Genomic DNA, 286037 nt, shown 5'->3' with positions numbered 1-286037 from the left:
TTCTTTCTTTCTTTCTTTCTTTCTTTCTTTCTTTCTTTCTTTCTTTCGGCCTCGATCAGAAGGACTTGGGCCCCCCTCATCTTGAATTTAAAGTTTGAGCTAAAATGTTATTCTTGCTTTCCTTTTTCTCCCTTCTTTCCTTTTCCAGACTACATTTTAAGCAATAAATATATCTTGCTAAACCATTTGCTTGGTGTCAGTACAATTTCTCCAAGCAAAAATCTTGCAAATCAAGTTAGTTTTATGTGCAGATTCTCATAAAACAGAGATGATGTCTACAATTATCTAACATGATGATTTGTCAGTACCCAAAATAAGTCAATTTTCCTGCTACAAGAATCTAATTAGTTTTAGAGTACACTTTTTTTTTTTTTTTTAGGGAGGGAGTGGGGGGGTTGGGCAGGGCAGTGAGAATCTTAAGCAGGCTCCACATCCAGCACAGAGCACCATGTGGGGCTCGATCTCACAACCCTGAGATCATGACCTGAGCCAAAATCAAGAGTTGAACACTTAACCGACTGAGCCACCCAGGCACCCCTAAAAAGTGTTAATTTTCTGTAACTTTTAATTTTGAGACCATTTTGAACTTAAAGAAAAATTGCAAAAATAACAAAGAATTCTCATAAATTCTTCACCTCCATTCACCATTTTCTCATGTTTGGTTCCTCTCTTTCTCTATTTATTTATTTAAAAATATATATATATGGGGGTGCCTGGCTGACTCCGTCAGTAGAGCCCACGACCCCTAATCTCAGGGTCATGAGTTCAAGCCCCACACTGGGTATGGAGCCTACTTAAAACACACATACACACACACACACACACACGGGTATTTTTTTCCTGAATGATTTGAGAATAATGTTGCAGGGCGCCTGGGTGGCTCAGTTGGTTAAGCGACTACCTTCAACTCGGGTCATGATCCCGGAGTCTGGGGATTGAGTCCCGCATCGGGTTCCCAGCTCAGCAGGGAGTCTGCTCCTCCCTCCGACCCTACCCCCTCTTGTGCTCTCTCTCTCACTCTCTCTCTCAAATTAAAAAAAAAAATGAGAATAATGTGCAGACATGCCCCTTTACCTCCAAATAATTCATATATTTTCTAAGAACAAGGATAGTCTCTTACATAGATGTAGTACAATGATCAAAATCTAGACGTTTAACATTGATATAATATTGTTTTTTGTTGTGGTGGTTGTTTTTAAGTAGGCTCCACGCCAGGCATGGAGCCAAATTCGGGGCTTGAACTCATGACCCTGAGATCAAAACCTGAGTTGAGATCAAGAGTCAGACACTTGACCGACTAAGCCACCCAAGCACCCCTATATAATACTGTTATTTCATCCATGGTTTGTATTCAGATTTTGCCAAGTACCCCAGTAAGGCCCAGTAGTAACTTGACCATTTAGTTAAGGAGGTGTCTGCCAGTTTCTCCACCATAAAATTGCTATTTTGCCTTTATAAGTAATCTGTAGAGAGGTACTTTAAGACTAGATTAATATCTTGTTTCCCAATAAATTTTTGCTCTTTTGTTTTCCCATCCCTCGATCATTCTTGCCTGTAGGTTACACTTTGAAAAATACATTGCTAGATTCAGATTTCAGTCACTTTCTCTAATTTTCATAAACCTTGCATGCACTTTGTTGTCAATTTTGTCCTTTGTGTTTAAGCTTATTTTTTTAAAGATTTTATTTATTTATTTGACAGAGAGAGACACAGCGAGAGAGGGAACACAAGCGGGGGTAGTGGGAGAGGGAGAAGCAGGCTTCCAGCAGAGCAGGGAGCCCGACGCGGGGCTCAATCCCAGGACCCTGGGATCATGACCTGAGCTGAAAGCAGACGCTTAACGACTGAGCCACCCCCGCACCCCTGAGTTTAAGCTTATTAAAGAGCAAGTCTTATTTTAGTTAGCTCTGGCGCCTGGGTGGCCCAGTCGGTTAAGCGACTGCCTTTGGCTCAGGTCATGATCCTGGAGTCCCGGGATCGAGTCCCGCATCGGGCTCCCTGCTCAGCCGGGAGTCTGCTTCTCCCTCTGACCCTCCTCCCTCTCGCTCTCTCTATCTCTCATTCTCTCTCGCAAATAAATAAATAAAATCTTAAAAAAACAAAAAAAGCTTTATTTTAGTTAGCTCCTTTTCGTTGCCAACATGCAATAGTTGGGCCAGCCCTTGGGGGGTCGGGGGTGGAGATGCTATCATGAGAAAACATGGAGCTTGGAAATGGATCTGACCCTGCAGAGAACCATCAGGAACCCCAAAGGCAGCCTCAGAGCCCATTCTTGCCACCCAGCCTGCAGGGCCCACCATCTTGTCACTCTTCCTCTTCTACCTTCTCTGATCTCTGCCCTCTGTTGACTGTTTTCATTCTTTTCTGTTCATATGTCTTGTAATCTAACTCATAGCTCCTGCTTCCTCATGGCAAGATCCCTCAAAAATTCAATTCTACCTTCTCTCTGTGCCTCTTAGCTCCAATTTCCACTGCTCATTACCTAATTTCGGGCACCTGATTGGCTCAGTCAGTTAAGCGTCCAACTCTTGATTTTAGCTCAGGTCTTGATCTCAGGGTCATGAGTTCAAGCCCCGTGTTGGGCTCAACACTGGGCATGGAGCCTACTTAAAAAAAAATTACCTAATTCTCTCCCTTGTCTCTGCATTGGGATCATTCAGAGGGTGCTGGCTGCATGTAAGGATTGACCTCCTCTGGCCAGGTACTCCCCCAAGATTCTATCAGCTTGATGGAGGTGGAGGTAGAGGTGGAGGTGGTGGGAAGGTCATGTGTTTCCCCTGAGGCCTGCCTTTTAGAGGGACTGCAGGTGTGGTGGACAGAGCTACTGACCAACCTGGACAGTGGAAGTTATATTAGTGCATCAAGTCAGAACACATGATCTAACACTCTGGTGCTCCTTTCAGATAGGAGAGAAGCTATCTGGAAGCTCTAGTTTGAATGTCAGATGCTAGAATTCTCAGGGTATCTTTAAGGTTTATGTTAAAATGCATTTTTAAAAAAGATTTTATTTATCCATTTAACAGAGAGAGACACAGCGAGAGCAGAACACAAGCAGGGGGAGTGGGAGAGGGAGAAGCAGGCTTCCCACCGAGCAGGGAGCCTGATGCAGGGCTCGATCCCAGGACCCTGGGATCATGACCCGAGCCAAAGGCAGACGCTTAACAACTGAGCCACCCAGGCACCCTGTGTATATGCATTTTTAACAAATGTTTACTGAGTATCCTTCTAAGGAGAATATTTGAAAAATGTTATGTTCCAAGAAATACTGGGACAACAAATTACCATTATTACCCCTCTTCTTTTAGGAACTCCAACATTTATCTCATGTTCCTTGTTTATTTTTATTTTGAAAAATTTCAAAATTTACAGAAAAGTTAAAAGAAGGTATCATGCTAAATTTATCTTTTGGTAATATTTTGCTTTAATTTTCTCTCTCTCCCGCACCTAGGCCATGTGAAAGTAGGTTACATAGGGGCGCCTGGGTGGCTCAGTCATTGGGCGTCTGCCTTCGGCTCAGGTCATGGTCCCAGGGTCCTGGGATCGAGCCGCACATCGGGCTCCCTGCTCGGCGGGAAGCCTGCTTCTTCCTCTCCCACTCCCCCTGCTTGTGTTCCCTCTCTCGCTGTGTCTCTCTCTGTCAAATAAATAAATAAAATCTTAAAGAAAAAAAAAGTAGGTTACATAAATTGTAGATATTGTGAAACTTCACCCCTAGATACTTTAGCATGCATTTCCCAATAAAGGCACTTTCCTACATAGCCAAAAAAAATCATTTTCATACCTAAGAAAATCAGCAATAATCTGATAATATCATTTGTACATAATACTGTCTAAAAACACATCATTCGGTACACATGTAAATTTACCCCAGTTGTCTCAAATTTTTCTGAGATTTTTAAAACTCCAAAATCTACTTGAGGTACATGCATTGCACTTGGTTATTATGCTTCTTCTTCACCTGTAATCAGACCTCCCCTTTTCCCCTCCACTGCCTTTCTTTGTTTCAAAACTTTGACTTCTTTGAAGAGCCCAAGCCAGTTGTCTCATAGGACAATATACAGCCTGGATCCGTCTGATTGTTTCTTCATGACTGGGTCCAGGGCAAACATTCTTGGCAAGGGTACTGCTCTGTGTTTCCCAAGGCGCCCCACCTGGAAGCTCAGAGTGTCAGGTGGTCTCACCACAGGAGATGCTAAGTTTGAACATTTGGTGAGGGCTAAAGTCATTCTAATTTTTTTGCTACGGATCAAAGAGATCAAAGCTGTTTGCCTGAGGTTTTCAAATACTTCTTGGTAGTAGGAATTATTTGAAATGGTCACAGACTGGGGTTTCTGTCCTTTATTATCTGTTCTCTGTGGTGTGTGACCAGCTGCCCTTGCCTTTCTCCCAGGATCCCAGGTGGGATTTGCTCTTTTATTTTTAAACAAAGGCAGATTCCCTTTCTGTGGAGACCTCTAGCTAGCACCTGTGCCTTTCGTGTTCACGGGTGTCAACCTCACACATTCACACCCTGCACTTAGGCATTCTCTGCTTCTAGAGATTTCTTCCCCTCACACCAGTCCATAAATATTTTTTTTACAATTTTAATTAATTAATTAATTATTCGTCAGAGAGAGAGGGAGAGAGAAAGCACAAGTAGGGGGAGCGGCAGGCAGAGGGAGAAGCAAGCTCCCGCTGAGCAGGGAGCCCAATGCGGGGCTGGATCCCAGGACCCTGGGATCATGACCTGAGCCGAAGGCAGCCGCTAGCCACCCAGGCGCCCCTATAAATATTTGTTTCTGACACCAGTACCTCTGAGCTACCATCTTTCTCCAAAGACCCCTTTGTTTAAAGCTTTTCAGCTTCTCTGATTATTTTGAGGAGAAAATTCTCAATTACATGCTGATGTATGTATAACACTCTTAACACTTACTGATAGCACCTTTAGCAAAGAGGGTGCAGTCCCCACTCTGTAGTGGCAGTGGTGAGACGGGCTGGGGAGGTGAGAGTGTGGGAGTGAGGTGATATTCAGGGTGCCCCTGGATATTAGAAATCCAGCATCCTTTCCTGAACATGAATCAAAACCCTCCCACACAACAAAACCAAAACTCAAGTCAGAGTTATTCCTTAGTATTCCCAAACTTTCAGTATGAGATCTTTTAACGTATAAAAAATACCCCTAGATTGGCCTTTACATGTGGTTGTGTTTTACTACCTGCTGATTAAGACATTACATCATGACAGAAAACTATTTAGAATTAATCACCCTTAAAAAAAGAAGTTTTATTTTATTAATACAGGAAAATCCACATGCATTTGGGAAAAAAATTAGTATACATATATGTTTAAGTGTTAGATGATCTAACAAAACTAGGGATGCTGCTGCACATCTGAACGATTTTGATTTTTGTGACGACAGGGACATGGAAATGTCAGGACCTCAAGAAGGAGAGACCAGTAGGAAGATTTCACTCACCTTCTCTTCCCCATCCATTGCAAAAGCAAGCAACACCCGCACAACCCCTCACTGAGGCCATTCCTTGGCCTGCATGTTGCCATCTTCCATTCAAGCGGTCCTAAGCCCAGAACTGAGGTGGGGATGGGGATGGAAAGTGGGGATGGGGATGGGGATGGAAAGTGCTCCCCAGGATCGGGACACCCTGTCCAAAAGGAGTTAATGTTCCCAACCCTTTCAGCCCGCAGGACCATCCACTTGGTCTTCTTTCACCTTACTTGGCTCAATGAAGCCGGAGGTTCTCCGTACTATTTTGTGGAAACAGAAAAAGCAGCAAGCATACTTTCTAAAACAAAGAGGAATTTTTACAGCTGATATGCATTCTCCTTCCTCACTGTTAGTGTTCTCTTGTTCTAGAATACAGTCTTGATTCATGTTGCTTTTATGAAATGAATCTGTTTTCACCACTTATTTATTATAACTAGGTATGCACAGAGAAAAACCAGACAAAAAGCTGTATCGTATTTCTGCCTAAAAAGGAACAGTGTATAGGGGTGCCTGGCTGGCTCTGTTGGTCGAACATGCGACTCTTGATCTTGGGGTCAAAAGTTCGAGCCCCACGTTGGGCATAAAGATTACTTAAAATGGGCGCCTTGGTGGCTCAGTTGGTTAAGCGACTGCCTTCGGCTCAGGTCATGATCCTGGAGTCCCGGGATCGAGTCCCGCATCGGGCTCCCTGCTCAGCAGGGAGTCTGCTTCCCTCTCTGGCCCTCCTCCCTCTCATGCTCTCTGTCTCTCATTCTCTCTCTCGCAAATAAATAAAATCTTAAAAAAAAAAAATTGCTTTTAAAAAAAAGATTACTTAAAATAAGTAAGTTAGTTTTTAAAAAAGGAAAACTGGGATTGATATGGTTGAATCCCAGGTTTCCATGATAGCCAATTAGAATCTCAAGACAAATGATTGCACAGGGATGCTATGAAGAACTGGAGGTCCTAATATTTCAAGGACTTCTTAGAGAAGAACCAGCAAGGACATTTTGTGATGACTGAACACAGAATAGTTAGAAGATGAAGAAGAAATATAAATGCAATACTAAGAGGACTTCACTGTAACAGAAGGTAGGCTTTAGAGTCTTCATATCTCCAGGTGAGATGTGTTACGACATGATACAGGACTTATGTCCTGCTCGCACCTGGGTCACTAGTGTCTTGTCTTTCAAAGCTTTTTATTAATTAGAAGCTCACAATCTTTGGCATTAGCCATGATCATGAAAGCCAGGACTGGATAAACTATAGAGAGACCTTATAGAAATTGTTAACTGAATAAAAGAATATAGAACTGTAGACTCTGATTAAAAGAGAAGAGGACTTACCATTTTTTGCCTCCACACTTAGAAGGAACTCTTCAATTTTGTTATCTGGCTTAAGAAGATGCAAACGGAGTCTGTTGATGCCATCTGCTTCTCGTGTCAGGACCTCAGCTCTTATAGAGGGGACTTTCCCAGTGGTCACCCAGACCCGGAGGAGACGTGATACTTATTCAAACCCTATTTGGGTTGATTCGCAGTTCCTCTGTGGCTCCTGCAAGTGGTTCACAGTCCATGAAATGGGAACCATGGATCCAGGCCCTGTTAATTATAGTGAGGGGAGGTTTCAGGTTACCTCATTTAAATTATTAATGTCATACTGCCTTGATTGCCCTCCATGATAGTTATTTTCTTTTCGCTTCTCTTTCTTGGAGATTACACATAACAACCACTCAACCAGCTCAATAGTGTTTGAAACTCATAAATAATAATTATGTTATTAACTATCCTCATAGTTAATGAAGCATTTTCACATATATTGCCTGATCTCATAAAAACTCTGAATAGTTATTATTATCCCCATTTTATAGAGGGATTATCTGAGTCTTAGAGACTTTATATGAATTGCTCAAGGACGAAGAACAAATACTGGAGCCAGAATTCAAACCCTGGTCTGTCTGGTTCTAAATCCCATACTTTTCCTGTGCTGCCTCATGAGAGGAGTTGCCCAGAGGGAATGGCAATAATTTTTTTTTCCTGGTTGGCTGGGTTTAGGAGGAAGGAGTAAATATATTTTAAATTTGCAAAAATTTTCTCGTCGACCCAGGAATTAAAATTATACTCTGGGCATGACATCAGGCCCATTTAGCATTCCAGTCTAAAGAGTTACATTCTCCCTGAAGAAATCGTAATCTTGCCCTGTACACATCTAGATTTGGCATTTCGGTATAAATTGAAATGGCTTTTCTGGAAGGGTCATTGTCACAACAGCATGTACCATCCCAAGCCTGACAGAGGGGGTGAGGGAGGAAGGGGGGGGCAAGTCCATGGTTGCCATTTCCCTGTTTGTCTTCGATAAAATATAGGACGCCCAGTGAAACTTGAATGTCAGATAAACAATGAATTTCTTTAGTATAAGTATGACGCAAATATTGCAAGGGACATATTTACATTAAAAAGTTATTTGTTGTTTATCTTACATTCAAATGGCATCCTGTAATTCGCTAAGTCTGGCAACCTTACCTCAAGGTGGGCAGTGATCCCAAGGTTGTTTCCTGTGTGTGTGTGTGTGTGTGTGTGTGTGTGTGAGGATCCTAAGGACAAAGCCCATATGGCTCTGCTTTAGCCATCTGTGCCCTGTACATGCCATAAGGTAGTAGTTCCGTACAGGTGCAGAAGCGGAAGGAGGGCTAGGACGGGGATTCCCAGTGTCCAGCAAAGACTGATGAATTCTGAGTGAGAGGTTCCCTCTGTGGTAAGGAGAGCTGACCTGACCTGAAGTGAAGGCTAAAGTTAATTTACCTGGTTTCACTTTGCTTTTCTGCTAGTCTGTTTTCACTGGTGAGTATTCAGATCTGACCAGGAAGTTAAAGTTAGCCTCAGAGATGTGTAAACTCATTCAAAGAAAGAGAAAGAGGAAGGGGCCCAAGGTGGCCTGGATGTGTGAGGCAGAAAGGTCTGTGGGTCTTCTGGAATAGGTGAGGAGGTTCATATTAGGGAGCAGGCCCTGTGGTCCCTCCCGGGGGCGTGTCAAGGAGAGGATGGTGCAGATGAAATGCTGGTGCCAGGCACTTGCCTCTGATTGTGAGGAACAATGCCAGTGGGCTATCAGCCCTCCCAACAAGAGGGCAGTCAGTTCAACAGCACCTTCAGGGAGAGAAATTATGCTGCTTACTCATCCTGGAGCTCAGGGAGGGGAGCCTGGGGGCTGCTCTCAGCCCTATTCCTAAGTTGATCTGGAGCCTGGAATAAGCCCTTATTATCTCTGGGCCTTTGAATGTTCTCCTGTAAAACTGTGATGGCAGAGGATATACCAGATTTCCATTATGGTTTCTCTTAGTTCTAAAATTCTGTTGGTATATGTATAATGTTAAGCCTTCTCATGGTTCCTGTTCTGTGTTCACTGGCCAGATAAGAGGGCTGGCGACCACACTTCATCAATAATCCTTATTATATCTGAAGATGACTTTTCATTTGCCCCTCAGTTTTTTTCTCTTATCCAGGCAAAACATCAAAGTCCTTTTTTTCAAAGGGCTATATTCAAATGAGTTAACCAATGAGATCTACCCTCCTAAAAGCCTCGTGTCAACACAGTAATTAGTAACTCTATGGGACCAGAAGCTACAATTAATATTTCAATCCCAGTTCACCATTCGTTCATTCATTCATTTGTGCAGCAAATATTTATCGAGCTCAGGTGAGGCATCAGGCAGATTTGAGCTTTGGGAGGAAAACTTCAACAGAATGACAAAACATGGCAAACTCCAGGTGACCTGAGACCTGCTTCCTCAAGTCCTTTGGCTCTCTTCTGCTGGTGGGCTCTTCAAAGTTTCAGTGTTCGGCTACCTGTCCATCAAATGGTAGAAGCAAAACAAAAATAAGTTCTAGCCTCCAGTTGCAGGGAAAGGTTGAAAGTGTTGGCTAACCTGAGGTATTTGAAGAATCTGTGGGTTTCCACCTTCTTCTAGCTGTGGGCCTCCAAGACCAGACATAGCGGGGAACCGGCTCCTTCTACTAAGAGTGCAGAGCAGCCCTTGGGGATGTCCTTCTCTGACCCACTTTTTCTCTGCCCTCTGTCCACAGTGCTGCACTTGAGATGGAGTTACTGCCCCTCTGGCTCTGCCTGGGTTTTCAGTTCTTGACACTGGGATGGAGAAATCGAAATGGAATGGCCACAGCTTCCCAAGGGGGCTGCCTGTTGGTGAGTTTTCCAGGGAACTCTGAGCTGTCGGTTGCTTCTGTCCTGACAAGGATCGGTCCATTGGGAAATCTGGTGGATTGTCCATCAAAGAGGGCAGGGAATGAAGGAGTCTGGACCACCTTGCAGCTGCCTACGTGCAAGCTGCTCCTTAACCAAAGGTTAGGACGATGCCTGGGGAAGGCCGGGCAGTCCCTGCCCCATCTTTTTCATACCTGCTGAGGACAGGAGGCCCCTGAGGTCAGTCACCCAGAACAAGAAGACCTTGTTAAAAATCTGGATGATCGAGCTCCACTCATGGTATCAGAATCCCTGAGTAGGGCGTAGTACAGTTGGAGAAGCCCTGACTCAGAGCTTGCGTATGAGCCAATAGCAAGTGCTCAACAACTGTGCTGCAGAGTGACCTCCTAGATCACGTTCAGGCTGAAGAAGGTCCAGGGAGTGGAGAGCTGAGCTTTTACAGTTTGCCCTCCCTGGGGCTTTCAGCCTGTATGTGGAAACAGACTTGGCTCATAACAACTGAGCACATTTCTGGAAATTTTCTCCCTTGCCTATAAGTCTATGAGATCAAAAGTCTGCTTAGGAAACATACATTTAATAAACATTCCTTGAGTCCTATTATATGGTAGGCACTGGGAAGACAAATTGAATGTTGGGGTAATACCTACATTCATCGCTCATAAATCTCAAAAACCCAGCTGGTCATGGTTCTTAACCATTTTTAGTAACCTCTAACCACTATGCTGTAATATATTCCAGTAGGGAGTGGGGGTTATGAGCCAGAGCAGGTTTAACACCCCCCCTTACTGGCTGGTGACATTGGTGGGAGAAGGGGCACTCTGTGTCTCAGTTTCCTCCTCTGTAAGATACCGAATAGTGGTACCAGCCAATAATACCATAGCACTGCATTGTTACGATGATTAAATGAGTTAGTGTATATAAAGCTCTCAGAACAGTGCCTTGTGCGTAGTAAGAGCTCTATGTTTTATCTAGTATTACTGTTGTTAGTCTCTGCTACAACTTCAGGCTTCCATTATCCCCTTACAGAGACAATCGAAGATTAACTTCACAGTAGCTAATTCAGGAGGGAATCAGGCATAGAAGGAGGAAGGAAGAAAGTGTGAGTTCTTTGATAGCCTTTCAGGGTTCAGGCTAGACACTTGCCTGACCCTCTCCAGCCTGGTGGGCAGGAGCAGGGGTGGGCTGCCAGGGAGCTCAAAGAGTGGATTCCCTGTGGCTCTTTAAAGCCTGAGAGTTTGCGAGTCCAGCTATCTGCAGTGCCCCTCCTTGCCTAAGCCACGTGTTATCATAAAGTGGACATGATGAGGTTTCCTTGGGCTCTAACAGCCATGTGGTCCTTTTGTAGCCCTTCAGTGGGGCTGCAGGGAATTGCAGAGGTGGGACCCCAGAGCTGCAGCTGCTGTGCTGAAACAGGGTCCCACAGCTTGAAGAAAGCCCCTAACCACAACATTCTCCAGAGAGTCCCTGTTAGGGGGAGACCAACACTTATTCAAATAAGGAAATACATTATTTCTGCATGGAGAGACGGAGTTTTGTAAAGACTCAGTTATCCCCCCAGTTAACCCGTAATTGTAATGCAATCCCAATCAAAATTCCAAAGACTTTCGAGGGGAGGGGAAGAGTGAAAAGAACTTGACAAAGTCGTTCTGATGTTCATCTGGAAATTAGAAACAATTCCAATGCTCAGCAATAGATTAATTAATCAAATCATGCTAATCATCATAGCTAACATTTATCAAGCACTTACGTCCCAGGTTCTGTTTTGTTTTACATAAACAATCACATTGAGTTCTCAAGAAAAAAAAAAAAAAACGTATGAGAAAATTATAATTTCCATTTTACAGGGGGAATAATGAAGGTCCCGACCGGTTAGATGACAGCCCAAAGTCACCCATTTGTTGAAAAGCAGAACCAAAATGGACTGACCCTAGAACTCTTGCTCTTTAGCACTGTGCTATTCATGCAATGAACTAATACACAGTTGCTTAACAGAATGTGGTCAGATTTATTTTTCTTGCCACAGCGATATGTCTGTACACATTATCGAGGGTGGTAAAAGTAGATTACTGGACAGTTTGCAGAGTGTGGTCTCATTAAAAAAAATTTTTTTTTCCGTAATCACTGGCCTTATCCTACTGACCAATCCTTGAAAAGGAAGGCCATTATTCTTCTATCTTATCCCTTAAAACTTTTTTTCCTGGACACCTGACATCCTGGTGACTGATTTTTTTTTGCCAATCTTGTAAAACACTGGGCTGCGCTAAAGCATCCTGAGGCTTGTGTGATTTCTGCAATAAGAACAGGGTCCTCCCATCCATCCTACCTCCTTATGCTGCACCGTCATGGTGGAACAGCACCCGGGAAGGGCACTGAATTGGGCATTAGGAGCTCCGGGCTCTTGTATCTGCAATGCCATTGGCTCTTCACTTCTGTCCAGACCCCACTTCTCTGTACCATTCAGAGTGGTGATGAGCTCTAAAGTCCTTTTAAGCTGTAATACTGATCAATCCAGAATGTAGAGGAGCATCCCAGGCAAAATTACTTCAGGTGAATTGAAGATGCCACAGCATCTCGGTTGTCTGGCGTTGACCCCGTTGGACGCACAGGCGTTCCGGGAATAGCGATGAGGATGCGACAGTGGCCGTTTGCGTGAGTGGTGCTCACCGTGTCAGGCGCTGGGCGGCCTCCCATCTAAGCCCACTGCAGTCCCCCGAGGTGGGCGCTCTCTATCTTCGTCTCCATTTTTCAGAGGAAGGAACAGACTTAGGCTAAGTTATCTGCCCACATGGGAAATAAATGGCAGAGGTGGGCTTCAGACCCGGGTACAGCCTTGGTCCTCAGTCCCTCTCACCGCTGAAACCGAACTGCGAGCACAGTTGTCACTGCTCAGAAGCCAGCGGACAGGAGCTCAGATCTCCTCTGACACGCAGTGTGTTGTGGGGGAGGCCTGGGACTCAGCTCCCAGTGACTGTTTCCACGTGACGGTAAAGAACAAAGAGAAGCTTCCTTCTGTTCTACATTTTCCTATCCTCCTTTTTCTTAAAAAAAAAAAAAGATCTCTAGAGCCACTGCCCGCACTTGCAGGAATCGTCCGGTGACCGGGCCGGGTTTCTGCACATAAGCGGCCGCCTCGGAAGCCCCCTCCCTGCTGACCCTGGTGTGTTTCTGGACCTAGGTTGAGGGAGTGGCCGACTGCCGAGGGCAGAACCTGGCGTCGGTGCCCCGCCACCTCCCGCCCTACTCGCAGAGGCTCATCCTGGACGCCAACCCGCTGAAGGCCCTGTGGAACCATTCCCTGCAGCCCTACCCTCGCCTGGAGAGCCTCAGCCTGCACAGCTGCCAGCTGGGGCGCATCGGCCGCGGCGCCTTCCGGGGCCAGGCCCGTCTGCGCAGCCTGGCGCTGCCCGACAACTCCCTCTCCGAGAGCTACAGGGACACGGCGGCTGCCTTCCGCCGCCTGCAGGCTCTGCGCAGGCTGGACCTGTCGGGGAACTCCCTGACAGAAGACATGGCGGCCCTCATGCTCCGGAACCTGTCTTCGCTGGAGTCCGTGTCCCTGGCGAGGAACACCATCATGAGGCTCGACGACTCCGTCTTCGAGGGCCTGGGGCGCCTCAGGGAGCTGGATCTGCAGAGAAACTACATCTTTGAGATTGAGGGTGGCGCTTTCGACGGCTTGACCGAGCTGAGGCGCCTCAACCTGGCCTATAACAACCTCCCTTGCATCGTGGACTTCAGCCTCCGCCAGCTGCGCTTCCTCAACGTCAGCTACAACGCCCTGGAGTGGTTCCTGGCGTCGGGCGCCGAGGCCGCCTTCGAGCTGGAGACGCTGGACCTCTCTCACAACCAGCTGCTCTTCTTCCCGCTCCTGCCCCAGTGCGGCAAGCTGCACACCCTCCTGCTGCAGGACAACAACATGGGCTTCTACAGGGACCTGTACAACGCCTCTTCGCCTCGGGAGATGGTGGCCCAGTTCCTCCTGGTGGACGGCAACGTGACCAACATCACCACCGTCAACCTCTGGGAAGAGTTTGCTTCCAGCGAGCTCGCCGATCTGCGCTTCCTGGACATGAGCCAGAACCAGTTCCAGTACCTGCCCGCCGGCTTCCTGAGGAACATGCCTGCCCTCTCCCACCTGAACCTCAAGCAGAATTGCCTGATGACGCTTCACATCCGAGAGCACGAGCCCCCCGGGGCGCTCACCGAGCTGGACCTGAGCCACAACCAGCTGTCGGAGCTGCACCTGGCCCCGGGCCTCCCCGGCTGCCTGAGGAGCCTCCGCTCACTCAACCTGAGCTCCAACCAGCTCAGGGGCGTCCCCGCGGGCCTTTTCGCTGACGCCGGTAACATCACTACAGTTGACATGAGCCACAACGAGATCTCCCTGTGCCCCCAGCCAGCTGCCTTGGCCCGCCCGGGCCCCCCACGCTGTGTGGACTTCCGGAACGTGGCATCCCTGAGGAGCCTGTCTCTGGAGGGCTGCGGGCTGCGGGCCTTACACGACTGTGCGTTCCGGGGCACCGCCCTCACCCACTTAGACCTGTCCGGCAACTGGGGCGTGCTGAACGGCACCGTCGCCCCTCTCCGGGATATTGCCCGCACGTTGCAGGTCCTGTCTCTCAGGAACGTGGGCCTCAGGTCCGGCTTCACGGAGCTGGACTTCTCTGGGTTTGGGAACCTGAGGGACTTGGATCTGTCGGGGAATTCTTTGAGCAGTTTCCCACGGTTCAGGGGCAGCCTGGCCCTGCAGACCCTGGATCTCCGCAGAAACTCCCTCACAGCCCTTCCCCAGAGCGCGCTGTCCGAGCAGCTCAGCAGAAGTCTGCGGACCATCTACCTCAGTCAGAATCCTTACGACTGCTGCGGGGTGGAGGGCTGGGGGTCCCTGCAGCGCCTGCACACCATTGCCGACCTGCACATGCTCACTTGCAACCTCTCCTCCAAGGTCATTCGCCTGCTGGAGCTGCCCGGAGGCACGCCTCGGGACTGCAAATGGGAGCGGGTGGACATGGGCCTGCTGTACCTCGTGCTCATCCTTCCCAGCTGCCTCACCCTGCTGGTGGCCTGCACCGTCATCTTCCTCACGTTCCGGAAGCCTCTGCTTCAGGTCATCAAGAGTCGCTGCCACTGGTCTTCCATATACTGACCTGGCTACGTGCCAAGGTGAGAAGCTGGGCCTGTGCATGCAAGAACACGTCCTCCGCCAGATCTCCAGCTCTGATGCGGAGGACAAAGCTGGTGAATTGAGGTTTAAGTTAAAAGTTTCAAATGTTTCCATCCCTCGTTGTCCCCAAGCCCTTCCTCCATCATTGTGATTCACCCTCATCATCCTGGTAAAATATTTATTAAGCGATGTTCTGTGACAATAAAACACATGTCTCTTAAATATTTTTTAAATCAAACTCGGCTTGTGTTTTCTCTTTCTTTAACGTTTTTCGGGAATTTCACCCAGATTACTTTACAGCATCCTCCCCCCGGGGTGACAACATGGAGCTGACTAGAGAGGGTAGCGGTTCAGAGCTCCCTGATGGCAAAGACAACTCCAAGAGCTTGTCCTGTGGGTGTGAGGGTCCGTGCCCTGGGGGGGTGGGGGTGGGGGTTCACCAAGGACAGGAGTTTCCGAGCCGGGGGTCTGAGATAAGAGTTCTCAACTCCTGGGGCGCCTGGGTGGCTCAGTCGTTGAGCGTCTGCCTTCAGCTCAGGTCATGATCCCGGGGTCCTGGGCTCGAGCCCCGCGTCGGGCTCCCTGCTCGGCGGGAAGCCCGCTTCTCCCTCTCCCGCTCCCCCTGCTTGTGTTCCCTCTCTCGCTGTCTCTCCCTCTGTCCAAAAATAAATAAATCTTAAAAAAAAAAAAAAAAAAGAATTCTCACCTCCTGTCGTGGCCACTGCAGCCAGGGTGGGCCTGAGTGCCCTGGGTTCACGCCTGCAGTTTGTGCAGGCAAGCATGGCCCTCTCATGGAAGAGTTCAGAGAACGATAACCGGGCCTGGAGTTTATTCATGCAATAAACTGAACACCAGGCACAGTCCTTGTTCTGACGGAAAGGAAAGAGGAATGTAGAAAGGAGTGGCTTCTGCTAAGGCTTCCGCGTAGGCTACCGCTACTCTACTCTTCGCAAAAACCACAAACAACTCAGCAGAGGTTGAGCATCTGCACTCACGACATCCCTGGTTTTCTTCTCCTTCCCTCAGTGAATAGAGAACAGCTTCTGTGCTCCTCTGTGAGGAAAAGACGACGAAGACACAGGCCTTGCCCTTTTGGTAGTTTAGAATTGACGCTGTCCTTGCCCTTTTTATCCCTGTTTATCGAATCATAAAGGGGCTAAAGGCAGGCGTGGGGCTGGGGGTGAGGGGGTGGGGAGAGGACAGAAAGCCCACAAGCTGATTCCTATTACCACGGAGACTAAATGTCAGCAGAAGTGTTTAGGCCACTAAGCAGAGAGAGAAAAGCAGCGGTCTTAATTTGACAAAGCAGAAACTTCCCTCGGCGCTCTACAAGGGCATAAAAGGCCGTTTGGTAAGGCTCCACACTCCAGCACCTGTGCCAGCTAGCTCTTGCCTGTCCCCCCCCCCCCCCCCCCCCGCCAGTGTGGCTCTCTCCAGCCTGAGCCCCAGCCCAGAGCCTTGCACACCCCTCAGATCGCCTTGGAGCCTCTGTCCAGGGTTGTTCTGGGCGAGCCCCGGCAGCCCATGTCCCTAAGACCAGACTCCCCCGATTTCCTCCCCCGATCCATACAAACACTTTTTCCTGGGGTCCTGCTGTTTCCCAAGGTAACAACTAGCTAACGAGACAAACGAATCTTTTTTTTATTATGTTCAGTTAGCCACTGTATCATTAGTTTTTGATGTAGTGTTCCGTGATTCATTAGTTGCGTATAACACCCAGTGCTCATCACAACACGTGCCCTCCTTAATGCCCATCACCCTGTTACCCCATCCACCCAACCCCCTCCCCTCTGAAACCCTCAGTTTGTTTCCTGGGGTCCATAGTCTCTCATGGTTCATCTCCCTTTATGATTTCTCCCCCTTCAGTTTTCCCTTCCTTCCTCTACGGTCCTCCATGCTATTGCTTATGTTCCACGAATGAGTGAAACCATATGATAATTTTCTTTGTCTGCTTGACTTATTTCAGTTAGCATAATCCCCTCCAGTTCCATCCATGTTGATGCAAATGGTGGGTATTCATCCTTTCCAATGGCTGAGTAATATTCCATTGTATATATGGGCCACATCTTCTTTATCCATTCATCTGTTGAAGGACATCTCAGCTCCTTCCGCGGTTTGGCTATTGTGGAAATTGCTGCTATGAACACTGGGGTGCAGGTGCCCCTTCTTTTCACTACGTCTGTATCTTTGGGGTAAATACCTAGTAGTGCAATTGCTGGGTCGTAGGGTGGTCCTCTTTTTAACATCTTGAGGAACCTCCATACTGTTTTCCAGAGTGACTGTACCAGCTTGCATTCCCACCAACAGCATAAGAAGGTTCCCCTTGAATCTATCTGCGGCTTGTACATTTATGGCTTCTCTTGAGTTAATGTGTCACCCCTCGCATCAGTTACTGTTCTTAGTTTCTTGCAACCAAGGATGCCTCTGTCTGATTTAAGCAGCATGCGGGTTTAGTAAAAGGATATTGGGAAGCCCAGACTCTCTGGAAAGTCTGAGGCACAGAGTTGGGAAATGGGCAGGAACCGGGAGACTACACGGCTGTTGGGACCACAGCCCAAATCATGCCATAAACAATCACTGTGAGGACAGGACAGCAGCCACCCCCTTAGTGCCAGACAGCACAGTTTGCCCTGCATCGTTGACAGCTCTGGACAGGGCCACCACCACCGGGCCACCACCACAATGGTCACCCACTGCCCAAATGAACAGCCTCCCAAATTCTGCCATCTTGTGTCCCTAGCTCCTGAGGCACAGTCCGGAGCAAGTGGAGCTGGTCGGTTGACCTTAGGTCATGTGCCCCTGCCCAGGCAGCAGAAAATGGGTTCTGCTTCCTATAAATACTTACAAGGGGTGGAGTTCTCAAAACAGGAAGGGAAGTTCAATGTTAAGAAGACAGAAAGAAAGACAAATGTGTACCACACCCTTTCAGGCAGCATGTGCACTTAGCAGAGGACTTCGTGAAGCAAATTCTTAGCATGAAGGAATGACTTGAGGGGTCGGGCGAGGCTTGCAAAGCCACTCGAATCACACCATGTAGCTCACCACCCACTCTACTTGTTCTTAGGGCCTAGCCTCGCGGAATGGCAAATTGCAAAGACGTTAGGACAGAGCCCTCCTCTTGTCTGTGGTAGTGACTTCAGAAGGCTGTGGCCTTTTCTAAGTTGATTAGTCCATCACTAGGGTCTAAAGGTGCTTTCCCAGGTTATTTAAGTATGGTGAGAAGAATGGGAAGAGCAGGTGGATTTCTGCATCTGATCCTGAGCTATGGTTCACCAGCAAATTCTGTACCTTTGTCCTCCTTGGCCCACCCCTCCCTCCACCTGCAGGAGAAGAGTACACTCTACTATCCACTCTGAGCAGGTCAGAGGCATGAGGACCCACAGAGCCTTGTTTCGAGTTCCATGGCAGGACCAGATGGTGTCTGCCTAAGACCTCCCAGACAACCAGATTGAGCACCAAGTGGTTCTTCTTCAGTGGGTGGGAAGTGGGGGCCACCTCCAGTTGCCACATGCCAGATTATTCAGAATCAAAGATAAATAATGTCAGAGATTGAACTGTTAACCTGGAAGATAATAATTCAGTTTTTTAAAATCCAGTCATAAAACAAGAGCTTAAGTTTTTCCTGGAGGCACAAAATAAGTTGCTAGGGGTCAGCTGATTTTTTGGAGGCCCCTTGCAAAAAATTGGCTAAACTATAATCCTTGTTTCCTATCACTGGTCATCTTTTGTCATGGATCCATCCAGGGCCCGCTTTTGTTTCATGTGCCAGATAGCTTCCAGGTGCCCCTCCAGATCCTCTCTCCACCCTTCCCTGTCCTGCCCCAGGAGCCTCAATGGGCTCCCTTGCTCTCTGGTTTCCGACTGTAATTGGCTAAGAAGGAGCCTTGGCAGATCAGAGAGGAGGAGGATGGTGAGGTCAGGATGTTTATTCTCCCCACTGCTCCCTATGGATTTGTCTCAAAGTGGCTGCACTCACAACCAAAGTTCACACTCCTCTTAAGGTGGCCCTTTCTACACAAACCTCTGCGTCGAGGTGCTAGGAGCCTCTAGAGGTGGGTAACAGCTCTGTCATTACCAGCCCCGTGTGATTACATTAGGCCTGTGGTTTGCCTTTCCCGGCCCTTCCCTCTGTAAACAGTCTCCTTCTAAATCCTCCTCGACTTATCCTTGTTTGAATATGATTCCCACATTTACCCATCTGGTTCCAGTGGGACACTGAGGAATGCAGTTGGCTATTTATTAATACTGAACCAGAGAACTCTCAGTCCTGGGGTCCGAAAGCCATAGAAGGCTAAGGATCCAGGCAGAGGTAGAGAGGCAAATCCCCTGCAGATGGTTGTCTCTCTCCAGATTGGAGAGGGAGAAGTTTCCAGGCTTGGAGACCTTCTTTTAAAAAGTGTGGGTATCGTGGGGCACCTGCGTGGCTCAGTTGGCTAAGTGTCTGACTCTTGATTTCCGAAGGTTGTGAGATTGAGTCCCGTATCGGCTCTGCGCTGAGTTGGGAGTCTGCTTGAGATTCTCTCTCTCCCTCTCCCTCTGCACCCCGCACTCTCCCCGCTGACGCTCGCTCTAAAATAAATAAATAAATAAAATATTTTAAAAGTATGGGTATTGTGAAGGCACGGTGCCAAAGAAAACAGGCAGTGGGGCTAGGAAAAAAGAGTCATAAAGCAAAGAAAAGGAAAATACTCCTCACTAACTGGGTGGTCTTCTCCGCCCTAATCATTAATTACTAAGTGCTTATTTGGGGCTAAGCTTTTATATGGAGAATTTCACTTAACTTGGGGAACTCTCAGGCTGAGAGCAGTTTGGTTTTGCCCAAGGTCATACTGAGCTGGGGGAAAGACGTCAGCACTAAGCTGAAGAAGAGAAAAGAGCTTTGGCAGCTTGACTATCAAGTCCACCCAACCGTCCGTGGACAGCACCCCCCAGGCGGCTGGCAGCCGCTGACCAGCACACATGGGCCGCCTAAAGGCCCTGTGGGGAGGGTCACGTGGGGCACAGGTGAGCAAGTCCACGGTATTGAAGACCTGCGAGAGTTCAGGCAGCTCTTGGTCTCAGCGTCACCATGCATGGTGGACAAGGCCCCTAAGCCCCAGAAAAGACTAACGGAGGAGAACTGCCGCACACAGGCCTCCACATTCCACATAGAGTCTCTTTCACATTGTACTTCTCAGGGCTCCTCAAACACTCTTTAGTGACTGTTCCCAAGAGCTGTTTGTGTCTTTCACACTTTCGTTTTCGTTGTCCCATCTTTATGCCTGTGCAATGGGGATCCTCAGCAGCCTTTTGGCTGTTCTTGGTCCCGTGGACATTCCTCAGGCACTCAGTCATGCACTCCTGCCACCTTCAGATCCCTTAGTATGGAAAATATGGAAAACTAGATTCCTAACTTCTGTCATATTTAAAACTCTTATCCCTGGACACGATAGTCCCTCCCTTTGCATATTTCAAGAGTGTTTAGCTTATAAAGGGCAACACGAACCATTTTATGTATAAGCCCATGCACAGTGGTACTGATACCAACTGAGTCTGTGTCACAATGATTAACCCCTACTTTCTTCAGGCAACCCCTCATGTTGCTGAGACTGAGAGAAGTTTCTCGCATCATCTCAAAGTCTTAGGGGAGGTGGCATTAGCAGATCACAGTTTGAAAACAGCCTTTCCCACAAATCTCCAAAACACATTATCTAAGAAGAGGGCTTGGGGAAGGTATATGGCCAAACCCAATTTGAATGGGGATAAAATTGGCTTGAACACTGGACTGGCCTAAAAAGTACAACCCCAAAGGGGCCTCTGGGCCTCCCAGGGAGAAGTGGGGCCAACATGGGGAGGGCACAGAGAGTAAGCAGGAGGGTCATGCTTTCTGGAGGGTGGGTGTGTTTCTTTCTTTTCCGGCTACTGTTATCGATGTGATGCGGTAAGCACATCCCTTCAGCTGAATGCCCTGGAGAGGAAGCCCCGAGCTTCCTGTTGTCTTACCAATGCCGCAAAATGCAAGCTAGAAATAAAGAAAAATGGGGAAAAGAGGAAGAAATGGGAAGCTCCTCTGACTAGGTCAGGGATACCAGCCTCCAGGAGGAAACACAGCTCACGTTTTCATGGAGAGGTAGAGGAAAAGGCACATCCCAGATGTCAGCTGCTTCTCACATCAGTCAGGATCCAGAAAATCATCTCTCTCTATAAAAAGGACCTTTTTTTTTTTTTTTAAGATTTTATTTACTTATTTGCCAGAGAGAGTACAAGCAGGGGGAGAAGCAGGCTCCCTGCTGAGCAAGGAGCCTAACATTGGACTCCCTCCCAGGCTCCTGGGATCATGACCTGGGCGGAAGGCAGATGCTTAACCAACTGAGCCACTCAGGCGTCCCTAAAAAGGATCTTTTTGAAAAACAACAGAATAGACAACAAAGTTGAAGATCTTAAAAGGAAGAATAAAGAAATGTGTATAGGGAGATACTGCCAAAGAAATACACCTACCCCCCTGCTTCAATGCTGTTAAAATCCTTCTGTTTGTGAGACTTCACCCCCAACGTTTTGCAGTGTTGGAAAGAATCACATTCAGTTTTGTTTTGCTGCTGCTAGCATCTTAGCCATCTACGAGATACTTCCTGAATTTAGCTGAAATAATATCCTGGCCCCTGGGGTGGAGTAAACAGGTGGTGCCAACAGGTCCCCATACATACATATTTATTTATTCATATCATCAGGAAACTTATCACTTAGCAAAACAGCCTATCCTTGCCTTGCATTCCACTGGCCAGCTTTTTTCTTCAGTTCTTCAAAAAGCCAGTTTTATCCCCATTAAAATCTGCTTTGACCACGTACCTTCCCCAAGCCCTGCTCTTAGGTCATGTGTTTTGGAGATCTGTGGTCTGTTTTCAAACTGTGGTCTGCTAAAGCCACCTCCCCTAAGACTTTGAGACGATGCGAGAAACTTCTTTTAAGCCAACCCTGACTTTCCTGAACTCGATTTCTTTAACAATATTATCTTCTTCTACTGCCTGTGTTTCACATCACAGAACATCCTTCCTCCGAAAGAGATAAAAACAACAAAAATTCCACTGTGATCATAACGGTCGATTAGAAAAGGAAACTCCCTCCAACTTTCTAACTTTTCAAAAATGTCATACTTTCCCCTTGAAATATGACTAAATTTGGCATCCCCCAACTGCGTGTCCTATGGTTTTCCTAACTGTCCAACTATTGGCTGCCTGGGACGTGGTGACAGAAGCAAAGAGACACAGACATCCCGGGTGCTAGCATCACCTTGCTTTCTTTTTTGTTACATCCAAATTTGTTTCTAAAGATAATGTTTTCCTACCTCATTCTACTCTTCTTTATCAGAAGCTCCAATGGTATTTAAATTATCTTCTGGACTGACGGTTCTGGAAGTTTATCATATATTCTGCAATATATATCATATCCCAGAGAAAAGACCTAATGTTCGTGTCAAGGGACAACCTGAAGTGCAGAAGGTCTGCAGAGGGAGGTGCCCGGCTCTCTCAGCTGTTTCTCCTTGGGAGTGGGGAGCACTGTGAAAAGACCGAGTTAAGTTTTCTTTACCTTTTCACTGTTGAAACAGAAAACTGTCATTAATTGCAAAAATGGCTACAAATTCTACTAAAGCATTAATTGAAACCAATACAATGCAAGTGGTTCATTAAGAAAGGAAAAACTGGGGGCATTTGAGTGGCTCAGTCTGTTAAGTGTCCGACTCTTGATCTTAGCTCAGGTCTTGATCTTAGGGTTATTAGTTCAAGCCCCATGTTGGGCTCCGTGTTGGGCATGGATCCTACGAAAGGAAGGAAGGAAGGAAGGAAAGAAGGAAGGAAGGAAGGAAGGAAGGAAGGAAGGAAAGAAGAAAGAAAGAAAGAAAGAAAGAAAGAAAGAAAGAAAGAAAGAAAGAAAGAAAGAAAGAAAGAAAGAAGGAAGAAAGAAAGAAAGAAAGAACTGTACAGACCACCAGGGACACCTGGGTGGCTCAGTCCTTAAGGGTCTGCCTTTGGCTCGGATCGTGGTCCTGGGGTCCTGGGAACGAGTTCCGCATTGGGCTCCTTGCTTGGAGGGGAGCCTGCTTCTCCCTCTGCCTCTACCTGCCTCTCTCTCTCTGACAAATAAATAAATAAAATCTTTAAAAAAAAAAAAGAAAGTTTAAATGATCATGATGTAAAAAAAAAGAGGGAGTTAACATTATGTGGATTGGGTAGAAATGAAAACACAGTACAGCTCATGAGTGTGACAAATTGTTGAGCAAGATCAATCTATTTAATGGATCTAGAGAAAGTAGTTGCCCAAGTTAAGGCAAAGACACAGAGGCCTTTACCTAAGTTCCAGTTTCACACGGATTTTAGTGCCATCTGGATATTGTATGAGGATCGACGGATGAAGAAATTATACATGAAGAAAAAAAAGAGGATCTAAAAATGGAAAAAGAATGCAATATCACCATTTTATAAATATTAAAGGATAAAACCTTAACAGAACAGTAGAAATTCAAAGTGTGTGAAAATAATGAAACAATTCAGTGGAGATATTATCAATAGGACAAATTAATAACAAAAAAGACTTAAAAGGGAAAGAAAGTAAAGATAATTTCATAAACACGGTTGCATTCAGAAATGAAAATGACTGTTTGCATAAAGAGTGTGTTCACAAACAAGAAACTGGTATTTGTGAAGTCGCTCTTGGGAATAGAGTCCTGTGCATGAAAGGAATGAAGGCACAGATTCTTTAAAATATACTTTGTCCACTTTTGGCTGCTGGGACTTGTATTCAGGTTCTCAAGGGGAGAGGAGTTCTTGCAACTATTCAGATTTCTCTGGGTTTTGGGGGTCCCACACCCCATCCTCCTCCCCAGGGAGGTAGAACAACTTTGTAGTTTTTAAGTTAATTCAAACAAATGGTGGAACATTTTAATGACTGGATTTTATTTTCTTCTGATAGCTATTAACTTGAGTACTCTCCCCTTTTTGGCATTTAAGACCTCATAAATAGGCACAATTTGTTTCTCAAGCCTCAAAGGAAGAATATTGCTGATACTTTAATTACTTAAGAAGCTCAGTCTCTGGTGGCTGGCCCTGAAATCCGTTGGGTCGTCACCGAATTGATCATCCTTTCCCTTCCTGATTTATTTAATCTTTCCCCACCAGTTTGCACCCACTCAACCCCTTTTCTTTCATTTTTAGGTACTCTTTTTGGGTGTATTTTTGTGAGTTCATGACCAAATTTTACTTCTTTGGGGGGTCCAACGTTGAGGTATTTGCCCCATAGTAAGTCTCTGTACCCTTGCAAAATGTTGGACTTACCGTTTATTTTTGTATTTTGTTTGTAGTTTTAATCACTGACTCATTTAGGGAGATGTAGCTCTGTTGCACGGTAACCAAGATGGTGACTGTCATGGCTCGTTTGTTAAGACTTCACTGATGCCTGAACTTTCATGTCCGTAAGGTTTGTTCATTTTTAGAGGACAATTTAAGTTTGAGTTGGTAGCTGAAACTACTAGGTTCTCATATTACTGGGTTTCAATATTAAATTCTAGATCCTGCTTAATTTCTGGCAGGGTATGACAATGCTTGTTCTTCACCTCCTGTGAGATAACTGAGTATATAGTCTCTTCCGGGGGCTTGTATCAAATGAGGGAGGGTTGCTGTTTGAATGATCCTGCTCCTTTGAGTCCTCAATGACTAACAATTTCTACCTTCCATGGGACATAGTCTTCTTCCCAAGCCCAAGCTATTCTTTTCTACATAAGTGATTTTTTTTAACTAAAAAAAAAATTTTTTTAAATAAAATTAGACAGAGTGGGGGGTCAGCTTAGGTAAGAAATGGAGTGATATAAAGGTGCCTGGTGTGCTGATAAGCCCAAAGATGATATTGAAGCAGCCTTAGCCTCTGCTACACACTTTACCTTATTGTGTATAACTATGAGCTTCCAGATTTTTTAGAACACTTGTATGGATTTTTGTTTGTTTGTTGTCTGTGTGGCTTTTAGCCAATTTTGGTCCAGTAAACCTCTGAGACTGGTGTGTCTGAGCTCTACCTTTCTCTTCAGGGTCCCAGGATCCACCAGAAACCTCCCTCTTAATGCCCCCCAAATGGGCTGGAATTCCCCTCTGCCACAAACCAACTGACAGCAACTGAGGAGAACAGGGCAAGAGGAAGGTTAGAAGTTACCAGGCATGACAAGGGGTGCTCTGTTGCAGAAGTGGCCACAGGTTTCTTGGTATCAGTCAACTGGAGCTTAAAAAAAAAAAAGAAACAGCTTCATCACCCCTCTGCCACATCCTCAGATCTGATGTCCTTATCAGGGAATTACAGCTGAGTGTCTTCCCTATGATTTCAACATCATAGACCTTTTAGTTTTGTTTAGCCTTTAAGAAGAGTCATTCATTTGCTTGGGGCTTATATCAAGTCAAAATGCCCAGAAATACCTTACTCCTTGTTCCATGCCCTTCAGCGCTCTACAATGAGGAAATGGGCACAGATCCCTAAGACATTTATCTATTCAGCAAATATTTAGCGAGCCTCTGCTATGTGTCAGGCATTACTTACCGCTGGGGATTCTTACAAAGCTATTTTTCTTCTCATTGGTTGTCACTTATGGTTACTTTTCTTCACTTCCCTCTCTTGCTCCTCTTCCACTGCTCTTGACTCTCCTCAGTCTCCTTGAGACCTGAGTCCTGAACTACTACTCTGGCGAGTACACGACTGAGGTACTCCTTGCTATATTTGGGGGTTACAAAAAGAGTGTGTCACAAGTATAACATATGCTCTTTTCTGTGTCTTCAGTTTTCATAATTTAATGTGCTCCTGAAAGACGAAAGAGTTTCTGTTGCTGTGTCAAACATGCATTTGCCACATAATTCAAATCTGCACAGGGGCCCCTTTCTATTCTTGATTCTAAAGCTGGTGGCATAGACATAAATCCATCACAGATCCAGTCATCCAAAAAATACTTTAGTCCCAGCTCTGAGCCTCAGAATCTCAAAGAAACTAGGAAACAAGTAATATTGTCTTGAGCCCTGGAGCCAGTCAATGGCCTAGTTATACTACTTTCAAATCCATTCCTGACCCTTACTTGCTTTGCTCTGGATCCATCCACACTAATATAGAGAAATGATTGAAGAAAGAAGAAGAAAGAAGGAAAGAAAGAAAGAAGAAAGAAAGAAGAAAGAAAGAAAGAAAGAAAGAAAGAAAGAAAGAAAGAAAGAAAAAAAAAAAAAAAATATTCCCTACAGAAGAATTCCAAATAATGCATGTAGATATCCTCCACTCTAAAAGGCAAAACAACCTCCCCCATCCCCTTTGGTTTTGAGTGTGGGCTGGAGTTAGTGATTGGCTTCCAAAGAATATGGAGAAGGAAAAATAGCAACTTTACAGTGGAGGGATGTGGCAGGCATCACTTTAACCAAGTGATCAAGATTAACATCACCAGGCATGTCATGTGGATATTATGCATTCTCTGATATGATGTGATGAGATGGGCACTTCATCTCTGTGGTATTCTTTCCAAAAATCCATAACCTTAGTCTAATCATGAGAAAAACAGAAGACAAACCCAATTTGAGGGACATTCTAGAAATACCTAACCAGTACTCCTCAAAACCTCCAGGTCATGAAAAACAAGGAATGACTAAGAAACTAATAACACAACGTATTATCCTGGGTTGGATCCTGGAAGAGACAAAGGTCATTAATGAGAGAATCTGGTGAAATATGAGTCTAGAGTTTAGCTAATAGTAAAGTACAAATGTTGGTTTCTTAGTTTTAACAAGGGGAAACAAATTGGGAGGGGTATGACAACTTTTCTGTAAATCTAAAATTATTCCAAAACTACAAGTTTATGTAAAAAGCTTTCTAGCAACACCAACTAAAAGGAAAAAGCACAAATTTTCAGTATCAGGAAAGTAAATAAGAATATTGCTACAGATCCTACAACACTCAAAAGATTATAAGATTACATAACTATCTTCGTGCAATAAATTTAATGATTTAGGCAAAATTAACAAAGTCCCTGAAAAATATAAGTAAACTGATACAGAAGAAAGAAAAAGTCTGAATAGTCCTATAAATTAAATCTGTAATTAAAATTGTCCCAAAAAGAAAATTCCATGTCTAGATGGCTTCACTAGTGAGTTCCTCAAAATAGTTAGGAAAGACAGAATATAAATATTGTTCAAATACTTTCAAAGAGTAAAAGAAAAGGGAATTCTTTCCAATCTGTTTTATGATGCTAAGATAATCCTGATATCAAAAAAGAAAAATTACATTACACAAAATTATTTTTTTTAAAGATTTATTTAGTTGAGAGAGTGTGCACATGCAAGGAGTGGGGGGAGGGGCAGAGGGAGAGGATCTTCAAGCAGACTCCCTGCTGAGCACAGAGCCCAGTGGGAGAATGGGGGGCTCAATCTCATGACCCATGAGATCATGATCCGAGCTGAAACCAAGGGTTGGACACTCAACCCACCGAGCCACCCAGGCACCCTCACAAAAGAAAATTATTAACCAATAAATATCTTTCATGAACCTAGATATAAATATCCAAATCAAAATCAAATCCAGCAATATGCCAAAAAATTATATTATATCACATCTTGATCAGTAATGCCACGTTTATTTCAGGAATTCAAGATTAGTATAACAGTTGAAGTCAATCAATGTAAATTTTACATTAAAGATTAAAGGAGAGGGCGCCTGGGTGGCTCAGATGGTTAAGCGTCTGCCTTCGGCTCAGGTCATGATCCCAGGGTCCTGGGATCGAGTCCTGCATCGGGCTCTCTGCTCCTTGGGAGCCTGCTTCTCCCTCTGCCTCTCTCTCTCTGTCTCTCATGAATAAATAAATAAAATCTTAAAAAAAAAAAAAAGATTAAAGGAGAGGGCGCCTGGGTGGCTCAGTTGGTTGAGCGACTGCCTTCGGCTCAGGTCATGATCCTGGAGTCCTGGGATCAAGTCCCACATCGGGCTCCTTGCTCAGCGAGGAGTCTGCTTCTCCCTCTGACCCTTCCCCACCATGCTCTCTCTCTCTCTCATTCTCTCTCTCTCAAATAAATAAATAAAATCTTTAAAAAAAAAAAAGATTAAAGGAGAGGGGCGGCCCGGGTGGTTCAGTCGGTTGAGCATCTGCCATCAGCTCAGGTCCTGATCCCGGAGTCCTGGGATCAAGTCCTGGGATCAAGCCCCACATTGGGCTCTCTGCTTGGTGGGGAGTCTGCTTCTCCCTCTACCCCTCACCCTGCTCAAGCTCTCTCTCACAAATAAATAAATGGAATCTTTAAAGTAAATAAGTAAGTAAGTAAGCATTAAAGGAGAATAACCATGTAATCATCTCAATATGCAAAAAAGTATTTGACAGAATTCAATACCTGTTAATGACAAAATACTCAGCAAACCATTAATTGAAAGAAACCCTTTTTTAATTTATTTTTTTAAAGATTTTATTTATTTATTTGAGAGAGAGAGAATGAGAGAGAGCACATGAGAGGGGGGAGGGTCAGAGGGAGAAGCAGACTCCCCGCCGAGCAGGGAGCCCGATGCGGGACTCGATCCAGGGACTCCAGGATCATGACCTGAGCAGAAGGCAGTCGCCCAACCAACTGAGCCACCCAGGCGCCCGAAAGAAACCCTTTTAATCTAATTATCCACACAAAGCCTGTAGGTGTCATCACACTTAATGCTTAAATATTGAACACTTTCCTCCTGACATCAGAAACATGATTGACTGGTGGTGCTGTCACCACCAATATTCAATGATGTACCAGAGGTTGTAGCAATTATTATACAGCAAAAGAACAGAGGCATAAAAATGAGAAATAAAGAAATAAAACTGTCATTATTCACAGATGGTATGACACTATACACACAAAATCTAAAAGAATCTGCAAATAAACTCTTAGAATTCTTAAATGAATTAACTAAAATTGCTAGATAGAAAATCAATATGCAAGAACCAACTGCATTTTTATATGCTCTACAATCAGAAAATGAAAATCTTAAAAATGGAACTTATAATAACATAAAAACGCCAAATACTTAGAAATAAATATAATGATGTACAAGAGCCCTATACGAAAACCTACAAAACATTGCTAAGAGAAGTCAAAGACAATATATCAATGGAGAAATATACCATGTTCGTGGATTGGAAGACTCATATTGCTCAGATGCTGCATCTCACCAAATTGATCTATAGATTCAATGCAATCCCAATCAAAATCCCAGCAAGATTTTTTTTTTTAGAAATTGATGGAAAGATTCCAAAATTTCCAACAGAAATGCAAAGGACTTAGAAGAGTCAAGATATATTCAAAAAGAGCAAAGCTGGAGGAGTTACACTACCAGATTTCAAGGCTTAGAATAAAGCTACAATTAATCAACACTGCATTGTATGGTGGTAAGACAAGCAAATACATTCATAGAAAAGAATACAGAATTCAGAAATAAACTTAACACATATACTGTCACTTGCTGTATAACAAGGGCACCACTGAAATTCAGTGGGGGAAAAGGTGGTCTTGTCAATGAGTGGGACTAGAGCAACTGGATATTCTCACAGAAAAAAAAAAAAAAAGATCCTCTATCTCATATCATCTATAACATTTCATTTGAAATAGATCATAGACCCAAACGTTAAAACTAAAACAATAAAATTTCTAAAAGAAATGAGAGCATATCATTATGACTTTGGGGTAGGCAAAGATTTTTTAGGCAGAACACACAAGGCAATACACAAAAGAAAAAAATGATGCCTTAGATCGATTAAAATTAAGATTGGATATCAAAGAAACACTATTCAGTGAAAATCAAGCCTTATACTGGAGATTTTCACAATATGTATAGCCAACAAAGAACTCATTATCAGAATATACAAAGAACTTCTACAAATCAATAAGAAAAAAACCCAACCATCTAATTCTTTTAATGGGCAAAAGACACAAACAAGATTTCACAAAAGAGGATATCCAAATGGACAAATAAGCACATAAAAAGATGCTCAAATAAAGAAAGTACAATTAAATCCACAATAATTTACTAAGACTCATTCATTACAATGACTCAAATTTTTAGGAGAATAGTAATACCAACTGTTGATGAGTAGATGAAATAACTGAACTCTATCCTGGTGGGAATGCAGGATAACTTTGGGAAATAGTAGGATAATATGTACTTACGCTAATTTTATGCCTATCCTACAACCCAGCAATCCCATTCCTAGTATACATCCAAGGAAAATCTCCATCAAAAGACACGTGTAAGGATGTTTCTAGCAGTTTTATTCATAATAACTAAACACCAGCAACAAGCTAAAAGTTCATCCCTAGAGGGCTGGATGAATTTTGTTGTGATATATTCATAGAATGGAATACCACACAGAGATATAAAAGAGTGAATTACTGTTACATACTACAGTGGATGAATCTTCCCACCCTACGTTGACCAAAGAAACTGGATGCCAAAGAAGGCATTCTGTTTGATTCAATTATGTTCAAGAAAGATGAAAACAATCTATGGAGGTAGCTTTCAGAGTAGTTGTAATCATTGAGGGGGTTGGGTATTGACAAGGAAGGGGCATAAGGGAGTCTCCTGGCGTGCTGGAGATGTGCTATACCTCCATTCTGGTGGTATTACATAGGTGTATATATGAAAATATTCACTGAATTGCACATTTAAAATTGATGCACTTGGGGTACACTACTGGTTCAGTTGGTAGAGGATGCGACTCTTGATCTCAGGGCTGTGAGTTCAAGCCCCATGTTGGGTGTAGAGATTACTTAAAATCCTTTAAAAAAAAAGATTTATTTATTTATTTATTTGTCAGAGAGAGAGAGAGCAATAACAGGGGGAGCAGAAGGCAGAGGGAGAAGCAGGTTCCCCACTGAGCAAGGAGCCCGATGCAGGACTTGTTCCCAGGAGCCTGGAATCATGAACTGAGCCAAAGACAGACACTTAACCGACTGAGCCACCCAGGCGCCCAAGATTACTTAAAATCCTTAAAAAGGGGGCACCTGGGTGGCTCAGTTGGTTAAGCGACTGCCTTCAGCTCGGGTCATGATTCTGGAGTCCTGGAATGGAGTCCTACATTGGGCTCCTGGCTCAGTGGGGAACCTGCTTCTCCCTCTAACCCTCTCCCCTCTCATGCTGTCTGTTTCTCTCTCTCTCAAATAAATAAAATCTTAAAAAAAAAAAAAAATCCTTAAAAAAATTGACACACTTTGCTACACTTCAATAACGTAAAAAGAACTATGGAACAACAATAGTAACCAATCTAGACAATAAAAACAATGTAGACAACAGATAATAGAAGTCAGGACCAATGTAGTGGATGTGGAGATGGATGTTTGGGCTGGTGGGGAGGGCAGGCTTGTAACTTCTGAGTTGACTCTTCAGGACTTAGTAGTATTAACAGTGACATCAACTCCTTAGAAAGAGAGAAAAGTGTAAAAATAGCCATCTCATAATGACTAAATACATTCCTTTTCAATTGTATCTTGTATCTTAAAGTTGACTTTTGCTTTAAATGTTTGTTATAAATATTTTTTTCAAAAAGTGAATTGCCAAGGGTTACAACCCAGCTTAGGAAAAGTTGCCAAGGGGCTCATTAATTACCTAACACACACACACACACCCCAACAACAACAACCTGAGAAAAAACAAAAACAAAAAAGGAGCTCTGTCAATCAGGCCTGTGAATAACAGAGAGAAAGATGCTTTCTCCAGCAAGTGGTGAACGTGTGGCATTAAGTATGGAGCTGACTGTACTTTTCCCTCGTGGAAGAAGGAAAGAGATGCAGATATGTTTGTGGAGAGGATGTTTTTCCAAAGAAGGATGTAAACAAAATATATTGAACCAACTTAAGGCAACTGGGCTGTTTATAATTATTAGGATCGATTTGGCAGGTAACAGATGAGGTTCCTACAATAACAAGTTGCAGCCCAAACTGGCCACACACACATAATGTTCATTATCCAGCAGGTATAAAAACAGTCTTAAAATTAGCTTCGTGGACTTGATGAGGTCCCAGGGCTCTGTCCCGTTAAGTACTCCGTTTCACTGGAAACAAGGCATTCTGTGTCCAGGTCATACCACAGGCTTTGTTAATGAGCATAATGGATGTTAGAAATTTTTGACTGCTGAAATTAATAGTGTGCCAACGTGTGTGGGTTCTCCGGAAATCCTGAAGAGCATCTCGGCCATTGCATGGTCAGGGTCACAGGCCGGTGGCCCAGACCCCAGAGAATGGCACTCTGGGCTTGTCTCCTAAGTGGTCCTGTGATCCAGAAGAGTCCTGGCCTTTTGAGTTTGACAAGATGGTAGCTGAATCCTCATGGGAGAATAATATTTCACTTCTTTCAAGTGAAATGGAGTACTTAAAGGGACAGAGCCCTGGGGCCTCATCAAGTCCTCTTTTTAGAGGTTGTAAACATCGGGGGTGGGGGGGAATGTAGAAATCACAGCTACAAAGACAGGTGAGTTCTAAAAGAGCCTACTGGATGGATTGTTGAAACCAGTGTTCAAATCCTACCTCTGCCACTCACATGATGCTAGGTTGCTTACTGTTTACTTCACTCTGCCTTAGTTCCTTAATCTGTATATTCCAAACAGAAATTCGTTGGTGAGGAAATTCTCTGAAAGGAAATCCAAACCCAGCAGATTCAAGTGTCTGACATTGGCACACTCCTGCCCCCTGGTGGTTATTTTTTAGAACTATGTGGGTTGTGGTAAGGGCACAAATAAAATGTGGAAACTGTAAAAACAAAAATCATGAGATGCCTTCCTTGTAGTGCACATTAGCTTTCTGATTGTTAATTTTCTTGCTCCTCCGTGCTTTTTCCCTCCTACTCTAGTCCAAACACACACTGCAGGAAATTTCCAGAGTCATCCAATTACCCCAGAGGAACTGTAGTATATTTGTTTGCATTTGTATATTTCCTTCTCCTCCAGATCTCAAGGATGTGTGGAGCATAGCCATGTCTTCGTGTCATTAGCATGGCCTTTTTAGGAGGTGTGACCACAGAGTCAAACAAAACCATGGGAGATATACAGAATCCACCAGGAGATCATTTAAATATGTAAAACTATTGTAGCCCTAGCAGGTAGAGAGAATATGAAAACAATTCAAGATTGAATGAAGCAGGGCGCCTGGGTGGCTCAGTCGTTAAGTGTCTGCCTTCGGCTCAGGTCATGATCCCAGGATCCTGGGATCGAGTCCCACATCAGGCTCCCTGCTCGTCGGGAAGCCGCTTCTCCCTCTCCCACTCCCCCTGCTTGTGTTCCTGCTCTCGCTATCTCTGTCAAATAAATAAGTAAAATCTTTAAAAAAAAAAAAAAAAAGATTGAATGAAGCAGTAAATTGAATTTAATTAAGAAGTGAAGCAACTGAGGGTGCCTGGGTGGCTCAGTTGTTTAAGCGACTGCCTTCGGCTCAGGTCATGATCCTGGAGTCCCTGGATCGAGTCCCGCATCAGCCTCCCTGCTCAGCAGGGAGTCTGCTTCTCCCTCTGACCCTCCCCCCTCTCATGTGCTTTCTCTCTCTCAAATAAATAAATAAAATCTTTAAAAAAATAAAATAAAATAAAGAAGTGAAGCAACTGAGTTATGGAACTTTACCCATCCTAACTAGGTGACTAAGTGGAAAGAAGTTCAAGAATTATCAGGGCTTTTAATTGGACTCAACGGAATGGGATTCCCAATCCAACCGCATTGGTAGAAAAAATTTCTTTCTAAAAAATTTGTATTTTTCCTGCTTTTCATGACTGTGAATGTGAGTTTGGAGCTGGAGAAAAGACAGGAAACAAAGACAGAAGGGAAAAGAGTAGGAGGAAGATCTCAGAAATTCAGGTGGGGTGCTAGAAGGGATGAGAGCAAAGAGCTTGGCCCCCTTGCCTCTAGGTTGACCGGGGCTCCTGTTCTGTCATCCCACCTGGATACCCCTTGGCAGGTGCTGGTTGGGGCCCCATTACTACCCTAAATATCAGGAGCTTTTATCGACTAGACTTTCTTCCGCTGAGGTGGACTCGGGCCTAGCCCTGGATGAGGTCGTAATGTGGCTGAGGTATCTGGGTATGATTCAAGAGTCCTGGAAGGAGAATTATGAGTTTTGGGCTCCAGCTCTAATAATTTGCCAAGCCACAACCTCCTGGAGCCTTGATTTCTTTATCTGTAAAATGAATGTATCTTTTCTCTCTAGCTCATAAGTTTAAAGATCAAATGTGTAAAATACATGGGCAAGTTCTATCACTGTCAAGCAATGGCATTAAAAGCTAGTATGTGATAATCTGCTGCCTCCAGCCTCCCCAGATCAACCTGATGGCGCTCTCAGATTCTCCTTCCTGTCTGTCTTTCCCCGTCCCCTATCATGACCTGCTCTGTATATATAATTGCTATCCACGCCTAAATAGTATTAAATCAGAGATTTATACAATTAAATCTGAAATGGCTATAGCTTGTTCAGAAATATTTGCATATTAAACCTTATCTCTGTTTGAGTAGTAAAAACATTTAGCTCTTGTTGAAGAAATGTGAGCCAACAGTTTGTGGTAGGGAAGAGAAGCAAGGCTATCCTGTGCTCTGAAAGCACTTCTTTTATGCCTGAATTATCCTGTCTAAGCTGGAATTCAGAATGAATCTTTGGATCAGTATTTTTTTTCTTTTTTGGAACTATATTTTAAAAGGACAGCTTTAGAGAACCTAAATTCCATTTTTTTCTATGCATATAGTTTGTTTTTTAGTTAGGATCCTATTACACGTACAGTTAATGGTCCGTTGAGAAATGTACCAGTGAGAGGGTTTAGTGCACAGATTCTGGAGCCAGCTGACCTCGGTTCAAATCCCAGCTCTTCTATTTATTAGTAGGCCGTTGAAATGCTGTGTCTCAGTTTCTTTATCTGTAAAATGGGGGAAATTAATAATACCTACCTCCATAGATTTATGGGAAAGATTAAATAAGTTAATAGGTCTAAAACAGTGTCTGGTACTTGGTAAGCATTAGCTAGTATTTATTCTAATTACAAGTAAAAAACTTCAAACCATTCAGAAATTTGATTTTAAAAATTAAAAATCCCACCTAAACTCCCAAGCTCCCCACCTCCCACATTAACCTCCCTCCCCTCTTCACAGGCAACTGTTAACGGTTTCCTTGTGATCATCCTTCAAGAGTTTTTACTGATACATTTTTCAAATCATGGGATTATAATATGCTCACCTTGGTAGCTTGTTTTTCTCATTTAACTGTGTAACTAGGAGACTTTTCCAGGTCACTGCGTCCAGCCCTACCTCCTTTTCCCTATGCGCATCACAATATGCCACAGCATGGACAACTCTACAGTTTATTTAACCAATGTCTTTTCTTTCTTTCTTTTTTTTTTTTTTTCCGCAGCCCGAACCGGGACACGAATAACCACGTTCATGAATAACATGAATCACGTCTTATTGATGGATGCTCGGGTTGCTGCCATTTTTCCACTATCAGGTTCACTTCTGACACATTCTTTTCTTTTTGTAATTCAAAACCATCCAGCTGAAGCCCAGCAGGACTTCCGCATTTCAGCACAGGAGCTCATTTCCTATTGAGCAAAGCTTCTTCCTCAGGTCCGCTCTTGCCACACCCTGCACTGGTGGGGGCTTTTCCACAGAAAGAAGAAGTGGAAGTCTCTCTCCTGGGCCTTAGGAGTAAACACGCTCACTCCCTCGATGGAGATGCCTGGCCCACAGAGCACCACTGCCCCTGGGGCTCCTCATGCTTAGCAAGCTGATACAACAAAATCAACATCACTTGGCCTGCTGTCCATTGACTGTTATATGTTTTAACAGTTCTGGCCACAGACAGGATGCCTTCCCATAACAATGCCTCACCGCTTAGTCGAAGCGACGTGTGGGTCAGGGTGGGCCTGTCTCTTCAGCGTCATCCCAACATACATGTCTGTTTTCAGGGGTCTTTGGCTATTGGTTTACTTGTCGGGAATACTCTTTCTAATCCACTCTAGATTTTTTTTTTTTTTTTTTTTTGAGAGAGTGAGCCAGCAAGCACGCACATGTGCAAATGAGCAGGGGTGAGTGGGTGGGGGTAGAGGCAGAGGGGGAGGCAGAGGGAGAAGCAGGCTCCCCGCTGAGCAGGGAGCCCGATGCGGGACTCGATCCCAGGACTCCGGGATCATGACCTGAGCGGAAGGCAGACACTTAACCGACTGAGCCACCCAGGCGCCCCTCCAATCCACTCTAAACAGACAAATCTCCCTTTGAGGATGAACTGAAATCTGATCCCTCTTTTGAAGCTTTCCCAGTCGCTCCAGCCTTCTCTGAATCTGTTCAGCAAGAAGGCCTTCTGAGTGTATAGCACCTTGTGAAGGGGAACCCCTGGGCCACACACAAATGGCCGAAGAACCAGGGGTTGTGGGAAGGTTCCAAATAGAAGGCCACAGTATACATGAATCTCATAGAAATCATGTTATTACAAGAGGAGAGGCCAATAAGTGGAGAGACACTTCGGAATTTATTGGAGTTAATATGAACCAAAGGGAATCATAGATTAGAAACAGGAACATCCACAACTAAAAAGAAGGAAAGCAAGTCTCAAGAAGTGTTTCTCAAAGAGCCGTCTGGGGGATTTGTTAGAAATGCAAATTCTCAGGCCCACCCCAGACCTACTGAATCAGAAACTCTGCAGGTGGGTGGGGCCCAGTAATCCGTGTTTTAACTAAACCTTCCAAGTGAGTCTGACGCACATGGAAGTTTGAGAACACCTGGCAGCAGAGAAGAGACTTCTGCAATCCAAAGTCCTGTGAGTTGTAAGGTAAGTAAAGAGGACTCTAGGTGCTACCCATGCTCCCCACCACTGTCAGCAGCTGCATTCTGGATCTGGTGGTGGAAAGTGAAGGAACAGATCCAAGAAACACATGGTCCTTCATTTTAAGGGAAGACAGGATTCATAAGATAGGAATCGCCATGCAAGGTAAGATGGGCTTAGTGCCAAAGGGAGTGATAGACCCCACTGGTTCCCAAATAGAGACCCTTGGGAGAAACTTGTTACAAACACATGTTCCTAGATCCCACCCTGCAAGATTCTGATTGAACACATCTGTGGAGTTACTGGGTCCAGACTTCTAAAAAGCTGCTCAAATTTTTTGAAGCCTGGTTTGGGAAACCCTGGTATAAATACTAGTAAAGAGGAGGTTCTGAGTAGGGAGGAGAGAGCTCAAGCCTGGAGCAGCGGGGGAAACCCCAGTGAGCAGAAAGGAATCCTCCTACCTGTTGAGCTCCCTTCCAAGGGCTGTGCTGGTCCAGTCGTGTCTCCTGGAGGCCTGCTGGACAGGAGAAGTACAGATGTCCAGGGCTAGAGTTCTGACTACAACTTGGCCCCACGATTTCTCTCCCCCTTGGATGGAGGGGTAAGCCTGATCTGCCGGAGGTGGAGGTTGATGGAGGAGGGAGGACAGGAGGAACGCCTACATGAGGAGGCAAACCAAAGTGGAAAGGGGGCATGTGAGGAAAAGCTTAAAGGTTAATGCTAGGTATCCAGCACACTGTCAGGACTTACAGACTAAGGGCTGCTAACCAAAAGACTAAGACCGTGTTGTTTTTTTGTTTTAAGGGAAGGAAAGGACCATTTAGAAAGCTCCAGAGGTGACTGAGCTCAGACAAAGCTGAGACTTATCTAGACTCTGTTCTAGAGTGCTCTCTGACCAGTCGTGGGCCTAAGAGACGGGTGTTGCGTCACCACCTGAGTTGGTGAGAAAGCCATCACCTCCAACGGTTTTCAAAATTTGATTTAACAGCAGAGCCCATGACAAATACCTCAAGTAGAACTCTGAAATGAGGAAAACTTAAAAACATAAGAACTGAGCTGCTGTGGTTAAAGTAGGGGTCCCATTTCCACCACCCTAGTCTCCTTCCTTCCTATCACTCTGGAACCATTACCATTCCCCATCCCCACCCTGGCTCCCTAGGATGCCGCTCCATAGAAAGCAGTTTGAAAAACACTGATCCACTTAACCTCCCAACCACTGCCTTCCTAGATTGCTTTCAGGGATAGTTAGGTCATTACTAAACAGAAGTCATCCTTCCTATTGCTGGAAACTTTGATCCTCAGAAAGTTACTCCTTTTATTGAGGTGAGATCTGTCCTTAAAGGTCCACCCACTGTGCCTTGAGTTGCCCTCTGGAAGTACTGCTACATTCTTCCATACAGAAAGTCTTTAAATAATATGCATTAAGAGCAATCTTCTCTTTTCCAGGCAAAAACCCAGCATGTCTCCCCATCGATTCTCATGTGGCATGGTCCAGTTTGTCAATGTCCCTTTTAAAATGAGCCTCCTGAAAGAGAATGTGGCTCCAGACAGGATCTGGCCAAGGCAGAGTACAATGGGCCATTCCTTCCCTTGATCTGGACATTAAACCGCAATTAGTGTGGCATGGGATTACATTAGCTTCCTTGGCAGCCACTCTGTAGTCTGCTCATACCGAATCTACTGTCAGTTAACACCCCTCTGTCTCACGCTAATTGCTGTTAAGTGAATTCTTCCCCAGCCTGTGCTCCTGCAGTTCACATTTCTTAATGGAAGCTCTGGATCTCCGTAATAGTTCATCCTATTGGTTTCAGAGCAGTCATTCAAAATATTATAAAATCTTGCTCCTGTTCTTCAGTGAGCTATTACTGCCCAGCCTCCGCTGCCTTGAATTTTAGCGTTCCTTCTGTACATCTGAAAGTACAAATATACACCACTAACATATATCTGGAGCTTACGAGAGCACTAGAGGCAAGAGCCTTCTTTTTTTTTCAATTAAAAAAATTTTTTAAATTGAAGTATAGTTGACACACAATGTTAAATTAATTTCAGGTGTACAACATAGTGCTATGACAGGTCCATATACTATGCTGCGCTCACCACAAGTGTAGCGACCATCTGTCCCCATACGACTCTAATACAGAACCATTGACTATACTCCCTATGCTGTGCCTTTCATTCCTGTGACTTCTTCATTCCATTAACTAGAAGCCCGTATCTCCCACTCTTCACTCATTTTGCTCATGCCCCCACACCCCTCACCTCTAGGAACCATCAGTTTGTCTTTTATATTTATGGGTCTGTTTCTGCTTTTAGTTTACTTTTTGTTTGTTCCTTTTGGTTTTTTAGATTCCACGTATAAGTGAAATCATATGATATTTGTTTTTGTCTTTCTTATTTCACTTAGCATAATACCCTCGAGGTCTATCCATGTTGTCGCAAATGGCAAGATCGTTCTTTTTTATGGCTAATATTCCATTGTGTATTATGGCTAATATTCCACATCTTCTTTGTCCATTCATCTGTCAGTGGAACGGGGTTGCTTCCATATCTAGGCTATTGTAAATAATGCTGCAATGAACAGAGGGGTGCATGTATCTCTTCAAAGCAGTGTTTCATTTGGGGAGGGGGTAAATACCCAGTAGTGGAATTATTGGACCATATGGTATTTCTATTTTTAATTTTTTGAGAAAACTCTACACTGTTTTCTGCAGTGGCTTTACCAGTTTACATTCCCACCAATAGTGCATGAGGGCAAGAGACATTTATTTATTTATTTATTTATTTATTTATTTATTTTTAAAGATTTTATGTATTTATTTGAGACAGAGAGAATGAGAGAGACAGAGAGCACATGAGAGGGGGGAGGGTCAGAGGGAGAAGCAGACTCCCTGCCAAGCAGGGAGCCCGATGCGGGACTCAATCCCGGGACTCCAGGATCATGACCTGAGCTGAAGGCAGTTGCTTAACCAACGGAGCCACCCAGGAGCCCAAGAGACATTTTTTTAAACTTCCATTTATCGAATACGTACTCCTGGCCAGGTACAGCACTATGCACGCACTACCTTATTTAGGCTTTACGTTGGCCCAGTGAAAACAAGTATACACATATCATTTTACACATGAGGAAATGGAGGGGAAGGGACAAAGATGAAGGTATTCTGTTCTCTGAGGAGTCTTTCTCCTTGGTCATCAGTTTCAGAGACAACTGAGCACGCAGGTTCTCCCGTGCACACAAACCTCATCAGCCTCCCCCTAAGGAGAGGCTTGGCTCAGCTGTGGCTGAAAACTTGGCCCATGGGGAGGGAGAGCAGAGACACTAACCCCTGGTTCCTTTCCCTTAGGGTGACATCTCATTAGCCTTTTGAAGAAGATGAAGTCACACAGAGGAATGGACAAAAATTAGAAACAGTTAGGAAAAGATGAAGTTGGATTTTAAAAACAAAGTTTATTGGGCATAAAAGTGTTATAAAATGTGACTTAGTCATACAGGTGTTTTAGTTACATGATCTTGGAATTTGCATTCGTGGCTTTATCAGGCTGACAGAATTTTCTTTCCTTGTTTTCCTTTCTACATTTTGTAGGAGGGAATGATGATTAAGGGAAGGATTAACCCCATACAGCCCTACCTTAATTTATCTGCACAGCGCTTATAGTCATATAATATTTTTCTTATTTACTTATTTCTCCCCACTGAAATGTGAGCTCCGTGAACGTGGGTTCCTATCTGCCATGTTCTCCTCTCTATCACTATTATCCAGAATAGTGCTTGGCACATATTAGGTGCTTAAAATGAATGAAGCTAAGTACACCACAGAAAACCTAGCATTTTAAAAAGATGATTTAAAAACAATGTAACGGCTGGGCAAGGTTCACCCCAGCATTCACTCTGGATGTAAGTGTAGGCATGTGGCTTACATTTTAAGAAAATATTACTAACATCCTTCCAGTGCCAAGCCAAAGCTGTCTTTTAATAAATTAAAGACACACACACACACACACACACACACGCACTGCCCTCTAATGGTAGTGGGGGCTTTTTGTTTTTAATTTTAGCAGGAATAGTTAAATATCCTAGTTCCCTTAAGATGGAACTATGGCTGTGGGTAATGGCAGAGTCAAGGAGTAGCCGGGGAGGGACTTCAAGACGTACAGTGCATTTGCTATATGTGTTGAAGACAATTCTCCTGGCTACCACCCTTTCCCCAACCTTTCCAGCCAGATTGCTGCCCCCAGCACTCTTATTCTGGAGTCCGACAGGTTAACTTGGCTGTAGGAGGGTAGGCCTGCCCAGAGGCCAAGTCAGGAAGATAGTGACATGGCTTGCTTGCTAGGGCCAGCTGGAACCCAAAGGGGGGTGACTCCTCATATGGCAGTTGTCCTTTATTTGTCTGATTTTTCAACTTGGCCTCTTCCTCTTTTGCCTGTTTCCTGTTCCCGGCTCCTCTCACAGGTGGAAATGTCAAAAGTTGAAAGTTTAAAATATGTCAACCTATTATATCAAAACTATGTCCCCAAAGGTTAAAAAAAATGTTAATCCTTTTATCAGATGGGCTACCAGGTGTCAAAGTATAGTTTAAAAAAATGTAAAAACCCGTAGCTCTCATACCAATATAAAATGAACACATGTCTGAGACTTATTAACTTATTGATGAAGGGGACCAATGAGATGGTAAAACTGGTTCAAAAAATATTTTGAAGAAGTAAGAATTTGTAGGCTTTCACAAAGGAATGTTAGAATAAGATTGCTAGGTTAATGTCCTAGAGGCAAATAAACCTATTGATTACATTCTCTACTGGACAGAAATTTTTTAATTAACGTGTAAATGCACAGTATCTGGGCTTTAATCAAATAGTAAGTAGCCATGTCAAACATAGATACATTATCCTAGAAAATTAGGAATCCTCGGGAAAGCTTTTAAATAATGCTGGCAGTATAATAATGAAAAAGATGCATGGCCCTCATCTTTTCCCTTATTTGTAAGTTTTGGATAATTTTTTAACACAAGTCTTTATATTTTTCATATATATATATTTTATATAACTTAATAACATTTTTAATATAAAGCTTGTATACACTTCTACTGTTAGTCTTTTCCCTGTTTTGGAGTGTTAGTACTTCTCAAGTGGTAAACAGTGGATATGAGAGGGAGACAACATAATCTCCCCAAATTTCTTTTGTTGTAAGTTGATAACTCATTTCAGGGTGAGAGTGTTTGGTATAGAGCAGAGGGAAAAGAGGTCAAGTGAGGGAAGAGATTAAGTTTTGGGTAAAATGAACTTTTGAAGACTACATTAGGATTTTAATGTATCCATTCTATTTTGTGGTTAATTATCAGAAATAATGGATACCTTTGAGTTTCTTGTCAGTGGAGAATGCATCCAATCAGAAATGTGAAGATTATGTAGTACTCACTATCTAAAAACAGGAAAGAAAGACAATGGAATCAACAAATATTTAACAGTACTGATGACAGATGCTTGGCTCTGGTTAAAATTTCCTTTTAAGTATTGAAGCATATGGTTAAAGTCAAGAAGGCAGTCCTAATCGAATTTGCTAATCTAAGAGTTCTTACCAGAAACTCAAAGGCTCCTACACCCCTAATCATACAGTAGGGTGTCCATATTTAGGTTAGGAACAAGGAGCATCGGGATGTCTGGGTGGCTCAGCTGATTAAGCGTCTGCCTTTGGCTTAGGTCATGATCCCAGGGTCCTGGGATCATCGGGCTCCCTGCTCGGCGGGAAGCCTGCTTCTCCTTCTGCCTGCCGCTCCCCCTGCTTGTGCTCTCTCTGACAAATAAATAAAATCTTAAGAAAAAAAAAAAGGAACAAGGAGCATTCATTCAAAGAATATCCTGCCTGTCTTGAACATGTATTACCATTTTTTTGTTTGTTTGCTTCTGGTAGAACAAGAACTTTTTCTGACTTAAAAAAAACAACTAATCTTTTATCACTTTTTTCCTCCATACTTTTTCTCTTCCTTTTTCTACACATCCACTATTAATTCTGTCCTTTTACATTTTCTTCTTTAAATTACTGATGCTGTTGTCCCAAACCATAGTAAGCATTTTATACCTACCCAATGCTTTTAGGATCTGGCTGATTTTCTTCTGCTCTCTGCCTCTCGTCAGTGTTCCCAGGACCTTTCAACATTTGAGCCGTTGCTCCTCCAGAAGGTAATTTCACAAGAGTCCATAACTCCAGGTGTTATATGCTAGGGTTCTGGCTCCATCTTTCTGTGATTCTCTCTGTTCTGCTCTCATTAAATGATTAGTGTTATCCTCAGGCTGCCAACAGTATTTCCAGGTGTCACATCCAGATATAACCATGTCCAGAGAACTAGAGGGGACTTTTCTTTTCTCCAACAAATAGAGAACAATTTTTCCACAAGTCCTTGTAGATCCTCTACACATGTCATTGGCTATTACTGAGTAACACACCCATCTCTAAGCCAATCATAGACAAAGAAATGGGACCACTGGGAATTATTGAGACCAATCAAAATTTGCCTCTGGATCTGTGACTTATGTGGGAGCAGTTATACATAAAGAAATAATATTGGGTCTCTGCAGGCAATGAAGAAGGGGAAAAGGATATTGGGTAGGTAATTCACAGTATCTGCTGTAGTGTGAAATGGTGAACCATTGAGGCAAGGACTTTTATAGCCATAAAAGCTAAAATTTTTGAGCTTGAAGGTGGTTGTTAATTCAGTCATCAACATTCTTACCAATTTGACCACCAGAAGTAATTTTGCTTGTTTTTAGGGGAGAGGAGGTAAGGATGGGGGACATCCTTTTTAGCTTGTAACTCCTAGATTGTAGATTTTCGTTCAACCCCGACATTCTACTTTCTCCATCTATGTTGAACACATCCAACATTACCCTTCCATCTTAACAAAAGTTCTTCTGCTCACCTCTCATTTTCACCCCACTTCCTCACTCTCTCCTCTAGCTCCTCCTTACTATAATTAGGTAGATGGCTCTGCCAGGTTCATTAAGAAGAAGACCTAAATCGTAAACTGCAACTTGCTCCTGCCATCCTAACTGGTCCATATCAGTCTTCTGGCTCTTCCATCTCTTTTAAAGCCAGATGTCCTTTTCAGACCTCCTGGAGAGCTTCCATAGAGTAAGTACTCAAGAATTGTCTTTCAAATGAATGTCTTTATTCCATCCCTTCTCCAGTCTTTTTCAATTTCCATCTCTTATGTGTGTTTAGAGAAGTTTTACACGTATCTTTAACCCTCTTGTTCATTCTTAGAAAAAATGATCTGATGACATTAATTCTATTCTGTTTCCTATTTTTTTTTAAAGATTTTATTTCTGTATTTATTTTAGAGAGAGAGAGTGAGCACTAGTTGGGGAGGAGCAGAGGGGGAGGGGGAGGAAGGGAAAGAATCTTCTGTACACTCCACACTGAATGCTGAGCAAGGAGCCCAAGGCAGGGGAGGGGGACTTGATCTCACAACCCTGAGATCATGACCTGAGCCAAAACCAAGAGTCAGATGCTTAACCAACTGAGCCACCCAGGTGCCCCCCCTATTTTTTAATAGCTTTATTGAGGTAAACCATACATACCTAAATATATATACACCATAAAATTTGCCTGTTTTTAAGTGCAGAGATCAAATATTTTTAGTGAATTTACAGAATTGTGCAAATGTCACGAAATCTGGTTTTAGAGTGTTTCCATCACCCCTATCATCCACTGACCCATGTGCAGTCAATTCCCATTCCTCAGCCTCAGCCTCAGGCAACCACTAGTCTGCTTTCCGTCTCTATAGAGTTGCCTTTTTGGCTTTTTCATATAAATGGATCATATGATACGTAATTTTTTTGTCTGGCTTCTTTCATTTAACATAATGTTTTATTGCTGAACAGTATTCTATCATGTAGATATTACACTTTTGTTTCTTCCCTTGCCAACTGATGGATAATTGAAGTGTTTCCCTTTTTAGGCTGTTATGAACATTCAAGTACATTCTTTGGGTGGACATATGTCTTTATTTTTCTTGCATAGATTCCAGGGGTGGAACTACTGGGTAGTATAGTAAGTTTATGTGTAACTTTTTTTTTTTAAAGATTTTATTTATTTATTTGAGAGAGAGAATGAGAGACAGAGAGCACGAGAAGGGAGAGGGTCAGAGGGAGAAGCAGACCACCTGCTGAGCAGGGAGCCCGATGTGGGACTCAATCCGGGACTCCACGATCATGACCTAGCCGAAGGCAGTCACTTAACCAACTGAGCCACCCAGGCGCCCTTTTTTTTTTTTAAAGATTTCACTTATCCATTTGAGAGAGAGAGAGAGCACAAGCGGGGGCGGGAGGGGGAGAGAGGCAGAGGGAGAGGGAGAAGCAGACTCCCCGCTGAGCAGGGAGCCCAGATGGAGGGCTGATCCCAGGACCGCGAGATCATGACCTGAGCCAAAGGCAGATGCTTAACTGACTGAGCCACCCAGGTGCCCCAGTTTATGTGTAACTTTTTCAGAAACTGCCAAACTGTTTTCTGAAATGGCTCAGTCATTTTATGTTCCCACCAACAATGTTCCAATTTGTCTATATCCTCATTAACATTTCTAATCATCTTTTTTTATTATAGACATTCTAATGGGTGTGAAGTACTATCTCATTATAGTTTTAATTTGCTTTTTTTTTTTTTTTTGAGTAGGCTCCATACCCAATGTGGGGCTTGAACTCACAGCCCTGAGATCAAGAGTCCTATGCTTTACCAACTGAGCCAGCCAGTTGCCCCTGTTAATTTGCATTTCTTTAATGGCTGATGATGTTGAACATTTTTTCAAGTGCTTATGAACAATTTGCATATCTTCTTTGGTGAAATGTCTATGTAAGTCTTTTGTTCATTTTTTTTAAAGATTTTATTTATTTATTGTGTTGGACGCTTAACCGACGGAGCCACCCAGGCATCCATCTTTTGTTCATTTTTAAACTGGGTTCTTTCTTTTATTATTGAGTTGTAAGAGTTGTTGTTGGTTTTTTTTTAAGATATTATTTTTAGGGCCCCTGGGTTAAGTGTCTGCTTTTGGCTCAGGTCATGATCCCGGGGTCCTGGGATCGAGTCTCAGCAGGCTCCCTACTCAGTGGGGAGTCTGCTTCTCCCTCTGCCCCTCTTCCCACTCATTCTCTCAATCTCTCTCTCTCTCACTCAAATAAATAAATAAAATTTAAAATTTTTTTATTTTTTTAAAAAGATTTTATTTATTTATTTAACAGAGAGAGAGACAGCCAGCAAGAGAGGGAACACAAGCAGAGGGAGTGGGAGAGAGAGAAGCAGACTTCCCGCTGAGCAGGGAGCCCTATGCCGGGCTCGATCCCAGGACCCTGGGACCATGACCTGAGCGGAAGGCAGATGCTTAACAACTGAGCCACCCAGGTGCCACAAAAGATTTTATTTTTAAGTAATCTCTACCCTGAGATCAAGAGTTGAATACTCCACTGACTGAGCCAGCCAGGCGTCCCAAATTGTAAGAGTTCTCTCTTTTTTTTTTTTTAAGATTTTATTTATTTATTTGACAGAGAGATAGAGAGAGAGCACAAGTAGGCAGAGAAGCAGGCAGAGGGAGAGGGAGAAGCAGGCTCCCCACAGAGCAGGGAGCCCGATGCAGGGCTCAGTACCAGGACCCTGGGATCATGACCTGAGCCAAAGGCAGCTGCTTAACCAACTGAGCCACCCAGGTGCCCAAGAGTTCTCTTTATATGCTGGATACAAGTGCTTTTTCAGCTATAATCTGTGGATATTTTCTTTCAGTCTGTTTTATGTTCTCAACGTTGTCTTCAGAGTACAAAATTTCTAAATTTTGAGGAAGTCCAATATATAAATTTTTTCCTTTTATAAATCAGGTTTTTGGTGTCAATTCAAAGATCTCTTTGCCTAGACCTAGTGTTATGCACTGAATGGTTTTTTGGTTTTTTTTTTAAAGATTTTATTTATTTATTTGACAGAGAGAGAGACAGCAAGAGAGGGAACACAAGCAGGGGGAGTGGAAGAGGGAGAAGCAGGCTTCCTGCCGAGCAGGGAGCCCAATCCCAGGACCCTGGGATCATGACCTGAGCCGAAGGCAGACGCTTAACCGACTAAGCCACCCAGGCGCCCCTATGCACTGAATGTTTATGTCCTCCCAAAATTTATATGCTGAAGCCCTAAACCCCAAAGTGATGGTATTATAAGGTAGGGCCTTTGGGAGGTAATTAGACTTAGAGGGAGTCGTAAGGGTGGAGCTCTCATGAATGGGATTAGTGCCCTCAAAATGAGTCATGAAAGGGCTGGCTTGCTATGCTCTGCAAGTGGGTAGCTTGCAACATGGAAGAGGTCCTTACCAGAAACCGATCAGGCTGGTATGGTATTTTGTTATAACAGCCTGAAGTGAGACACCAAGGTCATAAAGATTTTCTCCTTTATTTTCTTCTAAAAGCTATATCGTTTTAGCTTTTTTTTTTTTTTTTTTTTTTTCAGTTTTAGCTTTCTCATTTAGGTCTATGATCCTACGTTTTCTTCATAATATCCTGCAATTTCTTTTTCTTTTTTTTTCTTAAGATTTTATTTATTTGTCAGAGAGAGAGAGAGCACAAGCTGGGGGAGTGGCAGGCAGAGGGAGAAGCAGGCTCCTCGCTAAGCAGGGAGCCTGATGAGGGGCTTGATCCCAGGACTCTGGGATCATGACCTGAGCTGAAGGCAGATGTTTAACTGACTGAGCCACCCAGGCATCCCTATCCTGCAATTTCTATCCAATCACTCCCTTTAATCTTCATTCTTGAATATCAACAGCGACCTAGTTGCCAAATCCAATGACCTTTCCTCAATTTTCATCTACTCATTTTGTCAAAACATTAGATAGATGATGAAATAATTACAAAAAAACCTGAGTAAAATAATTGCAAAAGTGCAAGGGAGCAGATCTGGTGAACCTCTCAGGACATAATGTTTAAGGTGACCACTCACAGTACCTTGACCTACAGGGTACTTGATTACACACTTGTTGAATTGGTACTCAATTCTTATGCTGACCCAGGGATTTATATACAATCTTTGTGAAGACTACAGTACATTAAGTACACTAAGAGATCCAAACTGAATTTTATTTCCAGGCTTACATGTGAACAAACCTACGCCTCTCAATGAACCAGAGATCCTTAGGGATCCAACAGACAGAATAACCCAGAGCCAAACCGAACTTTAAGGGCAGGTCTCAAAGTATTGAGTTTCACAGGCTGAGCATGTCTAGTCTAGTCTAGTTCAGTCTAGTCTAGAATCAGACTAGAGCCAGATCTGCTCTAAAGGGTGCAGTAGTGGGGAAAGGGTTAGATTTATCTAACAACTAGGTGAGTTATAATTTGGTTAGATATGGTATTAGGTAAAGAAAGATAAAGCGATGTTTTCTTGTTTTAATAAGGCAAGGTCTTATGCATGTTTACAGACTGTAGAGAATGAGCCAGAAGGGAATGAAGCTGAAAATGAGGAAGAGGCAGAGACAGAGAAAGAATATTGCTGAGGCCAGGTCACAAGAGATGATGGGATCCAGAGTCCTCTAGGGAAGCCAAATTCTCTGCAGAGTTGGAATTGAGTGAAGTTGAGGAGAGAATTTTCCCTTTACTTTTACACTCTGGTATCTGTCTAAATTTTAAGATAATGGGTATTGACTATGTATTCATTTTATAATGGAAAAAATTTGAAAGAGCTCAGAATTTGGTTTAGATAAGATACATAAAAAAAAACCTGTTCAGCTCACATGATCTCCCCCTCCTGCTTTAGTCAGTACCTCTAGCTTATATATGCTAGTTTTCTTGTTTTGCAAAACTATGTTAATATCTCAAAGGCAAAAGTTATGGCTCATTTTGTATCTTACTGTAGCTCTTCATTTAGTGAACACAAGATGTGCCCAATAAACATCAAAAAACACAGATTGGGAAAGTGTGCTACAGATGACATTAATATAATCAAAAGATAGCTATTTTGATACATATGGGAACTTGTATATGATAAAGCATGCACTTTAAAATCATTGAGGGAAATATAGGTAATTCAGTATACAGTAGTGTTGGGAGAGTTCGATGTGCATCTGGGAAAAAGTAAAGTTGGGATTCACATCTTGTATTTTGTACCAAAATAAATTCCTGTGTAGAAAAAATCATGGGATTAAAAAAAAAAAAAAGCTTGGGGTGAGGAATGCCTCTCTAAATATGACAAAAATGCAGAAGCACAGAGAAAAATATTGATCAATTTGATTTGAAAAAAAAATCTGCCTGGAAAAAATATCATAAACAAAGTCAAAACACAAATGAAAAATGTGGAAATATCTGCAACTCATATCACAGACCAAGGACTATTTTCCTTAATAAAGAACTTTTTTTTTTAAAGATTTATTTATTTGACAGAGAGAGAGAGTACAAGCAGGGGGAGTGGCAAGCAGAGGGAGAGGCAGAAGCAGACTCCATGCTGAGCAGGGAGCCCACTGCGGGGCTCGATCTCAGGACCTCGGGATCATGACCCGAGCTAAAGGCAGACACTTAACTGACTGAGCCACCCAAGTGCCCCAATAAAGAACTTTTTACAAATCAGTAAGAAAAAGACCAGTAACACAATAGAAAAATGAGCAAATGATGTGATATAATAAAAAAATTGTTAAGTGTATGAAAATGCTCAATTGCACTCATAATAAAAGAAATTCAAATTAATACAAGATACCATTTTTAAATTATAAAATTGGCAAAGATCAACAAGTTTAAGGACACTGTCTGTTGATGAGCATGTGGGGAAAACAGGTACCCTCATGTACTGCCAACCGTTTATAAAGTTGGTACAACCTTCATTGAAGTACTATGCATTGGTAAAATACATTCCATCTTCATCTCCTACCATTTTTCTCTTGCTCAATCTATATTAGCCACATCTATAGCCTTGCTCTTCCTCAAGTAAGCCAAGCACACTCCACCCCTGGGGGCCCACACACCTACCTTTCTCTACTACTCATGAAATGCATATCGCTTTTTCCTTACCTCCTTCAAGTCTTTACTCAAATGTCCCACCTCTACAGTGAGGCATTCTCTGATCGCTGTCAAAAAAAGTGGCTTCCAAACCCCTCCATTATTCTCTTTTTACCATGTTTTTAATTCCAAGCACTTATCATGTGACATTATTCTATGTATTTATGTTTATTGCCTGTCCTCTCCCACTAGATTGGAAACCTTATAAAGGCAAGGACTTTGTTGTGTATACTGCTACATACCCAGACTCCAGAATAATACAGGCTCAGCATGTAACAGGTGTTCATGGATGAATGAACTTCTTTGAAGGACAAGTTAGCAATATCTATTAAAATTTAGAATAGACATACCCAGCAATTCCCTTCTAGTCATAACTTATAGTTTTACAAATGTGCAAAACAGAGAATGTACGAGGTTATTTGCTGTGACACTGTTTGTAATAGTGAAAGGAAAAACAACATAAGGACAACTTTTAAAATATACCATCTACATCTGTACAATGGAATACTATGTAGATACAGAAGAATCTCTGATCCTGAAAATTTTTTTGCTACCTTTGGCAAATGTACATATGACGCATGACCACTGCAAGCCCTGGTGACACCACTGTAAGAATGATCCCTTTGGTTGATGTTCTGGCCTTGACGTGGTGTTGCGGTCTGGTAGAGCGAGCTCCGGAGGTGTCTGGAGGAATTCCAGTGTTTGCTGCGGTAACCTTATCAGCCCGCCAAGATGGCGATGCAAGTGGCCAAGAGGGCGAATGGGGAACACACCCGAAACTAGAGGAACAGCTTATGTGGTCTATGAAGACATCTTTGATGCCAAGAATGCATGTGATCACCTTTCAGGATTCAATATTTGTAACAGATACCTGGTGGTTTTGTACTATAATGCCAACAGGGCATTTCAGAAGATGGACACAAAAAAGAAGGAAGAGCAGTTGAAGCTTCTCAAGGAGAAATATGGCATCAACACAGATCCACCAAAATAAATGTTCTCTGCATTTTCATTTTAGACTAAAACCCATAAATGACCACCATCACCCTTTTCTTATTTTTAATTAATGCTGAATGTTGTAATTTCTTATTCGAGATTCAAAAGGACCTGCTTGAAACTTTGATACGTGTTAGAATATGTTATGTGAATAAATTTGTAACTTTTTGTAAAAAAAAAAAAAAAGAAGATTGATCCCTTTCATGGGGCTTTTAATGGTAAAGAGAGTAGGGATGGACAGGTAGAAAGAGTGAGTAATTTTTACACTTTTATTTAGTGAGTATTAATCTCCTTGCAGAAAACATAGAATATCTGCCAATTAAACAATATTCTAACAAGAAGAAAGATGTATCTGTACACATATAACCTGGTTCAACAAAGATCTTCTCTTTGTAGATCCAAACTCATGAATAGGCCTAAACTGGCGATGCCTATTATTCATTCATTATGACTAGATTTCCCATTTTACAAACAAACCTCCTTATTTATGGGAAGAGCTTCAGGGTTTCAGAATATCTTTAGTACAGGTTTCCTGATTCCTGGAGCTGCAGAATTCCCCTGCTGTCCATCAAATGACATCCACTTGCAGCTGCAGGGCATTCTGTAGGGCTACTCTCCTACTCTGGAGTTAAAATACATATATATACATATACTCCGGAGTTAAAGACAAAATGCACACAGGATAATCCCCTGGTAACCATACACGCCTTCCAATCTTACCAAACTATAATATGCTTACTGTCCCTCAAATAAAATGTTCTAATCCCTATCTCTATACCACTACCCATCCCCCCCCCCTTTTTTCTCCCAGCTTCTCTCATCTGGAATTCTATATAAACTTCTACCCAAACACCACCATTTTGAGGGCCAGGCAAAGTCCCATCTCTCTACTAAAGGACAAAGTCTTCCCTGACTATTCTAACCCTATGGTCATCTAGGCTCTGACCCTCTTTAACTTTTATTAAGCATCTGGCTCTAATCTTTTTGCTGCCTAATTCTGTTAATTAGCTTTTCACAAGCTTTTGAGTTATCTTCCAATTAGATTGTAAGCTCCTTAAAGGCAGACTCCTATATTCTGGTTTTCGTATCTTCCTCATGCATCTACATAGTAGATACTGTACATGTCCTGGTTTTGAAAAGTAACCTGGTCAATCCAAACTTGACCCAACATGTACATTTAGTGTTCTTTACAGATTTTTCTAGAACCATGTTCATACATCCTTTGTATAGACATGGATTTTCTGCTAGCCCAATCAATTCTTTGAGTTTTTGATATCAGAACTCGTCAGCGGACTCTGTGTCCCAGCCACAAGACTGCAGTTGTTCATCCTGTGGGAACTCAACTTCGATGTCATAAACGAAATTCGGATCATCCTTCTTCTTTTGATTTTTCTCAAAAAGTTCATCCATGATGCTCTTTCGCTTAGCAAGTTCCTTATCATCTAGTTTGTTCAGGTCTTCCTCAGGATCAATTGTTGTTTCCCGTTGAATTTGTTCCATTGTTTCTGCCAAACTCTGCCCCCACAAGTAACCTCGTAAAAAACTGAATAACTTCTCTAGCTGCCTCAGGGACACTTGTTCCAGGTAATTCTTGTGTCGCGGATTATTCTTTAATTGTTCAGCAGCTCTGTTGCAATCTAGGAGGGAAAAATGAAACTATATACCACACACAACAGATACACTGCAAACTACTGAAAGCATTATCTGCTGTGAGAGCCAAGTAGCTAAGTGGCTTTTTCAGAATGAATTATTTTCCAGAACTATTATTCCTTTATATCGAGCTTTGAGTGTGGTGGGGGGAGGAGGGTGCATTTTTTATTTCCTTAACTTAAAATCACTTTGAGGAGATGTTAAACACTTGCAACTGGAGAAAACATTTGAGATGAAAAGGATTTATTAGTTTTAGATATTAGCACTGGTACTAAGAAAAAATCAAGACTACAAATAAAAAACACATTTGGAGGGAGAGAAGGGATTCAGTATGATTGAATAATGCTATCTCATTTAACCCATATTACAATTCTGAAAGGGTGGGATTATCAATTTCCATTTACAGATCAGGAAATTGAAGCTCACTGACAATAAGTAATTTAGCTGGGGCTCACCTATCTACCCTGATAGTCATGATTTGAACCTAGGACTGTCTAACTCTGAAGGCCATGCCGCTCTGTTATGAGACTGAAATCATTCTTACTAAGTGATTTAGAGAACATTTAAGATAGGAGGCAAGATAAAACATGAGGTACCTGAAAACTTCGAAAAGTTTCGGACTGGCATGATGCGTTGGCGACTTTTCCCCTTCATTTCATTCTCATAGATTAAGATAATAGCTGGAGGCTGGAACCTAATTCCACATTTCTTGGCAGTGCACATCATTCTCACATACACTTCAGGGTAAATCAGAGGAAATCTGATGAAAATGTGTTAGTCACATAATAACTTCCTGCTAAAGGGGAAAAAAAATATGTGTTGGATAAATCACACTCCCCAGTACCCCTCCTCCCCAGCAGATCTGGCTCTAGTCCAGTTCTAGAGTTGCATGCTCAGCCTGTCAATTTCAATACTTTGAGACCTACCCTGAAAGTTCAGTTTGGCCCTGAGGTTATCCTTAGTTGTTGGATCCCTGGTTCATTGAGGCGTGTAGGTTTGTTCACACATGAGCCTGGAAATGCAGTTCAGTCTGGACCTCTTGGTGTACTGCACTCTTAACCAAAGATATGTATACGAACCCCTAAGTCAGCCCAAGAATCAACTTAGAGGATCTTTTTAATTTATCAATTAAACAAGTATGTACACGTACCCTCTATGGCAAGATACTATGATTTTTTAACCTTAAACATTATGTCCTGAGAGGTTCACCAGACCACATCTGTCTCCTCTGCACATTCCCAATCATTTTACTCATCAGGTTTTTTATGATTACTTATTGAATCATTTATCTTCCCTTCTATTCTATATGCTGCAGGAGGGCAGGGAACATATCCATTGTTCACCAGAATTTCTCAGCAAAATACCATACATACTTGTTTAATGTACTAGGGGTGCCTGGGTGGCTCAGTCAGTTGAGGGGCCAACTCTTGGTTTGGCTCAGGTCATGATCTCAGGGTGAGCCCGAGCCCCGCACTGGGCTCTGCACTCAGCAAGGAGTCTGCTTCTCTCCCTCTCCCCCTCCCCTCACTTGCACACACACTCACTCTCTCTCTAATAAATAAATAAATACAATCTTTAAAAAAAATTTAATTTAATGTACTAATATAAGATACAGCCCCTGTATATCCTTTAAGTGTTTATAGTCTATAAGTCTGATAAAAAATGCAGACCCGGTACAGATTCAACCTCTACATATACAAGGCAATAAAGTTTACATGGTTTTTATTTCAACTTATTTGTCTCACTATGTTTTCTCAGTTACAAGAAACAGCGCTATTTTGCAGTTAACACTTTCTATTCCCTCTTCCTGGTGCCTAATGCCATAATACACTTAATTATAGGGATTGCTTTAGATAGGACTATGATATTCTCAGGAAGATTTGCAAATGTCAAGGAACCGAGAGGTAAAGCAGCATAGGGTGATGATACCGTCATAAACTTTATTCTGCTAGAGAATCACCATAGGAACATAGTACTTTGGAGAAGATTGGGGGTAGCATGGGGGAGGAGGAGGAGGAAACATATAAAATGATTACCCTTGATTCTTTCTTTTTTTCCTACACATATAGTTTTCTAGTATAGTATTTTTTATATTATACATCTATTTCCTGCCTTGTAAATTTAACAACTTACGTGATTTTGTCCTTAGATACTTTACTAAAATGCACATTTTTATGACTGTCAAGTGTTTTGTCCTATGGATATACCATTACCTATACTATTCACTCCTTATTGTTGGACGTCAGAATTTTTACTTTTAAGAAATTAATCAGAGGGTCACGTGGATGGCTCAGTCGGTTAAGCATCAGCCTTCCACTCAGGTCATAATCCCAGGGTCCTGGGATCCAGCCCTGAATCAGGCTCCCTGCTCAGCGGGGAGCCTGCTTCTCTTTCTCCCTCTGCCTGCCTCTCTGCCTACTTGTGCTTTCTCTCTCTGTCAAATAAATGGATGAAATCTTAAAAAAAAAAAAAAAGAAAGAAAGAAATTAATAATAAAGAACTGCCTTTTCAAATTACTGTGCTCTGATCTGATGCAAACGATCCCACCCCATCCCCTTCTACAAATACTACTCCCAGTTCACGTCATTAAAATCTGGTCTGTTAGTAAGCTTTCTAGGAGATCCTACCGAGCACAATATAAATTCCACGCACTCAAGCAAATAAATGGCTGTATTCATGACTGATGTACGCAATTGATAACAATGTCGCTTTTTTGACTAGAGTCTTTTTAAAATTTAACTTTTGGGGGCGCCTGGGTGGCTCAGTCGGTTAAGTGTCTGCCTCCGCTCTGGGATCGAACCCCGCATCGGGCTCCCTGCTCGGCAGGAAGCCTGCTTCTCCCTCTCCCACTCCTCCTGCTTGTGTTCCCTCTCTCGCTGTCTCTCTCTGTCAAATAAATAAATAAAATCTTTTAAAAAATTTAACTTTTATTTGTACTAAAGTAATTTTATATTGTTTAAAATGTAAAATAATTCTGATGATTTTAACAAAAAACTGTTGTCCTCTGCCTTTCCTCTCTTCATAGGCAACCAGTTTCAATTCTTTTAAGTGTTTCTTCCAAAATCTACCTCCGTATTTTTTTTTTATTTTTAGATTTTATTTACTTATTTGACAGAGAAACAGCGAGAGCAGGAACACAAGCAGGGGGAGTGGGAGAGGGAGAAGCAGGCTTCCCGCTGAGCAGGGAGCCGGATGCGGGGCTCGATGCGGGGCTCCATCCCAGGACCCTGAGATCATGACCTGAGCGGAAGGCAGACGCTTAACGACTGAGCCACCCAGGCGCCCCTATCTCCATATTTCTTAATTTCATGCTTATACTGCTATTTTCAGTTTTCGATAGTACAGTCTGACATCTTTCTTCTTGCAGACACCGGTCCTAGCTTCAATCTGCACCTGGGCCTACTTACAGATTCAATTTAATTCATGAAGACAGACGATACATTGACCTAACTCTTCCTTCTAGGAATTAATACTTTTCTCCCCAGGAATCAATGACTGCCATAATCTTGCTAAACATCCCCTGCAGCCCCTAAAAGTGTATAGATTTTGCCAACAGAGAGACGATCCTCTCCCTAACTCTCGTCCCCGCTACTGCAAGACTGACTTTCTTACCCTTAAAGAAATACAGAAAGTGCATCTTCTGCAGGGGATGGTCTTAAAACCGCCGTGAGGGGTTTGTTTCCACCCAACTGTAGTGCACAGCGGAGCACTTAATTCGACTTTGAGGCCAGGCGGAGCCTGCTGCTGTAGGAAGAGGAGACAGCCATAAACCCGCAGACTTGACTGTAGGGTGAATTTCCCCGCAGAAAGGCCGTATCCGCAAGTACCTGGAAGTGGAGGTGGAGATAGGGAGCTCCCCGATACGGCTCGCAGGACTGCGCGGGGGTCTAGGTCTGGATGGGAGTCCAGGGAATCGTTCCCACAGCAACAGCCCTGGCGTAAGTCACGGCGCGTGCGCCGCTCCTTGCCCCGCCCCCCGACCCGACGGCGAGGGGCGGGGCGGCGAGGGAGCCACTAAGGTTGTCGCCTCCCGCAACGCCGGAAGCGTCGGGGGATTAGAGCTGCGGGAAGCCGGGGAACGGCAGGACCGCAGGCGCACGTACTGTCTTCCGTCACGGTCACTACCTCCGTGGCAGCACGCTCTAGGAGCGGCATAAGGCGTGCGCAGTCTCCCCAGTCCGCATTTCGTCCCCGCGCGCTCCTCTGGGGCCGCGTTCTCCAGCGTCCTGGCTCCCAGGGCCGTGGGCGTCCGAGCGGTGGCCTGGCTGCTCCTGTGGGAGGCGGCTGGACTCACCAGCACACCAGGCACGGCCTTCGCCGCCGCCCCCATCGATGCTGGTAAAGGGAGGGGCGGGGGGGCCGGTGGGTCGGGGGCAGTCAGGACTTTTCCATCCTCCGAGCTTTGCAAGGTTTGGTACTTCTCCGGACCTCGGTGCGCGGACGTAGAACCTGCTGGGTGACCTGGAGGAGGTTAAAAGCAGAGGCCACGTGCTTCCCACCCTTCCCACCCCACAGGCACTGCTCAGAGGCTTCTCTTGGGTCTCTGGAGAGTCTGGCTTTGTCGTTCAGAGGTAGTACTGGCCGTACTATTACTAAAATATCGTGAATGAAGTACGGCGGTCAAGTGTCTTGGGATGCATGAAGCTTGGGACCCCCGAGGGGACCAGCAAGGCCACAGTGCCCTGTGGGGTGTGAGAATTCCAGTCCAGAATCTCTAGAGACACTGACGGGGTAATGGCGTGGGAAGGGGAGGACAACTGGTTTTGCTTTACAAACTTTTTGTAATAGACTGGATTGGGCTGGAGCTTCTCTTACGACTACGGGCTGGGCAAGCGAGTTGATTCATTTCTTTGGGCCCGAGTTGGTGGGCCGCAGTGCTGTGGATCCAGCGCTGAGCTAAATACGGCCCCAACCCTTGTGGAGCTTGCAGAGTAGTGGGGAAGTGCCGTAGTAATTACAATAAGGAAAGTCAGTACAAATTAGGTAAGTTCCTCCATCTGTAAAGTGAGGATATTAGGCTAGTGTCAGTCACAGCTTTTGTGTCTTCACATATTAGGTTTCCAAATTTATTTGAAGTATTAATGAAGCCAGAATGAATTTTTAAACAACTGGACTTGGTGATCTCTAAAGACTCTTCCAGCCCTGGTATTTTATGATTAAAAAGAGGTCAGTTTCCAGAGCCAGTTCAGGCCACAGTAATCAAAGTAATATTTAAGAGGAAAAATCTTGAAGGTCATTCAGATGCAACCAATTCATTTTGAAAATGGTATTTTTGCTTTAAAAATCATAAACAATCTATTTGCTATACTGTTTGTAAATTACTTCCTACCATCCCAAGATGAATATGATTTACTGTTCTGTAGTGTATATCCCAATAGAATTTAAGCCTATTAATCTGACCTTTTTTTCCTAGTTTAACTTATAGGTAGATATAAATCCTTACTCTCCACCCCTATTAAAATTAAACATAATGGAACATCTAGATTTGTAAAAAAGATACCCAAAGTTATTTTTTGGAAATGATTATATATGGTTCTCTGAAGCAAATGATGATTTTTTAAAATAGGAAAGTGGAAATATCTTAGGCTTTAAAACTCTGGCAAATCTTGCTTCTAATCAGTAACTTACTTAGTGGTATGGCCTAGAACCAGTTAAAACTGTTTATTACAGAGTTTCCTCCTGTGTGCAAATGGCAGTAATTTTGCCTGCCTGTTTTGCTAGGTTGTGAAAGTTAAAACATGTGAAATCCCCAAGTAGAGGATTTGTCATATGGATATCATTTAATAAATATTATTTTTCCATACTTTTTTCCTTCCCTTGTATATTTCAGTATTTTCATTTTCATATTTTTCATGCATCTTTTCAGGAATAAATCTAATAGACTTAGCAATACACAATAATATATGGTTTTCTTTGTGTTTGCTCTAATGTTCTTTCCATACACTTCCAGCTTTTGAAAATGGAGTAAAGTTCCATAGCAAGGTACCTGGCAGAGTTGATGGTCATCAGTAACTGAATTATTTATTTATTTATTTATCCATCCATCCATTTATTTATTTATTTATTTTTATTTATTTATTTTTATCTATTTATTTATTTTTAGTTAGAGAAAATCTTAGGCAGGCTCCACACCCAGCACAGAGCCTGAGATCATGACCTGATCTGAAATCAAGAGTCACACGTTTAACTGACTGAGCCACCCAGGTGCCCCTGAATTTTTAATTTTATGATGCTGACATCGAGTAATAGTTTTAATATCTGACTTCTGCATGGTGTCAGTACAGTGAGATTTGGGGTTATTCTACGTTTATAAAGGAACCCTTTGAATCTTTCACAAGCCTCAGGTTTTTGTTTCTGTTTTAAACTTTCCCAACAGCTCCACAAGGTATAAATGTACCATCTTCTCAGTTTTGTAGGCATGGGTGGTAGAATACAGAAGTTGGCAGTACGTATCTGAAACACGGTTTCAGTGAACCAGGATTAAAACTTGAGTTTTCCTGGCTCTTTAGCCATTCTGTTCCTTTTGGTGTCCTGGGATCATCTGAATAAAATAGTATTAATGACAAACACATAGAGCTCTTACTATGTGGTAAGCCCTGTTCTGCATGCTTCTACATGTATTAAATTCTCATGACAAATACTAGAGAGATAAACTATCTTGTCCAAAGTCACATAGCTTTAAGGGACAGACTCAGATTTGAAACTAGGCAATTTAACACCAAAGTCAATGTTCTTAATGCCTATGCTTTATTAGAAGTAGCTTTTTAGATAGCTCAAATTGTTTAAGTTTTAAAAGCTTTTGTTTTGTTTATAGGTTGGTTAGATTTTCCAGGCAAGTAAAGCCTATTCAAACAATTTTCTAATTATTTAAGTATTCTTTCACTGAGTGCTTATTTTATTTTAAGAAATCTTCTGGTTCTTATAGGCATAAGGGCCACTTGTTCAGAAATTATTTTGAGGCAAGAAGTTTTGAAAGACGGTTTCCATAGGTAAGTTGCCCACTGACTTTTACTTATGTCAAAGTACTGTTTCGTATAATTTAGAGCAAAAAATCAATAGCTGGAAAATGGATAAACTGAAAATTGCTTGCCTTCTTACAAGTTATAAGTGACAGATTTATCATCTGTGGTTCACAGTTTGAAATAATGATCAAAATAACAGTAGAGGGGGGTGCCTGGGTGGCTCAGTAGGTTAAGTGTCTGCCTTCGGCTCAGGTCATGATCTCAGGGTCCTGGGATGAGTCCTGTGTTGGGCTCCCTACTCAGCCGGGAGTCTGCTTCTCCCTCTGCTTGCCATTCTCCTTGCTTGCTCACGCACTCTCTCTGTCAAATAAATTATTAAAAATAAATACAGGGCGCCTGGGTGGCTCAGTTGGTTAAGTGACTGCCTTCGGCTCAGGTCATGATCCTGGAGTCCCGGGATCGAGTCCCGCATCGGGCTCCCTGCTCGGCAGGGAGTCTGCTTCTCCCTCTGACCCTCCCCCTCTCATGCTCTCTCTCTCTCATTCTTGCTCTCAAATAAATAAATAAAATCTTAAAAAATAAATAAATAAATACAATAACAGAGAAGAGGAGAAAACAAATGTGTATTATTTACCATGCATGTGTATTTTTTTAAAGATTTTATTTATTTTTGCGAGAGAGAGCGTGTGCGCATGAGCACGAGCGGAGGGAGTGGAGGGGCAGAGGAAGAAGCAGACTCCCTGCTGAGCAGGGAACCCGACACAGGACTCCATCCCAGGACCCCAGGATCATGACCTGAGCTGAAGGTAGGCACTTAACCAACTGAGCCACCCAGGTGCCCACATGTGTATTTTTTTTTTTTTTTAAGATTTTATTTATTTGACCGAGAGAGACACAGTGAGAGAGGGAACACAAGCAGGGGGAGTGGGAGAGGGAGAAGCAGGCTTCCTGCTGAGCAGGGAGCCCGATGTGGGGCTCGATCCCAGGACCCTGGGACCATGACCTGAGCCGAAGGCAGACGCTTAACGACTGAGCCACCCAGGCGCCCCACATGTGTATTTTTAATATATATAACATACATATAGCCAGATTTACTTAATCTTCACAATGGTTGTGAGATAGACGATACCTTTCTTGTTTTTCACTTGATCTTAGCCAGAAGGCCAAAAAGTGATTCCCTTTTTTGCTTTTCAGATGAGAGAAGTAGGGTTCAGAGAATTTAAATAATTTAGTAAAAGTTAGGGTGGTAGGGCTCTAACTCAAATTTATGACTATCGTACTCCAAAGCCATGGTCTCATGTATTATATCACCCTAAATCACTGTTTCTGATTTATAAGACTTGGTTCCAAATGACCAAGCTGTTCCCAAAATAGAAATTATTCTTGGGCAACCATCTCAGGTCCCCTTCCTCTTTGGGAGCTTTGTACTCTATCATTCAATAAACTTTACTATCGCTCAGTAAACCTTGCTTTGCTTCCCACTTAAAAAAATTCTCAAAAATGAATATTTGCTAGTATTGAAGATATTTAAGAGTAATAAAAAGTTGTAGAAACTGTTCTGTAAGAAAACTTCCCAAACTTTAAAGTTTTTCAAGGTAATTAATTTGAAATGATTCTGATATTTGATATATAAAATCTGATACATTTATTTTTTAAAATCGCTGCATTTTATAAGTCACCTTAAACTGAGACATCTCACTCTCACTCTCTTTAAAGTTAGCCTACATGTGAATGGCTAGGAGGTATAGTAGAAAAAACTTGGGGTTTGTTTTGTTTTGTTTGTTTTTTAACTCAGACAGATTTGGGCTCAGAGTGTAGCTCTATTATTTAGTAACTGTCGGCCTAAGTCAAGCTTACTTAAATCTTTGCCACCTTACCAGTAAAATTAGATAATGATGGTATTTCCTCATTAGGTTCACAAGGATTAAATCTGAGAATATATGGGAAGTCTTTTAATGTAGTGCTTGTCACATAGTACATCCCCAGGAAATGTTAGTTTTTATTACAAACAAGGAGATAGATGATCAAGTTGGGCAATACAGTTTCAGTGAAAGAGGAGATGTGACTATAAAATAATAAAACTGATTTTGGGCTGGGGCGCCTGGGTGGCTCAGTCGGTTAAACGGCTGCCTTCGGCTCGGGTCATGATCCTGGAGTCCTGGGATCGAGCCCCACGTCGGGCTCCCTGCTCAGCGGTGAGTCTGCTTCTTCCTCTCCCTCTGCCTGCCTCTCTGCCTACTTGTGCTCTCTATCTGTCAAATAAATAAATAAAATCTTTAAAAAAAAAAAACAAACAAACTGATTTTGGGAGGGAAGTCACTTCTAAAAGGAGTTTTTGACCAAGTTTTAGACAAATTTTAAGCAATGTCAGGGTAGTTATGCCAAGGTTATAGCTGCTTCTTTTTTTTTTTTTTTAAGATTTATTTGAGAGAGAGCATGTGTGCAAGCAGGGGGAGGGGCAGAGGCAGAGGGAGAGAGAATCACAAGCAGACTCCCCACTGAGCACCATCCCAGGACCCTGAGATCATGACCTGAGCAGAAATCAAGAGTCTGATGCCCAACCGACTGAACCACCCAGCACCCATGCCAAGGTTATAGCTTCTGTCCTTAGAGAAATTGGGATGTATTCTCAAGAGAAATAGGAAATACTAAATAATGCACATTTGACAGTGTAATTACTGTCAGTGAGGAAGAAAGAAGTTCCTGAAAAGGCTATTGTGGCAGCAAAAGTAGCTGTCCAGTTAGAAGTACTGAAGGTAAAAACCAGGACATGAAACCAAGGATGAAGAGTGACAGAACCCGTAAGAATAGATTCAGAAACTAGAAATCTCAGAGTTATTTGAGACCTTCAGAAAATGCCAGTAATCATTTTTTAAAAAGGCTTTTTAGTTAAATGTTTAGAGTAGGTGTAGTCTTGCTGCTAGGGTAGAGGAGGAAACATTAACAGATTATAGAAAGTAGAATTTGTTAGCTTTTCTTATTTCTGTCTTCTTGGTCAAGAAGAATTACTTCCACTCTGGAGAGGGCCAAGCAAATATTGGTAGGAGGAAACTGAAGTGCAGAATATGTAAGGGAGGGCGCCTGGGTGGCTCAGTTGGTTAAGCGACTGCCTTCGGCTCAGGTCATGATCCTGGAGTCCCGGGACCGAGTCCTGCATCGGGCTCCCTGCTCGGCAGGGAGTCTGCTTCTCCCTCTCCCACTCCCCGTTTGTGTTCCCTCGCTCGCTGTGTCTTTCTCTGTCAAATAAATAAATAAAATCTTAAAAAAAAAAAAAAAGAATATGTAAGGGAATTATATAAAAGGACCTTACTATTATGAATGAGTTTAGGGTCTCCCTTCTGTGATGATCTATAGTTCAGTGTAGTAGAAGAATTTGCTTAAATGATTGCTGAACTTCTGTTTGTAATCTTTGGATAATCTGGGAGTTAATTGATGTAGCTTCTGGGCAAAATTCTAGCCCAGATTGTTAAAAGGATGGTTTGTGAACACAGAAGAGGAAGTGGTAGTCTCTGGGAACTAGCATGAATTTATGACAAATTTATGTCCTTCATACAGATCCATTAGATAGGTAGATCAAAGAAATGCTGTAGATATAGTATATCTGATTTTCTGCAAGACTTTTGATGAAGTTTTACATGTTGTATTTGTGAACAAGATAAAGAATGTGAACTGAAAGATAAAACGGTTGAATGACTTCATAAAGATTAACAGAGTTATCCAACATGTTCTGATTAATAGATTGAATGTCATCTTGGAGGGAGGTCCTGAATAGTCTCTGTCTTTTTAAGTATATATATATTTTCTAATTATAAAATAGAACATGTTCATAAATACATATGCATTATCTGGAATAAAAGATATTATAGGTATATATTCTACTTTTATAGAGGAAGAGTGATATAGTGGCTAAGAATGTGGGCATTAGAGTAAAACTATTAGGGTTTGAATCCTGGCTCTTGGATAAATTAGTTTCTCAGTGCTTCGATTTTCTTTCTTTCTTTCTTTCTCTTTTTTTCAAGGAGGGAAAATATTTTTGTTTCCTCAAATCCTTTTGGATTTAATTTAATTTAAATCCTTTTGGATTTAATTGATTGGCGTATTCTACTCTTCGCTTTTACATCACTAGAAATATTTTTGGATGAAAATAGAATATAACAATACCACAAATATTATTCAAAATTCTTTCAATGAATACAAATTATTAGGAAAATAAAATGCCATATGTAAAATTACCTCAGGCTACTTGGAAGAATATAAGCAAAAAAAAAAAAAAAATCCAAAACAACTCTTTCTCTGTATAGCTGCTCTTAATAGTCAATTCTTGAAATTGCTGCTGTGTTCTAGGAGCAGTGTGTCCATAAAAATGTATTGATTGTCTGAGAACCAAAACCTAATATCATACATTTAAATAAAGTCTCAAAGCATTTCCCCATACCTTTTGAGTCAGAGGTAACAATTTTTCTATAAAGACTGTAACACGGGTGTTTTAACCCTGGTGCTTTGTTTTCTTACAGGTAAAAGGAATTATTATAGTACTATTTCATAGTGATTTTTTAAAGATTTATTTATTTATTTTGGGGGGAAGGGGTAAGGGAGAGGGAGAGAGAATCTCAAGCAGACTCTGTGCTGAGCGTGGGGCCTAAGGACCCCAAGATCATGACCTGAGCGAAACCAAGAGTCGGTCTTAACCGACTGCTCCATCCAGGCACCCCTCATAGTGATTTTTTAATCAACTTCATTGAGTTTTGACAGTTCTTTTTTTTTTTTTTAAGATTTTATTTATTTATGTGACAGAGAGAGACACAGCGAGAGAGGGAACACAAGCAGGGGGAGTGGGAGAGGGAGAAGCAGGCTTCTCGCGGAGCAAGGAGCCCGATGCGGGGCTCGATCCCAGGACCCTGGGATCATGACCTGAGCCGAGGGCAGACACTTAACGACTGAGCCACCCAGGCGCCCCAAGTTTTGACAATTCTATATACCCATGTAACCACCACCCCAATCAAAATATAGAGTATTTTCATCATCTCCAAAAATACCCATGTGCTGCTGCTTTGAATTACTCTTCCTCACCCATACCCAGACTCAGCTAACCACTGATCGATTTTCTTTCACTATATAGATTTTCTAGAATTTTATGTAAATGAAACCATACAGTATATCTTTTTGATATCTCGGTTCTCTCAGCATTATATCAGTGAGATTTATCCATGTTCTGCACGGCAGTAATTTGTTCCTTTTTGTTGCTGAGTACTAAAATTTGTTTATCCATTCACATTTTTATGGCATTGGGGTCATTTCTAATTTTGGGCTATGATAAATAAAGCTATAATGAACATCTGTGTACAAGTCTTTGTGTGAACATGTTTTCATTTCTATTGGGTTGCTGGCTGTATGGTAGGTGTATGTTGAACTTAAGAAACTGCAAAACTGTTTTTCAAAGTGGTTATACTGTTTTACATTCCTAAGAGCAGTGTATGAGAGTTCTGTCCCTGCCACATCGTTGCCAACACTTGGTATGGTCAGTCTTTTTAATTATAGAGATTCTGGTCAGTGTGTTGTGGTAACTCATTGTGGGTTTAATGGGTATTTCCCTGATGACTAATGGTGTTGAGCATCTTTTCATGTGCTTTTTGGCCACTGGTGTATCTTCCTTTGTGAGGCATCTGCTTAAATCTTGTCCATTTTTATTTATTTATTTATTTAATTAATTGATTTATTTATTTTTAAGATTTTATTTGACAGAGAGAGAGAGCATGCACAAGCAGGGGCAGTGGCAGAGGGAGAGGGAGAAGCAGGCTCCCCGCTGAGCAGGGAGCCTGACGCGGGGCTGGATCCCAGGACCCTGGGATCGCAGCCTGAGCCAAAGGTAGATGCCCAACTGAATGAGCCCCCCAGATGCCCCAAATCTTGTCCATTTTTAAACTGAGTGGTTTGTCATCTTATTATTGGGTTGTAAGAATTCTAATTTTTAATTTATCAATTTTTTTCTTTTATAGTTAGTGGTTTTGTGTCCTGTGTAAGAAATCCATGTCTGTTTCAAGATCAGTGAAATTTTCTTTTAGAAGTGTCATATGGGACAGTCCTGGATGGCTCACTCAGTTAAGCATCCAACTCTTGATTCCAGCTCAGGTCTTGATTTCAGGGTCGTGAGTAGAGCCAACATAAAAAATAAAAAAAGAAAAAGAAATAAGTGTCATATGGGGTGTGATCCATTTTGAATTATTTTTGTGTGTACTATTAAGGAAGGGTTGAGGTTAATTTTTTTCCTTATGGATATCCAGTTGATCCAGCGTCATTTGGTGAAAGGATTATTCTTTCCTCATCAAATTACCTTGATACATTTATTGGAAAATAATTACCTTATATGTGAGGATCTATTTGTGCACTCTATTATGCACAAACATTTGGCAAACTGGCGCAAGGCCAAAGCCTGCACATGGCCTGTTTTGTACCACTCTTGAACTAAAAATAATTTTTACATTTTTGAAGGTTTTTGTTGTTGTTAAAGGTAAGGAAAAATATGTAACAGAAACCTTATAAGGCTCACAAAGCCTAAAGTATTTACTGTTAGGACCTTTACAGAAAAAGTTTGCCAACCCTTGATCTAAACGTCCATCCATATGCCAGTAATGCACTACCTTGATAACTGTAGCTTGAAATTACAGCTTCAAAACATCTGAATGCTTCAACTTTTTTTTCAGAGTTGTTTTGGTTATTCTAGATCCTTTGCAGCTCCGTATAACTTTTGGGATCAATTTGTAGATTTTTTCAAAAAAGCTTCATGAAATTTTGATTGGGATTCTGTTGAAATTCTTGATCAATTTGTAGAGAAGTGACATGTTACTGTTAATGAGTATTCCAGTGCATGCATATGGCATCTTCATTAATTTAGGTTTATCAGCTTATCTTTAACGATATTGTGACTTTTAGAGTATAAGTCTTACGCATCTTTTGTTAAATTTACCTCTAAGTTGGGCGCCTGGGTGGCTCAGTTGATTAAGCATCTGACACTTGGTTTTGACTCAGGTCATGATCTCATGGGTCATGAGATCAAGCCGCCGCTGCCCCCCCCAACCCCCCCCAACTCCTGACTAGGCCCCTGCTGAGCAAGGAGTCTGCTTAAGATTGTCTGTCTCTGCTTGTACCCCCACTCACGCATGTGCGTGCACATACATGTGCTCTCTCCCTCTCAAATAAATAAATAAATAAAATCTTCCAAACCAAACCAACAAACGAAAAAACCGGGCGTCTGGGTGGTACAGTTGGTTAAGCACCTGGCTCTTGGTTTTGGCTCAGGTCATGATCTCAGGACCCTGAGATCAAGCCGAAAGTCGAGCTCTATGCTTAGTGGAGACTGCCTGAAGTTCTCTCCCTCTTCCTCTGCCCTTCCCACTTGTGTTCTCTCTCCCTCTCTCTCTAAAATAAATAGATCTTAAAAAAAAAATTTACCCCTAAGTGTTTCATGGTTGGTTTGTTTTTTTATGTAAAAAGTATTATTTTAAAAATTTTATTACTGCTTGGTTGTTGCTGGTAATAAAATACAGTTGATTTTTGTAGGTTGATATTGTACCCTAATTCCTTGCTGAGATCACTTATCAATGCCTGTAGCTTTTTCCTGGATTCCTTAGGATATTCTACATAGATGATCATGGGTTTGTGAGGAAAGATAGTCTGTATGATTTTTATATCCTTGCCTTTTTAAACTGGCTAGAAGCTCTAATACAGTGTGAATAAAAGTGGTGAGAGCAGACATCCTTCCCTTTCCATTCATCCTTGTTTCTCATCTTAAAGGGAAGGTATCCAGTCTTTCACCATTAAGCGCAATGTTTACTAGGTGTTTTTGTAGATGGCTTTTATCAGTTGAGGATGTTCTCTTACGTTAACTTTCCTGTGTTTTTTTCTCATGATCAATCTAGAGATTCATCAATGTTACTGATCTTTGGAAAGAATACATTTCATTGACATTTCTCTGTTTGTCTACTTTCTATTTCATTGGTTTATGCTCTTTATTATTTCTTTCCTTTTTGCTTTGAGTTTAAAGTGTTTTTCCTGATTAGTATTAAGCTTTGTGAAAAGCTTTTTCTGCATCTACTATAACAGAATCTTGATTTTTCTACTTTATTTTGTCAATATGGTACAGTACATACGTTGATAATTCCAATAAACCTACCACTTAGTCATGATGCATTATCTTTTTGAAATATTATTGGATTTGATTTGCTAGTATCTTGTTAAGGATTTTTATTTCTCTATTCATTAGGGATATTGGTCTGTACTTCTTGTTTGTTGTGATGCCTCATTTGGGTTTTGGTGTCAGGCCAGTTTTGGCCTTGTAAAAAAAAAAATGGGGAATATTTCCTTCTCTATTTTCTGATTGTGTAGCATTGATATTTTTTTTTAATATTCAGTAGAATTCAACAATAAAGCCATATAGGCTGGAGGTTTTCTGTATGGAAGGCTTTAAATTTTAATTACAATTCAAGATACAGAGCTATTCAGATATTCTATTTTTTCTTTTGTCAGTTTTGGTCATTTTTACTTTCCAGGAATTTAGCTATTTTATTTAAGTTTAATTTATTGGAATAAAATTACTAAAATATTCCTGTTTTCCTCTTCACAGGTAAAGGTTGTATAATAATGTTCCCTCTTTTATTCCTTTTTTAAAAATAACTTTTTTATTTAAAATTTTTTTTTTGTTTTTAAAGATATTATTTACTTGGGTGGGGGAGAGCATGAGCGAGGGAGAGAGGCAGAGGGAGAGAGAGAAGCAGGCTCCCCACTGAGCAGGGAGCCCGATGCGAGGCTCCATCTCAGGACACTGAGATCATGACCCGAGCCGAAGGCAGATGCCTGACTGAGCCACCCAGATGCCCCTAAAGAATTTTTTAAGTAAGCTCCACACCCAGCATGGAGCCCAACACGGGACTTGAACTCATGACCCTGAGATCAAGACAAGCTGAGATTAAGAGTCAGTTGCTTAACTAACCAAGCCACCCAGGCACCCCCCCACACACACTCTTTTATTCCTAATTCTGGCAGTCTGTGCTTTTTCTGTTTCATGATCAGTCTAGAGATTCATTAATGTTACTGATCTTTGGAAAGAAGACATTTCATTGATGTTTATTATTTGTCTACTTTCTATTTCATTGATTTCTGTTCTTTATTATTTCTTTCCTTTTTGCTTTGAGTTTAATTTCTTCCTTCTTAGTTTTTTAAGGTGGCAGCTTAGGTCATTGATTTTAGATTTTTTTCCCTTAATATAAGTATCTTTGCATTTATGGCTGCATGTTTCTTTCTATACAGGGCTGTAGCTGTATCCTATAAATTTTGACATTTTTTTTCATTTTCATTTAGTTCAGGATATTTTTTAGTTTCCTTTTTGATTTCTTCTTTGACACATCAGTTATTTAGACATATGTTGTTTGATTTTAAGGCTTTGGGGGATTTTCCAGAAACTTTTTACTGATTTTTTTTTTTTTTTTTTTAATTTATTTGACAGAGAGAGACACAGCGAGAGCAGGAACACAAGCAGGGGGAGCGGGAGAGGGAGAAGCAGGCTTCCCGCTGAGCAGGGAACCCGACATGGGGCTCGATCCCAGGACCCTGGGATCATGACCTGAGCCGAAGGCAGACGCTTCACAACTGAGCCACCCAGGTGCCCCTATACTATTTTATTCCAACCTGGACACCTCAGTATAAAACTAAACACTGGTGAACTGTTTTCCTACTAATTCTGAATTACTGTAAATGTATAAGTTCTGATAGCTCTTCAGTACTTAAATAGATTAAGTCATTTTTGACACATAGTGGAAATATCTAAAACAATTAGTACAATATACCAAATGGATCAAAATAAAATGAATTTGGGAAAACAAAGCTGCAAGATTATCAACATATTGCAACATTCATGTGACAGATTACAGGTATGTTGTTTATGGTGGTCTGGCCATACAGGAACAACTGAAGCCCTTCCTTTCAAAGGAGGAGAGAGGAATAATTAGCTGTTTTAGTAACTGTACAGTTTGTATACTTTTAAACAACTCTTAATATTGCAGAAGAGTAGTAAACATATATGGAAACTACAGTGTAGTATCCTACTTACAATACAGTTGAATATTGAATTTAAAATAAGTTTAAATGTACATAGTGCATTGACTTTATTATATCCAAAGGGAACAAAAGCCCCTTTTTAACCTCTAAACAAAATCAGTAGTAAGTAAACAGATTCACAGACATCTGGTTTGTTTCATTTTTGTTGAAGAGCTCGCATGTTTGCTGGAAGTGCTATTCATTAAGATGCATTTATCATGGGGCGCCTGGGTGGCTTAGTTGGTTAAACATCTGACTCTTGATTTCGGCTCAGGTCATGTTCTCAGAGTTGTGGGATCAAGTCCCATGTCGGGCTCATGCTGGGTGTGGGCCTGCTTGAGATTCTCTCTCTCCCTCTCCCTCTCTTTCTGCCCCTCCCCCCTCCAAAAGATGCATTTATCAGTTTCATATTCCTAAAGCTAGCTATGGTTACATTTGATTTTTTTAAAGTCTATTTTATTTTATTTTATTTTTTAAAGATTTTATTTATTTATTAGAGAGAGAAAGATTGAAAGAACAAGTGAGAGGAGGGGCAGAGGGAGAAGCAGACTCCCTGCAGAGCATGGGATCATGGGATCATGGGATCATGACCTGAGCCAAAGGCAGACACTTAACTGACTGAGCCACCCAGGTGCCCTTAAAGTCTATTTTAAAAATAACAGGACTGGTGGGGCATCTGGGTGGCTCAGTCAGTTGGGCAGCTGCCTTCGGCTCAGGTCATGATCCCAGAGTCCTGGGATCGAGCCCCGCATCAGGCTCCCTGCCTGGCGGGGAGCCTGCTTCTCCCTCTGTCTGCCGCTCTGCCTACTTGTGCGCTCTCTCTGTCAAATAAATAAATCTCTAAAAAAACATAACAGGACTGGTTATAGGTTAGAATGCACTGATGTTCATTTTCTTCGCCTGAAGATATCGGACTATTTTCTTTTTCTTTTTTTTTTTTTTAAGGATTATTTATTTATTTGTCATTGAGAGAGAGCATGTGAGCGCACGAGCAGGGGGAGCGGCAGGCAGAGGGAGAAGCAGACTCCCCACTGAGCAAGGAGCCCGATGCAAGACTCGATCCCAGGACCCCGGGATCGTGACCTGAGCCGAAGGCAGATGCTTAACCAACTGAGCCACCCAGGCATCCCTTGGGACTATTTTCTTGTTAATTTGTTTTGTTTTTTTAAGATTTGATATTTTTAAAATTTTTTTTTTGAAGATTTTATTTATTTGAGAGAGAGAGAGAGAGACAGTGAAAGAGAGCACAGCTGGGAGGAGAGGGAGAAGCAGGCTCCCCGCTGAGCAGGGAACTTAATAAGTTCTAAGTCTTTTTCATAGACTTTTTCATAGAACTGTCTGGTTAACTGAGGGTCCAGATAGTCGTTTGTTAGATCTCGGGTGCTGAGAAATGATTTCCCCTAACCTTCCAATAAAGCAAGTAGACACACACAGCTTTCATTTTCTCCTTTTACTGAAACAGGCAGAGGGACACCTGAATGTTATTAAAAATTAAGTTCAAAACACTTAAAATACTTCTATATTAGAAATTTGAGGGGCACCTGGGTGGCTCAGTCAGTTAAGTGTCTGCCTTCGGCTCAGGTCATGGTCCCAGGGTCCTGGGATCAGCCCCACATCGGGCTCTGTGCTCAGTGGGAAGCCTGCTTTTGCCTCTCCCTCTGCCTCAGCAGGGAGCCTGCTTCTCCCTCTCCCTCTGCCTCAGCAGAGAGCCTGCTTCTCCCTCTCCCTCTGCCTGCCTGTCTGCCTGCTTGTGATCTCTCTCTCTCTCTCTGTCAAATAAATAAATAAATCTTTAAAAAAAAGAAAAGAAATTTGACTCAGGGCGCCTTGGTGGCTCAGTTCCTCTGCCCCTTCCCTCTCACCGTTCATTCTCTCTCAAATTAACAGATAAAAAAAAAGAAACTTGACTATCATAAGTCTCTTTTTGGAAGTTATACTGGACTGGGTAAGTGCACCAATTTCACTGTTACTTACATTTAGGAAGCAGAAGAATATTCCAGATAGCTCAAAGGGGAGGTTTAATTACACTGACCCCTGGTAGGCTGTGTAGGTTCAGTAAGTTCTGCTACTCTTCTCTGGCAGAATTTGCTCCTGGATTCTGTGGTTCATTATTTGGCAGCTTTTTAGCTATTATTGTAAATATTTCATTCACATTCATTGATGTTTTAGCTGATATCTCTGTGAATAATAAACTTGTCATCTGCATAGGACTGTGCTTCCTGGAAATCTATAGCTCTTTTATTCTAGGTCAGCTTTGTTTCCTGGTAAAGCTAAGACTTGCTTGCCTCTGAGGTTCTTTAACTCAGTTTTTTGCTCTTGCAAAGGACTCCTCATTTGAGCTCTCCTCTTCACCTGTGGCTGACTGTGCTCTTCTGTAGTACATTGGAGCTAGGCTATAGTATCATTCTCGACCACCTGTATTGCGTATTTCAGACTTCACTGTTGTATTATCATGATAGACAGCTTGGGTTACAAAAGCAGCCACAGTGGTACTATCTTGAAACTAGACTTGATAAGCCAACAGCAGACTCTCCCAGAAGTACTAGTTTCAACTGGCATATTTTATTTACAGTACTTGGCCTGTTAGGTCTTGTTGCTCCTCAATTGGCCATGTCCAAATTTGAAAGAAGTCCCTAATTTCAGTCTCCTAAATGAATTTCCAGGATATGAGGTATCCATTTTTTTTTCCTTCTGGAGGTAAAGAAACCTGAGATTACACAAGCAGCCGTGAAGCCAAAGCCTTCTGGCAGCAGATCCCAGGCATAGCCAAAGGAGGAGACTGAGCCTGAGGCTGTGGCTTTGGTCAAGGCCATGTCTCCTCCTCCTCTTGATTTCTAACTTAATTCCATGTGGTTAGAGACTATACTTAACATGATTTCAGTCCTTTGAAACTTCTAGAGATTTTTTTAATTGCCCAGCTTACAATTTTTCTTCTGTAATGTGCTTTTGTTTGGTAGAACATTCTATAAATGTCAGATAAACTTGATTGAAGGTTGTTCATGCCTTCTGTATCCTTCCTGCTTTTGTGCTTATTCTATCCATTATCGAGAGAGGGGTATTAAAATCTCTGGCTGTAATTGCAGATTTATCTATTTATCCTTGAAGTTCTCCCAGTTTTTGCTGTGAAATAAAATACATGAATATTTTGAAGCAGTGTTTTTTAGGTGCACACAGTACATTTAGGATTGTTATATCTTCTTGATTAATTGATCCTTTTATCTTGGTTTAATGTCCTTTGTTATCCCTGACAATATTCCTTGTTCCGAAGTCTGCATTTTTTATGTTAATGTAGCCACTCCTTATTTTTATTATTAATATGTATGTTGTAGACAGCATATAATTAAGTGTTGCTATTTAACCAGTCTGTCAATCTCTACATTCTAATTAGAGTGATTAGACCATTTACTTTTAATATAAATGTTGATTTGGTTGGTTTGATTTAAATCTACCCATCTTGCTACGTTTTTTCTATTTGCTTTTCTTTTTTTTCTTTTCTTTCTATTTTTAGAGAGGGAGAGAGAGGGGGAGGAAGGGTAGAAGGAGAGGGAGAGAGAAAGTCTCAAGCAGGCCCCTCACCCAGCATGGAGCCTGACTCCGGGCTTTACCCCACAACCCTGAGATCATGCCCTGAGCTGAAATCAGGAGTCAACTCAACTGACTGAGCAACCCAGGCGCCTCTCTGTTTGCTTTTCTATTTGTCCTAGCTAATCTTTTCTCTCTTTTCTTGCCTTATTTTTGATGAATTGAGTATTTTTTAAGCATTCCACTTTATCTCCGTTTTTGGCTTGTTAATGATACCTCTCTCTTTTTTTAGTTGGTTGCTTCAGGGTTTACAGTGTGCAATTTTAACTTATCATAGTCTACCTTCCAGTGTTATTCCATACTATGAATAATATATAAATCTTAGAATAGTTCATTTCTTTCTCCTCTCTTTTATGCTTTTGTTGCCATACATGTATCAACTTTATATTTTACTTATAAGCCCCGCTACTGTTATTATTTTTGTTTTGAATAGTCATGTATTTTTTTATTATTATTTAATTGTGGTAAAGCACACATAACATAACACTTAACATTTTTTTTTTTAAAGATTTTATTTATTTGACAGAGAGAGACACAACGAGAGAGGGAACACAAGCAGGGGGAGTGGGAGAGGGAGAAGCAGGCTTCCCGCTGAGCAGGGAGCCCGATGCGGGGCTTGATCCCAGGACCCCGGGATCATGACCTGAGCTGAAGGCAGACGCTTAACGACTGAGCCACCCAGGTGCCCCAACACTTAACATTTTTAAAAAAATTTTAAGTAGGCTTCACATCCAATGTGGGGCTTGAACTCATGACCCTGAGATCAAGAGTTACATACATGTTCTACCAACTGAGCCAGTCAGGCATCCCCCATCTTAACCATTTTTAATTGTACACTTGGGTGGCATTCAGGACATTCACTTTATTGTGTTACCATCACCACCATCCATCCACAGAACTCTTTTCATCTTGCAAAATTGAAACTCTACCTATTAAACAGCCCCCCATTCTCCCCTTCCAACCCCTGGCAACAAGCGTTTCACTTTCTGTCTCTCTGAATTTGACTACTCTCAATACCTTTTTTTTTTTTTTTTTTAAGATTTTATTTATTTGGCAGAGAGAGACACAGTGAGAGAGGGAACACAAGCAGGGGGAGTGGGAGAGGGAGAAGCAGGCTTCCCGCAGAGCAGGGAGCCCGATGTGGGGCTCGATCCCAGGACCCTGGGATCATGACCCAAGCTGAAGGCAGACACTTAATGACTGAGCCACCCAGGCGCCCCTCAATACCTCTTATAAGCAGAATCACACAGTATTTGTCACTGACTTATTTCACTTAGCATAATGTGCTCAAGATTCATCCATGTTAATTTTTTGTGGAATCATCATCCTGTTTTCCTTAGAGGCTGCACCAGTTTACATTTCCAGCAACAATGCACGGGGTTCCAATTTCTCTATCAGTCACATTTTAAAGCAATAAAAAATAAGAAAAAAAGTTCTTATATTCACTCACATACTTACCATTTGCTCTTCTTTCTTGTAGATCCCTCTTTCCACATGTTATCATTTTCTTTCTGCCTGAAGAATTTCCTTTATCATTTCTTACAGTGACAAATTCTCTTAGTTCATATTTGTTTTAGTTTTTATTTTGCCTTTATTTTTGAAGGCTTTTCCTTTTGGATATATAATTCTATATTGGTAGCCTTTTCTCGGTTAATACTTTAAATGCTTTGTCCCATTGTTCTCTGGCTTATTCTTTTTTATTCTCTATAATGTTTCTTTTTCCTCTGATGGCTTTTAAGATTTTTTTTTCCAGTGACTGGATGATAGTATATCTTGGTGTGGTTTTTTTTCCTTTTTTTTTTTAAAAGATTTTATTTATTTATCTGAGAGAGAGAGAATGAGAGACAGAGAGCATGAGAGGGAGGAGGGTTAGAGGGAGAAGCAGACTCCCTGCTGAGAAGCAGACCCCCGCAGGGAGCCCAATGCGGGACTCGATCCTGGGACTCCAGGATCATGACCTGAGCCAAAGGCTGTCGCTTAACCAACTGAGCCACCCAGGCACCCCTTGGTGTGGTTTTCTTTGTGTTTATCCTGCTTGGGATTTGTTGAGTTTCTTGGATTTATGGGCTTATAGTTTTCATGAAATTCAGAAAATTTTCAGCCATTATGTCTTAAAATATTTTTTCTATTACATTCTCTTCTCTATTTCTAGGACTCAAACTAGATATATATATTAGACCACTTGATATTGTTTACAGTCACTGAAACTGTTTCTTTTTTTTTCCCCCAATTTTTTTTCTCTATTCTTCAGTTTGGATAGTTTCTGTTGCTTTGTCTCCAAGTCACTGATCTTTTCTTTGCAGTGTCTAAATGCTTTTACTCATGTCTGGATAGTTTTTTTTTTATTTTGAAATTGCTTTTCATCTCGAAGTTGCATTTAGTTCTTCATATATATATATAAAATCTCTTCTCTTTCCTTCACAGTGTTCATTTTTTTCTTTAAACCTTTGACATGTTGGGCATATTTAAGAAGACTTTTAACGTCCTTTGCTAGTTTTGTCAATTCTGTCATTTCTTTCTATTGAATGATTTCTTTCTTGGTTATTGGTCACATTTCCCTGCTCTTTTGCATCTTTAGTGACTTTTTTTTAACGATTTTATTTTTTTTTTAAGATTTTATTTATTTGAGAGAGAGTGAGAGAGCCAGAGAGAGCACAAGTGAAGGGGTGAGGCAGAGGCAGAAGCAGACTCCCCACTAAGCAGGGAGCCTGACTCAGGGCTCAATCCCAGGACCCTGGGATCATGACCTGAGCCGAAGGCAGACGCTTAACTGACTGAGGCACCCAGGAGCCCCTATTTATTTATTTTAGAGAGAGCGAGAGAGAGTGCCCTTGAGGGGGGAGGAGAGAGAAGATCCCAAGTAGACTCTGTGCTGAGGGTGGAGCTCAACTTAGGGCTTAGTCTCAGGACTCCAAGATCATGACCCGAGGCAAAGCCAAGAGTCGGATGCCCAACTGACTGAGCCACCCAGGCACCCACATGTTTAGAGACTTTTGATGGGATACTGAACAAAGTGAATGTTGTAGATATGAGCGTTTTTGAGTGTGTTTGTCTTATTTTTTCTGTTAGCAATTAAGTTACTTGTTTATGAGCTTGATCCTTTTAACCTTTTTTTTTATATAGGTCTAAAATTAAAGTGGCCTTTACTGCAAGGCTAATTTAGCTGCTAAGGCCTTACTCTATTGGTATCTCTACCAAAAGCTGTGATCTCTGGTTGGTTGAAATGCAAATATCTCCCAACTGTGTGTGAAATTTTAGAATTTCTCATTTTTCAGTTCCCTGGTCGTTCTTTGCCCAGTCTTTTGGAGTTAAACTTTACTCATGCTTTTCTTAGTATTCAACAAAATCTCAAGGGGAGTCCCATTCAGATTTATAGAACTCTTTCTACATAGTTCCCTCCTCTCTAGAATTTAGCACCTTGACTTCCAGCCACTTCAGTCTCTCTTAAATTCTGTCTCTGTTTTATAATTTAAGCAAAACCACCATGTTGTACTTTGGATTTCCTTCCCTGCATTTGGTCCCAAATGTGCCTTCAGACAGAAAGCTGGGACAGTTATACATTTAGGTTTATAATCTATTTCAAATTATTTTTTTTTAAGATTTTATTTATTTATTTGACACAGAGAGGGAGAGAGCAAGCACAAGCAGGGAGAACGGTAGACAGGGGAGAAACAGGCTCCCCGCTGAGCAAGGATCCCGATGTGGGGCTCAATCGACCTGAGCCGAAGGCAGACGCTTAACTGACTGAGTCACCCAGGCACCCTTCTATTTCAAATTAATATTTGTATATGGTATGAGGTTGATGTCAAGGTTCATTTTTTTCTATATAGATATCTATTTGTTTCAGTACCATTTGGTGAAAAGACTCTCCTTTCCCCATCAAATCATGTTGGCACCTTTATTGCCATATAAATATATGTGTGTCCATTTTTGGACTATATTTCTTTCCATTGATCGTTGTCTGTTTTCATACTAATACTATAATGTGGCTCTTGACAAGAATTTATGAAAGATCTAATGAGTGGTTCTGACATGATATAAATACTTCATTTGACTTTATAATGTTTTGAAAAATAGATTTTGAGTTTGAATTTGAAATACAGTGTTTCCACCAACTTGAATATAATGTTATGCTATGTCATTTAATAATTGAATGAAGAGATATATTTTAAACATACTTGTCTTACAGAGACCTTTTAATAAAAGTGAAATTTGGAGAAAGCATTGAGGACTTACGGACCTGCCGACTCTTAATTAAACAGTACATCCCGACAGGACTTTTTGTGGATCCGTATGAGTTGGCTTCATTACGAGAGAGAAACATAACAGAGGTACAACTATTAGAGGATTTTTTTAAGAGAGAGAAATTATTTTAGGGATGCTATAATTTGGATTAGGAAAAAATAATAGACAAGACAACATTGTATTTTTTATTCATTTTGTTAAAGTGTGTAAAGTAACTTTTTTTTTAGGTAGGATGGAAGTATTCTTTAAAAAGTGAGTGATATGTGTCAAACTTGTCAGTAATAAGCCAACTAAACTGAGCTAGTTAAATGCTTTTTGCTAGAATGGTTCTTAGTTTCATGACTAAGAAAATTATGTGTCTTTGAGAAGATTAATGATTAATAAATACTGCTTCAGCAGCATTTAACAGTATTGTTTGAGTGACATATATATGAACACCTGTATAATTTGGATGTGGGAGGAAAGGAAGCTGATACTTATTGGCTATCTGTATGTCAGACATCTTCTTCTTTTTTCTTTCTTTCTTTTTTTTTAAGGAAGCAAGGTAAAATTAAGCATTAGAGAAAGATTATGTACCATACCCTTTGCATAGATCAATCTTTATAACAACCCTAGTAGTATTATTTCTCCATTTTATAGATAAGGAAACTGAGGTACAAAAAGGCCAGGTAACTTATCCAGGATCACACAGGTAAATGGAAGAGCCAAAAGATAAATCCAGAGCTGTCTAATTACAAAGTTGTTGCTCTTTCCAGAAATGAATTTTATTCCTTAGTTAACAGGGTCTCTGACTTTTGGTAAAAATCACTTGGGGCCACTTTTTGTGCAGATTATGTCTTCCTGGGAAAGCTTAATTCAGTAGGTCTAGATTGGACCCCAAAGTCTGTTTTAACAACTCAGATGATTCCTATTAAGAAATTTTGGGAAGCACCGTCTTTATTCTTAAGATTATAATCTATATGTGAATATAAAAGAGGCAAAATAGATATACTAGGAGTCATTTATGATGACAATTTATTTCTAATTGTGGTTTAGGCCAATTTCTTCATCTGTTTTAATTACTTATTTAAATTTTTTTGAATAGGTAATTATATTCTCATGGTTCAAAATTCAAAAGGTATAAAAAGGTGTACAATGATGAGCTTCCACCTATCTCAACCCCCATTCACCAAGTTTCTTCCTGTGTTCTGAGGTTTTTTTGTACATATATAGCAGTTTAGATAAACATGTTCACATATATGGCGGTCTCAGTAAATGTATACATGTGGAAATACCTCATTGCTTTTTTCCTCCTTTCTTTCCTTCACTGAGTCATGAATTCTGAATGAGGCTTCTAAAATTTTAAATAATAGGTTTCAAATTTAAATGTGGTTCTTGGCTTGTAGTGACATGGATTGGAACCATATTTAAACCTACTTAATAAAATTGCCTACCATGTTTTAAGAAAATGGAATTTTTTTGCATAGGAGTACCCAAAAAGAGATCACATGCCCCCCTCTTGGGATAAGATTGGGTATGTGCAGATTAATTGTAATAAGAAGACTGGGCAGGCAAAGGATGCCACTCTGGATTGATTGACAAACTTCTCTTTATCTTAATTTTCTGTTTCCTAATTTTTTAATCCCTAATTATAAGCATTTTAAGTGAATTTACTTTTTCATTTCAAATAGATGTCTCATTTGTGACACATAGATAATTAGAAGTTGGTATCCTGATATATGAGATGCTATTTCTTTCTGCCTAGCTGTTGAGACTGTGGCCCGATTCTTTGTGCAGAGAAACTTTGTCTCAAGAAGTGGTATTAAATGATGAATATAACTGGATAGAAGGAAATTTTTATGTAGGGAATGATTGATACTTATGTATTTAGATTGAGATCTTGACTATTCCATGAGATAAAATTTGTGACTGCAGCAAATAGAACAATGGGTTCAAATTAAATGAGCAATGGTGGCAATAAAATGTTTTGTAAGGAGTTTGTGATGGTTTGTGAGCAATTTGAAAATAAAGACAAGTCTTAAACAGAGTCACCATGAATAAGGCACTTCAAATGAATCTCATTTCATTTTTAGGTAGGGCTATTTGATATATTTAATAAAAATATCTCACATTCTTTGAAAAGAGCATAATATTAGATTGAAGCATATGAAATTGCTGTTCTATCAGTCAAAATGGAAATGCTGTGTTTTTGAAATCATAAGTTTTACTCAATCAAAATATGTAGTATTAGGACTTATGCCCTGACCAAGTTGGAGGACAGAGATCAGATTTATTCTCCCACTTGAAACAACCAAGTAATAGACAAATTATATGAAATAATGGAAAAGATCATTGAATATCAGGCAGTGAGGGCAGTAATATCTGAAATAAATGGAAAGTATATAAGGTGAGCTCTAGGACTGTGCCAGCTTATTGCCTTGGAGAGTTTTCAGGCTGTAGTATAGGGAGCAAGAACCCAAGCAGAGCCTAGTAGACTTCTTGAGTTGATGAGATGAAGGTGAAATTCTGGGAAGACCAAGGTCACCAGAATTCACAAGGCAGTGTAGAGAGAGAAGAGAATTGCAGAGATAACTCCAGAGATCCATAAAAGGTTCCCCTCAAGTACATAGTTGAGTATTGATTAGTGCATGTATGTGAGGAAACTACTTGCTGCTGGGAAAAGAACCATATGAAAAAATTAGAGGTTACAGTGTCAGACACTCACATAGGGCCAGTAGTAGTGTCTGTTCCCAGCAACCATGCTAGGAAAAGCCTCATAATTCATTGGGCATTAGGTACAGTAAACGGAAGAACTTTTACTCAGTAGTGGGGGATATTTAGCCCTAGCCTGAACATAATGGCATTCCTGTTTAACAAATCTTAAAAGCACGACCTTTAAAAAGTCAAACTGTAAGTAACTTTACTGCATATAAGCAAAGCTCAAGAATACTTACAGGAATACAGAAATATCCAGCATCCAACAATATCAAAATCACAATGTCTTGATTTTAATAAAAAATCAGATGCAAGGATGGGAGAAAATATAGCCTGTAATGAGATAAATAAATCAATCAAAACCAATCCAGAACTGACCCAGATGTTAGCATTGGGCTATGAAAACAGTTATCATAACTGTATTCCATATGTTCAAAAAACTAAGTATAGATGTGGAAGATATATAAGAGGATAACATTAAACTTGTGAAGATTAAGACTACAGTATATGAGATAGAAAATATTCTGGATAAAATTAATGGCATTTTAAACATTGCAGAAGAAAAGATTAATGGACTTGAAGACATAATAATAGAAGCTACCTAAAACAGATTAAAAAAAAAAAAGAAACATAAAAAGTGAATAGAGTAATAGTGAGTTGTGGGACAATTTCTTTTTTTTTTATTTTTTATTTAAAGATTTTATTTATTTATTGGGCGCCTGGGTGGCTCAGTTGGTTAAGCGACTGCCTTCGGCTCAGGTCATGATCCTGGAGTCCCTGGATCGAGTCCCGCATCGGGCTCCCTGCTCTGCAGGGAGTCTGCTTCTCCCTCTGGCCCTCCCCCTCTCATGTGCTCTCTCTCTCTCTCAAATAAATAAATAAAATCTTAAAAAAAAAAAGACGTTAAAAAATTATTTTATTTATTTATTTGAGAGAGAGAGAGCATGAGAGCGGGGAGGGTCAGAGGGAGAAGCAGACTCCCAAGGAGCAGGGAGCCCGATGCGGGACTCGATCCAGGGACCCCAGGATCATGACCTGAGCCGAAGGCAGTCGCTTAACCAACTGAGCCACCCAGGCGCCCCGTTGTGGGACAATTTCAAGTGGCCTACTATACCTGTGATTGGACTATCTTGAAGAGATTATCTCTAGCTCCATGTTCCTTGCAGCATTATTCACAGTAGAAAAGCTATGGAAACAGCCTAAGTGTCCATCAACAGATGAGTGAATAAAAAAATATGTATGGAAATATATACAGTGGAATGCTATTCACCTAAAAAAAAGAAGAAAATCCTGCCATTTGCTACAAGCTAAGTGAAATAAGTCAGACAGAGAAAGACAAATACTGTATGATCTCATTTATATTTGGAATCTAAAAAAAAACTGAACTCAGAAACAGAGGGTAGTTTGGTGGTTGCCTGAAGCAAGAGTATGGAAGAAACAGTTGAAGGTGGTCAAAGAGTACAGACATCCAGTTATAAGATGAGTAAATTCTGGGGGTCTAGTGTATAGCATGGTGACTATAGTTAACAATAGTGTATTGTATATTTGAAAGTTGTTAAAAGAGTATACTTTAAAAGTGCTCATCGGGGGTGCCTGGCTGGTTCAGTAGAGCATGACTCTTAATCTCAGGGTCATGAGTTTGAGCCCCATGTTGGGTGTAGAGATTACTTTAAAAAGTAGTAAAATAGAAGTTTTCATTGTACACACGCACACACACATGAGAAGGTAATTGTGTGTTGATGGTTGTATTAACCTTACTGTGGCAATCATTTTGCATTATAAACGTATTTCAGATGATTATGTTGTATGCCTTAGACCTATACAATGTTATATGTCAATTATATCTCAATAAAGCTCAGTGTGGGGGGTGGGGTGGAGAAGGTGTGATTGGAATTTCCAAGGAGAGAAGAGAGAAATGGAGATGGAAAAAAATATTTGAAGAAATAATGGCTGACAAATTTCCAAATTTGATGAAAACTATAAATCCACATATCTAAGATGCTCAAGTACCAGAAACATGAAGAAAACTATACCAAGATACATGATACTCAAATTGTTTAAAACAATGAGAATGAGAGGTGCCTGGGTGGGTCAGTCAGTTAAGTGTCTGACTTTGGCTCAGGTCATGATCTCAGGGTCCTGGGATCGAGCCCCATGTTGGGCTCCATGCTCAGTGGGGAGTCTGCTTCTCCCTTTCCGCCTGCCCCTCTCCCACCTTGTGCTTTCTCTCTCTTTTTCTCTCTCAAATGAATAAAATCTTAAAAAAAAAATAAAACTATGAGAATAAGAAAAAGATTAAGTTTTTATTTAAATTCCAGTTAGTTAACATACAGTGTAATATTAGTTTCAGGTGTACAAAATGGTGATCCAACACTTCCATATATCACCTGGTGCTCATCATAACAAGTGCACTCCTTAATCCCCATCACGTGTTTAACACATCCCCCCACCTTCCTCCTTTCTGGTAGCCATTAGTTTGTTCTCTGTAGTTAAGAATCTGTTTCTTGGTTTGCCTCTCTCTCTTTTTTTCTCTTTGTTCATTTGTTTTCTTTCTTAAATTCCACGTATGAGTGAAATCATATGGCATTTGTCTTTCTGTGACTTATTTCACTTAGCATAATACTTTCTAGCTCTGTCCATGTCATTGCAAATGGCAAGATTTTGTTCTTTTTTTTTTTTTTTTAAAGATTTTATTTATTTGACACACAGAGAGAAAGCACAAGTAGGCAGAGAGGCAGGCAGAGAGAGAGGCAGAAGCAGGCTCTCCACTGAGCAGGGAGCCCGATGCGGGACTCGATCCCGGGACTCCAGGATCATGACCTGAGCCGAAGGCAGTCGCTTAACCAACTGAGCCACCCAGGCGCCCGATTTCATTCTTTTTTATGGCTGAATAATATTTCATTGTATTTATATACTAAATTTTTTTTTTTTTAAGTAGGCTCCCTGCCCAATGTGGGGCTTAACCTCACAACCCTGAGATCAAGAGTCACATGCTGTACTACTGACTGAGCCAGCCAGGCACCTCTGCATCTTCCTTATCCATTCATCAGTTGATGGATACTTAACAGTGTTTCTATAATTTAGCTATTGTCGATAATGCTGCTGAAAACATCAGGGTGCATGTATCCCTTTGAATTAGTATTTTTGTATTCTTTGGGTAAATACCTAGTAGTGCTATTGCTGGATCATTAACTTTTTGAGGAACCTTCATACTGTTTTCTAGAGTGTCTACACCAGTTTGCATTCCCACCAACAGTGCAACAGCGTTCCCCTTTCTCTACATCCTTGCCAACACCTGTTGTTTCTTGTGTTGTTGATTTAAGCCAGAGAATGAGAAAATTTTAAAAGTGTCAAGAGGGAAAGGAAAACATGTAAAATATAAAGGAACAAAGATAAAAGATAACAGGTTTCTTGTCAAAAATAATGCAAACAAGAAAACAGTACAACACCATCCTTAAAGTATTGAAAGAAAAAAATATGTGAATTTTGAATTCTGTATGCAGTGATAATATCTTTCAAAGTGAAAATGAAATAAAGACTTTTCAGACATCTGAAAGAATTAATCACCAATAGACCTCCACTATAAAAAATGTTATAGGAGGTCTTTCAGGTGGAAGGAAAATGATACCAGATAAAATCTATATCTACACTAAGGAGAGAAGAGCACTTGAAATGATAACTACATGGGTAAATATAAGACTTTTTTCCCTCTTATTATTTAAATTTTTTATTTACAAGATAATTGACAAAAATAATATAGCATTTATACCATATGTAAAAATAAAATACGTGACAACTAATATCACAAAGTTGGGAAAGAGAAAATGGAAGTATACTTTTGTAAGGTTGTTACACTAAATGTGAAGTAGTTTTTAATATCACTTAAGGGTAGGGGCGCCTGGGTGGCTCAGTCGGTTAAGCATCTGCCTTCGGCTCAGGTCATGGTCCCAGGGTCCTGGGATTGAGCCCTACATTGGGCTCCTTGCTCAGCAGGGAGTCAGCTTCTTCCTGTCCCTCTGCTGCTCCCCCTGCTTGTGCTCTCTCTCTCTCTCTCGCTCTGTGTCAAATAAATAAAATCTTTAAAAAAATAAAAATAAAAAAATATCACTTAAGGGTAGACTGTGCTACATTAAAGATATTTACTGTAAACCCTAAAGTAACCATAAAAATAACAAAGAGTTTTGGGGTGCCTGGCTGGCTCAGGCGATGGGGCAAATGACTTTTGATCTGAGGGTCATGAGTTCAAGCCCCACATTGGGCCTAGAGCCTACTTAAAAATAAATAATTAAATGTTAAAAAAAGCACAAGGAGTTTTAGCTAATATGCCAGCAAAGCAGTTATAATGAAATTATAAAAGTATTCATTTAATCCAAAAAGCAGAGAAAGAACATAAAAGGAACAAAAATTGGATGTTAAATATAGAAAATAAGATGATAAATGTCAACCATATCAATAGTCACATTAAATGTAAATGTCTAAATATCCCCATTAAAAGGCAGAGATCATCAGATTGGATAAGAAAGCAAGAACCAACTGTATGTTGCTTACAAGAAATGAACAGTAAATTTTAAAAGAAAAGATATAATGGTCACACTGGTCAAAAGGAAGCTGAAGTGGCTATATTAATTTTAGGTGAAGTGGATTTCAGAGCAAAGACTATCACCAGAGCTAAAGAAAGTCATTTTGATAATGGGATAAACTCATCAGAAGGAAATAATAACCATAAACATTTATGTACCTAATAACACAGATTCAAAATGCATGAAGAAAAACTGGTAGAACTGTAAGGTATAATAGACAAATCTACAGTTAGAGTTGAAGATTTCGGTACCCTTTTCTCATTAATTGATATACTAGACAGAAAATTAGTAAGAATATATAAGATTTGAATAAAACTGTCAACTTGACCTAATCTGGCATTTATAGAACACTCCACCCAACAATAGTGGAATATACATTCTTTTTAGGTGTACATGGAACATTTATCAAGATAGAGCATATTCTAGGTCATAAAACAAGTCTCAATATACTTAGACAAATTCAAGTTTTACAAAGTGTGTTCTTTGACTACAGAGGAATTAAAGTAGATATCAAGAATGGAAGGATTTCTGGAAAAGCCTCAAACATTTGGGAGCCAATTAACATACTTCTAAGTAGTCCATAGGTCAAAGAAGAAATCAAAAGAGAAAGTATTTTGAGCTGAATAAAAGTGAAAACACAATATATTAGAATTAGTAGGGTGCTGCTAGAGCTGCATTTAGGAGGAAATTTATAGTCCTAAAATGCCTATTTTAGAAAGAAGAAAGGTCTCAGATTAGTGATAGCCAAGCCTCCCTAAATTACAAAAAGAAGGGCGCCTGGGTGGCTCAGTTGGTTAGGCGACTGCCTTCGGCTCAGGTCATGATCCTGGAGTCCCGGGATCGAGTCCCGCATCGGGCTCCCTGCTCAGCGGGGAGTCTGCTTCTCCCTCTGACCCTCCCCCCTCTCATGCTCTCTCTCTTTCAAATAAATAAATAAAATCTTTAAAAAAAAAAAAAAAAAAATTACAAAAAGAAGAGCACATGAAACCAAAGTAAGTAGGAGAATGGAAATAGTAAAAACAGAAATCAGTGAATTAGAAAATAGAAACACAACAGGGAAAAGCAGTGAAACTGAAAGCTGGTTCTTTGAGATGGATAAAATTGGTGAACCTTTAGCCAGATAGAACATTTTTAAAAATGTACTGTTAGAATTAACATCCCAGTGTCAGAAAAGTATTCTACATTTCATTTTTATAAAGTTTTATATTTTTAGGGGCGCCTGGGTAGCTCAGTCATTAAGCATCTGCCTTTGGCTCAGGTCATGATCCCAGGGTCCCGGGATCGAGGCCCGCATTGGGCTCCCTGCTCGGCAGGGAAGCCTGCTTCTCCCTCTCCCTCTCCCACTCCCCCTGCTTGTGTTCCCTCTCTCGCTGTGTCTCTCTGTCAAGTAAATAAATAAAATCTTTAAAAAAGAAAAAGGTTTTATATTTTTAGATTGTATAAGTTGTTCAAAGGCACCAATTACTGTATCTTAATTGGGAGAATTTATTTCTGTTTTTGAAAGAGCTATAGTTTATCAGAGAAAGATCTGGCAAATGTTACAGGTATGGCACAATTTCATAGCTTAATTCATTTAACTTAGCTGTGGTGGTTTGTGACGTGTAGTTGAGTGTTGTTGTGAAAAGGTATAGATCCATGTCTTTTAACAAGTATATGCTCTTTTTGGATGATTTTTTTATGCATCATTTCATTTTTTTGATAATACATTATTGCTGTTTACCCAGGTGCCCCTACAAGAACTATGACTGTTTCTCTGAGGAGGAGCAAACTTAGTGGCGATGTTTGAGTGACCCTTAGTGAAATAAGGAACAAATTTATTGTAGATACTGTAAGCAAGGACAGTTGTGAATGTTAAAGGCCAGAGCATTAGATTTCTACTTATAAAAAAGGAATAGGGGTCCCTGGGTCACACAGTAGGTTGAGCATCTGACTCTTGGGTGTCGGCTCAGGTCGTGATCTCCGTGTTGTGGGATCAAGCCCTTTGTTGGGCTCTGCACTCAGCACCGAGCCTGCTTAAGACTCTCTCCCTCTCCCTCTGCCCCTCCTCCCCACGCTCTTGCTCTCTCTCTGTCAAATAAATAAATCTAAAAAAAAAAAAGGAATAACCTTTTAACAGAAGATAAAATGATATGACTCAATGTAATAACCTCCCTTTTAGTCCTTGAGTGTATTCAAGCAGTGGCTGGATCCTGAACAATGAATGCCCTCATTGGGACAGTGGTTTAATTTGATCACCTTTAAAGTTCATTATGACTCATAAGATTATATAACTACTTGGCCTTTGCCAATGAATTCTTTTTATTCCTGTGATTAACAGAGAAGGAAAAATATGAAAAAAATACAGCACTTGGTGTCACTGTCAAACAAGAGAATTAGGATGTTTGCTTGCCATGACAGGAAGATGTTAATTCTTTTTTTTTTCTTGGAGCTATGTCAGGACTTCACATAGAGAATCTAGAGACAAGTTGTGTGTGTATACATACTCACATACAGACTCATAGGTTATATAGTGCCTATATACGTATGTATAAGTATATGTGAGTGTGAATGTGCATATGTATGTTTATACATAAATATGTGTGGATGGATATATATATATATATGGAGCCTCAAACATAAATACGTGTAGATGGATTATATATATATGTGTGTGTGTATATTGTGTATATATATATATAATATACACATTTATAATTTAGGACTATTTTCTGCCACATATGCATTTTTACTTTTGGAGTAAAATATCTTTTTTTTTTTTTAAGATTTTTTATTTCTTCATTTGAGAGAGAGTGAGCAAAAGCACAAGCGTGGGGGGAGGGGCAGAGGGAGAGGGATAAGCAGACTCCCCGCTGAGCAGGGAACCTGTCACCGGCTCGATCCTAGGACCCTGAGATCATGACCTGAGCCGAAGGCAGACACTTAACTGACTGAGCCACCCAGGCGCCCCTAGAATACCTGTTTTAAAATGGTTTTTACTGTATTATTTTTTTAAGGAATCATTTACTATTTTTCTTTTAACTTTTTATACCTAATATGGGAAGAGTGCTGACCTTTGCTTTGACTTCCTGACCACAGTGCTCTATCTTACTCACTGCCATCTTACTTGCTTCTCTCAAGAACAGGAAATTACCAGAATGATACCAATCATTTCAATCCAATACTGGGTTAACTGTTTTTGTCATAGTTTTCATATTTATTAAATAATGCTGTATTCACAAAATTTCTCTTTTCTTAGTACCTCTTTTGTCACCTAAAGAAAGGTTGATAAGGATATTACAAATACATAATTTTTATTAGTAAAATTTCCTCAGTTTACTTTTAGTAAACAAACTTTTATTAAACATAGATCACATCTGTATTTTCTATTTAAAATTGAGGATGGAATGAAATGGAAATTATCTATAAGGGGAGTGAGTTTGACTCAAATTTGACATTTCTGTTCATCTGCATAGCAATCTTGTGGCTTTATTTATTAATCCTCCCCATTCATTTCTTCTTCTGGATTAATATTTGTTTTCTTTTTGACAGGCAGTGATGGTTTCAGAAGACTTTAATATAGAAGCTCCCAGTTATTTGTCCAAGGAATCCGAAGTTCTAATTTATGCCAGACAAGATTCACAGTGCATTGACTGTTTCCAAGCTTTTTTGCCTGTGCACTACCGCTATCATCGGCCACATAGTAAAGATGGGGAAACCTTTATTGTGGTCAATAACCCTGATTTATTGATGTATTGTGACCAAGGTGAGGGTTGCAAGTCTTTTCTGAGGGTTGAAAATAAAAATAAAGGTATGGTGGCAAGTCTGAAGTCAAGGACAGGGATGACAAAAGCAGGTTTCTTTTTTCTTTTTTAACTTTTTAAGGTTTCATTTATTTGTCAGAGAGAGAGCGTGTGCGTGTGCACAAGCAGGGGGAGGGGCAGGCAGAGGGAAGAAGGCTCCGTGCCAACCAAGGAGCCTGATGTGGGACTCAGTCCCAGGACCCTGGGATCATGACCCGAGCCAAAGGCAGACGCTTAACTGACTGAGCCACCCAGGCATCCCTCTTTTTTTAACTTTTTGATTGTAAAATACACCATAGATACAAGAAAACCTCACAAGCAAATATTTTAGTAAATTATTATAAGGCAAATACCCTTGTAACTACCACCCAGGTAGAGAAATAGAGCTTTGCCAGTCACCCTAGCAGCAGCTCTCTGTGTCTTGTCTCAGTCATAGCCTCCTCCTTTCCTCTAAGACTAACCCATATCCTGACTTAATCACTTGCTTATGTTTCTTTATACTTTTTCCGCCCAAGTGGGCATTCTTAGATGGTAAAGCCTCATCTTCCCCATTTAAAGAAATGTATTTCCATTAAGTCTCTTACTTTACAGGTTTCTCCTCTTCCCCTTGCTTTTTTTTTTTTTTAAATTTACCTGTGGAGAAACCTGGGCCATTTGACCTGTCTAGTTTCTCATGGCTGGGGTTTTGGTGATTGTACTCATGCTGTTCATCTAGCCTCTTTATTTCCTGGAAATTGGCTGCTGGCTCCAGAGGTGTGATCAGATTTAGCTTTGATTCTTTTGACAAGACTATAGGTGGTGCTGAGTTCTTGTAGGACTACGCATATAATGTCTGGTGTGTTTCTTTTTGCCCCTGTGTTACTTTCTGTTTCTTCATGCTGATTTGCTGGACTTGCAGCTGTTGGTGTTTGTCTCCACCTGCATAGGTTTTCGTGTTTGAGGGGATACTTTACCACCTAGTTTTGTTGTAAATGTTGGCCATTAGTTTTTGGTTTCGGGTGTAATTGTTCTTTCTGTTTTTATGTGTGCGTTTGAGTAAATTAAAAAAACGATGTGGGGCGCCTGGGTGGCTCAGTCGTTAACCGTCTGCCTTTGGCTCAGGTCGTGATCTCAGGGTCCTGGGATCGAGCCCCGCATCGGGCTCCCTGCTCAGCGGGAAGCCTGCTTCTCCCTCTCCCACTCCCCCTGCTTGTGTTCCCTCTCGCTGTCTCTCTCTCTGTCAAATAAATAAATAAAATATTAAAAAAAAATTAAAAAATGATCCTTCCCCATTTTCAGTCTTCCTAGAATCAAGACTTTAAGAAACCCCTTTCCGATTTTGGTTCTTTGGGTCTTCAAATTTGGGTTGATTAGAATATTCACAAACCAGTAGCACTAAAGATTGGAGGATAGGAAGTTTTTAATCATACTTTGCAGCCATCATATATTTCATGATGAGAAAATAATAAACTGTTCAACTTTGTTAGGTTTGTTCATCCAACCTAGTTTTCTTTTAATTGTCTGAATAAAGTTTGAAAAAGTGCCCTCTCTTGAGAGAGCCCCTGGGGTTCTGGTTTTTGTTTTTGTTTTTTTAGCCTCAATGCTCTTTATATGGGTTAGTTTAGTCTATGGAAATTTTTTTAGTTGTATGCTTAGGATCTGTTCATTTTTCTGAATATATGTTATATTTCAAAAAAAGTTTAAGTTAAATTTTTTTAAAAATGGTACCTATTGGGGATGCCTGGGTGGCTCAGTTGCTTGAGAGTTTGCCTTTGGCTCAGGTCATGATCCCTGCGTCCTGGGATTGAGCCCCGCATGCATCCGGCTTCCTGCTCAGCAGGGAGTCTGCTTCTCCCTCTCTCCCTCTGCTCATTCTCTCTCTCTCAAATAAATAAATAAATAACATCTTTTTAAAAAAGTGGCACCTACTGTAATGAGATTTGTTAAGAACTCATGCTTAACTTCTGCACAGTCTTGGTAATTTTGTAATTTCTTAGGCATCCTCTTAGGATAGGCTGCTAAATAAAATAGCATGTGAAGATGGATTCAGGTCATGTACATTGTGTAGAAAAGTGTTTGAGTACTCATATCTCAACATGAAAGACTGGCCTAGGGTCTAGTCCAGATGCAGGTTTTCTGATATGATGTTCTACCACTTTTTCTCAGAGTTTCCAATTTTGAAATGCTGGGCTCAGTCACAAGTGGCAGCTCCTTGTGCTTTGAAGAATAAGGATATCTGCCAGTGGAACAATATGAAATATAAATCAGTAAGTTAATATTTTATGTTGTTTTTCGATCATGCTACATTATTTAAAACTCATAATGTTTCTGCCAATTTTCTCTTCTACCATTGAAAGCTGTTTTTTGTTTGTTTTTAATGTTGTTTCCTTGCTACTAATGGCAGCAGTGGTTCCTCATTTCTATAGTTACAGAATCATTTAATTTGGGGACTGGAGATTTAGGGTTAGTTCCATGCCTCATTGGTTCAGAGCCTAAGTATAGCTAATATGCTTTTTAAAGATGTGGAGTAGCAATGAAGAACAGTGCTATGTCCATCTGGTTTTACTTTATCTAGAAAAATGTTTCGACAGCTGATGTCCAAGAAATTACTGCCTATGTTTTCTTCCAGGGGTTTGATGGTTTCCTGTCTCACATTTAGGTCTTTAATCCATTTTGAGTTTATTTTTGTGTATGGTGTAAGAAAGTGGCCTGGTTTCAGTAAAACCCAAGAGTTTTACTTTATCAGTACAACTTTATTTTATTTAGAACTTTTTATTAATTTTTGAACAACAAAAATCCATTAGTTAACTTCATTATATGGCACAAAACAAGTGAGAAAAGGGTAATAAAGGCTCCAAGTAGTAGTATTTCAACGGTGATAAAGTTTCTAGACAGTTGTATTGCTATTTATATATCTAAATCCAGGTTGTGGCCAGCCATGTTTATAGTTTTGACCTCTGACCTTGTTTTCAGTTACTAAATTAGGTAAGTATTCTTACTTCATTAACATTGGCTTTGTCTAAGGAGTGTAGTTTTCTGTTTACCTTCTTTAGTTAACATGGTCTACTTCTCTCTCTTCAGAGTGGTGATCTTATACAACCATTTCTTTTCTTTCCCTCTTTTTCTGTCCTTTCCTTCCTCTTTTATGAGCTGCATTTTAACTGATGGTTGTAATACTGTTTGTGTTTCTCTTTGACCCTAATTCTCTTTAATGCCTGCTTCCTTTGGTGGAATAGCACAATCTGTGTCATCATTTTTACAGTTTACTTTTATAAGGAGTCAAATGAGTCTGCAATAAAAGGAAAATAAATTTAAAATGTTAAACCAACAGACAGACTGTCAGTCAGATAAACATAAAGCAGATTTGTTCATATGGCTATTGTAGATATTTAGATTTGAAGTATTTTCCTTGGAGTTGCTTTGAAGCCTGTCTACCAGCTAGCCTAGAAAACAACTACTTATGGTGAAGGCTTACTACAAAGCACTGCTATTTTGTAGTGGGGAATTCTCTTAGAACTGACAATTGGTAAGATGTATGACTGTGCTGATATCTTTTGCAATATAGAGTTGCTTTTGAGTAGATTTCCATTACCATATGGAACCCGAATCTTTTTTCACACTCTAAAATACATCTGGAGAATTACATTTGATTTTCTTATGTGAATGAAGAGTATAATTAGTGTTTATAATTTATTAATTTAAAATATTGGTTGTATGCATTGCTACAAAATAAGTAATTACCTTATTAAAACATTCTGAATCCAGTTCTCCTTTAGACCATGTAACTTGAAATAAGAGGTCATAATTAATCCCTTTGAATTGTATGTGCGTGTATTAACATTTCTTGTTTATGTATACCAGAGAAATAGGTGACCATTACTAAGGGGGTGATCTACACTAAGGCTTGTTGATTTAAGACACCATTTTTTTGAAAGCTAAATTTCAGGTGGCTTTGTTACAGATTATGTTGGTAACATTTGTTTGGGGTGTGAAATTTTACTCCAGATATTTATAAAAAGGAACCAAAAATAAGAGCATTCCCAAGTTACCTAAATTTTCATGTTTTTAAAAACCTATTTTAAACCATAAAATTTCCTAGAGTTTCTAACTGACCCCCTTGATCTTCAAAACCAAATAGAAAATAAAAACCAAGTTGAACTGTAGGAGAACTTGTTTTGCTGGTCAGGATGACAATGACTTTGATGTTTTAACAGTAAAAGACATTCAATTGTGTGATTTGTGAATAACAGACTTTTTAAAGGTATTTTGGAGAGAGAAACAGCAAAACAGGAGTGATTGGATACTTTAGCTTTATTGTTGTTCTAACGTTTTTCCTTTGGGGCTTTGACTGAGAGAGAATTCTGTATTCTAATATGAAACGTAGCAAAAGGAGGTAAATGCTTATATTGATTACAGAGGTGACAATGGGAGATAGCTAGCATCGGTAGAAAGTAGTAGTCAAAACTAATGAGAATTTAAGGATTATTGTGATTGAGTCTGATTCTATTATATTAAATGAAATGTTGAATCCAAAAGAATCACTCAAATAGTAATGTTCCCTGTAGTGTAGCATTGGCTGAAAGATACTAAAAGAAAAAAATTACATTAAAAGTCAAGTACTGGTCTTACCTTAGGACATGCATTTTAAATGTCTCTAACCTCTCTCTCTCTCTCTCTAGGTATATAAAAACGTGACTCTACAGGTTCCAGTGGGACTGACTATACATACCTCTTTAGTATGTTCTGTGACTCTGCTCATTACCATCCTGTGTTCCACTCTAATCCTTGTGGCTGTTTTCAAATATGGCCATTTTTCCCTATAAGTTTTATGGAGTTTAATGCTTCCCATAAACCTAAATAAGACCTATTTACTTGCGATTAGAAGTGCTCTTCTAGAATTGTCATTGCTTTTGTCTTCATTTATGTCTAAAATTATGTGTACTAGAGGAAATTTTGGATCATTTTCAACCAATTCCAGAATTTAGTGCTCTGTTGTATAGACCTTTGATAATCTTCAAGCAAGTGCCAACAGAAGAGGAAACTTAATTTTGTTAAATATTTATCTTGTGAGAAGTGATTTTATCCTCATTTCGGTTACGAAAATGAGTACTTTATATGTTAGAGACAAATTATTCTCATTTTATGACTAGAAACATTTTAATTTCAGCTAAAAATTGAGAAAATCATTATAAATAAGAATAAAATATTTTGGATGACTCAGTTTATTTAAACATGAATTTTGAATATTAAAGTTACTCATCGAGAGTTAAAAGAAAATAAAGTAGGACAGCTAAGAAATTATTAATATCAAGATTGATTATTCCTTAAAGCATTTCCATTCTCCTTTTGTATTTTATTATACTGTTTTGAATATATGAATTGGCTAGATGAAACTAAGTACTAAGTACTAATACTTAGTACTGAATTTGTCAGGAAGACAATTCGGATTGTCATTTTTAGAGTATTTTTTATTAAGTTGTACATTTACAAAAAAAATCTTTTTTGTATCTTTTGCTCCATGCCAAACTTGGGGCTTGAACTCATGACCCTGAGATCAAGAGTCACATGCTCTACCGACTGAGCCACCCAGGTACCCCTCTTTTTTGTATCTTCAGTGACTTCTTTTTTTTTTTTTTTAAAAAGCTCTTATTCCACTATTTTTCTTGGGAAAAAATTAGAAAATAAAGTAAGTGCCATAAAGGTATGGGGCACCTGGCTGGCTCAGTCAGTGGAGCATATAATTCTTGATCTTGGGGTTTTGAGGTTGAGCCCCATATTGGGTGTAGAGATTACTTAAAAATAAGATCTTTGAAAAAAAATAAAAATAAAAAGGCAAGCATGTCCTTCTGTTTGTTTAGGACAATGCGTTGAGGACAGGCATGTTTCAGAACAGAAGCCAATAAACCAGGGTTTGGTTGACAGTGTTTCATAGAGTAATGGAATGATATACATTTATATATGCTAGCACTGCTTAATTTCCTAAAACATTCTGTTGTTTTTATGGGAATAAACCTTTAGAATTTGACATGTATGACTTGACTAGTCATAATAGTTCTTTTTGAAGGTATGTTTAAGAACTTGAAAAAGGCAACCAAATGCCATAAAAAAAGAAATAATTAGAGACCACTAAAATTTCAAATCCAGTCTAATTTTTTACTTATTTAGCATTTTCTTACAAGAAAGAATTCCGTGTTTTTTACAAGCATTTCTTTCACAGTGGGATTAATATAGCGGCACTGAAATGAAATTATGTCAGTTAAAATTCAGTTAACATCAACAGACAGCATACTGAAGTATGAATAGACAGGGGAACATGGTACCTCTTAAGAGTATATGTGGCGGGGAGGGCAGAGTGCATATATATATTTTTTTCTTTTGCATATCAGAACCAAGTGTCATCAGTATTTAAATAAGTTTTCAAGTTAATATTTGAGATGGTGGCCTGGGACATGATTCAGCCATTTATTCATTTATACAGGTATTCAGAGGCGTAATAAAAATGTGAAAGTGAATGAAGAGTACTTTGATATGACTCTTCTTGCCTAATAAATGGTTGCAGATGACATCACTTTTTTTTGATATCACTTTTGATATAACAGAACATTTCTGGTTTTGAACTCTTTATTATCTTTGGATACTTGAAAAATGAATAAGCACTTTATTTTTTAACTTAAAAAAAATTATTTTTTAAGTAAGTTCTATGCCCAACGTGGGGCTTGAACTCATGACCCTGAGATCAAGAGTCGCATGCTCTACCAACTGAGCCAGCCAGCCACCCCTAAATGCTGTATTTTTTATTTTTTTAATTTTTATTTATTTATTTATATATTTTTTATTTTTTTAAATTTTTTAATTTTTTTTAAAGATTTTAATTATTTATTCATGAGAGATAGAGAGAGAGAGAGAGAGAGGCAGAGGGAGAAGCAGGCTTCCCACGGAGCAGGGAGCCTGATGCGGGACTCAATCCCAGGACCCTGGAATCATGATCTGAGCCGAAGGCAGACGCTTAACCATCTGAGCCACCCAGGCGCCCTATTTATATATATTTTTAAAGATTTTATTTATTTGACAGTGAGAGACACAGTGAGAGAGGGAACACAAGCAGGGGGAGTGGGAGAGGGAGAAGCAGGCTTCCCACAGAGCAGGGAGCCCAATGTGGGGCTCGATCCCAGGACCCTGGGATCATGACCTGAGCCAAAGGCAGACGCTTAACGACTGAGCCACCCAGGCGCCCCTAAATTTTTATTTTTTAAAGATTTTGTTTATCTGAGAGTGAGAGAGAGCATGAGAAGTGGGGGGAGGGACAGAGGGAGAGGAAGAAGCAGGCTCCATCCCAGGACTCCGGGATCATGACCTGAGCTGAAGGCAGCCGCTTAACCACCAACTGAGCCACCCAGGCGCCCCAAGCACCACAAGTGTAGCTACAACACTGTTACAGTACCAGCAACGAACGGTCTCTGCTTTTGTCTGATATCTTTATTTCACCCTCATATGACTGATAATTTAGCTCGGTCTACACTTGTAAATTTGGTTATTTTATCTTGGTACTTTGAAAATATTTTTCCACTGTCCACTGGCACCCATTGTTGCAGTTGATAAATCTTCAGAAATTTAATAGTTGTTTCTTTGTAGGGTGTGTCTTTCCTTTCTGGTTGCTTTACCTATGGTATTCTGCAGTTTCATGTTGATGTGTTTGAAAAGATTTCTTTTGCTTATCCTGGTTGGGCTTCACTTTGCTTCTTGAATCTGAAGGTTCTTGTCTTTATTCAGTTCTGAAAATTCTTAGGCATTATCTCATCTACTATCCCTTTTGTTTTCTCTCTTCTCTCAGAGTTCTTGCTAAGTATATGGTAGATCTTCACAATCTATCCCCATGTCTCTTGATCTTTCTTTCATACTTCCTTTGTCTCTGGGCTGCTCTCAGTAATTTCTTTAGATCTGTCATCCAGTTTACTAATTCTCTCTTCAGTGTGTAATCTGCTATTTAACCCAAACATTGGCTTTGGTTGCAATTATTAAATTCTTTATTTGTAGAAGTTCTACTTGGTTACTTCTCAAAGCTTCGTGGTCACTTTTTAAAAAGCAGTATCTTGTTTCTTACTCATATATTATTTTGTTTAATCATTTTAATAAACTTATTTTACATTCTGTAACCAATAGTTCCACTATCTAAAGTTCACAAGCTTCATTATTTTGTTTGTGGTTTCTGTGGATTCATTCATGGTGGCTTATTTCCTCAGGTATATTAAAATTATATTTTGGGTGCTCATATTTAGCTTTTGAAATCCTGTTTATCCTTGGAAATCCTTTCAGTCCTGGGTTAAGAGTGAACCTGTGCAGTGAGGATTTGTATTTGTTTCTTCCAGGCCTCCACAAACACTACCAGCCTGGGACCACTTTCTTGACTTGAGGTTTCCTGGACAGTCTAGGTACTATAAACTTGAACTCTCAAACCCATGTGAGGGAAAGCTTGTGGTTATGAATTCTAAAAGGGAGATTGTTTCCCCCTTCATGCCAAGTCCAGACTAAAACATACTGATGTCTGCTTGTCTCGCTGGGCTGGTACAGGGGATTTTTTTAAATCCCCAGCTATTCTTGGAGCACATAGCCCTATGGGTTTTCCAGCCTTATGCAGCGTCACTGTCCCAACTCCTTGTAAAGGCCCAGGGCCTTGTCTTTGGTCTTCTGTGCAGCCAGTAAAACCACAGAGATTTCTGAGATAGGTACATAACCCTCAATACAACCATAGTTTCACTATTCTGCTTGCCACTCAGGTTTCTTGCTCCCTCTTTGGGTTGTGTGGAGTTCGGAAAACTGTCAGAGGTATTCCTCTTTCTTTCTTGAAAGCTTAGTTATGCCTTTGAAGGGATGTTCTGTTTTATCCAGCATTTCAATGTGTTTCATAATGGGACTGTTTTTCGGGTTATCTAATAATAGTGTGCCATATTGATCTTTGATTCCTTTCTCTCTACATCAATGGGGTTTTTATTCTGCATCTATACATAAGCACAATCTAGCTGCCTTCTCCATTTCCACTATCTCATTAGTGTCTGTCATGATTACTGCCTTTCTAGTTCATTTCCCTTCTATTCTTGCATCTGTATACTACATATTCCACATAGCAATCTAGTGATCTTAAAGTATAAGCCAGATCATTTCCCTGCTTGATACTCTTTAATAGCTTCTTGGAGCAAATCCAGACTTCTTAGCATGGCATTCAAGATCCTTCTTGACCTGAATCTTGTCTACCCTAATGTTTTTTCACAGTACACTACTCTTGCAGTAAGCTCAAGCTACACAGGTCTTCTTAACTGATCATAGCAAGCCCTTTTCTTCCTCCTTTTGCCTGTAATGCTTTCTTCTAGGAGCTTCTTACGTCTCTCTTCTGTTCTCAGCTTAAATGTTGTCTCCCTAAAGATGCTTTCTCTGGCCACCCCATCCAAAATAATCTTCCCAGTTTTCTTCTCATACCAGATATCACTAGTTTAATTACTGTGTTTGCATATTTGAATGCTCCACAAAGGCAAAGTGATTCATATCCATCCTGTATCTCTGATGCCTAAGCGATACATTTTAGAGGCTCAAATATTTGTAGAATCAGTGAATACATTGATGAACTCCACCCTAGATAAAACATGAAGACCTTAATTTCAAGGAGGTGGGATTTACTTTAGCAGCAAAACATAGAGTTTGTAAGTAAAATGCAAAATGGATAATGGATGAATTCCCAGAAACAAATGTACTGAAGCGGATTTATATAACAGCAATGTTGGTCAGCATCTTTGATCGGCACAGACCTGAATGGAGACAATACTAAATTAAATGAGGGACTGGCTCTCTTTCTCAATTTAAAGAACACTCTTCCCGCCCCTCCCACCGCCAAGAAGGAAAAAAAGAGCGAGAGAGAAAGCGAGAAGAGCGGGGTGCACGTGTTCAAACTACGACTCCCAGCAGCCCCAGCGCGAGCCCGCCCTTCGGGAGGTGGTGCGGGTCTCCGCCCCGTGGAGCTCGGGGCTTGGGCCGGCGAGGGGCGGTGTTCTGGCCCCGCCCCTGCCCACTCCCCGCCGCCGCCCTCCCCCAGGGTTGTGGCCACGCGCAGCGGCGGCGGTTGTTCCGCTTCCCCTCCGGCCCGGGCCGTCGCCATTGCCGAAGGCTCCCTGCCCTCCCCTCCCGGCGCCCGCGGGGCTCGGCTGCCGCTCGGCCTAGCGGTAGCAGCGGCTGCGCTCCAGCGCGGCACGTCTTCCCGCCCCGCTTCCCCTTCCGTCCCCGCCTGCCCCGCGCCGCGCGCTTGCCCGGGGCGGCTCCACAGCCCGCCGGGAGCTCGGACCGAGGCGCCTCGCTGGGGCGGGGACCTTGCCTCGCCTGGGGTAAGTGTGCAGACAGGCCGGGACGCGGGCCGTCGCGCTCTTCCTCCTTCCCTCTGCGCGGCCTTGCCGGCGCGAGCGGCCCGCGGCAGCTACCTGCCGGGGGCAGCGCCGGGGCAGCCGCTACCTGCGTGCCCGGAGCCGCGGCTCTTGGGGCGGTGGCTCATTGTCTGCTCCCCAGGGCTGTTTTCTTCGGCTTTAGCCCGAAATGGGAAGCTCGCTAGGCTGGCGAAGTCTAACTCTTCCTGGACCCAGCCCTGCCCAGGGCCGTGTCGCGCCACAGGCTCTGCCCACTCTCGATCTCCCTTCCCTCGCGTTTCAGCGTCCTCCTGTTCTCAGTTTACTTTAGTGTTCAACCTCACGTCTCGGGTTTTAATCCTCGATTTTTCCTGAGTCCCAGCCCCTCCTTGCTGCCTCCCTGGTCATCTTAGTTTGATTGGTTAGGCATATTGCCTCTAGTCCCTTTACTCTTTTTCTAAACTGCAATGTGTAATCTCTTCCATTTTCCGCGTTAGTAGGAACGTATAGTTTTCCGAGGGTTTGAGGGCCTCGCCTGAGAACCGACCTTTCGGATCTTCTCGTGGTTCTTGTTTGATCTTCAGCCAGGAGGTGAATAGTTGCTTCTTTAGGTAATTTAGGTGAAGGTTGGCTTTTCACCGTGTTTGGCTTTCTTTAAAACAACACACATAGGACGTTGCTACAGAGTCTTCGGTGGACTCAACCTTTTGACTAATTCTTTAAAAGATAAACTCATCCCAGAACTAAAGTGTGAAAAGTAATTTCTGTTGTCGGTTGGTGTGGGGCTGTAACCTCCTTGTATCTTCATTTTAATTGGAATACTCTAGGCAGTTGTGAGCGTGATTTGTTTCCTCCTTGATAAATCATGCCAACTCCCATTGATATAATTGTTTCAGTTCTACTTAACAGGTTATCGGTGGTTGTTTTCTTTCTAACCTTCAAAGACAATCAAAATGGTTAGGCCTAAAATTAGACTACGACGAGCTGTGTTTTGGATCAAGGTTGTGCACGTCACGTTTTTTCCCCTTCTCTGTTTGACTCTTCCGCTCTTATAAGTAGGCAGGATATTGAAATGTACAAGAATTTGCTTGGGGGGTTTTGTTTTTGTAGGGTTATCCAAAAGAATAACATTAAATAAAATCAGATTGGGATGAAGGCAGTGAATAGTAATTTTTAAAGCAGGTTAGAACTTGTCAACTTTGCCAGAAGCTCTGTGGCATTTGTAAAACACACTCATACTAACTTCTAAGTATCTTTTATGTATATGTGGAAACATGCATATATATATATACACACACACATATATACATATAAATGGAAAGCTTTGTTCATGTTCTATTAATATAGGTATTGATTTAAGGCAACTCTTTCATCCTTAGCTTTTAAATCTTTCTAGCTATTAATTTGCCAAGAACACTGATTTACATTATGCAAAATGAACCTTTGTTCATTTGCTTTTGAGCAAAAAACAAAATGTTTTTGACTTGTAATATATGTAGGTCTCAAGCCCACTTTCAGGGTTTGGTGAAAGAGGTTGATCTAAATTCAGTGACTTTTGCTTTTACTAAATACTCACTTTTACCCAAGTGACTTAGTACTGAGCTTTAATACTTCCATCATTTGATAGTGACAGTTGTCCTTAACTTGAGAGGTCTTGTTGGCCAAAGGGGCTACGGTATAGAAATGTTGGAGTGTGGAATTTGGTCTGTTGATGTCAGCTTCTCTGTCAGTTCTTGATACTTTTACCAAGGAAGAGTTACTGGATATTCCTCTTCACTTAGGGCTCTGATTCCTGGTTTACTGTTACTCAAAAAGAGAGTTAATCTTCTGGACTTTAATACTAACCTTGCAAACCCAAAATCATAAAGTAACAGTAAGTTTGTATTTGAAGTGTATCTACTAAACAAATGAATAGGGGTTCCAGTGGTTCTCTGATCTTTATGATAGGCAGGTTTCCGAGTGGGCACGGTTAACGCTGGTGTATATTTCTCTTTAATTATACTTTTTTAAAGAAAAAAGGTAGAACTTGCTCAGGTAGCTAAGGATAAACTTTCAATTATACTTTTTAAAAAAGCGAACTTGTTCAAATAGATAAAGATAAAATAAGTAGGTACTTTAAAATCATTCCTATGTTTCTTCTGTCAATATCGATTATTCTAATAATCAAGTATAATGTTTCTTTTGACTTTTCAAAATTTCTCCTTTTGATTAAAACTTGAAAGTAGCTTTAAGGCTTTGGGATTCTGATCAGTTTGTTTTCAAAAGCCCTTGCAGTTACTTAGAGGGCTAATTCCAGACTAGTCAGAGGGGGCAGGTAAGTTACTTACAAATCTGAGTTGCCCCTTGTATCCTTCTTGTACCTTGGTAGAAGCAGAAAGAGAAGGAAGAATAGCCCCCCCTTGCCTTGAAGAAATACTGATTGTTTTCTTCTGTGATCAGAATTTTCACTACTTCTTCATTGTAGGATCACTAACCTATTTAAGGATAGTCATTCTGAACATTCATGCAGGATTTCAGAATCCTAGCCTATTATTATCTCTGAGGTACATTAGTACTTACGATTACATGTGCCTCAAATGGTTAGGTGCTGGAGACCCGGGTTTGAATCATGGCTCTTCTACTTGACCCTGGGTAAGACACGTACTCTTCCCAGGACTCGGTTTTCTTCTTCTGTAAAATGGGGATTGATAGTAATAACAATATAATACAAATTTCATTGGGCTATTTAAAGCAAATGAGATAATGCAGGTAAAGTACTTTGCAAATGCAGTGCTTAAGTTCTTAATAAAGGTTAGTTAATATTCCATTCTAAAATAGGTTTTACGTTTAATTGCCTCCATAGCAAATATTATGCTCCCAAACAGATTTAAGAATGCCTTCTGGAGGGGCGCCTGGGTGGCTCAGTTGGTTAAGCGTCTGCCTTCAGCTCAGGTCATGATCCTGGGGTCCTGGAATGGAGTCCAGCATCGGGCTCCCTGCTCAGTGGGGAGTCTGCCTCTCCCTCTCCCTTTGCCCCTCCCCCTGCTTGTGCCCACGTGTGTGCACTCTGTCTCAAATAAATAAAATCTTTTTAAAAAATATGCTTTCTGGAAGAGGTTGGGATCTCAGGACCAATTTTCTGAGACCATAACTGTTAAATTAAAAATTATTTTTTTGGAAAAAAAGCTTTGCCACTGATATAAAATACAGGTTTTTCAAATATAAGTTTTTCAAATTTTAAAAAGTATGCATATTTCTCATAGAAAATTTGGAGATAGCGAAGAGTATTAAGAAACAGGACAAAAATCACTTTAGCCTCAGCCCTCAGAAATAACCATCATAACAGCCTAGTGTTTTTTTCCTTATTTTTAAATTCCAAAAGCATCACATGCTTATTGTAAAAGGTTCAAGCAGCTCAATTATTTAGAATAAAAAAGTGAAAATTGCTCTTTCCTCACTTTCTAGTCTCATTCCTTAGAGGTACCCACTGTTAACAATTTTTTTTTGAAGATTTTTATTTATTTGACAGAGACAGCCAGAGAGGGAACACAAGCAGGGAGAGGGAGAAGCAGGCTTCCGACAGAGCAGGGAACCCGATGCAGGGCTGGAGCCCAATGCGGGGCTCGATCCCAGGACCTTGGAACCATGACCTGAACTGAAGGTGGATGTTTAACCAACTGAGCCACCCAGGCACCCCACAATTTTGTTTTCTTTATGCAATTAGAAATAAGCACTATGTGTGTGGTTTTAACCAATTTTTCAAAATAAAAGTTCTGGTTATTATATATTCTTTTCCATCTCAATACATACAGTTGTACTTCATCTTTTTAACCGTCATGATATAGTCCATTGTACTTTGTTTAATTATTCATGGTTTTTTTTTTAAAGATTTTATTTATTTATTTATTTGACAGAGAGCAAGAGAAAGAGAGAGCACGCGTGCACAAGCAGGGGGAGCGGCAGGCAGAGGGAGAGGGAGAAGCAGGCCAGAGCAGGGAGCTGGATGTGGGACTCGGGATCCCAGGATCCCCAGGATCATGACCCAAGCCAAAGGCAGTTGCTTAACCAACTGAGCCACCCAGGCACCCTATTCATGGTTATTTATGTTACAGTAATCCCCCCTATCCACAGGGGATATGTTCCAAGACCTCCAGTGGATGCCTGAAGCCGTGGATAGAATGAAGCTTATATATACTATGTTTTTTCCTACATATACATACCTGTGATAAAGTTTAGTTTATAAATTAGACACGGTAAGGGATTAACAACAGTAACTGATAATTAAATAGAACAGTTATAAATAATATGGTGTAATTACAGTTATGTGAATGTGGTCTATCTCAGAATATCCCATTGAACTGTCCTCAACGTTTCTTGTGATGATGTGAGATGATAAAATGCCTACATGATGAGATGAAGTGAGGTGAATGGCATAGACACTGTGATGTAGTGATAGGCTACTATTGACCTTCTGGCGATACCTCAGAAGCGGGATCCAGGGCGGCAGTTGACTCCTGGTAACTGAAACTGCAGAAAGAAACCGTGGTAAGAGGGGACTACTGTACAGATCTTCATCAACTTACAAGGGGGTTTTGTCCCGATAAACCCATTGTAAGTTGAAAATGGCATAAGGCGAAACATTATAGCTTAGCCTATCCTACCTTAAACGTGCTCAGAGCACTTAGGTTAGCCTACAGTTGGGCAGAACCCTCTAACAATGCCTATTTTATATTAAAGTGTTGAAATCTCATGTACTTTATTGAGTAGTATACTAAAAGTGAAAAATAGAATGGTTTTAAGTGTATGAGTTGTTTATCCTCTTGATCACGTGGCTGACTGGGAGCTGTGGCTCGCTGCCACTGCCCTGTGTCACAAGACAGTATGGTACTGCATATTTCCAACCCTGGCAAAAGAGCAAAATTCAAAATACGGTTTCTACTGAAAGTGGAGACTTCACTCTCACATTTTCGTAAGGATGAAAAACTTAGTCAAACCGTGGTAAGGTAGGGACAGTCTTTATTCTCTCAATTTTGAGCAAGTGAAACTGGAGGCTTATTGAGCTTCCTTATATCTTTGTGCATATGCATATGTATACAAGTATTTCCATAAAAAGGATTCTTAAATGTGCATTTTAAGTTTCAGTAGATGCCAAATTGCTGTCCAAAAGCCCGTATCAATCTATACTTCTTCATCAAATTGTAGAAGCTCTTCATACACAATAGGTAATAATCCTTTACCTTCTCTTTAGGAAGATCTTTCCCATTTCACCTTTATCAAAAAACATTCTTCTTAATAATTGTTGTATTGGGGTGGCTGGCTGGCTCAGTCAGAGGAGCATGCGACTCTTGATCTCAGGGTTATGAGTTCGAGCCCCACAATGGGTGTAGAGGTTACTTAAATAAATAAAACTTTAAAAAATAATAAAAGCTGTTGTATTTTAATCTTAATCCTTCTGAAATTTGTGTGGGGTCAAGTAAGAGTTTTAACAATATAAAATAGCTTGGCTACTGAAATGAAATATGGGTATAGACAAAATTTTAAGGGTTTTAGGTTGCTGTGAAAATAAATCTATTATAGAAAATCAGGGAGTAATATTGTAATGGTTTTATTGTAAGCATCACATCTGAAGAGGAAAAGTAACCTTTCCTTTCTAATAGTCACAATATTTATTTCTGTTTTAGGGCTTTATTACATTGACCAGAATTTCCAAGACATGGTTCAGTAAGAGAGGTGATAATTGTCTTAAAATATCTCTGGTATTTTTACAATTAAGGATAATGGCAGCTGTTGGTTTTAGAAAGAGATTCTTTAGAGAGAGATTCTGTTCCGACTTTACAAAAAATAGGAATGGCTTCTGAATTTTATCAAATGTTTTGTAACACTTCTTTGGGTGATGCTAAGGTTTTTCTTCTTTTAACTGCTAATAAGGGTATATATTAATAAGTTTGGTAATAGCCAAAGGTACCCAAAGGCACGTATTATGAGGAACCAAAACCCCACTCATGTTAGTCAAGTGTACAGAATTTATTAAAAGAGTAGGAAAAACATCTCAGAAATTTAGTTTAATAGGAGTATACAGGCTATATGGTAACTTCTGAAGTTACTTCTGTAGAATCTTGAAGAATCCTTACTTTTTTATGGGTCTGTTTTGATCATTTATATTTTTCCTGATTATATATATATTTTGATTTTCAAAATTTGTTATTATATGAATATGAATGTATATTTTATCATTAAAATCTGTGGTGTTTATTTCCACCTTTTACTGTGATTTTATTTTTCTTGATTTGCCAAATGTTCATCTACTTAGTTTTTAATAACCAGCTTTCAGATTTATTCTGTTGGTTTTCTGTTTTCTGATTCCCTGATTTCTACTTTTCTCTTTATTTTGCTTTTCTTCATTTTTTTATGCTGCCTTTTTTTTTTTTTTTTTTTTTAGAGAGAGGATGAGTGAGTGGCAGGGAGGAGAGGGAGAGAACCTTAAGCAGTCTCCATGCCCAGCATGGAGCCTGATGTGGGACTTGATTTCACAACCCTGAGATCATGACCTGAGCCAAAATCAAGAGTTGGATGCTTAACCCACTGAGCCACCCAAGCACCCTGTTATGCTTTTTCTAATTCAAATTCTTAGTTCCCTTTTCTTTTTTTTAATAATGAAAACATTAATGCTCTTAATTTGCCTCTGAGTACAGCTTTGGCTGCACTCTATAATTTACATGAATCATGTACTTATATTAATTACTTTCCAAATAGTTGGTATTTCTAGTTTGATTTCCTCTTTGCCTGAAGAGGTATTTAGGACAGTTCTATTTTCTTTCATTGTTGTCAGTGACTATAGTCTTTTAAACTGTCTTTCAAATTTGCTGAGTTTTTTTTTTTTTAAGGTTTTTATTTAAGAGAGAGAGCACACACATGCCCACGAGTGGGGGGAGGGGCAGAGGGAAAGGAGAGAGAGAATCTCAAGCAGACTCCACACTGAGCACAGAGCCCCACGTGGGGCTCGATCTAACAACCCTAAGATCACAGCCTGAGCTGAAATCAAGAGTTGGATGCTTAACCGATTGAGCCACCTAGGTGCCCCCTGAGGTTTTGTTTTTTTTTTTTTTTTAGTATTTTATTTATTTGTTTGTCAGAGAAAGAGAGAGAGTGCATAAGCAGGGAGAGCTGCAGGCAAAGGGAGAAGTAGACTCCCACTGAGCAAGGAGCCTGATGCAGGACTTGATCCCAGGACCCTGGGATCATGACCTGAGCTGAAGGCAGACAATTAACTGACAGCCACCCAGGCATCCCTGTTTTTTTGTTTTGTTTTTAAATGATTTAAAGCGTAATCCAATTTGGTAAGTGTTCTGTGAAAACTTAAAGATTTTTGTTTGCAGAGTATATATATAACTTTAATTATTCAAACTACCTTATTTGGTTTATTCCTTTTTAATGGTTCTTATTATAAGACTTAGTCTTCATTAGTTTTTTGGTTTTTGGTTTTTTTTGAGAGTGAGTGTGTGTGAGCGTATATACACACATGTGGACGGGGGCAGAGGGAGAGAGGGAGAATCCCACGCAGGTTCCACACTCAGTGCAGAGCCCAATGCAGGGCTTGATTTCATGATCCCAGGGTCTTGGGATTCAGTCCTGCATCAGGCTCCTTGCTCGGCAGGGAGACTGCTTCTCCCTCTGCCTACCGCTCCCCCTGCTTGTGCTCTCCTTTCTCAAATAAATAAATACATCTTTAAAAAAGAGTGGGACACTCAACTGACTGAGCCACCCAGGCACCCAGCCTTCATTAATTTTTAAATCTTAATCTGTCAAAGATTAAGAGGGTCACATTGTTTCCAAGAGCTTGTTCTCACATTGGGACCTTTACATTTTTGTTTCTTCTGCCTGAATACTGTCTTCCCTTCATACATTACTGTTTCAAAGGGGCCTTACCTGATCAGTCATCTAAAATAGCCTCCATCTACCCCACTCGGTATCTAACTTCTTGCTCTTCTGTGTCTGTCTTTATAGCACTTTCATCTGACATTATTTGGCTTCTTTCATTTTCTTGTTTCTCTATGTCTTTGCTGTTACTCTGTTTAGAACTTAGAACATGTGGGCATGCAGTAGGTATATGTTGGTTGGATGTCAGTTTCTTTTATTTCTAATGATTTTTAATTTTTTAATACTTCATTTTATATAGCAATTTTGTAAAAGCAAGATTGAGTAAAAAGTACAGAGTTCCTGTATACCTCAAGCTCTCCCTTACTCCCAGTACCCCTTCCCCCACCATCAGCATCTCACCATGTGTGATACAGTTGTTTTAATTGATAAACCAGCATTGACACATCATTATCAACCAAAGTCCAAAGTTCAGGGTTCATTCTTGATACTGTACATTCAATGGGTGTGGACAAATGGTGGATGTTGACATGTATCCATCATTACAGTGTCATACAGAACAGTTTCCCAGCTCTAAAAAGCTCCTGTGTTCCACATATTCATCCCTCCCTTCTCCCTAATTCCTGGCAACCACTAGTGCTTTTGCTGTCTCCATAATATTGCCTTTTCCAGAATGTCCTATAATTGGAATCATACAATATGTAACTTTTTCAACTTGCAATATGCATTTAAGTTTCCTTCATGTCTTTTGATGGCTTGATAGCTCATTCCTTTTTAGCAGTGAATAATTTCCATTGACTAGATGTACTGCAGTTTGTTTATTCATTCACCTGCTGAAGGACATCTTGGTAGCTTTCACATTTGCCAATAATGAATAAAATTGTTATAAACATCTGTGTTTCATTTTTATATGGATATAAGTTTTCAGCCGGTTTGAGTAAATACCATGGAGCATAATTGCTGGATTGTATGGTAAGAGTATATTTAGTTTTGTAAGAAATGTCTTTCAGAATGGCTATACCATTTGCCTTCCTACCAGCCACGGGTGGGAGAGTTCCTGTTGCTCAGCATCTTCACGAGCATTTGATGTTGTAGTGTTTGGGATTTTAACTATTCTGATAGGTATGTAGTGGTATCTCATTGTTCTGATTTGCAGTACTCTAATGATTGATGTTGAGCATCTTTTTGCATGCTGCTTTTCCATCCGTGTATCACCTTTGGTGAGGTATCTCTTCAGAAGTTATGCACGTTTTTAAATTGGGTTGTTAATTTTTATATTGCTGAGTTTTAAAGAGTTCTTTGTATATTTTATATCCAGTATTTCTTTTGCAGGTATTTTTGCCCAGTCTGTGGCTTGTCTCTCATTCTCTCAACTCTAATGATTTTTATCATGTATTTTGATGCAGTATATTATTTGATGCATGTGTAAGTTATCTACTGCTAAAGGTCTCATTATCAATTATACTTAATAAAAATAATCATCATATTTTCTGAGTCTTGTATTTTACTTAAATTCCTGTCTGTACTAAATGTCTTTGTTCAATAAATTATCCAACTTTGTCTTTCCATGCCAATTTGTTTTAGTTGTGTCTTTTTAAAATTACATGTATTTATTTATTTGAGAGAGAACACATGGGAGCGTGCACTTGAGCAAGCAGGGGAAGGGGCAGAGGGAGAGGCAGAGAATCCCAATCAGACTCCGTACTGAGCGTGGAACCCAACGTGGGGCTTGATCCCATGACCCTGAGATCCCATGACCGACTGAGCCACCCAGGCAACCCTCTAGTTTATTTTTGTTTTAATTCAAAGTGAATGCTTAAAACACTTATTTTCATAATGAATTCTTTTGGGTGTGTTTCTATCATTTTATTTAATGTTTTCTGTTTTTTAATGATTCATTGCTGCTGCTTTAATTGTAAAATATAAGGTAAAAATTACCATCTTAACCATTTTTACATATACAATTCTGTAGCATTAAGTACATGTACATTGTTGTACACCCATCACCACCACTTTTTCATCTTCCCCAACTGTACCTGTATACTCATTAAAAACTTAACTCCCCATTCCTCCTTACTTCCAATCCTTGGTAACCTCTCTCTAATGACTTTATGTCTCTTATGGTTTTGCCTATTCTAGATGATTCATGTAAGTAGGATCATACAATATTTGTCCTTTTGTGTTTGGTTAGTTTCACATAGCACATGATGTTTTCATCCTTTCTGTAGAATGTATTAGTACTTCATTCTTTTTTAAGGCTGAATAATAATACTCCATTGTATATATACACTTGACCCTTGAACAATGTGGGGATTAGGGGTGTCAGCCCCTGCACACACAGTCCAAAATCTACATATAACTTTTGACTAACCTCCCCAAAATTTAACTGCTAATAGCCTTCTGTTGACCAGAAGCCTTACCAATAACATGAACAATAATTAACACATAATTTGCATGTTATATATGTTATAGATTATATTCTTATGATGAAGTAAAAATGTTACTCAGAAAATCATAAGGCAAATATATCTATATAGTACTGTATCAGAAAGCTGGCATACAATGCACAGTTCAAACCTGTCATGTTCAGGGGTCAGCTGTATAACACAGTTTATCCAGTCATCTGTTGGTGTTTTCTCGTTTTTGATTTAATAAATTATATTTGTTGCTTTTATCTCACTTACTTGGAATTTATACATCTTATTTTTAAGTCCATTAATTATAGTTTAAATGAATTCAAGTATAAATCTAAATTTAAAAAAAAAATGTTCTGGTTTGTCAGCCTAGAAGAAAACTATACTTTGAGTCTCCCTGTATTAGAAGACTAGCTTTTCTTCTTAAATCCACCTCACTTTATCTGCTTTTCGTCTTCATGGTGAACTTGGAACTTTGTATTGTTCATATATTTTTTACCCATTTCATGTTTTTAACTTCATCTTTCAAGTCTTTTATCTTGGTAATTACATTACACAGTGTTAACACAAATTATTTAAATTTTATTTAGATGGAGTTGGTGCTCATTGCCATTTTTCTCAGGCTTACATTTAAGGTGATTCATCATGTTTGTCAACTAGCATTTTCAGCTAATTTTTTTTTAAGATTAATTTATTTGAGAGAGTGCACAAGAGGGTGGGGAGGGGTGGAGGTAGGGAGAGAGAATCCTCAAGCAGGTGCCCCTTTTTTTTTCTTTTTATTGAAATATTTTGGCAGATCATGTCTTTTATACATGTTCATTAATGTTGCCTGATACATTAGCTCCTTACAATCTTTGTACTTGGTTCTTTTTTCATTTCCAGAGATATTTTTGGTTACTTTGTTTTAGTTCTGTTTACTTTCTTGAAAATAGTTATGGTAATTACGTTGGCTTGTCATTTCTGTCCTTTGTGTGAGCTTCTCAAATGTTTGTCTTATCACTCATTTGATTTTCCTTTATCTCTTCCAATGTAGGCTTTATTTCTGCTATTGAAATTTTAGCTTCTTTATATCCTTTAAAAATTTATGCCACTCCCTTTTCTTAAATTACTTTCATTTTATCTTTGGCTTTTCTCTCCATATATGCCTGTTTTCATAGTTTGCCAGACTGTTTGGAAGTTAGTTCTGTGTCTTGTCTTGAGGTGATTCATCATCTAAGTCAGACTCTGCTTCATGTGATGGGTAATTATCTTTTCTTGTGCTACATTATTTTTTGTTGGGATCAACAAAAATTGTTTAATGTTTTTTCTCCTTCTTTATCTTTGAATTATAACTGTTATATATTATCTGATGTACATTTGTTAGAAGCGTTTGTGGGTTATCCTTGCTATAGTTGGCTGGGATTCTGGTTGAAACCTCTTAGGTGTATTGCCGAAGGATACATAGCTCCTAGCCTGAGTTCCAGTGATTAATAGACATTTATCTAATATGGTAGTTCTGGTGGGATCTTATCCTACCCTGGTTTCTAACTTGTGCTGTTAGGGCTCTTCTAATTCTAGCCTTATAACCACAACACAACACTTTGCTTATATGACTACACCTCTCAGGAAGCCATGTGCCAATCCATGTTTCTCTGTGCTTATACAGCTCCACCTGAACCGTACATACACATAGGCACATAGACCCTTGCTTTTTCTGGAACTTGCATGGTAAACTCCTAAATATATGTGGAAAGATCAGAGGGGAAAATAAGGATCTCTGGCTGCCACAAAATCCACCTCTGCATAGCAAGAAACAGCTTAGTAACAAGGGTGGCTGACTAGTTCATTTCTTTGAGGCTGACTTTGGGTCTCTAAATAAAAGCAGAGAGGGACAAGGTGTCTTTATATCTTTTTTTAGGCAGATGGTTGAACTTAGTTTTATGAAGCAGAGCATGGCTGGGTCATGAGTCTTCTCAGTTAAGATTGACCTTATAGTTAGTGAAAATCCTTCAAAGATCTGATATAAATTGTTTTCATGAAAATTTGGGATAGACTACGTGGGTGGCTTCTGATTTGACACCATTTTTTAATGAGAATAAGCCAGCTCCAGTTTTTGTTTAACTTAGATAACCACCCAAGGAATCAAGTAATCCATCTGCTGTTAACCATTTTTTAGTCAAAGATCTTATTTTATTTTATTTTTAAAGATTTTATTTATTTATTTGACAGAGAGAGACAGCGAGAGAGGGAACACAAGCAGGGAGAGTGGGAGAGGGAGAAGCAGGCTTCCCTCCGAGCAGGGAGCCCGATGTGGGGCTCGATCCCAGAACCCTGGGATCCTGACCTGAGCCGAAGGCAGACGCTTAACGACTGAGCCACCCAGGCGCCCCAGAGGTCTTATTTTAGATTGATAGATTATCACTTTGATAGTAGGAAATGGTATCTTGTTTCAATTTGCATCTCTCTCAAGTTGAACACATTTCATAAATTTATTGCCCCCCCCCCCCTTTTTTTTTCATTTTGAATTGCCATTTGGGGTTTGTGGCCAAAGCTGCTGCTTTTTTTTTTTTGTAATCTGTGTTCCTTACTTCCCCATTCCCTACCTTACAGTCATTTTGAAGCATTTCTTTCTTGCTTGGTCATTGTTTCACTTTTTCAGTGTGGTGATTGGGTGAAAGCCAAGGGGAAAAAGAAAAAAAAAGAAGGATCACATTTAGATTACTACATTTCTTTACACACACTGCTTCCTTTGTATATAGGGACCTTCCTCTCTTTTCTTGCCTGGCAAATTCCTTCTCATCCTTCAAAAGCCAAGTCTGATTTCTTGGCCTAATTACTCATAAAAATGGGAGCTGTGCGTCCTCTTTTCCATTGTATTCCACACATCCCTATCAGCTCTTACCTTATTTCACAGTAGTCGTCTGTTATTTTCCCACTGATGCCAACTCAGAGGGGACACTGAGTCGTAGTTATCTTTGATCTCTAGCGTCTGACACAGTGTAGGCACAAAATAAATATTTGACTTAAGAGAGACTAAGGTTTTTTCCTTCAACTGTGTCATTTCCCTACGCCTAGGGTGAAAATATAAAAAACAGGTCTTTCTGGGAAGTGGAGTTACAAATATTTTTTTTGTTTAGATTTATTCTCATCTGGGCTTTTTGTTTTTGTCTTTGTAATGATCGGGTACTACTTTTGAGAATAAGAAATACTTAAAACCAATCTCTCTCTCTTTTTTTTTAAAGATTTTATTTATTTATTCATGAGAGAGAGAGAGGCAGAGGGAGAAGCAGACTTCCCGCGGAGCAGGCAGCCCGATGCGGGACTCGATCCCAGGACTCTGGGATCATGACCTGAGCCGAAGGCAGACGCTTAACCATCTGAGCCACCCAGGCGCCCAAAACCAATCTCTCAAACTTCCAGGTGCTCCCTGTTGCCCAGCACCTGTGACATTTTGGCCCTCCTCTACAATCTGATTTTTCACTACTTGCTGCCATATGCCTTCTTGTCTCCTTGCTGTCTCATGAACGAGATCATACTTACTTGTTCCTACTAGTGCCTATTGTCTGGAATCCCATCTTCTGGATGGGAATGTGATCTGTTGTAAATTGAGGATTTTAATGGGGATTGAGTAGTGAGAATTTAGACTATTTACTGTCCTGCTGGTCTTATACTGAATATATGATAGTTAAAGTGAGGTTTTATCAATGTGAGGATCAAAATAAATAGAGCATTTAATTATCTTAGTTCTAGAATAGTTAAAGAAAACAAAATAGTGACTGTTTCTTCAAATTTTGCTGAGTCCCCTCCAGCCTAAAAAAGAAAAAACCTTCACTTGATTCTGATGCCATCACAGATAAACCTTTCATTGGTTGATTTATTCATTCAACAATTGCTCATGTAGATAGATGAACTGGATACAATACTAGGTGTTACTGATGTAGTGGTCAACAAAATACGAATCCGTGTTTGTAGAGTTTATAACATAGTTCGGGAAGATAGACATTTAAAAAGCAAATCCAGTGTGATGAATGTTAAGACAAAGGAAAGAAAATAATATGCATGGGATGGGAGCGAGAAGGTGTCTGAGAAGGTTTTCTAAAGAAACTAACCTTTAAGGCCAATACTTGAAGTCGGTGTTTGACAGATGGAGCTGGTGGACAGAAAGTAGCGTGACCAACTCAATTTGCTGAGTCCTTTAGTACTGGTTTAGTACTGGTAGTCTGGTGTCCCAGGGAAGTAGAGTGATTGGTCAGTGAACGGAAAAGCTTCCTAGGAGGTCACGTGTGAAGGCCTGAGATGGCTATTAGAAAAACCGAAAGAATGGATAAAACTACAAAAGAACTCTTTAAAACTACAAGGGAATGAGTATGGAAAGTTAGGGGCCTGATCATGCATGTACTGTTGAGCTTTATCTTCAGTCTCTCACCTGAAGGCTTTAAGTAGGACACTGATGTGACAAAGTTTAATGTACTTTAAAGTTGTTCCCTCCCTGCAGTGTGAAGAATAGACTGGGAGCGGCTGAGAGTGCATTTGGGGATAATAAGTAACAGTGATTAAGTCCCAGGCTGCAGTCACTTAGAAGTTTTGAGAGGCATGGATGGTTTTGAGAATTAGGATATTTAGAGTGTGAAAGCCTGAAACAAGTGATTTTCAAAAATGGTTTTCCTCCAAGAACATTAATTTCTTAAAAATGGCAAAACTGAACTTTTTTTTTTTAATTTTTATTTATTTATTTGAAGAGAGAGAGACAGTGAGAGAGGGAACACAAGCAGGGGGAGTGGCAGAGGGAGAAGCAGGCTTCCCGCTGAGCGGCGAGCCCGATGCGGGGCTCGATCCCAGCACCCTGGGATCACGACCTGAGCCGAAGGCAGACGCTTAACGACTGAGCCACCCAGGCGCCCCAAAACTGAACATTTTTACCTCCATATTTTCCTGTCACCTGATAGAAATTTTACTAGCAGAACACATAATCCAGACAGCAGGTTTGTTTTGTTAAATGATGATGGCCAGTCTTTTTTTCACATAGGAAGAACGGCAGCAGAGAATATAGGAGGCACGGCTTTGGAATTATGAAGATGATTCTTTTTCTGAACACAGCAAGAATTGTGACTTTAAGTAGTTTTGTCACCTTGAGAGTAGTCCCACTGCAAGGCTATATGATCATTCCAGCCATTCTTCATTTGTTTAGAAGTCTTCTTTTTAAATTACTCTAGGAGACTACAGCAATTTCTTTAGAGTTGCTTCTTCCCGAGAGGTGAACCCTCCATCTCTGCCTCTGTTTCCATCATTCCCTTTCTTTCTGGGTCTACATCTGCCACACCGTGGCTTCTTTTCCTGTAAATTAAAACAAAAAGAGAGAGAGAGAATTCATAAATACTAAAATCCACCCTTTAAAGGTATACAACTAAGTGGGTTTTGTTTTGTTTTTCTGTATTCGTAAGATTGCATAATCATCACCATTCTCTAATTCTGGAATGTTTGTTTTATCACAGAGAGAAATCTTGCACCCGATAGCAGTCACTCATTTTACCCCAACTGCTCCCCCTTGTCCCAGGCCACCACTTATATATTTTCTGTCTCCATGAATTTGTCTGTTCTGGACATATAAGTAGATTCACATAAAATGTCTTTTGTGGCTGGTTTCTTCCATTTAGCACAGTGTTTTCAAGGTTGATCTATATTGTAGCATGTATGAATACTTCATTTCTTTTTATGGCTAAATAATACTCCATTGTATGGGTATACCACATTTTTTTTTTTTATCCATTTGTCAGTTAATGAAAATGGGGTTGCTTTCACTTTTTGACTGTTAGATGAATAGTGCCTCTGTGAACATTTGTCTATAGGTTTTTGTGTGGACATATTCTTACTTCTTTTGAGTATATACGTAGGAATGGAATTGCTGAGTCATAGGGTAACTCCATGTTTAACCTTTTGAGGAGCTACCGGGCTGTTTTCCAAAGGGACTGTACCATTTGGCAGCACTGCTGGCACTGTGTGAGGGTTCCAGTTTCTCCCTGTCCTCACTAACACCTGTTACTTTCTGTCTTTTTGCATGTAGCCATCCTACTGGGTGTGAAATGGTATCTCACTGGGGTTTTAATTTGCATTTTCCTAATGGCTAATGATGTCGAGTATCTTTTAATGGGCTTATTGGCCATTTGTGTATCTTTTTTTTTTTTAATTATTTATTTATTTATTTGAGAGAGAGAGAGAGAGAGAGAGAGAGAGAGAAACAGCATGAGGGGGGATAGGGTCAGAGGGAGAAGCAGGCTCCCCGCTGAGCCGGGAGCCCGATGTGGGACTCGATCCCAGGACTCCGGGATCATGACCTGAGCTGAAGGCAGTCGCTTAACCAGCTGAGCCACCCAGGCGCCCCCATTTGTGTATCTTTTGAGAAATATGTATTCCAGTCCTTTGGGAAAGAATTTTATGTTCAGAGTTGAGTGGTTTAGAGCAGTGCCTCTCAGAATTTTTTGGTAATAAACTAATAACTTTTGTAAAATACTATAAAATGGAAATGAAAGAAAAACCAGACATAAAAAATACAAGTCCCTTTTGTTGTTGTTGTTAGGGTCAACAGTAAATTACTGTATCAGATTGCTCTGAAAGTAAACACTTTTTCTCAATTTCTGTATTTCATTGAGTACTGGTAAAGGAAGTAGCCAGTCCATGTAGCACTCTTTGAGTGGTACTGCTTTAAATTACTAGAAGGCATTTGAAAAGTAGCGCAACTTTTTCTGTGTTTGAACTCAAGGCAGTAGATTGTTTCCTGTATTTTCTGTACTTCCAGCTCCAGCTCCCAATTCTAATTTGCTATTGAGGTAATCCCACAGAGGGCTGGTTTTGAGGCATGAAAACAAGCATTTCATACAGATTTTACATAAGTTACATTTTATTGGGATAAGCTAGAGGGTCCAGTTTCAGCAGAAGATAAGGCACATGAGATTTGCAGCAAGTGAGGGCAGCCCCTGACCATTTCCCAGTTTTCCTCATAGGAGATACCCTCAGTGTTGATGACACTGTGCTTGTGGAAGGGGGGTTTCTGCTAGGTATTCAGAAGCACAGAATGCAGGTTTACCATAAAGCTCGTATACTTCCAACCCTGAAATTCCACCATAGTTATCTTACTTGTTTGTGAATAAATAACTTATCACTTGGCTGTAACATCCTTGTTCTAAGCATAATTTCTTAACTCATTGTTTATAGTTATACAGAAATAAGCTTTATTCATCCTCAATCTATTTCTGACCTTGTAGCCATGAAGAGTCTGTGAGCATGAGCAGTTCATTATCTCCTGTCTTAAAAGGTCTGGGAGGTCTAAGTATGCAGGCTGTCTCTGAAATCTTACAGACTAGGGACACCAAGGAATGCATTCTTATGCAGTCCTAATTATTTATGTTTTGGGTGGTGAAATTCTGAAACAATTGTGGGTCATTAGAAAGTATTTTATTTGTTTATTGTGGCCTTAGACTAATGAGTGTGTATAGAGTATTTTTTAATCATTTGAAGTGAGTTTAAACATTTATTAGTCCCTCTGTGTTAAAAGCATTATTTTGGACAATGTCAGATTGATACAGCAAGTTAAGAAAAGTGTTCCTTTCCAGCCAAGAGTTTAAAAATCTTGTAGAAAAAGAGAAGAAAGATGCCAGTGATAGAAGTACAAAGAAGTGTGTAAGTGTAAAACTTATGGATGGCACTGTATCATTCTGGGTCCAATCAGGAGAGAAACCACATAGTAATTTGAACATGGAAAGAATTATTGACTATAACAGAGTGGAATAATGAGGTAAGAAGTAAATAGAACTCTAAAGAATATAGGAATAGCAGGTAAGGAGCAGCTGCTGCCCCTAGGGCTCATATCTCAGCACCTAGAAAGGAGCCCTCCTTCCCCCAGAGCTGAGATCTAGACCTTGTTGGAGAGAGCGTGGCTGTGGATCCCTGAATGGTAGGTAGAGGTGCTGTGTGGGCAGAACTTGCTAGACATCTGTTCTCTAGGGTACCAGAGAAAGTTGTTGACAGGGAGGCATTAACTCCACTACAAAAGCTCCCAGAAAGAGTGGGGAGAAGCTGTTGGCTGCTGGATATGCTGCTGGTCACCTAGCGGTACAGAAGCCTGGTACTGGAGGAATTTGGGAAGCAAACACACCAGAACCAGGAAGCAAAACTTTTCTCCTACATTGTCTCTTCTGCGCCCTCTACTGATAAAGCTTAATATCGTGCCAGCTGGCCAAGGAAAAACACTTAAAGGTCCCAGATCTATTTTCAGAGTGGACAAGAAGCATGAACTTGGAATTGAGAGCCACTAAATCAGTAACTAGCATGGGAATGGTATTAGTGCTATCAGAGCTCATAGGAGTAGAGCTCCTATGAGATTATGACTGTTGAAGAAGTAGTGGTATATGAAGGAGCTCTTGAAGATCAGTAGGTTTTTTTTTTTTTAATTCAACTATGGTTGACATACAATTTTATGTTGCTTTCAGGTGCACAGCATAGTGATTTGACACTTCTATACATTATGAAATGCGCACCACAATAAGTGTGGTTACCATCTGTCACCAGACAATGTTATTAAAATATTGACTGTATTCCCTGTGCTATACTTTTCATCCCTGTGACTTATTTATTTTATAACTGGAAGTTTCTACTTCCCCTTCCCCTTCACCATTTCGCCCAAGGTTGGTGGTGGTGGTTGTTTTTTAATTGAAGATAACTGTTTTTTCCTCATTGCATGTTCATTTTATAAAAATTAGAGTATGGACAATTATTTTTGTCCTTACGTATATTGTAGAAAGATGGGAAAAGCAGTCAGCTCTATTGCCCATAAAGAGAACCATTGTTAATCATTTGATAAAATATGGCTAGGTAGAGGAGATAGTGGGGAGGGAAAACTTTCTGTGATGGTGCTTGCTGCTGCTTTTGTATATTTGTTTACAGAAATAATTGGCTTTGAAATATAATAATGCTAGTGATGCCTGGTTGGCTCAGTCAGTTAAGCGTCTGCCTTTGGCTCAGGTCATGGGATCCCAGGGTCCTGGGATCGAGTGTCACATCAGGCTCCTTGCTCAGCAGGGAGACTGCTTCTCCCGCTGCCTGCCATTCCCCCTACTTGTGCACATGCTCACTCGCATGCTCACTCGCTCTCTCTGACAAATAAAATCTTAAAAAAAAAAAAAAAGTATAATAATGCTAAATGATATATAATAGCATTTTGAGGAACTTTCTGTCTTTGGTGTTTATGTGAAATATATTTATGCATCATTTTGCATTCCTACCAACAGTGCATGAGGGTTCCTTTTTCTCCACATCCTTGCCAACAATTGTTTCTTGTGGTTTTTATTTTCTCCTTCTGACATGTGTGAGATGATGACATCTCATGGTTTTGATTTGCATTTCACTGGTGGTTAGTGATGTTGAGCATCTTTTCATGTGTCTTGGCAATCTGTAGGAATTCTTTGGAGTTTTATTATTTATTTGTCAGGACGCACGCGCACAAGCAGGGGGAGCGTCTTCTCATTTTTTAATTGGATTATTTGTTTTGGGGTGTTGAACTGTATAAGTTCTTTATATTTATCCGTTATATCATTTACAAATATCTTCTCCCACTCAGTGGGTTGTCTTTGTTGTCTTTTAGTTTTGTTGTTGGAAAACAGTATGCAGACTGATGTCTTTGTTGTCTTTTAGTTTTGTTGTTTGTTTCTTTTGCTATGCAGAAACTTTATTTTGATGTAGTATTTATGTAACTTAAGTTTGTCAAATAGACAATCATTAGACATCACTTTGGTGTTCTTTAAGTGACGTTTAGGAAGGTAATCACATTGTAATCACAGTGTAATCGCATTGATGGAATGTTGCATCTTAGAAGTCATCATGCTTTAGTCCTTTTTCTCAAATATTGTCATATGAATGCGCCTCTTAGGAACAGGGTTCTAGCAGACTTAATCTGGGAAAACAAATTGAAAACTAAATCTTCCCCTTGTTGAGGTATAGGAATTAATCCCCCCCTAGATATCAAAGACTGAAGGAGTCTCATGAAAGAGAAAGACTTTATAATACCATATTACTGATTATTGGCGTTTATACTTTAAAAGTTGGACAGTAATTCTAGAGAATGAAAACAAGTTCTTGGGTGTTAACCCACAACTAGGCTCATATACACGGTCAGGATACATAATGTTAGGCCCATTTTCAGAGAAATATCCTATACTAGTAAATCTAGACTAGTTCTTATTGACTTACTAACCTTTTAGCCAGGTTGGTAGAAAAGTGAATTATTTGCTTTCCATTTTTGACAAATTTAAGAAAAATATTAAAACTTATTAGTATAAGTATAGTTTTTAAACCTTTTAGATATATTCTCTGACTTAGAAATATCCAATTTAAAAACAGCCACTCTTCCTCTGATTATGTATGAGTAGTTGTATAGAAAGGTTTAGAATAGTGCTGGATTTGGGGCGTCTGGGTGGCTCAGTCGGTAAAGCATCTGACTTTGGCTCAGGTCATGATCTCAGGGTCCTGGGATGGAGCCTCATGTTGGGCTTCCCGCTCAGTGGGGAGTTTGCTTGGCCCTCTACCCCTGCCCCTCCCCCTGCTCATGCTTGCGCAAGCTCACTCTCTCTCTCCCAAGTAAATAAATATAAGCTTTAAAAAAAAAAAAAAAAGAATAGTGCCATTCAACTTGAACTTGTTGCCATGATGGAAATGTTCTATATCTGTGCTCTCCAGTATGGCAGCCACTAGGCACATGTGACTGCTGAGCACTTGAAATATGGCTAGTGTGACTAAGTATCTGAATTTTATTGCATTTTAATTAAATTTAAATAGCCATGTATGGCCAGTATGTCTACCCATATTGGATAGCACAGTTTACGGAATATAAGGAAACCAATTTTAAAGAAAACAAGTAATTTGAAGATGACTTTAGGAACAACTTCCCATTGAGGGTCAGCCTCTCTACATGATAGTATTCCATTTTCCCCAAGTATCTTAATTTGATATATTTTCAAAATTTTTTTGTATCACTAATGTAACTACTAAAATTTGACCAAGATCCATTTATTCTTTCAAGGTATCTTTTAAAGATGCATATCCTGGGGCGCCTGGCTGGTTCAGTCAGTGGAGCATGTGACTCATAATCTAGGGGTTGTGAGTTCGAGCCTCATGTTGGGCATAGAGATTACAATAAAATAAAAATCCATATCCCTTAGTGATGTCTGTTTTTATAACCTTACACACCTAGTCTTGATTCATTTTAGTATGCATCTGTTGAGCACATACAGTGTGCCAAACTCTGTACTATGTGCTAGGAGTACAAAGATCAGTAAGTCATAATTGTCATTAGCCATTTAGTCTAGCTGGGATTAAGGGAAAGGGAAGTGGGGTTAAAGGAAAACTTTTTAGTGTTCAGTGTTTTTGTTGTTGTTTTTGATTTTAGTAGGCTCCACGCCCAACGTGGGTCTTGAACTCAGGACCCTGAGAGTAAGAGTTGTGTGCTCTTCTGACTGAGCAAGCCAGGTGCCCCTTAAGTGATTGGTTTTTTAAACCTCTGTATGCCATTTGATACTGCTTAGGAATATACACACACACACACATATATATATATATATTTTAAGATTTTATTTATTTGAGAGAGACAGTGAGAGAGAGCAAGCATGAGCAGGGGAGAGGGGCAGAGAGAGAGAAGCAGCAGACTCCCCACTGAGCAGAGAGCCTGACGCGGGTGGAATCATGACCTGAGCTGAAGGCAGACGCTTAACCGACTGAGCCACCTGGGCGCCCCGGAATACATTTCTTTTTAACTTACCTCACTTTTCAAAAAACATGTTTCTTAAAGCAAGGAGAGATTTTTTTGCCTTTCTGTCTTTGCTGGATTATTTTGTTTCATACCCCCCGGTAAGAGGAACGCGGCCTCGGAATTCTCATCACGGTGTACAGGAAGACGTGGCAGCCAACCACTAAGGATCATTCAGAGTAGCTGTGAAGTGAAGCCTGCTGGCTCTTTGGCGTCTATAGTAGTACCTGGAATATCCTTCCTCCAGTTTTTATCTGTGCAAACTATCCTTTATGTCATTTTTCAAGTTAAAGTCGTGCTCTTTCTCAAATCATTTTGAAGCGAAAAAGTGATCTCTTATCCTTCCGTACTCATGCATTCATTCAACAGATATTTATGGATTGCTTGTATATGGCAGGTTCTGTTGAACCATGCGGGGGGAAGTGAGCTATGTCACTTGCGGACTGAGACAGTTAAAAGCCCACATGCCCCCTCAGTCTCTCTCTTCCATTTTGGTGGCAACTTGTTAAGGTAGTGGAACTTTAGGATCTCAGCAGCCCAGATCCATATAAATCGTCTTAAGGAGAAGAACTAACTTCCTCAGGTTTAGTGTCCACTAGAAATAAACCTTCATTGTGTTAAAACATTAAGATTTGGGGACATGTTTGATACCTGTGCATAGCCTAGTCCGATAAAGGGTTGTTTTGGGTTTTTTACTGGTATGACAGTGCTACTATAAATATTATTACAATTTGCACATGTGTAAGAGTTTCTTGGATTTATATCCAGGAGTAAAATTGCTGAGTTGCAGAACGTGAAGACAGACGGTCTCCTTTACAAGCCAATACCAAGTTGTTTTCTGAAGTAGTTTTGCTACTTTGCACTCCCACTAACAGTTAGTAGAATTCTCTTTGCTTTACATCCTTGATAATACTTGACTTTGGTCAGCCTTCTTAATTTATGCCAATCTAGAAGGTGTAAAATGGTATCTGCTAATGGCCTTAACTTACATTTCCACGATTTTTTGCGAGGTTGGGCATGTTCTTGTGTATTTATTCACTTTGTCGTCTTCTGTGAAATGCCATTCATGTCATTTGCTCATTATTGATTGGATTCTTTGTCTTTTATTTCTTTATAGAAATTCCTTATATGTTCTGAATACAGTTTTTCTCAGCTACTTTTGTTGCAGAGATCTCCTGATTTGCAGCTTATCTTTTTATTTTATGGTGTAGAATTTAGTCCTATTTATCAGTCTTTTCCTTTAGAGTCATAAAGATACTCTTCTACATAAAGATACCCTCCTATATAATTTTCTAAAAGTTAGAATTTTGCCTTTCACATTAAATCTTTAATTCATCTACAGATTTTTTTGGTGTAGGGTAGGGATCTTCACCTGCAGTCTCCAGAAGGAATAGCTTGAGGCAGAAGGCTTATGTATCTTTGAATTATTAGGAAGCTCATTCCCAGGGAGAAGTATGGGAAAGGGGGAGGGGAGCACTCCTATAGTGGTGGCCTGTATGGAGTATTGCCTCCCAGGAAGTTACAGAAGGTCAGTCTCAGATCATCCAACAGGGGATAAGAAAAAGGATCTATCTAACAAGATGGGATCTTTTCTCATCACGTCGGTCATAGGTTCACCCCACAGTTAACTCCCCTGCACCACCAGGTGGCACTTGCGTGGGTGAAGGTGTGCAGCTCAGGAATGAAGTGAGGCGTTGTGCTGTTGCGCCTGCGTTTACAAGTTGGCCACATCCAATATAGAGCTGGTAGGTGGAGGAGCAGCTTGAATAAGAGATAGGGGAGGCTGAAAGGATTGGAAACGATGAGTAAGTGGTGTGGTATCTAGTACAGGATCCAATTTCTTAGATAAAAAATAATCCTATCAGGGTCTCTCTACATTATCCTATCTCAGGAATGTTTTTGCTCCTCCTGGGCCTTTGCTCTTACACATAGATTTTAGAATTAGCTGTCCAATTTTTCATAAAACCGTTTTGGGATTTTGACTAAGATTACTTTGAATCTAGATTAATTTGAAGGAATTTGGCATTTATACAATTTTGAGTCTTTTTTATTATTTTTCTTTTTTGTTTACAATTTTTTTTTTAAAGATTTTATTTATTTATTTGACATGGGGACGGGGGGAGAGCAAGCACAAGCAGGGGAAGTGGCAGGCAGAGGGAGAAGCAGGCTCCCCACTGAGCAATGTGGGGCTCGATCCCAGGACTCTGGGATCATGACCCGAGCCGAAAGCAGCGGCTTAACTGACTGAGCCACCCAGGTGCCCAATTTTTAGTCTTAAGTTCCTGAACATTAGTATCTCTCCATTTATTAGTCCTCCTTAATATCTTTTCCTCCTCTATAAAGATTCTAGTTCCGTAGTTCCCAAACTGTACCAGTGTACCCTGGGATACCCGCCTCAGCTCAGAGGCACCATGGGATTTTACATTTTGGAGGGAATCAGTGATCGCCATCTATTGAACACTGTGTGGACTAACAGCTCTAGAGAGTTCCACAGTTTAAACATTAAGTTGTGATACCTTCCATAATGTCTGTCTTTATGAAGCAGTTGCTGTGATTAAAAGTACAGAAATCAAAGTGGAACAGAAAGTGAGGGTGGGCAGTGCCTGAGTTCTTATATTATTCAGTGCCCATCGGGTGCATGTTTCCAGTTTGTAAGTGATTAAGAAAAAAAAAAAACCTTCAGTTTATGTGTATTGCTCTTTAATATTTATTTATTTATTTGACAGAGAGACAGGAGAGAGGGAACACAGCAGGGGGAGTGGGAGAGGGAGAAGCAGGCTTCCCGCCGAGCAGGGAGCCCTATCCTGGGATAGAGCCGAGGCAGGGCTCTATCCCAGGACCCTGGGATCATGACCTGAGTCAAAGGCAGACACTTAACGACTGAGCCACCCAAGCACCCCTGTATTGCTTTTTTGAATAACTACTAAGTTTTGGGGACATAAATACTAATAGTTGTTTGGACCTAACTACTAAATAAATGAAACCGTTAGGAATTTCTTTTAGCATTATGAATAATTACTGAGAATAGCAAGGGTACCATGAATTGAGAAGGTTTGGGAACTTCTGTTCTAGGAACTTCATATTTTTTTAATTATGTTATAAAAGGTATCTTTTCCTGTTCCAATTTCATTTTGTTTAGTATACAGAAATGCAGCTGAGTTTTGTATATTCCTCTTTATCTTGCAAAATTTGCTAAATTTGTGTTTATCTTAATAATTTATTGTAGTTGAGCTACCACCTCACACCTGTCAGAATGGCTAAAATTAACAACACAAGAAACAACAGGTGTTGGTGAGGTTGTGGAGAAAGGGGAACCCTCTTGCGCTATTGGTGGGAATGCAAACTGGTGCAGCCACTCTGGAAAACAATATGGAGTTTCCTCAAAAAGTTAAAAGTAGAACTACCCTATGATCTAACAATTGCACTACTAGGTATTTACCCAAAGGATACAAAAATACAGATTCAAAGAGCACATGCACCCTGATGTTTGTAGTGGCATTATCGACAATAGCCAAACAATGGAAAGAGCCCAAATGTTCGTTGATGAATCAGTAAAGAAGATGTGGTTTATAGACACACACACACACACGCACACACAGACACACAATGGAGTATTAGCCATCAAAAAATGAAATCTTGCCATTTGTAATAATGTGGATGGAGCTAGAGTGTATTATGCAAAGCATACTAAGTCAGAAAAAGACAAATACCATATGATTTCACTCATGTGGAATTTAAGAAACAAAGCAGATGAACATATGGGAGGGGGGAGAAGGGGGAGGAAACAAACCATAAGAGACTTAACGATTGAGAACAAACTGAGAGGTTGATGGAGGGAGGTTGGGTGGGGGATGGGCTAGATGGGTGATGAATATTAAGGAGGGAACTCAGTGCCCAAGTATATTTTTAGTGGCCAATGAGTTATGCGATTGGGTCTCTATACCTTATTTATTTCAAGTAGTATTACTTATTCTACTTTTGCTGGTGATTATATATAACTTCCAAAGTTCCAAAATCAAATATACAAAGCAAGATATATTCAGAGAAGTCTAACTTTTAATTCAGTCCCCTCCATTTTGTTCCCTTCCTTCCCCAAAGTAACCGTTGAAAAAATTATGGTTTACCCTTCTATTAAAAAAATAATAAGCTTGGGGAGCGCCTGAGTGGCTCAGTCATTAAGCGTCTGCCTTCAGCTCAGGTCATGATCCCAGGGTCCTGGGATCGAGCCCCTCATCAGGCTCCCTGCTCAGCAGGGAGCCTGCTTCTCCCTCTCCCACTCCCCCTGCTTGTGTTCCCCCTCTTGCTGTCTCTCTGTCAAATAAATAAATAAAATCTTTATAAAAAAATAAAAAAATAATAATAAGCTTGGGACGCCTGGATGGCTCAGTTGGATAAGCCCGCATCAGGCTCCTTGCTCAGTGGGGAGCCTGCTTCTCCCTCTGCCTGCCACTTGCCCTGCTTGTGTGCCCTCTCCCTCTCTCTCTCTCTCTCTCTCTGACAAATAAATAAAATAAAATCTTTAGAAAATAATAATATTAAGCTTGTATATGTGTGCATGTCTGTGTGTTGACATGCCTTTCCTTTTTACTTAGATAAATGGTAGCATATCATACATTTTTCTCCCATCTTGCATGTTCATTAATAGTATCACTCCATGGGATAGATTGATTAGATAGATTGATTTCCTCATTCATTTTACTTCATAGTACTTGAATGGGGGGTACATCATAGCTAATTCAACCAGTCTCCTATTTATTGCCATTTGAGATGCTTCCAGTCTTTTGCTGTTACAGGTAATACAGCCTATTATTTATGTATGTTCATTTATATATGTCTCTGTATTTTTGCCATTGTGTCTTTGGGATAGATTCCTAGAAATGGGTTATCTAGAACTGTACTCCTAAACACTGTGTTATACTGCTTTCCTATGAAAGAAAAATTAGAGATTATTTAAACCAATCCTCTTTTCAGAGGAAAAGAGTCAATATAATGCCCTGACTCAACTCCTTGAATCAATTTTGAGGGGGAAATTAGTGTAACAGAAAAAATAAATAAAAGGAAAACTGTAATAAAATATATATTTGTATTTGTGAGTACTTGATCACAACTTACTGTAAAAATCAGAATGAAATGCCTGTATCTATTTGTAGGCTTGGCCTTAATGCAATCTCATACAGATATACTGCTACTGATAACTCCCACCAGCACGAGCATGTTACTTTAAGTGATACGATATTCCAAATGGTAAATAACAGTAACTTCTCAGTAAAAGTGAACTGAGCAAGACGAATTCCAAGCTTCTCTTGGTTTCATAGTGGTTGCATAGCTAGAAAATTCAGTGTGTGTTAAAACTGTGTAACTATTTCATATGCAAAATAGAACTCTGTTCTAGGTTCAGATAATTATATAAATACATATATATATATTTTTTTAACTATAAATCAGTGTATGGTGAGACATTCAAGAGTTGTGAGGATGTGGGGTGCCTGGGTGGCACAGTTGGTTGGGCAACTAATTCTTGATCTTGGCTCAGGTTTTGATCTCATGGTTGTGAGTTCAAGCCCCATGTTGGGCTCCACACTGGGTGTGGAGCCAACTTAAAAAACAAATTAAAAAAAAATTACAAAAAAGAGTTGTGAGGGTGCGCCTGGGTGGCTCAGTCAGTTAAGCATCTGCCTTCGGCTCAGGTTATGACCCCAGGGTCCTGGGATTGAGCCCCATGTGGGGCTCCCTTCTCCCTCCTTCTCCCTGCCCCTCCCCCTGTTTCCTCTCTCTCTCTAATTAATAAAATCTTTAAAATAAAAAAAAAGAGTTGTGAGGACTTGCTGGCACATTGCAGAATGCTGGTATCTGTGACATCTTCTCACTAAATACCAGTAGAACCCCCCCCTTTTTTTTAAGATTTATTTATCTATTTTAGAGAGAGCAGGGGGAGGGGCAGAGGCAGAGGGAGAGAGAGAATCCCAAGCAGACTCCCCGCTGAGCATGGAGCCCAACAGGCGGCTCAATCCCACCACCCTGAGATCATGACCTGAGCCGAAATGAAGAGCTGGACACCTAATAGACTGAGCCACCCAGACACCCTAAAACTCCTTTTCATTCCTATGGGTGTTTATTTGTACTTTCTCTGTTTCTTGATTAAATTTTTTGGAGGTATTGTACTAGTTTTATCTGAGATCTAACTTCTAGCTTTATTGATCTCCACTGTATGTATAATATTAATCTTCTATTTAGCAATTTCAGCTTATATCTGAATTATTTTCTTCCCAGTTCTTTGGGTTTCCTTTTTTGTTTTTGTTTTACTTCTTAGGCTAGTTGCTTAATTTTAGTTCTTTTTTAGTTCATTAATTTTTAGTTCTTTTTTAAAGTAAAACTTCAGAACTATAAGTGTCTTTAAGTACTTTAATCACATCCTACAAGTTTGTGTACATGTAGTAAAATACATCCATTGTCAAAACTTTTTTATCTTCCCAAACAGAAACTCTCTCCCCATTAAACAGTAAGACCCCAGTCACTCTTTCTGTCGCTATGAATAATTTGACCAGTCTAGGTGCCTCATGGAAGTGAAATTATACAGTATTTGTCCTTTTGTGTTTGGCTCATTCTACTTAATGTTTTCAAAGTTCATCTTTATTAGAGCACATATCAAATTTCACTTCTTTTTAAAGATAAACATGCTCTACAGTAGGTTTATACCACATTTTGTTTATCTAATCCTCTAAGTTTTGACACATAGCTTTTTCATTCTCATTCAATTCTAGTAAGTATTTTCTAATTTCCTTTATGCTTTTCTTTCTTAACCTGTTTTTTAGAGGTGTTTTAAAATTTCCAAACTTAAGGAGTATTTTTCTAGTTAAATTTTTTTGTTATTGATTTCCAACTTGACTGACTTCGGTTAAGCGTATAGAGTAATTCTAGTCTTTTGAAAATTTTCTTTGTCTGAAAATATTTTTATTTTGTCCTCATTCTTGAAAGAGAGTTTTGTTGAATTTGCAGTATCTTGGCACCTGTCCTCATTTTTGAAAGAGAGTTTTGTTGAATCTGCTGTATGTTGGCACCTTCTCTGCGAACACTGAGAATGTTCCAGTGTCTTCTGGCTGTCATTGTTGGTATTAAGAAGTAAACTTGAAGTCCAATTGCCCTTTTTCCTCCCTTGGCTGATTTTAAGAACTCTTTGTTCTTTGACCCTAATTTCACTGTCATGTGTCTTTTACTTCAATTACTTTTTTATCCTGCTTTTGATTTATTAGGTTTCTTCATCTTATGGATTTGTGTCCTTCATCAGTTCTAGAAATTTCTCAGCTACTAATTTATCTGGTAAACCAGTCCCTCATTCATTCTGTCCTCCCCTTCTGAAACTCCAGGTAGTTCTATCTTAGGTCATCCAACCTATTCATCTTACTTTTCTTTCATATTTTCTATCTCTTTGTCTCTGTGCTGCTTTCTAAAGTGACTTTCTAAAGATACATACATCTCCCAGTTCACTAATTCTTTCTTCCCCTTCGTCTATACTCCTTTTTACTTAAAATGTCAAATTCCCGTTTTCAGGTATTATGTTTTTTCTTACTGAAAGTATTGTATGTTGGCTTTTCAAATTTGCTTTTTTTTCAAGCTTCTTGACATGTTCTATGTCAGATCATTCCACATCTATTTTACCAGTCTGTTTTGGATAGTTCTCAATCCCAGTGCCTTGTTTTGTTTTCTGAATTTTCACTATGAGATGTTCCTTTTCCTCAGAATTTTATCTTTGGGTATTATTTGAGACCAGTGTTAAAGTTCTTATCATTTTATTTTGCCATTCGCCAGCATGACCATATTCAGTTATACCTATTTGGGAATTTGGGGGACCTCAGAGGTGGGATGAATTCAGACCAAAAAAACGTGCATTTTCTTGTTAGGATTTCTCAGAGATCTTTACCCTCATCCCCCACCCCACACTATCACTGGACTCAAAATATTTAAGATTTTCTTGTTCCCTTTGGCCCAGAGGGATTTATTCCTGATTTAGTCTTATACAGATTATACTTTTTAGGTCTTAGTCTTATGTGGAAGGGACTTCTATTAGATTTTTCAATTTAGCAGACTCGGTTTTATCACCTGCCCCGTGACAGCCATCAAAGTGGAATTTGAAGATCTCCAGGGGTTAGTCAAAAATCCCTCAAGAATAACTGGATTAGTAAATTGCTTACTCTCTTGTTCTTGATTTCACTCTGCCTTGGGCTCTATGGAAACATCCTTTTCATCTTAACTAGTCTATCCTTGCATTTTTATAACTTTGATATGTTATCCACTCCTTTATTTGAGTTTGAGCAAAGTTTCTTTTCCACGTTTCCTTCTTTATTCTTTTCCAGTGCCCCATTTGTGTTTTCTACATCTCCTTCCCTCTTTCCCTTTTCCTTTCTGGCTTTGCTACTAAATCGGCCTAGTGTTAATGGCCATTGCCACCAAATAAAAACATTCCTTACCTTCTAATTTGTGGACTTGCCTTCCATAGTGTCTGTTGTCCATTTGAGGTGATTTGGGATATTTTTAATTGATAATTTCACTCTCAAAGGCATTTGAAGCTTTTTTGGAGTGGGAGGGGAAGAGAGGCCAGTGGTTTGGGAGCTCTTGTAGCTTATTGAGAGATTGCTAAAAGTCTTATCAAATACTGTTGTATTATTACATTCATAAGGTACTGAAAAATTAAGGTTCATTATTTATATAAAATGTAAGTGAAAATACAAAGCAAACTGTGCTTTTTAAAATTGTCGTGTTTTTTAGTAATACATGATGTATACTTGAAGTACCATAGTTGATCCAAGTTAGATCATAAAAAAATTAGTAATTTTTACTAGTTTGACTGGTTCCAGACACCACTCCTTTTTTCATTTCTGTTGTATATTTAGCTTCCCCTAGTCTCCTTCAGTAGACAATTGAGGAATTGTCTGTCTTCAAGTCGTGTCACAATTAAACAATGGGCCTGTTAGAGGAGTACAGTGTGTTTGGGGCTTGCTTTTTGTTTTGCCTACTTGTTTTTCACTGAAAAGTAGCAAAAAGTGTTTGAACAGATTTGGAGAGAGGCACTACTTATCATTTTTTTAATAAAACATTTTTGGGTAATGATGGAGCAAAACATTGGTAAATCAGAATTTTATCATGAATTGTTTTTATATTCTTTATTCCTTCTGACTAGAAATAGAGGATGTAAAGAACCTTATCACATCATCATCTAGCACTTCTTAGGCATTTGACACCATCAGTAGAAGCAATACACAAAAAAATAACACTGTCTTACGGAAAAGGATCAAAGACTAAGGCCATGAATCAGCTGTTAGAGGAAAAGTATAAATCTTTCCAAAGATATTTTTGTTAATATTGGGTAGTTTATATGTTGTCTAGTGAAATGCTGTTCGATAGAGAACTAATAAATTTAGGAAGAATAATATTTCATCTGGCAACAGAGTGAAGTACCATAAATCAGTAAATATTATTTTTAATACATGCAAGGATCTGTGCTAAACATTAAAGGAGATAGTACAATGTATAATAATAGTAGTCGTAGATAGTACAGTATGTAATAGTAATAATGGTGGTGGTGGTATATATAATCCCTGCCTTTCAATTGCGTCAAGTCTTAAGCAGGAAATTCACCTAAAATAATAAATGATGCACAGTTGTAATTCATTGCCAGAGTGGTCCTATATTTTTTTCTTTTTTTTAAGATTTGATTTTTAAGTAATCTCTATACCCAGTGTGGGGCTTGAATTTACAACCCTGAGATCAAGAGTCACATGCTGTACTGACTGAGCCAGGCAGGTGCTCCCCCCCCCCCGCCCCCCGCAAGTGGTCCAGTCTTTTAACATAATTAAGAAAAGACAGAATGAGATTAAGAGTTATTAGTAGACCTTGAATTCTGGTCTTAGTTTTGTTAATAATTAGATTTGTGTGACTTTAGGCAAACTGCTTATTCTTTGGGGCGTCAGGTCCTTCTCATATAAAATAGGAAAGATGGGCCAGATAAATTCTAATCCAACTTTACTACTCTCTGAATTTATTTTCCTGTGTAACTTGTATTCAGAGGATGTGAAGGGATTTTTTTTTGGTGGTGGGGGGGAGGGATCATTCTTGTTCAGAGGAAGTAAAGGATCATTTTGCAAAGGGATAGACAGAAATGACCTTATATAGGAAATAATTATTGCTGAGCATTGAAAGATTCGGTTAGATAGGGAAAAGGATGAAGAAAACATAAAAATGGAGAAATATATACACAACACAAAGATGATTTAGGCCAGAAAATTCTTTGGTGTATTTGGGCAACATAAGGCATATGGTATATGCGGTATATTTATATGATATCAGATTGATTCAGTAGTAAATGTCCCAAATATCAGAGTTTAGTCCTCAGTCTGTTGGTTATGGGTAGCTCTAAGCAAAACTTGAATGCATAGAAACTCTTTAGGAAGCTAGTTAGAGCTTTTATCCTCTTCCTCTGAACAGCAGCTTGAAGACATAGGTACTACTTAGAGAAATCCCGAGATGAAGTGATGAAGTCATCCTCAGCTAAGCTGGTGTCAGAGTATCAAGGATCATGTGTATAATTACTAAGATCTAATCATTTATGTTGCTATCATATTTATCATCTTGAGTAATTTCATTAAGGACATCTGTGACCTATATATTTAATGTTAAATTTCGGCTTTATTTAGACATATGTTGTCTACAGGGTAGGTACATCATGTTAATTGGGATTTCCTTAAGACAGCTAATTCAGCCTTACCTATAATGTACAATCACCAAGAAGAATTTTCTGAAACAAATAATATATTCCCCTTTAGTTCTACTGGACTGAATTTGTGCAGCAAATTAAAAAGCTGCTGTGCAGTATACTAAAATAGAGCAGTAAAGAAATTTTTTTGGATAACCAAAGTGTAAGGAAAGGCTGTGTTCTGAAAGTTGCCCTGTAATGTTCTTTGCTTAGAATTTTATGGAGGTTGTTTTTTCATACAAATGGCAATTAGTCTCTCTGGCTAACCCAGGAAAACCTACTGATCTTTCTGATTTTTGTTATGAAAAATAATATAGTAAATACCATTGCATGTGTATAGATTTTCAACCATGTTTAACCATGTTAAAGGTTTGATTAGGTTTATATGCCCTAGCTTGGAAATCTAGCCATTTATTACCGTTTCCTTTGTTTAAAATGTGGGGAGTATAGGATGAATAAATAGGGGTCTTCTGCCACCCCAATGGCACATTAAAATTGGGGGTATGAGGGTAAAGTATAGAGCTGGGATATACTTTAAAGCAGCAGTTCTCTAAGTGTGGTCTATGGTACTGTTGGGGTCTATGAGGTCAAAACCTATTTTTGTAAAAGATAATTCTTTGCTTTTCATACTGTTGAAATTTGCATAGCTGGTACAAAAGTAGTAGTAGGTAAAATTGCCTGTTCTTTAACAGAAATCAAGTAGTAGCCGTGCACTTACAGGGTTTTTTTTGTTTGGGGGCGGCCAGAGGGAGAGGTAGAGAGAGACTCTTAAGCAGTCTTCATGCCTAGTGTGGAGCCCCATGTGGGGCTAAGGCTCGTAACCCTGGGATCATGACCTGAGCTGAAATCAGGAGTCTGATGCTTAATGACTGGGCCAAACAACTAGGCACCCCCACTTGCAGGTTTTGTTTTTTGGTTTTGTTTTTTAAAATATTTTATTTATTTACTTGAGAGAGAGAGAGCATGAACTGGGGGAGGGGCAGAGGGAGAGCCAGACTCCCCACTGAGCAAAGAGCCTGACCCAGGGCTTAATCCCTGGACCCTGAGATCATGACCTGAGCTGAAGCAGCCACTTAACCCACTGAGCCATCCAGGTGCCTTCCCCTCTGCTTTACTTGTAGTTTTTTTTTTTTAAAAAAAGCTGGTTTTACTTAAGAATGTACTTGATGAGCCCTGGTGGCTCAGATGGTTAAGCATCTGCCTGCGGCTAAGGTCATGATCGAGCCCTTCTCTTATTTATATTAACATGTAGTGAGTATTTTTTGATGAAATAAATATTTAACTTGCTTTGAGTTCTCATATAGAATATATAGACATAAACAATATAGATATATAAACAAAAAGTATTTGGGAGCCTCAATAATTTTTAGGAGTGTAAAGGGGTCTTGAGGCCAAAATGTTTTGAGAACTGCTACCTTTTGAAGAAACTAAGTGGCTTTTAATATGCATGTGGCATGCATGACCCAACTTAGTTGTGTTGGTCTTTCCCCTAGTAGCTTGTGAACTCTTGGAGAAGAACTAGATCCTCCTTTATTTTCTCTAAGTTATAGCATAGAGTTTTATAAATATTAATGATCATGATAGTCCTAGCAGTATTCAATCTTTATTAGCTCATTTAATCTTTATGAAGTAAATATTAGTTCCTTTTTAAAAATTGAGATATAATTTACATACCTGAAACTTACTGTTGTTTTTTTTTTTTTTAAAGATTTTGTTTATTTTTATTTATTTGACAGAGAGAGAGAAACAGCATGAGAGGGGATAGGGTCAGAGGGAGAAGCAGGCTCCCCGCTGAGCTGGAGCCAGATGTGGGACTCGATCCCGGGACTCCGGGATCATGACCTGAGCCAAAGGCAGTCGCTTAACCAACTGAGCCACCCAGGCACCCCGAAACTTACTGTTTTAAAGTGTACAATTCAGGGGCACCTGGGTGGCTCAGATGGTTAAGCGTCTGCTTTTGGCTCAGGTCATGATCCCAGGGTCCTGGGATCGAGCCCCCGCATCAGCTCCCTGCTTGGTGGGGAGCCTGCTTCTCCCTCTCCTCTGCCATTCTCTCCACTTATGCTCTCTGGCTCTGTCTCTCTGTCAAATAAAAAAATAAAAACTTTTTTAAAAAATTAAAAAATAAAGTGTACAATTCAGTGGTCTTAAGATATTAAAAAGTTTATACAACCGTTACCAATGTCTAATTCCAGAACATTTTCATTCCCCAAGAAAAAACTCCGTACCCATTAGTTGTCACATCCCATTCCCTTCCCCTCAGTAACCACTAATCTACCTGCTGTCCTTATGGATTTGTGCGTTCGGGACATTTCATATAAATGGAATCATACAGTGTGTGGGTTTTTTGTGTCTTTCTTTTTCCACTTACGTTTTCAAGGTCCATCCATGTTGTAGTACTTTACTCCTTTTTGTGGACAAACATTCCATTATATGGATACGCCACATTTTGTGTATCCATCTGTTGGTTATCTTTTGGCTATTATGAATAATGCTATGAACATTCACAGGCAATTTATTTGTGGATATGTTCTCAATTCTCTTAGGTATATTCTGGGAGTGGAATTGCTAGGTCATATTGTAGATAATTCTCTAACTTTTTGAGGAACTTATTACATAATTCCTTTTTATTTTCTTTTAATTTTTTTTTTAAAGATTTTATTTATTTATTTGAGACAGAGAGAATGAGAGAGACAGAGAGCACACGAGAGGGGGGAGGGTCAGAGGGAGAAGCAGACTCCCCGCTGAGCAGGGAGCCCGATGCGGGACTCGATCCAGGGACTCCAGGATCATGACCTGAGCCGAAGGCAGTTGCTTAACCAACTGAGCCACCCAGGCACCCTCTTTTAATTTTTTTTAAAAGATTTTATTTATCCATTTGACAGAGGGAAACACAGCGAGAGAGGGAACACAAGCAGAGGTAGTGGGAGAGGGAGAAGCAGGCTTCCCAAGGAGCAGGGAGCCTAATGAGGGGCTGGATCCCAGGACCCTGGGATCACGACCCCAGCTGGTGCCCCCTTGCTTGCTTCCTTCCTTCCTAGTTTCAGGGGTAGAGTTTAGTGATTCATCAGTTGCATATAACATCCCTATAGTTAAGAGTCTCTTATGGTTTGTATACCTCTCAGATTTCGTCTTATTTTAGTACATAATTTCGTTTTAAATAGGCTTTATCATGGAATAATTTTAGATTTAGAGAAGTTGCAGAGATCATAGATTTCCTGTATACCTATCACCTATCTTCTCCTAATGTTAACATAAACCCTAAAATGTCTGTGAAAGCAAAGAAGCCAACATTGGTACATTACTGTTAGCTAAATTCTAGATTTTATTTGGATTTCACCAGTTTTTCCACTATGTCCTTTTTTTGTTCCAGAGTATAATATTGTCATGTCTTCTTAGACTCCTCTGCTCTGTGACAGTTTCTCAGTCTTTGTTTTTCATGTCCTTGATAGTTTTTTTTTTTTTAAGGTTTTATTTATTTGACAGAGCGAGCACAAGCAGGGGGAGCAGCAGAGGGAGAGGGAGAAGCAGGCTCGCTGAGCAGGGAGCCCCATGTGGGGCTCGATCCCAGAGCCCTGGGATCATGACCTGGGCCGAAGGCAGATGCTTAATCAACTGAGCCACCCAGGCACCCCCATCCTTGATAGCTTTAAGGTGCATTGGTCAGGAATTTTTGTAGAATGTCCTTCAGTTTGGGTTTGTCTGATGTTTTTCCCATAATTAGACTGCAGTTTTGGATTTGGGGGAAGAATACTGCAGAGGTGAAGTATGTTTCTCATCACATTAGATCAGGTGGTGAGTGATGTCAGTATAACTTATTACTGGAGATGTTAACCTTGATCACTTGGTTAATGCAGTGTTTGCCAGATTTTTCCGCCATGAAGTTATTTTTCCCTTTCCATACTCTACTCTTTGGAAATGAGTCACTAGGTCCAGCCTACACTCAACTGAAGTGGGGAGGGAAGTTAAATTCCGACTCCTAGAAGACGATTTGTCTACATTTATTATTTGGAATTGTTTTGTAAGGGTGATTTGGCACCCCACCATTTTATTTATTCTTTTGGGGGGCGGGCAGAGGGAGAGGGAGAGAAAGAATCTTAAGCAGTCTTCACGCCCAGTGCGGAGCCCAACACAGGGCTTGATCTCACGACCCTGAGATCATGATCTGAGCCAAAATCAAGAGTTGGATGCTTAACTGAGCCACCCAGGCACCCCTTATTTATTCATTTACTTGTATTGATATGAATTGTGTATATTTATTTTATACTTTGGGTTAAATGCAATGCTACTTTATTAATTTGTTGCTCCAGTCATTCCAGCATTGGCTTTTGAAAACTCTTTCCTGGGGTACCTGCGTGCCTCATTCAGTTAAGTGTTTGCCTTTGGCTCAGGTCATGATCCCAGGGTCCTTCATTGGGCCCCTGCTCAGCGGGGAGCCTGCTTCTCCCTCTCCCTCTGCTGCTCCCCTTGCTTGTGCTCCCTCTCTTTCTCTCTCTGTCAAATAAAATCTTAAAAAAAAAAAAAAAAAAGGAAAAAGAAAACTCTTCCTGTGTGTGTTCCTATCCTTTTTAAGTACTTCCTACTTTCTGACAATATAAGATACTCTAGGCTCATCTTGTATTTTCTCTGTCCCAGGCCTAGAACCAGCTATTTCTTCAAGGAGCCCTGAGGTGTGCAGTTAAGTAATTCGCCCAAGGTCACACATTGAAGTAAATGGTGGAACCAGGATTCCAACCAAGGGAATCTGATTCCACAACCCATGCTCTTAATCACAACATTGGACAGCATGTCGCTGAAGGTGTACTGGCAGTTTCTAGTCATGTTCCATCTGTGAGCCGACCTTAAGGATAGAATTTGTAATCAGTTTACATTAAGTAATTATTGTGCCCTGCTTTAAAGGTTTGTTTATTTTATTTTGAGAGTGTGAGCACGAGTAGGAGGGGCAGTAGGAGAGGGAGAAAGAGAATCCCAAGGAGACTCCGTGCTGAGCATGGAGCCAGACATGCAGCTGGACCTCACGGACCCACGACCTGAGCCGGAACAAAGTCAGACACTCAACTGACTTCACCACCCACGCGCCCCTATTGTGCCCTGTTTTATTTTATTTTAATCACAGCTATGATTATAATCAAGCTAAAAATTACTTGTTAGTCACAGATAACCACTGCTAATATTTTGGTGCATTTCTTTCTTTGAATGCATACAAATGTATTTTGAAATTTTGTTATATTACCCTTTTTTTTTTTTTTAAGATTTATTTATTTATTTGGGAGAGAAAGAGAGCATGCACATGAACATGTGAGCATGAATGGGAAGGGCAGAGGGAGAATCTGAAGCAGACTCCGTGCTGAGTACAGAGCCAGATGCAGGGCTTGATCTCACGACCCTGCGATTACCACCTGAGCAAAAACCAAGAGTCAGCTGCTTAACTGACTATGCCATCCAGACATCCCATATTACCCTGATTTTTTAAAATTTAATATGCATAAATATGGAGCATTCACAGTGTAACCAAAATCTGAACATGCTGTCTGTTGTAACTGGTGATTAAGATGAAAGTGAGCAATCTGTTTTGCCTTGATGTTATGGTCACATAAGAAATAAACATCTGTCTCAATTTATCATGCTCTCAAGTAATCTTCCAAATATTGTTAACTAAGCCTTATCTTTCTTCCATTTGTAGCAGTATATAAGTCCTCTGGTGATGCACACCTGACAGCCCACACTTAAGAACAATCAGTTGCGGGCGCCTGGGTGGCTCAGTTGGTTAAGCGACTGCCTTCGGCTCAGGCCATGATCCTGGAGTCCCGGGATTGAGTCCCACATCAGGCTCCCTGCTCAGCGGGGAGTCTGCTTCTCCCTCTGACCCTCCCCCCCCTCATGCTCTCTCTCTCTCATTCTCTCTCTCTCTCTCTCAAATAAATAAATAAAATCTTTAAAAAAAAAAAAAAAAGAACAATCAGTTGCATCTCACGCCTAAGCAAAAGAAACCCCCCATGATGTGACCACCTGGTTTGGAAGAATCATCTGACTATGTCATCTGCATCACATTCTTATATTCCACCCCGTTTCTTCTTTTGACTACCAATAGTAACTTCACTTCATGCAGTCTTTCTCACGATAAGAGATTTTTTTTTTTTACTCTCTTCTCCCAGTTCTTCTCTAGCTAGCTCTCCCCAGAAAAGTTTATTTTCCCCCTTCACCTTCTCTCCTTCCTCTTTTGTAGGCTGGAAAATAACTGTCATTATGGCAGATAAAATACAGAGTGGTTCTAGTGACACATACTCTTATCAAGGGAAACAAAAGCTATAAGATTTGAAGTGGAATTAGGTACAATAATCTCTTCATTCCTTAATTCTCCTCAAATGATACCTACTTTTCTTCGGGTACTAACATTCAAACTAAATAAAAGAATAAAATAAAATTTATTTTTAATTTATTCTAAATACAGTTGGCATTCTTTTCATTGTACATATACAAAGTTTTGTTCACCTACGTGCATTGAATAACTATAATCAAATCAGGATCTAATTAGCAATCAAAATCTTGTTTACTGGGGAAATGTGTTGTTTCCTAATCTCATCTGGGTTCTCCCTCTCCCTGCTACTCTGCCTGCTTGTGCTCTCTCTCTCTCTTTCAAATAAATAAATAATCTTTAAAAAAAAAACAAACAAACAACTTACCTGGAAGTTAAGCATCCCCTTCCCTTTACCGCTGACTTTAAATGTGTATAATCTACTGTTTTTAAAGGCCATATATGTGTGTGTGTGTGTGTGTATATATAAGGTTTATATAATAATAATATATATATAAACAGGGTTGAAGTTTCCACTGAATTAGTCATGTGGTTTAAGAGGGGCTACTTGACTGCCTGCACAGGGCATCACGGGATGACAGAATCTTGGGATTTGGCCATACTCTGGTGTTCGGCCAAACTCTGAATTTACTTTTGTCAGCGTTCCCAGATTGGTCAAGTTCTGTGGGACTGTCTGCAAAGCGTGCACGGGACTAACACATGTAGTTAGAATGTCAGATTTTCAGAGAAACCAAATATTGCATCAGTGGCACATTCTCATCCTTTAGGAAAGTTTATATGAAGGCTAAGTTGTAATCACAAGGCTAGTGAGCATGGAGTCAGATTCTTCATGGGGAGTGGCGTTGGTTGATGTATTTAATAGCAAGCCTTGTATCTCTGCTCTAGAAATTGGACCTATCAGAGACCTATCTTTTGATTGATCGGTCAGAACATAATCTTCCTCTGCAGAATTCTCTGTTGTTGTTTTTTTTAAAGACTCCATGTTGTCTGTCTTTTCCTTGGAATATATACTCTTAGAATCGATTATCTTTTGATATGTTAGTATCATCATGCTTTCCCAAAACTTACCATAGTCCTCTTTTTTTTTTAAAGATTTTATTTATTTATTTGAGAGAGAGAAAATGAGAGACAGAGGGCATGAGAGGGAGGAGGGTCAGAGGGAGAAGCAGACTCCCCGCTGAGCAGGGAGCCCAATGCGGGACTTGATCCCGGGACTCCAGGATCATGACCTGAGCCGAAGGCAGTCGCCTAACCAACTGAGCCACCCAGGCGCCCTTACCATAGTCCTCTTGATTTGGCTTTTCAAACATTCCCTCAGCTAACCATTTACCAACTTTGTTAGGGGAGATTACCTATATTAATAATCAATTTCATCTCTTACTCATTGAGTTTTACAAATTTTGCAAATTTCACTCTAAATGGATAACCTTTTCTAATTCAGAGTTGGAAAGAGGATAATTATTACTGTTTGTGCTTGTCTGTACTATTTTTTACCTTGTGATTAACTGTATGATTTTGCCTATCTATTTCAGGCCGTATCATAATTCCAAATCATGTCTGATAACGGAGAACTGGAAGACAAGCCTCCAGCGCCTCCCGTGCGAATGAGCAGTACCATATTTAGCACTGGAGGCAAAGACCCTTTGTCAGCCAATCACAGTCTGAAACCGTTGCCCTCTGTTCCAGAGGAAAAAAAGCCCAGGAATAAAATCATCTCTATATTCTCAGGCACAGAGAAAGGTAAATAGCTACTGTCATTTAAAGAGTCTCAGTTATTTTATGTTACTGATTTTGATGTCTTTTTAATTGAACTATATAGTCAGTTGAGATTTTTGTAGTGAGAACAATAAACAGATCCAAGAAAACTGTTGATGGTGGTATATAGGCACTATTAGAAAGGCTAATTAACCTGTGATAGGAAAGAATAAAACTAAATTTGTTGCTTATCTACTTGTTATATCCAATGAATTTCTATAATCCCCTCCTTCATTTTCTAAGAGAAATGGGCCATAGTTTATGGCTTCCCAACATTAATGAGATTTGGATATTTGAGAAAGATCTAATTAAGAGTTTCTGATTTTTTAGTAGTAGTAATACTTAGCACTTTTTTTTTTTTAAGATTTTATTTATTTATTTGACAGAGACACAGGGAGAGAGGGAAAACAAGCAGGGGGAGTGGGAGAGGGAGAAGCAGGTTTCTTTTCATCATGTATTCTGTTAATGCCCTCAGAAGCATCTGAGGCAGCACTCAGTGATCAATACATTATGTGTCTCCTGCAAACATTAGCTAGTCCAGGGTTTCTCAGCCTCAGTAAGATTGACCTTTGGGGGCCAAATAACACTTTGGTGAAGGGATCTGTCTTGTGCATTAAATGGTCATCTCGTCTAAGTTGAAGTCACTGAATTTGTTTTGGTGCCAAACCTAAGGAAAAAATTTGCGGTTTTCAGAGCTTTTTGGACTTTAGAATTAGATAGGGGTTATGGACTAGTAGTGGATTTCAGAGTAAGAATTAGGGATTAGGGGCACCTGGTGGCTCAGTCGTTAAGCATCTGCCTTCAGGATCAGGTCAGGATCCCAGGGTTCTGGGATCGAGCCCCACATCGGGCTCCCTGCTCGGCAGGAGGCCTGCTTCTCCCTCTCCCACTCCCCCTGCTTGTGTTCCCTCTCTCTGTGTCCCTCTCTGTCAAATAAATAAATGAAATCTTTAAAAAATAATAATGATAATTAGGGATTAGTTCATTTAATTACATTAAGCATGACAATATGGCTCTGATAGCCAGTAATAGATCTAAGTGAAGATAAAGATATATTTCTACTTTTATAGCTAGGTTAACATTGAGAAGTAAACGCAAGTGGAAGAATAGTGCTTTATATATAATAATAAGTACACATTTAACTTGAGAGTTAAGAACATATAATCAGTGGAAATTTGAATGAGGTCTTATATTTAATATTAATAAAGAATCAAAACTTAGAGAATTTAGATTTGCAGACAGGATATCATTATGGGACAGTTGAAAATCTGTTCCTTTTATTGCATATCTCTTATTTCTAATTTTGCTTTTAAATTTTCAGTGTGGTTGTGACTGAAAACCCTCGTGGAAGTATGTTTTTTAAGTATGTATGGGAAGAGGGCGGACAAATGTGTGTGGGAGAGCACTGAATGTTCATCTTCCGTAGTAGTCAGTCAGTATTTTTAGAGTAGGAAAACCTAATAATGTCAGTGTAAACACAGTATTTATAATTATGGAGGTTAGAAAACAAATTTATGCAGGTTAGTACCAGAAGAAATTGCTGACAGGGTTGAAATGACTTGCCTATAGAGAGCAGAATGCAAAGTGAGGTAGGGGAAGGGTGCCTGGCTGGCTCAGTCTGTGGAGCATGTGACTCTTGATCTTGGGGTCGTGAGTTTTAGTCCCATGTTGGATGCTGAGATTACTTAAAACAATAAAATCTTTAAAAAGGGGGGGGTAGGGGAATGCTCAAGATGGGATAAAATGTACTTAAGGACAGCCTTGGAAAGGCAGAAAGCACACAAAATGAAATGGGTAATGGTAGGGTTTGTGAGCAGATTGAACATGCATTTACATACATTCAAAAGAGCATACCCATCTCTCTGATCATTTTGAGAATCTTCCAGTTTTACCTTCTTTTCTTAACTCCACTTTCCCTTCCTCCCCGCCCCCCGAGAATTACTCATCAGCTGTTACTAACTCAAGGTCCCCCCATACAAAGGGAGGGTGAAGGTACCTAAGATGGCTCTGATTGCATTTATCAGCTCTTGAGATCTCTTACATTTTGTTTTTGTGATTTCCGAAGTCTTTTTGTTTTCTTGTGTTAATCACATTCAAGATCTAATAACTTTTTAGTGTTAATCTTAAAACTTTACAGGCTCTTTATTTTTATTTTTTAATTTATTTATATATTTACTTATTTTAGAGGGAAAAGGAGAGAATCTGAAGCTGATTCTATGCTGAGCAGGGACTGAGCAGGGAGTGCTGAGCCCCATGTGGGACTCAATCCCCCAACCCTGAGATCATGACTTGAGCTGAAACCAAGAGTCCAACGCTTAACCAGCTGAGCCACCCAGGCACCCCTACAGGCTCTTAAACAACAACAACAACAACAACAACAACAAAAAACTTTGCCTTTCTTATTCAATTCCTATTTTTCTTTTCTCTTAAAAAAATTCTATTATAGGGATGCCTAGGTGGTACAGTTGATTAAGCGTCAGACCCTTGGTTTCTGCTCAGGTGGTGATCTCAGGGTTGTGAGATCTAGCTCTGTACCAGGCTCCGTGCTTAGCACACAGTCTGCATAAGGTTCTCTGTCTCCCTCTCTCTCTTTCAAATAAATAAATAAATCTTGAAAGAGAGAGAGAGAGAGAAAGAAAGAAAAGGAAAGGAAAGAAAGAAAAATCTTTGCGAAACTAGGGATCAAAGATACTTTCTTATGTTTTCCTAAAAGTTTTACAGTTTAAACCTTTGAACTATCTGGATTTGTTTTTTATGTTTCTGCAAAGAGAGATCCATACTCACTTTTTTAAAAAACCAGTGTCCCAGACCTTTCATTGAAACTTTTATCATTTCCCCATTGACCTGCAATACAAGCCATTATCGGTCAGGTTTCCACGTATGCCAGGGTCTGTTTCTGTGTTCTCTTTATTGCATTGGCTTATTTGTCCCTGAGCTAATACTGTACCGCCTTAATTACTATAGCTTCTAATTCCTTTTTTTGATACCCGAGGGAGCAAACCTATCAAGTTCTTTTTTATGATCTTTTGGCCCTTGGCTCTTCTCTATACATTTTAGAATTTGTTTATCATATACTTTAAAAAAAAAACCTGTTGATATTTTTATTAGAATTGCATTGAATTTGTAGAGCAAGATGGGAAGAATTGCAATCAGCTTTGTAGTTGAGAGTAGAGCATCTGCAGTCACTTTTTATAACCTAGTTGGAGGGAGAGAGAGAGATGAAATGTTTGGAGGGTTGGGTGCTCCTTAATTCCTCTCATTCCCTGGGGCTCTTCCTTCCCTTTCCAACCCAGCCTCCCACACTTACTATTCCTTCCTGGAAGCTGACATTTCTGATGAAGCTATGACCTGAAACTTTGATGATTAGGAGGAAGAGAGCGCCCTGTGTGTGTGTACTCATATTCATGCTTACATGAACACAGAGATCTACCTGCTTAACCATCCCCAGCATTTCTGAACTGGCATTCTCCTGCCTACATTCTGAGCGTCTATTTCTCTCCTTAGTTTTATCTGAATTCTTCTCATCTTTAGGCATTCCTCATTCATTTTGTTCCATGATAAAGAGATTTGTTATAAAGGGGGAGGGCTACAGTATATCATTAGTCTATCATCTTGAAACAGGAGTCTAGAAGGGAAAAACTGTATTTTTATTTTAAAAAAACCATAGTTACCCTAAGATTTTTGCTATCTCTAATATAAAGCCTGATCTAGGGATACTCATTTTATGCTACTCAAATTTACATCCGTATTGCTGTCCTTACTAACAGACAGCTGTTTTCATGAAAAAAAAAAAAGAAAGAAAAGCTGGACTATCTTCAGTTATTCATTTTTGGTTAATCAGTGTCACTGTAAGAGTTAAGAAAATTAGAAATTACATGTTTTATGACAACTTGATTGAACAAATCTTTTCACATCTTGATACATATGTATCATATGAACCCTGTGTGTGATCAGAGATAAAGTGATGAAGCAGATGGTGTCCCTGCTCTCATAACACTAACCAAAACTACAGCATAAAGTTACGAATTATGAAAAGTGGTAATAGGGCTAGTGTAAGATGTCTGTCCTTTCTGGGAAGGCTTCCTAAAGAAGTGACAGTAGAGCTGAGGACTAAAGAATGAATAACTGAAAATAAGTAGGAGGATTTTAGTAGTTAAAATGCCTAGAAAAGAGTTTCAGTGGCCCATCTCCAGGAGGGATCATAGCACATTCATGGGGCTGAGTACAGTCCAGTGTGACTTGAAAGCAGACAGGAGGAAAGAATAATAGCATGATGTGTGGAGGAAACTGCAGACAGGAGAGGAAGCTAAACAGGTGGGCAGGGAGCAGGTCATAAAGGGCCTTGTATTCCATGCTACAGAGCTCAGATTTTATCCTGTTTCCTAGGGAACCATTACAGAATTTTAAATAGGGGAGGGACCTGGACACATTTTTGTCTTAAAGAGGAGAGACTAGTAGCTGTATAGAAAGTAGGTATGTTGGAGGCCTAAGACTGAAGTTGGAAACTAGTTAGGAGGATTTTGCAGTAATCCAGGTGAGAAATGGCTTAACAAGTCCAGTAGTTTCGTTAATAAAAATGGTAATGAGCCACTGTCTTGGCTTATTTTTAAAAAGCTCTATTCAGTCAGCGTTGAATGATACAGTACTTACTAACCAAGGCAATTTTCTAATTCAGTCTGTATGCACTTTCACTTGTGGTTAGTGATGAAGATGACGGAACTGTAAATACCCCTTCTGGTCTAAAAATTGAATTCTAAGATTAATAAGAGTAGCCCATACCCATCTTCCTATTTTTTAGAGAATACCCTTCTTTGTGACAAAACACAAAGGTTTACTAATTTGAAGCTGTTCTGGGTCAAAGAACAAAGGGGTAATCACTGATTCTGTTAGAGTAGAAATAGAGGAGTCTTCTTTTTAGAGAGATGGGGATTTTTTTAGCCTTAGACTTTAGCTCCAATGTAGTCTAAAAGGTGGTGGTCTTAAAAAATGTGGCAGTGACGTCCTTAGGATTCTTGTTAAGCACCTTCTGTGTAACACATGACATAGGGCCCCACCTCTTAGCAGAAAGTTGCTGCCTGCCTGCTTGTTTTATCGTCTGATAAAGTTGGAAAGTGGTTCTAAGAATCTTGTTTCCCCCTCCTACCCTAACAAGTTGTGGGTTTTATTGAAAGAATTTTCTTTCCCTGATTCATTACTTCCCAGCAAGTGATCCAGTTGCCTGGTGGACATCTGTTGATAGATGATTGTGGGGTTTTTTGTTGGTGGCGGTCCTTATAGTTCTTGGTTTCCAGAGTTATAAAGGAATGATTCTTTTTATGTAACAGTAGCCTTCCCACAGATTGTTTGATTTGAGACATGCTTCACTATCTTTTTGTTTTAGATATTTTTTTAAAATATCCCTTTCCCTTCCTAAGACAACTGAAATACAGGGAATATTTGTGTGTGTGTGTGTGTGTGTGTGTGTTATATAAAAAACAAATGAAATTAAATAGATTTTTAGGATACTGGGTCACTTCCTTTATAGTGAACTAATGTATTTAAATGTCTCAAGTTCTGCTTGTTTTTACTTCTTTCTTTTAACTTTTTATTCTGTACTCCTAATATATGTGAAACTTTCTTTAATATATGTCTCTAAACTCAACATTCCCAAGTTGAAAAATATGGCTGGGCCTTAGACACAGATGGAACCAGGAATTATCTTGCTATATGTCTTGTCTTTTTCCATGTTACCTGGCTTTAGTTTTTTAATTTCAGGCTGTTTTTTCTCTCTGTGTTAGGAAACAGCCCTCAACAGTTTTTGGCATTTATTTCTTAGAACTTCATTCACTAGTGAGGGACTGATTTTCAGGGTGTTAAGTCTGGCTTAGTTTAGGTATTCACTGCTGACCCACGCTTATTGGCTGGGAGTGTGCAGGGAACAATGGCTAACCTGGCTTGAATTTCATGCCTACCTTGGACCAGTCATCTGTAGTCAGGGTCATTTAAGAGAATAGTATCTTTGCCAACCACATGCATATCAAAAGTGGGATTCTGAGCAGATATTTTAAAAGAAGAGGAAACAAGTACTTTTATAGTACATGAAATTGTTTTTCTGTCATCAATTCAGAGCCATATAAAAAGTAAACTATTAGTTTATAGTTGGTTAATAAATATTTCCTCCTATATGCAGGATATGGAGTTAGAAGTCTAGGGACTTCTAAAGAGAAGTAGAGGGCATGACCTCAGAATACTCACAGTGTAGGTGAAAATGAGAGGTTGTTTATGATAGATGGAACTGTGCATTTCAGTAGAGATAGCAAAATTTGTACTAGACTTAATAGTTACAGTTCCCTCTGCTCCTTGCCACACCTAATGTGCCCTGCCCGCTTACCATAGTCAGATCTCTTATAAATAAATAGGTGTCAAAGAGACCTAAAAAGTAGGTGGACATTTGAGCACAAATCTATCATCACTAGTCAAAAAAAAAATGGTATGTTTTCTGCTAATGCTAGGTCAGTAGCATCTTGTAAACAAAAAATAGTGTACAGTGACATTCCAACTGTAGATATGCAGACCTATCAAACAACATGACTTTTAGCTCGTTTATATTAGAAGACTTTTCTGGTTAACAAAGCAGATTGACAATATAGCAGGTTAACCACATGCCTCTATTTGCTATCCCTCCCCAGACCCAAGTAAAATGACAGTTAAAAAAATTTTTTTTTATATCACAAGGGCAAAGGGAATAGAGGAAGAGACGTAGTATACATATTTGAAAGATGGAAGGATGGAAAAGTGGTATCTGACTAAACTGAACAGACAAGGACCTATCCTAAGCATTTGCAGATGGCAATGTCTGTGAGAAGTGAACCGGTTTCCTTGTAAAAATCTCAGAGGCTTAGGATTTAGAGACATACAACATGATGTGTGTGTGTGTGTGTGTATGTGTGTGGTGGGGTGGGGTGGGGTGGGGAGCTATAATACACAGGCTGAAAAGGGGGGGGACTTAATTGAAAATCTATGTAGGTAGTCTCAGAGGCCCCTTAAGATCCCTTCTTTACCCCATATAGCCAATGAAATGTTTTAAATCCCATCCTCCAGTAGAACAAAAGAACAAACTGATGTTTATATGTATTCGAGGAGAAATTAAACCCTCATTCTTGTCAGAGGAGTCAGTGAAAGGTGTAGCACAAGAATAAGAAAGACAGATTCCTTAACTATAGGAAACAAACAGGATTGCTGGAGGGGAGGTGGGGGGGGAATGGGGTAACTGGGTGATGGGCCTTAAGGAGGGCACTTGATATAATGAGCACTGGGTGTTATATGCAACTGATGAATCACTAAACTCTATCTCTAAAACTTAGAAAAAAAAGAAGAAGAAAGGCCAATTCGAAGCAGGTTAACATGTAAAACTTGTTTCCTCTGCCCTGCTTTCACAATACTTGTAGCTTGACTCAAAGCCCTCAGACTAGAGATTGGAAGATTTTTCTCTGGATAAACAAATGTCCTAGAAAAAAATACTTTAGGTACCCCACCCCCACCCCCATCTTCAATGAAAAGGCTGACTTATCTTCCAGTTAACTTTTTAATACTTTGTTGTATGAGTAGACAGCAAAGGATTTCCAGACATTTGAGAAAAACCCTTAATATAAGAGAGGATAAAACAACAGGGGATAAAAAAGAAATATAGAAGAAACAGACAATGGAGGTGAAGAAAACCAACCTATACACACTATAATCTTCAAAGAGAAAATCAATGGCATCCATGAAACAAGGAAAATATTCTCAGAGAAAGAACGATCAGAAAAAAATGAGAAGTAATTCTTGGGAAATGAACATTTAAGATTACCAAAGCAAACAAAAGGTATCAATAGGTGGAAGATTGGAAGACAGTCAAGAAAATTCTCCCAATTATTGGACAAAAATACAAAGATGGAAAATATGAGAGGAAATAATATGATGTACTGATCTAATAGTAAACAAAGAAAATAATCCAAGAAATAATAGGAAAAATTTCCCAGATCTGAAGAATATGATTTCCAGATGGAAGGGACTTGCTGAGTACTCAGCTCAATGAAAGAATAAAGACCATATCAAATCATATCCTGAAATTTCATAATACCACAGATAAGACAGCAAAACCTGTTATACTTCCAGTCAAGATGGAGTAACAGGGACCAGATTTATCCCTCCATGTGAAAGAACTAAAACACTGGGGAAAAAACACAAAATAATGGTTTTCATGATGTTGTACATCAGATAATAAAGGAAATCAGTCATTGAGAGATGGGAAACAATGGGGGTGAATCCTGCAATTGACCCAGCTTACTGCCTGGAGTGAGTTGGCAGGCTGCAGCAAAGGGAGGAACAATTAGGTGGTCTCCTAGAGCTAAGAAAGAGAGCTGGGAGTTGAGAGATGTCAAGGCAGCTAGTTTTTATACGCATACCAGAGAAAGAGAGAAGGATCTGTAGAAGTCCCCCTTGAGTCTTCAGTAGCACATGTATGTGAGAATAACTACCCAGAGCTGGAAAAGGAACCACTGGAAATGATGAGAGGAAACTATCCTTGATGCTCACACAGGGCCTAGAATATTTCCTATTCCCACCGGTCAGAATAAGAAACATTGAGTAGAGGTCTTGCCTAAGTAATGGGGCAGAATTAGCTCTAGATTAAATGTTGCTCCAATTTTGCCTAACAAAACTTGAATACCTAAAAGGATCACTGTTTATAAATATGTTTCTCCCTTGTATGAGTAAACAGCTAAGAATAACAAGCTCACCAGTATTTATAGGAATACAAAAATATCTAGCACCTACCAGGGGAAAATTTTCAATGTCTGGCATCCATTCAGTATTTTCCAGGCATGCAAAGACCCATAATGAATAAAATCCACCAATTGGAATCAATCCAGAAATGACACAGATGATGAATTAATAGACAAGGATATTAAAACGGTGAAATAATTGTATTCCATATGTTGAAAAACCCGAAGGAAAGATTGGGCATATTTAGAGGTAGCAGTGGAAAATAGAAAAAAGAACAAATCAAATTCTAGAGATTGAAAATACAATGGACAGATTAACAGTAGATCAGGCATTTCAGAAGGAAAGATAAGTGAATTTGAAGACCATGGCAATAGAAACCATCTAAAATGAAACTTAGAAGAAAAAAAGTGAAACGAGTGAATAGCCGTGGGACAAACTGCATGCAGAGCTAATATAAGCGTAAATGAAGTCTCCAAAAAATGGAAAGGGGAAGCATTAAAAAAAAAAAGTTTTTAAAAAGTGGCTGAAAACTTTACACATTTAATGAAAGCTATAAACCCATAGATTCAAGAAGTTCAGTCAATTCCAAGCACAAGAAATATGATGAAAACTACACCACAACACATAATCAAATTGTTTAAAACTAGTGATAAAGATAAAATTTTTTTTAAATATATATATATTTTAAGATTATTTATTTATTTGACACAGAGAGAGAGAGAGACAGACAGCAAGAGAGGGAACACAAGCAGGGAGAGTGGGAGAGGAAGAAGCAGGCTTCCGCGGAGCAGGGAGCCCGATGTGGGGCTCGATCCCAGGACCCTGGGATCCTGACCTGAGCCGAAGGCAGACGCTTAATGACTGAGCCACCCAGGCGCCCCTTAATATTTTTTATTGTTTATTTATTTGCTAGAGAGCAGGGGGGAACACAAGCAGAGGGAGAAGCAGGCTCCCCGCTGAGCAAGGAGCCCGATGTGGGACTTGATCCCAGGACCCTGAGATCATGACCCGAGCCGAAGGCAGACGCTTAATGACTGAGCCACCCAGGTGCCCCAAAGAGAAAATTTTAAAAGCTTTCAGACCTTTGGCTCAATTTCTGTGAACCAACAACAAAAAAAACCACATTGTTGTAAGCCAAAAAATAAGCTGCCAGAAAGAAAAGACACATTACATACAGAGGAACAAAATATGACAGTGAATTTCATGGAAGTAACAGTGCATCTCGGAAGACAAGAAGGAACATCTTTAAAGTACTGAAAGAAAAAAAAATCTGTCAACTTAGAATTCTGTATCTTGTGAACATATCTTTCAAAAATGAAGGGGAAACAAAAGACTTCTTGTAATGTATAAAGGCTGAAAGAATATATCACCAGCAGGCCTGCCCTGTAAGAATTGTTAAACCAAATCATTCAGGCAGAAGGAAAATGTTGTCAGATGGAAATGTGGATCTGCATAAAGGAATGAAAATCACTGAAAATGGCAAATGTTTTTTATCTAAGTCTCTGAACTGAGTTTTTAAGAAATGAAGTCCTGATACATTCTGTCACATAGATAAACCTCAAAAACTAAGTAAAAAAAGCCATTTAACAAAAGACTGCACATTGTGTGGTCCTATTTATATGAAATGGCCAGAATAGGCAAATGTGTGGTGACAGAAAGATTAATGGTTACCTCGAGCTTGGGAGGAGAAGAGGGAACAACGAGAAGTGATTGCTAATGAGTACTAGGCTTCTTTTAGGGATGAAGACAATGTCCACAGTTAGATTATGGTGATGGTTGCACAACTCTCTCTATATATACTAAAACCCAGATGAACTTTATTAAAGAGTTACTATTTAAAAAAACAACAAAGGAGATAAAAGGGAATTATAAAAAATACTTAGTAAATCAAAAAGAGGAAATGTAAACAAAGAGTAGAGAGCCAAGAATAGAGAAAACAAATTATGGAATGGTGGGTTTAAACCCAGCTATATCAGGGTGCCTGGTGGCTCAGTTGGTTGAGTGTCTGACTCTTGATCTCAGCTCAGGTCTTGATCTCAGGGTTGTGAGTTCAAGCCCTGCATTGGGCTCCACACTGGGCGTGGAGCCTACTTAAAGATAGATAGATGATAGATAGATAGATACATAGATAGATAGATACATAGACAGACTGTAGACTTAAAAATAGACGATAGAGGGGCGCCTGGGTGGCTCAGTTGGTTAAGCAACTGCCTTCGGCTCAGGTCATGATCCTGGAGTCCCTGGATCGAGTCCCGCATCGGGCTCCCTGCTCGGCGGCGAGCCTGCTTCTTCCTCTGACCCTCCCGCCTCTCATGTGCTCTCTCTCTCTCATTCTGTCTCAAATAAATAAAATCTTAAAAAAAAAAAATAGACGATAGAAAATAAAAAGTAAACCCAGCTATATCAATAATCACATTAAATGTAACTGATCTAGATACCCCAATTAAAAAGCAGAGGTTAGGGGTGCCTGGGTGGCTCAGTCGTAAGCGTCTGCCTTCGGCTCAGGTCATGATCCTGGGGTCCTGGGATCGAGCCCCACATTGGGCTCTCTGCTAGACTGGGAGCCTGCTTTTCCCTCTCCCACTCCCCCTGCTTGTGTTCCCTCTCCAGCTGTCTCTCTCTCTCTCTGTCAAATAAATAAAACCTGAAAAAAAAAAAAAAAGCGCAGGTTATTAGATTACTAACTATATACTGTCCACAAGAAATCCACTTAAAAAATATAAAGCCACAAAATAGGTTAAAATAAAAGGATTTTTTTTTTTTTTAAGCTAACATTGAAAAGAAACCTGGACTGGCTAAAATCAGATAAAGTAGATTTTAGAGCAAAAAATACTGCTCTAAATATTTAAGGGATAAGGATAGGGAATAGGTTTTTTTTATAATGGTAATAAGGTCAGTTCTAAAGTCAGTTCATCAAGAGGATATAATAGAAGTAAACATTTATGCACTTAATAATAGAGCTTTGAAATACATGAAGCAAAAACAGATATAATTTTAAGGAGAAATAGACAATTCCAGCTATAGTTGGAGATTCCAGTATACTTCTCTCAATAATTGGTAGAGCAAGTAGACAGAAGATTGCTAAAACTATCAATCAACTTTGACCAGTTGACATTTATAGAACACTCTATCTAGCAGAATACACATTCTTTCTAAGTGAACATGGAACATTTACTGAGATCACATTCTAGGGAGATTTTTTAAAGCCTAATAAATGTGGGAAGATGCAAATCACACAAAGTATATTCCATGACCACAATGTAATTAAATTAGAAATCAATAACAGAAAAATCTCTGGAAATATTTCAAAAAAAAAAAAAACCCACTTCCAAATAAATGAAGAAATCAAAAGGATACTTAGGAAGTATGTTAAACAGAATGAAAATGCTGCTAAGGCAATACTTAGAAGAAAATGTATAGTATTAAGCACCCATATGAGAAAAGAAGAAGATTTTTTATGTCAATGACTTAAGCAAAGCCATCTTAATAAACTAGAAAGGAAGAATGAGTAAGATTCAAAGTAGTAGAAGAAAAGAAATAATAAAATTCAAAGTGGACATCAATAAAATAGAAAAATCGGGGCACCTGGCTGGCTCAGTCGGTTAAGCGTCTGCCTTCAGCTCAGGTCGTGATCCCAGGGTCCTGGGATCGAACCCCACATTGGGCTCCCTGCTCCTTGGGAGGCCTGCTTCTCCCTTGTGTTCCCTCTCTCGCTGTGTCTCTCTCTGTCAAATAAATAAATAAAATCTTTTTAAAAAAATTAATAAAATAAAATAGAAAAATCAATGAAACCATAAGCTGATTTATCGAGAATATCAATAAAATGGGTAAACCTCTAGATAGACTGAAGGCGGGGGTTGGGGGAGAGACACAAATTACCAGTATTGAGAATGAAAGAGTGTGGCATTTTTACAGATACTAAAAATGATTAGGTAACATGGGGCCCCTGGGTGGCTCAGTCGGTTAAGCGCCTGCCTTCGGCTCAGGTCATGGTCCCAGGGTCCTGGGATCGAGCCCCGCATCAGGGTCCCTGCTCTGCGGGAGGCCTGCTTCTCCCTCTCCCTCTGCTTGTGCTCTGCCTGCTTGTGTTCGCTCTCTCTGTCAAATAAATAAATAAAGCCTTAAAAAAAAAAAGAAATTAACAAATTCAGCATGTTAAAAGTGCAAAAATTTCCTGAAAGACAAATTTTCAAAGTTCATTCAAGAAGAAATAGGTAACCTGGAAACACTGTCTTCTAGGAAAATTTAGTTTGTAGTTATTAACCATCCACAAAGAAAGTGTCAGACCCATATGGTTCCACATTTAAGGAAGAAGTATCAACAGTTCTACATAATCTTGCAGAAAATGGAATGGAAAGGAATACTTCCCAATTTATTTATTTTTAAGATTTTATTTATTTGACAGAGAGCACAAGCAGGGGGAGCAGCAGAGGGAGAGCGACCGACTGAGCCACCCAGGGGCCCCTCAAGGCTTATTTTTAAAGTACAACTGTGTGGGGCGCCTGGGTGGCTCAATTGGTTAAGCGTCTGCCTTCAGCTCAGGTCATGTTCCCAGGGTCCTGGGATCGAGCCCCGCATTGGGCTCCCTGCTCAGCAGGGAGCCTGCTTCTCCCTTTCTCTCTGCCTGCCCCTCTGCCTACTTTTGCTTTCTGTCTCTCTGTCAAATAAATAAATACAAAATATCTTTAAAAAAAATAATAAAAAAATAAAGTACAACTGTGAAGGCAGGCTGGTATTGGCATAAAGATAAAGAGATCATTGCAACAGAGTTATGTATCTAGAAATAGACCCAGGCATATATGGACAATTGATTTTCAACAGTAGTTCAAAATGGCATTGACTTTCTAAATAGCAACACTGGAAATGAGAAGTTCTGAGGGGGGGGAAAGCATTTTCAACTAAATATATATGTATATAGTCAAGAAGTATCAAAGGGGTAAACCAAAAAAGAAGAGAACAAAGTAACCAGAAAATAGATTCTAGCAAGGGTAAAAGTGAAGGAATGTCCTAGGACAACAACTCTGCCAGAAGCCCAGGCATACTACTGCAGATCAGAGCAGGAGGATCTGAGAGCAAGGCGGAGGGGGGGAGGGGGGCGCGGTGAGGCATGGGGGCGGAGAGGAACGAATGTGTTTGAATTACAGAGAATATTATTGATGTGTGTCAGAAATGTAGCAAAAACAGTTGGTAGAACCATGGAAAAAGCGGGAAGCATTAAGATGTAGCAGTTATTAACTTTAATAAAAAGAGGAAGGACTAGAGTTGCTCAAGAAAGGTGGCACGCTCATTGTAAATTCTTCGTTTATACAGTCTATGTTACCTACACGGCATAGTAATGTAAGTTTTTCTTTTGGGATGAATAGAGCCAAATGGAAATAGGACTTGATAGACTTTGTTTTCCAAGTTGCTCAGTATCTGAAGTGTAGGCCTCTATTTTCGAGAACCATTGCTCTAAAGGGCTGTTTCTTCTGCCCTGTGCTCTTTTATTCAGGCCTGGTGCTGAGTCAGTCCAGGTACCTCTTTAATCAGGACACAGCTGTGGTGGTCCCCACCCCTGCTTGAAGACAGAATAGGTTACTTTACTTTTATCAGTTTCCTATCAGCCAGTGTCTTTAGGGGAGATCTCTTCTAGAATAACTTTGTTCCTAATCCGTTCTTTGGAGAAACATGATTATGAGTACCTTTATTCATTGTGTTTAAATAGGCTGATTCTTTGCCCTTTAGGAAGTAAGAAGAAAGAAAAGGAACGGCCAGAAATTTCTCCTCCATCTGATTTTGAGCACACCATCCATGTTGGCTTTGATGCGGTTACTGGAGAATTCACTGTAAGTTTACCCAGTTGGGACTCATTTATGTATCAGCACTCAGACCTTTCTTTGCATGATTAAGTTTCAAGTTAACTTTTCTATCCACATGTTGACTGTGGATTCTTAGTGCTTTTCTCTTCTTATAAAAGTGTTTGTGGTTGAATGTATTTTTTTCTTAGGGAGCTGAGCCCATTAGTTAGAATTATGCAAAATAGATTTAGAAAAATAAGACGTTTTATAATTTAATCAAGGCTACAATTGATTGGCTTGTTTTTTATGTGTTTTGTCATTAACCTCTGGAAATTGATTTTATTGGACAACTCAAAACAACTAATTTCTGAATATCTTTTTGTTAGGGCATGCCAGAACAGTGGGCACGATTACTACAGACCTCCAATATCACCAAACTAGAGCAAAAGAAGAATCCTCAGGCTGTGCTGGATGTCTTAAAGTTCTATGACTCCAACACAGTGAAGCAGAAATATCTGAGCTTTACTCCTCCTGGTAAGACGTCATACTGTGGTAGAAGGCTGATTCAAATGGGATTACAAAATTGTGAAGCACATCTAGATAAAAAGATTGCTTCTGGAAAAATAAAAAGCTAAGCTATGGTTCTTGTCTCTTTTGTTGCCCCCTGTGTAGATCTGCCTTTTGTAAACTAATTGGGGCAGCTTTTATGCATAATTTGGAGTCTGGGCAGTATGTTAATCTCTTAGTTTTGCCAAAAGTGGATGTTTTGGCCTTTTGTTTCTTTTTTCATGTCACTGCTTTGGAATGACTCCCAGCAATAGAAGAGAAAGGTGCTGATTTATAGGCATGTTCATACTAGAAATATATTTATTGTTAGTAGGACAGGAGGAGGGTTGTTAGCTATATTAAATACATAGACTTTGAAGTAAAAAATGGTTAAGTCCATTCAAAAATTGAAACTTATCAAATATATAAACATAAAATAAGCATTAGAATGAAAAGATTTTACACCTTGGAATTAGAGTATCATTAGGTCAGAATTGAAGTATATAGTGGGTTTTTTAAAATAGTTTATTTGTTCAAATCAGGATCAGAATAAAGTCCATACATTATAGTTGATTGCTGTATCTCTTGAATCTCTTGATGTTTAGGCTCCCTCACGTGGATTCTCATACTCTTTTCCTTGCAGTTTATTTGTTGAAGAAACAGGACCATGGGTCCTGTTTTCCTTCAGTGGATTTTGCTAATTACATCCCCAGGGTGTCTTTATGTTTCTCTGACCCTTAAAATCATACATGTAGTTTTAATTAACTGTATTTAATTTGATTACGTTTTCACAGAAATAAGGGCTGTGCTCAAGGAAAAAATAGAGACCACTTGGCCAAATGATCTTGACTTTTTTACTTAGATACTGACCTTTACATCCTTAGCAAAAGGTCAGACTTGTCCCTAGAACTTTTGTGTCAGTAAGTTTGTGTAAATTAGTATTTTTTTAAATCAGTGTTTGACCAGAAAATGGTATGTTCTTTTCACCCTATTTTTTATGTTATATATATGTTAAGGTTATGTTAAACATATACCTTTAATATAATATTTGTAAATATGTATTTATTTATATAAATACTTACATTTATATTATATACTTACACAAATAACAAATATAAGTATGTTTTATGTTATATTAATGTATAATATATGTTAAATATTAATATAGTATATTGTAATTACATAATTATATTAATATTATTTAGCACATATTGTTAGATATTATATATATGTATAAAAAATATAAAAGTCTCTGGGCCTTTTGAAAAGTAAAAAAAAACAAAACTTGCTCTTCTAAACTCCAGAATGAATGTTTTGACAGTTAGTCTTCATGAACTGTGTTTTGCCTTCAGGAATATGCTGTCTTATTGATCAAAATTTATGTCAAGAATTTTCCTCTGCACAATTGCTATTGTTTGAGTAGTTGCTTTAAATTTCTCAATAGACAGTTTTCTGGAGAAAGTATTACTATGAATAACTTCTGTTTTGTTTTAATAAATACACATTGAGAAGTATAGTTACAATTGTTTTAATAGCTTTATTATAGTTCACATGCTATAAAATTCACCCATTTGAAGCATACAAGTCAATGATTTTTAGTAAATTTACAGAGTTCCATTAAGATTTGAGATTTGTTAGCACATCTTTTATAAATTCATATTTGAATACTGATATTGTCATTTTTCTCAAGGTTTACTTCATCTTAAAACGAAATCAGTCTAAGAATATTTTACTTGCTCTGCTTTGTATTTTCTTCCATTTATTATTTTTTTTCTTCCCTTTACTATATAGAAGTTGTTTTATTTTTTGAGTTGTTGACTTAGCATTATTTTCTGTTTTGTATTCAGAGAAAGATGGCTTCCCTTCTGGAACACCAGCAGTAAGTTAATTTATTACTTCTTACAGCTCTTGTTCTAACTTAAGTTACCCAAAACAAATCTCAGTTTTTATTTAACTGTCTAAAATAAATTACAGCCATCAAAATAAATAACTACTTAATATATTTTAAGTTGGCCACTTGATTAAGCAAATAAGGAAGCCATATTAAGTAAACAGTTTCCTCAATTAGGAAGAAATAGCCTTCTTGAGTTATATGAAGACAAAAGGTGGTAATATGTAAAGTACCTACCTAGCATACACCTGGCATGCAATAAGCTCTTTATAAAGGTTAACGTCTTCTTTTATTTTATCAGCCACCATTTTTGATGGTGAATCTAGCTGTCTTAAATGACCGAAAATGACTCTGACTTATACAAATCCTAGAGGATCTTTGTTTTTGGTTTTAACAAATAAAGTGATTGTTTCCTTTTAGGGCTTAAGGGACATAAAATTCTCCATATAAAATGTATAGATTTTCTATTAAGAAAACTTGATACTTGCTATAAACATTTATTTCATAAACTTTTGTATAAGTTATAGAATTGCCTTTACTTTTTAAGTGATTAGATTAGAACCATTGAGGTTTTATCGTTTTGAAATGAGCTATTAAAGAAATACATTTTTTCAAGTATGTCAAGAAAAGAGAGTCCTATTTTAACATATTGTTGTATCTGACTTGTCTTCCTTGCTTTGCTCATGTGATTAATGCAGCTGAGTACCAAGGGATCAGAAACATCAGCAGTAGTAACAGAGGAAGATGATGATGATGAAGAGGCTGCTCCCCCTGTTATTGCCCCACGACCGGATCATACAAAATCAGTGCGTGTCTGAGTAATTGGACTCTGGGTGTCTGGGCATGTGTGTTTTTAAAAAACAGCAGTCTGTATTTGACTGCCATTAATTTTCAAAAGGTCTCAGTATGAGGAAATTTGACGAGGAGAACTCTACCTAAAAATCATTCATCAAAAAACTATTTTTTTTGAAAATTAAAATTAAATGACTTCCTTAAAAGGTAAAATAGTTACCTCATTGTTTTTCCTTTCTGTGTTACACCTTGTCTTCCAGAGAATCCATCTATTTCTCTGGCTTTCTCTATCTCAATCTCAACTACTATTATCTAAAACTTAAATCTTACTTCTTACCTAACAAATTGTGTATATAATCTCCCATTTTACATTTCTCCTAAAGCCTTAGTGTCATGCAGGAGGCTGCTGAGAGTGAAATTCCCAAGCAGATAGGGGAAAATTGAAAAAATAATGACCTTAGAGACAGAAAGAGTCCTTTCTCCCTGTACTAGTACAGGGGAAGGCGGGGCGGGATGCTGCACGGTGAAGTGCTGGTACAATCAGCAGGAAGGGCTCTGAGGACTGCTGCCGGGTCCTGATCTAACGAGAGAAGGCTCTGTTTTCTTGCTTTACCTCCTAGAATTGGCTGTTTAAAATGAAACGGTAGAACAAGGGGGATTATATAAGACTGATGATTCACTAACCTCTACCTCTGAAACCAATAATACATTATATGTTAATTGAACTTAAATAAAAATTTAAAAAAATAAAAAAATAAAATGAAATGGTAGAAATCAACTTTGGGTAGAAGTTTTTATGAGAATTAATAGTTAATTCAGCATCTTGGTTTCCGTAATTTTTTCTCTTTATTTCTCTTCTGTAGTAAGAACATGATTTTTAAATTTGTACCTTTTGCTTCATTGCTAGCATATCATTTTAGATCTGGTTACACTTAAATTTCATTCATAGATCTGCTATTTTGTTAGACTGACTTTTAAAATCTATACATCACGTGTCAAAAGTGTTCAACATTTATTTGTCTTAGTTAAAAGTCTTTTATTAAGACAAGTCTGAAAATATTATTCTTTAGAACACTGGAATAAACTAGTTTTGATTAAAAATCAAAGAACTGGGGTGCCTGGGTGGCTCAGTCGTTAAGCATCTGCCTTCGGCTCAGGTCTTGATCCCAGGGTCCTGGGATCGAGCCCCGCGTCGGGCTCCTTGCTCAGTGGGAAGTCTGCTTCTCCCTCTCCCACTCCCCCTGCTTGTGTTCTCTCTCTCACTGTCAAATAAATAAATAAAAATCTTAAAAAAAAAAAAATCAAAGAACTGAATAGTGTACCAGTAAGAATACCTAAAAATATTTTTCCTCGGATCTCAGTAATTAACTGTCTCTCTGCAGATTTATACACGATCTGTAATTGACCCTATCCCTGCACCAGTTGGTGATTCTAATGTTGATAGCGGTGCCAAGTCTTCTGACAAACAGAAAAAGAAGACCAAAATGACAGATGAAGAGATTATGGAGAAATTAAGTATGTTACCTACATTTTACATTATTCTTTAATTGCTAATAGCTCTTGACACATTTGGCTCAGGTGGATTTTAATTTATACCTTATGTTTTGGCTTAAGACATAAATAATAAATTGTTTCCTTCTAGGAACAATAGCTTCAGTTAAACTCTGGTGAAGCCAAAATCATACTCTGATTTGCTTGTTTATTATGTGTTGACTATTGAGTAATGTCTGCAGTGATCGGTACCTTCGGGAACAATACTTTTTCCCAAAGGGCCAAATCTAAGGGTCATGGTTGGAAACCTTGTCAAAGGAAGTTTGTATATATTTATACATACTTATAGTTTCTCAATATGAGAATATAAAATATTCCCAAATAAGTAAACAATATGGCCTTCCTATATAGCTATATGTGTAAACATTAAATGTATTTTTTTTTTCTCTTCTCCCTTTTCATCAGTTAACTGTCATTGGCCTGAATCAACCGTTGGAAATAGTGTACACAGTGCCAGGGAGAGGGGAGCAATAATGTCTAATTACCAGTCTATTACAAGTCTACAGCAACTGTAGTTATAAAGAACACTGACATAGAGGGATCAGGGATCAAGGAGAAATACTATAGCTGAAGTGGCCGTAGACCTGAGATTGGGTACTTATATAAATGTGAGCTTCCTTAATGTGGATATCTCCTTTTACCTTGAGCAAGTGAAAAGTTAGTGTGGTTTTTCTCATGTTTTGACTTAGTGGTAATAAGAATATATTGTTATAGTTTTATGTCCAAATCCTAATTATAAAACTGTTTCTTGTTATGACTTTGTGAACTTTCCTAAAACAGATGTATGATTAGTTCATACTAAAGTAGAGTAATCTTTATAGAAATAAGTGGTTTCCTAAATATATTGGAAGATAGAAGGTATATGGGAAGAGTCAGAAAAGCCATTTAGGGTTATTCATCTGGATATCATTTATATTATTATTTCTGATAATAAGTAGTTTCATAACTTACCATTAGTTTAATACATTTCAGTGGAGTATGAAAAGTAGAATGACCAGCCCATCCTTCCCCAGAAATTTCCCAATTAAGACTGAACATTCCACATCCTGAGAACCCCCTTATTCTCAGACTAACACAGTTGGTCATTTTAAAATGTGTTTATTTTTGAGAAAGTGAGACGATAATTAAGACATTAGCTAGGAGGTCCAACCTCATGGAAATAATATGTCTTCTTGTTTCTGATAACTTTCCTATTAAGTTTCATTAGTGTTCTGTGTTTGAAACATACATGATTTTTGAAAGTTGTGTTTGAAAACCAACATTCTAAAATCAGTAGAGTTTATTAAAAGGAATGAGATTAGTTTACAACTTTAAAATGCTTTACTGAGCTTCCAACTTTTTGTTGTTTTTTGTTTAAAATAGGAACTATTGTGAGCATAGGTGACCCTAAGAAAAAATACACAAGATATGAAAAAATTGGGCAAGGGTAAGTATTTGTGACTCTGTTAAACAGTATATTATAATTCCTGTGTGTATAGTATGGTATCTCTCTTCTGCCTGTTGACATTGAGCACTTAGAGCATTCTATGCATGGTATTCTTGGATTTGTGTAAATAAGTAATGCATTTATTTCTACATGCTGTTACAAAGCTGTACTGTTGAGCAATGACTGTACATTGTTTTTTCTTAAATGTTATTTCCCACTGGTGGTTAAGAGATTAGATGGAAAAATTGACCACCAAATGTATTTAAAAGACAATAAGAACATTTACTACAAAATGATAGGCAATAAAAGTATGTATTTAATCACATCATTGAGTATTGAGTTTTGAGTCTCCTAATCTGATTTTGTCCAGTAATTTGTATTTTTAAACTACACTTAACTTTGTTTCTGCCTGGGAGCAAATGAACATCTTGAATTTTTAATGTTATTAATCTCTGGAAAGTATTCTGTGAATTTAGAAGAAGAGCTTGAGTCTTTTTTGAAAACTTCTTTATGAATTTCGTTCCAAAAACTAAATTTAGTAGGGTTCCTGGGTGGCTCAGTCAGTTAAGTGTCCGACTCTTGATTTCCGCTCAGGTCATGATCTCAGGGTTGTGAGATTAGCCCCTTATGGGGCTCCACGCTGGGTGTGGAGTCTGCTTAAGATTCTCTCTCTCCCTCTCCCTCCACCTCTACCTCTCAAAAAAAAAATCTAAATTTTGTTGCATAACTGGTTTAATAACAAAAATTCAAAATCCTCTTAATATTCTTGAGCAAGGTAATGGATAAATTATAATATATTGAATAATATCAATAATAATAATGAGTGAACAAGTGTAAGACCTATCCTAAATCCAGTGTTGAATTAAAGCAAATCTCAAAACATAAAATAAAAAATAAATTTAAAAAATTAAAAAGCAAATTGCAGAAAAATACATAAAATAAAACCACTTATAAGAAGTTTAAAACTTATGTTGAATATAGTTTATAGTGATACACACCTATGCCCTTGATAAAGTGTAGACAGATGCATGGAGAGGATGCACATCAACTACAGAATAAACACCAAATACCAGTTACTTTTGGGAGGACAGAAAGATGCCTTTGGAAAGCTCATGCAAGGACTTCAAATTTATTTGTTGGTTTTTGTTTCTTAAGCAGGGAAGTGGATCCATGAGTATATATTACTTTTTTCTTTCCTTTATCTTTTTCCTACATTTTTGTGGGTATGATATTTATGATAAATTTCTAACATAGGTTTTGGCCACAAGGATTGCCTTTCTCTTATTTTTTCCCCTTTTATGTTTGCTTTTACTCCTGTTTAAAAATGTTAAGTCGTAAATGTTCTTTAATCCCTGTCCAGTTGTTCTAATTATAAAGTCTTTAGCTATATAAATGATAGTGATTTAGAAACCTAAATCTGGTTGTGTCTTTTTTCCCCCTCTAGGGCTTCTGGTACAGTTTTCACTGCTACTGATGTGGCATTGGGACAGGAGGTAGCTACTTTTTCATACTTCTGGGGGTTACCATTAGCTTTTAGTATAGGAGGAAACTAGATAAACCTGTGAATATTCAAGAGGAATCTTTTTTTCAGTTGAATATGTTAAAAGAATTACTCTGTATTTTATAGCACTTTTCTTAATAGGGGAAAAAAAGAAAGAATTATGCACTGAGTTTCATAAATAAGCAAATATTTAAAAAATTATTTTCCCAGCTTGGAATGAAAAGAGGATTAATTCCTGGCATTGGTATGACCTTGGGTTGGTTAATCAGCTTCGGGAGAAATCTAATAAAAGTAATTAGGCTCTGTGTATTACAAAACATTGTGCATAGGCAGTGTGGAAGTAAAAGTACTACCTATAAGTTACAGTCTCATTGTATAATACAATAGATATACAATAAATTAAATTATTACCTGATTGGTGTTGGTAATTTTCTCAGAGAATTAGGAGACTTGTTCTGATTTTTTTTATTTCTGTTTCCATCATAGGTTGCTATCAAACAGATTAATTTACAGAAACAGCCAAAGAAGGAATTAATCATTAATGAGATTCTGGTGATGAAAGAATTAAAGAATCCCAACATAGTTAACTTCTTGGACAGGTAAATATGAATATTTCTTAAACAGTAGGAAAAAATGTAGAAATTTTAAGTCTCGTGTTTTGGGGGCTAGCTCAAGCACTTGCATTAGACCAGAGTAGGATGTCATGTTGAAAAGTAAGCTTGAAGGAGGAGGAGAGATAAAAGTAAAAATAGCGCATTGCAGGGGTACCTGAGTGGTTGAGTTGGTTAAGCGTCCTACTCTTGGTTTCTGCTCAGGTCATGATCTCAGGGTCATGGGAACAAGCCCAGGTGGAGCCAGGCCTTGGGCTCCATGCTCAGTGCGGGAGTGTGCTTGGGATTCTCTCCCTCCCCCTTCTGCCCCTCCCTCTACGCTCCACCCCCCACCCCCCCAACTCCCACGTGTTCTCTCTCATGCAAATAAATAAATCTTTTAAAAAAAAAAAGGCATATTGCAGTTTAGCAGGCCTTTTTCTACATCTGTATCACCTGGCAAGTGAGGGAAAGCAGTTAAATGAAGGACATTGCTGCTGGTGCTTATATTAATTATAAATGATCAGACGCAGAAACATTAAGGAAATGAACTGTGATTCATGTGTTGATTGACAGCGGTGCCTGGCCGCATGGTTTTTAAACTTTTAGATCAATTTCTATTTCAAATGCTGTCTTTCATGGGCAAAAATAATTTGTCTGTCAAAACCTCATTTAATTTAGGCATTGGTGTTAAGTAACAGAACAAAGAGCAGAATAGAAAATTGTATATTCTACAATTATATGGGGATTCTTAAGCAATTACATATGTGCGAATGAAAGAAGAATAGAAAAATAAATGAAAATTAAAATAGTGGTTGTATTGGAGATAGAAGATTATAGGTGACTTTCTTATTTCTACATTTAAATGTGTTTAGAATAGGAAAAAGATAACACATTTTTAAAAGATTTTAGCTTTAGTAATAGGGGCCAGGTTCGTAAAAATCAACTTTCCAGGTATATTTCCCTGCTTTTAAAAATACTATGTCACTTCAGTTTCGCATGGTGTGTGGGCTTTGGAATCCGTTACACTTGGCTTCCAATTCTGGTCCTGTCACTTACTAGCCATCTCTTCATCTGTAAAACAGGACGAATGATTCCTACCTTACAGCGTTAGTTTAATTGAAACCATCAAGTTACAATTGTGGGGCAACTTTGAAGTCACTCAGGAAAGTCCTAATGACCGTCAGTTACTTTTCTGCGCTGTTGCATTGCAGCTTGCCAGTTTTCTTCCTGGTCCTCGTGGCTTCCAGCTTTCTAGTTTCACGATTAGGGTGTTTGACATTTGAATTCTTCAGCAGAGTGGTGTGAAAGTAAAAATGTGAGTGTATTTTGTGTGTTTGTCATGGTTTTTTAGTTACCTGATGGGAGATGAACTGTTTGTGGTAATGGAGTACCTTGCTGGGGGATCCCTTACTGATGTTGTAACAGAAACCTGCATGGATGAAGCACAGATTGCTGCTGTTTGCAGAGAGGTGAGTTTATTCCCTTTCCGGTAAGTTATAGCAATGTGTAGTTAGCAGGAGGTTAAAAAAAGGGGGGGGGGTTAGGGTTAGCACAGGTGATTTTTACTATGTGAGATACTTTCTCTACATATTCTCTATAAGTTGTCTCCATACCATTTTATCCTACATGAGAGTTTAAACCCTTTCCTTCATGTGTAAGATAATTCTGGAATGGAGCATGGATTTTTGAAGAGCCCAGCTCACAGGTAAATTTCAGTGAGGTGATCATTAAAATTTATCATCCCAACAGGGTACTTTTAAGAGTTAAAGGGAGTGCCACTCAGCAGTGGAAACAAGGACTATCTCACACCAAGCAGGACACATGTTCACCTTAAGTCTGCTTCTGGCTTTATTAAGCTCCTCAAAGGTGAAAAGCTGGTTGTTGAATTTTTAGACATACTGTTGCTTAAGCCAGTAGAATTCTGCCAAATTGCCTAAGTCTAAGCTAAAACTGAAAATTTTAATTCTGAGTTAATTATGCTCCACTGAAGGGGTAGCCCCTTTGGTTATTTCAGGAGGGGAGGAAATAAGAACTCTTTAATAATTATGAATATCGTATTTTAATAATATGATATCTCTAACATAGAGTGATCACTTAAAAACTGACAAAAACTTAAGAATGTATCCATACTTAATTTGTTTCTCTAATAATTTCTTTTTGTAATTATTTTAAAAATTATTTTAGGAGTTCCTCGAATTATGACAAACTTGCTTCTATTGTACAAGTGTTTTGGGGAGGATTTGTTCTTCTCAAGAATCTGCTTAAATGCTTGGTAAATGCAGGATGCCTGGGTAGCTCAGTTGGTTAAGCATCTGCCTTCAGCTCAGGTCATGATCTCAAGGTCCTGGGACCGAGTCCCACATTGAGAAGTCCCTGCTTCTCTCTGCCTGCCGCTCCCCTTGCTTGTGCTCTCTCTCTCTGACAAATAAATAAAATCTTTAAAAAAAAATGCTTGGTAAATGTAGTACAGTAATACACAGTTTATCTGTTTTTTTCCTTGAATGAATAGTAGAATATTTTAAATGAGATTTTTAGTTGTTATTCATAATGTACGGTCTTTATTTTGTTGTTTTCCTCTAGTGGGGGTAAGAAATAAAAACACAACTTTTTCCAAGTTTACATTTTATATTCAATTTATATTCAAAAACATAGGGACAAGCAGATCTTAAAACTCTAATCTTATTCTTGTATTTAAGGAAGGGGGCAGAGTTTTTCCTCACTTCTGACTCCATGCTTTCTGAAACATGGCATAAGAGGAGAGTTACTCTTTCATCAGTGGTGTCTAGGTTGTGGATATAGCTTTATGTAAAATCCACTCTAAAAGAAATGAGGAAAACATCTTAACATCACATCAGTAAACAGCTGGATGGAACTGGACCTCCCAGGTTCTTACCTACTTTTCAAGGGCTAGATAAGAATTCTGAAGCAGTGCTCAGGCCATAAGTACTGATTGTAACTTCCCTTAGACTTTTCAGGGACTGTTTCATTAATAGGTGTTTTTCTTGTTTAGTGTTTACAGGCATTGGAGTTTTTACATGCCAATCAAGTGATCCACAGAGATATCAAAAGTGACAACGTGCTTTTGGGGATGGAAGGATCAGTTAAACTTAGTAAGTAACAAATGAGGAAATAACATTTATTTGTTATTATAATTCTGGCTTTTGTTTAAGTAAAAAGAAACCAATTAATATTTTTATGACTTAATATATGGAGGGGGAGGGAGAAAATGGTAAAGAATATGGACTCTCAACTGGACAGCTTGGGTTTAAATAGCAGATCAGCTACTACTTGCTGAATAATTTGGGGTGAGTTATTTAATCTCTATTTATTTTCTCAATTAGACGGTAAGGAAAATAATAGTAACTGTCTCAGAGAGTTCTTCTGAGGATTAAAAATGTAAAGCACTGAGGAACAGTGCCTGGGACTGTCATCATCTTGGTGCTGTCTTCCAAAGATAAACTTGAATTTATCTCTGTTGTCTGTTAGGGTAAATCATTATGCTGTTCAGCTTTCTTAGGATTTGGTAGAGCATGGCCTAATTAGGGGAGGGCTCTATGACCCTGACCTGAGAGATGACAAGGAACAAAACTTCTTTTCCTAATTATCTTCTCTATCAGACATGATAGAATCATGGGGGGAAAAGTCATAGACTTCCTTTTTCTCTGCTGGCTGTAATCTGTCAGTTTCAACTATGCCCTCTAGAGGAATCAAGAAGAACTTCTATTGAGATTCCTCCAGCTATGCAAAATTCAAGGCATTTCTTGGATCAAGAGATCAAAATTTTTTCCTTCTGTTCTGCTGGCGTGTTTGACTCCTTTTTCAGTATCTCTTTTTTAAGATATTTCTTCCAGGAATTAATCAACCACAAGGAAGGGGTTCTACCAGATGGTCAAAAATATGATTACTAATCTTAATCAGCAGGCAAAATAGAAATGGACATTCTCATACTTTTTTGGTGGATACACATGTAAGCTGATTGGACTTTTGGATAATATTTTATCCTGGCTCTTCCACATACTAGATGAATGGTCTTGGATAAGTTATATAAAAATATGTATGCCTTAGTTTCCCAATTTGTAAAATGAGAATAATATTAATAAATGTACCTATCTCAAAGTTATCATGAGGCTTAGGTATGTTAATTCCTACAAGATACTTGGAATAGTAACCTGGTTTGTTACAAGTACCCATTTTAGCTATAAATATTATAATTTGACTGAACAATTGCTCTTTTAGTATTCTCTTGGATAAAATTACTGAACATATGCACAACAATAAATACAAAGTTGTTCTCTGCAACATTGTTAACAACAACAAAAAGTACCTTAAATGTCTAGCAGTATGGGAATGGTAAAATAAATTATAATTTTGTTATTTTATAATACTGTGTGGTTATAGTAATGAAGTAGATCAATCTACAACTATGGAAAAATCTCTGAAAATAAATTTTAAGAAGCAATTTACTGGAGCACTTGGCTGGCTCAGTTGGTAGAGCATGTGACTCTTGATCTCAGAGTGGTGAGTTCAAGCCCCATGTTGGGGGTAGAGTTTACTTTTTTTAAAAAAACAGTTTACAGAGTATCCTAACTAGGCTAAATAAACCATGCAGTTCACAGGTAATATTTGTACCTATATAAATTCATAACAAAAAGTCCAAAGCTTACAAACCTAAATGTTAACAGTAAGTTATGTTTGAAGTAGAGTGGGTCGGTCTGTAGAAGGGAGGAAAAAATTCTAGATTCTCATCCCAAAGATCCCACTAAATTAACACTGAGTGCTAACCCAGGCTTTCTGCTGGGTTACAAAATGAGGTGGTTGGGGTAGAGTAATGCTGGCGAGGACCTTGTTAGGTACAGTTGCAGTGAAGGCTGGTCTTTTTCAAAAAGGGCTGTCCGCTAAGTCAGATACTTAGTGATTCTAGCTTCTGTTTATTTTCTTCAGAAATAGTTCCCCTTCCTGGCATTTTTACCTGATTTACAGAATTTAGTTTTGGTGCTCCCCTTTGGTAACTTTTTCTTTTAGACCTTTTTCAACTTTATTAAAAATTTTAGGATAATTATTTAGAATAAAAGACCTGATAATTTGCCCTTTGCTTATGGGAAGTAAAAGTAAACAAAGTGAGAGTATATAACATCATCAAAATATTTGTAAACCCATTCTACATTCTACATTGTATGTTGTAAACCCATTCTACAAACCCATTCTGGTTTACTTTTTTTTTTTTAATCTCTATGCCCAAGGTGGGAGAACATGATCCTGAGATCAAGAGGCACATGCTCTATGGACTCTTCAATAGCCAGGTGCCCCTGGATTACTTCTTAAATTCAGTCTTAAAAAGGAAGAGGCTGAATAGTCAAATGTAATTAAGTCATTTATCATGAACTCTAAGATGAAACTATCCATGGACACCATTAACTGTAGATATGTTTTGTTTTGTTTTATAGCCGACTTTGGGTTCTGCGCCCAGATCACCCCTGAGCAGAGCAAGCGAAGTACCATGGTTGGAACGCCATACTGGATGGCACCAGAGGTGGTTACACGGAAAGCTTATGGCCCTAAAGTGGACATATGGTCTCTGGGTATCATGGCTATTGAGATGGTAGAAGGAGAGCCTCCGTACCTCAATGAAAATCCCTTGAGGGTAAGAACAATTAAACACCAGCCTTATTTTTATTTTTATTTTTTTAAGATTTTATTTATTTATTTATTTGAGAGAGAGAGAGAGCACAAGAGGGGGGAGCAGGAGAGGGAGAAGCAGACTCCCTGCTGAGCAGGGAGCCCGATGCGGGACTCGATCCCGGGACTCCAGGATCATGACCTGAGCCGAAGGCAGTTGCTTAACCAACTGAGCCACCCAGGCGCCCCACCAGCCTTATTTTTAGAAAAATACATTTCTTCAGAACATTTATTTAGAATCTGCTTGTGCCAGCCACTAGGCAAAAATTTAGGATACAAAGTTGATATAACCTAGTCTCTGCAAAAATTATTTGCTCCTGGGTTACTGAGTTGAATGTGTTAGGTAAAGAGTTTGTAGATTTTTAGTAAGCTATATGGTTTTAAATTTTGCACATGAGTAAGACTTTGCTCACTTTTCTGCAAAGGATATCTAGATGTACTCTTCAGATTGTCAGCTTTGAACCTTGGCCTCTGTACTGCTTGGGTACACAGGAGAGGAAAACAAGATCATATATCTGAGAAAGCTGTGTAGACGGTAATGGTAAAGCTCACATTCAAACAGAAGAGTGAGGGTCCTGAGTTAACAGGTGGGGTTAGTAGACTTTAAACAATTAGATATTTCAGCAGCAGAGGTGGAGAGTTTAGGAGTTCATTCGTTCTTTTTCCTTCTGTCTTTTTCTTTCTTTTTCCTTCTACTTCTTTTAAATTACCACATATGGCTCAATATCATTCATTATTAAAGAAATGCAAATCAAAGCCCCAAAAAGATACTACTTCACACCTTCAAAAATGACTATAATCAAAAAGATGGACAATAGATGCGCCAGGGTGGCTCAGTCGGTTAAGTGGCTGCCTTCGACTCAGGTCATGATCCCAGGGTCCTGGGATCGAGCCCCGTGTCGGGCTCCCTGCTCGGCAGGAGGCCTGCTTCTCCCTCTCCCACTCCCCCTGCTTGTGTTCCCTCTCTCGCTGTGTCTCTCTCTGTCAAATAAATAAATAAAATCTTAAAAAAAATGATGGACAATAATAAGTGTTAGTGAGAATGTGAAGAAATTGGAACCCTCATACATTGCTAGTGGAAATGTAAAATGGTGCATGCAGCACATGGAAAACAATTGGACAATTCCTCTAAAAGTTAACGTTGAGTTACCATAACCTAGTAATTTCACTGCTAGATATATACCCAGGAGAATTAAAAGCATACATCCACACAAAAACTTGTACACAGATGTTCAAAACAGCATTATTCATAATAGTCAAAAGGTAGAAATAATCCAGATGTCCATCATCTGAGGAATGAGTGAACGAAAGTGGTATATCAATGCAATGGAATATTATTTAGTTATAATAAAAGTAATGAAGTACAGATACATACAACATTAAACCTGAAAGCATTACGTTAAAGAAGTCCTACACAAAAGATCACATATTGTACGATTCCATTTGCAGTCAGTTTTTGTCATTCATGGTAATGAGGTTTTGCAAAGCAACAAATACTGAATTAACAAATGCTGAAATGTTGCTTCTTGGGGAAATATAGGGTTGGGTTCCTGCAAGCCTGTTTTTTTAAGATTTCATTTTATTTGAGAGAGAGTATGTTGCGGGGGGGAGGAGCAGAGGGAGAGAAGCTCAAGCAGACTCCGCGCTGAGTGCAGAGCTAACTCGGGGTTCAGTCCCATGACCCTGAGATCACAGCCTGAACCAAAATCATGAGTCGGCTCTCAACCGACGGAGCCACCCAGGCGCCCCAGCCTGTGGTCACATTTTTGTCAGCTGGTCAGTCCCTAAGCTTACTTGATGTGTGTTTGTGTTCAGAGCCATTTTCATGCATATTGTTGACTGAGTGATGTTGGAGGCCCAGCCAGTACACTCATGCCTCAGCGAAGCTTACCAGACGTGTTCTCGCCGCAAGGCATGTCACAGCCTTCTTGCACTTAGGACACTAGACGGCACATCAGCCTGGGCTTTTTGCCTCTCTGCACATGTCCACGAATGACCACAGAAACACCAAGATTATTGATTTGGGGATTACAAATTTTAGCATGAGTAGGTGAGTTTACACATAAGGAATCTGCAGGTAATGAGGATCAACAGCATGTGAAATCTCTAGAACAGGCAAATCCATAAAGATAGGAGATTAGTGGTTTTTAGGAACTGAGGAGAAGAGGGAATAGGGAGTAACTAAAATACACGTGGGTATTCTTTTTGGAGGGATAACAGTGTTCTGGAATTAGACAGTTATGATGGTTGTACAGCTTTATGAATACACTAAGAACACTGAATTGTACACTTTAAAACAGTGATTTTTATAGTACATGAAGCAATTCTTTTTAAGTTTTTAAATTACCATATATGACTACAGGCTTATTGCCGGACTTTTTTTTCCTAACTTTTTTCCAAATAAGTTGGATTTGCTATAAAATGGGCTCCAGAGGCCAATATAATGGGTATGCATAGGTAGGGGCCCTTTCTGGGTGGCATTGGATTTTGATGCTCTTTTTCCTGAACGTTTTTCATCTCCTTGCAAAGATTCCAGTGCAGGTGAGCAATTAAGTACTTTTATAGAGGTGATTAATTTTGGAACACTTTTGAAACAATTTTTAAAACCCTCTAATTTCATTCATTTGTTTAACAAATGTTGATTCAAATACCTGCTCTGTGGTAGGCACCATACAAGATGCTGGCACAAGGTGCTGTCTGCCGACAAAAATTCCTGCCCTCGGGCGCCTGGGTGGCTCACTGGGTTAATTGTCTTTGGCTCAGGTCATGATCTCAGGGTCCTGGGATTGAGTCTGCTTGTCCCTCTGCCCCTCCCCCTGCTTGTGCTTTCTCTGTCTCTCTCTCAAATAAATAAAATCTTTAAAAAAAAATCCTGCCCTTGGGGCGCCTGAGTGGCTCAGTCGGTTAAGCGTCTGCCTTCAGCTCAGGTCATGATCCCGGGGTCCTGGGATCGAGTCCCCCATCGGGCTCCTTGCTCCGCGGGAAGCCTGCTTCTCCCTCTCCCACTCCCCCTGCTTGTGTTCCCTCTCTGACTGTGTCTCTCTCTGTCAAAAAAATAAATAAAATCTTTAAAAAAAAAAAAAATCCTGCCCTCATAGAAGGTAGAGAGAAAAAATAAAATAATAATATGTAATAAATGATAGAGTCTTAAGTGCTGGGACTGGTAGGGAGGGAGTCAAGAGAGTGTTTGATTTCACAACAGTGCTTGTAGAGGGCTTCACTGAGGTGACATTTGAACATAGAAGATAAGAGAGTGATACTGAGTTACCAAAGGGAAGAACATTCCAGTCAGAAAGAATAGCACATGAAAGGCCCTGAAGAGGCATTTTTGGTATATTCAAAGAGCACTTGGGGATTCCCCCATAGCTAGTGTGCAGGGAGCACACAGCAGGAGAAAAAAAGGTAGATCAGTGAAGAAATGGGACTAGACTATATAGTGCCTTATTAGGCCTTTATAAGAATTCTGGCTTTCTTACATAGATGAGACAGGCAAACCACAGGAGAGTTTTGAGCAGAGAAGTGAAATGGTCTTACTTGTATTTTAATAGGATCACTCTGGCTACTTTGTTGAGAAAAGATTTTCAAGTGAGGCAAAGACAGACAGAAGAAAACCACTTAGAAGGCTGTTGAAATAATCCAGGCCAGACATAATGGTAGCTTAGACCAGAACTGTATCAGTAGAGGTGGGAAAAAGTAGTTGGATTCTGGATATATTTTAAAAGGAGTGCCTATATGGGAGAGGGAGAGAGAGAGTTGACTCTAAGATTTTGGCATAAGCAACTAGAATGATGAAATTCAAGTTCACCTTACCTGAAATGGGGAAGACTGCAAGTAGAGTGGTGTGTGGGGGTGGCAGGTGGGAGATCAGGAGGTAACATTTTAGTATGTTTTAGACATGTTAAGTTTGCAGTGCCTACCAAGACATCCAAGTGAAGGGTGCCTGGGTGATTCAGTCAGTTAAGCCTCCGACTCTTGGCTCAGGTCCTGATCCTCAGGGTCTTGAGATCTAGCCCCGCATCAGGCCCCATGCTCAGCATGGAGTCTGCTTCAGATTCTGTCTCCCTCTCCCTCCCCCTCTCCCCTTTTGCACACATGCTCATGCGCTCTCTCTCAAATAAATAAATAAATATGGGGTGGGGGGAAGACATCCAAGTGAGTATGTTGAATAGGCTGTTGGGTATGGCCATCTAGGATCAGGCCAAAGATGTAAAATTGAGACTTTTTAGAATAGAAATTAAAGTTATGCATCTAGATAAGATCACCAGGTCAAGTAGGCGTAGACAGACAGTAGAAAAGATTCAGCTTGCATCCTGTGGCATTCATTCCGTAGTTAACAGTTGATGTAGCAGACCAGTAAAGGAGACTGAGGAGGAATGGCTGGAGAGGTACACAAAACCAGTAACACATGCCCTTGAATCTTCATGCAAAAAGTGAGGGAGACATCAGCTTGTCAGAAACCACACTGAGGACTAGCAGTGTGAATGTAATTGATGGAAACCTGGCAAGCAGGAAATTCTGCTTCCTGTCAAGATAGAATAACAGGTAGCAGATTCACCACCCTTGCCTAAAGTAACAACAACAAAAATTAGCATATGTGAAACAATGGTTTGCAAGACACTGGACATCAAACAGTGAAGAACAGTGATCTCCAAAGGTGGGAAAGGCTTGAGGTGAGCACTGTGATTGCCCCAGCTTTATGTCCTGAGAGAGTTTTAGGCCATGTACAGGGAGGAAGAACCCAGGTGGGACACAGTGGCCTCCTTGAATTAAGGAGAAGGAGTTGAGAGTCTAAGGAGACCAAGTCGGCTAGAGTTTACAAGACAGAGAACAGGAGAGGAGAAAGCTTCATAGAAGATTCTGGAATCTGTGGAGTCCGCTTGAGCATTCAACAGAGACTGGTGCAACTTTGTGAAGAATCTACCCAAGGTCAGGGGTATACCCATATTAGATTGAAGAAAACAGTGCTTGGTACTCACACACAGGCTGGGAATAGTGCCTGCTTCTGTCAGCCACAGTGGAAAACCTTGTAATGCACAGGATATTGAAAAGAAGACTCAAAAGAGTCTTGCTTCACTGATGGGAAATAATTACCCCTAGACTACATGCTGCTATAGTCCCACCTAACCAGTCTAAAAAACAAAACCCAAAGAGATCCCCAAGTAACTTGTGTTGCAGAACAAAGCTCAAGAATATTTACAGGAATACAGAAATATCCAGCAGCCAACAAGCACTTACATACCCAGTCAGGGTTTATCAGGCAGGCAGAAGAGCAGGAAAGTACAACCCATGATGAGGAGAAAAATCAATCCATTGCAGCAGACCAGAACTGACACAGATAGAAGAGCACAGAAAGTCATTAAAGCCGTTTTTGTAACTACATTTCATATGTTAAGAGTAGCGGTGTTTGGAAGGAATAGAGACAGAAATGAAATTTTTTAAAAAAATGAAATAGCGGTGCACCTGGGTGGCTCAGTCATTAAGCATCTGCCCTTGGCTCGGGTCATTATCTCAGGGTCCTGGGATCGAGCCCCACGTCAGGCTCCCTGCTCAACGGGAAGCCTGCTTCTCCCTCTCCCACTCCCCCTGCTTGTGTTCCCTCTCTGGCTGTCTCTCTCTCTGTCAAATAAATAAATAAAATCTTAAAAAAAAAAAAATTAAATAGCAGTAGTGAGACAACTTCAAGTTCTAATATATGTGTAACTAAGTTTGGGGAGAAAATCAAGACTTCTGCAGCCAATGAATATCTTTTAAAAACTGAGGTGAAATAAAGATTTTTCTAGACATAGACATTAAAAGCATTTATTACCAGCAGATCTACACTATAAGAAGTATTAAAGGAAATCTTTCAAGCGGAGAGAAAATGGTAATATCACTCTACAAAAAGAAATGGAGAGTGCTAGGAATAGTAACTATGTGAGTAAATATATAAGATTTTTTCCTTAAGTAAATATCTTTAAAAGATAAAACTGTTTACATGAAAATAATAATGGAGGGGGAGGAAAAGAACATATGTACAAGTAGAATGACAACAAGAGTATAAAGCTGAGGGGGAGAACTGTAAGATTGTTGTAGTCTGTGGGAAGTGGTGTATGTAATACTGTGATAATTGTGAAAATTGAAAGATGTATGCTCTCACCTCTTAAGCAAACCCTAAAATAATGAAAGAAAGAATTAAACCTGATAAAATTCAGCTAAGGAGATAAAATAGGATCATAAATCATACTGAGTTAAAGAGAAGAGCTCACACTGATGAGTTTGTCAAAGGGGCAAAGGACCGACTGAAAGAGCTCTAGTGGCCAAAGATGGAACAGTTTGAACAACAAAATAAAGTCGTATGGGATAGTAACCCGAAGTATAAAATAATGTTTGTGTGTCCATGCTGATATAAGTAATTGAGTAAATAAGTGGGGCAGAAGAGACAAGTCTCATGCAGAAGAGTGCCAAATAATTTATGTGGATGTTACCCCCTAAGGGAGATGGAACCTAACTCCCCACTCTTTAAGTATAGACTGCACATAGTGATTTTCTTCTGAAGAGCAGAGTATAAAAAGTGGAGAAAACAGTAACTTTGCAATAGAGAAGCCTGACAAGCACAGACCTCAGATAAGGTCAGCATCAACAGTCATAAATTATGTTGATAGTATGTATTTTTTATATGAAGCCGTGAAAATGGCACTCTACTTGTGATCTTCCCAAAGTCCATATTCTCAGTCTGTAATCATGAGGAAAACATCAAATTCCAATAGAGGGCATTCTACAGTATAAAACCTGACCGGTACTCCTCCACACTGTCAAGGTCATCAAAAGCAAAGGGACGTCTAAGAGATTGTCACTGCCAAGAGAAGCTAAGGAGACATGAGTGTCCTGACACCAAAACCAGAGAGTGGGAGAGGGAGTGAAATGGGGAAATATGTAGTAGGAAAGCTGGAAGTCCTAAGGGCCTGTGTGAGGTGAATGATGCCAGTCAGCAAGGATATACCTTTTTCGTCTCCTGTCCTTAGCTGCATAGGTACAGGCGAGGGGTAGGCAGTTTTAATGTGTAGCGAAGTGATTATATAAAAGGAATGATGAACGCTGCAAGATCAATGGGATTTATTTAGCTTTAGTATCAAAGGATTGCTGGTGTTGGGAGTGCTCAGAGTGAAAAAAGTAGGAGGTGGAGAGCAATTACAGTTTCAGAGTTGTGGTCATGGGTACTGATGATGAGGCAGAGGCTGTGACCAGGGCTTGTGTGGCTGAGGGAGGCCAGAGGACAAGAGCATGGGAGAAGATGAGGTCAAGGAACTGTCGCAAGCCTCTCTAGCTATTGAAATCCCTGAAAGTTACGAGCAGCGTTAGAGATGATAACAGCAGTGGTTGGTACATGTGGTAGGTAGAGTCTGAAAGCCCGGGAGTTCTATAGGAGGGAGGTAGATACCTCAGAGAGGCCATGAGGAGCCACAAGGATACTCCTTCTCTAAGCGCAGTGGTACAAAGGACTGGGAGGGAACAGTGACCCCTAGAGAGCACTGTGGATGAGGCTGTTCCTCAGAGGAGAGCCAGGCCTCAGTAGATGAGGTAAGGAGACCGCTGGAGGAGGGGTGGGGCAATGGTATGTGAACAATGAAGGCAGAAAGGGGAGTGTTCAGGGCCACATGGGCATTAGAGTGCAGATAGCAAAGAAATGGGCATACTCATGTCCTGATGATTTGAGTGTCAGTTAGTATCCTTTTTTTTATGGCATTTTGGTAATAGAGCAGAAATGTGAAATAATTCAGGAGAAAATTTAGGTGACCTCGGGTTTGGCAGGGTTTTTAGATACAATATCAAAAAGCATGATCCAGGGGCACCTGGGTGGCTCAGTCGTTAAGCGTCTGCCTTCAGCTCAGGTCATGATCCCAGGGTCCTGGGATCGAGCCCCACATCAGGCTCCTTGCTCAGCGGGAAGCCTGTTTCTCCCTCTCCCACTCCCCCTGCTTGTGTTCCCTCTCTCGCTGTCTCTCTCTCTCTGTCAAAAAATAAATCTTTAAAAAAAAAAAAAACATGATCCATTAAAGAATAAATTGGACTTCATTAAAATTGGAATCATCCTGGCTGGCTCATTCGGAGGAGTGTGCAAATGTTGATCTCCGGGTCGTGAGTTCAAGCCCCATGTCACATACAGAGATTACTTAAATAAATAAAACTTAAAAAAAAAAAAAAAGGAATCTTTCTATCTGAGAAAGACACTACTAAGAGAATAGAAAGACAAGTCACAGACCGAGGGAAAATATTTGTAAAACAACCATCTAATAATCAGATGTTATCCAAAATACACAAAAAAACTCTTCAAACATCAACAATGAGAAAATAAACAAGCTAATATAAAAATGGACAAAAGATCTCAATAAAGAAGATACACAAATGGGGCGCCTGGTTGGCTCAGTCGCTAGAATAAGAGCATAACTCTTGATCCTGGGGTCATGAGTTCGAGCTCCATGTTGGGCATGGAGATTACTTAAGTATTAAAAGAAAAGAAGAAGATACAAATGGCAGATAAGCATATAATAAGATGTTCAACATCATGCTGTTAGGGAATTGCAAAATTAAAAAAACAATAAGATACACACATATTAGAATGACCTAAAAATTTTTTGATGGCAATACCAAATGCTGGTTAGAATGCGGAGCAATAGCAACTCGCATTCATTGCTGGTGGGAATGGAAAATTGTATAGCCACTTTAGAAGACTTTTTGGCAGTTTCCTACAAAACTAAACATACTCTTAACATGCAATTCACAGTTGTGCTCCTTATTATTTACCCAAATGAGTTGGAAATTTATGTCCACACAAAAACCTACACACAAATGTTTATAGCATCTTTATTCATAATTGCCCCAAATCAGAAGCAACCAGCCAAGATGTGAAGTACATAAATATACTTTATTTAAAAAGGGTGAGTGTATAGGGGCACCTGGGTGGCTCAGTCGTTATGCGTCTGCCTTCGGCTCAGGTCATGATCCCAGGGTCCTGGGATCGAGCCCCGCATCAGGCTTCCTGCTCGGCAGGAAGCCTGCTTCTCCCTCTCCCACTCCCTCTGCTTGCGTTCCCTCTCTGGCTGTGTCTCTCTGTCAAATAAATAAAATCTTTTAAAAAAATAAATAAATAAATAAAATAAACGGCTCCCAGGTGTAGTGCTAAAGTGCTGTCCAGTGTTCTAAGCACAAGAGGGAGGAGTCTAGGGGCACCTGGGTGGCTCAGTCGTTGAGCGTCTGCCTTCGGCTCAGGTCATGATCTCAGGGTCCTGGGATCGAGCCCTACATCAGGCTCCCTGCTCCGCGGGAAGCCTGCTTCCCCCTCTCCCACTCCCCCTGCTTGTGTTCCCTCTCTCTCTCTCTCTCTCTGTCTCTGTCAAATAAATAAAATCTTTAAAAAAAAAAAAACACGGGTGAGTGTATAAATAGACTGTGGTACATCCATACGATGGAATATTATTCCATAACATTAAAAAGATAAAAAAACAAAAAGAAATGAGCTATCAAACTGCAAAAAGACATGGAAGAACCTAAAATGCATATTGCTTAGTGAACAAATCTGGCCTAACACAGTTATATACTGTATGATTCCAACTATAGAGAGTAAAAAAGATCAGTTGTACTCTCTCTAAAATAAAAAATCTTTAAAAAAAAAAGTTGGGGGGGTGCCTGGGTAACACAGTCAGTTAAGCCTCTGACTCTTGGTTTTGCCCCAGGTCATGATCTTATGATCATGAGATCGAGCCCAGCGTCGGGCTCCACACTCAGCACGGAGTCTGTTTAAGATTCCCTCTCCCTCTGCCCTCCCCCACTCACACTCTCTGTTCTCTAAAATAAATAAGTAAATCTTTGGGAAAATATCAGTGGTCATCAGGTGTTTGTGGGGGTGGGGTGGGGAGGATGAATGGGTGGAGCACAAGGGATTTTTAGGGCGGTGAAATTATTCTGTATGATACTATAGTGTCAGAAACATGACAGTATGCATTTGTCAGAATCCATAGGACTATACAACACAAAGAGTGAACCCCAATGTAAACTATAGACTTGTTTAATGTAAGTGTATCAGAGACCCTTAGCTGTAGAGAACAAACTGAGGGTTGCTAGAGGGGAGGTGGGTGGGGGGATGGGTTAAATGGCTGATGGGTATTAAGGAGGACACTTGTGATGAGCATCAGGTGTTAAATGTAAATGATGAATCACTAAATTCTATTCCTGAAACCAATATTACATGATATGTTAACTAACTAGAATTCAAATAAGAACCTGAAACAAACAAAAAAGGTTTAAAAATAAGTGTATCAGTAGTGGTTCATCACTTGCAACAAGTGTACCATATTAATGTAAGAAGCCTCCCCCGTTATCAGCATCCCTCACCAGCGGGTACATTTCTTACATTTGGAGAACGTACATTGGCACATCATTATCACCCAGAGTCCGCAGTTTGCATTAGGGTTCACTCTTGGATATTGTACAGTTCTGTGGGTTTGGTCAAATGTATAATGACTAACATACATCCATTATCATAGTGTTTTCACTGCCCTAAAAATCCTCTGTTCTGCCTATTTCATCTATAGCTATGTAGATCGAGCTAGTTCAAAAAAAAGGGCGGAGGGTTTCTGAATCACTAAATTCTACTCCTGAAACCAATATTACACTATATGTTAACTAACTAGAATGTAAATAAAAACTTGAAGAAAAAAAAAAGATGTCAGCAAATCCCATTGTTTTGAAATCTGGTGTGACTTGGAATAAAAGCTTGAGAAAGGTAAATGGATGCTATGTGTCAGTCGTGGGATTGTGCTCATTTTTCCTTATATCTTTATGTATTATAGTTCTTGTATCAATAGGTACTACATTTATAACCCCTCCCCAAAAAGATAAAGCTAATTTCTGAAAAAAAAATTTAGGGGAATGTAACATCTAAAAGTAAAGGGAGAATATCTGATACAAATGGGCAGAAATAATACTACACCTCAATTTATTATTTCTGGTGATTCTTTTTTTTTTTTTAAGATTTTATTTATTTATTTGACAGAGACACAGCAAGAGCGGGAACACAAGCAGAGGGAGTAGGAGAGGGAGAAGTAGGCTTCCCACCGAGGAAGGAGCCCGATGCGGGGCTCGATCCCAGGACCCTGGGATCACGACCTGAGCCAAAGGCAGACGCCCAACGACTGAGCCACCCAGGTGCCCCTCTGGTGATTGTCTTTAAGGAAGTAGAAGATCCAGGGGTGCCTGGCTGGCTCAGTCAGTGGAGTGTGCGACTCTTGATCTCAGGGTTGTGAGTTCCAGCCCCACGTTGGGTGTAGAGATAACTTTAAAAAAAATCTTTAAAAAAAAATTAAAGAAGTAAAAGATCCATAAACTTTATAAAGTGCTGTCTCACTTTGTTGTGCTGTCTTAAGTATGTCAAAGATGTTCTTCTATTTTTAGGCCTTGTACCTGATAGCAACTAATGGAACTCCAGAACTTCAGAATCCGGAGAAACTTTCCCCAATATTTCGGGATTTCTTAAACCGTTGTTTGGAGATGGATGTAGAGAAAAGGGGTTCGGCCAAAGAATTGTTACAGGTGAATTTGGAAATAATACTATTTTTGGATAAAGTTGATTTTTTTTGAGTAACCAACAAAGTTTACATAGGATTAATAATTAACATTGCACTCTTCATTTATCACCAGCAGCATGGCAGTTGCTGTAGTTTAGGATTTTATCTGCTGGGAATAAAATAGCTATAATACTAAAATCAAGTATATGAGTTTTTGCATATTGTCAATTATCAGACAAGTTCATTTGCTGGCATGGGTATCTGGGTCATTTAGGTGAGATTTGATAATATTAGATAAACTGAAAAGACTGCTTTCAACTATAAAAGTGATACATTGATTATGTTGATTTTATACACGCCCTGAAATATGTGCTTGTTAAATAAATTATAATCCATAAAATAGTCTTTGGGGCTTAATTGAAAAGAAATATTTAAGCTTCTGATCTGGTGACATTGATACATATTTCCCCCCCTCTCTCTGGCAGCATCCCTTCCTGAAACTGGCCAAGCCCTTGTCCAGCCTGACACCACTGATCATGGCAGCTAAAGAAGCAATGAAGAGTAACCGTTAGCATCATTGCCGTGTCCTCGTATTCTTTCTTCCATTTTCTAAAAGAAATCTTTTAATATATGAAAATTATTACTCTTTTGAGGTTTAAAGAAATGGTCTGCATAACATGGAGGAAAAAGCAAAGTACTACTTCCTGAAGACAACCAAGAGAAAATTGCAAAACAGAACGACAACTTTCTATTGACTCCCTTCTTTATAGGATCCAAAAGGAATTGTGGACTGAATCACTAGCCTTACTTCTTTCAGCAGACAGCCCATCGGGGCTGTTTATCGTGCTTGAGATTTGCATTTTATTTTGCTGACTTCATCGTAATAGATGCCATTCATTGTCCCTTTTGGGGAGTATTTTCAATACTTGAATGGCAGATTCGAGTTGTTCAGAGTATTTGTTTCATCTGCTGGTCTTCTTTTCTCTCTTCTTCATAGCCTTCTTTTTCCTTGCCTTGCTTCTTTGAGTTGCTTTGAGAAATTTTTCTTGTGCCTAAATTCAAGGCAAATGTAATAAAAATGATGTAGCTCCTTATATTGGCAAAGGAGCTCAAAATCGGTTAGCTTTGTATAGAAGTTAGGACCAGCTATTATTACATGTAGTATTTCAGTTCATAATTTGAGCTGAAGGAAGGGAAGAAAAAGATGTGATTTTTACCTTTTTTAACAAATGTGAAAGAGTCAGTTTTAGAAATTTCATGGTAGTGAGTTGTTTGGCATTTGTTACGTGTATAGAGAGACTAATAATCTATATTTATAACTAAATCATTGACATAGAAAAAGAATCCCATTGATTATACATCCTTACAATTTTGTTTCTTTTCTGACTATATCCTCTTCAGATTGGGCTTCAGGAACCAAAGTGATTTGTTCTTGTTCCAACTTGGGCTTTGTGACTGGTTGGTACCGCTTCTTTGCCCTTCCTCCTTTTACCTTCATTTTGGAAATAAGTTTCTGTATATGTTGTAATTTTAGTTAGTTTGTTTTTTAATTAACCCTCTCTCACCCTACTCCACCCCTCCCCCTTTGGTAAATAATATAATAACCATTGAATTTTCAGAATTTAAAAGTTTTAATTTTTTTTTTCCACTTAAAGGAGAAAAATACGTGGGGCTAGCAGAAACAAAGCAAGAGACTAGAACTTTGGTGAGCTCTAAAATAATTAGATAAGATTATATTCATGAAAGAGAAATGACAGTTACATAGAGATGCCACTTCTGACCAGTAAACTGTAGAGATTTGTTATAAACATTGTTTCCAACCCATTGCCAACATTTTAATATCTATGAGAACTTAAGTCACAAAGTATTTGATATATTCATGGATTATTTGAGATGTTGAGTAGATTTTTTTTCAAAAATAAGTAATCGTGTGAAAAAAACTGGAGAAGAAAAATGAAATGTGCTTGTTGGTAGCAATACTTTTTATATTTTAAAAATTTGAAGAGGGTCTGTGACCTGTAGCATTAATTATGAGAGTGCCCTTTCTTCTCCACCCCCCCTTCTGTTTTCTTTTCTCTCATTTTTTTATTGTTTTACTTGTGGAAGCGGTGTCATCCCTTCTGACATGCCACAAGCCACATAAAAGAAAAAAATCTGATTTGGTTCAGGCATTTTGGTCCCCATCACCACTCCTAATTAACTTCATACCTACTTGCCATCTTGCAGTAGTACAGGTCATGAATACAAATAATTTTGATATTTTGGACTACATTAGGGGAACGAATCGAGTTTTATGTCCTATCATTTTCCTCACATCTGTGTTAAGATATAAGGATAGAAATGGCTGTTTTTTATTGATAATGCAAGGTTTTCATGAAACTGAGTAAAATAAGTAGTGAAACTTTCATCTAGAGCACTTAATGATCTCTGTTTTCAGTTTGATTCTTGATTTCATTTTTCTCTGGATTATGTTGGCCACCTACAGCTATTCCTAAATTACAGAAACAAGCTGGTTTATTTCTGATGAAAATCTAGATTTGAACATTCTGTGTAAATAGTTGTTTGGATGGATTATGATAAAGAAGACGCTACCAATGAACTAGAAGACCAACTAGATGTTAAGACCGATCGTCATGACCACTCTAGAAGGCCCTTCCATATGTATGTCATAAAGACCATGTTCATTGAATACAGTGCCAATGCCCCATTTTTATGCCTGTGACTCAACAAAGGTCTTCTCAGTTTATAGAAGCAGTTTGGGATTTGTATTTACAACTTCTTTGAGGGTTACCTGCATGTCCATTGCTGGCAACGGACTTTGTCATTAAAACCTGACTCCCAGGTTAAGGGAGCTACACTGTGGTTTATTCTTTACTTACTTGGATAAACTAACTTGTAATAGAAATATACTTTGGTTAATTCTGAAATGTGTCATTTTTAAACAAAATAATCCTAAAAGCAATATGGAATTGTGATTTATTAGTTAATTTTAAATTAAAATGTTCAGATCTTGTTGAAAGAAAAATTATATCTGAATCAAGATTCATGTTTTTTTAATAACTACCTTTTGTATTCACCCTTTTTGTCATCACTTTAGAATGAAAATTCCCATTTAAATCTAAAAGTTACCTTAGTCCTCTTGTGTTAATTAGAACAATATTACTATAGTACTTATTTATTATATTTCAGACTCTCTGGTAGTCTTAAAGTTTCCTTCTCCTCTTGTTCCTTTTGCTGCTTTTAGGGACAGTTAAAACTGGGAAACCATGAAAATACTGAATATTTTATCCTACCTGAGAATAGTTAAGAAGTAGAGTAGTTGTGATAGCGTAAGAAACCAAAGCTAACACAACTCTGTTTTCATGTGTTGAGTGCCTGGCACATAGTATAAATTCTCTTCCCTTCCACACATAAATATTAAGCTGCTTAAAATGTATCTAGTTACCACCAGTCCTAAATGAACCTGTGCCTTTAATAAGCAATTTAAAACTACCTATGAGTATTTCTTTATAGGGTTCACATAAATACATGTCTGTTTATATATACTGTATTCTAGCCAGAACAATTTTAGATCTAATTGGGCTGTAGGTATAGTTAGAAAAAATGGGTGCTTAAAGAACTTGCATCAGTTTTTTAATCTAAAAATTTTAAATATAATGAGATCCATATCCAGTGAAATGTAAAAAAAAAAACCATTGCAGAATTAGAGCTAAAATCCAGATTCTTACTCCTTTTGGGTTTTTTATAGTGGAATTTCATAGTTATATAAAATAAAGATTGTCTTCTTTGTTTCCATTGCTTCCACAATAGATAAGCTAGACAATTAAAATCAGTTTTCCCACAGTGTGTGTTTATGTGGGTGTGTAAGAAAGGGAAAAAATACACACACACATACACACACATACAGTTTTTTAATCACTCAACACATTTATTGACCACTTTGGCAAAGACACTGTGGTAGATATTGTGGGAATTACAAGGCAGAATCAAGCACTGGCCTGGCCTTGAGAGAGCTGAAGTCCTTTTCACTCACCATTCTAGAATGTTGCCAAACGAAAGGGAGAAAGAAATGTGTAATTCTGTCAAACAAATTTTCATTCTGTATTAAGAAAAGCAAAGAATTATATTTGGAATTGGACATCTTTTTCCCCTTATTTTGGTAGATAGAAATGGAATTAAGTGAAAGTAGTTTGTCTTTTCTGTTTTGTCTTCAAATTTTATATTGACTTTTATTTTTAATTTAATCCCGTTCAATTATTTAATTGTTACATTGACATTAACTGCTGTATTTGATGACTTTGTTCAATAATTTTGTTCTTTCAGGGCTAGAAATAAACTTTTTTTTATGTTCATTTTCCCCTTTCCTAAACTTCAGTTCTTTCTTCAGACCAGAATAGTTTAAAAGAATAAATATAATAGGTTTCAATAAGTAGTCTAGTATTTTTAAGGTTAAATATTTGTTAAACATGGCACTATTTTGAATGTATTACAGAGCTCCAAATTAGAGAAGTTTACAGAAATGTCTGGGTAGCATGAGCCTTCCCTCTTCTAAATCAGGTTTAGAATACATTTCTTACAAATGTATGGGCTGTCAGACCCAGGGAAGCACTTTGGATCTCTTTGAATACCTCCAATAACTTGAAATGCTTACCTCACTGCTATAATAAGAATCTTACCAGCATTGCTGTGTTAAATACACCAAGAGATCTTTAAAAGTGTAAACACTTCAAGGCATCATGTCATTATATGCATTTCTTTCTTTCTTTTTTTTTTTTTGAGATTTATTTATTTCAGAGAGAGAGAGTGCATGCACACTAGCGGTGGGGGTGGGGGGAGGGCAGGGGGAGGGGGAAGGATCTTAAGCAGGCTCCATGCCCAGCACGAGCCCGATCCAGAGCTCAATCTCACAACCCTGAGATGATGACCTGAGCTGAAAGCAAGAGTCCTATGCTTAACCAGCTATGCCACCCAGACACCCTATTACCTGCATTTCATATGGAATGTTAGATACCCTAACCTGGAGAACAGCTGCAATACCGAGTTCACTATCAAAAACCAAAATTACACGTTTTTAAAAGCAGGAAGTGGGATATAAGTAAGGACTGCTTAAAGTATATTTGTTACACTATAAAGTTGTTTATGGTATTCTAACATTTGTGTATCATTAATTATAGCAAATGTTTAAAACATTTGCCTAAGAAAAGTTCAGAAATGCTTGAATGACTTGAAAAGCACTATTTGTAGGAGCTTAATGCATGCTTTACTACTTCTTTGATACTTTGATATTTGTGGCTTTTTTTTAATTAGGGAGATATTTTTTTATGCCAAATTATTTAACAAGTTTTATCTTTCAAAAAGGAGAACAATGAAGGGAAATGTCTTTTCAGGCCTAGTTATTTTAGGTTTTTAACAAAGCAATGTACTTAGATTAAAAATCCAAATAATCTTAATAAACAGTGCCAGTCCCCAGCTTTAAACTTCCCACTGCCAAGTCCAACTCCACAGACGATTCTACTTTTAACTCTAATGCCTGCTAAGAACAGCTCAGTCTTCCCATTTCTGAATTATATACTTAAACAAGTATTTCTTGACATTTCTATCTTTTTATCTAGTAATTTCTTGTTATGGCAGTTGAGAATTTGGGTACTGTCATACCATCCCATTCTCCCATTTCATTCAATCTAGTCTCCCATTTAAGTAAGGTAGCAATATTTGGGGGGCGCCTAGGTGGCTCAGTTGGTTGAGTGCCCAACTCTTGATCTCAGCTCAGGTCTTGATCTCAGGGTCAAGTGTTCAAGCCCTGCATTGGGCTCCACACTGGGTGTGGAGTCTACTTTATTTTGTTTCTTTTTTCCTTTTTATTTATTTATTTATTTATTTAATTTATTTATTTTTAAAGATTTTATTTATTTATTTGACAGCGAGAGCAGGAACACAAGCAGGGGGAGTGGGAGAGGGAGAAGCAGGCTTCCCGCTGAGCAGGGAGCCCGATGCGGGGCTCGATCCCAGGACCCTGAAGCTGAAGGCAGACGCTTAACAACTGAACCACCCAGGCGCCCTGGAGTCTACTTTAAAAGTAGCAATTTTTTATTTCTTTTTTAAGATTTATTTATTTATTTTAGAAAGAGGCGGCAGGGGGAGCAGAGGGAGAGGAAAAGAGAGTCTTAGGCAGACTTGTGCTAAAGCTCTCAGCCCGTGGCGGGTTGGGGGCGGGGTGTTGATCTTAACCACCCTGCGATCATGACCTGAGCTGAAACTGAGTCCGAGGCTTAGCTGACTGAGCCACCCAGGCACTCCAGTAGTCAGCTTTTACTTATGACTATGTGGAAGTGTTGTTCACTTAAGTAATTTATTATCATTGCCTATCATTTCTTGTACAACTCTTTGCTTTTCCTGTTGTTAATTTTCTTGTCTTACTGTTTACTTTGAAAGTTTCCTATGTCTCTATTACCTAAGTTATCCCAGGCTTGCCACAAAATTGCAAAAGCCCTCTGAGGACTATTTTCTAACAAGCAAATGTCTCAGATAATAACAGTTCCTTTTTCTTTCTTGGAACTTGACTGGGTCTGCAGTTTTGGACTGTTGTTCTACAGACCTTCTGCCCCTCTGGCATCTGAAACTCAACTTTTCTTCTGAGTTAGATCCTTCGTTTCTTGGCTACCATATTTTCTTGCTTGATTTATTCCCTCATTTCAAAGAAGTACATCTTCCACTAACTTCCTGAGAAAGAGTACATAGAGGTAAGATTTTAAGAACTTGCATGTCTGAAAATTCATTTAAATTTCATTGATAATACAGGATTTTAGGTTGGAAATCATCTTCCTTGAGAATTTTAAAGTCACTACTTCATTGTCTTATAACTGCCATTTCTGATAGTATGTTTATATGTAACCATTTTTCAGCCTCTTGTTCTGAAATTTTACCATTACGTGCCTTGGTGAGGGTATATATGTTTTCATTAGCTTTGGGCATATGGCAAGCCATCTTGATAACAGACTCCTTTTCTGAGAAATTCTTATATTATTATTTCTTTAAAAATTGCCACTTTTTCCCTCCATTATTTCTTTCTAGAATTCCAGCGTTAATCATATTTTTCTTACCTTTCCCTTCTGCTTTTCCATCTCTTTGCCTTTTTTTTTTAAGATTTTATTTTTTTATCAGAGAGAGAGAGAGTGGGAGGGGCAGAGAATCTTAAGCAGGCTCCATGCCCAGTGCAGAGCCCAACGTGGAGCTTGATCTCACAACCCCAAGATCATGACCCAATCTGAAATCAAGAGTCGGACACCTAACCAACTGAGCCACCCAGGCACCCCTTTTTGCCTTTTGTTGTTTTAAGATTTATTTATTTTAGAAAGCACAAGTGGAAGGGACAGAGGGTGAGGAGAGAGATTCTCAGGCAGACTCCACGCTAAGACAGAGCCCGGCGTGGGGCTTGATCTCATGACCCTGAGATCATGACCTGAGCCGAAACCAAGAGTCAGATGCTTAACCAAATGTACCACCCAGGCACCCCTCAACTATCAGATTTTTAATCTCCGAAAGCTCATTCTTGTTTTCTGATCTTCATTTTTATAGCCTTCTGTTCTTATTTCATAAATTTAATATCTTTCCTGATGTATTAATTGTGTTTTTTCTAGTTCAGGCTACCATAACAAAATACAATAGCCTGAAAGGTTTTTGTTTTTTTTTTTAAAGATTTTATTTATTTTTTGACAGAGAGACAGCGAGAGAGGAAACACAAGCAGGGGGAGTGGGAGAGGGAAAAGCAGGCTTCCCACTGAGCAAGGAGCCCGATGTGGGGCTCAATCCCAGGACCCTGGGATCATGACCTGAGCCGAAGGCAGATGCTTACCGACTGAGCCACCCAGGCGCCCCAAGATTTATTTTTTTTATTTTTATTTTTTTTAAAGATTTTATTTATTTATTTGAGACAGAGAGAATGAGAGAAAGAGAGAGCACATGAGAGGCGGGAGGGTCAGAGGGAGAAGCAGGCTCCTTGCTGAGCAGGGAGCCCGATGCGGGACTCGATCCAGGGACTCCAGGATCATGACCTGAGCCGAAGGCAGTCACTTAACCAACTGAGCCACCCAGGCGCCCCAAGATTTATTTTTTTTAAAGATTTTTATTTATTCATGAGAGAGAGGCAGAGGGAGAGGGAGAAGCAGGCTCCCCGCCAAGCAGGAAGCCCAACGCAGGACTCGATCCCAGGACCCTGGGATCATAACCTGAGCCGAAGGCAGAAGCTTAACTGACTGAGCCACCCAGGTGCCCTAGCCTGAAAGATTTAAACAACAAAAATTTATTTCTCACAGTTCTGGAGTCCAAGATTGAGATGTTGGGCAAGGTAGGTTTCATTCTGAGGCCTTGGCTTATAGGTAGCCATCATCTGGCTGTGTTTTCACAGGACCCCTTCTTTGTATGTGCACATGGGGAGAGAGCCGTCTCTGGTGTCTCTTTTTAGCAGGGAACTAATCCTATCATGAGGCCCCACCCTTATGTCCTTTAACCGTAATTACCTTCCAAAGACTCCATCTCCAAAAATACCAATACAGTGGGAGTTAGGACTTCAACATATTAATTTGCGGGGAGGGGCACAAACATTCATGCCATATTATCTCTGGATTGTGTGTTTTTTCTGGGTTCTTTTTTGCTTTCAATTCTTTCACATAGACTTTTTACAGATGTCTGGTACTTACTTGCTGTTACCATAACAACAGTAGAGTGTTGCACCGTCTGGCAGGGCACTAAACAAATACTCGTTTACACATTGATTTTTCTCAATTCTCAGCTGGGCTCTTGATGTTGTTCACCAACCATTCATTTTGGTCCTAGATCTTTTTTTTTCTCTTTTCTCATTTACTCCAAACTATCTCATGATTCTCAACCCCTTTATCCCATCGTCTTAACACTTTCTTCTACACTAAAGCTGGAATGTTATGGTTTCTATCTTTACCTTCTTCCTTTTGGTCTCAGTGGAAGATGTTCTCCATCTCTGCAGCTAACCTCACCAAGAACCTGTTTCCATATTTCACCACCTCTCAGATCCCCAGGTCTCTGTGACTTACCTTAGCCTTCCTCTACCTACAACCTATAACCCTCAGCAAAATGAGCATGTGCACATATCCTCCTTTTAAAACAAATTTCCTTTGATTTTTCTCAGCTAAACTTCTAGAAAGACTGTTTTTCTCTTTATCTTATTGATCTGCCCTCAACATATCATTCAAACTACTCTTTTTTTTTTTTTTTTGAAGATTTTATTTATTTATTTATTTGAGGGCGCCTGGGTGGCTCAGTTGGTTAAGCGACTGCCTTCGGCTCAGGTCATGATCCTGGAGTCCTGGGATCGAGTCCCTCATCAGGCTCCCCACTCAGCAGGGAGTCTGCTTCTCCCTCTGATCCTCCTCCCTCTCATGTTCTCTGTCTCTCATTCTCTCTCTCGCAAATAAATAAAATCTTAAAAAAAAATTTATTTATTTGAGTGAGAGAGAATGAGAGATAGCATGAGAGGGAAGAGGGTCAGAGGAAGAAGCAGGCTCCTTGCTGAGCAGGGAGCCCGATGCGGGACTCGATCCCGGGACTCCAGGATCATGACCTGAGCCGAAGGCAGTCGCTTAACTGACTGAGCCACCCAGGCGCCCCAAACTACTCTTACCAACATCACCACTGACCACTAATGTCAAGGTCATTCTCAAAACATCAAGAAGAAGTTTCCTTCAACTGGTAGCTAGTGTGCTTACTGGGAGTTTCTCAGAATTCTGAGATTCTACTGTTTTCAGACTTCCTTGTTGCAGAATAGAGAACTTTTATTCCTAGCTTTTATTTATTTTTTTGAAAGATTTTATTTATTTGAGAGAGAAAGAGTGGGGGAGAGCAGCAGGCAGAGGGAGAAGCAGGCTCCCCACTGAGCAGGGAGCCTGATGTGGGCCTCAATCCCAGGACCCTGGGATCATGACCTGAGCCGAAGGCAGACACCCAACGACTGAGCCACCTAGGCGCCCCCAAGATCTATTTATTTTAGAGAGAGTGTGTGCAAGTGGGGGGAAGGGGCAGAGGGAGAGGGAGTGGAAGAGAATCTCAAGCAGACACTGCACTGAGTGGGGGAGCCTGACTCGGGTCTCAATTTCATGATCCAGAGATCATGGCCTGAGCAGAAACCAGGAGTCGGGGACTTGACCGACTGAGCCACCCAGGTGCCCCCCAAATAAATACCTTATTCATAGAATGTACAGGGACGTAATTTCAATACTCATACACCAGAGGAAAATGCCCGAAATTGTTTTTTTGTAATCATCAACCATTCCTTCATCTCTTTTTAGCTAAAGGTGATCTCAGAGCCTCCAATTACAAGTGAGAAGAGAATTCCAGAATATAATCACGTTTTTTGACTGGTAGGGTGTTTAGCAGCCAACAAGGAGATGTGGCTCTGTGGAAACCAGTTTCCCCCAAAAATTGGGGACAGCAAATGGGTGGGTACGTTCCTTTGGCTGAATGGCACATACAACAAAACTACTATCCAAAGAGGCTAGTTTACTAGACAAGCCACGTCATGCCTTCTAGGAAGTGTCACCTTATACCAAAACTCAGGAGAATATATAGCTCTGACTTTGAACCAATGTTTCATTAATCTGGGTTAAACTGAATCAAATTGTTTCACACTTTTAATTTTCTTTTCAACGTGCACAGTTGAAACTGTCCTATCCATAAAACAGCTCCGAACCCAAATTTAAAATCTTTCAATAAGGGGTGCCTGGGTGCCTTTCAATAACATCTGCCTTTGGCTCAGGTCATGATCCCAGGGTCCTGGGATCGGGCCCCACATTGGGCTCCCTGCTCCTCATGGAGTCAGCTTGTCCCTCTCCCTCTGCCCCTTCCCCCACTTATGCTCTAATAAATAAATAAAATCTTTAAAATAAAATCTTTCAATAAAATTTCACATTCTCTTTATAAAGGTTTTTTTTGGTATTACTTATTTCTAGGTACTTTATTATCTTTGGTCTATTATAAATGGTAGATTTTTAAAATAACTTCAAGAGACTCTTGCATATTGTATATTCAATGGTAAAAATACAATCCTGTTGCTCTGCTTACAAGCAAAATGAAGATGGGAAATGGGTTTTCCTTACGAAATTCATTGCTTAGTAGTTAACAATGGGCTCTTATCAGTGAAATTAAAGGTGTTCAAGTTACTTGGATTGGCTGAAATAATTTGAGAGAGACTGCAGCGTTGCATGAATAGGGTTTAAGAATCTAGTGAGTGGGGCGCCTGGGTGGCTAAGTCGGTTAAGTGTCTGCCTTCGGCTCAGGTCATGATCTCAGGGTCCTGGGATCGAGCCCCGCATCGGGCTCCCTGCTCTGCGGGAAGCCTGCTTCTCCCTCTCCCACTCCTCCTGCTTGTGTTCCCTCTCTCGCTGTGTCTCTCTCTGTCAAATAAATAAATAAATAAATAAATAAATAAATAAATAAATAAATAAATAAATAAAATCTTTTAAAAAAAAAACAACACAAAACCATTAAAAAAAAAAAAAAAAGAATCTAGTGAGGCCTGCAACCTGACTCCTTAAAGGATGGCCCTCAAAGCTCTATCCCTAAATGAACCCTGTTTAGGAGGATGTCTGGTTCCATGAGGGCATCTTTAAGGCTGACAGAATCCTGGCCTCTAGAATGTCTCCTTCTCTGCCGGAAGTGAAACCTTTTTGTGCAAAGTGTGGACAGAGCACTTAACAGGACAGACAGCAAGGATGATAATGAGCTGTAGAACAGGCCAAATGAATGCTTTTGCTAATAAATGTTCAATTAATTAGCTTCTAGATGTGTGGCAGAGCTTGGTTTGAGACTCGCTCACAATTTAGCCATACAACTGTCATAAGGTTACCCCTCACCACTTCAAATTTTTTGGGTGGTAAATACCCAAAGAACCTAAGAGTAGTGCACAAACTGGCTTAGGTCAATTTGCAACAATTCACAAATCATGCTTTTCTTTATCCCTTTCTACTTCTTCTCCCTCCAAAAATCCAGAGACTACTTAGTCACAAAAGATCCTCATTATGGAAGACCATGGTACCCTGCAATCCTGAACAGGGTCAGTCTTCAGATTGGCCTTTTGCTCTATCTTTCCCTACCCGGTAATCCATCCTAATCCAATGCTAACTAGGGTATTGCAACAGACCCTCAACACATTTAGAGTTATATTACTGAAGATCTTTTGAACTAGAAATATTAAAGTTTGCACTAAATCATCCTGAAAGGCAGGGTGTGGGGATGAATTAGAACATCCTGTCATCTCTACTTGATTCCTCTTTTTCTTTCTCTCAGCAACAGCATGACGAGACCTGAATTAGGATGGGTTGAAATTTACAACTTTACAAAGTAGTCCCATTTAAAAAACTGTTGACACCAAGCCAAGATCTTACCTAAGCAAACTTGAGAAGGCAAAATTTGTCAATGTTCTATTAACTCTTTCAAGAACATTGTCCATGGGGTGCCTGGGTGGCTCAGTCAGTTAAGCGTCTGCCTTCGGCTCAGATCATGATCCCAGGGTCCTGGGATCAAGCCCCGCATCAGGCTCCCTACTAAGTGGGGAGCCTGCTTTTTCCCCACTCCCCCTGCCTGTGCTCTGTGTCAAATAAAATCTTAAAAAAAAAAAAATTGCCTGGTGTTCATCTTCTAATTTACACCCAGTACTGTCAAGGTCCTCCTTATCTTGAAGACCTTCAAACTCCAAAATTTTTTTCATCCATTCTCTAAGAGATTAATGCTCAACTAGAATTTAGATTAATGGATTAGTGAAAAGGGGGGGAGGGGAGGTGTCTAAACCTTCAGGGGATATTTGCAACAAAGAGAAGCTTATAATCCAAATGAGTATCTTTTTTTTTAAAAAGATATATTTATTTTGGGGCATCTGGGTGGCTCACTCGTTAAGCGTCTGCCTTCAGCTCAGGTCATGATCCCAGGGTCCTGGGATCAAGCCCCGCATCGGGCTCCCTGCTCTTCGGGAAGCCTGCTTCTCCCTCTCCCACTCCCCCTGCTTGTGTTCCCCCTCTCGCTGTGTCTCTCTCTGTCAAATAAATAAAATCTTTAAAAAAAGATATTTATTTTTTTTAATTTATTTTTTATAAGGATTTGGGTTTGGTTTTTTTTTTTTTTTTTGAGATTTTATTTATGTATTTGACAGACAGCGAGAGAGGAAACACAAGCAGGGGAGTGGGAGAGGGAGAAGCCCCAGGTGATGATTGAGATATGGATACAGAAGTGCTTGTAGGGGTACCTGGGTGGCTCAGTCAGTTAAGCGTCTGCCTTCAGCTCAGGTCATGATCCCAGGGTTGGGATCGAGCCCCACACTGGGCTCCCTGCTCCACAGGAAGCCTGCTTCTCCCTCTCCCACTCCCCCTGCTTGTGTTCCCTCTCTCGCTGTGTGTCTCTCTGTCAAATAAATAAATAAAATCTTAAAAAAAAAAAAAAAGAAGTGCTTTTAGTAGCTGTCTATAGAGTATGACCTTTCTGACTAGGAGCTGACTGAATCTCGCGTGTGAATTTTCTATTAGAACACACACTATCCTTGCTAAAACATTTTAAATTACAGATGTGATACAGATGAAGTTCTTGATAGACAGTTTAATGTGGATTTAGGTGCTTATTAGCACTAACCCATAGTTGCTTATCATTTCACTAAAGTAAAATTACCTAGAAGACTGACACAGGAAAGAGGGTCACTTGGCCAGTCAGTGATGTTAGCTGGTCACTCTTTATCCACATTTTTCTAACTGGCATGGAAGCACTAACTAATATATGGGTAAAGGGGACCACTTAAATTTTCGGTTCTACTTTAGTGTTTTTGTTTGTTTTTTGAGGGACATTGTTATTTCGTGCTGTTTGGGAATTTATGATGATATCAGGATGTCAGAGATTTACTGCACTATGTAATTTTGCCTATGGCAGATTGTGCCTCCAGTATTAGTCCCAGAGGTCCAGTGAGGTGTTGTTTCCACTGTCTGAAATTCCAGTTCAGTATGGCTAAATCTATATAATCATATCTCAGGATCCTTAGATGTTTAAAGATTTATTCTTTGCGGGGGTGTGGGGAGGTTCAGAGGAAGAGAGAGAATCTCCAGCAGACTCCCCACAGAGCTGGGAGCCTACCTCAGGGCTGGATCTCATGACCCTGAGATCATGACCTGAGCTGAAATCAAGAGTTGAATGCTTAACTGACTGAGCCACCCAGGCACCTCATGGATCCTTAGATGTTTATAGATAGTTCTTGGAGGCTTGGAATACAGCCCAATTAAAAGTTCCACAAGGCAATGAGAGCTTTTCCAAAGACAATAATCTTCTAACGACAAGATTCTTTAGAAATTTTTAGTTCTGCCATAGTTGTGTCCTAGTTATGTCATCTTTCAAGTCCATACTTGGGATGTCCAATATAGGACCTATCCAACATACCAGTCTTAAATCTCATAGGATATAGAGGAAAGAGGTTCCACATCTTCTCTTTCTTTTTGTTAATAACCAGGTAAATTCTACTTTCTCCAGGGCATGGGGAAAGGACTTTGCAAGAAACTATCTCCCCACCCCAGCTCTTTTCCTGCTTAATTAGAGTATTCTGGTACATTGTTAGTAGAATGGCCTAAATCTTCCCATACCTGTAAAATGGGGTCAGTAGTGCTCACTTCATGGATTGTTGTGAGGATTATTTGAAATAGTTCACTTAAGGTGCTTAGCACAATGCCTAGCACATAGAAATCCCTTAATACATGTTATTATTTTTTTTAACTTTAAGATAACTTATGGTTTGCAGAACAGTTGCAAATATAGTACAGAGACCTTCCCCTAATATTAGCATCTTACTAACCATGGTGCATTTATTTAAAAAAAAAAAGTACAATAATGTTAAACTACAGGCTTTATTTGGTTTTACCAGTTTTTCCATTAATGTCCTTTTTCTATTCGGGATCCAATCTAGAGTACCACATTGCATTTAAGATTATGTTTTTAAGAAACAGAATTCTATTTTCTCAACCCATCCTGATTCCCAGGTGTTCAGCATTGTAACACCATCAGTCCCCTGGGAGGCATTCAAGATATTCACCTTAATTTTCTGGGACTTCTTTTGGGCCTTCATCCACATAATCTATCTCTTCCAGCCAAACAAACTAGGTAGATGTGAGGAATTGTTTACTCACTTTGATTCTTGAGGGCTTTTGAGGAAATGGTCTCAGATGCTGAAAAAGCTCAGGGCTGGACAAGGGCAGAATTCCAGAATAAGCTGGGGGTTGGGGTGAGTAGCTACTTGCTCATGGAGTTGTGGTATCTATAACCAAGGGAGCAGCATGGGCAGGAGTGTCTCACGGAAGTGTTGTATTAGGGCCAATTAGCCAATGCAAAACTGGGTTACTAGCCCATGGTGGATAAGAGGTCCAAGTACAAGGAAGAAACACATAGTTCAAAGAAGTTTTAAGCTGCATGATTTGAAGATGATGAGCAGCACCTAGCACAATTCATGAGCCAAGTATCAAGTACTAAGAGCTTTTAAACTAATTCCTGCGGCTGTGGATGCAAGATGAGATAGAAGGGAACACATAAGTACATGACAAGATGAAGGACATTTTCTGATCTTTATAGACTGAGAATTTGACTTTGAGACAAGAAGAAGGACTTTGTGAGCTGCATCTGATCGTATGCTCAAGATGAGGCTCATTGATCTGCCATTAGTATGCATCAGTGTTAAATCAGCTTGGCAGCCAACAGAGTGAGTAAGCCAGGGCTGGAGAAACAATAGACTAAGCAAAAGACTTGCAAGGAAAAACTGAGGATTGAGATATCCATAGGGCTTTGAAAAGTTTAACATATTCTCAGGAACTTAGAAGTCCACGTTCATGCCCAGGGCTCTTCATGCTGTGCCCATACTCAGGAAACACCTGAGAAGGCCCTAAGATCTCTCCTCTGGCCGACTTTAAGGCTCTGAGAGAGCAGGGAGTAAAAGGTAAAGCAGAGTTGTAAATTGCATGGTGCAATGGTGAAGGCATACCGCAACATACATATAGAGCCCCTTGGCAAAGAGACTTAACTGGTTCCAAGAATTTAAGAAGATCTCTGTCTGGGGCGCCTGGGTGGCTCAGTCGGTTAAGCATCTACCTTTGGCTCAGGTCATGATCTCAGGGTCCTGGGATTGAGCCCCGCATCGGGCTCCCTGGAGTCTGCTTCTCCCTTTGCCCCAACCCCTCTTGTGGTCTCTCTCTCTCTCTCAAATAAATAAATCTTTAAAGAAAAAAAAAGGAAGATCACTGTCTAATCATTAGCTAACAAGTATATTAAGCTGAGTAGAGACTTCAGTGACCATACACAACAAAGAACACACACTTTACAGAATTAGCTCAGAAAAATCACCAAATAGCCACTGCAACAAGTAGTAGCACAAATAAATCCTAGGGAGGAGGTCTGACTTCCAGAATTATCACACTATATTATTTAAAACGTTCAGTTTTCAACAACAACAAAATTATAAGACAAGCAAAGAAACAGGAAACTGGCCCATTACACACACACACACACACACAAAGCAATCAATAGTAACTATCCATGAGGGGGCCCAGACACTGGATTTACTAGACAGACTATTAGCTATTTTAAATATATTCAAAAAACTAAAGGAGGCCATGTTAGAGAACCAAAGGAAAGTGTCTCGCCAAATAAAGAATATCAATATAGACAGAAAATATTTTAAAATAGAAATAGAAATTGTAGAGTTGGAAAGTACAATAACTTATAAGAAAAAAAGAATGGGGGGTGGTTAATAACTGAAATGAAAAATTCACTGAAGAGGCTTAATAGCAGATTTGAGCTGGCAAAGGAATCAGCAAACTGGAAGATAAGTTCATTGAGATGACCTAATCTGAGGAACAGAAAGAAAAAAGAATGAAGAAAAATGAATGAAGCCTTGATTTGTGGGAAAGCATCAAGCATACCAAAATATGCACAATGGAAGCTGATAAGGAGAGGAAAGAGAGAAAGTGAGAAAAGAATATTTAAAGGAATAATAGCTAAAAACTTCCCAAATTTGATGAAAACAGTTACTCTACAAATCCAAGAAGCTCAAGAAACTTCAAGTAGAATAACCTCAAAGAGACTGATATCTAGACACATCATAATCCAACTGTCAAAAGCCAAAAACAAAGATTCCTAAAGCAACAAGAGAGATGCAACTCACCAAGCAAAAAAGAGCCTCAATAAGATTAACAGCTCATTTTCCGTCAGAAACCATGAAAGTTGGAAGAAAGTAGGATGACATTTTCAAATTGCTGAAAGAAACAGACTCAAGTAAGAATTCTATATCCAGCAAAACTCTTCTTCAAAAATAAAGGAGCCTTCAGCTCAGGTCATGATCCTAGGGTCCTGATATTGAGCCACTGGGGCTCCGTGCTGAACAGGGAGCTTCTCCTTCTCCCTCTGCTGTTCTCTCCCACTCTCTCAAATAAATAAATAAAATCTTTAAAAAAAACTTAGATTAAAAAAATAATAAAGGAGAAATTAAGACATTGTCAGATAAATAAAAACTAAGAGAGTTTTTCACTAGAAAACCTGCCTTAAATACTAAAGGGAGACTTTATGATTGAAAGGCACTAGAGAGTAATTTGAAAGCACATGAAGAAATAAAGATAACTACGCCCATAAATATAAAATACAGCATAAGTGTATTTTTTCATAATTCTTTTTTCTTCTGATTTAAAGAAAAGTGCGTAGAGCAATCATTTAAAATTTGTGTTGAGACACCCCTTTTATAAGCTCAGTCGGTTAAGCAGCTGCCTTCAGCTCAGATCATGATCCCAGGGTCCTGGGATCCAGTCCTGCATCAGGCTCCTTGCTCAGTGGGGAGCTTGCTTCTCCCTCTGCCTGCCGCTCCCCCTGCTTGTGCTCATTCTCTGTCTCTCTCTGACAAATAAATCTTTAAAAAGAAAATCAGTCTTGATATGCACATGCTGTATAACTTATATGACAGTTGCACAAAAGGAGGAAGAGAACTGAGCTGTAAAAGAGGAAAGTTACCATATATTATTCAAATGAAGTTGGTATTAATATGAATTAGGTTGTTGTAAACAAAGATGTTGATTGTAATTTCCAGGGAAATAAAATAACCCAAAATGGAAGTGTGTGTATATGTGTATACACACATACATACTATATAGTAAAAGAAATGACAAGGGAATTTAAATAACACACTAGAAGAGATCTATTTAACACAAAGGAAGGCAGTAATGTAGGAAGAAAGAAAAAAAAAGACGACGCATATTGAAACAAATATCAAAATGGCAGACATAAATTCTGCCTTACCAGTAATTACATTAAATGCATATGGATTAAATGCTCCAATTAAAAGACAGAGACTCCAAAATAAATAAAATACATGATCCAATTATATGCTGTCTATAAGAGATCCCCTGCGGTGCCTGGGTGGCTCAGTCGTTAAGCGTCTGCCTTCGGCTCAGGTCATGATCCCAGGGTCCTGGGATCGAGTCCCACATCGGGCTCCCTGCTCAGCGGGAAGCCTGTTTCTCCCTCTCCCACTCCCCCTGCTTGTGTTCCTGCTCTCGCTCTCTCTGTCAAAAAATAAATAAAATCTTAAAAAAAAAAAAAAAGATCCCCTTTAGATTCAAAGAAACAGAGGTTGAAAGTAAAAGCATGGGAAAAGACACAGCATGCAAATAATAATCAAACCTTTAGTGGCTGTACCAATATTAGACAAAATAGATTTTAAGACAAAAATTGTTATAGACACAGAAGGATATTTTATGATAATATAGGTCACTATATCAAGAAGATTTAGCAATTATTAAACATATATGCACCTAACTATAGATCTCCAAAATACATGAAGCACAAACTGATGGAACTGAAGAGAGAAATAAATAATTCAACAAAAACAGAGACTTCAATACCTCACTTTCAGTAATGGATAGAACAATGAGGAAAAGATCAACAAAAAAGTTGAAAACTTGAACACTATAAACCAACTAGACCTGATAGACATGTTGAGAACACCATCCAATAACAGAAGAATACATATTATTCTCAAGTGCACATAAAACATTCTCAAGGATAGATAAAGCAAATCTTAATAAATTTTAAAAGATTGAAATCACACAAATATACATTCTGAAAGCACAGTGGAATGAAATTAGAAATAAATAATAGAATGAAATTTGGGAAATACACAAATACATGGAAATTAAAAAGCACACTCCTAAATAACCAATGTGTCAAAGAAGTCACAGAGAAATCAGAAAATACTTTGAGATAAATGAAAACAAAAACAGAGTATATCAAAACTTACAGTACATAACTAACACCATGTTTAGAGGGAAATATATTAGCTGTAAATGGCTATATATATATATATATATATATATATTAAGATTTTATTTATTTGACAGACAGCATGCACAAGCAGGGGGAGCGGCAGGCAGGGGGAGAGGGAAAAGCAGGCTCCTAGCTGAGCAGAGAGCCTGACATGGGGCTGGATCCCAAGACCCTGGGATCATGACCTGAGCCAAAGGCAGACACTTAACAGACTGAGCCACCTAGGCGCCTATATATATATTTATATATATATAATTAAAAAAATATTTTATCTATTTATTTATTTGAGAGGGAGATTGAGAGAGAGAGCATGAGCAGGGAGAGGAGCAGAGGGAGAGGGAAAAGCAGACTCCCCGCCAAGCAGGAAGCCTGAAGAGGGGCTTGATCCTGGGTCTCTGGGATCATGACCTGAGCTGAAGGCAGACACTTAGCTGACTGAGCCACCCAGTGCCCATATATATATATATATTTTTTTTTTTTAAGTTCATTTATTATTATTTTTTTTAATAATCACTATCCCCAGAGTGGGGCTCGATTTCACAACCCTAAGATTAAGAGTTACATGCTCTTCCAACTCAGCCAGTGAAATGCCCCAATGGCTATATTTTATATTTATTTATTTATTTAAAATTTTTTTAGAGAGTGCACACGCACCTGTGAGAGAGTGGGGGGAGGGGCAGAGGGAAAGGGAGAGAGAGAATCTTAAGAAGGCTCCACACTGAGCCTGTCGCAGGGCTTGATCTCATGACCCTGAGGTCATGACCTGAGCCGAAATCATGAGTCTGACACTTAACCGACTGAGCCACCCAACACCCATATTTTGTTTTAAAAGATCTCAAATCAATAACCTAAACTTCCATCTTAAGAAAGTAGAAAAAGAAGAGCCAACTAAACCCTAAGCAAGGAGAAAATAAACAATAAAGATGAGAACAGAAATAAATGAACTAGTGAATAGAACAATAGAGAAAATCAACAAAACTAAAAGTTGGTTCCTTGAAAAGATTAACAAAATTGACAAATCTCTTTGTAGAATGACCAAGGGAAAGAAAGAAAGATTAAAACTAGTAGAATCAGAAATTAAAGAAGGGACATACTACTGTCCTTACAGAAATACAAATTATAAGGGAATACCATGAACAATTGTATGCCAACAAATTATATAACCTAGATGAAATGGGCAAATTCCTAGAAAAACATCAGGTTGGTCTAACATAGAAATCAATCAAATGCATAAATATTAATAGAACAATGTAACAAAACCACATAATCATTGCAAGAGATGCAGAAAAAAACCTTTGACAAAATTCAACATCCCCCTTCATGCCAAAAACACTAAAAAAACTAGGAACAGAAAAAGGAACTTCCTCAGCCTGATAAAACCATTTATAAAACCCACAACTTACATCATACTTAATGGTGAAAGACTGAATATTTTCCCTTAAGATCAGGAACAAGCCAATGCTCATTCTTGCCACTTCTATTCAACTTTGTACTAGATGTTCTAGCCACGGTTATTATGAAAGAAAAAGAAATAAAATGCATCTATGGATAGAAGTAAAACCATGTCCATTCTCAGATGACATGATCTTATAAGAAGAAAATCGTGAGGAATTCACACAAATAGAAAAATATTAGAATAAATGAGTTCAGCAAAGTTTCAGGATGCAAGAACAATATACAAAAGGAACAGTAATCAATAAAGTGTGGTAATGGCATAAAAATAGACATAAGATCAATGGGATAAAATTTAGAGGCCAAAAACCAATCCTCACATTCGTGGCCAGTTGATTTTTGACAAGGGAGCCAAGACAATTGAATAAGGGAAAGAACACTCTTGTCAACACATGGCACTGAAACAACTGAATATCCACATGCAAAAGAATGAAGATGGACACCCTTACACTGTATGCAAATATCAATTCCAATTCGATCATAGATGCACATGTAAGAGATAAAAAAACAGCACTTTATTTTTTTTAAGATTTTATTTATTTATTAGAGAGATAGAGGGCATGAGCAGCGGGGAGCAGGAGAGGGAGAAGGAGGGGCAGACTCCCTGCTGAGCAGGGATCCTAAGGCAGGGCTTGACTCCATGACCCTGAGATCATGACCTGAGCCGAAGGCAGACGCCTAAATTATGGTTATTTATTAAAAAAAAAAAAAAATCTGTCAGATAAAGACTAACAACATATGATTTCACTCATGTGGAATTTATGAAACAAAATAGATGAACATAAGGGAAGGGAAGGAAAAATAAGATGAAAACAGAGAGGAAGGCAAACCGTAAGAGACTCTTAACTACAGGGAACAAACTTAAGGTTGCTGGAGGGGAAGTGGGTGGGGGGAAGGGATAATTGGGTGATGGGCATTAGGGAGGGCACTTGATGTAATGAGCACTGGGTGTTATATGCAACTGATGAATCACTAAATTCTACCCCTGAAATTAAAATACTGTATATGTTAACTAAATTGAATTTAAATAAAAAAATAAAAACTCCTAAAAAAATCTCCTAGAGGACAAATTTAAGTCAACAATTCATAGATGGAAAAACTATGGAGAAAAGGTTTTGTAGTGAGGAATGAATTTAAATAAATGTCTAGGTCTAAAGAGATGTGAGAATTATGGTTATAAACAGAAGGTATCATTTAATCCACACGATATAATGGAGTTTTACAAGTGACTTTTCCTTCTGAATAGGATGTAGTAGGAGGACAATGTTCCTGCTTCAACAACCTAAAAAAATGCATAATAAGTTAAAAACATCATAGTTTAAAATATATCAGAGAGCTGTGAAGTAAGGACTTGTTACTTAATTTTAGGTAAACAAAAATTCCAGGGAGGGGAAAGCCCTTCTAAGGTGAATTGATAATCACTAGTTGGTTTGTTTTTTGTTTTTCCTGGAAACATTTGCTGATTTAAGGTACAGGCTGAGGATCAGTCTTAACCTAGGCAGAGGGAATCTATGGGGGCAAAGAAAACCCAGAGGAACTTTCAGCAGGCTACCAGGACTGACTGGAAAGCAGAAGAGCACCAGTGCATGACTGGTCTTCCATGTGGGGCATTTTCTGAGATTGAGACCTGCTTGGAACTCTGTGGAAGTGAGCCAAAACTTTAAAGATTTTTATTTTAATTAATTAATTAATTTACTTTTTAGAGAGAGAGAGAGCACGGGCGCATAAGTGTGGAGAGGGGTAGAGGGGAGAGGGAGAGAATCCCAAGCAGACCCCATGCTGAGCACGGAGCCTGACACAGGGCGGGATCCCACGACCCTGAGATCATGACCTGAGCTGTAACCAAGAGTTGGATGCTCACCGACTGAGCCACCCAACTGTCCCTGAGTCAAAACTTTTAAAAAATCATGGTGCTTAGGAAACCATACCCTGTTACAGGGACATGGTCTCCTCAATTACATGGGTAATCTCTCCCTCAAGACATTTCTCATCTTTTTAAAAACTTTAATTTAATTTTTTTTTTTTTTTTTTTTTTTTTAGAATGAGTGCACAAGTAGGCGGAGAGGCAGGCAGAGGGAGAGGGAGAAGCAGGCTCCCCACTGAGAAGAGAGCCCGATGTGGGGCTCGATCCCAGGACCCTGAGATCATGACCTGAGCTGAAGGTAGACATTTAACCAACTGAGCCACCCAGGCGCCCCAAGAGAATCTTAAGCAGTCTCCACGCCCAGCAGGGAGCTCGATCCCATGACCCCGAGATCATGACCTGAGCTGAAATCAAGGCACCTAGGTGCCCCGACATTTCTCATATTTTGAAGCAGAATTGGTTGGAAGCTGAAGAGCTAAGCTCAAAGCCTTAGAGGAATGAACTGGAAACACTGTAGTCTTTCAGGGCTGAGGAGACAGATTTTCTATCAAAAGCTTGGGCTGCCCCTGAGGGAAGAACTAGAGGTAGGATGAGTCTAAGAGGGCAACCTTGCCAAGACTCATCTCTATCCCTGATTAGAGTGTGATGACCAGCCCCTCTCTCAACCTAACAGAGGGAAGGGGGGAATCCTCGCTGGTAGATGATAATGTGGTGGCTCTATAATTCTTTTATACACACTGTCTGGCACATAAGAAAACATTACCAAACATGTGAAGTGGCAGGAAAATGTGACAGATAAGCAAGAGAGAATAATGAACCACTGAACCAGACCAACAGATGACCAAAATGTTGAGGTTAGCAAACAAGGACTGAGGGGAAAACAAACAAACAAAACCCCCCCAAAACTATGATAAAACAGAAGAAATGATTAACAAAGTGAACAAATGGAGACTTTCAACAAATAACTGGAATTTAAAATTTATTAAAAAATCAAAAACCTGAAAATATAGTACTAAAAAATTGAGAACTCAGTGTATAGATTTGACAGATGACTGAGGATCACAGAAGAATTAGGAAAGTCAAAGATGGGACAATAGAAAACATTCAAACTGAAGCATCAATTAAAAAAAATGGTACAAAGTATTAAAACACATGATGAGTAAGATCAAAGAATCTTAACATATGTAGCTGGAATCCCAGAGGAAAGGAGATAGAGAATGAAGCAAAAACTATAGTTGAAGAGACAATGGCTGAGGGTTTCCTACCTGGGGCGCAACGCTCCAAAGCACCCCACCCTTGATATTCAGTTGTACTCATCTCCCTTCTATTCCAAATCGAATGCCCAAAATTGAATTCATCTTCCACTATAAATCTATTTTCTGTCAAGACATTGTATTCTAATTATCTATTTATGACTCCCCACAAGTAGACTGAGGGCTTACAAGAGAAAGAGTACTTCATGTCTACGCTCAAAAAACGTGTGTTGGGCGCCTGGGTGGCTCAGTTGGTTGGGCGACTGCCTTCGGCTCAGGTCATGATCCTGGAGTCCCGGGATCGAGTCCCGCATCGGGCTCCCTGCTCGGCGGCGAGTCTGCTTCTCCCTCTGACCCTCCCCCCTCTCATGTGCTCGCTTTCTCTCATTCTCTCTCTCTCAAATAAATAAATAAAAATCTTTTTAAAAAAAAAACCCAAAAAACAAACAAAAAAACGTGTGTTGAGTGAACAGTGCTTCAACGTATCAGGCTGAAGCCACTTTCCTCTCTCATGAGAAAGAAATTAACAGTTCTACCGCACAGACCTACTAAGTAAGCACTTGTCACTGTTTGGTGCTGGGACTGCAACGAGAATAAGACCCGGCTCCGCCCTCCAGGAAAACCGGAAAGAAAAGCCTGGGCCAGGCCTCAAAGCGCATCCAGTGCAGGAGGGTGCCCTTTCGCTTTCGGCAAAAGGGAAAAGGGATCAGCGGCGTGAGCTGTGGTCGGCCTCAGCCCTTTTGGGGTTAAAAAGTTGAGAGGCGGCTGAATAGAAGTCTCAAGTCTGTCGAGACTCTGCAATTTCTAGACCTCCGTTTCCACCAAACTCCCAGGCTAGCACGGACAGGCGGATAACAGACCCGTCGAGCGCGCCGGGCGCGCCGGACGGAGAAGCCGGGAGGCGGGGAAGCCGCCCGCCGGAAGCGGAGGGAAGGCGGAGCCACGCCCCAGCGCCGGGCTGCACTCTTTTCCGCTCCCCGCACGATGCCCGGGCGGGGCTAAGGCGGAAGGGCACGGAAGGAGGTGACGCTATAAGTGAGCGCCGGCGTCGCGGCGGCGGCTCCAAAGGAAGCTGGGTGGCTGTGGCGGCTGCGTGCAGGCCGGGCACCCCCTCACTGACGGGGCTTCCCTAGAACCGGCGAAGGCGGGGTCGCAGGCTGAGCTGCCGCAGTATCTCGACCCGCGGCGCGGCAGGTGCCGGCAGCGAGGGACGTAGGTAAGCAGGAGCCCGGGTGTCAAATCGGAATGAGGTACGGACCGGGCCGGCTGGCCATTCCCGCGCCAGTGCGCGCCAGCTCAGCACCCCGGCCTGGAGGCCTCAAGCGCTGCCCTCCCCCCACGCTCGAACCGGAGGCAGCAAATTTCTCCCTGGGCGCTGCTGTGCTTTTCTGGGGGCGGGCAGGGAGCTCCTCCCGAGGCACCGCTGTGCTCCCCTTTTTCTCCCCAGTCTGAACTGTACGACGCAGAAGCAAAGCTAGCGCCCCCGGCCGCTCCTCCTGAGGCCGGGGAAAGGTTTGAAAGGAAGAGCTGCTGTTAGAGGTCCTGCCGCTACTGGCGTTTGGGAAGCCAAGGGTTTATATTTGTTCGGACCGTTCGGCTTCCTTCCTGCCTTGGGTTCCTTCGCCACGCACTCCTGGGACCTTGGTGTATGGCACAGTTAAACACTAGGGTGGTGGGAAGCTTGTTTTCTGTCATGCTTTCTGTTTTTCTATCTCTACTAGGCAATATCAACCCCTGTTGCACTGGGCCACTCTGTTGGGGGAGGAGGGACGCGGAGAGGATGTGGGAAATGAGGGTTTTGTGTAAGAGTCGGAAGAGCTGAGTTAAAAATCTTAGCCTGCCATTTGGTAGTGCTTTTAATCTCATGCTAGATACTTCGACATTTTTAACCACACGTATAGGGGCGCTTTCTTACGCCTATATAAATTGGGAGAATGAAGTGAAGTGAGGTGAAAAAAGCAGAACATCAGTCATTAAATGTTTTGGATTTAAGAATATCTTGGACAGTTAATGGTAGGTTCCTAATTATGTATTTTACGCGGAATAACTAAGCTTGGTATGGAGGAGGGTGTGTGGATAGAACCTAACTGCAGGCTCTGCTTTGGGTTGGGCAGCATTCGGAAGAGGTCAGACTCTCCTAGCCGCCCAGATGGCTCATGTTTATTGATAAAACATTATTGGTATATGAGGAATAAGCGAAATCAGTTTTGCTTCTTCCTCAAGATAGTTTTGCCCAGTGGACCCTTTCTAGGAAGAAAAGCTGGAGGGGCTTCATTTACACCTTGGCCCGCTCTAGAAGGAATTCTTTGCACATATTTCTGAGGACCCCTGCACTGTGCTTCTAACAGAGTTCAATTAACATTTCATGTTAATTGAAAATGTGCAAAGAATAAATACAAGAACTTGACCCTTTGAGTGGCTGGATATTATTATTTGAGGAGCTGCCTTTCTCTGTATTGGAGAAAGTAAAACAACACCACTCTGAAGTTTAATAGACCCTAAGTTAGAGGAGTGTTTGGGGAGGAGGGAGTGGATATGCAGTCAAGTGATTTGAGTGAGTAGCACCTGTTCTTACAATTGCTTGGTCAGACAAATTAAGGATGCTTTCCTTTCCTCAGTGGAACATGATGATGATGGCTGCCATGCATAATGTAGCCAAGTGCAATCTCCAGTTCCTTTGATACAGAATTGTCAGTTGGGAATTTTAACTCATGGACACAAAAGGGACCTTGAGGGTCATCTAATCCAGTGGTTCCAAAACCTGGGTGGGCATTGGAATCATTTGGGGAATTAATACAAAACTCTAGGTGCCTGGGCACTGTCTCAGTAGATCTCATGTGTGACCTGGGTATTTGTGGTTTTTAAATAGCTTCTCAGGTGATACTCATGTTTTGAAAATCCAGATGTAGAGCAGGTTTCACATATTAGTTTATGAACAAGCTCCGAGATGAAGTGTAATGCCCTTAACAAATAACTTTACTTGAATCAGTAGTACTCTTTCAGGTTTTGTACCACGTTAAGCCCAGAAGATAAGTCCTGTAAGTCAGTAGCTCTGTATAATTTTGTTTTTGTAGTTTCCTATGCATTAAAACTTCCTAAAGCTCTTTGATGAAAGTATTAGATTTTACAATAAAGTTTCTTACTGGATATTGCTCAGGTTTGTTTTTTGGCTTAAGTATATAAAGGTTATATCACTTTGTACATCAGTTTTTTAGTAGGCTTTTATGCCAAGCTTTCATAAACCATAGAAAAATTCCAATTTAAGACAATTTTGCTTTTGTTTTGGCTTATAAACCCAGTGCACTATATACGGATTGCTTTTTTTTTTTTTTTTTTTTTAAACCCCTTCCTCCATCCTGGTATGCACGACCACTTTGTATCATTAGTCAGCTTCCAGTGGAATACAGTTTGAGAACTGGGCTCTAAAGGTCTCTAATTGCCTATAAACACCTAATTTAACTAGAGGCTTTCAGTATTTAAGCTTGTCCTTGAATTTTTAGTCCCGTTCTCTTCTTGGTTTAGTTGTAAGGTGCCACTGATTTAAAGAATATGGTAGATTCCTGGAAAGGATCAACTGATTAGGTGGTAATAGTGCTTCATATGTACTTTTCTTATAGTGGAAAAGCCTCATATATATATATATATGTAATATTTTCAGAATTACCAAGGTAATAGGCCATCAGGCAGAGTTGAACATTCTCTTTAGGGAGATACACTTATTCTCAAATTATTCTTCAATAACCTCCTCAGTGCTTTAGTATTTCTATTCTGTGTTATTAGTAGACAATGGACCCTACTTTACAAATCCTCCAGAGGATGATGCTGAATTATTTTCTAAAAGTGACCCTGTTTATAGTATGTTACCTTCCTACAACTAGATGACAAAGGGCATTCTAAACTTGCTGATTAAAAAAACCATGTTGGGGCACCTGGGTGGCTCAGTCGTTAGGCGTCTGCCTTCAGCTCGGGTCATGGTCCCAGGGTCCTGGGATCGAGTCCCACATCGGGCTCCCTGCTCAGCGGAAGCCTGCTTCTCCCTCCCCCACTCCCCCTGCTAGTGTTCCCTCTCTCACTGTGTCTCTCTCTGTCAAATGAATAAATAAAATCTTTAAAAAAAAAAAACAAAAACACAACATGTTAAAGGGTGCCCAGCTGGCTTAATCGGTAGAGCATGTGACTCTTGATCTTGGGGTCATGAGTTTGAGCCCCACATTGGGTGCAGAGATTACTTAAATAAATAATTAAAGCAAACAAACAAACCATGTTAACAAATACATAGTCCATGAATTTGAGTCTAGAGAAACATATGCTATGTGTCTGAGATGAAAAGCCAGGTCACTGAGTCTCTAAATTTATTTTTGTGTCTGAAATACCCTAATTCTGAGGTTTTAAAAATTGCTGTGTTTCAGATTCTGACAGAGCAAACTTTTCAAGTAGAGGTACTTAAAAAGGGTAAATATGGATCCAGGGTCCCAATTTTTTTTTTTTTAAAGATTTATTTATTTATTTGAGAGAGTGAGAATGAGAGAGAGTACATGAGGGGGGGAGGGTCAGAGGGAGAAGCAGGCTCCTCGCTGAGCAGGCAGCCCGATGCGGGACTCAATCCCGGGACTCCAGGATCATGACCTGAGCCGAAGGCAGTTGCTTAACCATCTGAGCCACCCAGGCGCCCCAGGGTCCCAATTTTAATCTAAACTGATATTACAGATTTAACATAGAAACAGAGGCAGGGTGAGGGTAATAACTTGAAGACCTAGTGAAAGTCATTTGCTGGTCCTTGCGACAGTCTTCTATGTCTGTGAGGACTTGAGACCAAAACTGGATACTTAATCTACTTTATATCCAGTGGCTGAATGTGATGAAAATATTACCAGTAGGAGCTATAAATGTGTAAGTCTCCAGTTCTCAGTCTTGGTCTTTTTTATGATTCATTCATGTTCCCTGATGCCAATGGGCATTATTTTTTTGTTTTTATTGTTTTTAATCTTGTTTCCTGTAGCCGAAGCCCAAGGTGGCATTGGCCTCAGGTGACTGGCAGAGGGTGAAGCCAACCTTGGGTGTGACTGGGACGGAGTTATCCTGAGTTTATTTGTAAGAGGGGCAAAAACTAGAGCTTAAGCTAAACATGCACATGAAAAGTGTTAAGATGCCCACTGGGGGCTGCCTGGGTGGCTCAGTCAGTCAAGCGCACCTGACTCTTGGTTTTGGCTCAGGTCCTGATCTCAGGGTCCCCTGATCAAGCCCCGCATCAGGCTCCACCCTCAGCGTGGAGTCTGCTTGAAATTCTCTCTTGCTCTCCTTCTGCTCTTTCTGCTCGTGCTGTTTCTCTAGAATAAATAAATCTTTAGTGGAAAAAAAATATCTTGTTTCCTACTACAAGCCATTCATTCTCTCATATTTCTGGGATGGGTAACCCCACCCCTATTTATTTGCTATACAACAGTTGTGACTGTCTTATTACTTTTGCTAAAAAGAACTTTTTCATAGTGGTGCTTGAGTTAACATGGATAGTGGCTGCACTGCAAACTTTTACCCAAATATTGGGTCCCTTAAGGATTGTTCAGACTTAGGGCTCTCTTGGAGTCAGTAAGTACCTCATAAAAGTTGAAAGCTCTTTTTTTTTTTTTTAAGGTTTTTATTTATTTATTAGAGAGTGAGCGAGAGAGAAAGCACAAGCCAGGGGGGAGAGGCAGAGGGAGAAGCAGACTCCCTGATGAGCACGGAGCCCGATGCGGGGCTCCATCCCAGGACCCCGGGATCATGACCTGAGCCAAAGGCAGATGCTTGACCGACTGGGCCACCTACGCACCCCTGGAAGCTCATTTTTGTTTTCCTTGTGTGTGTGTTTTATATTTGAACAAATGTTGGTATTTGGTGAATATGAACACAACAGCAGTGCCAAGAACACTGGGGCAGAAATGTAGAGAGACCCCCTGTGGAGGTTGCTTTTAATTTTAATTACATGTGCTCTGAGTGCATTCTTGGGATTTGTGGATTTTAGGGTGTACTGATGGACTGTTTTATTGGAGAACGTTCAGTAGCAGTATCTTTGGCTTTCCTCTTGAGTTAGATTCCTCAAAAAAGAATCTTCAGATCTTCTGCTTGGAGCTTATAAGCTGGCTTCCGGCAGTCTGGGATAGAGGTCTTAGCCCTTAGAGTGTAAACTCCGCTTACGTTCATTTAACTCAACTCTTTTCAGTATGAGACCCTCATTCTCACCTGGACCAGCTGTTTTCCAGTCCAGGAATCCATTGTTTTACCCTCTTGAGCTGCAGTGTCCAATATGGTAGCCAGTAGCCACATGTAGCAACTTAAATTTAATAATTAAAATTAAAGAATAAGTTTCTCTCCTTTGCATTAGACACATTTCAAGTGGTCAATAACTGTATGTGTCCAGAGGCTACCATATCGGACAGGGCAGATATAAACTATTTCTATCACTGCAGAAGTTTTATTGGACAGCACTGTTCTAGTATAGAAAATAATGATCCATGTTTCTGCAAGGGTGGGATAGGGGTAGTTGGCTGGTTTTTGTGGAGAGTAGGAGGGTAAATGATTTGACCAATCTTGTTTTAAGCACCATGTTCATATCTTTTTTATAGAACCTGCTGCTGCCAATACCTGACCTGTTTTGGGGCACTGTTGTATAAATTGGATTGCTTTCCTCATTGCAAGCTTGAGATTAACTTTCTTCAGTCTCTCTCTCTCTCTCTCTTTTTTTTCTTTTTTAACTTTCTTCAGTCTTTAAGTCAATCTGCATTCCAACCTCCAGAAGGTTTTGTTGTTGTCCTCTCTTCCATTTTGTGTATGGATACGTAAAACAAAACAACAACCCAAACCCTTTGACCTGTACATTTCATTGTATATACATTGTCTTAAAAAAAGAAGTTAAAGGGACGCCTGGGTGGCTCAGTCAGTTAAGCGTCTGCCTTCGGCTCAGGTCATGATCCCAGGGTCCTGGGATCGAGTCCCACATCGGATTCCCTGCTCAACCGGGAGTCTGCTTCTCCCTCTGCCTGCTGCCCCCCCTGCTTGTGCGCTCTCTGACAAATAAATAAAATCTTAAAAAAAAAAATGAAGTTAAAATAATGTTTTATTTTTATCTTAATGGGATTTAGGAGGAAGTAAGAGTAAAATGTGTTCAGTCTGCCATCTTTTTCCATAAGTAAAGTATGCCATCAGCATTTAAATATGTACAACTGTCTCCATTTAAAAAAACTCTGCCTGTTTCTCTCCTATTTACTCGGGCTTCTTGAGCAATTTTATATATTGTCGTCTACTCCATCTTGGTTTTGTCCTCTTCATTCTACTAAAATTTCTCTTACAAATGTCATGAGAATCAAAATTTTTTTCATTTTCAGAAAGTTTTTATTGGGATTATAATGGCAGTATATTTGAGATTAATTTTTCTTTTTTCTTTTTTTTTTTAATTCAGTTAGCCACTGAATGTATAATACATCATTAATTTTTGCTGTAGTGTTCAGTGATTCTTTAGTTGCGTATAACACCCAGTGCTCATCACAACACGTGCCCTCCTTAATACCCATCACCCTATTACCCCATTCCTCCACTCCCCTCCTCTCTGAAACCCTCGGTTTATTTCCCGGGGTCCATAGTCTCTCATGGTTCGTCTCCCTCTCTGATTTCTCCCCCTTTGGATTTCCCTCCCTTCCCCTATGGTCCTCTGTGCTATTGATTATATTCCACATATGAGTGAAACCATATGATAATTTTCTTTGTCTGCTTGACTTATTTCAGTTAGCATAATCCCCTCCAGTTCCATCCATGTTGATGCAAATGGTGGGTATTCATCCTTTCTGATGGCTGAATAATATTCCATTGTATATATGTACCACATCTTCTTTATCCATTCATCTGTTAAAGGGCATCTCGGCTCCTTCCACAGTTTGGCTGTTGTGGACATTGCTTCTATGAACATTGGGGTGCAGGTGCTCCTTCTTTTCACTACATTTGTATCTTTGGGGTAAATACCTAATAGTGCAATTGCTGGGTTCTATTTTTAACATCTTGAGGAACCTCCATACTGTTTTCCAGAGTGGCTGTACCAGCTTGCATTCCCATCAACACAAATGGAGACTTTTTTAATCCTTACCTTTTTTTTTTTGAAGTGATCTCCATGCCCAACATGGGGCTCGAACTCATGACCCTGAGATCAAGAGTCTCATTCTCTACTGACTGAGCCAGACAGGCACCCAGTCCTTATCTTGATTGACTTCTCAGTAGCCTTTGACCATTTCCCTCCTTCTGGAAACTTTCTCTAGCTTTCCTGACACCACACTAACCTAATTTTCTGCCTCTTTCCCTGTTCATTTTTTCTCACTTTCCTTTGCTTAAGTAGTCTTCTTCCTTTACCTCACTGTTACATCCTAGAGTTCCTTAGAATACTTCCGTAGGGTGCGTTTGCTTCTATCTCTTACAGATTCTCCATAGGTGAGCTTATCAATTTCTGTAGCTTTAGTTACTATAAGCTGATGGCTTAAAGTGGAATTCCTGTGATACCCTCTTTTTAGACTTCTTGACCTGTATATCCAATAGTGTATGTCCACTTGGATTTCCTATGGTCACCTCAAATCTAACATGTCTAAAACTAAAGGCATAGCCAGTATAACTTTGCTCCAATCTTTCTCCATTTGTTCCATATAAATTATGCAAATATACAATAGAATATACAAAATATGTTTATTTTATATAATAAACATCTTATTAATAAGATTTTCCAGTGATTATATTACCTTTAAGTGTTGGGAAGAATAAATTCCAAATCTCCTTTTATGTTGGTAGTACACAATGGGAGTATATTTGAATTTCATATTAAGAAGTTTTATTTAGGGACGCCTGGGTGGCTCAGTCGGTTAATGGTCTGCCTTTGGCTCAGCTCATGATCTCAGGGTCCTGGGATTGAATCCCGCATCAGACTCCCTACTTGGTGGGAGTCTGCTTCTCCCTCTCTTCCCCACTCATGTTCTCTCTCGCTATCTGTCTCTCCTCTCTAAATAAATAAATAAAATCTTAAAAAAAAGTTCATATTAAATGTCCTTTTCCATTGATAAAGAAGTAAAGTAAAATACAGTACCCTAAACCAGAGGTTGCCAGACTTTCTTTGTTCACTGCCTCCTTAATGTCTTTTTCGTAGTGCCCTCAGGCCCAGTAGTTTATTAAATAATTAGTAATGCTTTAGGTAATCAGATCTAAACAACTTAATAAGTATGTTCTAGCAACCTAAAAAAATACACATAAATTGTATTTTTAAATTTTATTTTTAAATTTTTAAATTTATTTAAAAAAAAATACAGGGGCACCTGGGTGGCTCAGTCGGTTAAGCTTAGGAATTTTGGGCCTAAAGAGTTAATAGTTTGTGTAAATTCTTTTTTTTTTTTTTTTTTAAGATTTATTTATTTGCAGGGGTGGAGGGACAAAGGGAGAGAGAGAATCTCAAGTAGACTCACAGGGCTCGATCTTATGATCCTGAGATCATAACCTAAGCCGAAACCAGGAGTCAGATGCTTAACTGACTGAGCCACCCTGTGGCTGAGCCTCTGGTGTAAATTCTTTTAGATGTTTTTTTCCCCTATAAATACTCAAAATATACACACTTTTTTTTTCTTTTTAACAAAAGTGGGCTAATATGTATTGTTTAGCAACTTTTTTTCATTTAACAGTGTATTATGGTAAATAAATTGGATTGAATGTACATATTTAATTCCACACCAGCCTGAAAGCTCCATTAAAACTGTAGAGAAGTGAGGGGTCCCTGGCTGGCATAGTCAGTAGAACATGCGACTTGATCTTGGGGTGGTGAGTTCAAGCCTCATGTTGGGTATAGAACTTACTTAAAAAACTGTAGAATTGTTGTTGTTAAGTTTTTGTGTTTTGTTTTTGTTTTTTCCCCAAATGACAACGAATGGGAGCTGTGAGAATAACAGCATTCTGGAAGCTGGAAAGCAGAAGAGATTAGTGGTAACCGGTTAGCAGACTTGAGAAAGCTGAATCCTAAACCAACAAGTGGAGAGAGCCAACAAGTAGTCATGTTTGTGTTTCAGAACCTTTTAAAAGCTGCTAGATCAGTGGTGTCATGTACCGTGGAAGTGAAGGTGAAAGTGAGACCAAAAAAATTACGTGATTGAAAGTCTTTTTTTTATTTTTAAGGTTTTTTTTTAAAGATTTTATTTATTTGACAGAGACAGCGAGTGAGGGAACACAAGCAGGGGGCGTGGGAGAGGGAGAAGCAGATTTCCTGCTGAGCGGGGAGCCCGATGCGGCGCTGGATCCCAGGACCCTGGGATCATGACCTGAGCCAAAGGCAGACGCTTAACGACTGAGTCAACCAAGGCGCCCCTAATTTTTATTTTCCAGAGATTTATTTATTTCAGAGAGTGCACACGAGCAGGAGGGGGAGAGGGACAGAGAATCTCAAGCCAACTTCGTGCTGAGCACAGAGCCTGTTGCAGGGCTCAGTCTCATACCTGGACGTCATGACCTGAGCTGAAACCAAGAGTCAGACGCTTAACTGACTGCACCACCCAGGGCCCCTAAAGATTTTAAGTAATCTCTGCACCCAACGTGGAGCTTGAGCTCACAACCCTGAGATCAAGAGTTGTATGCTCTTCCAACTGGGCCAGCCAGGCACCCCTAAATTACCCTTTTTTATTTTTGTATTTTTTTTTTTTTTAAAAGATTATTCATTTGACACAGAGAGAACACAAGCAGGGGGAGAGGCAGAGGGAGAGGGAAAAGCAGACTCCCCACTGAGCAGAGAGCCTGATGCGGGGCTTGATCCCAGGACCTGGAGATCACGACCTTAGCCGAAGGCACCTGCTTAACCATCTGAGCCACCTAGGCACCCCTGAATTACCCTTTTTTAAATGTTACTTTTGATTTCCTAGTTTTAGGCTTTATCTATTGACTATGGAAGATAAAGATTTAGCTCTCTTTGACATGTGCTCCTCACTTCTATATACATGTACACATCTTATCTACCTTCTACCTAGTCTCATTGTATAGTGATACTGTAATTTTGGCTAGAAGCAATTTTTCTCAGTAGGGGCAGTGTTGTCATTTTGGATGAGACCATTCTTTATCCTATTACATGATATTTAACGTTACACTGGGCACTAAATATCAATACCAACCTGAATTCATTTTAACAACCAAGAATTTCCCACACATTTCCAGATGTTGGGTTAAGGTATGATATGGGGTATCTGGTTGAGAACCATTGGGTTAGATCAGTCTTTACCTTCTTATGATTATGTAAATGGTAGTTACAGCTAAGCTATGTATTACTCTGATTTACAGTGATTGTTTTTCCTTTTTCTTTAAAGATTTTATTTATTAGAGAGAGAGAATGAGCAGGGAGAGTGGCAGAGGGGTAGAGAGAAGCATACTCCCCGCTGAGCAGGGAGCCCCATGGGGGGCTTGATCCCAGGATGCTGGGATCATGACCTGAGCCGAAGGCAGACGCTTAACTGACTTGAGCCACCCAGATGCCCCTGTTTTTCCTTTCTTGTACAACTTTTTCTTGTCCCTGAAGTTAGTAGTCTTTTTAGTTCTCTGTACTTATTACTAAGTTATCTTCAAGCTCTCTTCCAGTTGTATTTCCTCTTTGTATTCAGACACTTTAGTAATTCTGTCAATTTCACATTTTTGGAGACCTCTCTTCCAAATCCTTTTGACCTCTTTCTTCTGGATTGGTGGCTCTCTAGGACTGAGACACAGTTGTCACTTTGTGATCTTTCTTTGCCTTTTTCTTTAGTATTTCTCTTCCCTGCATATTGTTTTGGATCTCATTTCCTGGGTCTCCGGTCTTTCTTGATTTACTCCCTCATTTTGTCAGAGTATCTCCTCCTGTGGTTCCCTGAGAAAAAGAGGCATGGTAGTTCTATATTTTGATAATTTATGTCTCTGAAAACCTTACTTCTATCCTGTTTTGATTGATGATTTGGCTGAGTTGCAAGTTTTGTGTTGAAAGTAACTTTCCCTCAGACCTTTGAAAGTATTTATACTTTCTCTTCTAGTTTATAATCTTGCTATTAAGATCATTGCCCATCTTATTCTTGATTTTATATACAAATAAAAATATTTACATAAATATATTTATGTAATATATAAGTACATAAATTATATAAGTTAATTCATAGTTATAAACAATGAGTAAATAAGTTTATATGTAAATATATTTTTTTATATTTTTAAAATAATTTTTTTTAAAGATTTTATTTATGTGAGAGAGAGTGAGAGCAGGGGCAGAGGGAGAAGCAGATTCCCCGCTGAGTGGGGAGCCCACTATATATATTTTTAAATTAATTTTTTAGTTGAAGTATAGTTGACACAATGTTACATTAGTTTCAGGTGTACAACACAATGATTCAACAAGTTTATATGTTATGCTGTGCTCATCAGTGTAGCTAACATCTGTCACCATACATTGCTGTTATAATATCATGAACTGTTCCCTATGCTGTACCTTTTATACCCATGAGTGACTCTTTGCCTAACTGGACACCTGTGTCTCCCACTGCCCTTCACCCTGGGATCGTGACCTGAGCTGAAGGCAGACACTTAATGACTGAACCACCCAGGTGCCCCTAGGGGGGGAATTTTTTTATACGTTTTCTACAATGGCTGTACCAATTTACACTCCCACCAACAGTACATGATGTTTCCTTTTTCTCCACATCCTTACCAACACTTGTTATTGTTTGTTTTTTCCTAGCCATTCTGAGAGGTGTAAGGTGATAATGTCATTGTGGTTTTGATTTGTATCTCCCTGATGATTAATGATGTTGGGCATTTTCAGATATTTTATTTGCAAATACCTTCTCCCATTCAGGAGGTTGCCTTTATGTTTTGTTGATGGTTTCCTTTGCTGCGCAAAGGCCTTTTATTTTGGTGTAGTTCCAGTAGTTTATTTTTGCCTTTGTTTCCCTTACCTTAAGAGACATATCTAGAAAAATGTTGCTACGGCTGATGTCAAAGAAATTACTGCCTACGTTTTCTTCTAGGAGTTTTATGGTTTCAGATCTCACGTTTAGGTCTTTAATCCATTTTGAGTTAATTTTTGTGTATGGTTTAAGGAAGTAGTCCAGTTTCATTCTTTTGCATGTGGCTCTCTAGTTTTCCCAGCACTATTTATTGAAGAGACTTTTTCCCCCCATTGTATGTTCTGATCTCTTTTGTTGTAGGTTAATTGGCCATAAAAGCATGGGTTTATTTCTGGGCTCTTGATTCTGGGATTGTGATACCTCTGTCTTTGGTTCTTCTTCATCAGAATTGCTCTGGCTATTCAGGGTCTTTTGTAGTTCCACACAAATTTTACTATTATTTGTTATAGTTCTGTGAAAAATGCTATTGTTATTTTGATAGGGATTGCATTGAATCTATAGATTGCTTTGGATAGTATGGACATTTTAATAATCTTTCAATGCACGAGCATGGCATATCTTTCCATTTTGTCATCTTCAATTTCTTTCATCAGTGTTCTACAATTTTCACAGTAAGGTCTTTCACTTTCTTGGTTAAGTTTATTTTTAGGTATTCTTTTTCATGCACTTATAATTGTTTTAATTTCTTTTTCTGCTACTGTTATTAGTGAACAAAAATGCAATTGATTTCTGTGTGTTAATTTTGTATCCTGCAAAGTTACTGAATTCATTTATTCTAAAAGCTTTTTGGTGGAGTCTTTAGGTTTTTCTATGTATAGTATGTCATCTGCAAATAGTGACAGTTAACTTCTTCCTTACAAATATGGATGTCATTTCTTTCTTTCTTTCTTTCTTTTTTTTTTAAAGATTTTATTTATTTGACAGAGAGAGACACAGCGAGAGAGGGAACACAAGCAGGGGGAGTGGCAGAGGGAGAAGCAGGCTCCTGCGGAGCAGGGAGCCTGATGTGGGGCTCGATCCCAGGACCCTGGGATCATGACCTGAGCCAAAGGCAGCCGCTTAACTGACTGAGCCACCCAGGTGCCCCAGATGTCATTTATTTCTTGTGTAATTGTTGTGACTAGGAATTAACAGTACTGTGTTGAATAAAAGTGGTGAGACTGGACATTCTTGTCTTGTTCCTGATTTTAGAGGAAAAGCTCTCAGTTTTTCACCATTGAGTTGATGTTAGCTGTGGGTTTTTCGTGTATGGCTGTTATTATGTTCTGGTATGTTCTCTAAACCCACTTTGTTGAGAGTTTTTATCATGAAAAGGTGTTAAATTTTGTCAGATACTTTTTCGTTATTGAGATGATCATATTTTTGTCCATTTTGCTAATGAGGTATATATCATGTTGATTGATTTGCAAATATTAGAGCCATCCTTGCCTTCCCAGAATCCATTCCATTTGATCATGCTGAATGAACCTTTTATCATATTCTTTTTTTTTTAATTAAGATTTTATTTATTTGAGAGAGTGCATGAGAGAGAGCACGAGCAGGGTGTAGGGGGAGAGGGAGAGGGAGAAGCAGGGAGCAGCATGTTGGACTTGATCCCAGGACCCTGAGATCATGACCTGGGCCGAAGGCAGACTCTTAACTGACTGATGACTGAGCCACCCAGGCACCCCTGTATTCTTTTTTTTTTTTTTTTTTAATTATTTATTTGAGAGAGAAAGAGCAAGAGAGCACATGTGCAAGTTGGTTACGTAAGGGCAGAGGGAGAAAATATCCAAGCAGACTCCTGAGCACGATCCCGTTGGCGGGACTCAATCTCATGACCCATGAGATCAGGACCTGATTTCAGCTCAGGATATTCACTTAATTGACTGAGCCACCCAGGCGCCCCCCCCCCCTTTTATTGTATTTTTTTTTTTTTTTTTTAGATTTTATTTATTTGTTAGAGCACAAGCAAGGGGAGCAGCAGGCAGAAGGAGAAGCAGACTCTCTGCTGAGCAAGCAGCCCAATGCTGGACTCAATTCCAGGACCCTGGGATCATGACCTGAGCCTCCTGGGTGTCCTGTTTTTATCATATTCTTTTTTTTTTTTTGTAAGATTTTATTTATTTGTCGGAGAGAGAGAGAGAGCACACACAAGCAGGGGGAGCAGCAGGCAGAGGGAGAAGCAGGCTCCCCACTGAGCAGGGAGCCCGATGCGGAACTCAATCCCAGGACCCTGGGATCATGACCTGAGCAAAAGGAAGACACTTGCAAGTCTGGGTGGCTCATTGGGTTCTTTTTAGCGTATTCTTGAACTCAGATTGCTAATATTTTGTTGAGGATTTTTGCAACTATGTTCATCAGGGATAGTGGCCTGTAGTTTTCTTTTTCTTTTTTAAGATTTTGAGAGTGAGCATGAGAGAGTGCGTGTGAGAGACAGCATGAGTGCGAGGTTAAGCAGGCAGAGGGGGAGGGAGAAACAGACTCTCCGCTGAGCAGGGAGCCCGATGTGGAGCTTGATCCCAGAATCCTGGGATCATGACCTGAGCTGAAGACAGATATTTAACCAGCTGAGCCACCTAGGAGCCCCATCTTTGATTTCTTTGTTTATCCATTGGGTGTTTAGTAGCATGTTGTTTAACCTTCACATGTTTGTGTTTTTCCTTTTTTATAGTTATTTATTTATTTATTTAATTTAAAAGTAATCTCTACACCCAGCATGGGGCTTGGACTCAACCCCAAGATCAAGAGCCACATTCTCTTCTGACTGAGCCAACCAGGTACCCCTTTTCCATTTTTTTTGTGATTGAGTTCTAGTTTCATCCTGTCCATTCTGGTTGGAAAAGACGCATGATAGGATTTCAGTCTTCTTAAATTTATTGAGACTTGTTTTGTGGCATCACATGTAATCTGTCCTGGAGAATGTTCCATGTGCACTTGAAAAAATGTGTATTCTGTTGTTTTTGGGTGGAATGTTCAGTATATATCAGTTATGTCCCTGTGGTTTAATGTGTCATTCAAAGACATTGTTTCCTTATTTTCTGCCTGGATGATCTACCCATTGATATAAGTAGGGGTGTTAAAGTCTCTTACTATTATTATATTACTGTCCGTTTCTTCCTTTATGTCTGTTATATTTGCTTTATGTATTTAGTGCTCCAGTATTGGACGCATAGACATTTACAATTGTTATATCCTCTTGTTGGGATTGATGTTATCATTATGTAATGCCCTTCTTTGTTTCTCTCTCTCTCTCTTTTTTTTTTTTCTTCTTTTCCTTCTTTGTCTCTTATTGTCTTTGTTTTAATATCTGTTTTGTCTGATATAAGTGTTGTTGCCACCCTGGCTTTTTTTTCCTCTCCCATTTCCATTTGCATTGAATATCTTTTTCCATCCCTTCACTTCCAGTTTGTATATGTCTTTTTTAATTTTAACTTTAAGATTTTTATTTATTTGAGAGAGAGCATGAGCAGGGGGAGGGGTAGAGGGAGAGGGGGAGAGAGAATCTCAAGCAGACTCTGTGCCTATCACAGAGCCCGATGTGGGGCTTGATATCATAACCCTGAAATCATGACCTGAGCTGAAACCAAGAGTTGTTCCCTAACCAACTGAGCCACCCAGGTGCCCCTGTATATGTCTTTTTTTGGGGGGGGAAAAAGATATTATTTATTTGAGAGAGTGACTGGGGGGAGGAGTGAATGGAGGGAGGAGGAAAGAATCTCAAGCGGATTCCTTGCTGAGCGCAGAGCCCTACGTGGGCTCATGACCTGAGCTGAAACCAAGAGATGGGACACCTAACCGACTGAGGCACCCAGGTACCCCTGTATGTGTGTTTAGGTCTGAAGTGAGTCCCTTGTAGGCAGCATATAGATGGGTCTTGTTTTTTTGATTCTGCCATTTTGTGTCTTGTTTGGAGCATTTAGACCATTTACATTTAAAATAATTATTGGTAAGTATGTATTGCCATTTTTTAAATTGTTCTCTGATTATTTTTGTAGTTCTGTTTCTTCTCTTGCTTTGTGGTTGGTGACTTTTGTAGTGTTTTATTTGGCTTTTTATTTTTTTGTGTGTATCTGTTATAGATTTTGGGTATGTGATTACCATGAGATTCATATATAAGTATAGCCTAAGTATATAGCAGTGAACATATATTAAGTTGGTTGTTTAACTTCAGACACATTCTAAAAGAACTTGTTTTATTCTCCCTCCACATTTTATGTACATGTTTTCATATTTTACATATTTTACATCTTTTAATTCATTATTTTCTTACATCTAATTATTGCCTTTTCCACTTAATGAAGTCCCTTTAACATTTCTTGTAAGGCCAGTTTAGTGGTAATGAACTCCTTTAACATTTGTTTCAGAAATTTTCTCTTTCAATTCTGAATGATCATCTTGTCAGGTAGAATATTCTTGGATATAGCTTTTTTCCTTTCCACATGCTGGCCTGCAAAATTTCTTTTTCTTTACTTTTTTTTTTTTTTTTTTAAGATTTTATTTATTTATTTGACAGAGGGTGCACAAGCAGGGGGAGCAGCAGGTAGAGGGAGAGGGAGAAGCAGGCTCCCTGCTTAGCAGGGAGCCTGATGTGGGGCTTGATCCCAGGACTCTGGGATCATGACCTCAGCCAAAGGCAGGTGCTTAACCGACTGAGCCACCCAGGCACTCCTGGCCTACAAAGTTTCTGTTGAAAAATCAGCCGATAACCTCATGGGGTTTCCTTTGTATGTAACTTTTTGCTTTTCTCTTGCCTCTTTTAAAATTCTCTCTTTATCTTTAAACTCTGACATTTTAGTTATTATGTGTTATGTTTTGGACCTCTTTGGGTTCCTCTTGTTTGGAACTCTCTATCTTTACTGAACCTGGATATCTGTTTCCTTTCCCTAGTTAGGAAAGTTTTAATGTATTATTTCTTCAAATAAGTTTTCTGCCCCCTTCTCTCTCTCTCTCTTTTCCTTCCAGGACCCCTATGATGTGAGTGTTTATTTGCTTGATATTGTCCAAGAGATTGCTTAATGTACCTCATTAAAATTTTTTTTTTCTTTTTACTTTTCAGCTTGGGTGCTTTCTATTACCTTGTCTTCCAGATGCTGATTGTTTCTTCTCATCCATTGATTTACTGTTGATTCCCTCTAATGTATTTTTCATTTTAGTTTTACTGTATTCAACTTTGATTGGTTCTTGTTTACATTTCCTGTATCCTTGTTGGAAGTTTTCACTGAGTTCTTTCACTCTTCTCTCCAGTCCATTGAACATCTTTAAGAGAATTACTTTCAACTCTTATCAGACATTTGCTTATTCTGTTTCATTTAGTTCTTTTTTTGAGCTTTTGTCTTGTTCTTTTGCTTGGAGCATATTCCCCCATCTCATTTTGCTTGACTTCCTGTGTTTGCTTCTACGAATTGGGCAGAACAGCTACTTGTAAACTTGAAGGAATAGTCTTGAATATGGTGTTCCCTGTGTAGACTGTATGTGCCTGGTGACTTGCTGACTGTCTGGAGCTGTGGTTGGTGTGGCCCGGGGCTTGTGGTGCATTCTGCACTGGGGCTGCCCTGGTGGCATGGCCAGAGCTGAAGTGGGCTTGCCTGGGGTGGTCCTGAGGCTTTTTGCATAGAGGGGCCTCTGGCAGGACAGCTGAAGCTGATGTGGGTATAGGCCAGGGGAGTCCTGGGGTTGTTTGTGCATAGAGTACCCAGGCAGGGCAGCTAAAACTGAAGTGGGCATGGCTGGTGCAGTCCCTATGCTTTCTGCACAGAGGGTGCTCTGGTAGAAGCTAAAGCTGAAGTGGGTGTAAGCTGGGGTGTTCTGGAACTGTTTGCACAGAGGGTACTCTGGTGGGATGGCTGGGGCTGGTGAAGGCCAGAAGCCCGGGGCTCACTGAGGCAATAAGCCAGTTAGAACACCCAGACCCTGACCCTATCCATGCCATCAAGGTGGAGGGGGGATTGTAAACTGGCACGTGCTAGTCCCTTCAGCTCTGAGAAAGTCCCAGCAACTCCCTTACCTTTTAACAGTGTTGTAGGGCTAGTTCTCTTTATGTCCTAGTTGTTATTTTATTTATTTATTTATTGTTTTTTTTAAAGATTTTATTTCTTTATTTATTTGACAGAGCACAAGCAGAGTGAGTTGGAGAGGGAGAAGCAGGCTCCCTGCTGAGCAGGGAACCTGACTTGGTGCTCGATCCCAGGGTTCTGAGATCATGACCCTAGCTGAAGGCAGATGCTTAACCGACTGAGGCACCTGTAAAGGACAGTATTTGTATACAGTCCTTCTGATTCTAGTCCTGTACAGTCAAAATGTTTTCTAAAATTTGGCTAATTTTTCCCTCCTCTACTTTTTTTCAGTGTAGTTAGGTTATCTATTTGTCATACAGTTAGGTTCATTTGTTATTTGTATTTCATTTTGGATTCCTCTTGCATTCTGGTTGATTTTAATTTTATTGGTATATTTTTTAAGTATATGAAGCATTAACGTGGTTGCAAAAGTCAGAACTTTTCAAACAGGCATATTTAGAGAGGTGCCACTCTTCTCATCCTTCTATCATTTTCCTTTTCCTCATTTTTTTCATCCCATTCACATCTTTTTTTTTTTTTTTTTAAGATTATTTATTTATTTATTTGAGAGAGAGAGAATGAGAGACAGAGAGCATGAGAGGGAGGACAGTCAGAGGGAGAAGCAGACTCCCGATGCGGGAGCCCGATGCGGGATTCGATCCCGGGACTCCAGGATCATGACCTGAGCCGAAGGCAGTCGCTTAACCAACTGAGCCACCCAGGCGCCCCATCCCATTCACATCTACCATGCCCTATAGGTTACTATTCTCATTAGTTTCTGGTTTATCCTCCTCATATTTATATTTTTATTTTGTCTTTTGGGGGGGGTCACAAAAGGGCAGATACATGTTTATTTTCTTATTTTTTCTTTTATGAAAGGTGGCTGCTTGGTAAAGAATTTAACTTTGCCCCAAGAGAAATCCTTTGTCCTTGGCTTCTGGGAGGTAATCTCTCAGCCCTTGGACTGTCATCCCTGATTGGAATGTCTGTATTTGCCTGGGGGCCTTGGATCACCAACAGTCTAACAGAATTTGCGTGGGGGCTTTGGATATCAACAGTCTAACAGACAGCATGATTTAGGATCGGTTGGCCATGCCAGAAAGACCAATGGTATGATTTAGGGTAATGACTTTGGCATCAGTGGATCTCCAGAGGGGCTGAAAGACTGAGCTCCGTCATGTGAGCAATCATTTATGCCTAAAAACCCCCAGTAGAAACTCTGGATATCAAGGCTCAGGTGAGCCTTCCTGGCTGGCAATATTGTCACACACTGATATCAGGAGGGTAAAGCTGTCCTGGCTCCATGGTAAGAGGACAACTGGAAGCTCCACTTGTTACTTGTTACTTCTCTTGACTTTGCCCTATGTGCTTCTCCACTTGGCTGATTTTAATCCATATTCTTCAGCTTTAATAAGCCATAACTATGAATATAATAGTTTTCAGTGGGTTCTGTGAGTCCGTCTGGCAAATTGTCAAACCTGAGGGTGGTTTTGTGAACTCTCTGAGCTTGCAGGTGTCTTATGTGCTACCGTCATGGTGGCACACTGTTGATACTGATTTGAACTTTTTTTTCACCTAACCTGGAAATCATTCCATATTAGTTCATGGAGTTCCTCAAATTTTTTTAAGTAATCTTTACACCCAACGTGAGGCTTGAACTCACAGCCCCAAGATTAAGAGTTGGGTGCTCTACCAACTGAGCCAACCAGATGCCCCATCTTTATTCTTTTATAGCTTCACTCATTGTGTGGACGAACCATACTTTATTCAGCTACGGTCCTTTTAGGTTTTCAGTATTTTGTAATTACAGTGTTGCAGTAAATAACCTTGTGTTGTGTATTTTCATTATTATTGGAGGTGTCTCTTAAGGATAAATTACTAAAAATGGGGTTGCTGGATTAGAAGGTAAATACTTACCTGGTTTTGTTAGGTATTACCAAATTCCCTTCCAGAAGGATTTTATTAGTTTGTATTCCTACCAGCAAAGTATGAAAGTTTCATTTCTGCCACCAACAGAATGTGTTGTCATTTTTGCCAGTGTTTTTATTGAGGTATAGTTAACATATAGTATTATATCCGTTTCAGTTGTAAAACATGACTTGCTATTTGTATACATTGCAAAATCATCACTATAAGTAAGTCTAGTTAACATTCACCATCATACATGGTAATCAAGTCTTTTTTCTTGTGATGAGAATTTTTAAGATTTACTCTTAGCAGCTTTCAAATATACATACAGCATTATTAACTGTAGTCACCCTGCTGTACATTACATTTCCATGACTGACTTTATAACTGGAAGTTTGTACCTTTTGGACCTCCTCCACCCATTTTGGGCAACTCCCCAACCCCACCCTTTGTCCATTTTTTTTGAGTGTAGTTGAACATCTTGTCTAAGGGTTGTTTAAAAATCTTTATTTGTGAATTGTCTCCTGTCTTTTCCCCATTTTTCCATCAAGCTTTTTTTGTTTTGTTTTGTTGTTTTTTTTTTTTTTTAAGATTTTATTTTATTTATTTGAGACAGAGAGAATGAGAGACAGAGAGCATGAGAGGGAGGAGGGTCAGAGGGAGAAGCAGACTCCCTGCCAAGCAGGGAGCCCGATGCGGGACTGGATCCCGGGACTCCAGGACCATGACCTGGGCCGAAGGCAGTCGCTTAACCAACTGAGCCACCCAGGCGCCCTGTTTTGTTTTCTTTTAAGATTTATTTTTTTTAGGGGCATCTGGGTGTCTCAGTTGTTAAGTGTCTGCCTCAGCTCAGGTAATGATCTCAGGGTCCTGGGATTGAGCCCCGTGTCGGACTCCCTGCTTGGAGGGAAGCCTGCTTCTCCCTTTCCCACTCCCCCCACTTGTGTGCCCTGTCTCTCTGTCTCTCTCTCTGTCAAATAAATAAAATTAAAAAAAAAAAAAAGATTTATTTTTTTTAGAGAGAGAGCACATGCAGGGGCGTGGGCAGCGGCAGAGAGAGAGGGAGAGAAAGAACCTCAAGCAGATTCCCTGTTGAGCACGGAGCCTGATGTGGGGCTCAATCTCACCACCCTGAGTCATGACCTGAACCAAAATCAAGTTGGTTGCCCAACTGACAGGCACCCAGGCACCCTCCCCACCTTTAAAAAAAAAAAAAAAAAAAGATTTATTTATTTGAGAGAGAGAGCTGGGGGAGGAGCAGAGGGAGAGGGACAAACCCTGACATGGGCCTTGATCCCATGACTCTGAGATCATGACCTGAGCTGAAAAGGATGCTTAATCGACTGACCCACCCAGGCGCCCCAGCCCTTTACTCTATATTGAGGTTTTTAATTCTGCTATTTTACATTTCCAAGGTCCTTATTGTTTTTGATTATTCCTGAAAAAATATAACAGCCTATTCTTTTCTTTCCCTCCCAGTGGACCTATTTTTTTTTCTTTGTAGATAGTGTTAGTTTTTTTCTTCCATCTTATCTTTTTAGTGTATAGGTAAATATAGGTAGCATAACATTTACCATTTTAATCATTTTTAGGTATACAGTTCAGTGGCATTAAATACATTCACATTGTTGTGCAACCATGGCCAACAGTCCATCTTCAGAACCTTTTTCATCTTAAACTGAAACTCTGTACCCATTAAACAATAACTCCCCTCCCCCCCGTAGATTTTTCAAGTTGACTACTCTAAAAAAAGCAAAAACTTACTATGAGCTGTTTGTTTTGGTCCACTTTTCAAGCCTTAGAAATCTGGTGAATCTTGGTTATCCTGTTGTTGTTTTTTTTTAAGATTTTATTTGTTTATTTGCCAGAGAGAGAGGGGGGAGGGCATAAGCAGGGGGAGCAGCAGGCAGAGGGAGAAGCAGACTCCCTGCCAAGCAAGGAACCCAATATTGGACTCAGTCCCAGGACCTTGGGATCATGACTGGAGCCGAAGGCAGTCGCTTAACCGACTGAGCGACCCAGGCACCCCTGGTTATCCTGTTGTTTTAAAGAAAAACCATTAAGAGGTTGCTTGGAAATTGTGAGCATGTTGTGGGACTTGTCAATTTCGGGTGCACTGTGGGCCATCCTGGGCCATTTTGGGGGGAAACCTGTATTTATGTATTGTCTTGTGGACTAATCAGATTCTCCAGAGAAGAATCTTCTAATCTCCTACTTGGATGGATAAGACAAATTACCAGGGTTCTGAGATATGAGTGGGAAAGTGTTGGGCTTCATATATTCAGTGTATATAATTCCATCTTCATATTATGCCTGAGATCCCCCTGGCTGCAGAGCTTCAGTTTTACTCTCTCTGAAGACTAAACTTCCAGACTTGGGTAGTGAAAGGGCAGTTACTTGCTATGTGGAGTTGGGGGAGGGATTTGGGATCTCACTGCTTCAAACTTTGGGGTACACGATAGAGTAATTGTGCAGGCCTGTTTAGTTGAGGCATCCCCAAATATCAGTATCTGCCCCCCAGGGCTGATCTCCCCCTTGGGGCTATATACCTTTTTTCTGGGATCTAAATGGGGAAGGGGGCTGGGGAGGGAATTCACTGTATAAAGTCATATATCCTGTTGTACTCCTGCCCTCAGTTGTGCATGATGTGCCTGACTGTCCTGGTTCATCCTCCCCAGAAAGTAAAACTTTTGAGTGTAAGGAGAATGCGCATCTTGGGGTCTAACTGCTTCTTAATCAGACTTTAAACCAGTCCTTCCTTTTTGAGCTCCCTTCTTATCTTGCCCTTCTTGGGTATTGTTGTTTCTAGTTCCTGAGCGTTTCTGAGGTCCTGTGACTTGCTTCTGGGCTTCCCCTACCGTTGGCTTAGATTTTTCACTTTTTTGGCCTCCTGTAAGTCTGTGATCACTCAACTGTGTGCTTTCTTCTTTCAAAATTGTATTGTTCTAGTCTCCTTTTTAATTTTCTTTGTCCTTGAGAGTTTTTTCCTTTCTTAAAATCCCATTTCTGTCGTCTTACTGGGATTTGGAGAGGGAATGGAGGTAAACGTGTGCTCAGTCCTTTTTTCCCCCGAGAGAAAACTGATGCACAGAAAGGTAATACAACTTTTCTTTCTTTCTTCCCTTTTTTTTTTTTTTTTTTAATTTTGTTACTTATTTGACAGAGAGACAGATAGGGAACACAAGCAGGGGGAGTGGGAGAGGGAGAAGCAGGCTTCCCACCGAGCAGGGAGCCCGATGCGGGACTCGATCCCAGAACCCTGAGATCATGACTTGAGCGGAAGGCAGATGCTTACCGACTGAGCCACCCAGGCGCCCCTAGAAATGATTCTTAAAATTTATTTCTGTCAGAGGCAGCTATACCAAATGGGGTCATGTGAGTGTATTCATGTCTTCCAGTTTTCAATATGGGGAAAACCTTAATCAGGTAAGGCTTTCATTGTGTCTGATAGTTTGTTATTTTTTATTTTATTTTTTTTAAAGATTTTATTTATTTGAGGGGCGCCTGGGTGGCTCAGGTGTTGAGCATCTGCCTTCGGCTCAGGTCATGATCCCAGGGTCCTGGGATCAAGCCCCACATCGGGCTCCCTGCTCAGTGGGAAGCCTTCTTCTCCCTCTCCCACTCCCCCTGCTTGTGTTCCTTCTCTCGCTGTGTCTCTCTCTGTCAAATAAATTAATGAAATCTTTGAAAAATTTTTTTCTTTTTTTATTTGAGAGACCAAGCAGTGGGGAGGGAGAGGCAGACTCCGTACTGAGCAGGGAGCCCAACGTGGGGTTCAATCTCAGGGATCATGACCCCAGCTGAAGGCAGTCGCTTAACCGACTAAGCCACCCAGGCGCCCCTATGTCTGATAGTCTAAATTGAATTTCATATGCTCTTCTTTTTCTTTGAATTTTACAGCTTATGTTGCTGTGATTATATCTTTATGACCTTATTTTTAGGGTAGAAGTGTAACTTTGCTTTCTCTTCTCTTTCTCAGCTTCATCAAGATCTCATTATGCATCAGAAAAATGAAAAAACAGAAGAAAATTCTATGGAGGAAAGGAATCCATTTAGCCTTTTCTGAGAAATGGAATACAGGGTTTGGAGGTTTTAAGAAGTTCTGCTTTCACCAACACTTATGCATTCTGAAAGCCAAATTGGGAAGGCCAATTACTTGGAGCAGGCAAGTGAAGCATTTCCAGTGCAGAAAAAAGGCCCTTCAAATCCAGAAAACGTGGATCCAGGATGCACCTTTTTTTGCTAAGACAAAGTCCAGTGTGGCTGCTCAAAATGTTAGTACTTTGTCCTCTAAAGTGAAAAGAAAAGACTCGAAACACTTCATTTCCTCCTCAAGGACCCTCCTAAGACTCCAAGCAGAGAGGCTGCTGTCCTCAGCAAAGAACTCTGACCATGAATACTGTGGAGAGAAAAGTGTCTTGAAGGCAGTTGCTGACTTACCAGCAAGTAATGTTTTAGGTCAGGCCAATGGTCACAGACCTAGGACGGAGCCACAAGCTTCTGACTTTCCTATGAAGTTCAATGGGGAGAGCCAAAGTCCAGGTGAGAGTGGCACAATTGTGGTCACCTTGAGCAACCATAAGAGAAAGCGCTTTTGTTATGGCTGCTACCAAGGTCTGGAGCACCACAGGAATGGGGGACCCCTGATTCCAAAAAAGTTTCAACTTAACCAACATAGAAGAATAAAAGTATCTCCTTTTATGATGTATGAGAAATTATCCATGATTAGATTCCGGTACAGGATTCTCAGATCCCAGCACTTCAGAACAAAAAGCAAAGTTTGCAAGCTAAAAAAAGCCCAGCGAAGCTGGGTGCAGGTCACTGGGGACCATCAAGAGACCCTTAGGGAAAACGGTGAGGGTGGCAGTTGCAGCCCATTCCCTTCCCCAGAACCTAAAGACCCTTCTTGTCGGCATCAACCGTATTTTCCAGATATGGACAGCAGTGCTGTGGTGAAGGGAATGAACTCTCATGTGCCTGATGGCCACACTAAAGGAAGCCCTTTCTTGGGCAAGGAGCTTAGTTTAGATGAAGCATTCCCTGACCAACAGAATGGCAGTGCCACATATACCTGGGACCAGTCACCCTGTTCCTCTCCTAAGTGGGAGTGTACAGAGCTGATTCATGACATCCCCTTACCAGAACATCATTCTAGTAACATGTTTATCTCGGAAACCGAAAGAGAAGTCATGACTCTGGGTCAGGAAAATCGGACAAGTACTGTCAGTGATGACAGAGTAAAACTGTCACTGTGTGGGGCAGATCAATCTGTGAGTAGTGTAGATGGGCCTGTGTCTGAAAAGACTGCTCAGAATGAGAGCTCATGCCAGATGGATGAGGATGGATGTCTCAAGCAGAACATTCTTAGTTCTAAGTTGCTGGACCACCCTTACTGTAAAAGTCCCCTGGAGGCTCCCCTGACATGCAGTGGACTCAAACTAGAAAATCAAGCAGGAAGTGGGAAGAACAGTCAGAAAGCCTCTCCAGTGGATGATGAACAGCTGTCAATCTGCCTTTCTGGTATGCACTCTTCCTTTATTCTCCCCCAACCTCCAGCCCACAATTGCTGTCCATTATCTTTTCTAGGAGAGTCCTGTTTTCTCCTTCCACACATAGATTTCCCTTAAAGCAGTTAGACATTCCTCTTTGAAGCCTTCTATATTGCTGTATGACCTAGATGTTCCATAATTTAAGTCTTAGTTGATAGACATTTGTGTTGCTTCCAGTTTCCTTCTATAAATGAACGTGCAACAGAATTATTCTATATACGTAAACAATTTTTTTCTGTAAGTTAAATCTGTAGTAGTGGAATTGATGGTGAAAGAACACACTTAAAATTTTAAGAGAATTGTGAAGTTACCCTCCAGAAAGTTGAACTAGTTTACACTTGTTAAACTTTACTAATCTTCTAGATCATGAGAGTTTGGGGTAATTTTTAAGATTTTATTAATTTATTTGAGAGAGGCGCATGTGTGTGCATGGTGGGGATGGGGCAAGGGAGAGCAAGCATGTCAAGCAGACTCCTCGCTGAGTGCGGAGCCTGATGTGGGGCTCAGTCACACAACACTGAGATCATGACCCAAGCTGAAATCAGGAGTCAGATGATTAACCTACTGAGCCACCCAGGTGCCCCAAGAGTTGTTTTGATTTGCATTTTGTGTGGGTTTTTTGTTTTTGTTTTGATTTGCATTTTTAAGTTTAAAGTTCAAACATCTTTTTCTGTGTTGGCCATTTTTTGTTTGTATATAATTTTCCTTTGTCTATTTTTCTATTGGATTGGGTTATTTCTATTTTATTTATTCAGTATATGAAAATTTCCTATATGACAGACACTGTGCTAAAGAATTTGGCAGTGAGCAGGAAACACTGGTTCCTACCTTCCTGGACCTTAGCATCATTCTAAAATGTTAAATTTTAATTATAAATGTCATAAGAGGGGTGCTTGGGTGGCTCAGTCAGTTAATCGTCTGTCTTTGGCTCAGGTCATGGTCCCAGGGTCCTAGGATCAAGCCCTGCATCGGACTCCTTGCTCAGTGGGGAGTCTGCTGCTCCCTCTGCCTGTTGCCCCGCCCCCCCCGTGCTGTCTCTCTCAAATGAATAAATAAAATCTTAATAAATAAATAAATAAATGTCGTAAGAGTTTAAGTTCTTCCTTCCCCAAAGGTAAAAGTACCCTGGCTTTGTGTGTAGTAATTTTGCTTAAAGGCAATTATCAGTTCTTCATTGTGAAACTTACCTGTCTTTATGGCTTCAAGTTTTTACATCCTCCTTTAAAAAGTCTTCTCGTCAAAATGTACCCCATGAGTAAGCTGATGTAAATATTTTTGGTAGACAGTGTGGCAATATCAATCTTTGACCCATTCCCCTTCTTGGAGTTTATCCCAGATATGAATATATTTGTACAGGGATATTACTTGTAGTATTGTCCTGGTAGTAAAAGACTGGAGACAACTAAAAGAAATTTCTATGGAAATGTAAGTTACAGCACATCCAGGCAATATTATACCATGAAGCTGTTAAAGAAGAAATTTAATCCATATTTTGAAACTGAAAGCTGTCTATATAAAGTGAAAAAAGCAAGTTACAAAACAGAATGATGCCATTTTGTTAAGAGATGCATACATGTAGGATAAGTATATGTATATATGTGTGCACGTGCATTTGTATAGGTCATATCTGGAAAGATGTATCCAATTTTTTTTTTTTAAAGGATTTATTTTAGAGCATGCGCACACAAACACACACAATGCAGAGGGGCAGAGGGAGGGGAACCAGACTCCCCATTGAGCATGGAGTTCAACCTGGGGCTTGATCCCCTGACCTGAGTGAAACCAAGAGTCAGATGCCCAACCAACTGAGCTACCCAGGCGTCCCTATCAAATTGACATAAAGGGCTTTTTCTGGGGAGTTAGGAGCATTACTTGTTGGTAGTTTAAACAATTCTGAACACTTGTTTTCCTAACCATTAAGTATGTATAAAAAGTTTTTCTCTACAAAAAGACACAAAGTACAGAGTCCTAGCAAATCTTTAAAAAAACAAAACCATTTCTGATGTTTATACTGCCCTAGAATAGAGAAAGACAAATTTCCCTACCATAAAGTTAGCAGAACCATGATATGATACATAAACCTGAAAAAGTGAGCATTTACACACAGATACTGGTCAACTTATAGAGATGGAACACTTCCAAAAGCAGCTGATAAACTGATTATGGCATACAGTAAAACTATAGTGTGACATGAGGAAATAGGGGATTTTTACAGAATGCACACTTGGTGATCTGTGAAGTAATTAATTATTTTAATAGATTAAAGGAGAAAAGAAGAACCAGAAGAACCATTTTTGGGATTTGCTTAGCATTTCCATGCCCACTGAGAAGAGTTCAAGGCAGAGCAATAGCTACTGCCCGTCACAGCCCTCCCCACATCAGCAAATTACCCAAGTACAGATAAGCCACAATCAATCACCAAACATCTGAGGAAAGCCAGCACAATGAAAAGGACAAATTCAACAAATAAAGGAACCCAAGTAATCAGGATTAATAGAGCAATTAGAATAGAAATCAGTATGGGACAATTGGTATAGTAGATGCTCCTTTAACTGACTTCTATAGCGTTAGCTAATATTAAGTTCCATGGAATGCTGAATGCTGGCTCTTCTCTAATGTAACTGCGCATTATGCTCACTGCAGTGGACTGATATTTATCATGAACCAGTTATACCCACTACAGTTTATTTCATAATTATATTAAATATTGCATAAAATTGGTTTTGGAAGGAAAAGAAATAGATGCCTATGTTAATATATTCCAGATGGATTAAAAATTTAATTAGAAACAAATACAGACATGCAAACTTGTACGTAGTATAGATGAACCTTGAAAACGTGCTAAGTGAAAAAAGCCAGGCACAAAAGGCCACATACTATATGATTCTATTGATTTGAAATGTCCAGAGTAGGCAAATATAGAGATAAAGTAGGTTAATAGTTGCCAGGGGCTGGAAAGAGGGAGCAATGAGGAGTGACTGGTAACAGGTACACATTTTCTTCATAGAGTAATGCAGATGTTCTTGAATTAGGTGGTGGTAATGGTTGCACAGCTCTGAATATACAAAAAAAAATTTGTACACTTTAGGAGTGATTTTTTTTTTTTTTTTGTGGATGCGAATCACAGCTCAGTAAAGCTGTTAAGAAACAAATATAAGAGGCCATTTTATAATCTTACATTGATAATACATGTTAAAGCATGATAGGAACCTCAGAAGCAGTATACCAGTTTGACTTGATAAACATTACAATCCTGTACATATATGTAACAAGTCATAAAATTTAAAATTTAATTTTAAAATTAGAGCTTGTTGCCATTTCAAGTTTATAAAAATGTTCAACTTTGTTTTCTTCTAGATTATTAATGTGTTATTTTTACATTTTGCTATTTGGAAAAAAGTAAAGATGGATCCCTACCACATTCTTCACATCAAAATGAATTCTGACTGCAAATAAAATTTAGTTAATCATTCTAATACTATTTATTGAGTAATTCACCTTTTCCCCGTGGTTATGAATTGCTCCCTGTTTTGGGGTCTTTTTCTGGACTTGGTTTTTCTGTTTCTATGGTTAGCACTAGTCTGCTTTAATTACAGTAGTTAGGTTTTTTTTTAAATTTTTTATTGTTATGTTAATCACCATACATTACATCATTAGTTTTTGATGTAGTGTTCCATGATTCATTGTTTGTGCACAACACCCAGTGCTCCATGCAGAACGTGCCCTCTTTAATACCCATCACCAGGCTAACCCATCCTCCCACCCCCCTCCCCTCTAGAACCTTCAGTTTGTTTTTCAGAGTCCATTGTCTCTCCTGGTTCATCCTCCCCTCCGATTTCCCCCCTTTCATTCTTCCCCTCCTGCTATCTTTTTTTTTTTTCTTAACATATATTACATTATTTGTTTCAGAGGTACAGATCTATGATTCAACAGTCTTGCACAATTCACAGCGCTCACCATAGCACATACCCTCCCCAGTGTCTATCACCCAGCCACCCCATCCTTCCCACCCCTCCCCCCACTCCAGCAACCCTCAGTTTGTTTCCTGAGATTAAGAATTCCTCCTATCAGTGAGGTCATATGATACATGTCTTTCTCTGATTGACTTATTTCGCTCAGCATAACACCCTCCAGTTCCATCCACGTTGTTGCAAATGGCAAGATCTCATTCCTTTGGATGGCTGCATAATATTCCATTGTATATATATACCACATCTTCTTTATCCATTCATCTGTCGATGGACATCTTGGCTCTTTCCACAGTTTGGCTATTGTGGACATTGCTGCTATAAACATTGGGGTGCACGTACCCCTTCGGATCCCTACATTTGTATCTTTGGGGTAAATACTCAGTAGTACAGTTTTATAATTTGATGGGACTAGGCCTTCCTTCTCTCTTGCCCTCTTTTTCACCTCTCTTCTTTAATCCTTTTAAAAAATTTCTAGGAATTTCTCACATTTTGGTCCCAAGATTTGTTTTTTCAATTAAATAAAAATAATGGCTTCTGATTGGTATTGCATTAATTTTTAGGCGAATTTAGGGAAAATTGCATTCATTACAATACTGAATTTTCCTGTCTAAAAACAAAGAATTACTCCCATTTATTGACCTTCATAGAATTTTGTGCTTTTCACTTAGGTTTGCACATTCCTTTAGTCTTAAGATATTTCATGCCTTTCTTACTTTAAGATTTTGTTTTTAAGTAGTCTCTACACCCAGTGTGGGGCTCAAACCTACCACCCCAAGATCAAGAGTTGCATGCTCTACCGACTGAGCCAGCCAGGTGCCCCATGCTTCCATGTTTTTGATGGGACCTTTCTGACATGGGTATTGTATTTTGTTGGGAGAACCAAATGGTTACATTTCTTGTATGCCCAACACTGTGAACTCCATTCCACATTCATGGTGGGATGTGACCTGGCAGTTACCTCAAGAAAAAACTGTCCAACACAGTTGGTTTAACATGAGCAATTTTTTTTTTTTTTAAAGATTTTATTTATTTGACAGATAGCGAGAGCAGGAACACAAGCAGGGGGAGTGGGAGAGGGAGAAGCGGGCTTCCTGCCGAGCAGGGAGCCCGATGTGGGACTCGATCCCAGGACCCTGGGATCGTGACCTGAGCTGAAGGCAGACGCTTAACAACTGAGCCACCCAGGCGCCCCTTTATTTCCTAGGACCTTTTTGGGTATGTTTCTTCAGTGGATCCTCTTGGAAGCCACCTGAAGACTATCCTATATTCTGGCCAAGAGGTCACCCTTTATTTCCCCTCTTAAAATGTGCCTCCCCAGCTGTTACCCAGTAAGTTCACCTTATAGGGTTATTCGGTATCAGGAGTATAATAACTCCACCAAATTATATGATATTAAAAATGCCTTAGATTTGTCCCTTGCTATGAGATGTGAAATTTACACACATTTACCAAATAATACAGTGACCGTGATATCAACAATTAAATTGTGATTGTGGTTTTTAAAACGATAACTCCTTCAGTTACCAAATGTGATACACATTTAACCAGGTAATTAAACCCTTTAGATTTCACTTTTCGGGTGGTAGGATTCGTCTTCAAGGTTAAGCTATTGAAGGATGTCAGTCTTTTTTTTTTTTTTTTCTTTATTTTGTTAGTCACCATACATCATTAGTTTTTGATGTAGTGTTCCATGATTCATTGTTTGTGTGTAAGTGCCCTCCTTAATACCCATCACCGGGCTAACCCATCCCCCTACCTCCCTCCCCTCTAAAACCCTCAGTTTGTTTCTCAGAGTCCATAGTCTCTCATGGTTCGTCTCCCCCTCTGATTCCGCCCCCCTTCATTTTTCCCTTCCTACTATCTTCTTTTTTTTTTTTAACCTATAATGTATTAATTTGTTTCAGAGGTACAGGTCTCTAATTCATCAGTCTTACACAATTCACAGCGCTTACCATAGCACATACCCTCCCCAATGTCCATCACCCAGCCACCCCATCCCTCTCACCCTCCACCACTCCAGCAACCTTCAGTTTGTTTCCTGAGATTAAGAATTCCTCATATCGATGAGATCATATGATACTTGTCTTTCTCTGAAAAATATGGAACGCTTCACAGATTTGCCTGTCATCCTTGCGCAGGGGCCATGCTAATCTTCTCTGTATCATTCCAATTTTAGTATATGTGCTGCCGAAGCGAGCACTGAAGGATGTCAGTCTTTGATTCTAGCTAGCCATTCCCTCCATTTAAGCATCAGTAGCTTAAAAAGCCAAGGTGAAATGATACCTTTGGGCATTTCTCTTTAGATTGGAATGGTGAGGGCCTGATCTATTTTATTTTATTAGCCTTTACAAAACATAACTTTTAAAAGATTTCTTTATAGCATAATATATAGTAATATAGGTTAAATGTGTGGTAAGTGTTATGTATAGGTTAAGTATTGGGAGAATGACTTTTTCTGGAAATGTTTTTTCCATTGTAATTTTTCTTCCTTTATTTAAGGATTCCTAGATGAGGTTATGAAGAAGTATGGCAGTTTGGTCCCACTCAGTGAAAAAGATGTCCTTGGAAGACTAAAAGACGTCTTTAACGAAGACTTTTCTAATAGGTTTGTCAATAATGCTTAAGTTACCCTTGAAAATAAAATTATTGGCATATAGGACTTTTAATTTAAAAAAGTAGATACTTAGCAATAAATTGAGTGGAATTCATGTTTATTTTCTTTCAAAATCTTTTCTTTCTTTTTTTTTTTTTTTTTCCAGAAAACCATTTATCAATAGAGAAATAACAAACTATCGGGCCAGACATCAAAAATGCAACTTCCGCATCTTCTACAATAAGCACATGCTGGATATGGATGATCTGGCAACTCTGGATGGTCAGAATTGGTTGAATGACCAGGTTAGTATATTGTAGGTTCTTGGTGTGGAAAAGTTGCAGAGGATATTGGACCATAAAATATAATTAATCTTTGGGTTGGCCTCACAGTTATCTTTTGGAATCAGAGATTCTTTACCCTTACTGAAGTTAGTCATTCACCCCAGTAGCCAAATGTTAACATTGTCAGTGTTACTCATTCTGTGTGGGATGTTATGAATTGTATAGGGTTAGTAAGCTGGTTTTATGTTGGCTTTTTATAGGTCATTAATATGTACGGTGAGCTGATAATGGATGCAGTCCCAGACAAAGTAAGTGAAAAGTTACTCTTCAGGAGAGAATCCTTGTATATTGAGTTTTTTTAACGTTATGTAATTTTTGATATTCCTTAGATTTTTTTTTTTAAAGATTTTTTATTTGTCAGAGAGAGAGCAAGCGAGCACATGCAGGGGGAGTGGCAGGCAGAGGGAGAAGCAGGCTCCTCGCTGAGCAAGGAGCCCGATGCGGGATTCGATCCCAGGACCCTGGGATCATGACCTGAGCCGAAGGCAGATGCTTAACCGACTGAGCCACCCAGGCATCCCTTTTCCTCACCTTTTGGTCTATCTTACATACAAGGGTTTTTTAATCTCCATTTTCTTTTGAAGTTAAATCTGGGCACAAGTTAATATAATGTGGATGCTTGTATTTGATGTCTCTTCTAGGTTCACTTCTTCAACAGCTTTTTTCACAGACAGCTGGTAACCAAAGGATATAATGGAGTAAAAAGATGGACTAAAAAGGTATTCCCTTTATTTCTTTTTGATTCTAAATCTGAAATGCAGATAAGCCACTTAGAGTAGAAGGATAACAACTTGAATGTCAATATATTAATTAGAAACAGACTCTTTAAAAAAAACTTTAATATGATAGTTGTTTTTAATACAGTAGTTCTGGTTTTTTTACATTTTATTGTTTGAAACAGGAGATACTAGTAAAATTCTGAGTCTATCCAGCTGATTGGAATATTCTCTAACTGAAAGCACTGGGCTGGAAGTTCATGGTTCCAGCATTGCTATTAGCTTGCTGTGCAGGTTGGACAAGACAATTTTTCTGGGCTTTAGAATGCTATTTATAAAACAAAATGATAAAATCAGAGTAATCCCTAACCTTAATTTCTCTCTGTAGCCATTGACTAATGCCAGAAACATTACTTTAAAAGCCTATTTATATTTCTATTTTTGATATTTTGACAAGATTACCAGTGAGTTCAAATTCCAGTCATAGGTCTAGAGATACTGTAGCATTTCACTTTTTTGTACTGGATGGGTTATAGAAATTAAGAGAAAGTCTTGAGTAGTTATGGATGGAAGTAATTTTTTGCTAAGTACAAACACCTGATTGAACACTGCTATTTAGGTAATATGTGCAAAGCATCACCAGTAACACCAAGATAAATGAAACATGGTTGAAGAGTGCAAATCTGGGGGAATAGACAGAATGAACTTAGGACTCAGAGCTAGGTTCAGATCCTAGGCCAGCCACTTAACAAGTTGTAAGACCTTGGGCAGATTGCTGAATTCCTCTAAGCTTCAGTTTCCTCATCTGTCAAGTGGTAGTACCATGACTATTTATCTTGTTGAGAGGGTTAAATGAAATAATTAGTGTAAACCATTAAGTGCATGGTAAACACACAGTGATGATCATTATATTATGATGGTAGAAGCATGTGAGGCAGCTAGTGTAGCTGGAATGCAGAGAGCAAAGAAGAGAGTGGCGTGAAGTAAACCTGATCAGAGATCTAGGACCTTAAGGTCTAGGTTTTGAATTTTATCCTAAATGTACAGGAATCTATTGAAGGGTTTTAGGTGACATCATCCAATTTGTAGTCTTTGCTCTAGCAGCACTGAAGAAAATGGGTGAGTGTGGGAGCAAAGCTGATATGGGTAGAACAGAAGGCCATTGTAAAGTATTGTTGATGGTACTTTGGATTAGAATGGTAGGACAGATGGGATATGTACACAAATGTATGATCTGGGAAGTAAAATTAACAGGACTTGGGTGATAGATTGGTTATGGGAATGAAGGAGAAGGAAATGTGAAAGATGACTTACAAGTACAGTATATGATCATCTTTCCTCTTCTACATCACTCTTCTTGGTTAAGTAGCATCCCACTATATGGGTATATATTTTTAATTTGAACAATCCCCTAATAGTTATCCTTAATTTTTCTTGTATAAACACCACTGCAGCCCATCCAGTGGTACAAGCCACATACAGGCGTATGTTCTTTTATTGTGTTTCACTTTATTGTGCTTCATAGATACTGCGCTTTTTACAAATTGATTTGTGGCAACCCTGCATCAAGTAATTCTGTTGGCACTGTGTTTCCAATAGCATTTGCTCACATTGTGTCTTTGTGTCACATTTTGGTGATTCTTGCAATATTTCAAACTTTTATTATTGTATTTCTTATAGTGATCTGTGATCAGTGATCTTTGTTCCTATTATAATTGTCTTGGGGTGCCATGAACTGTACCCATATAAGATGGCAAACTTAATGTTATGTGTGTTCTGACTGTCCCACCCACTGGCTGTTCCCCCATCTCTCTCCCTCTCCTTGGGCCTCCCTATTCCCTAGACACAGCAATATTGAAATTAGGCCAGTAACACCAAAGTGTGTTCAAGTGAAATTAACCCTCTAAGTGTCCAAGTGAAAGGAAGAATCACATGTCTCTCACTTTAAATCAGAAGCTACAAATGATTAAGCTTAGTGAGGAAGGCATGTCAAAAGCCAAGACAGGCTGAAAGCTAGGCCTCTTGTGCCAAACAGCCAAATTGTGAACACAGAAGAAAAGTTCTTGAAGGAAATGAAAAGTGCTACTCCAGTGAACACATGAATGTCAAGAAAGTGAAAATAACCTTATTGCTGATAAAACAAAAGTTTTAGTTGTCTGGACAGAGGATCAAACCAGACACAACACTCCTTTAAGCCAAAGCCTAATCTAGTGCAAGGCCCCAACTCTCTTCAATTTTATGAAGGCTGAGAGAGGTGAGGAAGCTGCAAAAGAAGAGTTGGAAGCTAGAAGAGGTGAGTTCATGAGGTTTAAGGAAGGAAGCCTTCTCCATAACATAAAAGTGTAAGGGGAAGCAGAAAGTGCTGATGGAGAAGCTGCAGCAAGTTCTCCAGAAGACCCAACCCACATAATCCATGATGGTGGCTACACTAAGCAGATTTTCAGTGCAGATAAAACAGCCTTCTGTTGACAGAAGATGTCGTCTAGGACCTTCATAGCTAAAGAGAAGTCAAAATACTTGGCTTCAGAGGATAGGCTGGCTCTCTTGTCAGGGAGGGGCTAATGCAGCTGTTGACCTGAAGTTGAAGCCAGTGCTCATTTCCCATTCGGAAAATCCCAGGGCCTTTAAGAATTATGCTAAATCTACTCTCCCTGTGCTCTATGAATGGAACAACAAAGCCTGGCTGATAGCATATCTGTTTACAACATGGTTTAATGAAGATTTTAAGCTCACTGTTGAGAACTACTGCTCAGAAAGATTCCTTTCAAAGTAAGACTGCTCATTGACAACACACCTGATTACCTCAGAGCTCTGTTGGAGATGTCCAACAAGATTAATGTTGTTTTCATGCCTGCATAAACTCTGTTCTGCAGCCCATGGATCAAGGAGTAATTTCTTTTTTTTTTTTTTTTTTTAAAGATTTTATTTGAGACAGAGGGAACATAATTGGGGGACGGGCAGAGGGAGAATCAGGCTCCCTGCTGAGCAGGGAGCCCGATGGAGGGCTCCATCCCAGGACCCCGGGATTACAACCTGAGCCGAAGGCAGATGCTTAACTGACTGAACCACCCAGGCATCCTGAGGAGTTGCTTCTTATGGATGAGCAAAGAAAGTGGTTTCTTGAGATGGAATCTACTTTTGGTGAAGATGCTGTGAAAACTGCTGAAATGACAACAGTGGATTTACAGTATTACACTTAGTTGATAAAGCAGCAGCAGGGTTTGAGAGAATTGACTCCAGTTCCGAAAGGAGTTCTGTGGGTAAATGCTATCAAGTAGCATCACATGCTACAGAGGAATTGTTTGTGAAAGGAAGATTCTATCAGTGCTGTAATCTTCATTGTTACCCAATTTTAAGAAATTGCCATAGCCACTCAACCTTCAGTACACTGCCATCTTGATCAGTCAGGAGCCATCAACATTGAGGCAAGACCTTCCCCAGCAAAAAGATTACGGCTCGCTGAAAGCGAGTTAGCACTGATGATGGTTGGCATTTTTAGCAGTATTTTTTAATTGAGATATAATTTATTTAGATATAATACTGCATACTTAATAGACTGCAGTTTGTGTAAACAAGTTTTACATGTACTGGGAAACCAAAAAACTCATTTGACTCACTTTATTTCAGTGGTCTGTAACTGAACCCAAAATATCTCTGAGGTATGCCTGTACATGCTGTATATAACAAACAGAAAACGAACAAGAAAGGTTGGAAATAAAGTGACAGTTAAAGAGGTACTAGGTAAATGTAAACCAAAAGAAAGGAGTGGTAAACAAAAAGAAGGAATGGCAGTATTAGGAACAGATGAGGTAGATATTAAGGTAAAAAGTAAACTGTGATAAAATTTCAATATATAGAAATATAACAAAATTACAGAAGGAGACCTTGATAAAATAGTGATAGCAGGAGACCTCTCATAGTTGGACAGATGAGGTTGACATAAAATAAAATCGTAAGTAAAAATAATACAACCAGTACTACATTTGGTTTAATAGATATATACTAGATTTTGTAAAAATTGATCATGCATTTGGCCACATAGAAAATTATTACCTATATTATTCTTTGATCACAGTTCAGTCAAAAATAAATAAAGGTGGCCAAAAAAAATCTTAACAATCTGAAAATTTTACAGATATGCATATTACTGGATATAAAACACTTGGATCTAAAAATAAAAAAAGGAAATTATATACCAACTGTCTAAAAAGGGATGGAAAGGGGGAACACATCTTACCAAGCACTGTGGAACATAATGAAAGCTGGTTTGAGAAGAAAGTTAATGGCCATAACTGCCTTTATCATTAAAGGAAAAATGAAAAATAGAAGAATTAAATACTCACTAAATTAGATTACATCAAGATAGATTACAGAATGACCAAGGATTTGAATGCGACAAAAATAAATAAAACAGGACACCTGGGTGGCTCAGTCATTAAGCGTCTGCCTTCGGCTCAGGTCATGATCCCAGGGTCCTGGGATCAAGCCCCGCATCGGGCTCCCTGCTCCGCGGGAAGCCTGCTTCTCCCTCTCCCACTCCCCCTGCTTGTGTTCCCTCTCTCGCTATGTCTTTCTTTGTCAAATAAATAAAATCTTTTAAAAATAAATAAATAAAACAAAGTACTAAGAAAATCCATAAAAGAACTTTTAAAAATAATCTCAGGGTAGCTAAGTCTATTCTGTGTACAACTTAAAAGTTTAAAAAGAAAAATGAATTCAGTTACATAACAAGAAAAATAACTATTTAAAACAGGAGCAGTGTAGGGGCGCCTGGGCGGCTCAGTTGATTAAGCATCCTACTCTTGATTTTGGCTTAGGTCATGATCTTAGGGTTGTGAGATCAAGTCCCGTGGTCAGGCTCTGTGCTGAGTGTGGAGCTTGCTTAAGATTCTCTCCCTCTGGGCGCCTGGGTGGCTCAGTCGGTTGGGCGACTGCCTTCAGCTCAGGTCATGATCCTGGAGTCCCGGGATCCAGTCCCGCATCGGGCTCCCTGCTCAGCGGGGAGTCTGCTTCTCCCTCTGACCCTCCTCCCTCTCGTGCTCTCTGTCTCTCATTCTCTCTCGCAAATAAGTAAATAAAATCTAAAAAAAAAAAAAAAAGACTCTCTCCCTCTGCCCTGTCTTCCACCCTGCCCCCAGTCAGGGTGCACATGCTTGATCTCTCTCAAAAAAATGAAAATCCAAATGGAAAATAGCAATGTAAATAGACAAACTGGAAACAAAATTGCCATTAATGTCACAGAACTAATTTTCTTAATATATAAAGGGTTTATACAAATGGGTAAGACAAAGACTCCACCAACTAAATAGAGAAATGGATGGGTGAGGGGTGCCTGGGTGGCTCAGTCGTTAAGCGTCTGCCTTTGGCTCAGGTCATGATCCCAGGGTCCTGGGATCAAGCCTCGCATTGGGCTCCCTGCACCGCGGGAAGCCTGCTTCTCCCTCTCCCACTCCCCCTGCTTGTGTTCCCTCTCTCGCTGTGTCTTTCTCTGTCAAATAAATAAAATCTTTAAAAAAAAAAAAATGGATGGGTGATATGAATGAAAAGATTTGTAGTAAAGAGAGGCTTATTACTGTTCTGGATATAAATCCTTTGTCAGGTCTAGGTTTTGTGATTTCTCTCTGTGGCTTTTCTACTTATTTTAACCATGTGTTTTGGTAAAGATCTTTAATTTTGAGGATTTCTCCATATGGATATCCAGTTGTTCCAATGACATTTGCATTGAAAAGACTTCTCTTTCCTAGTTTAGTTGCTTTGGCACCATGGTAGAAAGTCAACTGACCACACATATATATATATGGGTCTATTTCTGCACTTTATGTTCTCTTCCATTGATCTCTCTGTTCTTAATGCTAATACCACACTGTCTTGATTACTGTATCTTTGTAGTAGGTCTTGAAATCAGTGTAAGTTGGCCAGCTTTATCCTTTTTCCAGAATGCTTTGGGAATTCTGGGTCCTTTGCATTTTCATATAAATTTTAGAATTAGTCTGTCACTCTATGTTTTTTAAATCTGCTAGATTATGATTGGGATTGTGTTTATATGTTCATTTGGGGAGGACAGACATCTTAGCACTGTTAAGTCTTCTAGTCCATGTGGTATATGTTGCCTTTATTTTGGCTCTTTAATTTTTCTCAGCAATATCTTATAATTCTTAGGATACAGGTCTTACACATTTTTTAAAAATATAACCCTAAGGATTTCGTATTTCTGAAATTTCTATAAACAGAATTTTTAAAATGTTATCTTCTAATTTGCTGTGAATTGACCTCGTATCCATTGACCTTACCAGACTCACTCGTTCTAGGAGCTTTTTTCCTTTTTTAAGATTTATTTGAGAGAGGGCGCCTGGGTGGCTCAGTTGGTTAAGCGACTGCCTTCGGCTCGGGTCATGATCCTGGAGTCCCGGGATCGAGTCCTGCATCGGGCTCCCTGCTCGGCGGGGAGTCTGCTTCTCCCTCTGACCCTCCCCCCTCTCATGCTCTCTGTCTCTCACTCTCTCTCTCTCAAATAAATAAATTAATTAAAAAAAAATAAAAAAAAAAAAGATTTGAGAGAGAGCATGCATACGTGTTGGGGGAGGGGCAGAGGGAGAAGGAGAGAGAGAGAGAATCTCAAGCAGATTCTCCGCTGAGCACGGAGCCCCATGCAGGGCTCAGTCCCACAACCATAAGATCATGACCTGAGCTGAAATCAAGAGTCATCCCTTTAACCAACTGAGCCATTCAGGTGCTCTTCCTCTAGGAGCTTTTTTGTAGATGTTAGATTTTCATAGATAATCATGTCTGTAAATAGTGTTTTATTTCTTCCATTCTAAACTGTATGCCATTTTTTTCTTGCCTTATTGCACTGGCTGGGACTTTGCCTTGTTCTCAATCTTAGGAGAAAAGCATTCAGTCTTTCCCTACTATTTATGATGTCAGTCATAGGGTTGCTGTTGTTGGTTTTTTTAAAGATTCATTTATTTATTTTAAGAGAGCACTCATGAGTGGGGGGAGGGGCAGAGGGAGAGAATCCCCACTGAATGCAGAGGCCAGCTCAGGGCGCAATCCCACGACCCATGAGATCATGACCTGAGCCGAAACCAAGAGTCAGACACTCAACTGACTGAGCCACCCAGGCACCTCTGTAGGTTTTTTTTTGTAGATACTCTTTATCAGGTTAAAGAAGTTTTGCTCCTATTTCTAGTTTGCTGAGAGTTTTTAGTCCTAAATGAATGTTGAGTTTTATCAAATGCTTTTCCTGCATCCAAGGAGATGTTCCCATGGTTTTTCATCTTTATTCCTTAAATGGAACCCAGAGTGAAGGAACAGCATCAATCTTGAGACATTAACAGTCTCAGGGCCACATGATGGCTCTTGAAGTTTCAGCTTGTTCATGACGTAAGTTCACTTCTGTTTACAGAGCATGGGTTAAAGCAAATCACATGACAGGACTACATTCTTCACCTGGGAGGGACAGTGAAGCTACATAACATCAGGCAGTTCTGTTGTACTCCTTTTAATAGGGAGGGCGATAAATAATTGGTATCTTCCACATATATCACCCTTAATTATATGTATAAAGTGTGTGTGTTGGGGGCGCTGGGTGGCTTAGTTGGTTAAGCGTCCGACTCTTGGTCTCAGCTCAGGTCATGATCTCAGGGGTCATGAGATCAAGCTCCACGTTGGGCTCTGTGCTCGGCACAGAGTCTGCTTGAGATTCTCCCTTTCCCTCTGCCCCTCACCCCACTTGTGTTCTCACGCATTCTCTCTCTCAAATAAAATCTTAGAGGAAAAAAAAAGTTGAGAAAAATGTATTAAAAAGAAAAAATAATCTGGAAAGATACACACTGAAGTGTATTTTTTCTGTATTTCCTAATTTTTATTTAAAAATTTTTTTAATTAAAAAGTTTCCTTTTGAGAAGAATGTAAATTTGGTCTCATTTAATAATGTATTTTAAATGTGATTCCTTGTTTTAGATACTCACAATTTATGCATTGGAAAGGACCAGCTGTCCTCATATTTCCTTCCGTCCACGCCACTTCTCAGGTTTATGGATGCAGAAATTGGAAAAGTAGAACTGCTAAAGTGCTTTGCTCCAAGATCATGTTGACTAGTAGAAGATTCATCTAGAGCAGGACATTATCTAAATAATCAGAAAGCAAGGAAGGCTTGAGAAATACCTTCTAAGAATCTGATGTAGTTCAAAATAGTCTTGTGTTGTTTTAACTGAAGGAATCAGTAAAAAAAACAAAAAAACACCTGAAAAAAGAAATTTACTCAGTTTTTTACAGATGTTTATTGAGCACCTACTACTTTATCATCCAATCCACAACTGGGATTCTGAGTGGAAAAGTAAATATTTCTAGATTGTAAAGGATGTGTAAAGAATTAAGGATATTTTTAATTTCAACATCTGGGAGACCTGAGGTAGTGATAATGGTAGTAGTTAAGATTCACTGGCTACATATAATGTGTGAAAGCAGTTTTATGCATCTTATATGTATTATCACTCTCAACAGCTTCATAAGGTAGATACTGTTATCTGTAGTTTATAGTTGAGGAAATCAAGGCACAAAGAAACTACAGAAATTGCCAAAGTCATCTTGCCAGTAAGTGGAGGAGGCACAATTTGAACTTGACCAGACGTACTTCTGAGCCCATGATCTTAACTATATGGAGTCTATAAAAAGAAGGCTTATGGTCTGTGCTGTTTTCTAATACCATGATTCCTTTTTTTTTTTTTTTAAAGATTTTATTTATTTATTTGACAGAGAGAGACAGCTAGAGAAGGAACACAAGCGGGGGGTAGTGGGAGAGGGAGAAGCAGGCTCCTGGCTGAGCAGGGAGCCCGATGTGGGGCTCGATCCCAGGGTCCTGGGATCATGACCTGAGCCGAAGGCAGACGCTTAATGACTGAGCCACCCAAGCGCCCCCCATGATTCCTTTTTAAGTAAGAATTGAGTCAAGATCAAATATGTACACAAGAAAATTAAGCATAAAAATAAGAGGCTAAGTAATGTTAACTACTTGAAACCTCCTATCAGGAGGTTATCAGGTTAAATTCGAAATGATGCTTTCTAGATCTTCAGTTTTCTTACTGTGTATTATGGCCTAGTAGTTACAAGCATGGGCTTTAGATTCAGACCTGGGTTCAAATTCTGGCTTCACCACTTATTTTTTTAAATGGCCGTGGGCAGGTCAAAGGTCAGTAAATGGAAGCTGCTGCCATTGTTATTTTGGATAGTCTGTGGTGATGGCTGTATTTCTTTCTTCTTTTTTTTAATCAGGTGGATTTGTTTAAAAAGAGTCTTCTGTTGATTCCTATTCACCTGGAAGTCCACTGGTCTCTCATTACCGTGACACTCTCTAATCGAATTATTTCATTTTATGATTCCCAAGGCATTCATTTTAAGTTTTGTGTAGAGGTAAGTTAATATACTGCCTGTATTTTTTCATTTATCTTGTGATCAAATAGTATCTTAGAACAGCAAAAGTCAGTCTCATAGAGGATCAGTTTCTGTCATGCAAACCCTCTAAAATGTTGGCAGGGAAAAGACTACTACAAGAGGAATCCCCAGGTTGGAGGAGGTAGCTGTCTCTGATCTGGATCCCCCCTCTGAGATACATGCCCTATTTGGATTTTGTTACATATTTTCCTGCCTTCCCATAAAGCTACATTTTGAATGTGGACAGAAATCGTTTTCTTTGGTTTCTCTTAGAGCTAAAATTGGCTTTTATCTTCAAAATAACTCATGCAGAATGAATTATAATCAAGAGAATCCGCTGGCAAAATATGAGAGCTCAATTAATGGGAGTTCAGCAAGATGGTGGGAGGCAAAGCAAGAAAAAAATCAATAGGTTTCCTGGTTTTCTTTCACTAGCAAGGACCAGTTAGGAAATTTAGCTGAAAACAGAAGATTCCATTTTCAAAAGCAACAAGGATGTAAATTGCCCAGGAGTATACCCTCGCAAAAATTGTGGAAGTTGTTTAAGATGAAAACTCTATTTAAAGGAACTCTGAGCAGATGGAAAGATAGGTAGACTCAGTATTGGAAAGAGATCAGTTCTCCTCAAACTAATATATACCCATTTGTCCTAATTAATTTCCCAAGAGGATTTTGAATGAAACCTGATAAGCTCATCCTAAAATCCATATTGCAGAATTCATGGCATGAACAGTGAAGGAAGGAATCCTTGGTCTACTAGATATGAAACCGTAACACACAGTTTTAATAATTAAAACCGTATTTATTTTGGCTTAGGAATAGACAAATAGATTGGTGGAACAGCACAGAGAATGTAGCAATAATTCGTGTATATGAGGGAACCTGGTATATGATAAAATTGGGAAAAGACAGGCTATTCAATATATGCCATTGTGAGAAGCAGCTGTCTATTTGGAAAAGTAAAATACAGCTCCTTCATACTATTTATTAAAACAAATTCCACATAAAAATTCCTAAATATAAAACACAAAACTGTGAAAGTGAGGATAAAACACAGAAGATGTTAAGTTCTTGGATTAGGGAAGGATTTCCTACATAGAACCATAAAAGCAAAAAAAGACATAGAAGATCAGACTGCTGATAAATTGGACCATATCATAATTTAAAACTTCTGTATGTCATAAAATTCAAAGATAAGGGTAGACCCGGAGAAAATGTTTGTGACCTAGATAATAATCACTACCCAGAATATATAAAGATCTACAAATGAATAAAAGGATTTAATAGAAATGGACAAACGTTTAAGTAATTTTTAGGAAAAATGCCAATAACCTTTCAACACATGGAGAGATGCTCAGTCTCACCAGAAATACGGGAAATGCAAATTAAAACTACATTAGGGCTCCATCTTTTGCCTATTAGGCAAGTTTGATGGTATTCAAGTGTTTATGTGGGTATAAGGAAACCAGCTTTCATATTTTCTGATGGAGTGTATGAATTAATAAAGCAAGCCACTTGGGGGAATTGAAATTTTGATCAGTTCTAAGTGTCTTATAAATTTATAAAAGATGTATGTCCTAGGGGTATCTGGCTAGCTCAAGTCAGTGGAGTATGCACTCTTCATCTCAGGGTCATGAGTTCAAGCCCCATGTTGGGCATGGAGCCTACTTAAAAAAAAAAAAAAGAAAAGGTATATCCTATTGCACACCAGTTGTTTCTTGATATCTACTCCATAAAAATGCTTGTGTATGTATGTGCACAGTGATAGGGCATACAACCAGGATGTTCACTGCAGCATTACTGATGGTAAAAAGTCAAAACCACCTAAATTTAGCTCTACCAACAGAATAGCTAAATACACTATAGTATATTCATACTATTAAACTGACCATAGCAGTTAAAAAAATATATAGTAGATTTCCATGTCCTAACATGGAAAGATCTCCGAGACATAATGGGTTTTAAAAGGCAGGTTGCAGAATGATACGGTAGAATACGTGTGCGTACGTGCATGTGTGCATAAACACACAGTTGTATATATAAATATACTTCTACTCCACCTTCATGGGGGTTAGTTTAAGTCCTGTAATCTTTGACTTCACCCTTAGGTGCAGAGAGAGAGAGAGGCATGGATGTAGAGGGCATAAGGGGAAATTTGAAACTCTGATAGGCTTCATTCTGGAAGAGATTTCAGCGGTGGACTTGACTGTATTTAGTATCCAGAATGGGTTTCAGTAGAACTTTCTAGAAACTGCATGATACCTTCACCTGCAGCCCTCAAAATACGGAGTACATCTAAGGCTGGGAATGTTTTTCATTTAGTTCCAGTTACTGATTTCTGCCATGGGTTCCTCTGTATTGAGCATTGGCAGTAATCAAGACTTTCTGTTTTGCCAATATTTATTTAAATTTCAAATTCAGGAAGTTGGCTTACTGCTGGAAAAGGCTGACCATCTTATAAAAAGTTCTAATTAAAACATATACGGGTGTCCACAGCCTATAGAAGGTCTGAGTCACTATGAACTGAAAGGTCAGAAATAAAGTTCAGCTTTAAACTCTTTAATGCAGACTTTGCCCGATGGTGGGGCCACAGCCTCCTCCTTTGCTTCTGTCTGCTGTGGGCAGGTTCCATTTTTCACCAACTGATGGAACACAGCATCTGTGTTGTGGTTTCTTTTTAACCAGAATATAAGAAAGTATTTGCTGACTGAAGCCAGAGAAAAAAATAGACCTGAATTTCTTCAGGGTTGGCAGACTGCTGTTACAAAGGTAAGTATGTGATAAAAATGAAAACTCAGGCATGTCAAGGGGATGGAATCATCTTAGGGGCGGGTGTCTTTAAGAAGCATTTTAAGACTGATGATGGAGATAACCAGTGAGAGTCTGGAGGCTGCAAGGAAGCAGCTGAGAATAAACCTCTGTTTAGTATTGACCATCTAGCCGCTTAGTTTCCCAGTGCTTGTGGGGAACAAATTTACTCATTTCATCCTTGGGGCAGGGGCAGCTGCTACTGATATGGTTGCCATATTGGGGGGAAAAATAGATATGTAACTTTTTTCTTTTGGTGGCACCTGCCTCTTGTGTCTTATTTCCAGATGACCCACATAGACCCAGAGAAATGCTGAAATGACCATTTGGATCCACTAAGGGAGGAAGTGCACTGGACTTCTTACCAGGCATTTGGGGAAGACAGTGCCTTGAGTATTTCAGTCTGAAAGCAACACTATGTTTGCCCTATAGATACTCAGGCTATATGTGGGGCAGAGTGCCCAGGCACGGCTTCTCCTTGCTGTCACAGATACCAGTGTCTTAAATTTTATGGTCACTGCTTTATTGTTTTCAAAGTGTTTTTGCATGTGTGATCTCATCTGATCCTTACAACCTGTGAGGTAGGCAGGTTGGTCATTTAGGGATGAGCATCATCTTTATTCTGTAGATAAGAAAACTGAAGCGTAGGTGTAACCTTCCCCAAAGGCCATCAGAACTATTGAGAGTCAGGTCCTTGATCTCAGGTCTGTCTGGATCACTGAACACAGTCTTAGAGGCAGAATCTTGAAACAAACTTTAAGCCAAACCCCAAAGCACCAGATTTATTTGTTCATCCTTGACCTGTCCCAAATGCTATAGGTTTAAATAAACTAAGCATAAATTTTCTTTTAATAACCTAGTCTTTTAGTTTAAACCAGAATTGGACTTGTAAATTTTCTACACTTACCCAACTAGAATATCCGGGTAGTCTAAATTTAGTCAGGATCTTTCATACTCCACTCTAGGCAGAATACATAACCAGTTCTTTTGGAAACCTACTGCTTATCTTTATGATTTCTTTCAAAGAGTAAGAGTTGTGTAGTAGGAGATAAAAAGTGGAGACTGCTAAGCAGGATTGGTAGTAAGTATTCAGAGTCCAGGCATATGCTTTTTGATCCACAATTCCATTTTGATTCCATTGTCAATAATCTGATAGTAAAACTAGTTATCCAAATGGAAGTTTTAAAATAGGATTTTGATTTCCTATTTCTCCCATTTAGGCAAAATGTTCTATAAGTTACAGTTGGTTGCTTGCTCTTTTGATGTGGCTAGATGCCTCCATAAAATCCCATACTTTAAATACCAGAGGTACATACCAGTCCACCAGCTGTCTTGGACAGAGACGGATTTCTTGTCTCTTGCTCATTTTTCCATAAAAACAAATTATCTGAAGACAAGTACTTGGGTTTTATTTTAATGATCATTTTGTTTTTCTCTTTAGTGTATTCCACAACAGAAAAATGACAGTGACTGTGGAGTCTTTGTGCTCCAGGTAAAGAAATCTGTTTTTCCAGAATTTAGGATGTGTGAATTAAATTTGTTGGGCTTAGACAGATGGGAGCCCCTGTGGTATGTACCTGGCACTAGGAACAGGTAACAGGATTTCCTCCTTCCCTTCCTTTGTTGATGGGGAGCTGTAGTTTCTGCATTTTCAGATGTTATCATTAGAAGCACCACCTTCTAAAGCCAAGAATGAACAACTGGTATCCAGCTCTTATCAGAGGTTATTAGTAAGGCACAACAGAGACTGACCTGAATCTGTATTGTAGACCCTTGGCATTTGCAGAATTAACTATATTTTTTTAACCATTGGCAAGTGGTCTTTAACCACAGAATAAAAAACTAATTACATTTTTATAAAAAAAAGGCCACATTCAAAAACTGCTTTCTCCTGCTGTGTGTTCCCTTAGTGGTCTTTAACGGGCTACTGAAAATTTTGTTAGACATTATTCTTACAAAGGAAATCGTATATAATTCATGAGCTTAGAGATTTGCAGAGATCATGAAAGATGGGCTCATTCCTCTGACTCATTAATGTCTGGGGTTTGTAAACAAACTCAGGTTCTCACTTAAAGACCGTTAGGTCTAGCTGCCCTCTCCGCACATTACACCTTTAGAATAATTGGAGCCTCTTCATCAGTTTCTGCCTTTCACATATTGTGTGGGCAAAGAGGGGAGACCCCAAGCAATATACTTACTGGGAAAGGTGACTATAATTTGGAGGTCAATGTTTTAAAGCAATGTGTTTTACAACCCAACTTTAAAATGCTGCCTTAGACCCTATTCTGTTAGGTCTGCATCTGGGAAAATACACTGGGCTGCTTCCTAGCTCCACATGCCACTTACGTGTTTCTGGGACCTTTGCAGTACTGCAAGTGCCTCGCCTTAGAGCAGCCTTTCCAGTTTTCCCAAGAGGACATGCCCCGAGTGCGGAAGAGGATTTACAAGGAGCTATGTGAGTGCCGGCTCATGGACTGAAACTCAGCAGGGACTCTGGGAGGTCTGACCAAGTTGAAGCAGATGGTTTGTTACTTGAATCTCCAAACACTTATTTGAATTTTTATAGATATTTCAGATCAGTGGTGTTGGGCCACTATTGTTACCTCAAATTTGTTTTTTGCCCTATTCATTTCTCTAGCTACCGTGTACTATTTTTTAATGTTCAGTTTGGTTTTATTTTTAATTTTATGGATTCCGTGTGTTTCCCCCATATTTAATATTTATTATCCAAACGCATGCATATAGACAGAGCATGCAGTGCAGAGTATTTAAAAAAAAAAAAAAAAAAAAAAAAAGCCTAGTAGATTTGGTGCGGCTTTTGAAACTTAGACGTGAACTGAACACAGGTTTAAAATTTAATCCCAGAACCTAAAAGCACAGGATGTTTTCAATACAACCTAACTCTGAGAATGATAGTTGTTCCCTGGGGCGTAAAGGGTAGCTAGGAGTGGTGGTTTTGACAAAGCCAGTCCTGTTTTACCTGCTGCACCTTTCACTGACTTCCCTCTCCAAGTGAGTCTTGCCGAGTTGCGTTCCTTTTGAAGGGTGAGAAGAAAGTGGCCAAACCTGACTGGGGTGTTGTGTTTTTAGAGGCACACTATATTATAAAGTGCAGTGCCTACTCTGGGAGGAGTGGATGAAGGTGTGAGAAAAAGACAACTTTGGGGGTCCAGTTATATTAACACATGAGAAATTTTGATCTTGGCTTTAAGAAGAATTATAAACAAATTCCTAGATCTTATAAAGGCTTTTGCTGGAACACTGAATTCTCTGGATTTTTGGTTTTGGCCCATTAAAAATGTTAATACCCATTAAACTAGTGGTCAAATACATGAGAATTCAGCCTTTCTAAGTACTTTACAAGTTGTGGTTATCCTTGTGTGATCTCCCATATGGAAGAAATTCAGATTTGCCAAACACCTTTCTTTTTCCAAGGGTGTTTAAAATATTAAATCTTTAAAACTGAAGACTGACCAGGTCTTTTGCAGATGGGTGGGGAGGAGAGAAGAGGAAGGGTAACAAGACTTGACTGCACAGGAGCATAGCAGATGTTGTTTTTTTGCTCTTAACCTCTAGTGATCTCAGCAGCATGCGGGGCTCCACATTTTGTCCTTTGCTTAGCTGCATTAGGATTAAAGTAATGGATCTTACATCTTTATTCTAGCCTTTTGTGATATTTGAAAGGAAGGGGAATCCAGAAAGATGCATGTTAAATTACCCAATTATCTTTTGAACTGGGGCAGAAAAAAACACAAAGGTGTAGGTAAGAATCTCAGAAGCTTACACAGAATACCAAGTTAATGACAGAAGATGCTTGGCATTATGCTGGTTAGGTGTGGGGTATTGAAAATAAAAAGCTAAAACGTGCAGTTTAACTTGGCCAGAAGGTGAGGTTGCCAGCAGTTGAGGGTAGAGTCCTAACATGTTTACATGCAGGGTCCCCAGCCCCCAGATATTCTAAGCACCAACACCCAAGTGTTTACGTTGTAAAGAGCCCCAGCACTCTCCAGAGCCCTCTGGACTTACTGTAAAACCAGGTCAGTATTTCTGACTGAGATCAGAGGCACTTTATGCTGCTACAGTTAGGGTTATGTTAGCATTAGCAAAGATGGCCATTTAAGTGGGGAGGATATGTTCTTGAGGTTTTCCTACATGATTACCCAAACGTGAGATTTTTTCAGATCTGTATGTAAGACATTTGCTTAACTTTTGCGGGGGAGGGGAGGGAGGTAGTTATACAAAGTAGCCAGTATAACTAAGCTGTGGATTGACAATATCTTAAACTTTAGAACTCCAGCTCACCTCCTCACCGACAGAACGAGGCATGTAGAAAAGACACACACAACTGTGTTCTGAATCTTCACGCCCAAAACTTGAGTTGCCATTTCCTCCAGTCTGAGAAATGGGTCACCCTCTGAGGCAAGCAGGGGTGCGCATAGGTAACTAAAGCGAACTGTCCAAGGCCAGCTTCCCTTTCACTTCCAGTTTAATAAGGCAGCTTGAGGTGCATTGTCTGGCATGCTTTTGCCTAAATGTCAAATATTTTACGAATCTGGTTCAAAATGTTTCTCTGTTCATGAAACTTGGGTTTCATGACACATATAGTCGCTTTTCCCCCTATTCTTGTGACTAGGTGTGAACCTCTATTTAGTCCAAGCCCTCTATCAGAAGGGCCTTTGTCCTCATGTTTGCAATAATTTCTTCCTTGCAACAAAGACATTTTTGAAATGTAGTCTGGGCTGCTGGTGGAAGAGGCAGGCATTGTTTTATTGTCACTAGCTTGGCACTGAATTGTTTGGGTGCCCACAACGTGGGCAGCCCTTGTGCTTTGGGGGTTGAGTGCAGGCCTTGTACAAACTAAAAGCTGCTTACGATGTGCCTTCAAGCTGTGCCCAGTCCTGTCCATCAACAAACTTACTAGTCTGTAGTTATTTCTTTCCAGTGATTTGTCCTTATGTTAAATCTGTAGCAATGAATGTAGATTTAATTCAACTTTTATTTGAGTTCTCTTAAGAAAGGGGACCTCTTAAGGAAGGGAAAAGCAGCAGTTGCTGCCAAAAGTCCACAAATCACTTTTTGGTTTTGCATCGTATTTATCACTGAATATGAGTGACACCAGTCATGTTGGATTCATAGTTGGAACAGAACAATAGCCCTAACTGGGACACAGCCAGCACTAGTCTAGAGCTGCCCTTTTTCTCTGCAGTTTTGGTTCACTGCTTCCCTGGGTTAGAAGTGCTGACTGGGAGAGCTCTGGGTGAATCAGACCCTTCAAGCGTGTTAATAGTGTGAACTGAATATACTGACTACCTGCTCTGCTTAATTATGTTAAGAAACCAAACTAATCAGCAGTTGTAAAGCACCTGCTTTTCTTATGTGTGAGGCTCTGCCTCCTGGCCTATAGATAATTAAGACCTAGGGACTGTACCATCAGAGAAGTGCTAATTGTATTTGGGTGTTACAGAAACAGCCTAGATAAGCTGTTCACTTAAATGGTACCTTTTGGTCAGAAAAAGAATTTATTTAAAGATTGTGATCATGTAAAATTACTCAAACCTTCTAGCAAAAATATTTTTTTGAAAAATAAACTAAATGCCTTTATAAATGTGTGTTCTCTTGAATAACATGTACTGTTTGGTGAGTAGTTTCTCAAAGGGATGCTCTCCTCAGGACAAGGCTCATTTATGAGCAGTGACCAGCAGCCTACCCTTAAATAACACCGCCCAACAGAGTTTTCTGCAATGATGGCAGTGTTCTCTGAGCATAGCTGGTGGCTCCCGTGTCAGGTAACTGTCAAATCAAAACGGACATGCGCAAATTCACCTCACTCACGGATAGTCCAGAGTACGTGTTCCAGTGTCACCGCTGCATAGGTGAGGCAGTGGGCAGAGACAAAGATAACTTGGTCTGACAGTGCAAACAGGAACCACGGTCTGTGGTTTTAAGGCCTGTAGAAATCTGAATTCTATTTTACTACAGAATTCTAAAATACATTAATTCAAACTACAGTGTAAAAGAAATTTTCAAAATGATTATGTCCTCATTAAACATCTGCAAATGGTTCTTTCCTAAGCACTTAGAACTAGTTATAGCTCTTTTTTTTTTTTTAAAAAAGATTTTATTTATTTATTTGACAGAGAAAGACACAGCGAGAGAGGGAACACAAACGGGGAGTGGGAGAGGGAGAAGCAGACTCCCTGCCAAGCAAGGAGCCCGATGCGGGACTCGATCCAGGGACTCCAGGATCATGACCTGAGCTGAAGGCAGTCGCTTAACCAACTGAGCCACCCAGGCGCCCTAGTTATAGCTCTTAATCCAAATAATCAGCTTGAACTTAGAGAACCTGTACTTACTATAATGTGAAAGATGTTCACATTGAGATACGTCAGCCCCAACTTTCAAAAACTCTAGTGAATTAGGAGATACTCTGTTGCTAGATGAAAAAATTTCACTTACGTAAGGGAAAATTATATTAGACTAAGTTTAATGAGCAACAGTTGATATATATTAATCACCTTGTGCCTTACAAATGCAAAATAAATTTGTAGACCCCCCTTCACAGAGACTACCAGCTCACTATACAGGCTCTGAAGCTCGGTAAGCACAATTAGAGGAAAAAACAAGACAGACTTCAAATGAAAATTGGCTGAAACACATTTCCTGTGGGAAGCAATTTTGATTGTTCTTGGTAAGTGTTCTCTTGATTTTTCAAGCTCTTTTTTAAACCCAGTCCATTCCTGAGATCACTCTGAAAATGAATCTTTAAGTAGAACACATCTTTTGAAAAATGTGTACAGTAAATACTAGTCAAGTCTTAATACATAAAGCACATAAGCTGGTGGTATCTCCTAGGACAGTCTAAGGCTTACTTTTGCATCAACAATTGAGGAAGTTCCCTTGACTCCTCTAAGTTTGCCTTTAGAGATTAGAACTCAACACAGAAAACAAACTCAGTTGTCAAACATCTTACTAATTCAGAACAATACAACATAGCAAAACCCCATTTATTACATTTTTATTTCCTGCAAACTTAAAATTTTTGAGGCCCCAGTGAAGACCACGAACCTATTATCAATTTTTAAAATTTTCCAACTTCCTAAAAAAAGTGTAGTGTTTTGGGCTGATAAATCTGTTGCCACAGAACACAAATTCTGACCTGGTGACATAAAATCATTCCAGCAACCTGACGTATGGCCAAGATTTAAAGGCATTCTTTTGGATTCTGTCCTTTAATAGTTTTCAAAGGACAACCATGAAATGGCTTCGAGCTCAGTAGAGACCTTGATCAAAACATGTTAAAAGTGGGCAGGTTTGCAGACCTTGGGTAATGCATGGCAAATTCAACAGGCCAAAGGAGTGAGTTTTCATGATGGGGCTCTCACCACTCACTGGTTTTGGGCCAGTTTTCCATAGCCTCCTCTCCCAGCATCATAGTCCTGCCGATACTCATCTCGTACCTTAATTGAAAAGAACATAAGTTACATTATAGAGGAGACTGGTATAATGAATATGCCTCCCACAAACACATCAGCAGGCAAACTGTTCAGCCTTTTCAGGTGTCATAATGTGAACATTCAGGCAGGACCTAACATTTTTTTGAGCAACAGATGTAAAGCTCAACTGCCTTGCAAAATTAAGATTACGTGGGGCGCCTGGGTGGCTCAGTCGTTAAGCGTCTACCTTTGGCTCAGGTCGTGATCCTGGGATCGAGCCCCGCATCAGGCTCCCTGCTCAGCAGGAAGCCTGCTTCTCCCTCCCCACCCTGCTAGTGCTCTCTCTCTCTCACTATCTCTCTCTCTCAAATAAATAAAATCTTAAAAAAAAAAAAAAATTATGTAATGGTTTTGTTTGCTTACTTAATAAACTCTACGCCCAACATGGGGCTTGAACTCATGACCCCGAGATCAAGAGTCACATGCTCTACCATCTGAGCCAGCCAGGCGCCCCTGCCTGTTTTTTTTTTTAAACCAAACATCATGCTCATACTCAATAGCATTCAAAAGTAGCATATTCCAAAAAATAAGTACTTAAGCTATTTTAAAATTAAAAACTTAAAATTTATTTCAATGCATTTTCCTTTTGTTCTAGACACTTACAGGTACAAAATGCCCCTAGCAGAAGTCCAATAATGGTTACTTGTGAAAATGTATAGAATCTATAATTTACCAATCCTAATGGGTAGTTTTCAGAGTCACTTCAAGCCAACGGTTATAGGCACAAAATTATTTTCTAAAAGAGCAAACACAAAGTGACAAAGCCCTTGTCACTAGGACTGAGATACCAGGCAAAGACTGAGCCAAGAGAACCTTCCTGCATACCTGGCCCCCAGATCGCCCACGGCCATACTGCCTTCCCTCCTTAAAGCCTGCGTCCCAGTCTGTGCGAATGATCCGGTCATCCAGACGAGTTCCGTTTATGTACCTCATGGCATTTTCTGCATCTGCTCTTGAATAGTATCTTAAGTGTAAGTATTAAGGAACACTATATAGCATTTCTCCAAACATTTTTGGAAATACAGAAAACAACATCTAAATGAAGCTGAGTTGTTAAGAAACAGTACAAAAACAAATCCAACCAGATGGATTTCAAAGATAGTAATTTGGTTTGCACAAGCCTGTTTGAAGTTGGTCCAGAAGCACTTAAAGAGTCAACTATGATTTATCCAAGGCTACTGATCGTGATTTCCTAGATAATCCTGCTGATAATTATTTGGTCCCATTGTCCCCATATTTTGGTTTATAAAGTATAAATACGTTCAGTGCAGGTTTAGAGCACAAAATGCACACTTCTTATCCAAGGAAACAAAAGCATCCAAATTTGGAACTGTATATTCAACCTTAATAAAAAGAGAAGGTTACAGTGCATATGGAATTGCCGTTGCATTTCATTAGAAGGAAAGACTCAGTATCCTATTACTCAGGTTAGGTGTTCCCAAACCTATTTAATCAGATCCACTCAATCTACCTTTGGAGTGATATTAAAATCTATAAGCAATTATCATTAGCTGGGTTCAGGGAAATGCGGAACTCTACTGTCTTCAATTACACGGGTGGGGAAGCACTTGCTGAAATTCCAGTGTCCAACACCTACACGATGCCTAGCACATAATGGGCATTCAGTAATTTTTTGCTGGATGAATGACATGATAAAAGAGCAAAGTGAGAAAAAACACTGGCAATGGCAGCCTCTCTTGGCAATCATCTGCTATTATGATTGTGGATCTCTCACACACACGACAAATGCAGAAGCATTCAGTTCTCAGAGACTGAGTATTACCTACAAGGTGGACTTGCTTTGTGTCTTCTCGTTCTCCCTGTACCCTCTGAACTTTGATGCTATTGGCACCTGAGGCGGATGTAAAATCTGGGCACTCTTGTCTCTCATGTCTGAAGGGGGATGGAAGAAGCTTGTAGAGCCCAGAACTCAGACCCCAAAATCCAAAGTTTGGAACAGGTTCGAAAGTAGGGCTTCTAGTTCAAGCTAACAGAGTAAGAACATTTCTCATATCCTTTTCAAGACCCCATTAAAATGACAGAAAAGATATATACAGCCAAAGAACAGAAGAGGCCCTCAGCAAACTAGAGGTTCAAGAAAGTGAAGGAAGAGTGCTAATGGATGAAACAAAGTCACAGTTTGAAATATTCTTAATTTTTTTTTAAGATTTTATTTATTTGCGAGAGAGAATGAGAGACAGAGAGCATGAGAGGGAGGAGGGTCAGAGGGAGAAGCAGACTCCCTGCCGAGCAAGGAGCCCGATGCGGGACTCGATCCCAGGACTCCAGGATCATGACCTGAGCCGAAGGCAGTTGCTTAACCAACTGAGCCACCCAGGCGCCCCACAGTTTGAAATATTCTTGAAGGGGCTTAAAGGAGACAGCAAATAGGGTTTAATTAAAGGTCTGTATGTGGGAAGATGACCTGCTAGCAGGAAGGCATTTAAACCCAGGCAAATAAAAACAGAACGACAGAGTTTTGAACAAACCAACTGGAGGAACCCTATAGGGTAGTGTCTTTGATGTTAGTAAGTCAAAATAAAATCCCTTTTCATTCTGGCATTTAGGAAACCCACGTTTACCAAAGGCAGGGCAGCAACTTGAGAGTTGCCTGGGCCCACAAAGTTAGCCTTCTTTTCCCTAATTATGTCTGGGAACCTAGGGATCACCAGATATTTAAGGAAAATTTACAGCATAAATACAACCTCCCCCTCCCCCAGAAAAGAAAAAAAGTTCCCCGGTAATTTGGGGCACAAACAAAATTTTTTGAAACATGTTAGATGAGGTCTGGGAAATTTCTCAGAAAATAAGACAAAGTGACCAAAAAAGAAAATGTTAGGAGAAAAAAACCCCAAGCAAAAAATCCAGGAGGTCCAATATTTACAGAATTTTCAGGGAGACGATAATTTGGTTTTGACCTTATGTAAAATCAAGCTATATACATCTACATAATGAAATACTATACAGCCATTTAAAAAAGAGGTAGACCTGTGTGTGCTAACATAAAACAATCTCCAAGGTGGGGAAAAAATAGTGCATGCAGTATGCTACCATGCATCCACAGGATCACTGCTGGAAAGATACCCGAGAGCCTGGTAACTGTCTGGGTTTAGAACAATACAGAGATTTTCCCTATACCTTTTGTACTTTTGTAAACACCATGAGCATATATTTTCAAAAGATTGTTTCTTAAAGAATCAATTCTAAACAAAGCATGGATTTCAGAACAGAATGTAAATGTTAGCAGCTTTTACAACACAAGAGTGTGGACACACTGGGCAGAAGGTAAGAGCTAGATGAAGGAAGGAGAGGTAAAGTACAGGGATGCTAATTACTGGATGGTCTCACTCATTTTCTTAAACTAGCCACTCTTGGCCCCACCCTCACCCAACAGCTACACCAGACACACAGGAAGGATACTCCACAAAGCAGAACCCACATGCTGTTTTCTTCATCTTATCCAGGCCCATAATGATTTTCTTTATGTCACCACTTTTGCTGAAGAGTTCATAGATTTGTTCTTCAGTTGTGTAAAAGGAAAGATTTCCAACATACAATGTACAGCTCTTCTTCAGTAATTTTTCCTGTTCTTCATTGTCACCCTGGAATGTCAAATAGAGAAAAAGTTCAGCAACACAATCTAAGAAGAGTCCTGCTTAAATAGCATTCCCAAGTATGGCAAAAACTGTCATTAATTCTAATTTGGGAATCAGCTCTCGTCAACCCAGTCTACCACAAATCCCTTGCCAGAGAAAGAGAGAGAGAGAGGTGTTCAGATTCTGTGACGCACTTCTGCAAGTCCAGACTGCCTTCAGGAGACAGCCACAGCTTAAGGGTCATGTTGCATTAGCCTTTCTCCTGTGCCATACTGCCATGCAGATGGCATGCCTTTTCTCCGCACGCTCCATATCCTCAGCACTGGAACCTCCTCCCATTGCTTGAATTTAATTTCCGCATCTTGAACCAATATACTAGAAAGGGCTTTTTTGTACTGAAAAATAAATGGATTTTCAGAGATAGGGTATCCCTTATAATAATCCCATAGAGAATGTTCAAAACAACTGCTTAGATGGTTTACATGCTCATATATTTTTCTGAGTTTAGGAGAAAATGTAGTGATCACAAAAAATGAGAGATTATGGGTTTTTTTTTTATATAAAAAGGTTCCCTTACCTTTTATTTTTTTTAAATTTACTTATTTTTGTGAGAACAAGAGAGCATGAGAGAGCGCGCGCAAGTGCACAAAAGCAGGGGAAGGGGCAGAGGGAGAAGCAGGCTCCCTGCTGAGCAGGGAGCCCGATGCGGGGCTCGATCCCAGGATCCTGGGATCATGACCTGAGCTGAAGGCAGACGCTTAACTCACTGAGCCACCCAGGTGCCCCGAGAACTTATGTTCTTGACAGGCTTCCTAATTTGGAAGACAGGATGAAGCCAGAGACAGGAATATAACTGGGCTTCAGCCAACCTACCTGACAATCCCTGGGGCTCGTCATGGGCTAGATACGGTATTTTACATGCCTGCACAGAAACCAGTTGGTCGTCCTCGGACCTTCTCTTCTGGCCTCCACACTGGGGAGGACAAATGCTAACTAAATAGAACACCTCCCCACTGACCTGCTCTCAGGCTCTCAGGTTAAGGCTCTAACATCAACCATACAGTGGTATTCCAGTTTGGAAAGGAGCTGAATAGATCTACGCTCAGGCCCCTAGAGCATTTCCCAAGAGACCTCCCTTCTTCATTTACTACTCCATATATAATGCTGGTCCAGTTTCCTTCACTCTGAGAACCAGACTTTGCATTACTTGTCTCTGAAAGCTTTGTAGCACCGAGCCCAGACTAAGAGGTCTCATGTGATCACATCCAGTGGCAGAATGGAGGGATAGAGAAACCGTCTAAAGGAAATCAAAATAAAGGAAAATGATGAAATAAATTATGGTACATCAATAAATAATGTAGGGCGCCTGGGTGGCTCAGATGGTTAAGCATCTGCCTTCGGCTCAGGTCATGATCCCAGGGTCCTGGGATCGAGTCCCACATCGGGCTCCCTGCTCCTTGGGAGCCTGCTTCTCCCTCTGCCTCTCTCTCTCTGTCTCTCATGAATAAATAAATAAAATCTTTAAAAAAAAAAAAAATAAATAAATAATGTATACGCATATGCACATGCAGTTACAAGGAACATCTCTTGAGACAGTGATGACCATAGTGAAAAAAGTTACAGAACAACGTGAAGGGTATGCTCCAAAAGAAATTTTTTTTAAAGATTTTTTTTTAAATCTTATTTTACAGAGAGAACACAAGCAGGAGAGCGGCAGGCAGAGGGAGAGGGAGAAGCAGGCTCCCCACTGTGCAAGGAGCCCGATGCGGGGCTCGATCCCAGGACCCGGAGATCATGACCCGAGCCGAAGGCAGTTGCTTAACCAACTGAGCCACCCAGGCGCCCCTCCAAAAGAAATTTTTTTTTTTTTAAGATTTTATTTATTTATTTGACAGCGAGAGAGGGAACACAAGCAAGGGGAGTGGGAGAGGGAGAAGCAGGCTTCCCGTTGAGCAGGGAGCCCCATGTGGGGCTCGATCCCAGGACCCTGGGATCATGACCTGAGCCGAAGGCAGACGCTTAACGACTGAGCCACCCAGGCACCCCCAAAAGAAATTTTTTTAGAAGTGTGAATAGAAGTGAGAAGTCTCGCAGGTCAGAGACTTCCACGTATGAAATTGCATTTAATTCTCAGAAGTGAATGAGGTAGATCCTAATTTATTAACTTTGACACCTGAGAAGGCAGTTAAGTAACTTGTTCAAGGTCATACTGCTACTCAGTAGTTGCAGTTGGAATCCAAACCCAGTCTCCCCACCACCACCCCCAAACTCAGTCTTATGCCCAATCCCATACTTCCTTGAAAAGTCCACAGGATAAAGAGTCATTCTACATTAAAAACAAGTTTTCAGAACTTTGGAATGAGACATTACATAAAGTAGATTCATCTTATTTATATCCCTGCTGTTAATGATTTATTAAAATTACCGGGAGGCCTTTTCTTTTTCTTCCCACACATGTAAGTAATCCAAACAAACAGACTATTCCAAACAAACAACCTATAGCTTAAGACAACTGTGGTGTAAGTCCTTACTTAAGGTATATTAACCTGGATTTCACTCAGAGAACATTAGAAGTTCCTCATGACAGTATCTTACTACTATCTAAATAAAGCTACAGGCCTTAGACTACATAGATGAATAACAAGTTGAAACCTTTCACAGTTTTACTCTCATAGGATGCCTGAAATTCAAGATGGTAATGATGTGGAACTTTCTAAAGTAACGAGAACTGTAAAAGTGATAAAAGTGAAAACCGTGCTTGGCATATAGTAAGCATTTAAAAATGGCTGCCTTAGCGAACGAATTTCAGGTCTTCCTCAATCTGGCCTCAAAACAAAATTTCCTTTCCCCTACCCCGCTAACACGTTGTACGCACTCTCCACGCCCATCTTCTTCTACACGCGCTCCTCCTTTCCCATCACAAGCCGTCTCCCTTTTCTGAATCCTCACAGGAGTCCCTTTCCCCTCACCATTTCTGCTCTAGATTATGATTACTTCCCGCCGTTTACAATCCCTACTGGAAAATTAGAAACTCTTAGGGTGCGGAAACCGTCTTCCCTCTCCCTCTAGGGCTTAGCAGGTTTAAGCAACAGTACTCAATAAAAGTTACCTAATAATCAGTGGTTGACGAGTGTCGCTCCACCTCGTCCCCACCTTTGCTGAGACTGAACAGCCTACCTTGAATATTTGCTGCCTTCCCTTTTCCCACATAACCTACAATGACATGGGCCAAACTAAAACCTCCCTCTTCTGAAACCCAGCAGTTCTCTGAACTTGACACCTAGACTCTTAAAGTGCCTCGCTTGGACAGTCCACCTGCCCACTCCGAGGACTCCCTATGGTTGGAGTCAAGGCTCAACTTTGTGTCTCCCAGCCACCGCGTAGAACTCTGTAGGACCGTTCCACTAGACCAAGAAGGAAAGGGCTCCACGCGCCACAGGGCAGATCTAATTTGAAATTAAAAAGTAATACAAAGTACCTGGTTCAGGAAGACGCCCCCTTTCCCCGTACTCCAGGTGTGAAAAGGACACCCCTGCCCCTCATATCACAAAGTCACCTTCCCAAGGTATAGCCTGTGCAAATGCAAGCCACCACTACTACTGCTACCGGAACCCCTCTGCACTGGCCTGGGAAAGGGAGCAGCTGCAAGGGAATGGGAAAGCGAGCCTCAAATTCTCTACGAGATAAGGGGATTCGGTGATATCCAAACGCCCTTTCAGCTCCGTTCCCCAGCAGGCACCGGGGCCTCACTTCGCGTTTCGGGAAACCAAAGAACGGAAAACGACACAATGAGACAAGAGCAAGCCGATTCTCAGCGTTCTGGCCCTGGGCCTTCCCTTCTCGCGGCCCGGCCTCCCTCACCCGGAAGTGCTGGTCCCGGTACTGGCTCAGCTCCACGTAGGAGTCGCTGCGCAGCGCCTTCAGAAGGCCGCCGGACATAGTGCAGAGAGGTGGGCGAAGACACCGGCACTCCAGGAACAACGAGGCTGCCGCGGCGCTGGCGGAAGCGGAAACGAGCGGAAGCGGCTGCAAAAGGTGGTCATCCTGTGGACCAATCCAAGCGCAGCAGTGTCGTCAGCGGGCGGCGCGGGCGCAGACGTGGTCCGTCTTTATTTGTCGCCCGTCGGAAGCGAGAGTGGCGTGCTGCGGGTTCCGGGACGTTCAGAGGATGGTTCTTCGGCGGCTACTGGCCGCACTGCTGTACAGCCCGCAGCTGGTGGAGCGTCTGTCCGAGTCTAAGCCCATCCGGCGTGCGGCGCAGCTCACGGCCTTCGCGCTGATGCAGGCCCAGCTGCGCGGCCAGGACGCAGCCCGGCGTCTTCGAGCCCTCGCGGCTGGGCCCGCGGGCTCCCTAGGTCGCCGCGCTGCCCGCTTCAGAGACACCTTCACTCAGGAGCTGCGCCGCGGCCTCCGGGAACGCCCGGGGTCACCGCCAGGTAGCCAGAGGGGCCCGGGCGCTAACCCCTAAACCAGGCTGGGCCGGGCCAGGGTCGCCGGCTTTCCCTTCTGGGCTCGACGCGGGCCTCGGCGCTAAGCAGTCATCCTGGGCACTGAGCACGGCTTTGAATCCTGAGTCAGACTGTCGGCTTTCAGAGGTCTCATTCGTCAGAGAGCCCAGGCCAAACCGACATCCCCGGGGAAGCGCTGTGATCGGACTGGGCACGGCGTGAAGAAAGCCCCCCAAGCCCGGGCCCTGATACACCACGTAGAGAGAGCCATGACCCGAACCACAGCCCGAAGGAGTCTGCCCTGTGCGCATGGGACTAAAACTCGTGTTCAATGAAGCCGCCTCTGCGCTGATAGAGCAGCGCGCTACTTCCAGGGGAGAGAGCATGGATGGAAAGACACAGCTGCCAAAATCCTCTGATTAAATGTGTGAGCCGAGTAATGGGTGTGAGTGTGGTATTTCTCCAGCGAGGTGGGTTAGGGTTCCTGGGGACTATAGGCCCATGGTAATACTCGTTCGCGCATTTGGAGTGCTTACTCTGTGCTGGTACTTGCTAATTGCACTCCGGGCGGGGTTATCTCACTCCTTACAATCACTTTCTTTTCTTTTTTTAAGGATTTTATTTATTTGAGAGAGAGCACAAGCAGGAGGAGCGGCAGGCAGAGTAGGCAGAGGGAGAAGCAGGCTCCCCGGTGAGCAGGAAGCCCGATGTGGGGCTTGATCCCAGGAACCTGGGATCATGAGCTGAGCCGAAGGCAGACGCTTAACGACTGAGCCACCCAGGTGCTCTTACAATCACTTTCATATGAGGAAATGTAGGCCGCATCCTTGCAGAGTTGGGATGTGAATACATGCGTTTGACTCCAAGGCCTAAGTCCTTAACCACAAGTCTCTGTAGCATTTGCCCTGACCTTTAATGCCGGCCTTCATGTCCCCCACCCCGTTATCACCACTGGGCGCTGGACCTGCCTATTACGGAACAAGCTACCTGGATTCCTATTATCAGTTTTAGAGGGTCTGGGATACAATCAAGATAGCTAATGGACCCATGAGTAGGAAATCCATAGTATACAGAAATGCCTTGTCATATGAAGCTTCTGACTGATTTTCTGATCACCTCTAATTAGGCCCCACAAGTAATTGTGCAATCTAGAAAGCTTGAAGCCATGGGAGATGCTTTTAGGCTGGTGACCAGCCAGAATTTATATCCTAGCCTTTTTTTTTTTTTTTTTAAGATTTTATTTATTTATCTGACAGAGAGACAGCGAGAGCAGGAACACAAGCAGGGGGAGTGGGAGAGGGAGAAGCAGGCTTCCGGCGGAGCAGGGAGCCTGACATGGGACTCGATCCCAGGACCCCGGGATTATGACCTGAGCCGAGGCAGGCGCTTAACGACTGAGCCACCCAGGCACCCCATATCCTGGCCTTTCTGATAATTACAGAGAAGGAGCTGGATAGGGCCGGAGAGACCTCCTGTGGGGATGGAGAAGCTAAAGTAACATTCCTAATGTTCATACTTCTGATTTGATATCCCATCAGAGGTGCTGCTGTTTAATCCTCTCTGAGGCCCGAAGTCCCACTCCGAATGACCAAAGTCCTGGTTTGGCATCCTACCCTCCTATCCTACCAAAGGACAAATACTCCTCCCAGACCATAGGCAACTCTGGATTCTCCTTTGAGGCTGGCGGTGAGGAGCCTGAGGAGCTTGTTCCTTCTATGGCCTTTCTGCCACATTTGTCTCTGGATCTCAGCGGCAGAATATTAGCAGTCCCCAGCCTGACTCCCTACCCTCAACATAGGTAAGCACACTCACTGGTAGGTCTTTTCTCCAGATGGGCAGGGACAAAAAGGGAAGCAGTGGGGCGCCTGGGTGGCTCAGTTGGTTAAGCGGCTGCCTTCGGCTCAGGTCATGATCTTGGAGTCCCTGGATCGAGTCCCGCATCGGGCTCCCTGCTCGGCGGGGAGTCTGCTTCTCCCTCTGACCCTCCTCCCTCTCATGCTCTCTGTCTCTCATTCTCTCTGTCTCAAATAAATAAATAAAATCTTTAAAAAAAAAAAAAAAAAGGGAAGCAGTGCCGGAAGCAATGAAACTACTGGACAAATTGGTCATTTTGGTAAGGAAGGAGAGAAAGCAAGAGAAGGGGGCATTTGTTTGTTTCTCATGGAGGAAGTGTGTAAGAACTAAGTTCCCTCCATTTTTTAGAGGGAGTTGGAGCAGAGAGAGAAAACGGTCCTTTCTGCTCCAGCTACAGGTCATTTGGATGCCTCCTGCTTCACTGGAGAAGCCTCCAATGATTGTAGTCACTGGCTTGCCATCCCACCAGTTACCCTATTACTGAAGAGAAACATCAAATTCTTCCCACCACCCCCAGTGGCAATCTCCCGGCAAGCTTTTCAAGCTTTTCTAAGTTCTGCCAGAAAGCGAAGCAGGGAAGCAACTTATCCTGCTATCTTGCGGGGCAATTCTGATTCACCCCTTGATGCTACATAGACCTAGATATCAACACTTTATGGACAAATTTATTAGAGGCCAGACCAACAATCTACATGGACTGCTACAACCAATTCCCTGGAATTCCTCCAGGGAATTCTGAGATTGTGGATGCAACTGGGGGAGAGAAGAGGCAAAAGTCCCAAGAAGCTTTGGGACCCTAGAGTCCGGGGTGTCTCCAAGATGGCACTTGGGCAGAAAAGCCATCTTTGGCTGCACAGTAAACAGTAAGTGTTTACTGTGTGCCAGAGATGATGCTAAGCTCTAGGGATAGGAAGACAAATCAGAGGTTCATAGAAACATAAACCACAAGAGCAATGCATTGACATGAATGGGTACTACGGAATTTAAAAGAGGGAAATGTGTAGTAGTTTGCTGGAGCCAACGTCTACTGGCTCCTGAGAGCAGATCTTTGGCATCTCCTCCCAACTTGGAGTTCAGTAGCATCATTTTGGTAGTTTGAAATCAGCCAAGGTGGGAGTATTTATGCCACGGAAATCGGCCAATGCTACACATGGGGGCTTTTCTGCCCCCAGAGAGTGGGCTGCTGAGCACTGACCGGCATATCACTGACTCTGCTCTTGCTCGGGGCCTGAGGAGGGCGTGGCGCCAAGATGAGCAGCTGCCCCAGAGCGGCACGACCCGGTGCCGTTGCTCCCAGTTGCCCCAAACCTCAGCCAGCAGAAGGCAGGACTAGAAGAGTGCTCAGGCTTGGTCATTAGTATCGGTTTGGTCTCCAGCCCTGCGCTGATTTCCAGCTCGCTGATTCTGTGGCCTGCATGCCGCTTTTTCGCAGGAGGCGGTAGGGATTTGAGGAGGGAGGATGAGGACAGGTCGAGTGCCGCGGCTCCTCACGTTGCCAGTGGATTGGCAGCGGTGCCCCAAATGTGGGGAGCACTGCGCCTGGGCTGTGATGGCTTTCACCAGAGCAGCAGGTGCTCCGCTCCATCCTGTGAAGAGATTTCTGAGCTTAGACAGTGACCAGATCGCATTTAAGAAGCCTCTGGGAGCACCAGAGAGTTCTCAAGTGCAGCCAGCTAACAGCATTGTGTGTTCTCCATTCCCACTCGGGCAGGCTGAGGAGGGAGAACATCTGGGTTCCCCAGTCCCAGAGAATGACCCTTAAAGGGTGAGATGCAGAAAGGTCCCACCCCCTCTCTCGGGGACAGGCGTAGAGGAGGATGGGGAGAAAAGTTCCAGAACTACTTGTTTTGGTAATGAGACAGCAGGCACCAGAGTGCCACACCCATGCTGCTTAAAGAGCTTTGGGACAGATGTGCCTGTTTAGCCAGGGGACATGTGCTGCAGACCAGGGCATGACGCAGTGTTAGCTGGCAGACACCTCTTAGATGCTTTTATCCACTGGAGAGATTGGGAACTGAAGCTAGGTGAGGGGAAGGGGCTTTCTTAAGACCACACAGCCAGGGAGTGGCAGGCAGACCAGGGACTAGACGTCGGGTCTCTGGAGTCGGAGCTGCCTGCTCTCTCTACATCACCACACTGCCTCCTTCCCGGTAACCCAGGAAGCCGGAGGGTTATCATGACGGCAAGAGGTAAGGCGTCCTGGAAGGTTTGAGAGAGGTCATTCAGGAATGTCATTAGCAGATCTCTCTCCTTTCATAACCAGGTGCTCTTACATTCCAAAACATCACAGTGGCTAGAAGGGATAGGGCAGGAACAGACATGGGGCTGTTCACCCGACATTGGTTACACCAGCTTCTTTGGGGACCCTGGCCAGATCTTTGGTCTGTAAGGGGAAAAGGGTGCCAGCTTACCCAGAAGGCAGAGCAGCCAAAGCCTAGGCACAGGAGAGGCAGTAGTGGGAATTGCGGAAGGGAAAGGAAAGGAAGAGAATCAGGGCTCTGCTCCAGCCCAGCTACCCACAGAGAAGGTGGAGTGGTGCCTTCCCCTATGGCTGAATCGTGGGCGGTGGCTTTTCGGTCACATTGTCAGGCTTCTCCCCTAGTTCCAAGATGTGGAGGCTGAGATGGTCCCTCCAAGCCCCGCTCAGCAGTGAGGACAGGGCTGGTGGGTCTTCCAGGGTCAAGTGGGGAAACAGGAGTGTCTCACTCTTGAGAGGGAAGTGGCACTTCTCCATGGCAGGCCTGGCGGTGCCGGGGGTCACCACAAAAAGGCGGCAGAGCCACGGCCCACCAGCCACCTGGCAGGCTGGTTGTCTTGTGAAGTTGTTCAGGGCTCGGCACAGGACCCAGTCCTTGGTCCCGCCCATGTCCACCACCTCCACGGGCGAGCCCAGGCCCGGGAGGTGGAGAAGGTGCCGGGGGGGCATGTAGGTGTGGGTGAAGAGGAGTGTGTAGTGGGTGGGTAGGCTGGGGGGCGCAGGTGCATGAACCACCTGCTCCAGGTGCCCCAGGCCGGGCACTAGGCCCCCCTGATGCAGGCAGCCAAAGAAGAGGGCACCCAGGACATTGAAGAGGACCAGGGAGCCCTTGCAGGGCACAGGCTGGGTCTGTGGACTACAAAGCAGGACGAGGGGGACCAGGAGGGGGATCAGGAACCGAGCCTCCTGGTGGCTAAAGGCAGATAGCAGGGCCAGAGGCGTGAAGTAGAGGAGCAGGAGGTGAGACCCGGGGCCAGACAGCAGGCTCCGGCCCCCCAGAGCCCTCCGGAAGCGCATTTGTGCAAAGGCCCGGAGGCAGCCTTGCAGCTGTTGCCACGCCGCGCGCAGGGCCCGGGCATGCAGCATCCCGAAGAGCAGGAAACCATTGACTGCCAGGTGAGTGAGCCGCAAATGTGTGCCATGCCTCGCCAGGTTCTGAGGATCCAGGTTGTAGTACAAGAAGTTGGCAGGTGTAAGAACAAGGGTACTGGATTGAGAGGGACTGGAGAAATACCAGCTGTCCACAGCCACAAACACGGCCGCCACGAGGCTCGCCCCGGGGAGCAGCGCCAGGGCTTCCTTCGCCAGCGACCTGAAGCCAGGGTCTGCGGCCCCACAGGTGCTCCAGAGGAAGAGTGGGACCAGAGCAAAGGCCAGAAACGTGGGCCGGTTGAAGAAGCCAGCAGCCACGATGCCCCCCAGGAGCCAGCTGTGCGCCCACGGGCCCGGAGCAGGCTTCCTGGGTGTGGGGCTCCCAGCTAACCGGGGGGACACCAGCACCAGCAGCCCCGCGAAGAGCAGTCCCTCGATGGCGTTGGAGAAGGTCCTCGTGTAGAAGACCAGGGTGACATAGGAGCCAGAGAGCAGGACCAGGGCGTTCCAGCGCTCCGCCCCCCACAGCGGGGCCAGGTGGTACACGGCCAAGTCCAAGGCGAAGGAGAGGGCAGTGAGGAGGAGTCGGGGCCCCACCAGCAGCACGTAGCCACTCACGGGGCCCGGCCACGGCCCCCACTGTTCCCAGAGCCTGAGCAGCCAGAAGGCGGAGCCGGAGGTCAGCAGTGGGAAGAGCACCGTGCGGCAGGAGCTGCTGGAGTGGAATTCCCAAGGCCGCGCAGCTTCGACGCCCAGGATGTCCTCTGCGGACAGAGAAGCGGAGGTGAGCCAGGTCCAAGAGCAGGGGATACAGCCCCAAGATGCTCCCACCCCCTCGTGAGCGTGCCCCGCACAATCCCCGGGACTCTGGAGATGATGGGTTTTACTCCGGTGCTTAGGTTATGTGGCAGAGGACAGCGACCATTAGATAGGTGGTAACCCGGTGTGGGCCTGATGTAACCACACGGGCCCTTTAAAAGCAGAGAATTTTTTCAGCTGGTGGCAGAAGAGGACATCAGAGATTCAAACCTTGAGGACTTGATGCATGTTGCTGGCTCAAAGGTGGAGGGACCCCTGGCAAGGAACATGAGTGGCCTCTAGGTCCACAGCAGCAATAAACCGAATTTGTCCAACAGACGAGAATGAGCTTTGAACAGCTTCTCCCCCATAGCTTCCAGACAAGTACTCAGCACAGCCCAGACCTTGCTTTCAACTCTGTGACACCCTGAGCAGAGAGCGCCTACCTGACCTCTGATTTGTTAGGCAGCAATAGAAATGAATATAGGAGAGCTCAGCCCTTCCGAGGTCTCCCTGTGGAGGGGGCCCGGGGGAAGCACGCCTGGGAAGTGAGGGGACTGTGTGCCCTGGGCAAGGTGTGTGGGGGGAAGGGGCAGGGGGAGGCTCCAGTCCCCTCCGTGGAGTGCTAAAGACTCCAAAGTCAGAGTCAAAAACCCATCCCTGTGATGATAGTTGTTATTCAGGACAGGCGCGTGAGGCCGGGGAAGGGAACGAGCGATTACGGTTATGGTCAGAAGCGACTTTGGTGTTGTCTGTGATACTTAAGATGTTTAGAAGAGTGTATTCAAGCAGTACTCATGGATTAAAAACCTGCTTGGCTTCCTGGGGCTGGTCTGGGCTCCTGTCCCGCAGTGTCTCAGAGCTCTGAGGGGTGGGGGTGAGCGAACCCAGCTCTTAATTTCTGCATCTCAGCTCCAAGCCCCACATCTCAGCCTTGATAACACTGTTGGCTGCTTGGGGCTCTTGACTTCTACTTATTCCTACAGGCTCTTCGCTGTCTTCTCTTTCCATGTCAGAAGGTGAAGGGGAGCGGCGCCTGGGTGCCTCAGTCGGTTAAGCATCTGACTCTTGATTTGGGTTCAAGTCATGATCTCAGGGTCCTGAGATCCAGCCCTGCTTGAGGCTCCGTGCTCAGTGGGGAGTCTGCTTGAAATTCTCTCTCTCTCCCTCTGCCCCTTGTGGCTAAAATAAATAAATAAATACCTTAAAAAAGGGAAGGTGAAAGGGAAACAAAATCAAGGTCAGATCAATCTGTCTTTTTTTTTTTTTTTTTTACTGGCTCAGGTTAAAAAAACTGTGGCAAAGACTGGACCTTTCACCTGAAGAAACAAATCCAGCTGTGAGCCCTATGGCAGGGCCAGCTGCATGTCTCCCCAGTATCCATTGCTTCCTTCCTTCCTTAGTCTCTTTAGTTGGGCATTTGGTCAGATATAAAGACTATTTTTCAGCTTCCTTCACAGCTAGGTGTGTTCACGTAATACATTCTGACCATCGGGATGGAAATGAGCAAAAAGTATGTGACATTCAAAATACGCCCTTAAAGAGGTGTCTGGCTCACTCAGAGAAGCATGTGACTCTTGATCTTGGGGTTGTAAGTTTGAGCCCTACGTTGGGTACAGAGATTGCTTAAAAATAAATCTTAAAAAAAAAATTTATGCCCTTAAAGAGAGCAGGCATGCCCATCTCCTCTCCAGTGGCTGGAAAGACTTCATTTTAGACTTGATGGCTGGAGCTCAAGCAGCCATTTTGAACCATGAGGAGGAAGCCATGTGCCCACAGCATCTGAAAAGCCTCACAGTCCCTGGCAACCATTCTCATGATGTATCCTACACCCCTCTGCAGATAAATTCTAACAAGTGAGCATTCCAGGCCTGGATTCCCTTACACCTCAGATGAACCTAGAGAAGAAAAGTTTCAGTATCTCAGACCACAGCCCTGTGTAAGTTTCCCAAGCGCCCAGGAAGCCCAACTCTAAAATCTCTCCACTGAGAAGTCCGAAGCAGCTTTCACTATGAATAACCTGTACTGTTGGTCCAAGCAGGAAAACATCAAAGAGGCTGGCGTTTCATTAGTATCATCCAGAAGGTCAATGTCACCGGTCAGGAAGGAGATGTGAAATCCCCACACCTAAGTTCTTATTCCAGAGAGGCGCATGGATTTACTGCTCAATCACACAGACGTAGTTTCTCCCTCCCCCTGAATATCCAAACAGCAACAATCCAGACTTTGCTGCAGCTTAACTTAACCGCACGCAGGGAATTTACCTGCCATGACCTCAGGTGATTGGAAGAACTCATCCGGGTGCACGTAGCCTGTCTGTGGCAGGAGGCACCACACCAGGCGGAGCAGGCTGAGGCTGCCCCACAGTGCCCGGACTGCCATCTTCAGATCAAACTGCTAGCCAAGACCCCACGCCAAGAGCCTAGAATGGCTTCTCAGTCCACTACAGATGCTGTTCTGGTTCCACGGACCTGCATCTGCTGAGGACAGCATTTGTTAGTTGTTATAAGATGAATCATAATATGTTCAGTTGTCTGAACAAACTCAAAACTCTACATACAATAAGAGCTGCTATTTATAAGTGCCCACTAAGTAGCAGAACTTCATGTGTGTATCTCATTTCATCCTTTCTACATTCTGGGGCCGTGGGTCTTACTATCGCCATTTTTAAAAAAGATTTTACTTACTTATTTGTCAGAAAGACAGACAGAGACAGAAAGAGAGAGAGAGGGCGCCTGGGTGGCTCAGTTGGTTAAGCGACTGCCTTCGGCTCAGGTCATGATCCCGGAGTCCCGGGATTGAGTCCCGCATCGGGCTCCCTGCTCTGCAGGGAGTCTGCTTCTCCCTCTGACCCTCCCCCTCTCATGCTCTCTCTCTCTCATTCTCGCTCTCAAATAAATAAAATCTTAAAAAAAAAATTAAAAAAAAAAAAAAGAAAGAGAGAGAGCGAGCAAAAGCAGGTTGGAGCTGCAGGCAGAGAAGCAGACTCGATGCGAGACTCCATCCCAGGACCCTGGAATCATCACCTGAGCCGAAGGCAGACACTTAAGCGACTGAGCCACCCTGGAGTCCTTTACTCTCTCCATCTTACATACAGGGAAACTGAGGCCTCTGCGGAATGACCTAGTTACTTGCTAACCATATTTGCTCGTGTCTAAATATGATATCTGCAAATGGGATTTAGAGTGGCCTCCAAATACAGGTCTCACAGCCCCATCCTGTTCACCAGCTCCTGTCCCCGGGCAAGCATGGCAGCCTGTCTCTTGCACTTCTGAAAACTTGGGGACCTCAGTGCATTCCATCCGTTTCCCCACAAAAATAAACGACATTTGACACCGTCTCCAGTCGCTCCCTCCAACCTTCGCCCGCCCTGAAATTTACCTTTGGAAGGTGATGAGAACTCACTGCAGTGGTCAGAACGTGTGTGCCCCACCCCATTAAGATGTTGAAATCCTAATGCCGGATGTGATGGTGTGAGAAAGGGGAGGCCTTTGCGAGGGGGCCTTTCTGGGTGGAGCCCTCATGAATGGGATTAGTGTTCTTAGAAAAGAGGCCCCGCAGGACTCCCTCATCGCTCCCATCCTGTGAGGACAGAGTGGGTGTGCTCTGTGCCAGGAAGAGGGCCCTCACCATGCCAGCGCCTTATCTTGGACTTCCAGCCTCAAATCTGTGAGAAATAAGCCACCCAGTCTGTGGTATTCTGTGATAACAGCCTGAGCACACGAAGACCCTTCCTCATCATGGGGATTCTTAACCCGCCCCCGGACTCAAAGATCAGTAGGAATCTGAGCCCATTGCATGATGGACCTATATCTCAGATATCAACACCCTCACATCATCTCTGGTGAACAGAAAAACAAGTTTGACTCTCCTCCAAGAATACATATGGTGACTGTTTCCTGACTTTGATATTTTAAAGCCTGACCTTAAACAGCCGTTGTTCTCAGGTGGAATATGTCACAGCAGAGGAGAGGAGAGAGAGTGAAGCAACATGACAGGAATCCAGCAGGTGCTGACAAGGAGCATTTCGATACTAATACCTCAAGAAGTTTGAAAGATAACTTTTGCAGTCTCTGCTCGAGCTTTTGGACTGAATTATACAGATTCTTTTTCAGTGGCAGTGAATGAATATCCTGACTTTTAGGGAGATAAGGTGAGGCTACACTTGGTGCTGGGATGCAAGCAAGGATCCCATTCCTCCCCAAGCAATGCCTGAAAGAGGACTTCAATTTCCTCCATTTTGGTCTTAGTCTGTACTTCATCACTGATTAAATTCTTCTTTCCAGCTTATCTCTTAATTCAGGCAAAAGACCCTGCAGGCAAAGCATCCCCTGAGGGGAACCAAACCTACCCCTTCAAGCAATTAGGACTGCCCTGAGCCAGCAAGCCCCATGCGACTGACCCCAAGACAATGGCCGACCTGACCTTTCCTGCCCACCTGCATAGTCCCATGTCTTCCCAGTGTTGGCCTCCCTGAAATAAATTCCTTTCCTCTTCCACCACCACTTGTCTCTCTGCCTTTGGATTTTGTCAGCAGAGAGTGGCTGAACCGGTCTATTGGGGACCCTGGGAGTCAGGGGCTTGCACCTCTGTGCCGCTCACATACCCTCACTTTAACTTTCCTTCCAGGCTAGGATTCAAAGTGCATTGTAATTTAGCAGCTCACACGATGAGATTATGAGTTTGGTTTCCAGCAATTTCAGCCCCGCAAGTAACAAGAGAGAAGCGTCTCTTTTGGGGGCACACACAGGTCATTTTATGAGGATCTTGAGCTGGGAATTTGAGGCCCAGCAAAGGCATCATATACATGGTCACCCAAAGCCTTGCCTGGGGTATCTCAAATGCCATCACTCCATGGACTACCAGTGCTCTCTTTACCACTCGAAATAGTGCCTTTAAATCTAATCAGTCTAGACAACCAATTCCAGAAAACCCAGAACCTCTATTCAGAAAACTCATGAGATTCTGTTCCTCTAGAACCACTTACAGTTATAAAGTCCGTATTAGTCAGGGTTCAGCCAGAGAAAGAGAAACCAAACCATAGGAGATATACATTAAGATTTATTGCAAGGAATTGGCTTATGCATTTGGGGGGCTGGCTAGGCAAATCTGAAATCTATAGGGCATTAGGAAGGGCAGGCCACTCTGGGGCAGGAGATGAAGCTGCAGTCCACAGAGGGAAGTTTCTTATTCAGGAACATCTTGGTTTGTTCTAAAGTCCTTTCAACTGATTCTATCAGGTGTACCCAGATTATCTAGAATAACCTCTCTTATTTAAAGTCAGCTGAGGGGCACCTGAGTGGCTCAGTCGGTAAAGCGTCTGCCTTCAGCTCAGGTCATGATCCCAGGGTCCTGGGATTGAGCCCCACGTTGGGCTCCTTGCTCTCGGAAAGTCTGCTTCTCCCTCTCCTCCCTGCTCATGCTCTCTGTTGCTCTCTCGCTCTCAAATAAATAAATAAAATCTTTAAAAAAAAAATAAAGTCAACTGATTGTGGACTTGCATTGCATCTACAAAATACCTTCACAGCAACATTTAGATTAAGTTTGATTAACTGGGGACTATCGTTTAGTCAAGTTGACAAAAAAAACCCTGACCATCACATTCTAGATAATTCAGGGTTTATAACTGAATTTTATTTATTATTTATTTTTGTAAAAGATTTATTTATTTATTTGAGAGAGAGAGAGAGTGGGGGGAGGGGCAGAGGGAGAGAGTCTCAAGCAGACTCCACACTGAGTGTGGCTCAATCTCATGACCCAAGATCACAACCTGAGCTGAAACCAAGAGTCCGACACCTAACCGACTGTGCCACCCAGGCACCCTTCTGTGTTTGAATTTTATTTATTTTTTATTTTTTAAAGATTTTATTTATTTATTTGACAGAAAGAGAGCAAGAGAGCACAAGCAGGGGGGGTTCAGAGGGAGAGGGAGAAGCAGACTCCCTGCCAAGCAGGGAGTCTGATGCGGGGTTCTATCCCAGGATCCTGAGATCATGACCTGAGTCAAAGGCAGATGCTTAACCAACTGAGTGACCCAGGCGCCCCTGTGTTTGAATTTTAGATCAATGGGATAGTTCTTCATGTAACCTACCAGTGACTCGTGTCTTTTATTCAAGATTCTGGTGATGGTATTCATGCTGTTCCCTGCAGGTCCTCTTCATTGCTCTGTGGTATTCCACTGGATGAATATATTAAAATTTTTTTATCGTTCTGACTGTTGTTTATCTGCTAGAGCATCTCCAGGTGTTGGCAAATTTTTCTATTCCTAAGAATGCTGCTGTAACATTCTTATACAAGAGTTCTCTGAACTACATACCTAGAAATGGAATCCCTGAGTCTTGGGCATGCATAATCTTAACTTCATTAAACAATGCCCAACGGTTTTCCAAAGGTCCTGCCAACCAGCAGATATTACAGTGTCCCCTGCTTCATATGCTGATTTATGCTTGGGATTGTCTAACATTTGATTTTGTGAATCTTGGGAATATTTACATGCATTTCCCTGATCACTAATGTGGTCAAACACCTTTTCAAATGCTTGTGGAACATTTTTGTTTCTTCCATGGGATCCCTTCTGGCCATTTTTCTTACTCTTTGTAGGAATTCTTTATATATTCTTTATATTAACTGCATGACAAATATCCTTTTCCGAATTGTGGCTTGTATTCTTAACTCATTTCTATTCCTTTTTTTTTTTCAAAGATTTTATTTATTCATTCATGAGAGAGAGAGAGAGAGAGAGAGAGAGAAGCAGAGGGAGAAGCAGGCTCCCAAGGAGCAGGGAGCCCGATGCGGGACTCGATCCCAGGACCCTGGGATCATAACCCGAGCCGAAGGCAGATGCTTAACCATCTGAGCCACCCAGGCGTCCGACTCATTTCTATTCCTATAATGTTGGTTTCTTATGCTTTCTTTTTGCTTCTTGATCCTTTTCACCAGCATTTTGTCAACTTTATGAATCTTTTTGAAAAATTGCAGGTGCCTTTTAATTAATTTTTCTTAGCTTTATTTTTTCCTTCTGTTTACTTTTTTTTGGAGTATTATTTTGCTGTTTTATTTCAAACCTTTTGATATGGACACTTAGCTCATTAATTTTGAGCCTTTAACTTTTGAGCTCATTAATTTTTGAACCCCTTTTTTATGCGAAATATTTAAGATAATACATTTTTGTATATATATATACCATATCTTCTTTATCCCTTTAAATACTGTATTAACTGCATCTATTAACTATTAACAAGTTATGTTGTATAATCTTTTCATATTTTCATCACCTGTGGTTATAAATCTTTTCTAATTCTGAGACAGAGCAGGGACTGGACTGGAGTCCCCTCAATCCTGACCAGGAAATCCACTGTTCCTTGATAGCTGAAACCCTATGCCTCTTGACTAGCATATCTTGCGGGAATGCAGAAGCAGGATGCTTACCAAAGGAAGGGTTCAAACTAGTCTGCGCCAGGATGGACCCCAGCGCTGGCCTATCACTGACCTTTCCCCTCGTTAAAATACTAAAAACCACACCTGGGGGTACAGATTTCACATACTAATGCGACATGCAATGCATAAGGAAGCATGTCCTCTCCATTGTGTCTGCGCACATGACTTCCTCTGTCTCTCTCCACCCTGCATACTCAGATGTCACTCCTTTCCTGCCACAATCTCTTTAAAAACTTTCCCCTGCTTTTGTTTAGAGGGCTGGCATGAAAAACACTTTCCTTTGTGCTGTCTCCCTGGTGCTGGAGCATAAACCCCCATAAAAGCCTTGCCTGGAACTTCCTTTTGCCTCTAGTAAACTTGACTCTAGTAAATTTCTATTGCTCGGAGAACCCAAGGACCCTAGTTGGTAAAAATTCCATTGTAATTTCTTCTTTGACTAATGCTTTATGGTTGAAGAATTTGATTTTTTTGACCAAGACTTAATTTTTTATAGCAGTTTTATGTTCACTGCAAAATTGAGAGGAAGGTTATAGAGATTTCCCATATATCCCCCTCCCCCACACATGCATAGTGCCCTCCTCATTATCAACATCCCCCACCAGAGCGGTACATTTGTTATAACTGATGAACCCACCTTGACACATCATCATCATCCAAAGTCCACAGTTTACATCACAGTTCCCACTCTTGATGTTGAACATTCTATAGGTTTGAACAAATGTATGATGACGTATCTACCATTACAGTATTGTAATGAGTATTTTCACTGCCCTAAAAATCCTCTGTGCACTGCCTATTCATCCCTCTCCACCTCCAACATTTAATGTTTAATGGTCCATTTTTGTAGACATTCCATGGATGCTTGAGAACACCATATATCCTATAGTTACTGGATATAGAGTTCCATGCATGTTTGTTAGATCAAGTTTAATTGTGTTGCTCAAACCTTTTATATCCTTAATAATTTTCCACTCCTTATTCTACATATCACAGAAATCTGTGATGAAATAGCTCATATGGTAGTGAACTTGTCTAATTTTCCTTGTAAATTGTCATTTTAGCTCATTTTTAAAGCTATGTCATTGTTTTTATAAAAGTTTAGAACTGTCATACCTTATTGGAAAATTGAATATTTTATCATTATACAGTTTTTTTTTTCTAAAAATCTTTTTATTTATTTTAGAGAGAGAGTGCTTGTATGGGGGTGGGGAGGGGATGAGGGAAAGAGAGAGAGAGAGGGAGAGAATCTCAAGCAGACTCCCCACTGAGCATGGAGCCCAATGCAGGGCTCCATCTCATGACGCTGAGATCATGACCTGAACTGAAATCAAGAGTCGGACGCTTAACCGACTGAGCCACCCAGGTGCCCCTATACAGTTATCTTTTTATCTCTAATGTTTTGTCCCTAAAATATCTTCTCTGATATTAATATAGTTATATGAGCTTTCTTTTATTTAGTATTTACTAGTATATCATTTTAATACTTATTTTTTATTTTTAGGTTTTCTGTTGGAACCATTTTTAATATTTAAAATTGAGCACTTTCGGGATGCCTGGGTGGCTCAGTCGGTTGAGCATCTGCCTTCGGCTCAGGTCATGATCCCAGCGTCCTGGGATGGAGTCCCACATCGGGCTCCCTGCTCCGCAGGGACCCTGCTTCTCCCTCTGCCTCTGCCTCTCTCTCTCTCTCTCTCTCTGTCTCTCATGAATAAATAAATAAAATCTTAAAAAAAAAATAAATAAATAAAATAAAATAAAATAAAATCGAGCACTTTTTTGTTTCAGACACACACGTCTCTGATAGCCAAAATGGGCAGGGAAAATGAGCTCCTGCTCTGTCGTCCTCAGTCCCCACCCTGGGGTTAAGACTGCCCGCAGCCCTCCCTCCTAGCCAATACAGAAATCACAGCGGCTGCTTTACAACCACAGCTGTAAAGCATTGTGCGCGTGTCCCTTCCCGCCATCTCCATGCTTAAAACAAAAATGGCCGGGGGTGCATCCTTCCCAGGGGTATCAGTTCCTATGCCACAATGGGATGGTGAGGCGACCTTCCCGTCACGAGTTACTTAGTGAAAGGGTGGGATGGCCAGAGCTGGAGGGACCGTCGGCATCGCTGCGCTCTGCTATCAGAGTGAGGACGGCAGAAATGGGACAGCGTGGAGGGCACAGCTGCAATTGGGGGTCTCCGTGAGACACTGGGGAGAGTTCTCCACAGCAGGTGCCCATAGATCAATGTGCCAAAGTTAAAAAAAAAAAAAAAAAAAAGAATCCAAATAATCAGCTCCAACACTGCTGAATTTTCAAACTTGTCCCACCAAGACAAGTCGTAGAGTAACAATCCAGATCTTTCCCGGAACTGAAGGTAGAGCCCCTGGCACGCCTCCTGAGAAGCCTCCGTCAGGCACTACGAAGTATCTGCTGTCGCCGGAGCTGCCGCTCCATTTGCAACTTCTCAGTCTCAAGGACAACAGGGAGAACGGGGATCATGAGGGAGGTGGTCCCAATCCACAAGGCTGCCCTGGGAAATCTCTGTGGTCTTTGAGCCACAAAGAGGGAGAAGATCAAAAGCGGCCCCAGCCCCAGACGGGACCCTCTCTGGGAACATCTCTGTTAGTCCCCACAGTCTCTCCAACCGGGTCTCATCTAGCTCCTCGTCATCTTCCTCCTCCAGCTCCAACTCAGTCTTCTTGGCATCGCTCTTCGACAGCAATTCATCCGGGGACGGGGCACCTCAGGGCTGCCGGTGGGGGCCAGTACTCTAATATTCAATACATTGTGTTCTCTGCTTTCACCATGTTATGATTCGGGGTGTCCATTTCTTTTTAGCATAATTGGAAACTTTTTGGCTTCCTGACTATATGGATAAGGGTCCTTTTCCATCTATAGAAAGTAATCTTCCATTTTTTTTTTTCAAATATTACCTCTTCTCTCTTTTTTATTTATTCTCCCTCTGGAAGTATGATTAAATGTATGGTAGACCTTGTTGGTCTGTCTTCCGTGTCATTTTAACTTCTACTTTATATTTTCTATGTCTTTGTCTGTCTGGGCTGTTTTCAACTAATTTCTTCTGTTCTATCTTCCACATCCCTAATCGTCCTTTCAGCTGTAGTTAGCCAGCTGTTAAACCTGTCTATTGAGGGACACCAGGGTGGCGCAGTCGGTTAAGCATCTGCCTTCAGCTCAGGTCACGATCTCAGGGTCCTGGGATTGAGTCCTGCATCAGGCTCCCTACTCAGCCGGGAGCCTGCTTCTCCCTCCCCCTTGTCTCCTCCCCCCCAACTCATGCACGCTTTCTCTTCTCTCAAATAAATAAATAATTTTTTTTAAAAAACCTATTGAGTTTTACATTTCAATTTTATATTTTTCTTTCCTATGAGTTGTTTGATTTTTTCCACAAATTTGTTGCTCTTTTGTCATATTTTCAAGCCTTTTTATTTTTTTTTAATTTTTTTAAAGATTTTATTTATTTATTTGACAGAGAGAGACAGCGAGAGAGGGAACACAAGCAGGGGGGAGTGGGAGAGGGAGAAGCAGGCTTCCTGCAGAGCAGGGAGCCTGATGCAGGGCTCGATCCCAGGACCCAGGAATCATGATCTGAGCTGAAGGCAGGCGCTCAGTGACTGAGCCACCCAGGTGCCCCTAAGCCTCTTTTATTTTTATATTACATTAAGCATACTTCTTTGATATACCATATCTGATAATTCCAACATCTAAAGCTTTTTAGGCCTGAATCTGCTGTCTTGTTTCTGCTGGTTCTCACTCATCATGCCCTGTTTACTTCTATGTTTACCAAATTATTTTATTTTATTTATTCCTTGGACATAACCTGTGGGAATTATTTGAGGCCAGGGATGAGGGCAAATTTCTGAATTCCACTGAAAGGGATTTACACTTGCTTCTGTCAGGTACCTGGGGGCCTCAAAATCTGGGACCAATTTTGGTCATATTATTGGCTCCAGGTTTTTGTTTTTGTTTTCTTTTAGGGAAGGTGGTGCCTAATCATGTGAATTCAGGCTAAAAATCTATATGAGGGCAGGCTCGTGGTTACAATCTCAGAAACAGAGATTCCCCCACCTGCACCCTGATTCGATTAGCCTCAGGATCCAAGAAAGGCAGTTTTCCTTACAATCCTCTGGGGATGGAATAGTTTATTTCTAGGTCCCCTTTATATTGAGAATGCAGTCCTCTGGAGTCCCAGCTTTGAGAGAGTCTCCTGTTAGGCTTCTCTCTCGAGTGGGCTTCAGGATTTATCTTCTGTCCTGCCAGTGTTGAGAGATCACAAAAACCCATGCTCATGTGCACTCAGTTTTGCATGTGTCCTTAGTCCAAATCTGGCTTCCAGGCTCTACATACCTCTCTTAGCCCCTACTCTGCTGCCTTAGCATTCCTTACCTTTTGCTCAGCTCACATATTATCATATTACAATTGATTTTATATAAATAATACAGAGGATTTCAAGAAAAACTTCCTTTCTTGGAATCTAATGCTAATCAGATTAGGGAGGGCACAGGTTCTCCCCTGAGAATGTGTAGCCATGAGCCTACCCTCAATATAGCTCTTCAGCCTGAATTCACATGATTAAGTACCCCCTCCCCCACAAGAAAAAAAACAAAAACCCAAGCCTGGGGCCAATAATGATTAGAAATGGTTCCAGACTTGGGATGCATATACAGTAATAATACCAGATAGATTATATATGAATTATTATTTTATATTTATATACAGAGGGGTTGGCATAAGAAATAATCATGTTGAGAGATAAGATGGGGCTTGTGAAAAGCTAAGTTAGTCTAAACCCTGTCAGCTTATTTTCGAGGAAGTCACGCACTTAGGAGTCAGCCTTGGTCAGAGAATCTTGTCATTATTTGCGGGGAAACAGGAAACGTGAGGGGACCGTGCTGGAATCACATCAGTGCTTTTTCAGGATGTGCCCCAAACTACTCTGGGGAGTTGGGTGTCTCCACAATTATTGAAGGTAGATGGGATGAAAGGTGCTACGTCTAGGCCTCTGAAGCTGGTTCTAGAACTGCTGAAGGCTGCGCCTCAGTGCATGGGAGGGTGGGCGACCATGGGACCTTTGGGACAATGACTTGAACACGAGGCCTCTGGAACAAGCCAGCCTGTGGCCATATGGCCTACAGGAGCATAGGTCTGCTTCCCCCATCCCAGCCGAGCCCTCTCTTATTCTGCCCCTCTAGTTCCCACACAGTCTGCCCACGCCCAGGCCACTGGCTGGGCTGCTCCATCTCAGGGGTGCGCCTTGCACCCCTGGAATCGAGTTTGGTGAGAATTTTTAGTGTATCTAATAGACTTTTAAGCAGGGAAGGAACCACACAATGTTTGTTTTATATGCTTTTGTCACTTAGCAAAATATCAAGAGCATCTTTCCATACATTGTAAGCGTCCCCTCCCACGAGCCACAATCTCTCCATCCGTTCCATATCTCCTTGCTCCCTCTGTTCTCTGCAGTTGGCACCTTCCCTTCGTCATAAACATGTCTGATTCTCTACCATTCCTAGAAAAACAACCAACCAAAACTCTCTCTGAAGCTGAGGTGCCCTCTATCCGCTATCCCTCTCTCCATCGCCCTGCACAGGATTCCTTAAACCATCCACGTTCACCGAATTCGCTCCTCACATCTTGTTGGCCATTCAACCTGACACGGTCTCGCTTTGCCCACCTCCACTGTGCCGACACAGCCCCCTCAAGAGCCTCCTTGCTTTTCCAGTTGTCAAACCCAATGGCCACTTCAGGCCCCTACCCTGCATGCCATTTGACAACAGGGAGCACTTCCACAATTCCTTCCTACACTATAAGAGGCAGGGAAACAAAAAGCTACCTTTTGTAGATCCCCTTGAAGTTGGGTTATGCAAATTAGGTTTTAGGAATTGAGAAAGCAGGGGCGCCTGGGTGGCTCAGTCGGTTAAGTGGGGTTAAGCGTCTGCATTTGGCTCAGGTCATGATCCCAGGGTCCTGGGATCGAGTCCCCCTGTCGTTGAGCTCCCTGCGGAGGCTGCTTCTCCCTCTCCCTCTGCCCCTCCCTACCACTCATGCTTGCTCGCTCACTCTCTAATAAATAAATAAAATCTTAAAAAAAAAAAAAAGAATTGCGAAAGCAGATGTGAGACAGGCCATATTTCTGCAGTTGGCATTGTCTTCTCTGGACAAAGAAGGTTATGGAGACATGGAGTTTTTCCTGCAGCAGCTTTCCAATGTCTGTCCCCAGCTGTGGGGACAGAGACACAACTGCAGTTAGGGTGGTGGCCTGCTTCTCAGCAACTAAATTTGACTGAGTTCCAACAGAGCCTTTACACCTGCCTGATTGTCACACAAATGGTGACTCCTCTAGTGAGTTACTCCTGGGTGTTCGAGAGTCTTCCTGGAGGCCCAAGCTATAACCCATTCTTCCAATGCACCTGATGATTTTCAGTCCCTGTATAAATTCCTTTTCTGCTGGCTTCTATTTCCCATACTGCAATCTGGTCATTTGGTACCAGAGGTAGCTGTAGGCAGTAAGCCCTCAAGGATGAGGACATGCCTATGCTAAAAGAAAATAACTCTGCACAGGCAGCAGGGGACACCCGGGCCCTGCGTAGGCCTCCCGGGCAGCGGGTGCTCTGGGCCATGGCTCTGAGAAGTGCAGCCTCCCCTTGTGCTTGTCCCCGTGGCTCTCCAAAGCTTTGCAGTCCACCAGCTCTGTCACACCAGCAAAACCATCCCACACTCACCTGCTTTTCCAACTTGACCACGCATCTCATTCTGATTTCATCCAGTGCCTCCACGTCGAAGGGCCCCTTGTCACCCTTCTGGACCTTCTGGGCCCCAGGCCCCAGCCCACAACTGGGTCCACCCTGTGGGGAAAGGGAACAGTAAAAGGGCCCAGACACCAGCTACCCTCCCTCCCACAAGAACATACATACATACATACATGGGGAAAAAAAAGAAAATGAAGAAAATAACTGGCAGTCTACCTTCCACATCCAAAAGTGTTTTTCAGAATGAGGGCAAAACAAAGATATTTTCTGGCAAATCAAAACTGAAAGATCTTCACAAGCAGACCCTCAGAATTTTCTAAAGGATATATAATATATATATTAGGCAGAAGGAAAAATGATGCTAGAGAGATCTGAGATGGAAGTAGGAATAAGGAGAAGAGAAGTTGGTCATTAGGTGGGAGATATTTGGGAAGTAGAAGCCAAGTAAAAGTCATCCTCCCTCCTGCTGTTTTCTTTTGGCAAGTAAGGTCAAGGCGATGGGTAAGTTTTCTTTCCTTCTTCTTTTTTTTTTTTAGACTTTATTTATTTATCTGACAAGAGAGAGAGAGCACAAGCAGGGGGAGCGGCAGGCAGAGGCAGAGGGGGAAGCAGGCTTCCCGCTGAGCAGGGAGCCTGATGCGGGGCTCGATGCGGGGCTCGATGCGGGGCTCGATGCGGGGCTCGAT

The 286037-nt window shown here is 40.6% G+C and overlaps 8 protein-coding genes, 1 non-coding gene and 1 pseudogene across 23 annotated transcripts in view; 5 read left to right on the top strand and 5 right to left on the bottom strand.

Moving 5' to 3' along the window:
• The window catches only part of NRROS (negative regulator of reactive oxygen species), a 26615-nt gene extending 11447 nt beyond the window's left edge, over positions 1–15168 (top strand). For 2 of the 3 annotated variants that reach the window (XM_034999903.1, XM_034999904.1), the window contains exons 2-3: positions 9544–9661; positions 12855–15168. In XM_034999903.1, coding sequence (XP_034855794.1) covers positions 9557–9661; positions 12855–14825 — 2076 coding nt within the window. In that variant the 5' untranslated portion in view covers positions 9544–9556 and the 3' untranslated portion in view covers positions 14826–15168. Of the gene's footprint in view, positions 1–4733; positions 5573–9543; positions 9662–12854 lie in introns of those variants that run through there. The other variant, XM_034999902.1, reaches the window with a different exon arrangement.
• Positions 15169–51602: 36434 nt separating this feature from the next.
• Positions 51603–56218, bottom strand: CEP19 (centrosomal protein 19). 9 transcript variants are annotated; one of them, XM_034999893.1, is made up of 4 exons: positions 56089–56190; positions 55874–56005; positions 52858–52998; positions 51887–52248 (listed from the first exon to the last, which is right to left on the bottom strand). In XM_034999893.1, the coding sequence occupies exons 2-4, from the start codon at positions 55896–55898 to the stop codon at positions 51887–51889; spliced, it is 528 nt and encodes a 175-aa protein (XP_034855784.1). In that variant the 5' UTR covers positions 55899–56005; positions 56089–56190. The 9 variants fall into 9 exon arrangements, with proteins under 9 accessions (XP_034855783.1, XP_034855784.1, XP_034855785.1 ...); XM_034999894.1 differs by having other exon boundaries at positions 55874–56002; positions 56089–56176; XM_034999892.1 differs by having other exon boundaries at positions 51603–52248; positions 55874–56217.
• On the top strand, positions 55911–93139 carry PIGX (phosphatidylinositol glycan anchor biosynthesis class X). Its single transcript, XM_034990756.1, has 8 exons — positions 55911–55927; positions 56068–56084; positions 56420–56599; positions 59187–59250; positions 77084–77225; positions 87942–88155; positions 90338–90438; positions 92851–93139. The coding sequence occupies exons 1-8, from the start codon at positions 55911–55913 to the stop codon at positions 92992–92994; spliced, it is 879 nt and encodes a 292-aa protein (XP_034846647.1). The 3' UTR covers positions 92995–93139.
• LOC117999109 lies at positions 71378–72125 on the bottom strand (annotated as a pseudogene).
• A 5116-nt stretch (positions 93140–98255) lies between the features above and the next one.
• PAK2 (p21 (RAC1) activated kinase 2) lies at positions 98256–183799 on the top strand. Its single transcript, XM_034999891.1, has 15 exons — positions 98256–98538; positions 139187–139394; positions 153879–153979; positions 154318–154465; positions 156325–156356; positions 157067–157174; positions 158543–158675; positions 160074–160137; positions 161582–161630; positions 162125–162237; positions 163583–163700; positions 165242–165341; positions 167676–167872; positions 179335–179472; positions 179933–183799. The coding sequence occupies exons 2-15, from the start codon at positions 139208–139210 to the stop codon at positions 180017–180019; spliced, it is 1575 nt and encodes a 524-aa protein (XP_034855782.1). The 5' UTR covers positions 98256–98538; positions 139187–139207; the 3' UTR covers positions 180020–183799.
• Positions 183800–204277: 20478 nt separating this feature from the next.
• SENP5 (SUMO specific peptidase 5) lies at positions 204278–255226 on the top strand. Of its 4 annotated transcripts, none has more exons than XM_034999887.1 (10): positions 204279–204579; positions 228188–229728; positions 236228–236333; positions 236488–236626; positions 236866–236913; positions 237307–237384; positions 246655–246792; positions 249499–249582; positions 251063–251113; positions 251989–255226. In XM_034999887.1, exons 2-10 carry the CDS (start codon positions 228219–228221, stop codon positions 252097–252099), a joined length of 2265 nt encoding a protein of 754 aa, XP_034855778.1. In that variant the 5' UTR covers positions 204279–204579; positions 228188–228218; the 3' UTR covers positions 252100–255226. The 4 variants fall into 4 exon arrangements, with proteins under 4 accessions (XP_034855779.1, XP_034855778.1, XP_034855780.1 ...); XM_034999890.1 differs by having other exon boundaries at positions 204280–204579; positions 228188–228750; XM_034999888.1 differs by lacking the exon at positions 249499–249582 and having other exon boundaries at positions 204278–204579.
• Positions 235822–235928, bottom strand: LOC118007144. The gene has a single exon (XR_004678279.1). It is a non-coding gene; the product is annotated as a U6 spliceosomal RNA (small nuclear RNA).
• An 867-nt stretch (positions 255227–256093) lies between the features above and the next one.
• On the bottom strand, positions 256094–264731 carry NCBP2 (nuclear cap binding protein subunit 2). The gene is made up of 4 exons (XM_034999884.1): positions 264572–264731; positions 260535–260716; positions 257940–258078; positions 256094–257078 (listed from the first exon to the last, which is right to left on the bottom strand). Exons 1-4 carry the CDS (start codon positions 264647–264649, stop codon positions 257007–257009), a joined length of 471 nt encoding a protein of 156 aa, XP_034855775.1. The 5' UTR covers positions 264650–264731; the 3' UTR covers positions 256094–257006.
• Positions 264732–264777: 46 nt separating this feature from the next.
• NCBP2AS2 (NCBP2 antisense 2 (head to head)) lies at positions 264778–265598 on the top strand. Its single transcript, XM_034999885.1, has one exon. It carries the CDS (start codon positions 264879–264881, stop codon positions 265176–265178), a length of 300 nt encoding a protein of 99 aa, XP_034855776.1. The 5' UTR covers positions 264778–264878; the 3' UTR covers positions 265179–265598.
• Positions 265599–268104: 2506 nt separating this feature from the next.
• Positions 268105–285423, bottom strand: PIGZ (phosphatidylinositol glycan anchor biosynthesis class Z). Of its 2 annotated transcripts, none has more exons than XM_034999882.1 (3): positions 285325–285423; positions 273424–273639; positions 268105–271125 (listed from the first exon to the last, which is right to left on the bottom strand). In XM_034999882.1, the coding sequence occupies exons 2-3, from the start codon at positions 273539–273541 to the stop codon at positions 269558–269560; spliced, it is 1686 nt and encodes a 561-aa protein (XP_034855773.1). In that variant the 5' UTR covers positions 273542–273639; positions 285325–285423; the 3' UTR covers positions 268105–269557. The 2 variants fall into 2 exon arrangements, with proteins under 2 accessions (XP_034855773.1, XP_034855774.1); XM_034999883.1 differs by having other exon boundaries at positions 273424–273636.
• Positions 285424–286037: the final 614 nt, after the last annotated feature.

This window comes from Mirounga leonina, unplaced genomic scaffold (genome assembly GCF_011800145.1).
Source record: "Mirounga leonina isolate KUSES-001 unplaced genomic scaffold, KU_Mleo_1.0 Mir_115, whole genome shotgun sequence".
NCBI lineage: Eukaryota > Metazoa > Chordata > Mammalia > Carnivora > Phocidae > Mirounga > Mirounga leonina.
The sequence above is the reverse complement of the archived record's forward strand: the minus strand, read 5'-3'. Positions and strand labels throughout refer to the sequence as shown.

What these genes read in the sequence shown, in the direction of transcription:
- NCBP2 (XM_034999884.1), bottom strand. Translation starts at nt 264,649, where the DNA reads ATGTCCGGCGGCCTTCTGAAGGCGCTGCGCAGCGACTCCTACGTGGAG. An exon ending in ACCGGGACCAGCACTTCCGG is followed by an intron (nt 260,717 to 264,571) that starts GTGAGGGAGGCC and finishes TTGACATTCCAG; the next exon opens with GGTGACAATGAAGAACAGGA. An exon ending in GTGGGCGATCTGGGGGCCAG is followed by an intron (nt 257,079 to 257,939) that starts GTATGCAGGAAG and finishes TTTTCAATTAAG; the next exon opens with GTACGAGATGAGTATCGGCA.
- CEP19 (XM_034999892.1), bottom strand. Translation starts at nt 55,898, where the DNA reads ATGCACTTTCTGTATTTCTTTAAGG. An exon ending in CTTTCTGTATTTCTTTAAGG is followed by an intron (nt 52,999 to 55,873) that starts GTAAGAAAGTCA and finishes TTTACCCTGAAG; the next exon opens with TGTATGTGAGAATGATGTGC. An exon ending in AAACTTTTCGAAGTTTTCAG is followed by an intron (nt 52,249 to 52,857) that starts GTACCTCATGTT and finishes TTTCCCTCCTAG; the next exon opens with ATTGCAACAGAGCTGCTGAA.
- SENP5 (XM_034999887.1), top strand. Translation starts at nt 228,219, where the DNA reads ATGAAAAAACAGAAGAAAATTCTATGGAGGAAAGGAATCCATTTAGCC. An exon ending in TGGATGCAGTCCCAGACAAA is followed by an intron (nt 236,914 to 237,306) that starts GTAAGTGAAAAG and finishes TGTCTCTTCTAG; the next exon opens with GTTCACTTCTTCAACAGCTT. An exon ending in ATTTTAAGTTTTGTGTAGAG is followed by an intron (nt 246,793 to 249,498) that starts GTAAGTTAATAT and finishes CTTTTTAACCAG; the next exon opens with AATATAAGAAAGTATTTGCT.
- PIGX (XM_034990756.1), top strand. An exon ending in CGCCGCCCCCATCGATGCTG is followed by an intron (nt 56,600 to 59,186) that starts GTAAAGGGAGGG and finishes TGGTTCTTATAG; the next exon opens with GCATAAGGGCCACTTGTTCA. An exon ending in ACAATATGAAATATAAATCA is followed by an intron (nt 90,439 to 92,850) that starts GTAAGTTAATAT and finishes CTCTCTCTCTAG; the next exon opens with GTATATAAAAACGTGACTCT.
- PIGZ (XM_034999882.1), bottom strand. Translation starts at nt 273,541, where the DNA reads ATGGCAGTCCGGGCACTGTGGGGCAGCCTCAGCCTGCTCCGCCTGGTG. An exon ending in ATCACCTGAGGTCATGGCAG is followed by an intron (nt 271,126 to 273,423) that starts GTAAATTCCCTG and finishes CTCTGTCCGCAG; the next exon opens with AGGACATCCTGGGCGTCGAA.
- NCBP2AS2 (XM_034999885.1), top strand. Translation starts at nt 264,879, where the DNA reads ATGGTTCTTCGGCGGCTACTGGCCGCACTGCTGTACAGCCCGCAGCTG.
- PAK2 (XM_034999891.1), top strand. Translation starts at nt 139,208, where the DNA reads ATGTCTGATAACGGAGAACTGGAAGACAAGCCTCCAGCGCCTCCCGTG. An exon ending in ATTCTCAGGCACAGAGAAAG is followed by an intron (nt 139,395 to 153,878) that starts GTAAATAGCTAC and finishes TTTGCCCTTTAG; the next exon opens with GAAGTAAGAAGAAAGAAAAG. An exon ending in GACCGGATCATACAAAATCA is followed by an intron (nt 157,175 to 158,542) that starts GTGCGTGTCTGA and finishes GTCTCTCTGCAG; the next exon opens with ATTTATACACGATCTGTAAT.